Below are 267,874 nucleotides of genomic sequence, written 5' to 3' on the forward strand. Positions count from 1 at the left end.
ATATGTCCCCAGCATCTGCTGTGATGTATATATGCCCCCAGCATCTCCTGTAATTGATGCGCCCCAGCGTCTCCTGTGATGTGTATGCCCCAGCATCATCAGTGATGTCTATGCCCCCAGTTTTATGTTAAGTAAATGGGGTTTTTTTGCACCTGATTATGTGTAGTCTCTTTTATTACATGCCTATGAAGGTCACTGATCACTTTAAGAGCACTGAAATTGCAAACATTAGATATTATAGGTATTTTTCTGGCCTGCGCCTGACAGTCACATTGTATGTGAACTCGTTAGAACCGATATTGTATGTGACGGAGGAAACAGATCTGGCAGACATCTCTTTGTCAACAGATCTCTGCAGGATCCATTCTAACGGATGATTACAGGCCATATGAACTCAGCCTAACTAACCATGTGCTAAATAGTTGCAAGTCAAATTTATGTATGAGATAACCAAGATGATTGTCTATAAAATGAAGGTAGTCTCACAATTAAAGCTGAAGTGGATGGTGAAATATGGAGCCTGGAACCTGAAATTCATAAGTTGAAAGGATTGTTACCCTTTTGCTTGTCAGTGGATGTGTACCGCCCCATGGGCTTGGCTGCGACCGCTGAGCCGCTTGGATCCGTGCTCGTACTGCGGGTGGTGGCTCGAGCCTCTCATGGACCCGGGGGTCACGTCGCTCTGCAAGGGAGTTGGTGCTACACGCGGGGACTTGGGTGAGGAGTTCCACGGCCAGGGCTGCGGTGGTTTGATTTGGGATGTAAGTTTGTGACACCACCCACGGGTTGTGGTGATTGTAGACACCACCACTGCGGTGAAGGTATGGGGGCTCCCAGGAATGGTGTAATGGTGCAGCTAGGTGTTGACCCCTCCGTGGGTAGGGGGTGTTGGTCCCGGGGCCTGGTTGGCGAGGGCCGGGGTGCAGGGTGACGTGTCTCACTATGACACAAGACACCGGAGTCTCTGGTAAACCAAACGGAGTGATGAACGGGGCCCGCAGCCGGCTGCAGCTTCTCCCAAAATAGGTTGGTGGTTTCCGCCTTTCTCCTGCACCTCTGTGTGTAAATGTTTGACTCCTATGCCTAGACACCGGTAGTCCGCTCACCGACTTGTATATTCCGTAGGAGCCCGTTTGCCCGCAGACGCTGGCCCTTTGGGTCTCTATGCCTTGGCGGTGGCTTTACCCTGTATGGTTGGGCTGTTATCTTCTAACGGGTCTTGTGTGGGATAGGTCCTAAAGTCCAGTCCGCAATCAGTTAATTTGACTCGGCCCTGTCGGTTCAGGGCTTTGTACTGGGTCTGAGTACCCCTCCTGGTGCTCCGGATTCCAAACGGTTCCCCGGTTCGGTACCGGCGGGCCACCGCCCGACCCCGGTCCCTATGGTTCCACCGGCTGTAATCCCAGCTCCTGCAGGCGGCCACCACCGTCTGCCTCCTTGCCAATAGTGAGTGGGCTCCGACCCAGCCACCCGGTAGTCTCTTGGCAGGCCTGGACACAGGACTGCCCGTGAACTTGACTGCCCTCTACCTCCTCCAGACTACTCTCTCCTAGAACTTCAACTTGACTGTGTGTTTTCCCGCCTCCAGACCTGTGAACTCCTCGGTGGGCAGAGCCAACCGCCTGGCTTCGCCCCCCCTGGTGTGGACATCAAACCTGGGGGGTGGTGACAAGGTTTTTAGTTTGACTGATGTCACCTAATCGGGAGGGAGTATGGTGTTGTGTATGACTACCTGAGACGACCAGACTAGTCCAGGGCGTCACATATATGTAGTTAAATTTTAAAGAAACTCTCCAGAATTTGTTTTGCACATGTAATGCAATCTCACCTCCAAATATTACAGCAGGGTATGTAATTTGTCTCATCCCAGATCAGTTGCAGCAATATATTTTGAATCCTTTCGTTATGGCCAGGTATATAATGTGATCTTCAGTTGACTGCCAGTCCAGTATACGCTCTCCATTGTAGACAGCATTAGTCTTTAGCTTTCTGTAAACTAAAGCTTAACTTCTTAACTTATGAAATCCTTCCTGGAAACCCTTAGGTGAGCTTTGCATGTTGCGACATCGCAAGCCGATGCTGCGATGTCGCACGCTATAGTCCCCGCCCCCGTCGCAGGTACAATATTTTGTGATAGCTGGCGTAGCGAAAATTATCGCTACGCCAGCTTCACATGCACTCACCTGCCCTGCAACCGTCGCTGTGGCCGGCGACCCGCCTCCTTCCTAAGGGGGCGGGTCGTGCGGCGTCACAGCGACGTCACACGGCAGGCGGCCAATAGCGGCGGAGGGGCGGAGATGAGCAGGATGTAAACATCCCGCCCACCTCCTTCCTTCCGCATAGGTGGTGGAGGCAGGTAAGGAGATGTTCCTCGCTCCTGCGGCTTCATACACAGCGATGTGTGCTGCCGCAGGAACGAGGAACTGCATCGTACCTGTCGCGGCACCGGCATTATGGAGATGTCGGTGAATTCACCGATGATACGATAACGACGCTTTTGTGCTCGTTCATCGTATCATCTAGCATTTACACACTACGATGTCAAAAGTGACGCTGGATGTGCGTCACTTTCGATTTGACCCCACCGACATCGCACGTGTGATGTCGCAATGTGCAAAGCCGCCCTTAGCCATCTCCCCTCTCCACCCAGTTCCTCCTTATATCTCGGCATGAGCCCCTATATAGATGAGGAGATTATTTCTGCTTTGTATAAGTGCCTATTCAATGATTGGCTGCACTGTTGTAAGACTCCTCTGACTCACAGTAACTGTGCATATCTTCTAGTGTATTCCTATGACATGCAGCTTCATTCTGCTGCACTGCTTCTAAGGGGTACTTTGCACGCTGCGACATCGCTAGCAAATGCTAGCGATGCCGAGCGCGATAGCCCCCGTCGCACATGCGATATGTAGTGCGAGCTGCTGTAGCGAACATTATCGCTACGGCAGCATCACACGCACATACCTGGTCGGCGACGTCGCTGTGACTGCTGAAGAATCCCTCCTTCAAGGAGGCGGTGCGTTCGGCGTCACAGCGACGTCACCGCGACGTCACTAAGCGGCCGGCCAATAGAAGCGGAGGGGCGGATATGAACGGGATGTAAACATCCCGCCTACCTTCTCCCTTCCGCATTGCCGATGGACGACGTGCGCAGGTAAGGAGATGTTTGTCGGTCCTGCGGCTTCACACACAGCGATGTTTGGAGCTGCAGGAACTACAAACAACATCGTACCTGCGGACGCACCGGCATTATGAAAATGAACGACGTGACACAGATCAGCGATTTTTGACTGTTTGACGCTCGTTCATTTTCTCTCCTAGGCTTTACACGTTGCGACGTCATTACTGGTGCCGGATGTACGTCACTTTCGATTTGACCCTGACGATATCGCAGTAGCGATGTTGCAAAGTGCAAAGTACCCCTAAGAGCTAACATGAAGAAGCCTATCACAAGTAGAAGGCAATATAGCCAGGCTATTAGATTGTATCACAAAAAATATACTGAGATTCTGCAGTGAGAGATACAGAGCAGCATTTATATGCCACTGATCTATTGCTATCAGGGAGAACTCATGGTGCAGCAAGTGCAATACAATTACACTCTGCCCCTTCTACAATGCTAAATACAGAATGGGAAATATATAAAGATAAAAGGAATGAGAGCACTAGTTGCTGCCATATCTTTTTATGTGAGTAACTCATATTTATTTATGGGCTTTGGTAATTTTGCATCCTAATGTTAAATGCATGGAGATAGTATGCTGTGGACTACATTTCCATGTAGATACGATGGGAAATGTAGTTTGCAGTTCATTCTTTTATCGGCCTTCAGCTTGATGTTGCGTCATGGAGACTTGATGGATGAACGTTCTGAAGGAAGATTGATCTTGTGCAAGGGTAGATAGGTCCACCAGAGTCTTCTCTGCTGTTATCTTGATAGTATTGCACCATTGAGTTGCTGGTCTTCCTTTTTTGCCTTGTTCCTTCTATTTTTCTGACCATGATGTCCTCCTCCAGTGATTGCTCTCTTCGTCTGATGTGTCCTAAGTAGGCAAGTCGTAGCTTTGTGATCCTTGGAGAAACTAAATCAGAAAGGAAGAAGGAGTCAATATGAGAGACAAACCAGAAATGGTACAGCAATCAAAATAGTCCACATGCAGCACTATACGAGGGACTGCTGATAAGTCTTTGGCTTTACCCAGAAAGAAACGATATTGGACAATGAAACTTTACATTAATTCCACATACTTGCTACTGATGTCAACACACTTTTTACATCGGTATTCCAAGTTCTGTAAGCTTAGCAAAAAGAAGGATTTCAGTTGTGCCTCAAACCAGTCATCCGTATTAGCCATGGCATCAGAAATGGTGTGAAACTTGGTACTCTTGAGGTGTTAATTCAGGTTTGGAAACAGAGCTAGATCTGGTAAATAAGGTGGGTAGTCAACCAGCTGGAAGGCCAGCTCTGCCAGTTTTGCCATGGTCGCTTGTGGAGTGTGAGTGGAGGCGTTGTCTTGCAGGAACAAGATTTTGTTGTACAGCTTGCCGCAACTTTTGGCCTCCAGAGCTGCCTTCAATTGGTCCAAAAGTTCAATGTAATACCTTGCGTTGATGGTGGAACTCTTTTGAAGGTAGTTCACTAGCAGAACACAGACGCCATCAACTTAGTGGCTGATTTTTGCACCCTGAACTTTTTTGGACGAGGAGAACGACTTTGTCTCCACTCTTTTAACTGCTTCTTGTTTTCAGGGTCATACAAATAAATCCAGGTCTTATCTATAGTGACCAGTCGATTCAGAATGTTCTTAGCAGTCCGGAAACGCTGACAAATGGACCAGGAAGTTTTCACTCGCATGCTTCTCTGATCTGTTTGTGTCGCGGGCGGAGGAGGGGTCCCTGCGCTCTCCCACTGCTCGGGTCCGGCTGCTGCTGCTGCTGCTCGGCGGTGGCTTGAGCGGTGGGCCGGATCCCGGGGACTCGAGCGGCGTTCCTCGCCCGTGAGTGAAAAGGGTGGGGATTGGATTGTGGGGATTTAATTATTGTCCGTGATGCCACCCACGGTTGTGGTGATATTGGTGACACCACCGCTGCTCTAGACGGGGATCCTGGGAGCGGTGACAGGGAGCAGCTTTGTTGTTAGTTCTCCCCTCCGTGGGTAGGGGGTTGGTTGTCCCGGGGCCCGGTGATGGGGGTAGGGATGGATGGCAGGCGGGTTACGGGGCCTGGTGAGGTGCAGGGTCGCAGGGGCAGCACTGTGCCACACGGCACGGTGGTACTCACTCAGCCAATGATGAGGACACAGTTCTCGGTAAAACACACGGTTGGATGGACGGGTCCCACAGACGGCTGCGGTGGTTTCTGCTCCCGACAGGTTGATGGTGACTGCCTTTCCTTGCACCTATGTACGGTAGATGGTTACGATGGGTTCCCACCGGTAACCCGCTTCCCAGCTTGGATATGGGCTGGAGGAGCCCCTTTTTGCCCGCAGGCTCTGGCCCTGGAAAACGGTTGCCTTGGCGGTGTCTCCGTCTCCCTCTCATGGCTGGGCTGTTGCCTTTTGTCGGGACTTGGCTGCTGGGGAACCCAGGAGGTTCCCTTCACTGACGGATTCAACAAATTCACGGCGACTCCTAGCCTTGTCAGGGTCCGTAAACCCCTGCCAGATGGTGCTGACTTCACCTTGTGTACCGGTCCGGTACCGCCGGGCCACCGCCCGTCCACGGTCCTTACGGTAAACTCCGATCGGTCACTCCTGCAGACGGTCACCACCGTCTGCCAACCTTGCTGTACCGCCGGGCCACACACCTGGACGCTGTCAGTTTGTTGCTCCACTACCACTCCACCTCCTTCCACTTTCACCTCCAAAACTAATCTGTTTACTTTTCCCGCCTCCAGGACTGTGAACTCCTCGGTGGGCGGGGCCAACCGCCTGGCCCACCCCCCTGGTGTGGACATCAGCCCCTGGAGGAAGGCAACAAGGGTTTTGTGTCTGACTTCGGTGTGCCTGACCGGGAGTGTGGGGTGTGTGGGTGTTGTTCTCTGTGGCCCCTGGCTTGTCCAGGGCGCTACATTTGTCAAACATTTGGGGACCCACTTTGCAGATAGCTTCCTCATGTCCAAATGTTAATGGATAATGACACAAACACGTTCATGGGAAATCTCACCTGCCCATACTTTTGTGGCGTCCTGGCCTATCAGGGCGTCACAGGGTATTGTGCAATCTGCCCTTCTGTGCAATATCCATCTCCTCCTTGGTTACGGGTCCCTCACCTTTGGTGTTGCCAAGAACAGGCTAATCAAAATCCTAGGAACACTCTGCACCACACCCACCAGACGCACCAGTGGATGGCCTGAGTGGAATAGGGCTGCCCACTTGGGGGGTTGGTGGTGGGGTCAGGAGTGTCAGGAGTAAGGCAGTTAAGCGGTGACTCTCAAGAGGAGAGGTCAGGAGCTGGGCTCCGTGAACTACTAGCTGGCAGACGTTAGTCTGGGCCTGGTAAGACCTGGACCTGGGTCGCAGGGGATCGTGACAGGGGGTACGGACTGTCGAGGAGGACAGCCGGCGGACTTGTGCCATCACCGGGAAAGGGCCAGGGCACGACGGGGCACGTGGACCCTAGGTCAGGGAGTAGCTTCAGGCGTCCTGACAATTTACCCAATGAGGATGGAGCCTTCAAGATCCATTCTCCACCCGCTCCAAAATCGGGATACTAGCGCAACGATGGGGATAGGACTTTCCCACTACATGGTCCAGAAAATCCCAAGCGTGAACCCTGAGAGCAAGCTCACCCAGTTAGCCATACTGGGGAGCGGGACCCAATTAATTTCACGCTAAAGGGACCAACTAGAAGACAAGGTGCCACGGAAAAAGGTTACAGGCCAACAGGCAACACCAACGGGCATGGGACCCAGGCGTGCTTCCTCTCAGCGGCACCGGTGTCCAGAACTTTGGTTTACTACAGTTGTCGGTGTCAGTGTTATTGGACTGAGTACGCAAGTGGCCCTTACCGTCCCAACGGCACCTACCCGTCACCTACTCCGAGTTCCGGGACATCCCCCTACCCGTGGAGGGGTTAAACACATAGCTGTCCACACCATCGCCACCGGGTACTCCCAATTGCAGCGGTGGTACTCCACCTTACCATGCACCACGGGTGGCATCACAAACTTTCCACACCATACCCTGTACATAATCCCCCTCTTGGTTTGAAGTGCCGTGCGACCCCTGGGTCCGGAGCCCTCTCGAGCCACCACGGATCCGGATCCGAGCAGTCCGGCTGCAGACGCGTGGGCAACACACTTTCAACTATGTTTTTCTCTGAAACATATATTTGTAAGGCCTCTTTCACATGGCAGTGATTCTGGTACGTATGTTACTGTTTATTCATGTACCAGAATCACTGACATCACTGACATATGCAGACCCATTATGATCAATGGGTCTGCGCACACATCAGTGATTTTTTTCACTGACCATGTCTCCATGCGGCGTACACGCGTGTCTGTGTGCTCCGCACGGAGACAAGTTCGTTTTTTTCTGGCATCACTGATGTCCCACGGACCACACTATGGTGTGATACACGTACCAGAAAAAAACGTATCTTTGAGATAAAAAGCTTTTTATACTCACCTTCTCCAGCGATGCTATGTTTGGCCACTGCTGGCTGCTGCTTCCTAGCCAGCTAATTACTCTCATGAATATGTACTGCACTGCGACCCGGAAGTAGCAGCAGCGGTGACACAGCAGCGGGCGGACACAGGAGAGCTGGAGATTCAACACCACGGACAGCAGGAACGGGGACATGTGAGTTTGGAGTACCTGATCTCCATGTGCTATCACGGAACATGGATAGCACATGGGGAACACACGTGTGCCGTGAATCATGACACAAGGAGGGAGATATGCATTTTTAACACGTCAGTGAAAAACGTCTGCGTGAACAAGCCTAATGCAGGAGCCAGGTCTGATTCATGTGACAAGTTCCCTTTAAATTCTTCAGCCTCGAAGTATCACTGTGCTTTGCGGCCTGCAGAACAAGTTAATAATGAATCTCAGCTTCTCTTAACAGCAGTTTTTGTGCTTTTGATATTTTCTTCTTTGAACTTTCTTCTGATCTGATTTCTGCCTACATTAAAGTTCTACTTTAATTTATGACATCTACTTTAATATGATAATAAATTAAAGCACCACTCCAGAGGTTTTTTATATTTCATTGCTGGAATGGTGCTTTAAACCTAAGTTCCCGGCCCCCTGTCTTATACTCATCTTCTGGTGTCTTCATCTGTTTTCACCAACGCTCCAGTCGTTCTTCCACATTTTGTTACCTGCCAGCTGCTCCAGTGTTTTATGAAGCACGCCTTAGGTCCCATCTCAATACAAGTCTATGAGAGCCTCGTTGTGGATCTCATAGACTTGCATTGAGAGCTTGTGATATAACTTCTGACTTCTGGCCAGTTAGAAGACACGGGCACAAGATGGTGCTGTGGGACCAGAGCGTTGACAAAAAAAGATGAAAACGCCGGAGACTTAGGGGTACTTTGCACACTACGACATCGCATGTGCGATGTCGGTGGGGTCATGTCGAAAGTGACGCACTTCCTGCGTCGCTCTCGACATCGTAGCGTATAAATCCTAGATGATACGATTAACGAGAGCAAAAGCGTCGTAATCGTATCATCGGTGTAGCATCGGTGAATTCCATAATTACGCTGACGCGACGGTCCGATGTTGTTCCTCGCTCCAGTGGCAGCACACATCGCTGTGTGTGAAGTCGCAGGAGCAAGGAACATCTCCTACCTGCGTCACCGCGGCTCCCGTCGGCTATGCGGAAGTGTGACGCCCTGGGCAAGCCAGGGGTCACAGGTCATGACACGACCACACACCCCACATTCCCTGCAGGAACACCAAGGTCAGAACACAAAACCCTTGTTGCCTTCCTCCAGGGGCTGATGTCCTCACCAGGGGGTGGGCCAGGCGGTTGGCTCCGCCCACCGAGGAGTTCACAGCCATGGAGGCGGGAAAACCAGGAGATTAGTTGAAGTTTAGTGGAAAGTGGAAGTGAAGTGGTAGAGGAGCAAGAGTGAGGCGTTAAGGTGGAAGAGAAAGTGACAGTTAAGAGCCTGAAGTTGGTCCGGGTGTGTGCCCCGGACTGAGACAGCAAGGTTGGCAGACGACGGTGACCGTTTGCAGGAGAGGCTGATCGGAGGTTGCCGAAAGGACCGTGGACGGGTGGTGGCCCGGCGGTACCGGAGCGGTATACGAAGAGAAGCCAGCACCATTGGCAGGGGCCTTTCGGATCCCGGCAAGGCTAGGAGTCGCCGTGAATTTGCCAAATCCGTCAGTGAAGGGGACCTCCTGGGTCTCCCAACAGCCAAAGTCCCGATTGAAGGCAACCGTCCAACCATATTGGAGAGACACCGCCACCGCCAAGGCACCAGTTTCTCAGGGCCAGCGCCTGCGGGCAAAAGAGGGGCTCCTCCGGCTCATATCCAAGCTGGGGAGCGGGTTACCGGTGGGAATCCATCGCTACCAACAACCGTATTTAGGTGCAGGAAAGAGACAGTCACCGCTAACTTGCAGTGAACATCAACACCGCAGCCGTCCGAGGGAGCCGTCCAACCAGCCGCTTGTTTACCGTGAACTGTGTCATCATCCTTGGGCTGAGTGAGTACCTCCGTGCCGTGCGGCACAGCGCTGCCCCTGTGCCCCTGCACCCCAACAGGCCCCATAACCCGCCTGTCAACCATCCTAACTCTCCATCATCGGGCCCCGGGACCACTAACCCCCCTACCCACGGAGGGGAGGGCCAACATCTAGCTGCTCCATACCATCACTCCCGGGATCCCCATACAGAGCAGCAGTGGTGTCCAGGCAATCACCACAACCGTGGGTGGCGTCACGGACAATAAATCCCCAAAACCAATCCCCCTTTTCACTCACGGGCGAGGAGCGCCGCTCGAGTCCCCGGGATCCGGCACATCGCTCGAGCCACCGAGCAGCAGAGGCCGCAGCAGCGGCAGCCGGACCCGAGCAGAGGGAGAGTGCAGCATCCCCTCCTCCGCCCGCGACAACTTGGCGTCACGAACAGGATCTTACCGCTCTGCCGTTGGGTAGAGGTGCGCCTTGTTACCGCCGGAGGTGTCCGGCCGAAAAATTTCAGAAGCTGCCATCTTTGGCGCGAAAAGTACCCGCTCGAGCGTCTTCTTGAGTAGTGGAGGCGCGAAGGCCAAAACCCCGCCCAGATAGAGGAGGGGCCGGAAAAAAGGCTAAGGGGGACGAAATGGCGACTGGTCCCATGTAGCCGCGGCTATAAAAGCAGGGACGCCAGGACTCTGCAGCCATCTTGTTCCTGGGAGAGGCCGCCAGCAACATGTGGATGCCGTCCCGAAGCACCGTAGCCCCCGCGCCTGGAACCGCGGCGTGGGTGGAGATCCGGACCGCGCAGCTCTACCAGAGGCTGCAGGTCAAGATGCAGCTCCTCATGGAGGAGTGGGAGACCGACATGGCGGATGTCATAGCGACCGTGCGGAGACGCGAGGAGGAAGCTGCGGAAGGGAGGGTGAGTGACCCACGCCCCAATGCCCTTGAAGGGCCGGTCATCCTGGCTGCGGGACCCGGTCTAAACCCTCTCACCCTGCTGCCTCCCTCGCCACCCGTCCCAGAAGCCGTGACCCCGCCACTAGGCCCGCTGCCACCGCAACCGGTAGCGATACCCAGCATGCCTGCCCCGGCGGGCCGACCTGCAGCCGGAGCCGGTAGCCGCCCAGAGGTGCTGCCCTGGAAAACCCTGAAGCCCGAACCGGAGGCGTCCCCCGAGAAGTTCCCCGAGCCGGAGCCGACAGCCTGCTCCATGCCGAAGGCCCAGCAGAGGAAAGCCCCTGTGCCCATCCCCCACACCTCGGCTGAGGTTGCGCCGGGTTGCCGCTGCAAGGTAGCGTCCAAGGCCAAGTCACCGCGGGACCTGCCGCCCAGATCAACAGTAGTGGGCAGCGTCCGAGAGGTCTCGCGGGGCCCGACCCGTGCGCCGGAGCTCGCAGCAGCACCGTACTGGAACAGGGAGCCGGTACCGTTGGGCCTGGAAATCGAGGAGAGGGAAAGAAAGAAGGCGGAAATGGTGGCCCGTACGATCCGGGAGAAGGAGAGCCTAAGACAAGCTACCTTCCGTGTCCGGGGCCCGTTGTATGAAGGGCAGGTGAGGCGGTTTGATGTCCGCCGGGGCTATGGATTAATTTATGAACCGGGCCTGGAGGCCGAAGTGTTCATAGCCCGGCGGGATGTGAATGCCCATCTCCCGGAGGAGCACCCAGGTCGTAACCTGATGCCGGGCGACTTGGTTCAGTACACCCGGCACTGTGGGGAGAGGGGGTGGTTTGCGCTGGATGCAAAGTTGAGGGGCAGCCAGGAGGCCCATGTGAGCGCCGCACCCCTTCCCCAAGCTGATGCCGAGAACTCTGAGTGATGGCAGCGGAGCACCGTTGCACAGTCCCTGTTGGGACCACCTATGTGTGTTTGAAAGTTCTGAAAGTTCTTAAAAATGAAAGTAAATGATTACCGAACAGTAACCTGATTGTCAGCACCGTGATTGAACCGGCCGTTGCCGGCACCGTTGTCCCCATGGGGACCATCCACATTTTAAGCATAGGGAACTCTCTATGAACAGGCCCGAGAACTTGCAGGGCAACCACAAACGTTAGTGGCATGTAAATAAAATATGTTTGTTGCAGCTACCGTTACCGCCTCCGGAGAGGCAGGTTGGAGGGAGGGCCCGCAGTGTAGCAGGCTGGGGCCCAGCCACCACCGGAACCGGTGGCTACCCTCTGGAGGGGAAGGACAGATACCGCTCGGGTAATTTGGTTCAGGACTGGTGTTAAGGGGTGCTGCCTGTTTCTTAGAGGCAGCATCAGGGCCAGGTTACTTGGGTGGGAGAGAGCGGCAGCAGCAACCGTTTAAAATGTTACCGTAACGTTTAAGAAAAAGTGCCTCCCCCTGTGGGATGATGTTAATATACTTGTATGTCTTGTTTTTCTTATCTTTTTCAGAAAAATAAAACCGGTGTTGGACGGGCAGCCCGAGGACGGTCTGCGTTTTGCTAAGGGGGAATGTGACGCCCTGGGCAAGCCAGGGGTCACAGGTCATGACACCACCACACACCCCACATTCCCTGCAGGAACACCAAGGTCAGAACACAAAACCCTTGTTGCCTTCCTCCAGGGGCTGATGTCCACACCAGGGGGTGGGCCAGGCGGTTGGCTCCGCCCACCGAGGAGTTCGCAGCCCTGGAGGCGGGAAAACAAGGAGATTAGTTGAAGTTTAGTGGAGAGTGGAAGTGAAGTGGTAGAGGAGCAAGAGTGAGGCGTTAAGGTGGAAGAGAAAGTGACAGTTAAGAGCCTGAAGTTGGTCCGGGTGTGTGCCCCGGACTGAGACAGCAAGGTTGGCAGACGGCGGTGACCGTTTGCAGGAGAGGCTGATCGGAGGTTGCCAAAAGGACCGTGGACGGGTGGTGGCCCGGCGGTACCGGAGCGGTATACGAAGAGAAGCCAGCACCATTGGCAGGGGCCTTTCGGATCCCGGCAAGGCTAGGAGTCGCCGTGAATTTGCCAAATCCATCAGTGAAGGGGACCTCCTGGGTCTCCCAACAGCCAAAGTCCCGATTGAAGGCAACCGTCCAACCATATTGGAGAGACACCGCCACCGCCAAGGCACCAGTTTCTCAGGGCCAGCGCCTGCGGGCAAAAGAGGGGCTCCTCCGGCTCATATCCAAGCTGGGGAGCGGGTTGTTACCGATGGGAATCCATCGCTACCAACAACCGTATTTATGTGCAGGAAAGAGACAGTCACCGCTAACTTGCAGTGAACAGCAACACCGCAGCTGTCCGAGGGAGACGTCCAACCAGCCGCTTGTTTACCATGAACTGTGTCATCATCCTTGGGCTGAGTGAGTACCTCTGTAGTGCCGTGCGGCACAGCGCTGCCCCTGCGCCCCTGCACCCCAACAGGCCCCATAACCCGCCTGTCAACCATCCTAACTCTCCATCATCGGGCCCCGGGACAACTAACCCCCCTACCCACGAAGGGGAGGGCCAACATCTAGCTGCTCCATACCATCACTCCCAGGATCCCCATACAGAGCAGCGGTGGTGTCCACACAATCACCCCAACCGTGGGTGGCGTCACGGACAATAAATCCCCAAAACCAATCCCCCTTTTCACTCACGGGCGAGGAGCGCCGCTCGAGTCCCCGGGATCTGGCACATCGCTCGAGCCACCGAGCAGCAGAGGCCGCAGCAGCAGCGGCAGCCGGACCCGAGCAGAGGGAGAGTGCAGCGTCCCCTCCTCCGCCCGCGACAGAAGGATGGAGGTGGGCGGGATGTTTACATCACGCTCATCTCCGCCCCTCCGCTCCTATTGGCCGCCTGCCATGTGACATCGCAGTGTCACCGCACGACCCGCCCCCTTAATAAGGAGGCGGTTTGCCGGCCAGAGCGACGTCGCACGGCAGGTGAGCCGTAGTGATAATTTTCGCTACAGCAGCTATCACAATGATATCGCAGCTGCGACTATCGCGCTTGGCATCGCAGCATCGGCTTGCGATGTCATAGTGTGCAAAGTACCCCTAAGTTTAAGATTGTGGGCAGGTGACTTAAGATTTAAACCACCACTCTAGCGTTAAAGAAAATGCTGGACTGGTGCTTTAACTGAGTTCAGAAGCACATTTCAATTATCAGTACTAGTTCACTGATAGATTCACAGTTATCTTATACTGCAGCCAGCCATGTGCATAGACGCTGGGGAGGCTAAGGAGTTAAAAAAAAAAAAATGAAACCTAATTGCACAAATGATATTTAGCAAAAATGAAGTTACCACAAAAGGTGTCCATAACTTTTAAATAATAATATTACATTAATGTATTTAATTATAACACTGTATTATTTAATCATTTTAATTAATTAATTAATTAATTAATTGGATGTTATTATGCAGATGAATACCTTATGCATTTGTTCTTACAAAAATGTCACTGATTAGGTGGGGGGATACACACTTCTCTGTACAGACATCACTGTAGAATGTGTGAGTGTTTCATAGCACCTGAAATTAATGAGAGCAAGTGCTATGGTATAGCTGTCTCTTCCAAGACACCATGGAGTGATGGTGGAATGTATACAGAATGATATCTCTGTATATAGTGTAAATTGAATGTGCTATCTAGGACTCCAACAGTACAACAGAGGGACAAGTATCATTGTTCTGCCCTTTAAATACAATTATCTAATTCTGCTAACTCTGTCCAAGTCTATACAGCAAAGCTGAATAGCAAGCTACAGAAAACTAGAATGTCTTGGTTGTGCCCCAGTGGCCAGTATATTTCCATTTATACGAACAAAACTTACTGAAAAATACTTTATAGTAAGAATTAATATAAATATGTCATTGGATGAACAACTGGTGAGGCAACTGACCTCACTAACACAAAGAATATCTATAACTATATCTATATACAGTAACCATGGAAAACTTCTATCACACTCTATCGCGAGAGCTCTTGTGGGGGATTCTAGTTCTACTTACAGGATCTTGAAACTAAAACCTTGCCTATCTCTGATAGAGTTGGTTGCCGCTTACATGGACTCTACATGACTAGGGACGGCTATGAAATGGTGATACTAAAGTGGTGCACTGCTAGCTCAGTTCCACTCAGGTGTTACTACACATGGGCAAGGAAAACTACACCCTTTTATCTGGCTTGCTACCCAGAGTGGCAGGGTGACACATGAAACTTAAGCGGGCTTTACACGCTACAATTTCGCTACAGCGATCTCGTTGGGGTCACGGATTTTGTGACGCACATCCGACCGCTGTAGCGATGTCATAGCGTGTGACTCCTAGGAGCGATTTTGGATCGTTGCAAAAACGTCCAAAATCGCTCCTCGTTGACATGGGGGTCCGCTCCCAATTATTGCTGCTGTCGCTGAGGCGAAGTTGATCCTCGTCCCTGCGGCAGCACACATCGCTACGTGTGACGCCGCAGGAATGAGAATCATCTCCTTACCTGCCTCCGGCCACAATGCGGAAGGAAGGAGGTGGGCGGGATGTTACGTCCTGCTCATCTCCGCCCCTCCGCTATCATTGGGCGGCCGCTTAGTGACATTGCTGTGACGCCAAACAGACCGCCCCCTTAGAAAGGAGGCGGTTTGCCGGTCACAGCGACGTTGAAGGCCATGTAAGTACGTGTGACAGGGGTGCGATTTTGTGCGCGACGGACAGCGATATGCCCGTCGCGCACAAACGATGGGGGCGGGTCTCATGCTAGCGATATCGGGCCGGATATCGCAGCATGTAAAGCCACCCTTAGGCGGGCTTTGCACACTACGACATCGCAGGTGCGATGTCGGTGGGGTCAAATTGAAAATGACGCACTTCCGGCATCGCATGCGACATCGTAGTGTGTAAAGGCTCGATGATACGATTAACGAGCGCAAAAGCGTCGTAATCGTATCATCGGTGCAGCGTCGGCGTAATCCATAATTACGCTGACGCGACAGTCCGATGTTGTTCCTCGCTCCTGCGGCAGCACACATCGCTGTGTGTGAAGCCGTAGGAGCGAGGAACATCTCCTACCGGCGTCACTGCGGCTTCCGTAGGATATGCGGAAGGAAGGAGGTGGGCGGGATGTTTACATCCTGCTCATCTCCGCCCCTCCGCTCCTATTGGCCTTAACAAGGAGGCGGGTCGCCGGCCAGAGCGACGGTCGCAGGACAGGTGAGTCCATGTGAAGCTGCCGTAGCGATAATGTTTGCTACGGCAGCTATCACAAGGATATCGCTGCTGCGACGGGGGCGGGGACTATCGCGCTCGGCATCGCAGCATCGGCCTGCGATGTCGCAGCGTGCAAAGTACCCCTAAGACCCTGTCACACACAGAGATAAATCTGCGGCAGATCTGTGGTTGCAGTGAAATTGTGGACAATCAGTGCCAGGTTTGTGGCTGTGTACAAATGGAACAATATGTCCATGATTTCACTGCAACCACAGATCTGCCAAAGATTTATCTCTGTGTGTGACGGGGCCTTAAAAGGGTCAGATCTGCTGAATCTAATGTATTGGTGATAATAACATAAAAGCATCATCTGGCTATGTGCTGGCTGCAACTCAAACAATATTTTTGCAGATTAAAGAACAGGCGAGGCTTTGCATTGGAGGAACCATACCAGATCCGGCAGAGATATGCAAGACGCCTTGATGGAAATCCCATTATGGTTAATAGGATCTGCCCCATTCCACGGTTGTGTCTGTTATGCAGGCGGTTCAGCTATTTCCAGAACAGAAATACGGAACTATAAACGCAGATGTGAACTTGTGACGCCCTGGACTAGCCAGGTAGTCACATACATACCAACACACACACACCCCACCCTAGACAGTTACAACAGTCAACCAAAAACCCTTGTTGCCTCCCTCCAGGGTCTGATGTCCACACCAGGTGGGGCGGAGCCAGGCGATTGGCCCCACCCACCAAGGAGTTCACAGGCCTGGAGGCGGGAAAAGTGTCAGGTCAGTCTTGGAGGTGAAAGTGAGAGGAGTAAACACTTGAGGTGTCTGGGTAGGAGCCCAGGCACTGACAGCAAGGTTGGCAGACGGTGGTGGCCGTCTGCAGGAGTTGGTGGAACTCCGCAGAGCCGTAAGGACCGGGGTCGGGCGCCTGCCCGCCGGTACCAGACCGGGGAACGGAGTGAAGCTAAGCACACAGGCAGGGCTATCGGACCCCGACCAGGCTTGGAGCCGCCGTCAATAGTCAAATCCGAATGTGCCAGGAACCCCAGGGGTTTCCTAACAACCAAGTCCTGATTGAAGGCAACCGTCCACCCAGAGAGGATATACAGCCACAGGCTAGAGATCCTGCGGGCAAAACGGGCTCCTACGGCACCTATACGGCGGGGAGCGGACTACCGGTGGGCAACCACAGGAGTCAAGAACATCTTCACAGGTGCAGGGAAAGACAGCCACCATCAGCCGCCTGGGGAGAGCACAACAACAACACTGCAGCCGGCTGCGGGACCCGTCCATCCGGCCGTTTTGGTTTACCAGAGACTTTGTCAGTGATTGTCTGAGTGAGTAAACCAGTGCCGTCCGGCACCGCGCCGCGCTGTCCCTGCAACCTTGCACCTCACCAACCCTGCCTCCCCGTCACATCGCCGGGCCCCGGGACCACCAACCCCTACCCACGGAGGGGGAAAACAACATCCCAGCTGCTCCCTACCATCGCTCCCGGGATCCCCGTCACCAGCACCGGTGGTGCCCATCTTCACCACAACCCGTGGGTGGCGTCACGGACTAAATCCCACACAAACCACCCACTTTTCACTCACGAGCGAGGAGTGCCGCTCGAGTCCCCGGATCCGGCCCACCGCTCGAGCCACCGAGCAGCAGCAGCAGCGCCGGACCCGAGCGTTAGTGTGGCGCCCTGGACAAGCCAGGGGCCACAGAGCACAACACCTACACACCCCACACTCCCAGCAGGCACACCAAAGTCAGACACAAACCCTTGTTGCCTTCCTCCAGGGGCTGATGTCCACACCAGGGGGTGGGCCAGGCACTTGGCCCCGCCCACCGAGGAGTTCACAGTCCTGGAGGCGGGAAAACCAGACAGATTAGTTTGAGAGTGGAAAGTGAGAGGAAGGAGAGTGGTAGTCGAGCAATCTGAAGTTGGTCCGGGTGTGTGGCCCGAACGGAGCAGCAAGGTTGGCAGACGGTGGTGACCGTCTGCAGAAGTGGCCTATCGGAGTTTACCGTAAGGACCGTGGACGGGCGGTGGCCCGGCGGTACCGGACCGGTACGCAAAGAGAAGCCAGCACCATCTGGCAGGGGATTTCGGACCCTGGCAAGGCTAGGAGTCGCCGTGAATTTGCCGAATTCTTTAGTGAAGGGAACCTCCTGGGTTTCCCAACAGCCAAGTCCCGACAGAAGGCAACAGTCCAACCAAGTGAGGGAGACACCGCCACCGCCAAGGCAACCGTTTCCCAGGGCCAGAGCCTGCGGGCAAAAGGGGCTCCTCCGGCCCATATCCAAGCCGGGGAGCGGGTTACCGGTGGGAACCCATTGGAACCATCTACCATACATAGGTGCAGGGAAAGGCAGTCACCATCAACCTGCCGGGAGAAACAACACCGCAGCCGTTTGTGGGACCCGTCCATCCAGCCGTGTGTTTTACCAAGAACTGTGTCCTCATCATTGGCTGAGTGAGTACCACCGTGCCGTGCGGCACAGCGCTGCCCCTGCGACCCTGCACCTCGCCAGGCCCCGTAACCCGCCTGCCACACATCCCTACCCCATCACCGGGCCCCGGGACAACCAACCCCCTACCCACGGAGGGGAGAACTAACAACAAAGCTGCTCCCTGTCACCGCTCCCGGGATCCCCGTCCAGAGCAACGGTGGTGTCACCAATCTCACCACAACCGTGGGTGGCGTCACGGACAATAATCAAAACCCCCACAATCAAAATCCCCCTTTCACTCACGGGCGAGGAGCGCCGCTCGAGTCCCCGGGATCTGGCCCACCGCTCGAGCCACCACCGAGCAGCAGCACCAGCAGCAGCCGGACCTGAGCAGTGGGAGAGCGCAGCGTCCCCTCCTCCGCCCGCGACATTAGCGAGCGCAGCGCCCCGCCGCCCACGACAAACTGAGCCTAACTTATATATAAAAACACTATAAACTCATCAACCGTAATGAGTCCGAAGCATTATACATTTCTTAAATTCCGGGGGAGTCATCCTCTCCTTACAAAATTCTGCTTGGAGTCCACACTTTATACTTCCATCCGCCACTTTGGAGCGCGCACAGATATATCCAGCCAACATTCATTTAGTGTAGTTCCTTTCCAGCTCACAAATAATTCATCTGTAAATGCAGAGATGATTGGTGCGTTATAAAACGGTTACATTATACTTTGAGTTACGAACTTGCTCATGTGGTGTGTGGAGTAGGGGTTAAGCAGACAGGGTGGGACCCCAGTGTAACTTGAGTCCCTCACACACTCATTCGGTCTCTGCAGTCAGCAGTAGCTGGATGATGGCTGGAGGACACTGCTTGCTGCTGCTTCTTCTTCTGGGGGGAGTTCTTCAAGACATGGGATCTGAAGGTAAATTCTTAGGGGGATGATGGGCACAAGGGAAAAATATGGGACAAAAGGACTTATCTGGACTGTTCAATCTTTAGTGAAACCTCCCTTTCATTCTGAGTGGTGTTTCCCTCTCTAGGATTTGAACTTCTTCTCCAATGTATTGCAGATATATGGTCGCTGCCTTACATCTGTCATATTCTTCACTGTCACATACTAGGTTTACCCTGGTTGGTCTTTTTCTCTGTTTGTAACTTGTTGCTCTTAGAATATAAAGTACATTTCTTTTTGCTGCTGCATCTAAATATCATTCTTCTCTGTAATATTCATCAGTATCAATAATTACATGTATAAGTGTATTTGTAAACCATATGTTCAATAGCCTCCAAACACTTATATTATTGCTCATATTCATTCATTCATTCATTCATCCTCACTGCTCTTATTATTATAGCACTCAATTTAATCAATATGTGTATATGACTTTAATTCTGTATAATTGACTGTGAATACTAGTTGCTGTATAATAGTCATTTATTACACCAGCCCCAGTAGTCCTACCTGTTCTCTGCTCCTACCAGGTAATATGGTAGTATACTGTCTTGTCATGCCATTCTTCTTCTCATCGAACATTTCTTCAGTCGCTTTGTTTATGTGTATCTATGGTGACTACAATTTATACCGCTATAAGATCAGTGGGTGGTCCATTAACATTCTTGCATCCAGCACTTACCATTAATCAAGAGGGTTATGACTTTGTTCAACAGTTGAACTTCCATCTTCCTCCTTCTTTTGACTTATCATGTTTTTATACATCTTGTCATTGATACTTTGTATTTAAAGAGGTTGTCCACTACTTTACACTCATGGCCTATCCTTAGGATAGTCTTCAATGTCTAATTGTGCGGGGTCCGACACCCGGCCAATCAGTTGTACTTGGTGCCGGTGGCGGCAGCAGGTGGCTGGATATGCTCAGTTCCAGAGCTGTCCCATCAACTGATAACGGCCGGGTACTGCACATCCGCTTCCCATTCAAATCAATAGGAGGCGGATGTGCAGCACCCGGTCATGGCCACTATCAGAAGACAGGGCAACTATGGAACCAAGCATTTCCAGCCACTGCACTGAGAACAGCTGATCGGCAAATTTGCCAGGTGTCGGACGCCGACCGGTCAGACATGGATGACCTATCCTATGGAGAGACCATCAATGCTCATCTAGTGGATAACCTCCTTATTAGTACTATCTGCGACTCTCTACAAGATACACCTCGGTCTTAGATTATGTTCACACCCAGCATTTTTGCTGTTTTTTGCTGCAGCCAAAACTTTATTGGCAGAGATTATTAGAATTTCAAAATACCTGTTTTTCAGCTTTTTTGCTGCATTTTTTTCCACGTTTTTCCTAGTGTGTATTACATGTTTACAGGATGTGTTTAATAATGCTAGTTTTATTTACGAAAAAACACTGCTGTTTTCCAATTCAGTCAGGGAAAAAAACGAGTGTGCGTGAAATTTCTGAAATCCTATGGCTTTTGCTGGTACTATACAATAAAATGCAGCTTTTTATTTGCATAAAACGCAGCCGAAAAAAATGCTTCAAAAACGCTGCATGTGAACATAGTCTTACAATGTACAAAACTACAAATACTATTCCTAGACCTTGTCACTGATGGACTATGCCAAGAACACACAGAAGACAGATGGAGTTGTGCTCGGTGTAACCTTGGGTGACTTGTAGATAACCGTTATCCTCCATGGTGATAATGGTAACACCATCCATGCTCTATATAACTTGTTATATAATTACCTGTAGAAATGTTTCAGATCCAAAACAAGTAGGAGAACGCTCATACTGTCATTACGGTGACCCAATCTTTCTTCTAGAAATCTGCTCCCCGAAAAGCGAAATTGTCCATCATTAGTTCTGCCGTCTGTAATCCACACTCATCTCAATATTTTGGGAAATAAAGAAGTCCCAAAAATCTTTCTCAGATAATGTCTGCGTGACTACACACACCTCAGTGTGTATTATGTGTGCCGTTATTCCAGCTTCATAAATGAGGACTATTTCATGCAAAGTTGTGGCGAAGCAAGAAAACAGGAGCACCATGCTGTGCAAAAGCATTAATGGCCAATTGAAATGTTTTCATATGTGGCGGCAGCAACTGTGTGTAGGACATAGATATCTCGCACTTATTCCTTTGTCTATAGCTTCTATCAATATCTTTATTTGCTATATTTTCCTACTGAAGCAGATATCTTACTCCAATAACTGGACTGATCACTCCAGCTTCCGTGCAACAAAAATGTATCGAAGAAAAATGTGGAATTATTCGAAATAACATAATATTAGTCATTAAAGGATATTTTTATCCAATGACGTATGGCAGGGGTGTGGTGCCAGGGGGCGGTGGACCCAATTGCGCCAAAGTCTATGATGGTACAAAATGCCACCTCCTCACCCACCTGGAAGTCATCCCCCCTTCCTTGTGAAGTCACCGGTGCCTGCTAGCATCACCTCTTTAAAGTGTCACAAGGAGTGCTCCGCCAGCGCTGTGTACGCAGAGCACCACTGGGAAGATGAGTTTGTCATCGCCTGCTGCACTCTGCACAAGCAGTGATCAAAATGACTGTCATCAGCATAATAAAGTGATGTGATGCATATAATACAACCAAGATGACAGAAGATAAGCAGCTAATGAATGAAGCATTGAATCATGTGCAGTGCACATAAATCAGAACTGTCTCCATTTATTTAGATCTGATTTTACATTTTTACACTTTTTCTAACCTTAGGGATAGGCCATGTGTGCACAAGTGCGTTTTGCATGCGTTTACTCAGGGCTTTGCACTGCTGCGTAAAAGCTTGCATTCTGCGTCCCCAGCAAAGTCTATGTAACTTGTGCAAATTCAATCCGCACGTTGCGTTTTAGAACGCAGTGATTTGCATGCTGAAATTTGTGGCCGAATCCCTGCGTTCTAAAAAGCAACATGTCACTTCTTTTGTGCGTTTTGGAAGCTTTTCCCACTCTGTCTATGGCAGAGCAAGCATCCAGAACGCATGAATTCTGCATCCGTTCCGCATTCAAAATACTTCCAAAACGCAGCTTTTCGGCAGCATTTTGAAACGTGATAAAACGCTGCAGAATATTTGTCACGGCACAACGCAGACGTGCGCACATAGCCATAGGGTTAGACTTAAGAATTGAGTTAAGCTTAGGGCTAGGGTTAGACTTAAAGAGGACAAACATGAGGCTTTTGTAATATGAACTAAAGCAGTGCCATACTGGCACTAAGATGCTGAATCCAGGCGTACCTGAAAGATCCAATGCTTGGTTGCAGAGATATCCTTAATCAAAGTTGCAGAAATGCACTGCACTTTGATTGACGGGTGCAAAGGGGGCATTGCTGTTGGAACAGTAAGGCTATGTGCGCACGCTGCTGATTTACCGCAGATTTTACAGCGGATTTGCCACGGATTTGCTGCAGAAAATGTATCTAACATTTTTGCAGTCAATCTCCAGCAAAACCTATGGGTATAAAAAAATGCTGTGCGCACACTGCGTTTTTTATACCTGCAGATTTACCCGCGGATTTTCCGCTGCAGAATTAATGAGCATGTCACTTCTTTTCCGCAGGTACCTGCGTTTTTTGCCATAGATAATGGTAAACATCCGCAGGGACTAACCTGCGGAAAAACCGCGGCAAATCCGCACCAAACCACGGCAAAACCACATTTTGTTGCGTTTTTGGTGCGTTTTTTTACCACAGGTGCAGGATTCTTTAAAAGGGTCCGGATTTTGCTTGAGAAAAAGTCACTTTCTAGAGCACAAATGGCCTAACACAGTAATTCTGTCTTCATTAAAATGGCACCGGAGTGCACGCATGCGTAAACCGCAATCTCCATTTTTTGAAGACACTGTGCTGAAGACTATGAGCAGCAATGTAAAAAATAAAAAACTGCACACTAGCCAATGCCTCTCATAGTATTCACCGCTGTGCCTTCAATAAAATGGCGTCAGAGATCGTGGTTCACACATGCACAGACTCTGGTGCTATTTTAATGAAGACAGAATTACTATCTCAATGCGAACGAGCTGCCAACAACAACAATGGCAGCATGGCGCGATATTCAAATAAAGAAAAAGGGGCACATCATAGAGGACAAAGAAAGAGGACATTACAGCAAGGACTCGACCTACAAAGGCCCGTCCCGTGGCACCCATCAATCAAAGTGCAGTGCATTTCTGTCTTATTGAAGATTGGGGCTCTGCAGCACCCGACCTCAGATTCTAGAGCCAAGTTCTCAGGATTGCTGTGTGGCTCAATGTTCAGAGCACAGAGAGTGTGTGTGTATGTGTGTGTGTGTAACGGGAAAATTTAACCCCGTGCTTTACAATTATTTGCAAAAAAACAGAAACACACAGAGACAGAGACACACAGAGTCAGACACACACAGAGACAAACACATAGAGACAAACACACGCAGAGACAGACACATGCAGAGATAGAGACACGCAGAGACAGAGACATAGAGAGACATGCAGAGTCAGAGACGCACAGAGACAGACACACAGATACTTTACACAGACAGACACAAAGACACACACACAGATGGACACACACAGAGACAGACAGAGGCACACAGAGACTGATACAAAGACATAAACACAAAGAGACACACAGATACACAGAGGCAGAGACAGACACACAGACACACACAGAGACAGACATACAGTTAGGTCCAGAAATATTTGGACAGTGACACAATTTTCGCGAGTTGGGCTCTGCATGCCACCATATTGGATTTGAAATTAAACCTCTACAACAGAATTCAAGTGCAGATTGTAACGTTTAATTTGAAGGTTTGAACAAAAATATCTGATAGAAATTGTAGGAATTGTACACATTTCTTTACAAACACTCCACATTTTAGGAGGTCAAAAGTAATTGGACAAATAAACCAAACCCAAACAAAATATTTTTATTTTCAATATTTTGTTGCGAATCCTTTGGAGGCAATCACTGCCTTAAGTCTGGAACCCATGGACATCACCAAACGCTGGGTTTCCTCCTTCTTAATGCTTTGCCAGGCCTTTACAGCTGCAGCCTTCAGGTCTTGCTTGTTTGTGGGTCTTTCCGTCTTAAGTCTGGATTTGAGCAAGTGAAATGCATGCTCAATTGGGTTAAGATCTGGTGATTGACTTGGCCATTGCAGAATGTTCCACTTTTTTGCACTCATGAACTCCTGGGTAGCTTTGGCTGTATGCTTGGGGTCATTGTCCATCTGTACTATGAAGCGCCATCCGATCAACTTTGAGGCATTTGGCTGAATCTGGGCTGAAAGTATATCCCGGTACACTTCAGAATTCATCCGGCTACTCTTGTCTGCTGTTATGTCATCAATAAACACAAGTGACCCAGTGCCATTGAAAGCCATGCATGCCCATGCCATCACGTAGCCTCCACCATGTTTTACAGAGGATGTGGTGTGCCTTGGATCATGTGCCGTTCCCTTTCTTCTCCAAACTTTTTTCTTCCCATCATTCTGGTACAGGTTGATCTTTGTCTCATCTGTCCATAGAATACTTTTCCAGAACTGAGCTGGCTTCATGAGGTGTTTTTCAGCAAATTTAACTCTGGCCTGTCTATTTTTGGAATTGATGAATGGTTTGCATCTAGATGTGAACCCTTTGTATTCACTTTCATGGAGTCTTCTCTTTACTGTTGACTTAGAGACAGATACACCTACTTCACTGAGAGTGTTCTGGACTTCAGTTGATGTTGTGAACGGGTTCTTCTTCACCAAAGAAAGTATGCGGCGATCATCCACCACTGTTGTCATCCGTGGACGCCCAGGCCTTTTTGAGTTCCCAAGCTCACCAGTCAATTCCTTTTTCTCAGAATGTACCCAACTGTTGATTTTGCTACTCCAAGCATGTCTGCTATCTCTCTGATGGATTTTTTCTTTTTTTTCAGCCTCAGGATGTTCTGCTTCACCTCAATTGAGAGTTCCTTAGACCGCATGTTGTCTGGTCACAGCAACAGCTTCCAAATGCAAAACCACACACCTGTAATCAACCCCAGACCTTTTAACTACTTCATTGATTAGAGGTTAACGAGGGAGACGCCTTCAGAGTTAATTACAGCCCTTAGAGTCCCTTGTCCAATTACTTTTGGTCCCTTTAAAAAGAGGAGGCTATGCATTACAGAGCTATGATTCCTAAACCCTTTCTCCGATTTGGATGTGAAAACTCCCATATTGCAGCTGGGAGTGTGCACTTTCAGCCCATATTATATATATAATTGTATTTCTGAACATATTTTTGTAAACAGCTAAAATAACAAAACTTGTGTCACTGTCCAAATATTTCTGGACCTAACTGTACAGACAGAGACACACAGAGACTGATACAGAGACAGAGACACAAAGAGACACGGAGCCAGAGACATACAGAGACACACAGAAACAGACACACACAGAGACAGTCATGCACATAGACTGATACAGTGACACACAGAGACAGACACACAGACAGAGACACATACACACACAGAGACAGACATGCACATAGACTGATACAGAGACACACAGAGACAGAGACACAAAGAGACACACACAGACAAACACAGAGACAGACACACAGACAGAGACACAGACCCACACAGTAACACATACAGTATATCAACAGAGGCACAGACACACAGAGACTGACATAGGGACAGACAGACACAAGCACACACAGACACACCGAGACAGACACACAGAGATACACAGAGACACACACACAGAGACAGACACACAGAGACACACAGAGATGGAGAGACCCACACAGGCACACACAGATACAGAAATAGAGGCAGACAGAGAGGGAGACAGACAGACAGACAGACAGACAGACAGAGAGGGAGACAGACAGAAAGACACTAAGTTACTATTCCGGGAAACGCCGGGTACTACAACGAGTATATTACAAGTATACCCCTTTTAGAAATGGTAAATTCTAGCCAAATAGGAATAGCCCTTTTTGGAAAATAACTAGAATTATAAAAATATTATCTTGTTCTTTCAGAAATAGAGCAACACTTGTTCAGGATCCATATTGGGTATTGTAGCTCACCCCACTTAAGCTGATAAAAGACATGCTATTTCTGGGAGGAAAGAAGGCAGGCTTTTTTTTTCCTTTATTGTCAATAATTTTCAAAGAAATCTTACTTTCTGGTCCTCAAAATTACAAAATAACTGTTTCTAGTTTTATCACTCTTTCTAAATTATAAATAAAAGGACAGTTGGTAGCAATTGATCTATACCACATGTTTTTGGTACTTGTAACTGTTCAACCATTAATTGTCCATGTCCTTTGAATGGGACACAAGAGTCATTTTTTTATTTGTAGGAAACCTCTTAAAATTGAAGACATGTGAGTGCCAAATGTTGCAAGTGTCGCGGGCGGGGAGGAGGGTGTCAGCACACCGCGCTCACCCCTTCTGCTCGGGTCCGGCAGTTGCTCCTGGTGGCTCGAGCTGCGGGCCGGATCCCGGGGTGTCTCGAGCGACACTCCTCGCCCGTGAGTGAAAAGGGGGTTGTTTGTTGGGATTATAGTTCGTGACGCCACCCACGGTTGTGGTGATGGCACCACCGCTGCTCAGTGTGCGGGTCCCGGGGATGGTGATGGGAGCAGCCAGGTGTTGTGTTGCCCCTCCGTGGGTAGGGGTTGGTGATCCCGGGGCCCGGTGAAGAGATGTGAAGTGTAGGGCCTGGAGGGCGCAGGGACGCGGGGGCAGCGCTGTGCCTTGCGGCACTGTGGTACTCACTCAGCCTGAGACACGGACACAGTTTGTATGGTAAACCAACGGCTGGTAGGACGGTCCCACAGACGGTTGCACCTGCACTCCCGGTAGGTGACGGTGACGTCTCTCTTCCTTGCACCTGTTTGACTGATGGTAGCGGTGGATTCCCTCCGGTTACCCGCTCCCCGACTGCAATCTGGGCCGGAGGAGCTCTACACTTTGCCCGCAGGCGCAGGCCCTGGGGAAACTGGTGCCTTGGCGGTGGCGGTGTCTCCCCGGTAATGGTCGGGCTGTTGCCGTCAATCGGGACTTTGTTGCTGGGGGATCTGCGTCCCCTTCGCTGACGGATTCGGCAAATTGGGCGACTCCTAGCCTTGCCGGGGTCCGAGAGGCCCCTGCCCTGGTGCTGACTGTCCTTCGGAACACTGCTCCAGACCACCGGGCACACAGCCAACGGGGTCCTTCCAGGAACTTCCAAACGGTCCCCCTCCGGACAGTCACCGCCGTCGCTGACCTTGCTGTTCTAGCCCTACACACAGCTGGGCTCTCAGGCTTCTCCTTCTCTCTGCTCTGTCACCACTTCTTGCTTTCCTCCTTTTCCACTTTCCTTTCCTTCACTTTCACTTCTTGTTTGTTTAAGCTCGTCCCTGAGCTGACTGCACTCTTGCCCTACCCGGGCTACTCTGCTGTTCACTCCTTCATGTCCCTGACTCGACTCTCTGGTAACTTCCTGCCTCCAGAGTTGTGAGCTCCTTGGTGGGCGGAGCCAACCGCCTGGCCCACCCCCTGGTGTGCATCACAGACTCCTGGAGGGAGGCAACAAGGATTTCTGGTTAGCAGGTGTGCCTACCTGGAGTGTGGGGTGTAGTGGTGTTGTTATCTGTGTCCCCTGGCTTGCCCAGGGCGACACACAAGCTTAATGGAAATCCAAACAATGTGATCCCGATGGGGTGATAAAGACTTGAGAAATATTACTTAGCTTCCTATACTACGGGGAACATGCACTAGTTGGAAAGTCACCATATCCTCCGTAGTATTGACCTATACAATCTTCGAGAAGGTTGCATGCTATTTCCAATCACAAAGCATCATGGTCCTGACGCTCACTGCACACTGGAAGGACTGTGAGTTTGTTCTGTGTTTGATTTTGTAGAAAACTTTGTTGAATCCCTCAGGCTTTTATAGCAGTAAACACTCCTTAATGGAAAACCGGAACAAGATGTCTTGTACAGACATAGTCATTTAAGAGTAATGCAGCACAAAAGATGTATAATGTGGCAGGTTACCAGCTCATCATCACTAATATTAATGTACCGTAATTATTCTACCAATTGTTACATGTAGGCATGATGCAGTTACCCTCATATTTACGACTAGCTTACTGTATGGTGCTTTCTTCACATGTGCACATGTTAAGGGAACCTGTCAGCATGTTGTTAGACCCTAAGCTAAAATAATCTATGTTAAGCAAAATAAATGTTGATTATATCTATATCTATATGTCCGTTTCTCCATTTTCTACCTATGCACCAAAAATGAGTTCGCGAGTGAGGAGGCTTGGCCTGGATTTACAGCTCTTCCTCTTTCTCCTCCTGCTGCTGCCCTCCTATCAATGACTGACAGGTGTCACTTCTCCACCAGAGTCTGCGGCTGTGATTTCTTCTCCGGCCACCAGGCGCCGCCGCATTCCCACTGTAGCGGTGGCGGTGATAGAGGCGGAGTCAGTACCAGTAGTTGTGGTGAGTGCAATCTCCACCCATCCATCAAGCTTGATAGGCCTGGGACTTGCAGTACCACTGGCTGACTGTGGTGGTGTGTGCCTTCGACGTTATCAACTTCCAGCTCCAGCCTATGGGAAGGCACCCCACCCTTCTTATACCTTCATTGGTCTGCTGCTCCCTGCCAGATATAGTCTAGTTATTACTGCTTGCCTCTGGTAACACCCTGCTCTGTATATTTGTTCCCTGTGTTTTGACCTCCAAGACTAGAGATTTGATGTAGCTTATGCCTGTTGGTTCTGAGGAAGGGAGCAGAGCCTCCTGAAACGCGTAGACCTGTGCAAAAATAAAAAGTTTACATTAATCCAAGATTTCATCAGTGATCTTTGGCGCAGTTTACAAAGCCCCATTCTACAATCTCTCTCTGTGACCTCCAAGACTTGGCAGAGCTCCTCTGTTTGGTGGGAGTGAGTCCTAGTCTTTTATCTCCTTTATGTGGTGCATGTATCTCCCCTGATGATCCAGAGGTGGTGAAAAGTGTAAGGAGACGGGAGACACCAGGATTTTTCTCATGGGCAGCCAGGACCTAGGGCCAGATGTGGACTGCCCTTGTTGGGGTGGGAGCTGTTGTTGCAGGGCTAGTGTATCCTTTTAGGAGTATTAGCCTGGTCCTCGTTATTATCTCCCCTCTCTCAGGACTGGACTCGATGGGACTGCCACAACATGGACCTATACAACGGAATGGGTGAGATTATTCCATATCTTGATTATTATTGTGGAATGTGTACTACCCGTGACTCATTGATATAGGAGGTGGGTCTGTGTACAGATACAAATAGTGGCATTTTGGTCCCATTGTTATTCGTGTTTTCTCCCTATTGGGGGACAATAATGGTGTATCTGGTTTGATCATATATCATAAGGATTGCATTTACTTGATATATCTAATATATGCAATTGTTAATGCTCTTATTTTGTGCATCAGTGCGTTTATATCGCTATATTGCGTACTTGACCTATTAGGTTTGATTTTAAATCACCGTTTGCACATATATTATATTGTAGTGGATTTTATGGGTTAAAATAAAGGTTACGTTTTAATGACAGTTCTACTATAGGCTATTATAATCCTGTGAGGTGCTTTGATAGCTTTGGCTGGGAGTCCCCCACCTTGGTTGCTATTTCTCTTTAGATTTGTAATTGTAGGCAAAGCCATCTGCCCTCATGGTCCGTATGCATAAACCAATGGATTTCTACAAAACAAAGAAATTGACATAATCAACATTTCAGATGATTTACATACATGACGTTAGTTTAGGGTCTAAAAACCTGCTGACAGATTTCCTTTAATGAAAAAGCACATGCACTATAGTCTGATCATGGGATCAATTAGCATTATTAACAAAAAAGCTAGAACAATAAAATGAAACCATTGTTTCCCCCATTTTTAGTTCCAATAATATCTAAGTGACTAGACATAATAACTGATGTCATAGTATTAATATAAAGCAGGAAACTACTGTAGCAGAGTGCTCTGGCAGATTTTCACCATCGGATGTAATGATTGTGTGGACTACTGTTACATCGCAGATGATAGTTTTTATAGTTGAGATCCGTGAAATTGATTTTGTACGTGTGTTTTGCATTAAAAATTGAATTCTATTGACTACAGGGAGGTTTTGGAAAGAACAGTAATGTAGCAGTTGATTCAAAAAATATCTAAGAACAGGAATATACTTTTGAGAATCTTTTTAGATAATATATTGAGGGGTTTTCATAAAAAATAAATGGAGCTTAGGAAACATGAAAAGTGTCTTCATGGTAAGATATGGAGCTCTTAAAATGTTTAGAACACAAATACTTCTAGGGCGAGTACCTCCACCGATACGGAGTCGGGCAAAGACTGAATGAAAGAAGTGTTATAGCGAGTCCCAATGAGGTCCCATAAACTGGTATGCACGCAATACAATGGCGGAACTCAACAACTTGAAGATTATACAAACAAGCCCTACAACTTAGACGACTAGACAATTTACCACTGTTGTAAATAATCTTGCCCTATTACCCCGTAACTTAGGATATAAAGCCAAACATGAATCTCCATTTGCATAGAGCCTACCCCTTATCAGTGTAAAGTTTGTTGGGTAAGAGGCCTTCAATGAGGGTTTAAGGAAGGGGTCTCCACCCTGTGACTCGGGAGCCACATGATGTGTGGCTCAAGTCTGTCTGCCATGTCTAACAAACAACCATGAAGAGAAGGTCTGCAGATGGTGACGTTTGTGAGTAGCCCCAAAGAGAAGAGCAGATATAGATGCTCATATACTGGCAAAATAGATAAACATGATAAGCTGCATATAGGAAGATACTGCCAGTTGGAGAGGTGGATGCCATAATGACTCATAGGATTGCTTCTTCCAATAGGTAGCACTGGAGTTTCTGTGGTTTTCCTTTCTGGAGAGGCTTTTTGCATTAGAAAATTGGAAACAATCATTTTTGGTGTTTCCAACAGTTTGACCCAGTAGGGCAGGATTACTTACAAGTAAGTTTACTACAGCAACTTCTGAAGCCACAATACCTACGATATGAACTCTCTTCTCCTCCTCTGTGAAGGGGTTATTTGCATATTTTATTTCCCAGGCAGCATTGTATGGCCTATAAGTCTCCCTTAGGCATGTGAGATGAGTAAACCTGAAGCGGTGTAGTCTAGAGTATTAATGCCATGCTGCAATAGCCAGCTATTTAGTCAAGGTTCTCCAATATCTTATGTGCCAATAGACCACCTATGTGCAGACAATGTCAGAATCATAAAGGTATAGAGATTTTGGTAGATTAGTAGTATATATGATATAGCGTCACTCACACACTGGCGTATAGCCAGCGTATAACTTGGCTGAGTGCTATCTGATGTGTTATCAGATAGCATTCGCCCAATGTTATATTATAGAGCCGACTAGTATTTTTTTCTCATGCAGAGTAGGTATAAGAAAAAAATCACTAAATGCTGCAATTGGCAGCATATCTCGGATCTCGCACACCCATACAAGTCAATAGGTGCGTGTGAAACATCGGATTGCACTGATGACATCTGAGTACAATGTGATATACGCCAAGATATACAATGGAGAAGATGGAGAAATTAATTTCTCCATCTTCTCATCTGTACTCCGATTCCTGTATGTGAAAGAGTCAGATCCCAGTGAATGACACTCGAAGCAGAACCTGAGCCAAGTGTCATTAGCATTGCGCATCCCATGCTCTCTATAGGTTAGTGTGCCCTGGGCCATATAGAAAAGTTCACAGTATGTAGAATTCAAAATTAATCACTTCAGCTAATAATGAGAAAGAGAATTAGGACCACTCTAACTCTGAACAGTAAATGTCCTCGGTAAACTTCTTATTCCCCACAGTCCTGGAGGGAGAACAGACCAGATATTTTAAAGTGCATGTAACACCCCGGGGTCGAGGGGTTTTCACCCGACACGTCGTCGGGTTGGGGGTGCAGATCACGGGCTGGCCTGGCCCAGTTTCGTGACCCCGAGATGTACAGGAGGGAAAGAAGGCGGTGGACGGGAGGAAGGATGGAGGATGGGGGTGGTAGTGACGGTTAGGAAAGTCTTTTTTAGATCGTGACGCCTGTGACGACATGGACTCTGTCAGTGCCTAGCATGGGTTAAGTTCTTAAAATTCAGCCAGGCATGACGATAGTTTGTTTATAGACGGGGGATAAGCCCCTCATTATTTCTACAAGACTCTTAGGAGTCTAGGGTTACAGTTTTTGTTGACTCATGTAATTGCTTTGGCCAGTGAAGGTCAGACACCCAGACAAATCATAATGCGAACCTCCCATTGTATTACTATGGGTATTGCTAGATGTGATGTAACTTAAGCTGTCCCTCCCTCGTCTCTGGATATTTTGTATACGCTTGAAATCTAGCCAATAAGAGCCCAGTTTTATCCACCAATCGTGAAGACCCCAATGGTCTGAATGGAGAGCTCAGGGGTATAAGAAGGAGGACTATCCATATCCCGGGTAGACTCTTGCTACATGCTATCAATCTAGGATCTGCGGATCTGATTGGCAAGCCATAACCGAACCTGGATTATAATACTTTATGGACTTCAGCATTGAATGCAAGGATTCGGCTGAGCTATCAAAGACTACCTAAGGAAAGAATCCATCTTGGGACAATCCAGTCACCTGACTTCAGGCTTTGCGGCCGTCACCCAGCTTGCTATATCTGGCGTTATTCCATATGGGTGCCCGCTGAAAGCAGAGTGCTGCTGGTTTGGAGTAAAGAGCCCTGGGGCTCTGAGGCACGGACATTCTAATCCCTGGTGAGCCAGCGATAGAGTGAGAAACTGTTGCCGGTTACATTCTGTGGTTTTGCTGGTTATGTGCCATACGCCATTAATTGTTTGGGGATCCAATAAAGTCTTAATATTGTGATTCCCTCATTCTGTGTTGTTTCTGTGTTGTCTGAGTAATGTTCCACCCACAGTTAAGGAGGTAAAGCATTCAGTTGGATGTGCCCTGGATCATGCTGTCTTTCTAAAGGCGGCCAGGTCAGCGGACAAGAGTACCCACTGACCCCCGTATCTCCACAACGCCACCTGTGGTTCGCGGCCAGGGATGGGCTGCCGCTGCGGGTGCTGCTCTCCGGGGCTGATGGTGAAGGCCGCAGCCGGGATGGTGTTGATCCCTGCAGGCAGAGCGGGGTTACCCCGGGGAGGATGATGGAGGACGGACGGGTGGGGTCGTAGTCCCCATTGGCGCCGCAGCGCTGGGCGACGGCGCCGATAAAGGAGAGGCAGAGACAGGGGCTGTGGATCCAGGTCTTTTACTCACAGGTAGTTCAGGCGCTGCACCAGAGTACCGGTCTCCACCACGATGGGCTCCAGCAGATCCCGAATCCGTGGAAGGTCAGATCCGGTGTGTGTCAGCCTATGGGACCTTCCTCCTTTTATGCGCTAAGTATCAAATCCCTGTGGAATGAAGCACTTGGGGATCCCGATGTCAGTAAAGTGTTCCCTTCTGTATGCTGATAGCGCGGTTCCGATGTGGGGCCGGTCGAGGACCTCAGCCCCGGATCTTATATGCTATTTGGCTGCAGTCTCAGTGGGACAGGTCCGGTGACTTTTCTTGCCGTTCCCGCGACCCTTGCAGAGTTGGTAGACAACGTGAAGGATGCCTGCCCTAGGGTTCTGTACCCCAACAGCGCCGGTCCTGTAGAAGCAGCTGCCTGCTTCTCCCCAGCAACCGTGTTTAACACCTTAGCCCACAGAGCTGCTTGCGGCACCTCCGCTCTGCTCTGTGTCTGAAGCTGTTCTCTCCTTTTGTTGTAGTTGTGTTGTGTGTTCCAAGCTGTTGCCCTCAGCCGCTGCCACCGGCTGGTTCACTACTCTCACTAGGTCAACCTGCTTTTCCCACTGTGTGCTCCTGACTCTCCCTAGTGGTTGCTTCTCTCTGACCCTGAGTCCCCAGTTCCAGTGGATCGGGGAGCCCCTTGTGCGGTGGCGTCCTGTAAACCCAACCACTGTAGTGACTCCCTACTGTGACCCAACCCTGGCCCGGTCCCCATTGGGGAGGGCAACCCACTGCTACTGCATGTGTATATGTTGGTGGAGCCAGTACCGACTTTCCTTGGACCCAGGATAAGTAATACACCCTAATGGAGGTGCAGTACCCTGTGGCGGCTGAAGCCTCAAGGGCGCCACATGCACAATAGTCAGAAGTGTAATTGCCTTTGACCTGAACCGAGATAAACATTTCTATTGCTTCTACATAAGCAAGACAGTAGTTGAGTGTTAACTCGATTTTCTTAAAGGGAACCTGTCACCAGGATTTTTCCTTTATAACCTGTGGCCACCAGTGAGCTCTTATATATAGCATTCTAGAATACTGTATTACTGTATATAAGAGCTCAGGCCGCTCTGTCTAATGTAAAAACATCTGCAGGGCGGCCAGGTCTGAAGGGAGTCGCTAGTCTTTGGTCCAGTGCTTCCTCTCTTCCTTCCTTCACCGTCCTCCTTCAAAGCTACATGTGGATGATTCATCCTACGTCATCCACACAAAGGCCTCCATTGCGCTCCTGTGCACTTTGATCGGTCCTGCAAAGGGCAAAGTTCTGTAATTCGCAGGCACTGTGAAAGATCAAAGAACTATGACTAAGGACTGTTTTTAATATTCTGTTTCTGGTCCGAAACGCGTTTGGTGCCCTAATGCACACAATTTAAATATTGTTTTGTAATTTCTCTTTTAATGTAGTTCAATAAATGCTTGATTTTTTTCTGTTTTGTTAATGCTGCGTCCAACCCAACCCATTCTCCTTTCTACTGCCTGAAAAAGTCAACGAACGCCTGCGCATGCGCATTACAATACTTTGATCTGCCCTTAGCAGGGCACAGAAAACTGTAGGAGCGCAATGGAGGCCTCTTTGTGGATGATGTAGGAGCCCGTCACCCACATGGAGCTGGGAAGGAGGATGGCGACTGTAAAGGATAGAGGGGGCGCCAGACAGAGACCAGTGACGAGCATCGGACCGGACCGCCCCCCAGTGAGTATAATAAAGGTCATTTTTATGTTATACAGATCAGCCTGGGCTTTTATATACCGTATTGTAGAATGCTGTATATAAGAGCTCACTGGTGATGGCCGCAGCTTATAGGGGAAAATCCTGGTGACAGGTTCCCTTTAATAAAATTAAACACGCATCTACAGAAAATAGTCCTTTGTTTCACAATGTGCCACTTCGGCTGCTTACTAAGGCAGTTTTATATAGTCTTCATCACTAGATCTGCTGCATTCAACATTCCAGAAATAATACATTCAAAAATGGGTACAAAATATATAAAAAAGACAACGGCTTCAAAGGACTCGGTGGCTTTTACTTGACCTGGTGTGTAGTGGGTGGGCAGTTATATGCGTCTGCTGTCCTACTCCATTCACAAGACTCAAGTGACATCTATTATTAGGTTGGGTCATCAGTAGTCTGGGGGTATGTCAACCATCAGCTCTCAGCGTAATTACTATCCAGAAACACGCCAAGGCTGAATCTTACAATGCGGACCCTGGCATTTTATACATTGTCACCTTCCCCATGGAAATCCACTTTAATGCTCTCTCTTCTCACATAGAATCTCATTTGAATATATCATCCTTGGCTGGTAATACCTAGATCAGCATACATTTGTACTCCCTTCTGAAGGCACCGTCTGTCATTTTGACACGTAGGTCAATATACTTAGTATTTAATCAGATTAATTTGCATCAAAATAAGTGTACAACGTAAGTAAATTACATAAGGGCTTAAGGGACACCTTTTGCAAATTTATGTAACACAGAATTTTCATGAACTTCTCTGAACACTAATATTACGAGGCTACACATTCTCCTTCATGGTCCGGATTTAGCTCACAGCATAGTTTAGATGACATTATTTATTGGCCTCCCTCTTGAGGACACTGGCAATGTCTTACCAACACTGCTCGGGATTTCAAGTGTTTGTGTGATTTAGGCCTATCTATCATCCATTAACACAACATACATTAATATATAATAATAAATCAGATTATAATAATAAGGAGATTGCCTGTGTTACCAAACCACACACCACAAGGCGAATGCAGTGAGATCAGAACTGACATATTGAAATGTGTTCAGCCAAAGCACTAAATAATTATGTACAGACACCAAGAAAATTAATTGATATCATTCCAAGACTGAGAAAGTCTTCTATATGTAAAAGTGAGGATAGTGTGTACATAAGACCCTAAACATCATCGTAGAAACTGCATATCACCAAGTGCCATTTATAAGGCTTTCAAGCCTTGGTGTTTACAGCCACTGTCATATATCAAGGTTTCTTGGGTACTAAACATAACCCGATGGCAGTAACAATTTTAGCACTTAGAACTGTATGTGTCAATCAGAAGCAACATGATCTCAGGATAGCTAGATGCTTAGATTACAAGGTCAGGGCCCCTGGGATGTTCTATGACCTGGTGACTTCAACAGGTTCTCGTTCTGTTCATTCATAACATCTCACTGATGGGCGCTTGTAAGAGGTGTGTGGTTTGGGGGAGGACCACATTGGAGCTCAGACCATGCGTCAGGATCACTTTTTCCATCAGGGTGTGTCTAGGAGCTAATGGGACAGACAGAGGGGTCTGTGTTTGTGTGACTCCGCACCACACGTCTGACATTAAATGTTCCTTCTTGTAAGAAAACCCTCTTTGAAAAGTAAGTCTGAGGGGGGAGAAAGTTCTGTTTTTGCACACCCTGTGACTACACCCCAGAGCTACGCCCTACGGCAGCTCCTGTAATGTGCACAGAACTTTCATATTAAGAGCTGCTTTAATAAACTTATTCTTCTGACTAATTCTCCAGCGATGCCTCCTAAATTCTATTAAAACTACTAATTTCCTATTTTTCTCCAACTCAGAACACCGGAAAAGTCTACATCGTTTTTAAACTTGCAACATACGATCTGCACTATAACGTTACCTGTGATGCCATTTATTTCATTTCTTTTTATGCTTATGCCACCTTTTCCCCTATATATCAGATAGGGGTAACCAGGCTTTCCTAGCTTATTGCTAGAAGACACTTGTATGCAATCTTAATGCAAAATTTGATCATTCAGATTAGATGTTGGTTTATTCCATATACACTGGAGATCAAAATTAGAGAACAATGTGTGATCACTAGTTTTTCATAAATAATGTAATCTACATTGATGAACATTTGAAGGTTTTTCTGTAAGGGTTATACCATGCCACTAGAACAGTGTTTTACAAACGATGCAAAGTACTAGCAACATAAACCCTTTATTATGCCCAAAATGTGATGATCATAATTAGAGAACAGCAATGACTGTAGCACAGAGAAAGATTAGAACTACATTTTCTGAATGTAACAACAGTCACCAATCAGTAGGAAGTGTACAGGCCTTTGGTTTGAATGTCTTCAGTACATCTGCGGCCACAAGACATCACTAGTCTCTCACTGCTCCGGTGTGATTTTGGTCCACTCTTCTTCCAGTCTCTTCCACAGTTCTTTGACTGTTGTGGGTTTCTTGGCCATAACTTTGTCACCAAGGATTTTCCAGAGTTTTTCTATTGGGTTTAGATCAGGACTCTGGGCTGGCCATTTCATTGTTTCAATGTTTTCTGTTTCAAGGAGCTGCTTTACCCATTTTGTTTTGCGACAAGGGGCATTGTCCTGCATGAAAATTGCTGGCTGATTGAGTGATAAACGCAAGTAAGGAACCACGTGTTGTTGAAGAAGGTTCTGATACACACTTGCATTCACTCTGCCATGTAGCTGTATGAGAGGTCCAACTCCTGCTGCATAAAACATTCCCCAAACCATGACGCTTCCTCCACCACCTTTCACTGACTTGTTAACACACTTTGGTTTCAGTCTTTCCCCAGTTTGTCAATGAACATAATGTTTCCCATCAGAACCAAATAAATTTAACTTGCTTTCATCACTAAAATGAACTGTGGACCGCTTCTCCTCTGTTCACACAACATGCTCCTTTTGATTCTTTATTCTAATGAGAGGTTTGGTCACTGCAGAATGGGGTTTCAGTCTAAATACTCTTAAACGTCGTGACACTGTATGACGAGACAGATCCTTACCCTATTCAGTGCTGAAATGGCGAGCAATTCCAGCTACAGTGTTGAAATGATTACCTATGAAGATTCTGCACATTTTCCTGTCCACTCTTGCATTTGGCTTTCGAAGGCGACTAGCCTTCTTGGGGGATTTGAAAGAGTTTGTGATATTGTAAAGATGTAATATTCTCGAAATCACAGACTTGAAACAACCAACTGCTCTTGCTATGGCTGATACGGTCACCCCTTTGGCCTTCATCTGGACAACCTGCTGCCGGAGGGTTTCAGCCATTTTGGAACGGCACACCATTTTTGCAAAGTCAGTGCAAACTGGAAAGTTAGGCTGCCAGTTATATAGAGTTTGTCAGATAATTAAGGAAGTTAGCACCAGGTGCCAGATTAACACCAATAACTTGCAGGTATCTGAAAGTGTTCTTTAATTTTGATCAGTGTTCTTTTTTATTTATGACATTTACATTTTTATTATTATACAGTCATATGAAAAAGTTTGGGCACCCCTATTAATGTTAACCTTTTTTCTTTATAACAAATTGGGTTTTTGCAACAGCTATTTCTGTTTCATATATCTAATAGCTGATGGACTGAGTAATATTTCTGGATTGAAATGAGATTTATTGTACTAATAGAAAATGTGCAATCCGCATTTAAACAAAATTTGACCGGTGCAAAAGTATGGGCACCTCAACATAAAAGTGACATTAATATTTTGTAGATCCTCCTTTTGCAAAAATCACAGCCTATAGTCGCTTCCTGTAGCTTTTAATGAGTTCCTGGATCCTGGATGAAGGTATAGGTAACATAGTAAGGAAATGGAAGAACACAGGTACAGTTCTTGTTAAGCCCAGAAGTGGCAGGCCAAGAACAATATCAGAAAGGCAGAGAAGAAGAATGGTGAGAACAGTCAAGGACAATCCACAGACCACCTCCAAAGACCTGCAGCTTCATCTTGCTGCAGATGGTATCAATGTGCATTGGTCAACAATACAGCGCACGTTGCACAAGGAGAAGCTGTATGGGAGAGTGATGCGAAAGAAGCCATTTCTGCAAGCACGCCACAAACAGAGTCGCCTGAGGTATGCAAAACCACATTTGGCCAAGCCAGTTACATTTTCGAAGAAGGTCCTGTGGACTGATGAAACAAAGATTGAGTTGTTTGGTCATACAAAAAGGCGTTATGCATGGAGGCAAAAAAAACACGGCATTCCAATAAAAGCACTTGCTACCCACAGTAAAATTTGGTGGAGGTTCCATCATGCTTTGGGGCTGTGTGGCCAATGTCAGCACCGGGAATCTTGTTAAAGTTGAGGGTCGCATGGATTCAACTCAGTATCAGCAGATTCTTGACAATAATGTGCAAGAATCAGTGATGAAGTTGAAGTTACGCAGGGGATGGATATTTCAGCAAGACAATGATCCAAAACACCGCTCCAAATCTACTCAGGCATTCATGCAGAGGAACAATTACAATGTTCTGCAATGGCCATCCCAGTCCCAAGAACTGAATATCATTGAAAATCTGTGGGATGATTTGAAGCGTGCTGTCCATGCTCGGCGACCATCAAACGTAACTGAACTGGAATTGTTTTGTAAACAGGAATGCTCAAATATACCTTCATCCAGGATCCAGGAACTCATTAAAAGCTACAGGAAGCGACTAGAGGCTGTGATTTTTGCAAAAGGAGGATCTACAAAATATTAATGTCACTTTTATGTTGAGGTGCCCATACTTTTGCACCGGTCAAATTTTGTTTAAATGCGGATTGCACATTTTCTATTAGTACAATAAACCTAATTTCAATCCAGAAATATTACTCAGTCCATCAGTTATTAGATATATGAACCTGAAATAGCTGTTGCAAAAACCCAAATTGTTATAAAGAAAAAAGGTTAACATTAATAGGGGCGCCCAAACTTTTTCATATGACTGTATATAGGACTACACAATGACCTTAACATTTAGGAAATTGTGTGTTCTTCTCTAATTTTAATCTCCAGTGTATAGAGGTGGAAAAAAGAGCTTGTAATTTCTACATCTTACAAAGGAAAATCTACAACCTGTGAATAATAGCACATGGTAGAACCACCCAACTATCTCTTCAGCAAGCCCGAGCATCCTGGGGCAATGGTGCTTTCCTCTACATGGCATATGTAATCAGGATCTTGCTGTATATTTAATACGTCTGCATTTTGAAAAGTTGGAAAACAAACTTATTTAATTATCAACATTTGAAAACCATTTTCAAGAACACTTTGCTGTAGGATATGAGAGAGAAAACCACTGATCGCGATGATCTCATTTTCCTGCACTCCCAATAATATGTGTATTGAATTTGGCTGTGATATATCCAGAGCAACGAAAAATATTTAACAAAGATGATAGTATAAAAAGAAATAGAGTGAAAGCACATCTCATATGAAAAATATAATATGGAAGTATAAAGAATAAACAAATCCACCAAGGCAAAGCCGAGGAACCTTTCCCAGAACATCCCTCCTGGAGAAGCTTTCCTGCCTTCCCTGACATTATCTGTCTTTGATGCTACAATTTTAGTATATGTTCCAGAGATAACAGATACCTAGCAATAACTGAAATACATACTGTCCAATTCATTCCACATATTGTCTCCTGGTGCTAATAAAACACAAGCACTTCCTGACCAGAAACTTGGAAGCTGTTCCCTTATACTGTACCTTGCCATTTTATACCTAAAGAATAATGATCTATAATAATGTTTCCATCTTGTTTTTATATAATGTCCGTCTTGTTTTTTTGCAATGAGTTACAAGAGCTATTCATTATACTACATATTTTGTTGGGTTGGGAGTTATAGAGACAGGCAGGCACTCTAAAACTAAATGAATGTATCTATCCCTGCCACATGCTGACTAAAGGCCATATTATTCATAAGGCTTAAAGGAGTTGTCCAATACTAGGACAACCCCTTCTGATTCAACATGTTTGCCCCAGGTAAAATAATAAAACCTATACTCACCTCCCATTCTGGCGCCGTTCCAGTGGTGCCGCGGCTCGCGATCAGGGACTCACATGGGGTTGTGACATCACGCAAGCCCCATATCCAATCAGCGCCGGCTTTCTTCTCCCCACCTTCTGACCAAATGAGTTAATGAACAGGAAGTGAGCGCAGCTGCAGAGTTCACTTCCTGTTGATGGTTCTTTGGATCCAAAGGCGAGGAGATGGAAGTCAGAGCTGATTGGACAAGGGGATTGCATAACGTCACAACCCTAAGTGAGTCCCGGACCACGAGCTGCAGCACTGCCGGAACAGTGACAGTTCGGGAGGCGAGTATAGGCTTTATTATTTTACATGGGTAAAACATGGAATCAAAAGAGGTTGCTCTAGTAATAAACAACCTGTTAAAAGAGAAACTGTATCCAGGTTCTTGCTACCCCATCGTAGAACAGCAGAGATCATTATTCCAGCAATGTGTCACTTATTGGGCTGCCTGCTGGCATTTTGATAAAATCACTGTTTTATCTGCTGCAGATCCAGCAGTTTTTTGAATGCTGAGCTCTGTGTGACCCCACCCACACAACTGATTGGCAACTTTCTGTGTACATTGTGCAAAGGCAGAAAGCTGCTAATCAGTGGTGGTAGTAGAATCATACAGAGCTCATGAATATGGAGGACTACAGGGTAGCCGGTTTCCTAGTCTTCTAGAGATAATCAACTGATTATCAATACTACAGCAAGCAGCCAAGTAAGGGACACATTGCTGGAATATGGGTCTCTTTCCTTAGATTATGCTGCTTTCGGGTAGTGTATCAAAAACCTGGTGACAAAGTTCTTTTAAGAAGAAGCCTAAGGTTGGTGCAAAGAGTAGGGAGCTATCATTTATTTTTCTTTTCACTGAGGCACTGTTGTTACCTACACCCTTGAGTTTCAATGGTTTAAGGAAGGGGGTCTCAAACATGGGGCCCACGGGCAGGATGGGGGCCCTCAAGCTGCTTCTTGCAGTCCGCAAGCACCTGGATAACAGCCGGTGCAGGCGCTGCAGCCGTCAGCTCTTTATTTGAGATGAACGTTTTGCCGGCGCTGTGCATAGTCAAGCTCTGCATGCACAACTATTCCAATGGCAGCCACCAGCCAATCAGAGACAAGCAGCTGACGCGTATGACATCAGCTGCTTGACTCTTATTGGCCGGTTGGCTGCCATTGGAATAGTTGTGCAAAGAGAGCTTGATTCTGTGCAGCGCTAGCAAAACGTTCATCTGAATTTCAGATGAAGCACTGACATCGGCGGCCTCTGCACCAACTGTGATTGTTACCGGGTCTATGTGCCTGCGGGACGTAAGAAGCAGCGAAGAAGATAGCGAGGGAATGGAGGACAGGTGAGAAGAATGTTGTGTGTGTGTGTGTGTGTGTGTGTGTGTGTGTGAAGAATGGCACAAAAGGTGACCAGGATGGAACATTGCTATAAAACGAGTACCAGTAAAGGGGACATTACTACAAGAAAAGGACCTGCATGGACACATTAGTAAAAGGGGACAAGGAAGGGCACATTACTACAGGATGGGACAAGGATGGGTACATTACTACAAGATGGACACAAGGAAGGGCACATTACTATCGGATGGGGCAAGGATGGGCATATTACTACAGGATGAGCACAAAGATGGGCACATTACTACAGGATGGGGACAAGGATAGGCACATTACTACATGATGGGCACATTACTACTTGATGGGCACAAGAAAGGACACATTACTATAGGATGGGGACAAGGATGGGCACATTATTACAGGATGGGCACAATGATGGGGGCATTACTACAGGATGGTGACAAGGATGGGCACATTATTATAGGATGGGGACAAAGATGGGCACATTACTACAAGCTGGGGATAAGGATGGGGCACATTACTACAAGGTGCCAAGGATGGGCACATTACTACAGGATTGGGACAAAGATGGGCACATTATTACAGGATGGGGACAAGGATGGGGCACTCACCTCTCCGCTGCCATCGTCACCCGACTCCTAGATTTCAGCTCAGTGCGTATGATCCCGGACTTTCTGTAATGCACACTACTTCAGTTTGAAGCCGGGATGCATACACATGGCTTCATAGTGCGCATGACCGAAACTCCGGAGTCATGCGCACTGAGCCAAAATCCAGCATCAGGTGGCGATGGCAGCGGAGAGGTGAGTGAGATCATTCTCTGATGCTGCACATTCATTAGCATGTTAGCAAACCCACAGGAGCGTACTATCAAAAACGAAGAAACTTCAGCTCTCCCCTCTTCACTCCCAAATCTTACCTCCGGTGCACGGAAACACCCTGACCTGGGTGGGAACACATGAAGAAAGGAAGAAATTCCAGCAACTTCAGGAGAAAGTAGAATTTTCTTAAAAAACAGTTTCTTTATTGATAATAAAAATATTAATATTCCATCCAAGCAAGACAAAAATAGAGAGGCAAGACAGAGGAGCTGTTTCCTACGCGTTTCAACCTGAATAGGTCTTAATCATGGAATTCCATGATTAAGACCTATTCAGGTTGAAACGCGTAGGAAACAGCTCCTCTGTCTTGCCTCTCTATTTTTGTCTTGCTTGGATGGAATATTAATATTTTTATTATCAATAAAGAAACTGTTTTTTAAGAAAATTCTACTTTCTCCTGAAGTTGCTGGAATTTCTTCCTTTCTTCACAGGAGCGTACTAACATGCTAATGGGGCTGACTAGCCAGGGAAGCAACTCCCTTGGGACTAGTCGATGAGCTCATTAGCAACAATTAAAGATCTTTAGAAATATTTTTTCTAAAGATCTCTTTATCTATGCTAGTGTATACAGGGACGGTTAGGCAGGGATTAGCAATAAGCACCCAGAACTGCTCTTGGATCTGGGTGCATATTAGACCTGACAGGTTCCCTTTAATACTGATGTGTGACTGAGGCCTTACACACTGTATTGTGTCTCATACATAATGCTGCAGTATGACCAGGTAAAATGTCTATATAGAGTAGCAGTAGGGTGGGCCCTGTGGAATCAATTCCCCCTGTGGGCCCTAGGCGCTCCAGTCCGATACTGCTGTTCCGCTATAGTCACAGTAGGGTGAGATTCATAGAGACAAATCAAGATTTAAATGTTCAATTTTTAGGTGACTCATTCAATATTTAATTGATAAAATTTTTGACCAAACCTATGGAACAAAGCAAATTGTTGAAGACATTATGGAGCATAATTTTTAAAAAACTAAACTGTTTGTGTGGTGCATGTCAGAGTAACATCCAGAAGAAATCCAAGACCCAAGATATATAAGAAAGATACTTTCCAATCATTAACCATGTAAGAATGCTGCTGATCATCTGATGATCGCGCAAACCCCCACAGTCCGCTGATTACAGATGGAACAGCGTACTGGAAGGGCACAGCTCTGCAGATTATATAGTGACTGTAAATAATACTGCAAGTGCTCTCCTGTTCACTTGATGAACTATCTTAAGGATAATATTTAAAGGAGTTTTCTCGATTCAGAAAACCCTTCTCCTCTGGCTGTAGTTTGTTAAAAAATAAAAACACTGTGCTTTCATCCTCCCCGGGTCCAGAGCTCCCAATGTCTATTATTGTTTGCAGTACTGACATCATATCGATAGCACTCAGCCAATAACTGAGTTCAGGGACTCAGGCTGAGTTAACAGCATGCATCGTTCAGAAATGCTATGTTTACGGATTGGCTGCAGCGCTGCACTGCAGATAATAAAAGATACTGCTGGACCTGTTGTGGGTGAGTAAAGCACAGCTGATCGCTCACAGCAGCCGGTCGCCAAGTGATCAGCTGATCGTTCGGCCGCCGAGAATGTGTGAGGGGGGCGGAGAGCGGGGGCGTAGTGCGGGGTTTGTGGAGCCGAGCGGGACCATGGCACTGAGTACGTCAGTGCAGCGAGGAATGCAAGGCTGGGGACAGGTGAGTGTGAGTGTGTGTGTGCGTGTGTACACGTGGAGTGAAGTGCGGGAGGGGGCAGAGCCGAGCGGGAAAGTGTCGGGCTCCCTGCACCCGTAGCCAGGGTAAATATCAGGTAACTAGGGAGAGCGCATTGTTTAGTAACCCGATGTTTACCCTGGTTACAAGTGCAGGGAGCCAGAGAGAGCATGCGCAGCGAAATCCTACGGATTGCGCTGCTCAAAAAACGTTACATGCAGCATTCCCTCCGCCCGACGCAGCGTCAAAATAACGACGCTGCATCGTGCAGCGGATGCAACGCAAGACTATCCGTTGCTATCCGTAGCTAATAGAAGTCTATGAGGAATATAACGGTTTCCTGCAACAGTAACCGTAATTCCTCAAGGCTGCGGATAGCAACGGATGCCGTCCAATGCAAGTGTGAAAGTAGCCTAATACCTGACCACATGGAAGCCACGTGTTACTATCTCGGGAAGCCATAACTGGGACCCTGATCAGTTTTTTTGCAGAGTTTCATAAATTCCCTCTAGCCTTGCCAAACCTGAAGACAATTGCTGCTAACACTTACACAAATATACATGTTCAGCAAAAATGATTGTGAAAAAGTAGTAATCAGCAATGTAGAAATGCCTGCAGATGTCAGAGGGGTATCTCTGCTCAGCAGCTTGGTTTATAGAAGATATCCAGAAAATGCCGTTGTTTAAATAGAGGAGCGATATTTAGATGTGCGCGGTCCTCTGTGTATACTGTGTCTGCAAGAATGATTCCCCTGTGTGCTGGATCTGTATTGTCTATATGCATAGAGATGAGTGCGCTGGTGTGTGGGGTGCCGTCATTTGTGTGACAGTGGAGCTGAGTGTTTATGTGTGTGGGAACATTTCCTGGATGAGTTCTTAGTTTCACTCCGAGGGACAGAAATTGGACGTAATTTGTGAAATCTGAAATTATACAGACGAGAAGATGAAAACTATGGATAGTGAGGAGTGTAGATAGATAGATAGATACATACCAATATATATAGGTAGCACTGATGTCCATATATCAGCCGTACTTTTCAGTCCATGTGTCCATATATAGCCTATACTCATCAGTCCATGTGTCCATATATAGCCTATACTCATCAGTCCATGTGTACATACTGTATATCAGATGTACATATTATTATTATTATTATTATTGCGCCATTTATTCCATGGAGCTTTATATGTGAAAAAGGGGCATACATAGACAAATACAATAATTCAAGTCACAGACTGGTACAGGAGGAGTGGGAAGGGGTGAGGATACAGTAGGTAAGGGTAGAGAAGGTAGAGCAACGATATAGTAGACTGAGGGTTACTGCAGGTTGAAGGGTTGTCAGAAGAGGTGGGTCTTCAGGTTCCTTTTGAAAGATTCCACGGTAGGTGAGAGTCTGATGTGTTGAGGCAGAGAATTCCCGACTACGGGTGAAGCGTGGGAGAAATCTTGTATGCGATTGTGGGAAGAGGAAATAATAGGGCAGGAGAGAATGAGATCTTGTGAAGATCGGAGGTTGCAGGCAAGTAAGTTCTGGGAGACTAGGTCACAGATGTATGGAGGAGACAGGTTGCGGGTGGCTTTCTAAGTTATGCTTAGTTTATTGAAATTGAGTCTTTGGGCAATGGGAAGCCAGTGAAGAGATTGGCTGATAGGAAAGGCTGGGGAATAGCAGAGGGAGAAGTGCATTAGTCATGCAGCAGAGTTTAGGATAGATTGGAGGGGTGTGAGAGTGGTAGAGGGAAGGTCACAAAGCAGGAGACTGCAGTAGTCCAGGTGAGAGCTAATGATGGCATGCACTGTGTTTTTGCAGATTCTTGGTCAAGAAATATACGCATTTGGGAATATTTTTGAGTTGAAGTCAGCAGGAGGTGGAAAGAGCTTGGATATGTAGCTTGAAGGAGAGAGCAGAATCAAGAGTTACCCCCAGGCAGCAAGCACGCAGGACTGGGGAGAGTGAGCAGTCATTGACTTTGATGAATAGGTCAGGTGGAGTGGTAGAGTGAGATGGGGAAAAGATGATGAATTCTATTTTGTCCATTTTCCGTTTTAGAAATCGAGCAGAAAAGAAGAATGAAAAAACAGTCCGACATTGTGGGATTTTGGTTAGCAAGGAGGTTATATCAGGTCCAAAGAGGTAGATCTGCGTATCATCAACTTAAAGATGATACTGGAAGCAGTGGCACTCTATGAGCTGTCCCAGTCAGAAGGTGTAGATGGAGAACTCACAGGGGTCCTAGAACTGAACATTGGGAGGCACCTACATATAGGGGACGAGATGAGGAGGTGGTGTGAGAGAGGGGGACCGCTGAAAGTCCGGTTTGTTAGATATGAAGTGATCCAGGATAGTGCCAAGTTTGTGATGCCAAAATATGAGAGATGTCTACAAGAGGGAATAACCCACAGTGTCAAAGGCTGAAGACAGGTCTAGGAGGAGGCCAGAGTAAAGTTGCTTGGCTTTGGTGATTAGTAGGTCATTGTTGACTTTAGTTAAAGCAGTTTCAGTGGAATGATGCGGTCAGAAGCCAGATTCTAACCAGTCAAAGAGGAAGCAAGAGGAGAGGTTGGAGGACAGTTCAAGATGGACATACTGTAGTAGTTTTGAGGTATAGGGAAGAAGTGATATGGGGCAATAGCTAGACACAGAGGCTGGGTCAACGGAAAGAAGAACTGATCTTCTGTCATGGTGGAGAACCTGGCTTTGGAGGAAGAGGGCTCAGTAGTTATGTGGAGGGGCTTTGGAGACTGAGGACCAAAGCTTCCTCATGTTTTCGATCTTCTGCTTGAAGAATAAGGCAAAGTCTTCAGCTAAGATGAAAGGAGAGGGAGGAAATGCCGAGGTATGGAGAGGAGAATTGAAAGTGTTGAATAGCTGTTTAGGGTTGTGAGACAGGGAGGATATGAGAGATGAGCAGTAGGTTTGTTTTGCAGCAGTGAGTATGGACTTGAAATTGGTGAGGGACTGTTTGTATGAGATGAAGTGCTCAGTGGAATGGAATCTCTTCCATCTCCGTAGAGCAACCCTGGAGGCCTGTCTCAGTTCGTTAGTCAGGCTGGTGTACCAGGGTTGCGTATTGATTGTGCAGGTTTTGGTATGTGTGAGGGTAGTGGCCAAATTGAGATCTGTAGTTATTGTTGTGTTATATAGAGTGGCAGCAGCATCTGCATCATGTAAGGAAGCCATGCCAGCAAGAGGGAGGAGGGAGTCAAAGAGTGAATGCAAATAAAGGTGTTTGAGATTACTGCAAGGGAGTGAAAGTTTATGGAATGCGGATTGAGTGCTAGGTGAGGAGAGGGAAGAGAATGTAAGTAGGTTGTGGTGATAGGTGAGTTTGAGAGGTTAGATAGGGAACAGAGGCAGGTAAAGATGAGGAACAGTGTGTGGTCATCTTTGTGAGTAGCTGTGGAGGATCATTGACTGAGGCCAAAGGAGGAAGTGAGTATTAAAAATTTAGAGACAGCTAAGTGGGAGGTGTCAATGGGGATCTTAAAGTCGTCCATGATGATGGTGGGGATGTCAGTGGAAAGGACATGTAGTACCCAGGTGATGAAGTGGTTAAGAGATGTGATGACTGGACCTGGGGAGCGGTAAATGACAACCAGTAGGAGGTTGGAGGGGGAGTAGATGCGGACAGAGTGCACCTCAGAAGACGGGAGAATAACAGAGAGTTGAAGCAAAGCAGGATTAGGGTAAAGAAGCAGTTACTGGACAGGAGTATGATGCCCCTGGACTATCAAGTCGTCATAGGGTATTGCACAAGCTGCCCTTCCATGCAGTATTCCGCCTCCCTCTTGGTTCTGGGTCCCTAACTAAATGGTGTTGCCTCCAACAGCAAATCAAATCCTAGATACACCCTGCACCACACCCACCAGACACACCAGTGGACGGCTTGAGTGGAATAGAATTGCCCACCTGGGGGGTCATGGAGGGGAGGTGAGGAGTGTAGTGTAGTTAGTGAGTTTTGAGAGTTGAAGGAGAGAGGTTGGGAAGTAGCCCAAGGAGCTCAGAGGAAGTCGGGAGTGGTGACTCCTGAAGTAACTGTCTAGGTTGCAGATGGTGGTCTGGGCCTAAAGGAGTCGGACCCCCGGTCACAGGGAATTGTGGCGAGGTGTTCGGACCTGTCCAGGAGGACAGCCTGCAGCCTAGCACTATCACCGGTCCGGGACCGAAGGCACGACAGGGTACACAGACCCTAGGTCGGGGAGTAGCTTCAGGCAACCCGATAATTTACCTGAGGAGAACGGAGCCTTTATGATCAGTTCCCACCCGTTCCAGAATTGGGGAATTAGCGCAACGAGGGGGATAGGACTTTCCAAATCCAAAACGGTCTAGAAAATCCCAAGCGTGAGCCCTGAGAGCAAGCTCCCATACTTAGCCATAGTAGGGAGCGGGGCCCGGATAGTTCCATGCTACCGGGCCATCAAGTTGAAGTCAAACTAAGTGCCAGGAGGCAGGTCACGGATCACCAGTGAGCACTATTGGGGATGGGACCCGGACGAGCTCCCCTCAGCGGCAGCGATACCCAGAGACTTGGTTTACCCGGTTGTCAGCATCTGCTTATGAACTGATTGAGTACGAGAGTGACCCCTGCATCCCACGGCACCCCTACACCATGTCCCAGGGCATGCCCCTACCCGTGGAGGGTTACAACACCATGCTGCCCCACTTCATCACCCCGGGTACTCCCAACGGCAGCGGCGGTACTCCCCAAATCACTGTACACCTTGGGTGGCGTCACAAACTATATCTCCCCTGTAAATAGCCCCTTTTTCATTTGAGTGTGGCCCCTAGCCCCCAAATTACCCCCGGATCCGAGCGGTTCGACCGCTGCAGGGGCGGCACAGGAGCATGCCAACTCCTCCACCATGCTTGTTACTTGGTCAGGGTGTGTGAGAGAAATGGAAACCACCATAAGGCTACTTGCACACATCCGGTTTGAGCACTGCGGCTCAATCCGGCTGTGAAACCTATGCAACGGATGCGGCGAAAACACCGCATCCTTTGCATAAGTTTTTACATGCAGCCCGTCCATTTTTTTCCGGTTGTAGCACACTACTAAGCATGCGCAGTGGAAGAAACCGCATGTGGCGGACGGATGCAGTTTTTGCCGCATCCTGCGTCCATAGGCATGCATTGAAAAATGTGCCGCAGCGGCCGGATGCGGCGCGATGCGGTTTTTTTGCCGGACAAAAAAAGTTGCAAGATACGTTGCCTCCGGCCGCCGCTTTATTTAATTTTGCCGCATTCGGAAAAAAACGGATGCAACGCAAAGCCATCAGGCACAATCCGGTAACAATGCAAATCTATGGGGATAAAACGGATGCAGTACCGGATCCGTTTTACCCGTTTTTTTCCAGATTGTGCCTGTTGGTGAAAACCTGATGTGTGAAAGTAGCCTAAGAAAAGTGTAGCAGGAGAGGCTGTGTCAGAGGGGGTGAGTCAGGTTTCTGTGATGCCAAGGAAGGAGAGTTTATTAGTAATGAAAAGATCATCATGAATGTATAAAAGTTTATTGCAGACAGAGCGAGTGTTCCACGGGGCTCCTGTTAGAGGGTCTGGGGGAGCAGGGGCTGGGTGAATGGGTATAAGGTTGGAAGGGTTGCGGAAACTTGTGATAGATCTGGGATGGGATTTAGAAATCACTGTGGGGATGTGGCGAGGAGAGCCAGGATTTGGAGAAATATCACCATTAATGAGGAGAAGTTGAGAGAGTGTTAGTAAGTGAGAGCAGGAGAGGACCTGAGATGGCTGTGTCCGTCTGAAGACAGAAGATTTTATGTAGAGAAACAGATCTGAGGAGATGAGATGGGTGGGAAGGATGGAGGGAGAGACGATCAGTTATGACTGGGTCAAGAGAAGTATTATAGGGGTCAAAGTGAAACACAAACATTGTTTACAGTGACTATTTATCCTGTTACCTTCAGGTCCCTTCCAGTCCAATTCTGGTCTAATTCATTGAAGTACACTTGTGTGACGCCCTGGGCAACCCAGGGGTCACAGGTCACAACATCACATGCACCCCACATTCCCGGCAGGTACATCTAAGCTAACCTAAAATCCTTGTTGCCTTCCTCCAGGGGCTGATGTCCATGTGACGCCCTGGGCAAGCCAGGGGTCACAGGTCACAACATCACACGCACCCCACATTCCCTGCAGGAACATCCAAGCTAACCCAAAATCCTTGTTGCCTTCCTCCAGGGGCTGATGTCCACACCAGGGGGTGGGCCAGGCGGTTGGCTCCGCCCACCGAGGAGTTCACAGCCCTGGAGGCGGGAAAACCAGGCAGTCCAGCTAGGGAAGTGAAAGTAGAAGGAAGTGAAGTGGTAGAGGAGCTGGAGAGAAAGAGTAAAAAGTGACAGTGGTAAAGCCTGGAGTTGGTCCGGGTGTGTGCCCCGGACTGAGAAAGCAAGGTCAGCAGACAGCGGTGATAGTCTGCAGGGGGACTGCTTGGAGGTTGCTGGAAGGACCGCGGACGGGTGGTGACCCGGCGGTACCGGCGCAGTATACGAAGAACAGTCAGCACCAGGGCAGGGGCCTTTCGGATCCCGGCAAGGCTAGGAGTCGCCATAATTTGCCAAATCCGTCAGTGAAGGGGACCTCTGTCTCCTAACAACCAAGTCCCGATTGAAGGCAACAGCCCGACCGTGAAGGGGAGACACCGCCACTGCCAGGGCACCAGTTTCCCAGGGCCAGCGCCTGCGGGCAAAGTAGGGCTTCTTCGGCCCAGATTGAAGCCGAGGAGTGGGTAACCGGTGGGGACCCATCGCTACCAAGAGACTTTACATAGGTGCAGGGAAGAGACCGTCACCGCTAACTGCAGGGAACCACAGCACCGTAACCGTCCGAGGGACCCGTCCAACCAGCCGTTTGTTTACCGAGAACTGTGTCGTGTTTACTGGCTGAGTGAGTACCTCCGTGCCGTGCGGCACAGCGCTGCCCCTGCACCCCTGCACCTCCACAGGCCCCATACCCGCCTGTCCACCATACCAACCCCATCACTGGGCCCCGGGAGCACCAAGACCCCTACCCACGGAGGGGCAAATCGACAACTGGCTGCTCAACACCATCACTCCCGGGCTCCCCAGACAGAGCAGCGGTGGTGTCCACTTAATCACCACAACCGTGGGTGGCGTCACGGACAATAAACTATCCCAGAACCCAATCCCCTTTCACTCACGGGCGAGGAGCGCCGCTCGAGTCCCCGGGATCCGGCCCATCGCTCGAGCCACCGAGCAGCAGCAGCAGGCCGCAGTGCCAGCCGGACCCGAGCAGTGGGAGAGCGCGGCGTCCCCTCCTCCGCCCGCGACAACTTGGCGTCACGAACAGGATCTTACCGCTCTGCCGTTGGGTAGAGGTGCGCCTTGTGACCGCCGGAGGTATCCGGCCGGAAAATTTCAGAAGTCGCCATCTTTGGCGCGAAAAGTTCCCGCTCGAGCGTCTTCTCGAGTAGCAGAGGCGCGAAGGCCAAAACCCCGCCCCGATAGAGGAGGGGCTGGAAAGAGGCTAAGGGAGACGGAATGGCGGCTAGCTGCATGTGAGCGCGGCTATAAAAGCAGAGACGCCAGGACTCTGCAGCAATACTGGGTTCCTGGAAGGCACGATTGCCAAGATGTACAACCCAACTCCCAACGGGGAAGCCCCCGCGCCCGGCACGGCGACGTGGTTGAGGGACCGGACCGTCCCGCTGAGTAACCGTCTGCAGGCCCACATGCAACTCCTCCTGGAGGAGTGGGAGACCGACATGGCGGACGTGGTGGCAGCTATGCGGAGACGCGAGGTGGAAGAGGATTTGGAGGAGCGGGTAAGAGACCCACGCCCCTGTATTCCCGAGGGATCGGCGATTAAAGCTGAGGGGCCCGGCCTGCCTCCGCTCACCCTGCCTCATGCCCCGCTACCCGCGTTAGCTGCTGCCGCCCCACCACTAGGCCCGCTACCTGCCCAACTGGTAGTGATACCCTGCCAATCCGCCCCGGCGGACCAACCGGCTGCAGACACTCAGGACGTTCCCGAATCGTTTCCGGGGGAACCGCTGGAACCGCGGCCCTGTAATGAAAATGTGCCAGAAACCCCGGCAGTGATTGTGCCAGACCCCGAGCCCGGGACCGTGGCATGGGTGAAGGCCCGGGTGATTCAATTCCACCAACGTCAGCAGGATCAGATCTTCAGGATGATGGAGCAGTGGACCAACGAGGTGGAGATGCTGATTGCAACTGCCCCGATGTACGGAGGGGGAACAGATGTAGCAGAACCGACTGGTGACCCATGTCCCTATGTCCTACCAGGACCGGCCACTGCGGCTGAGGGGCCCGGCCTAGTCTCTACCTATGCATCATCCTTGCCGTTACTTCTGGGGCGCCTCAGTGTAAACTCGCCTGACCTGCTGCCCCGTGCTGCTGCAGAGGGATCTGATGTGCTGGATGCTGGAGGCCGGGAGACTGCGGCAGCTGGCGGCAACCCGCCTGGCGCAGGAACAAGAGATGATGACTCCGGCCCCACCCCCGGGTCCGCTGCTGAGTTTGAAGAGGCAAGTGAGCGTTCCCGCTATGTAGGAGACCCCGTGGTTTTCCATACCCCGCGTACCGGTGGAAATGGGTACCGGGTATCCCTGTCACAGCAGGCATGTCAGTGCATGTTTGATATGCTGGTGGCGGAGGATGGGTCCGCCTCAGCGGAAGAATCTGAGTAAGGCAGCGGAGCCCCGTTGCACCGTCCCCGTTGGGACCACCAGTGTGTTTGTTTGAAAGTTGTTGCAAAAATGATAAGTAAATGGAACCGAAGTTTCACCTGATTCAACCGTGATTTGAAACCGGCCGTTGCCGGGACCGTTATCCCCGTGGGGACCGTTTGAAAAATGTGCATAGAGAACTTTCTATGGACAAGCCCGTGAACTTGCAGGGCAACCACAGACGCTAGTGGCTTGTAAATAAGTTGTGTTACCGTTACCGTTTCCGCACTTACCGCCTCCGGAGAGGCAGGTTGGAGGGAGGGCCCACAGCAGAGCAGGCTGGGGCCCAGCCACCACTGAAACCGGTGGCTACCCTCTGGAGGGGAAGGACAGATCCCACTCGGATAACTTATGCTGGACTGGGGTCAAGGGGTGCTGCCTGGGCTTTAGGGGCAGCATCAGGGCCAGGTTACTTGGGTGGGAGAGAGTGGAGACCGTAACCGTTAATCGTTTTAATGTTTGCAACGTTTAAGAACTGAACCTCCCGATGTGGGATGATGCCATAAATTGTATATATGTTACCATTTTCCCTATCTTCAGAAAAACAAAAGGAAAATAAAACCGGTGTTGGACGGGCAGCCCGAGGACGGTCTGCGTTTTGTTAAGGGGGAATGTGACGCCCTGGGCAAGCCAGGGGTCACAGGTCACAACATCACATGCACCCCACATTCCCTGCAGGAACATCCAAGCTAACCTAAAATCCTTGTTGCCTTCCTCCAGGGGCTGATTTCCACACCAGGGGGTGGGCCAGGCGGTTGGCTCCACCCACCGAGGAGTTCACAGCCCTGGTGGCGGGAAAACCAGGCAGTCCAGCTAGGGAAGTGAAAGTAGAAGGAAGTGAAGTGGTAGCGGAGCTGGAGAGAAAGAGTAAAAAGTGACAGTGGTAAAGCCTGGAGTTGGTCCGGGTGTGTGCCCCGGACTGAGACAGCAAGGTCAGCAGACGGCGGTGATAGTCTGCAGGGGGACTGCTTGGAGGTTGCTGGAAGGACCGCGGACGGGTGGTGACCCGGCGGTACCGAAGCAGTATACGAAGAACAGTCAGCACCAGGGCAGGGGCCTTTCGGATCCCGGCAAGGCTAGGAGTCACCATAATTTGCCAAATCCGTCAGTGAAGGGGACCTCTGTCTCCTAACAACCAAGTCCTGATTGAAGGCAACAGCCCGACCGTGAAGGGGAGACACCGCCACCGCCAGGGCACCAGTTTCCCAGGGCCAGCGCCTGCGGGCAAAGTAGGGCTCCTTCGGCCCAGATTGAAGCCGAGGAGTGGGTAACCGGTGGGGACCCATCGCTACCAAGAGACTTTACATAGGTGCAGGGAAGAGACCGTCACCGCTAACTGCAGGGAACCGCAGCACCGTAACCGTCCGAGGGACCCGTCCAACCAGCCGTTTGTTTACTGAGAACTGTGTCGTGTTTACTGGCTGAGTACCTCCGTGCCGTGCGGCACAGCGCTGCCCCTGCACCCCTGCACCTCCACAGGTCCCATACCCGCCTGTCCACCATACCAACCCCATCACTGGGCCCCGGGAGCACCATGACCCCTACCCACGGAGGGGCAAATCGACAACTGGCTGCTCAACACCATCACTCCCGGGCTCCCCAGACAGAGCAGCGGTGGTGTCCACTTAATCACCACAACCGTGGGTGGCGTCACGGACAATAAACTATCCCAGAACCCAATCCCCTTTCACTCACGGGCGAGGAGCGCCGCTCGAGTCCCCGGGATCCGGCCCATCGCTCGAGCCACCGAGCAGCAGCAGCAGGCCGCAGTGCCAGCCGGACCCGAGCAGTGGGAGAGCGCGGCGTCCCCTCCTCCGCCCGCGACATCCACACCAGGGGGTGGGCCAGGCGGTTGGCTCCGCCCACCGAGGAGTTCACAGCCCTGGAGGCGGGAGAACCAGGCAGTTAAGCTAGGGAAGTGAAAGTAGAAGGAGGTAAAGTGGTAGAGGAGCTTGAGTGAAGAAGTAGAAAGGAACAGTCAAGAAAGCCTGAAGTTAGTCCGGGTGTGTGCCCCGGACTGAGACAGCAAGGTCAGCAGACGGCGGTGATAGTCTGCAGGGGGACTGCTTGGAGGTTGCTGGAAGGACAGAGGACGGGTGGTGACCCGGCGGTACCGGAGCAGTATACGAAGAACAGTCAGCACCAGGGCAGGGGCCTTTCGGATCCCGGCAAGGCTAGGAGTCGCCATAATTTGCCAAATCCGTCAGTGAAGGGGACCTCTGTCTCCTAACAACCAAGTCCCGTTTGAAGGCAACAGTCCGACCGTGAAGGGGAGACACCGCCACCGCCAAGGCACCAGTTTCCCAGGGCCAGCGCCTGCGGGCAAAGTAGGGCTCCTTCGGCCCAGATTGAAGCCGAGGAGTGGGTAACCGGTGGGAACCCATCGCTACCAAAGAGACTTTACATAGGTGCAGGGAAGAGACCGTCACCGCTAACTGCAGGGAACAGCAGCACCGTAACCGTCCGAGGGACCCGTCCAACCAGCCGTTTGTTTACCGAGAACTGTGTCGTGTTTACTGGCTGAGTGAGTACCTCCGTGCCGTGCGGCACAGCGCTGCCCCTGCGCCCCTGTACCTCCACAGGCCCCATACCCGCCTGTCCACCATACCAACCCCATCACTGGGCCCCGGGACAACCACCCCCTACCCACGGAGGGGAGAACCAACAACTTTGCTGCTCCCTGTCACCACTCCCGGGATCCCCATAAAGAGCAGCGGTGGTGTCCACTTAATCACCACAGCCGTGGGTGGCGTCACGGACAATAAACTATCCCAACAACCAACCCCCTTTCACTCACGGGCGAGGAGCGCCGCTCGAGTCCCCGGGATCCGGCCCATCGCTCGAGCCACCGAGCAGCAGCAGGCCGCAGCAGCCGCGGCAGCCGGACCCGAGCAGTGGGAGAGTGCGGCGTCCCCTCCTCCGCGCGCGACAACTTGGCGTCACGAACAGGATCTTACCGCTCTGCCGTTGGGTAGAGGTGCGCCTTGTGACCGCCGGAGGTATCCGGCCGGAAAATTTCAGAAGTCGCCATCTTTGGCGCGAAAAGTTCCCGCTCGAGCGTCTTCTCGAGTAGCAGAGGCGCGAAAGCCAAAACCCCGCCCCGATAGAGGAGGGGCCGGAAAGAGGCTAAGGGGGACGGAAACAAGATGTCTGCGCCCGACGGAGCCGCTGGAGGAGCGGTGGTCGCAGCCGCAGTGGCACCCACCCGTGGATGGGAATGGGCCTGCCTAGGTCCCGGCCGCGCTGGCGGGAGGTGCCGCGGCCTCTGCGCTCGCTCAGGTGATGCCGTTCTCCTTGCCCTATGCGCCCGGAGCTACCTGGCTACCGCACTATGACGGGAAACCTGATGCTTTACAGGTCTTCTGGAAAAAGCTTAACCCGTTGCTAGAACTGTACCCCCTGACCGATAAGCAACGTGCAGCGGTAGTGCTGGGCCAGTCAGTTAACCGGTGCGGCTGAGCAGGAGGCGGAGACCTGGGCCGAGGGGGACCGGCTCTCTGTAGCCACCATCTTTGAGAAGCTACAGACTGCCTTCGAGACCCGGACTGAAGCTGAGCTGAGGATGCAGTTTTACCAGTGCCGGCAACGGTCTGTGGATAGCATTCGGGACTATGCTTTACGTCTGCAAACCGCCCTCCACACGCTAAAGCGGGTGAACCTATCATGAGGCGGACAGCAACAAGATGTTAGTAGAGCAATTTGTGCAGGGGATGAGGTCCCCTGAGGATCGCAAACAACTCCGGCTCTGGGCCCTAGAACACCCTGATGTGGACTTTGCCGTGTTAAAGGAACGGGCCATTAAAGCACTACAGCCCCCAGCTTCAGAAATCTTGGAGCCAGCCCCGTGGCCCATTGAGACGGCCCCCGTTGTGGTGGCCCCTGCCCTACCAACCTCTCCAATACCTACAGCCCCAAGCAGCACGATGGAGGAACTGGCAGCCCAGGTCCGTCGCATGGACGGAGACCTCGCCAAGATTCTTGCTGCACTCCAACCTTTGACCAGATCTCAGCCTCCAGCACAGATACAGCTTGCCGACAGCCCTGAGGATGTCCCCTGGATGCAGCGGAGAAGTGCTAACAACCTGCGGAGCAGACCTCCAACCTGCTACAAGTGACGTAAGCCTGGGCATTACTTCCGACAGTGCCCGTTAAACGAGCAACCCCTGGGGCCCCGGGCCAATCCTCAGGAGTAGAACCCCGTGGCCCCCCAGACTGGCGGGACCGGTATATCGGGGCCCGGCCCATCATCCCCGTGGCTGTGGACGGCATACCGGTGATGGCTCTCTTGGACACTGGATCACAGGTAACCACCATACCATACACATTGTACCAGCGGTATTGGGGGATAGACGAGCTGGCACCCCCAGATACTAGTATAACGCTAATTGCTGCTAATGGACTCCCATTGACCCAAGTGGGGTATAAACAGGTGGCTATGACAGTGGGGCAAGCTGAACTGCAACACCAGGGTATGATTGTGATCATAAATGAACCCAGTGATCATAACCCGAAGATAGTGCTAGGAACCAATGTGATGGAGCACTGTATGGGTGATGTGTTGGCCCTACTGCAACAGCTGGCCTCCACGGCAGCGGGGAGCCGACAGAGAGCTGTGCAGCGTGAGATCCAAGCCTTGATGTACCGCCAGCATGTAAACTCAACAGGAGGAGAGATTGGTGGAGTGAGAGTGATGGATGTTGCTCCGTTGATTGTGCCCCCTAGGAGTGAGATGATGATCTGGTGTAGGGCAGCAGTAGGGCCTCAGGGGCGTGACTACCCTGCCATGATGGAGCCCATACTCTCCGAGCACTGGCCCACTGTAATGGCCACCCGAGGGGTGGTAGACGTAAAGAAGGGGAGAGTGCCCGTGAGGGTGCTGAACTGTGGGGAGGAAGAAGTCAGGCTTCCCCGGTATGCCACCATTGCCAAGCTGCTCACCCTGGATCCCCACACCATCCACGAGGCCATTCCCTCAGTCTCCCCACCTACTACCATCACTCCCCCGCCTCAAGGGGAGATAAATGAGTGGCACCAATAGCTACACGTGGGCACTGATGATACCCCTACACATCACAAAGCAGGGGTATACAGGGTGGTGCGGGAGTATGAACAAGTTTTCAGCAAACATCCACTAGACTTTGGGCAGATCAAAGGGGTCCAACACCACATCCCCACCGGTGAACACCCCCCTATCAAAGAGAGGTACAGGCCTATTCCCCCTGCACATTACCAGTGTGCCAAAAATATGTTGAGGAATATGAAGGAGGCAGGGGTTATTCGGGACAGCTGTAGTCCCTGGGCCGCTCCGTTGGTACTGGTCAAGAAGAAGGATGGTACCATGCGGATGTGTGTGGACTACCGGAAGATTAATCAGATAACACATAAAGATGCCTACCCTCTGCCCCGTATTGAAGAGTCTTTGGCCGCACTGAGAACCGCAAATTACTTCTCTACCCTTGACCTTACCAGTGGGTACTGGCAAGTGGCAGTGGCCCCGGAAGACCGGGAGAAAACTGCCTTCACCACCCCAATGGGGCTCTGTGAATTCAATAGTATGCCGTTTGGGCTGTGCAATGCCCCTGGAACCTTCCAACGGCTGATGGAGTGCTGTCTGGGACATCTGAACTTCGAGACCGTCCTGTTATTCCTGGATGATGTGATTGTGTACTCTCAGACGTATGAAGCCCATCTGGAGCACCTAGCCGAGGTGTTCGCGTCCCTTGCCAAATACGGGATGAAGTTGAAGCCCTCCAAGTGCCACCTGCTGAAACCCAGAGTGCAGTACCTGGGGCATGTGGTGAGTGCGGAAGGTGTCGCCCCCGACCCTGAGAAGATCACTGCCATCCAGGACTGGCCAAGACCAACCACCGTGAGGGAAGTAAGGCAGTTTTCGGGTCTGGTGGGATACTACCGGCGCTTTATCAAGGGGTACACGAAGATGGCTGCTCCCATGCAAGACCTCCTCGTGGGACAGACCAAAGGCGGTAGACCCATCGGAGCCCCACTGGTGTGGGAGGACAGGCATGAGGAATCCTTCCGTCAGCTGAAGGCGGCCTTGACTGGAGAAGAGGTCCTAGCGTACCCTGACTACGGCTGCCCATTCATCCTCTACACAGACGCCAGCAATGTGGGTTTGGGGGCAGTCCTGTCACAGGTCCAGGAAGGAAAGGAGAAGGTGATTGCCTATGCTAGTCGAAAACTCCGGCCGACTGAAAGGAACCCTGAGAACTACAGCTCCTTCAAGCTTGAGCTCCTGGCACTGGTGTGGGCTATCACCGAGCGGTTCCGCCACTACTTGGCCGCAGCAAAATTCACCGCTTTCACGGATAACAATCCGTTGACTCACCTGGACAAGGCCAAGCTGGGCGCGTTGGAGCAGCGGTGGGTGGCCAGACTAGCCAACTATGACTTCACCATCAAATACAGGGCCGGTCGTGTCAACATTAATGCTGATGCCCTCTCTCGGATGCCCCCCTTGTCAGAAGGTGGGTGCGAGGATGATGACCTCGAGGAGATCGAGTTGCCTGCATTCCACCGGCCACCAACTGAGAAGGTACATGTCCACCAACAACGGGTGAACCTGGATCCGCTGCCCAGTCAGGAGTGGCAGGAAGCTCAAAATCAGGCGCCCGCTGTCCGCCTCGTCAAGACCCTGGTGGAGCAAGGCGCTGCCGGGATGAACCCTGCCGCCCCAGCTGAAGCCCAACGCTTGTGGAAGGAACGGACCCGGCTGTGTCTACATCAGGGGAGGTTGTACCGTGAGCTGATCAACCCGAAGACCCATGAGAAAATCCGCCAGTTGGTTATTCCCCAAGCTGATGTACCCACTGTTCTGCAGGTGTACCATGATGGTGCCGGCCACTTCGGGTGGAAGAAGCTGGAGATGCTGTTGAGGGAGCGGTTCTATTGGAGTGGGATGCGGGAGGCCTGGTGTCGAGAGTGCGGTCCTTGTACGTTGAGGAGGAAGGATGAAGCCAGCCAGAAGGCCCCCCTACGCCCGATCGTTACACACCACCCGCTGGAGCTGGTCGCCTTGGACCATGTAAAGCTCACCCCCAGCCGAAGTGGGTACACTTACGCTCTGACCATAGTAGATCATTACTCCTGGTTCATAGTGGTTGTCCCGGTCAAGGACTTAACCGGCCATACCGCCGCTAGAGCGTTCCAAGCTTACTTCTGTCGACCCCATGGATACCCCGAGAAGGTGCTTACCGACCAAGGTCCAGCCTTTGAGGCGGAGGTGTTCCATGAGTTCTGTCAGCTGTATGGCTGCAAGAAGATCCGGACCACACCTTACCATGCCCAGACCAACGGTATGTGTGAGAAGATGAACCATCTGGTCCTTGGCCTCCTCAAAACGTTGCCGTTGGAGGAGCGGAACCTGTGGCCGGAGAAGCTGCCCGACTTGGTCGATATGTACAACAATATCCCGTCTAGCTCAACAAAGTGCACCCCAGCGTATCTGATGAGGGCTCGGCCTGGCCGACTGCCGGTGGACCTGGAAATGGGACTGGAAGCCCCAGAGACACTCCCCTCAACGGCTGAATGGGATACCCGGCGGAGGGTGCAGTACCGACAGATTCAGGAGTATGTGGAGAAGAACCTAAGTCGGAGTCAAGAACAACAGGAGCAGCGCTTCAATCAGAAAGCGTCTGCGGGCCCTTTCCAGCCTGGAGATGTGGTGTTAAAACGGAAGAGGAAAACCCACAAGCTGGATGATCAATGGGAACAAATCCCATACGTCATCCAACCCACAGGATGGGAAGATGGAAAGGCCTACCAGATCAGTCGTGACCAAGGGGGCACCCTGGCCACGGTTTCCTGGGACCATCTGAAAAGGTGCCCACCAGCATTGAGGGCGATGGCTGAAGTACCAGTTCCTCCACCAGCAGAGAAGGCAAAAGAGGTGATCCACACTGTGATGGGTGACTTCCCAGCAGACTGGCCTACACAGAACGGCGCGGTGATTCTTCCAGTGATACTGTTCCCACAACCTGTGGATGAAGAAGTGGTGGAAGCGGTCAACCGTGAGCCAGAACCAGTGCCAGTGCCCAGGGATGAACCTGTGCCCAGCTCCCCTATTCCTCCGCCTGCCCCACACGATAGCAGGGAGGAGGAACCGATTGTTCCCTCTGCCCCACTGCCTAGCCCCACTGACACCGGACCCCGGAGGTCCACCCGTCCCAACCTAGGTAGGCCCCCACTTAGGTACAGGGAAACCGTTCTTTAAAAGGGGGAGGGGAAAGAGAACAGGTGTGTTTGTTTGAAAGTTGTTGCAAAAAATGATAAGTAAATGGAACCGAAGCTTCACCTGATTCAACCGTGATTGGAAACCGGCCGTTGCCGGCACCGTTGTCCCCGTGGGGACCGTTTGAAAAATGTGCATAGAGAACTTTCTATGGACAAGCCCGTGAACTTGCAGGGCAACCACAGACGCTAGTGGCTTGTAAATAAGTTGTGTTACCGTTACCGTTTCCGCATTTACCGCCTCCGGAGAGACAGGTTGGAGGGAGGGCCCACAGCAGAGCAGGCTGGGGCCCAGCCACCACAGGAACCGGTGGCTACCCTCTGGAGGGGAAGGACAGATCCCGCTCGGGTAACTTGTGCTGGACTGGGGTCAAGGGGTGCTGCCTGGGCTTTAGGGGCAGCATCAGGGCCAGGTTACTTGGGTGGGAGAGAGCGGAGACCGTAACCGTTAACCGTTTTAATGTTTGCAACGTTTAAGAACTGACCCTCCCGCTGTGGGATGATGCCATAAATTGTATATATGTTACCGTTTTATCTTTACAGAAAAACAAAAGCAAAATAAAACCGGTGTTGGACGGGCAGCCCGAGGACGGTCTGCGTTTTGCTAAGGGGGAATGTGACGCCCTGGGCAAGCCAGGGGTCACAGGTCACAACATCACATGCACCCCACATTCCCGGCAGGTACATCTAAGCTAACCTAAAATCCTTGTTGCCTTCCTCCAGGGGCTGATGTCCACACCAGGGGGTGGGTCAGGCGGTTGGCTCCGCCCACCGAGGAGTTCACAGCCCTGGAGGCGGGAGAACCAGGCAGTTAAGCTAGGGAAGTGAAAGTAGAAGGAGGTGAAGTGGTAGAGGAGCTTGAGTGAAGAAGTAGAAAGGAACAGTCAAGAAAGCCTGAAGTTAGTCCGGGTGTGTGCCCCGGACTGAGACAGCAAGGTCAGCAGATGGCGGTGATAGTCTGCAGGGGGACTGCTTGGAGGTTGCTGGAAGGACTGCGGACGGGTGGTGACCCGGCGGTACCGGAGCAGTATACGAAGAACAGTCAGCACCAGGGCAGGGGCCTTTCGGATCCCGGCAAGGCTAGGAGTCGCCATAATTTGCCAAATCTGTCAGTGAAGGGGACCTCTGTCTCCTAACAACCAAGTCCCGATTGAAGGCAACAGTCCGACCGTGAAGGGGAGACACCGCCACCGCCAAGGCACCAGTTTCCCAGGCACCTGCGGGCAAAGTAGGGCTCCTTCGGCCCAGATTGAAGCCGAGGAGTGGGTAACCGGTGGGAACCCATCGCTACCAAAGAGACTTTACATAGGTGCAGGGAAGAGACCGTCACCGCTAACTGCAGGGAACAGCAGCACCGTAACCGTCCGAGGGACCCGTCCAACCAGCCGTTTGTTTACCGAGAACTGTGTCGTGTTTACTGGCTGAGTGAGTACCTCCGTGCCGTGCGGCACAGCGCTGCCCCTGCGCCCCTGTACCTCCACAGGCCCCATACCCGCCTGTCCACCATACCAACCCCATCACTGGGCCCCGGGACAACCACCCCCTACCCACGGAGGGGAGAACCAACAACTTTGCTGCTCCCTGTCACCGCTCCCGGGATTCCCATAAAGAGCAGCGGTGGTGTCCATTTAATCACCACAGCCGTGGGTGGCGTCACGGACAATAAACTATCCCAACAACCAACCCCCTTTCACTCACGGGCGAGGAGCGCCGCTCGAGTCCCCGGGATCCGGCCCATCGCTCGAGCCACCGAGCAGCAGTAGGCCGCAGCAGCCGCGGCAGCCGGACCCGAGCAGTGGGAGAGCGCGGCGTCCCCTCCTCTGCCCGCGACACTTGTATGATGCATACTTTGATGATGTAGACTAAAGATCTTCATCAGTCCATGTGTACATATATTGGCTGTATTCATCACTCCAGATGTACATACAGTATATCAGCTGTACTTATCAGTCCATGTGCTAATATATCGGTGGTGCTCATCAGTCCATGTGTACATACATTGCATGTACTCATCATTTCATGTGTCCATATATCGGCTGTACTTATCAGTCCATATGTACATATAATGGCTGCACTTATCAGTCCATATGTACATATATTGGCTGTACTTAACAGTCCATATGTACAAGGTGGCCATAAAATAACCTAAGGTGTTTGGAGCCGTGTGCAGACTGACCCAATGGACAGAATTGGCTGAAAATTGGTATTTATGCTATTCAAGGCATGGAGAAATGGAAAGCATATTTAAAAAAATGTTATACCAAAACTACCCATCAGGTAAAAAAGTGGTGCTGTACAGTGAACGCGCCTTGCAACTCAGTCTGCAAGATGCCCATCTCTTTGCCGGATTGTGCGCTGTTAGTGCGGTTGTTTTATGAGAATGCCAGGAATGCTACAGCTGCATTGAGAGCCTTTTGTCGTTTGAAAGACCTTCACACATGTAGCGGTCCAATGGCTGTCAATTCGCTGAGACAGATGATGACACGTCTTGAGGCAACAGGGTTACTGAGTGTTCATCCAGGGCACGGGTGATGACCAGTAAGCAGAGAGGTTGTGGAGGACATTATCACTGCCGTCGAGGAACAGGGCACAAACAACCCTGCCGGGAACAGCAGTGCACGCAGTGTTTCCAGGCAATTGGGTGAGGATGTGATTCCTAATAGTGCCCTGAGTGGCTCAGGGGCACTACACAATTGTACTCAAAAAAGGAAAAAAACGCTCACCGCTGCAGACGAAAGCCTGTGTAAGTCCTCCAAATGAATATCCTGGGTCCCAGCACGGTTCTCGGCAGCCAGCCGTATGGTAACATGAAACAGGAAATGGGAGGAAGGATCTGTACCGCCCCCGTGCCAGCGGCCGAGCCGCTCGGATCCGGAGCCGCGGTGGCTCGAGGGGACTCCGGATCCGGGGTGTCCGCGCGGACACTCGAATTAAAAGAAGTAGGGGAGTATGTACAAGGGGTTAGGAAGTTCGTGATGCCACCCACGGTGCGTGGTAATGTGAGGGACTACCGCTGCTGTTGGGGAGCTCGGTGACGATGGTGTAGCAGCAGGATGTTTAACCCCTCCGTGGGTAGGGGGTTTGTGTCCCGGGGCCCGTTGGATTGTTGGTGCTTGGGGTGCCGTTGGGAATAGGAAAAGGGTTTTTCAGTGTACTCACTCAGTCCAGGAATAACAACACCGACAGCTTATAAACCAGAGTTCTGAGCACCACTGCAGCTTGTAGGGAGCACGCTTGGGTCCGTACCCTTGGTGTTGCTGTTAGCCTGTGGCCCTTTCCTTGGCACCTTTGTCTCTATTTGGACCCTCAAGTATGAAACTCTTTGGGTCTAACGGAGTGAGCTTGCTCTCAGGGTTCACGCGTAGGATTTCTTTGGACTGTATTGGGAAAGTCCTATCCCATCAGTGCACTAGTACCCCGATTTTGGAGCAGGTTGGGGATCAGTCTTGAAGTCTTCACCCCCGTCGGGTAAATTACCGGAAAGCATGAAGCTACTTTCCGGCCTAGGGTCCACGTACCCCGTCGTGCCCTAGCCCCTGCCCGGTGATAGCTCAAGGCCGCTGGCTGCCCTCCTCGGCAGTCCGTGCCCCTTTACACAATCCCCTGCGACCGAGGTTCCAGCTCCTACCAGGCCCAGACCAACGTCTGCCGCCTAGTAACTATAGGAGCCCTGCTACAGGCCGGTGACCACTCCCTCTCAGAGAGTCACCTCAGCTTGCTTTTCCTTCCTCAGCTCCACTTCACTCCTCTTGCTCCACTGTCACTTTCTCACTTTCCCTTACCAAACCCCCAAGTGGGCGGCCCTATTCCCTTCAGGCCCCCCAATGGTGTGTCTGTTGGGTACAGTGTAAAGTGTTCCTAGGATTTTGATTGGCTAAGCTGTGAGCAATACCAAAGGACCAGGACCCATAACAAAGGAGGAGGGTGGATACTGTGCAGAAGGGCAGATTGCACAATACCGTGTGACGACCTGATAGGCCAGGGCGTCAGAGATCCAGCTCAGACTCCAAGGATTAAATAAAACGTAGACTTTTATTTCATCTTGTTAAAATATGTAGGTATTATGGCAAAGGCTTGATCACACTGACAGATGGCAGATGTATAACACACAACACATTTCGACGAGACACCTTCAGGTCAATATATTTTCTGTACTCATCAGTCCATGTGTACATATATTTTCTGTTCTCATCAGTCCATGTGTACATATATTTTCTGTACTCATCAGTCCATGTGTACATATATTGGCTGTACTCATCAGTCCATGTGTTCATATACTGACTGTACTCATCCGTCCATATGTCCATATATTGACTGTACTCGTCAGTCCATGTGTACATATATTGACTGTACTCATCAGTCCATGTGTACATATATTGACTGTACTCGTCAGTTCATGTGTACATCTATTGGCTGTCATCATAAGTCCATGTGTATCACATCAGTCCATGTGTACATATATTGGCTGCACTCATAAGTCCGTGTCCATATATTGGCTGTACTCATCAGTCCATGTGTCCATATATCGGCAGTACTCATCAGTCCATGTGTATATATATTGGATGTGTGACGCCCTGGGCAAGCCAGGGGTCACAGGTCATAACACCACCACACCCTACACCCCAGATAGGTACACCAAAGCTACACAAAAATCCTTGATGCCTTCCTCCAGGGGCTGATGTCCACACCAGGGGGTGGGCCAGGCGGTTGGCTCCGCCCACCGAGGAGTTCACAGCCCTGGAGGCGGGAAACCAGGCAGATGAGTCTAGGGAGTGAAGTAGAAGGAAGTGGTAGAGGAGGACAGTGAGAGTAGTGACAGAAAAAGGAACAGTTAAGAAAGCCTGAAGTTGGTCCGGGTGTGTGCCCCGGACTGAGACAGCAAGGTCAGCAGTCGGCGGTGACTGTCTGCAGGAGAGGCTGCTTGGAGGTTTCCGAAAGGACCGTGGACGGGTGGTGGCCCGGCGGTACCGGAGCGGTATACGAAGAGCAGTAAGCACCATTGGCAGGGGCCTTTCGGATCCTGGCAAGGCTAGGAGTCGCCGTGAATTTGCCAAATCCGTCAGTGAAGGGGACCTCTGGGTCTCCCAACAACCAAGTCCCGATTGAAGGCAACAGTCCAACCGTTAGAGAGAGACACCGCCACCGCCAGGGCACCAGTTTCTCACGGCCAGCGCCTGCGGGCAAAGTAGGGCTCCTCCGGCCCATAACCAAGTCGGGGAGCGGGTTACCGGTGGGAACCCATCGCTACCATCATCATCTCAGGTGCAGGAAAAGGGACCGTCACCGTCAACTACTGGGGAAAAGCAACTGTAGCCGTCCGTGGGAACCGTCTTTCCAGCCGTGTGTTTTACCGAGAACTGTGTCACCGTCTAAGGCTAAGTGAGTACCACAGTGCCGTGAGGCACAGCGCTGCCCCCGCGGCCCTGCACCCCACCAAGCCCTGCACCGGCCCTGCCATCCAGCATCCCCCACCTCATCACTGGGCCCCGGGACAACTACCCCCTACCCACGGAAGGGAGAAACAACAACTTTGCTGCTCCCTGTCACCGCTCCCGGGATCCCCATACAGAGCAGCGGTGGTGTCAACACAATCACCACAACCATGGGTGGCGTCACGGACAATAAACAATCCCAAAAACCAATCCCTTTTCACTCACGGGCGAGGAGCGCCGCTCGAGTCCCCGGGATCCGGCCCGTCGCTCGAGCCATCGAGCAGCAGGCCGCAGCAGCAGCGGCAGCTGGACCCGAGCAGTGGGAGAGCGCAGCGTCCCCTCCTTCGCCCGCGACAGATGTACTCATCAGTCCATGTGTACATATATTGGATGTACTTATCAGTCCATGTGTCCATATATCGACTGTACTCATCAGTCCATGTGTACATATTGTATATTGACTGCACTCATCAGTCCATGTGTACATATATTGGCTGAGTATTCTTCTTACATAATACTGGTCTGAAGCAATGTGGGATGGTAACTTGATGCTGTGTGTGTCCTGGTGTTAATTATTAGCAGTTCTGTGCATTGTGTGCTGCTTGTGGTATGTGGCTTAGAGGTATGTACTGACACCATGCACATTTAGTGACACCCACCCCAAATATCCGCATGATTGTACTAAGACCACTCTATTTATCCTCAACACTAATCATCCTAATATCTCAGCCCCCACCCCACTCAGATCTGTCCTTACATCCCCAAAGATCATCTCTCCCTTTCCCCAGGGAAGCCTTTGCAGTCAGGTTGAATTAGGATCCCATTTAATTAAGTACAGAATTACTAAGAATGTGGTTAAGGAAGAGTGTGGGAATGAAAAGCCTGTTATATGAGGAGGAGAAGCACAGGGGAGAGGGACAGGAAAGCATCCCGGTGCCAGTGACTGACTAAGCATCTTCCTCCTCTCACTCATTTTTTCTACCTCATTCCCCTTCACTCCCCCTCCTCCTTTTGTGTCATTCCCTCCATCACATCTTTAACCTTTCCCATGTTTTATTTTCCGGCTAAAAATACCCCAAAGCATTAATCAGAGAGCCCCTGGGGACCGGTGTATTACTGTGTGCTTTTACTGGGGACAAATGAAGTGTGAGAAAGAGGTAGATTGATACAGGGAATGAGAGAGGGGGTGTGAGGAATGGAAGGAGGTCGGGAATCAGAGAGCCTGTGCGAGGCTGGGAGGGGGAGCGTAAATCAGGGGCCGCTATAAATTCTGCATTATTTTGATACAACCTCTGGAACGATGAAAATATTATCCACACACTTCATTCTCTGCCAGTAATGGTGCGGCTTCTCTCCAGATCCCATCACCTGCTGGACCTATTATAAAGGCCCATACCCTTTTCTGTATCTGTACCCCCTACAGTCCCTCTTATTTCCACTACCCACCCCCCATCAGTGACGGTAAGAAAAATAAGACGTGTAGGTTGTTGGATTAGTTCTTGTATTTGTAGCTTTAGTTCAGGTCATGTTTAATCTTGGAAGGGTAAGAAATATCCAAAGGTTTCTTATGGATCCAGAATTGTCAGTGAGTTTTTTGGAGCTTTATAAACCCAGGGGTCAGTCAGGTGTGTCCCCTCCACCCTTAGACCAGAATTAATTTTAGGGCTTAGTTCCTATGAATATTTGGTGCATTTTGTTGCTGCAGATTTTCTGCACCAATTAGTTACGATACTAAAGAGAACTTGTCAGCAGGATTTTGCTAAATAAAGTACAGACAGAGCCATATTGGTGCTGTTACACCGATTAAAATGACACCTTCGGTGAAGAAATCCTTTTTGTACAATCTGTGTAGTGAGTGACGTTTTCTTTTAATCATAGCTTTGTATATGAGGGTGGGCCAGTGGGGCAGGACTGTGGGTATGGCCTTCAGCACTGTCATGGTTGTTTCACTAACTCTGATGTCTTAATCATCTTCCTGGTCTAAATTTCGTGTATGTGCTATCCAAGTCGCAGGTGGCGCTTGTGTGCCGCCACCACGTCAGCAGCCGAGCTGCTCGGATCCAGACCCACAGTGCTCGAGGGGCGTCCAGACCCGGGGGGGCCTCGCGGCAACTCGAATTAAGGGGGGGAGTATTTACAGGGGACTGTGTGTTAAATAGTTTGTGACACCACCCATGGTGTGTGGCAAGATAAAGCACCACCACTGCAGCTGGGAGTACCCGGTGGCGATGGAGTGGGCAGCTAGGTGTTTAGCTCCTCCACAGGTAGGGGGAGATGCCCCGGGACTTGGTGATGGTGACTGGGAGGTGTCGTTGGGGGAGTAAGGGTCACTTGCGTACTCACTCAGTCCAATAACGCTGACACCGACAACTTTAGTAAACCAAAGTTCTGGACACCGCTGCCGCTGAGAGGGAGCACTTTGGGTCCTGTTTCTGTTAATGTTGCCTGTTGATCTGTGACCTTTCCCTTGGCACCTTGTTTCCTGGTTGGTCCCTGTAGCTTGAAACTAGTCGGGTCCCGCTCCCCAGTATGGCTAACTGAGGGAGCTTGCTCTCAGGGTTCACGCTTGGGATTTTCTGGACCGTATGTGTGGAAAGTCCTATCCCCCTCATTGCGCTAGTACCCCGATTTTGGAGTGGGTGGAGAGCGGATCTTGAAGGCTCCGTTCTCATCGGGTAAATTGTCAGGTTGCCTGAAGCTACTCCCTGACCTAGGGTCCACGTACCCCGTCGTGCCCTGGCCCCTGCCCGGTGATGGTACAAGGCCGCCGGCTGTCCTCCACGACAATGCCGTGCCCCTTGTCACGATCCCCTGCGACCGGGGGTCCAGCTCCTACCAGGCCCAGACCAACGTCTGCAACCTAGTAGCTCCAAGGAGCCCAGCTCCTGACATCCTCTCACTTTCACCTCCAACACTACACTGGCCTCCTCATGACACTCCTGACCTCCCCTTAACCAACCCCTTAAGTGGGCGACCCTATTCCACTCAGGTCGTCCACTGGTGTGTCTGGTGGGTGTGTTGGAGAGTGTTCCTAGGATTTTGATTTGGTGGTTTTGGCAACACCAATGGTTAGAGACCCGTATCCAAGGAGGAGGTGGATATTGCACAGAAGGGCAGATTGCACAATACCCTGTGACGACCTGATAGGCCAGGGCGTCACACTTGCGCACATTGACCTCACGGCACATGCGCAGATTGAGATCTTGGCTCATCACTGGCACCATTTTCCTGAAGACTGACATCAGATTAATGTGCACCAATGCCACTCACAGCTAAGACAGTACAGGCACGAAATTTAAACCTGGAAGACAATAAAGACAGGCACGAAATTTAAACCTGGAAGACAATAAAGATACCAGAGGTTGTGGCAGTGCCAAAGACACCAGCACAGTCCCGCCCAACAGGCCCATCTTAATACGAGAAGCTATGATTGCAAGAAAACATCAAACACTCATTACACAAAATCTACACCAAGGATTTCTTCACCGCAGGTATCATGTTAATCAGTGTCACATTGCCTACATGGCCTTGTCTGTACTTTAGTTACCAAAATCCTGCTGACAGGTTTTCCTTAAAGGGAACCTGGCACGTGGAAAGATGCTATTAACCTGCAGATGTGGGGTTAATCTGCACTTTAATAGCATTCTAAACCTTCCCTTCGCCTGCACATTAAGCCCCACTGCCGGGAAGAAATGAGCTTTAATCTGTTAGAGATCTGTTTGCCAAACAGTTCTTCAAACACAACTTTTTTCTCCGTTGTTAAATAACGGATGTCAGACAGATCCGCTTTTAACATGTGGAGTCTATGGACAATGGATCTGTAACACCCCGGGGTCAAGGGGGCTTTCACCCGACAAGTCGCCCGGTTTCGTGACCCCTAGACGTACAGAAGGGAGGAAAGGCGGTGGACGGGAGGCACGATGGAGGACGGGGGTGGTAGTGACGGTTAGGAAAGTCTTTTATGATTGTGACGCCACCTGTGGTACACGGCTAGGGATGGACTGCCGCTACGGGTGCTGCTCTCCGGGGCTGATAGTGAAGGTCACAGCCGGGGTGGTATTGCTCCCCACAGGCGGGGCGGGATTACCCTGGGGAGGAGGATGGAGGATGGACAGGGGTGTTGGTAGTCACCGTTGGCGCCGCAGCGCTGGGCGACGGCGACAGTAAAGGAGAGGCAGAGACAGGGGCTGCGGTTCCAGGTCTTTTACTCACAAGTAGTTCAGGCACTGCCCCAGAGTACCCGATCTCTGCCACGATGGGTTCTAGCCAATCCCGGCTCCGTGAAAGGTCAAGTCCGATGTGTATGTCAGTCTATGGGCCCTTCCTCCTTTGATGCGCTATCGGACCCCCGTGGCGTGAAGCACTTGGGGATCCCGGTGTCAGTAAAGTGTCCCATTCTGTATGCTGATAGCACGGTTCCAATGTAGGGCCAGTCGAGGACCTCAGCCCCGGATCCTATATGCTATTTGGCTGCAGACTCGGTGGGACGGGTCCAGTGAATGTTCTAGCCGTTCCCCGCGACCCTTGCAGAGTTGGTAGACAACGTGAAGTATGCCTACCCTAGGGTTCTGTACCCCGACAGCGCCTGTCCTGTGGAAGCAGCTTCCTGCTTCTCCCCAGCGACCGTGTTGAACGCCTTGGCCCACAGAGCTGCTCGCGGAACGTCCACTCTGCTCTGTGTCTGTAGCTGTTCTCCTCTTGTTGTAGTTGTGTTGTGTGTTCCAAGCTGTTGCCCCCAGCCGCTGCCACCGGCTGATTCACTACTCTCACTAGGTCAACCTGCTCTTCCCACTGTGTGGTCCTTACTCCCCCTGGTGGTTGCTTCTCCCTGACCCTGAGTCCCTGGTTCCAGTGTATTGGGGAGCCCCTACTCGCATATTCGCTACTCACATGAAAAATACGGCTTTCGGTTTACTCGCTACTTAGCGAGTATTTCCCATTGACATACATTGTGCCCGCTACTCGCAATGAATATGCGAGTAGCAGACAGTACTCACTAACAGTATAGCGAGTACGAATAGTTAACTACTCGCTCAACACTAGTTAACAGATTTCTATTTATCGTCCATTTGTAACATCCATTAAGAATACAACGGGTTTGTTACAAATGCAAGTAAATGGATGGTTAAGTAGCAATCCGTTAACAGATTTGTTGTCCATGGACTCCTGTACTGCCCCGCGCTCGGCTGCAGCCAAGCCGCTCGGATCCGGGATCGTTGGTGGGTGGCTCGAGCGCCTCCGGACCTGGGGTCACTTCGCTCTGAAAGGGGATGCTGGCGCTTTTGGTGGGGGTTAGATAGGTGCATGGCCGGAGCCGCGCTTGAGTTCGTGACGCCACAACCGGGATGTGGTGAAGGTAGACACCACCGCTGCAGTTACGGGGCACCCGGGGGAGATGTTATGCAGCAAGTTGTTAACCTCTCCGTGGGCAGGGATGGTGGCCCCGGGGCCCGTTGGGGATAGCTGGGCGGTGCGCGGCCGGATGGCACAGTTGTATTCACTGTTATTGACACACACAAGTCTCTGGTAAACCAAGTTGATGGTGGTCGGTGCCTGCAGCTGGCTGCATCTGGTCCCCCACCCGGTTCGGTGGTCTTGGCCTTTCTCCTGCACCGTGTTGTGTACTTGGGCTGCCTGCGCTTCAGCGACGGGAGTCCGCTCCCCGGATTTGTGGATGTCGGGAGAGCCCTTTTGCCCGCAGACGCTGGCCCGTGGGATCTCTCTGCCTGTGCGGTGGCTTTCCACCTCGTTAGGCTGTTGTCTTCAGTCGGGACTTGGGTGGGAAAGGACCTATAGTCCAGACCGCAATCAGTTAATTAACTCAGTCCAGTGGATTCTGAACCTCGTTTCAGGGTCTGAGTACCCCCTGTGTGCTCCAGTTTCCGAGTCGGTTCCCCGGGTTGGTACCGGCGGGCCACTACCCTGTCCCGGTCCACCACGGTTCCACCAAGCCGTCTTCCCGGCTCCTGCAGGCTAAGGCCACCGTTTGCCTCCTAGCCTAAGGTGCCCGGGCTCCAACCCCGGCACCTGTCAGACTCCTCTCACTACTGACAACTCCACTCTCTACTGACTGACTGACTGACTTGTTTCCTGCCTCAGGCCCTCTGAACTCCTCGGTGGGCGTTGCCAAATGCCCGGCTCCGCCCCCTGGTGTGTCCATCAAGCACTGAGGGAGGTGACTAGGTTTTAATGGTTGGCTGATGACACCTTTTCGGGGACAGGTGTAGTGCGGGGGTCTATCTGTAACTACCTGGCTAGTCCAGGACGTCACACTCCCATGTTAAAAAAAAAAAATAGATCCGGCAGAAATCAGTTTCCCAACGGATCTGTTCTAACTGATAACTACAGGACATGTGAACATAGCCTAACTCATTGTGCTCCCTGTATCTTCTCAGCACTACTCTGATGGTCTGCTCTGCTGTAAATAAAAAGGGTTGTCCAGGAGTGGAGAACGTTTTTATCTGTATGGGATGATATCTTGACTACCGTATTTATGTCATCCATTGGCCTTAGTGGTTGCTTGCACATATTTGGCCTGTGATTGATGAGACCAGAGATTGAGTGCAATAGACAGTTGAGGGACAGAAGGATGGGAGATCGTCCTTTCCAATTTGACAAAGTGACCAAGAAAAGACTAAAAGTAAACCAGCAGCAGGGTCACGGGTGCCCAAGACTAACTGATCGCTAGAAATAGGGCAAATGAACAGTTAGTGGTGTGCGCTCTCATCCCATATAGGAAACAAAGCTCCCAGGGTCTTGTACTTAAATTTCAATGTGTTGTGCATTCATAGACGCTCTTCGGCATACCGACAATGTAATACATGGTTGTGTCACCTCTAACTTCTCTCATTACCAAGGCATTCAGTCATTTAGGTCACACTTCTGATGGGTCCTGCTTGAACATTTGACAAACTGTATGAATAGACAAATAGCAGCCTTCCGGCATTATCAGCTGTTCAGGAGCAAAACCCCCAGCAGTTAGGTGATTCCTCGGCCGCCATCAGTCAAGAATCGGGCTGTTTTGTTTAGTTACTATAAGGCACATCACATGTAAAAAAAACACACAAAAAACTTAATTAATAAACACACCAGTAACCTAGTTTACCTCCAGGGTATGTGCGCATGTTTAGTATTTGTCACAGAAATTTCTGCATCTCTTGGCAGGAAAAACGCAGCTGCAAAAGTGAGCATTTTTACCTTGTGTTTTGGTGCAGATTTTTCTCCATTCATTAGAATGGATGAAATCTGCAGCAAAAATGCTGGAAGAATCGACATGCCGCACCAAATCTGAAAGGAGAAAATACTCAACATGTGCATGAGACTTCAGGATTCTCACTGGCTTTGCTGGTATCAGGATTCCCTTCAGATTTTATGACAAATCTGCACTAAAAATGCATTAAAAAAAAACCTAGAAAAATGCAACGCGTGCACACAGCTTGATGGGTGCAGAAATGCTGTGGAAAATCTGCAACATCAAAAGCTCACCGAATATTTCTCAGGGGAATGTAACTTTTGGGACAACACCAATCAATTTTTTAATAGGTTTTAGGAGTTGGACAAGCTGCAATCTCATCCGCATCTACATAATGGTGTCTTGTAGTAATCACACACACACACACACACACACTCTCTTGAGCATTAGCTAGCAACACACACACACACACTCTATTGAGCCTCAGCTAGCAACACACACTCTGCAGCCTCAGCTAGCAAAACACACACACTCTTTTCAGCCTCAGCTAGCAACACACACACACACCCTGTGCAGCCTCAGCTAGCAACACACGTACACACACCCTGTGCAGCCTCAGCTGTCAACACACACACACACACCCTGTGCAGCATCAGCTAGCAACACACACTGTTCAGCCTTAGCTAGCAACACACACACACACACACACACACTGTGCAGCCTCAGCTAACGCACACACACACACACACACCCTGTGCAGCCTCAATTAACACACACACACTCTGTTCAGCCTCAGCTAACAACACACACACACCCTGTACACCCTCAGCTCACACACACACACACACACACACACACCCTGTGCAGCCTCAGCTAGCAACACACACACACACATACACACCCTGTGCAGCCTCAGCCAGCAACAGAAACACACACACACACACAAAAACATTCTTCTCACCTATCGTCCATCGGCGGCACGCAGGCACGTGGACCCGGTAATGATCACAGCTGCTGGCACCGCTGAACTTTCTGCCGGCGCGTGCAGAGCAGTTCTCACTGCACAACAGCCACTGGCCAATCATAGGCAAGCATCTGAGGTCATATGCAGCAGGTGCTTGCCTCTGGTTGGCAGGTGGCTCGTTCTGCAGCGAGAACTTCACTGTGCGCGGCAAAGGCAAAACTGTAAGCTGAAATAGATAGCTGGTGGCTGCGGCCCCTGCACCCATCGCCATCTTTACCAGGTCCACGGGCCTGCGGGCCGCAAGAAGCTTCCTGAAGGGCCGCATGTGGTCCACGAGCCGCGTGTTTGAGACCCCTGTTCTAGATGTTGAAGAGGTTTCAGTGCCTTCACACAGCGGATCGCCAGGGCTGGTAAATGGACCCTACCAGTCTGATGTTGATGGCCTATTCTAACATTAGGCCATCAATACAGTGGAACCTTGCTTAACGAGAACAATCCATTCTGGGACTGTGCTTGTTAACCAAGTTACTCGTTCAGCAGAGCAAGATTTCCCATAGGAAATCATTGCAATGCTGACAATTTGTTCCACAACTAATTAAATGTCCCATCCTGGTCCCCTACTGTGTCATTCCACACATGCACAAACACACACAAACACATACAAACACATACAAACACACACAAACTCACACAAACACACACACACACACAAAGACACATATATGCTCACCTTACCTTCCGTTCCATCGCCGGTCTCCTGGGACTTGCTGTTCTCCGGTGCGGGCCGTGTATCGGGTTACCATAACGACGAGGGAGGAACTTCCTGCCAGAGCGCTGACGTCAAAGGCAGAGCCGCTTGCCTCTGATTGGCCAGCGTGCTGCCTTTGAGTAGCAGTGACAGGAACCAGGAACTTCCTGCTTCGTCGCTATGGATACCGATGCCTGGAGTGGAGTGGAGCGGAGCGGCGAACTACAGGACCTAGGAGACCGGCGATGAAGCGGAAGGTACACATATTATATGCTCACCTTACCTTCCGTTCCACCGCCGGCCTCATGGTACTTGTAGTTCGTCGCGAGCACGTCGCAATGTACCCGGGAACTACAAGAACCATGAGACCGGCGGTGGAACGGAAGGTAAGGTGAGCATAATACTGTATGTGTGTGCGTGCGTGCGTGTGTGTTTGTGTGTGCATGTGTGTGTTTGTGTGGGCTGCAAGTGCGGGTCAGAGCGCGGTGGATGGACGAAACCGGAAGTGTCTGAGGTGAGAATTTTGCTCGCACAGCAAAGCTTTCTCGTAAAGCGGGTTACAAATTTACAGAAAGCTTTGCTTGTTAAGCAAAATTCTCGTTAAGTGGGTTACTCGTTAAGCGAGGTACCACTGTATTCTAAATCTGGAAGACCCCCTTTAATTTAAACAATTCTTCTAAGGCCTCTTTCACACGTCCGTGTTTCCGGTAAATGTGACATTCATTTTCTCACATACCGGAGACATGGACACACATAGACCCATTAAAATCAATGGGTTTGTGCACACGTGCGTGTTTTTACCATGGACCGTGTGTCAGTGTGGAGCATACGTGTGTCCGTATGCTCCACACGTAGACTTGTCCATTTTTCTCCGGTAGCACAGGTGTCAAACGGACCGCACGGATGTGCTCCGTGTGACATCAGTGTGACACGTACTGGAAAAAACACACGTATCTGTGAAATAAAAAGAATTTCTATATTCACCTTCTCCAACACTGCTGTCTCTGCCGCTGCTGGCACTTGCTTCCAACCCCTGCTCATTATGCTCATCGCATATGCCCCGCACCAAGGACCGGAAGCAGCAGCCTGGAGTCGGCAGGGCTGGAGACTATAGATCAGCACCACGGACAACAACACCAGGGACATGTGAGCAGAAAGTACGCTCCTTTTCATAATATCGTTTTTGGTGCATGCTGCTGGTTGTTCGGCATTCCTGCGGCAGCACACATCGCTGTGTGTGACACCGCAGGAAAGACATACATCTCCTTACCTGCGTCTACCGGCAATGAGGAAGGAAGGAGGTGGGTGTTATATTCCGCCCGCTCATCTCCGCCCCTTCGCTTCTATTGGACAGCTGCCGTGTGACGTCGCTGTGACGCCGCACGAACCACCCCCTTAGAAAGGAGGCGTTTTGCCGGCCACAGTGACGTCGCAGGGAAGGTAAGTCCGTGTGACGGGTGTAAGCGATGTTGTGCGCCACGGGCAGCGATTTGCCCGTGATGCACAACCGACGGGGGCGGGTACGCTCGCTAGCAATATCGATAGCGTTTTCGCAGCGTGTAAAGTGCCCTTAAGATCAGTAGCACTGAGCATTGTACTCAGACATTTGTTGTTTTCAATCATTTAATCAGCTCAGTTCCACATCTGGAAAAGGAAACTTCAAAATAAAAACGTTAGGAAACTTTGCATTAGACAAGTGGGCTTTATTCTATACCGGCAGCTATATAGAAGTATACAGTCTCTGCATAACACACAAATATAACATGTATGACGAACACAAAACAGTCCATCCAGCAAATCTCCAGAATAACATAGCTAACAAATTACCAGACCTTCACTATATGACTTATACTAACTGCCTAATGGAAAAAGCTACAAGAATAGTAAAACAAACAGACGTGTGTAATGCCAGTCCTAAAAAGGGACAAACGTTTCTGTCCAGACTGGGAAATTTAACTGTGTTTTGTTGCTATATACTGAGCCCTATAATTTTGACTTTCCTTTCCAAACCCCGTCATTAGAGGTGAAGACGAGGAACAGCTTCAATCACTATTGTATCTTCCCGTGTATATAAAACCAAACACTCGAAACTGGTTGGCACTGATGGGGGAACTCGAAGTACTGTTGTTCATTTAAGGGGAAATGATACTTATGGGGGGCACTGGAGCAGTATTGCTTGGTCTTTTAAGAGGGTTCGGTGAGACACTGAAAAAAAAATAGCGTTTGTGAAATATCTGCTTCTGCAAATATAAGTATGAATGGGATAGGATAGGGTGAATTAACCTATTTTTGCAACAATAGGCTGGAGGGTATAACTTGACTAATGATTAGTACAACTGCTTCATTACAGCTGCTCTAGTCTTCAGGAAACTGATACCTCTTAAAGGGACCCTGTCACCAGATTTCTCCCTTATAAGCTGCGGCCACCATCAGTGAGCCCTTATATACAGTATTGTAGAATACTGTATATAAGTACCCAGGCCACTCTGTATAACATTAAAAAAAACAGCTTTTCTAAGGCTATGTGTGCACATCTGCGTGTTGCATGCTTTTACGCTGCGTTTAGAACTGCAGCATAACTGCATGCATCCTGCATCCCCAGCACAAATCTATGAAGATTGTGCATAAGCCAACCGCACGTTGCATTTGAGAGCGCAGCGTTTCGGTTGCTGAAATTTTGATCAAAAACTCTGCATCCTAAGGCTATGTGCCCACGCTGCGGATTTACCGCGGATTTTGCCGCGGATTTGCCGCGGATTTACCGCGGATTTTCCGAAAATCTGCAGCAGCGGCACTTCCAAGCCATTTCAATGGCATTTTGGAAATGCTGTGTCCATGCTGCGGATTTTTCCGCGACGGATTTGCCGCGGATTTTGATCCGGAAAAATCTGCAGCATGTCAATTATTGTTGCGGATTTTGGTGCGGATTTTGGGTATAGAATGGGGGGAAAAAAAAAAAATCCGCATCAAAATCCGCGGCAAATTCGCGGTAATCCGCGGTAAATCCGCGGCAAATCCGCGGCAAAAATAAGGTGCGGATTTGCCGCGAAAGTCGCGGATTTTCATGCAGAAAAATCCGCAGGTACATTTTACCGTGGACACATAGCCTAAAAAGCAACATGTCACTGCTTTTGTGAGTTCCGGATGCTTTTCCCACTCTGTCTATGGGAGACGCTGCATCCAGAACGCATGAATTCTGCATTCAATAATGCATCCAGAATGCAGCTTTTCGGATGCGTTCTGAAACGCTCGAACGCTGCGGAAGATTTGGCACGGCAGAACGCAGAGGTGTGCACATACCCTTATACTCACCTGCGGGCCGGAATGGTCTGGTCCGATGGACATCTCTGGTCTTGGTCAGTGCCTCCTCTCTTCCTTCCATCGCCGTCCTCCTTCACTGCTCCGTGTGGATGACACATCCTACGTCATCCACATAGAGGCCTCCATTACGCTGCAGTGCATGCGTACTTTGCTCTGCCAGGCTGAGGGCAGATCAAATTATTGTAGTGCACATACACGGGTGGTCTTTGACCTTTCCCCGCACCTGCGCATTACAGTACTTTGCACTACCTTCAGCAGGGCAGAGAAAAGTGCGTATGCGCAAGAGTGCAATGGAGGCCTCTGTGTGGATGACATAGGACACATCATCCACATGGAGCAGGGAAGGAGGACGGCGATAGAAGGAAAAGAGGAGGCGCCGGATCGAGACCAACAACAGCCATCAGACTGCCCGGCAGGTGAGTATAATAAAAGATGTTTCTTATGTTATACAGACCAGCCTGGGCACTTGTGTGTGACACCCCGGGAACGATGAACAGATCTTACCTGCGTCCTGCGGCTCCCAGCCAGCTATGCGGAAGGAAGGAGGTGGGCGGGATGTTTACGTCCCGCTCATCTCTGCTTCGATTGGCCGGCTGCCGCGGGACGTCGATGTGACGCCGAACGTCCCTCCCACTCCAGGAAGTGGACGTTCGCCGCCCACATCGATGTCATATGGACGGGTAAGTACGTGTGACGGGGGGTTACTCATTTGTGCGACACGTTCAACAAATTGAACGTGCCACACATACGATGGGGGCGGTTACGATCACATACGATATCATATGCAGAATCGTAACATGTAAAGCAGGCTTTAAAAGAAAACTGTCACCAGGTTTTTGATATGTAATCTGAGAGCAACAAAATGTAGAAGACAGAGTCTCTGATTCCAGTGATGTGTCACTTGCAGGTCTACATTCTGTTATTTGAAAAAAAATAAATAAAAAAATCACTTTTTTATGTGTTGCAGATCTAGCAGTTCTCTAAATGCTCACACCACTGATTGGCAACTTTCCATGTACACTATGCATAGGCGGAAAGCTGCCAATCAGTGGTAGGGGCGCAGTTATATAGAGCTCATAAATATGGAGAACTATAAGGCACAGTACAACTACTACACCAGTGATAATCTTCTGCTGATAAAACAATGCTTTTATTCAAACTACAGCAAGCAGCCCAGTAAGTGACACATTAATTGAATCAAGGTCTCTGCCCCTATATCATGCTGCTCTCCTAATAAATATCAAAAACCCAATAACAACTTATTTTTAAAGGTACAGAATCAGAATTGTTTTAAAAATGTTGTTGAACTCAATTATACTGGTGACATATACAATGAAAACCATAAAAGCATCACAACCAAAAAAGGATGAAAAAGGATTACAAATTGCACCTTTTTTTAAATTATTTTCTGTACTGTAATAGAATCTAAATTTTTACCAGCACGTTTCCTCCATGACGTACTGTATTTTTCTACAATATCAACCTTTATATAGAACCGTATTACGGTCTGCACTCTAATGTTCTTTTATTTGCCAATTGCCTGCCAAAAGTTTCAATATTGGAAACCTGCTAGCCAACCAAAATAATCCAGAAAAGTGAAGATAAGCAATGCTTAAAGAGTATTTCCAGTAATTTGTTCAAAAGATTTTTGCAGTTATATACCTCAAAATACAGTAGTAAACCACTAGGGGGAAGATTTTTTTTTAGGACTGGCATTTTAACACAATAGTTTTAAACCAAGGGCATTATTATGGTAGTTTGGCACATCTTAGACCTAAAATATCACAGAAAACAGAGATTTGCACTATATTTTGTGCAATATTTTACAGTTATAATATTTTTATTATGCTGGCTTTTCCCTTTCCTAGCTGACCCCAGCTAGTTTTCTCAAAACGTTTCAAATTAAGTGAGAGGAATCAAAATTTGCAAGTCATAGCATCAATAAGACCTGTGGCAACATTTGTTTAACATTTTTAACAGAAAAAAAACTGATGCAAAGCCATTGATAAATTCCCTAAAAAGCTTTAAATAAAAAATTCAAACTTCAGAATGTTGAAAAGTTCACAGGGTATGAACAATTTTTCAAAGCACTGTACATCACATAGGATACATTGAGACTGCTGTATACATCACATAGGATACATGAGACTTGTATGTACATCATATAGGAGACGTGAGTCTGCTGTATATAAATCACATAGGAGACATTGAGGCTCCTGTATCTACATAACATAGGAGACACTGAGACTGCTGTATACATAACATAGGATACACTGAGAATGCTGTATAAATCACATAGGATACATGAGACTCTCGTATGTACATCATATAGGAGACATGAGTCTGCTGTATATAAAGAACATAGGAGACACTGAGACTGCTGTATACATCACAGAGGATACACTGAAAATGCTGTATACATCACATAGATTATACTGAGACTGCTGTATATATCTCATATGATGCATGAGACTCTTGTATGTATCTCATATAGGAGACATGAGACTGCCATAAATAAATCACATAGGAGACATTGTTGCTGGGCGGCTTTATGTACAGCACATAGGAGACACTGAGAGTTTGCTGTATTTACATCACATAGGAGCAATGAGACTGCTGTATGCATTATAGGATACACTGAAATTGCGATATATTAACTCAAGTAGACCCTGGAGATGCAGAACTAGAAAGCTGCAATGGTGGGAGCAGGACAGGAGGGTGCTACCTTCACCCAAAAAGATTGTCCTGACACTGGACTGACCAGTGTTGGTCTTAATAAAGTTCTGTGTGCACCGCAACAGTGTTCAGCACAGTCATCTGCACAAAAATGAAATGCCTGGTGGGCCAAAAAAGTGGGCCAGCGGATCGCTATACATTTATGCACTGTGGCCCACTGGAAATCTGATTTTGGCCGCATTAATAACCATCCCGGGCACCTATGCTATAAAATGTAATGCACTACTGAGTAGAAATTTTCACCCACCTAAGAAGTCACATGACCATAATCTTACTGGATTACAAGTGATAATTTTAATTAAAACATACAGTCTGAATCTGTGTACACTTCATATACAATCCAGAAAAACCAGTTTACATTTTAGGGGGGGCGAAATTTTTTGCAGAGCATCGTAAATACAAGTCTTTCAAATACTGTTTATATTGAGTATTGGTAATTGGCAGCTAGGTAATCTACAAGTGCCTCTCAATAAATTAGAATATCATCAAAAGGTAAATTTATTTCAGTAATTCAATACAAAAAGTGAAACATATTATATAGAGTCATTACACACAGAGTGATCTATTACAAGTGACTATTTCTGTTAATGTTGATGATTATGGCTTACAGCCTATGAAAACCCAAAAGTCATTATGTCAGAAAATTAGAATATTATATAAGACCAACTGAAAAAATTATTTTAAACTCAGAAATGTGTCCTACTGAAAAGTCTGTACAGTAAATGCACTCAATATTTGGTCGGGGCTCCTTTTGCATGAATTACTGCATTAATGCGGCGTAGCATGGAGGTGATCAGCCTGTGGCACTGCTGTGGTGTTATGGAAGCCCAGGTTGCTTTGATAGTAGCCTTCACCTCGTCTACATTGTTGGATCTGGTGTCTCTCATCTGCCTCTTGACAATATCCCATAGATTCTCTATGGGGTTTAGGTCAGGCGAGTTTGCTGGCCAATCAAGCACAGCGATACTGTGGCTATTAAACCAGGTATTGGTACTTTTGGCAGTGTGGACAGATGCCAAGTCCTGCTGGAAAATGAAATTTCCATCTACAAAAGGCTTGTCGTCAGAGGGAAGCATGAAGTGATCTAAAATATCCTGGTAGACAGTGGTGCTGACTTTGGTCTTCATAAAACACAGTGGACCTCCACCAGCAGATGACATGGCTCCCCAAAATATTACTGATTGTGGAAACTTCACACTAGACCTCAAGCAGCTTGGATTGTGGCATCTCCACTCTTCCTCCAGACTCTGATTTCCAATGAAATGCAAAATTTACTTTAATCTGAAAGCTACACCTTGGACCACTCAGCAACAGTCCAGTTCTTTTTCTCCTTGGCCAAGGTAAGACGTTTTTGGCCTTGTCTAATAGTCATGAGTGGCTTGAGACAAGGAATGTGACAGTTGTAGCCCATGTCCTGTATATGTCTGTGTGTGGTGGCTCTTGAAGCACTGACTTCAGCAGCAGTCCACTCCTTGTGAATCTCCCCCAAGTTTTTAAATGGCCTTTTCTTAACAATCCTATCAAGGTTGTGGTTATCCCGGTTGCTTGTGCACCTTTTTCTACCACACTTTTTCCTTCCACTCAACAATCCATTAATATGCTTGGATATACCACTCTGTGAAATGCCAGCTTCTTTAGCAATGACCTTTTGTGGCTTCCCCTCCTTGTGGAGTGTGTCAATGACTACCTTCTGGACATCTTTCAAGACAGCAGTCTTCCTCACGATTGTGTAGCCTACTGAACCAACTAAGGGACCATTTTAAACCCTTAGGAAACCTTTGCAGGTGTTTTGTGGTAATTATTCTAATGACTTTTGGGTTTTCATTGGCTGTAAGACATAATCATGAACATTAACAGAAATAAACACTTGAAATAGATCACTCTGCAACAACTATATAATATATGTGTTTCCCTTTTTGTATTGAATTACTGAAATAAATTAAGTTTTTGATGATATTCTAATTTATTGAGATGCACTTGTACATCAGTTTGTCTGTAAGGTTTTTTTATTCAATTATACTTGCTCCTATAGCGTTGAGGAAATAATATTTCTCTATTTTGATGGAAACTTTGTCTATTTTTCTTCAATGCTCACTGATGCGAGGAGAAGGGAAAATGTGTTTACTGTTCAGCAATTATTATATTTGTGTAGATGTGAATGTACAAAGCAACATAAAGCTGCGAACAAACTCTGACAAAAGATGCAGAAGTATATTTATTTTTTTAAATTTGTCCCTTGAAATGTTTCTCCACAATATAACAATGTTCTTCCTTAATACAGTACAATTTCTCATGTTCTGTAAGCTGAATTCAATGCAGCCCCACAAATCACAAAGCGGGCCCGTCTCCTTGAGTTGTCATTTTCTGATTCAGTGGTATATCAAAAAGTACCCACGTTACAAATGCATATTTTTACAGTCTCCCCCATCATTTTTTGTGCGCTGTTAACCTTTGCATAATGTCAGAAGAGGAGAATAAAGAGACTACAGATTTAGCATTCAAATAACTTATTAAAAAGAAAATCAGTGAAACAGTTTAGTTTGATGGCATTTTTTTCCTTTATTTGTTAGTATGCAGAAACATACTGGGCCATTATAATATAGTTATTGTGCAGAGCACTGCAACAGACAAAACACCCATAGCCAGACAGCCTTGAATGTATTGGTATATTGAAGTGGTAATTAGTTTATAGCTCTTAATTTAAAAAAAAAAACCACAAACAATTAATCATCTAATTAAAGAGGTAGTTCACTACTCAGCATAGTGGCCACACATCGATGTAAAGCTTATAAAGAAGGCTTTTCTCAAATATCTTGTGTAGTACATTCTGCCTCTGAGCGGCGCTATTGCGGTCCACTCATCCCCATCACATAACAGTCTCCGTGACCTCTAAGATCTGGTGATGTCATATCAACTTCCAGTTGACCCATCATCACCGAGGCAGCCCCAGTCTCCCTGAGTGACTGGGCTGTGGGCACAGTTTCATCGCTCGTCACAGCCCAGTATCTCCCTGCTCTCTCCTTTGCTGCAGAGCGCTGCAACCAGGAGCGATGCAGAGCTGTGACGAGCAGCAGGACACCATCCACAGCCCAGTCCCCAGGAAGACTGAGTCCCGCCTTGATGATGTCGGGTCAACTGGAACTTGATGTGATGTGATCTCAGAGGTCACGAAGGCCAGGGGGGGTCATATGATGGGGATGAGCGGACCGCAATAGCACCACTCACACGCACAAATGACTACACAAGGTATTTCAGAAAAGCCTTCTTTATGAGCTTTACATGAATATGTGGCCACTAATGCTGAGTATTGAACCACCCTTTTAAAGTAAAATGTTAATTTATTTAATTAATAGGAAACAAAAGATGGACATACAAAGAATTGGACAGCATGAGAAATACATGGAAGTTCTCCAGATATGACACTACTTCTATCCTCAGTGAGTCTAGGATAGCAGCTAATAGCACCAATGGCTATATACAACAAGCCAATCAGCTTACCTATACTGGCCCGTTAAACAATCCAACAAAATATGCTATGTGCACATTATGATCGTTACTATGATTGTTCTGTACCCTTAGAATATCATGTTAACGGCAGCACATCTCCAGTTTACAATGAGCGATGTGCTGCTTATAACCATGGTTTTTAAAAAGTTTGTTCGGGACTTTAACATTTATGACCTATCTTTATGATAGGTCATCAATATCTGATTGGTGATGGTGCAACATCGGGCCTCCCGCTAATCAGCTGTTTCCAGGGCTGCTGTCAGTGACCGCAACCACTCAATTACAGAGCAGCATAGTACAAAACAGTCGACAAAATAGTGGCCGCGGCCAGGTACTGAGCATCTGCCCACAATTGACTTCAATAGGGGGCGGATATGCAGTACCAAGCCATGGCCACTATATGCAGTTGATGGAGATGTGCTGAGTAGATCGGTCTGGTGGCGGTATCGGGAGCAGCAGATTGGTGAGGGTGTGACACATGGCCCCTGTCAATCAGACATTGATGACCTATCCTAAGTGAGTACCCGTCCCACAAATGCCCGCTCCCGTTGTACCCGTCAATCAAAGTGCAGTGCATTTTTGCAACTTTGATTATAGATCTTTCTGCAACCAAGCATTGGCTTTTTCTACAACATGTATGCCTGGATTCAGCATCTTACTGCCTGTATGGCACTGCCTCACACACTCCCACCCTCAGTGCTCACTCCATTGTACAACTTTTGTAAAGTCTCAAGATGGATAAATTGCTGCATACACACAGTTTCTCCTTCTTAATATTCCTCCCAGTTCCCCTAATATCTGAAAACCTGAGTTTTCCTGCAAGCATTAAAGAGGTGGTTCACTACTTATATTTCCAAGCCACATCAATATAATGTTGAGAAACAAGGCTTCTCTCAAATACCTTGTGTTGCCAATAGTTCCTGTGAGCAGCGCTATTCTGGTCCGCTCATCCCCTTCTCGTGACCACCCCCCGTGCTCCGTGACCTCTGATGTCTGGTGACCTGACATCACCGAGGCCGGCCCCAGGCTTCCGTGAGTGACAGGGCTGTGGGCAGCATTTCACCACTCATCACAGCCCAGCATCGCTCCTGCTTGCGGTACTCTACAGTAAAGGAGAGACTAGAGAGATGCTGGGCTGTGACGCTGGGCTGTGATGAGCAGTGAAATGCCGCCCACAGCCCAGTCACTCAACATTATATCGATCTGACTTGGAAAAATAAGTAGTGAACCACCTCATTAATGTTACAGGTGCTGACAATGGCATCACACAGGATCAGTGAAGTGTAGGAGCAATGAGCCATATAATAAAGTAATTTATTATCATGTAATCTAAAAATGCCCATCACCATCACCATTGATGAAAGCCACAAGTAGATAGGATTACTTGTTCTGTGTGGAGCCTGCTATGACTGTGTCCTCTCCATAGTCTCCTTTTTAGTGCACATCTATAGTCACTATAAACTTGCTGAGGATCACAGACCTTGCCCCCCATGACATCAGATCTTCTGCATGAGCCTTTCAAGCAACATACAGAAAATCTTTGCTCCTTGTGCTTTGGAGGGGCTGTAGCAGGGTCCTTTTTCACTGTAAGATTACTATGAACAAGCACTTCTAGGAATACTCGTTTCACAATAATTTTGCAGTCTAAACAGGCGAACAGTCACCCAATGAAAGGGCAAAATGCTCATTAATCAGGTGAAATTATCTTTTGTTCTACACAAAAGATCATCATTCTTGGCAGCACATTGACCTTTATAAACAGAACATGCGCTGCCAAGAACAATGGCAGCCTATGTGCAATGAACAATCTATTACAGATTATTTAGTGTGCATGTGAAGTCAGGTTACCCAGTGTAAACAGGCCACTAAATGACTACTAATCATCAAACAAGCAGCTGATCAATGGTTGTTCACTGTTCAAGGGGCCCCAAGTATGTAAATTGTTAACTACAGCTAGAAAATGTGGTCAGATGCACAGACATGGCTTGTAAATTTATTGTTTGTATTATCTTTATTTTTTGTAAAAAAAAAAAACAAGGCACTATGTGGTTTAGAAAAAAAAAATCTTACCTACCAATTGCTGCTTTTTCTTGGTAGCACTGTTTACACCCCCCGCTTATCATCTTGCTTCCTCTTCTGGTGGGGACCGTCAAGGGACCCCTTTAGTGACAATGGTGAAGCAGTTACATGTCCATAGGACCAGAGTGTACAGAGGCTAATTCTGTACATGTTGTTTAATTCGTATGAATATGCAACCACTGCAACCACTGCAGACAATCACTGGTAGCGATAATGATACATTGGTCACCCCTTCCGCCACTGATTAGCTGTAGCGGTCACTGCCTCTCCTAGTAGTAGGGTCAGGCATATGCTGAGAGGAGGAAAAGCCGATGCTGGCTCTTAAGCCCCCTTCACACATCAGTGTTTCCAGTATGTGTGGTGTTCATTTTCACACATACTGGAGTCACTTCCACACACACACTCATTAAAATCTCTGTTGATTTTCACACCTCCATGTTTTTACAGACCTCATGCCCATGTGATCCACACTGTGAAATGTCCATTTTTTACTGTCTTCGCAAATGAAAAGGGCCAATAGAAGTCACACGTACAGCACACGGATAACATCCCTTTTGACATCCTTGTGTTGTCCGTGTGACACGTACCAGAATTGAATGCATTCAAGAAATTGATGTTTTTTATGTGGTAAAGATGGTCATAGATGATATAGAGAGATATATAGATTTATATAGAAAGATGATAGATTTTACAGCTATTAATCAAATAAATAATTAAAAGAAACAAAATACAAGGCTTCTCTCCATTTTTTATAACCAAAAAAGGGTAAAGCAGACAGCTGTGAGCTAATATCAGGCTGGGAAGGTCCATGGTTATTGGGTCCTTCCCAGCCTAAAAATACCAGCCCGCAGTATGCCAGAAGAGGCAAATCACAGTAGATGAACCAATTCTCCTCTGCCCTTCTGCATTGCTCTGGTGCGTTGACAATTGGGGTAATCGTAGTTGGGGTTATTGTCTGCTGTGTAGTGTCAGTTTCGGTGTTAGTAATGGAGAGGCGTGTATATATATATCAGACAACCCATTACTAACCCAGTAAGTAAAAAGAAAAAAAACACACTAAATAGTTTATTTTAAAAAAACGACTCTTTCCCTGGTTCACCAATTTATTACAAAAACATGCTGGTCCGACGTAGTCCATGTATTCCGACGTAGTCGATAAATGGAAACCTGAAAGACAAAGAAAAAGATAAAAATAAAAAAACCAAGAGACTGTCTCTCATTCACCAATTTATTTGAAGCAAAGTTCCCAGGTCCGATGTAATCCAGTGGTCCTCACAACAGTACACGCATACACACAGATAACACACGGATGACAGATGGATGACATACATGTACGTACCGATGGTCACATGCGTAGACAAAATAGAAAATTTCACACATGCGTTGTTTATGCGAACATGCAAAGGGGGCCTTATAGGGCTTTGATTTGATGTTTGCATTGTACAACTGCTCACATTATGAACGGGATTAGCCTCAAGTATGCATTGAAACTCGCCTTAATCAACTAAGGAACTTGCAGACACATACAGAAAAAGGCCCCTGTACAAGAAGAATATAAGGTCCCATCGCAGCCCAAGAGCTCACAAAAATGCAATATTTCACCTGCTTTGGAAGTAGAAATGAGCCTCCTTACCCCTTGGGCCCCTGTGCGGCAGCACAGGTCGCACCAATGGTATGGTCGCCCCTGAACTAAAGGCTGCTTTACATGCAGCGACATCGCTAGCGATGTCGCTCGCGATAGCACCCGTCCCTGTCGTTTGTGCGTCACGGGCAAATCGCTGCCCGTGGCGAACAATATCGCCGGTATGCGTCACACATACTTACCTTCCTAACAACGTCGCTGTGGCTGCTGAACAACCTCTTTTTTAAGGGGGGCGGTTCGTTCGGCGTCACAGCGACGTCACTCAGCAGGCCACCAATAGAAGCGGAGGGGCAGAGAGCAGCCACATTAACGTCACTCCCACCTCGTTGCCGGAGGACGCAGGAACGCTGTTGTTCGTCGTTCCCGGGGTGTCACATGTAGCGATGTGTAAGAACTGGAGGACAAGGAGTACAGTGCAAGGATATTTTATTGTGGAGCAACTGGCACATAAGAATCAGCGGCTTGCTGGCCCGGCTCTGTCAGCGTCTCTATCGTCTGCGCGCATGCGCGGTTTCTGGGTGACGCGTCCCCGTTTCCCGCGTATGCGCGCTACCTTTCAGGGGCGTTGACGTCTGACAGCGCTGGGTCTCAGCCGCGATTGGTCCTGTCGCGCTGACACAGTGGGGGTGGAGTGACTGGAGCGTGCGAGCGCCATGTATAAATACACATGGCTGCTTCATAGCGTTCCACCTCCCCCTGATGAAATGATCCTACATTAACGATCGTGAAACGTATACGTTGGGGCTCTCTCTCCAGGGGGTCCTCTCTGCTGCTCTTTCAGGCTTGTATTTGCACTTTATGGGTATGTTTACCTAACTGGCTGGGTTTTTGCCCTTTACTGGTGTCCTTTTATTCACTTTAACTGCTCACTGGCATCCACCCATTATTATTTGGGTTAAATCATTTTTATGTAGCATTGATCCTGCTTGTTTCATGTGTATCTGCTATTGTAAAGTCTATTTTACCAGCACTTCTGTATAAGTAATGTTTGCCAGACTCTCTGCTACTTCAGAGTATACACAATTTTTTTCACTTTACGTAGTGATTTATCCATGTGTAACAATTAGTGCTGGTTTTTTATGACTCATCCATGTGTAACAATTGTCCAAATCCTATCATGCTATATTTATATAGGGTGCCCGTGCCTATGCTTATGCTGTGATACCTGACCCAGCCTGTCAGTTTCTTTATTTGTGCTTTATACTACTTTTATATGTGTATTTGTATTTTTTATACAATACCGGCCTGATTTGCCGCTGATTCTTATGTGCCAGTTGCTCCACAATAAAATATCCTTGCACTGTACTCCTTGTCCTCCAGTTCTTACTCTATGCTTTGAGTGTGCTTTCACAGGTGCCATGTTTTGGTTTTCCTGTGTTTTTTTCACAATATGGTCATCTTGTATACTAATGTAGCGATGTGTGCTGCCTCAGAAACGACGAACAACCTGCATCCTGAACGAGCAACGATATTTTGAAATTGAAGAACGTGTCAACAATCAATGATTTGGTGAGCATTTCTGATCGTTAGCGGTCGCTCGGAGGTGTCACACGCGACGACGTCACTAACGAGGCCGGATGTGCGTCACGAATTCTGTGACCCGAGCAGTTAGCGATGTCGCTGCGTGTAACGGGGCCTTTAGGCTCTCATACGTTCACCTGATTTTTAGGGTACTCCGTGTGTGTTGGGCAGGCAGAAATGATATGCCACATGTTGTTGATTGTTACAGTACTTTTTCTGTTGGTTAGCCTTGCCCTTGTATATAATCCACACCCCTACAAAAAAGCCACTCCAAATTTGTTACAACTCTTTTCTTGAGTATCACTCTGTGAAGAGCTCTCAGATTGACATTAGAGATGAGCCACCACCCTATTGTTCGAGTTCGGTTCGTCGAACGGCGGGTGTGTTCGTCGAACGTTCGTCAAACACTTTCGAACTACATTCAAAACAATCGCAGGCAAACACAAACACATACAAACATGCACAAACACGTACGCACACTCACATATTATGCTCACCTTACCTTCTGTTCCATCGCCGGCCTCCTGGGACTTGCAGTTAGCCGGTACAAGATGTGTATCGGGTAAACATCGCGACCGATGCCGGAACGTCCGCTGACAGAGCGCTGACGTCAAAGGCAGGTGCCGCTTGCCTCTGATTGACCAGCGCGCTGCCTTTGAGTAGCGTCTGACAGAGGAAGGAAGTTCCTCCCTCGTCGCTTTGGTTACCCAATACACGTAGTTCACCGCTACAGGATGTGTATCAGGTAACCATAGCGACCGATGCCGGAACTTCTGCTGACAGAGTGCTGACGTCAAAGGCAGGTGCCGCTTGCCTCTGATTGGCCAGCGCGCTGCCTTTGAATAGTGTCTGACAGAGGGAGGAATGTTTGTGTATGTTTGTGTGTGTTTGTGTGTGTTTGTGCATGTGTGGAATGGCACAATAGGGGACCAGGATGGGACATTTAACAAATTGTGGAACGAATTGTCTGCATTGCAATGATTTCCTATAGGAAATCTTGCTTTGCTAAACGAGTAACTTGGTTTACAAGCACACTCCCAGAACGGATTGTTCTCGTTAACCAAGGTTCCACTGTATTAACATTGAATGACAGTATTACTGTGAAAATCCAGTTACGCTTTTGGTGAACGAACCGTTATTGAACATAACCTCGAACTGTCGAACTTGAAGCTAATTGTTCGCGTTCGTCGAATGACTCGAACATCGCCAAAAACAAGTCGAACTTGAGATTGGCGAACAGTTCGATTCGAACACCGCTCATCTCTAATTGACATCTCTGAAAGGGAGGAATATTGATCAATTTGGAGAAAGAAAAAAAACTATTCCAGATCGGACCTGGCATTACTTTCCAACAGGTTTTAGAAGGTAAGAAAAAGACTAATGGCACTTCCTAACTTTCTAATGAGAACAGGTGCATACTGAGCATAAGAATGTTAGGAAGTGCCATCAGTCTTTTTCTTAGATTACAGGGTCATGCCTTCTAATTGAGTACATATAAGTCTGATGGCAGTGGTGGGATCCCACCGCTGCCATCAGACTTATATGCACTGCTTTTTTGGGTTCAAATCCCACCGCTGCCATCAGACTTATATGCACTGCTTCTAATTGAGTACTCCTGCTTCTCAGCCTTAGGCGATTTTAATTCTTCATTTGCAGGTTCCTGTACACCCAGAGAGAGGCATTAGAGTAGGCAGTGACCCAACAAAAGAGGTTGCCTTGGCGTTCGCTGTTGGGCTCACATAAACCTGACCTTTTTTGTGCGCTAAGCATCTAAATTTTTATGGTTTTTATAGCAGTAATGCATGTCTATATACCTATATTCATTGTTACACATATCTTAGCACTGCAGTGCAACTGTTCCTTTTTTGTTACTACGTTTTAGAATGTGTCATGGAAAAGTCATGTAAAAATATTGACAAATGACTAGAGTCACATAGGGTACTTTGATAAAGCTGCCCCACTATACAGCTGAAGTATATTCTACACAAGCTTCTGGGTGGCTGATGTCAGTGACTTTTATGTATTATGTGTATTATGTTATCATTCCAAGCCTTCTTTTTCCTATGCGTACTGTAAATGTATTCATGGCAGCTCTGCTCCTGGTCACGGCCAGCATAGCCTTCAACCTGTTTAGATAAATTAAATTTTTGTGGGCAAGCAGACCTCCATAAATCCCAAAATCCCTTTTTTTCAGTTTTCCTTTTAGATTCTTAAATTTAGTTGAGATTTTATACACATTTTACCTCCAAATAGTTTAGCTACAATGCATCTCCTATTACATAAGGCTGTATTCATACATTGCAGTTCTTGTATCATTTTTTATTTCATGACATTTCTGCTAACTCACTGCAAAACAGGAGATTTAATGAAATTACAGCAGTTTTTGCAAATATCACACAAGAAAAAAGTTATATAACTAAAATTTGACCACAGCCAGTGGCAGTGCAACATACATTTCTCCTAACAGGAGGGACACATTACCATGAGTTATTTAGCATATTGTTTCGATACATACGTTCACTAGAAATTAAATTTTTCAGTCTAGACTTTTACACACTTTTTTGTACTTACACTTGCACACGCCGTGCTCTGTATGAATGCTTCCTCATGTTAGACATTAATGGTGATCTCACAGCTTCACTATTTATATGAAGGACTATTTTCCATCTTTTCATTCCTTATGGAGACCTGCAGAGCATCAACGTTATGGACGTGCATCACTGAGCTATGATTAGAGAAGGGAAGGTTTCCGAAAAAATATTTAATGTGAGCCAGCAACTACTGGGTTACTGAGCTAATTCTAATAGGATTTAATTCAAGTATGGCGTCAGTTTTTTGGCATAGAAAAACTAAAGTCATATTTGCAAAGCAGCTTTAAGGTTCTTAGCACAGAATATGAGGGGATGGAAAAGAAGAATATTGATGAATATAAGATTCCTGGCCTTAAAGGGAATATGTCAGCAGGTTTTTGCTGCAACAAATGACAGCAACAAAATGTAGGCAAGGAGATTCTGAATCCAGCGGTGTATCACTTAGATTACTTGGTACAGTCTTTCTGAAACAATCAAAGAATTTAGATTCAGGAAAACACCAGAGCTGATTGAGTTGTCCCACCCACATCAGGCTCTCAATAGAGATTGTGCATTGACTGGGAGGTGTCAAACACCGCAAAGGGCATGTCTGACTAGCATGCATATTAGATTCTTGCCCTTTAATGTTAATGGCAGGGAAATAAACCCTTTAGTTTATGTAAACAATAATGCGGGCTTCACACGGTACGATCGATCGTGCGATTGCACAAGCGATCGTACCCGCCCCCGTCGTTTGTGCGTCACGGGCAATTAGTTGCCCGTGGCACACAAAGTCGTTAAACCCCCGTCACACATACTTACCTGCTGTGCGACCTCACTGTGGATGGCGAACATCCACTTCCTGAAGGGGGAGGGAAGTTCGGCGTCACAGCGACGTCACACAGCGGGCGGCCAATAGAAGCGGAGGGGCGGAGATGTGTGGGACGTAAATATCTCGCCCACCTCCTTCCTTCAGCATTGCCGGTGGGAGCCGCGGGACGCAGGTAAGCTGTGTTCATCGTTCCCGGGGTGTTACACGGAGCGATGTGTGCAGCTCCGGGTTCAATGAACAACCGGCGCCATGAAAAATAAACAATTTTTTAAAAATAAGCGACGAGTACACGACTCACAATTTGTGAGAGATTCTGCGTCGCTCGGAGGTGTCACACGAAACGACGTCGCAAGCGATGCTGGATGTGCGGCACGAAAACCGTGACCCCGACGATGCATCGCGCGATAGCTCATCTCGTGTGACACCCGCATAACTCACACACACACTGATAAGAGAGCACAGTTGCTTTTTGTTTCTTAACCCTTAGAGCATGCTCCGCTCAGCTTTCACAGAAAAACCTGCTGATCGATTCCCTTTAAGGATTTGAAGAAAATAATTCAATTAAAATGCATGCTTTATTTACTTAGTATAATTACAATCCACTGTCAGCTTGATATATTTCAAGTAGCAACACCACCAAAGTCAAATAGGGGCATTGTGTGGACTGTCATTGATGATTTTTCGATAAGAGAAGAAGGGTTAAAATCTGCTTTGCCAATTGGCAAGGTGTACAGGATGTAAAGAGGACAAGCCAGGTAAGTATATTCCAAGTAGTTTATTAGGTCAATGCATTTTGAAGTATAAACTTCTTCAGGACAGAAACTACTATAACAAAAAAACTATAAGGTTATAGTAGTTTGTGCACTTGCAGGGGGTTGGACCCGATGGCCCTTCAGGTCCCTCCAACTCTACTATTCTATGATACTTTGAAACGCGTTGACCTAATAAACTACATGGATTATACATACCTGGCTTATCCTTTTCACATCCTGTGCATCTTGTCCATGGTTTTTAACCCTTCATCTCCTGTTATCATTTCTGCAATCCGAGGGATCAAAGCAGCCACATCTTTGAGCGTATCTCTGGGTCGTGCGTACACAACCTCCACCAGGTGAGCACTCAGAGAATGCACTATTACTGATTCTCGCAGAAAAAAACCCTATTGCGATTGTCTTTCCTTTAGTATCTTAATTGATGATTCTTCAACCAGGTATCAAGACAAAATGTATATTCACACGGCAGATATGTTGCAGAAATTTCTGTGATAGTCCCATTTCTCTGAATAGGGCTGTAAAAATTCATGATGTTGAAACAACCTTATTCAGACCTTTTCAGCACCTCCAAGTCACTCTTTCGAGCCCTCATGACCAGTGTAAGATGTGGTCTCCATTCTTGTATGGCAGAATTTTGACTTGGAGAAAAATTCTAGATCTCTGGTTAGAGGAATCTAACATCATCTGTATCGGCTGTGTTTTTAGTGAAGTACTGAATGTGTTAATGACGCCACACACTGCAGGTCCCAAGTGGAGACTTTGTAACTGCATATAACTCTGCAGGTCCATCATTTTGATGTGGTTTTCCTGCTGTCTGTGAGTCTCCCGAACACTGAATCATCCACATTGGCATCAACACACTGGCTATTATAGCTCCAAATATAGTAACAGTGAGCAGCCCAGCCCTGCAAAGCAGCCGTTATACTCATGCCGTATAGAACTCGCTCTGCTCCATGAACCAAGCCCCTTTACTGGTCCGTCACACTGCCTCATTGTACAGCATCTTCAGCGAATCACAAGGGATCAGTACACACCACCTATTCACTAATCACAGGACCATACTCTGTGCTTATGCCTATGCCTTATACGTTATTGGATTTCTATGTGCGCAACAAAGTCTGTTTTCTTCACTTTTTCTTGTTTGTATCATGCATTTTTCAGTTGGTGTGTGATCCCACAGCATAAAAGCGGGAAAAGCTGAAATAATATTTTCCTACAGAACTGAAAGGCCTTCTGTTTTGCAGCAAATGAGTCACAAACACTCTCTGAATAGCACATGCATATTAACAGCTTTCAATAAGCAGAACGGCGTACGCTCATTTACAATTGTACATAACGCCCCCTTCAATAAATACCAGGATCTAATCTTCTTCCGATTCTAAATGATGATATATGTATAAATAATAGTTCATTGTGTATGAAAACACAGAATAGCATTGTAGAAATTGATGGGTGTAATCGCTGTACTGGAAATAGGGATAGAATACTAATATACAGCTTTTACAAGTATTTTTTTAAGCAGTTACATTTTCTAAATTAAAATGAAATGTATAAAAAAAAATTACATGAAAAAAGTTATGAATGAATCACAGACAGTCCTATTTAGTATATTTAGTTTTTTGTTAAATTAAGAACCAAGCTGTAATGTACAGATCAGTAAAATGTAACATATTTAAATACACTCTTTTACACTATAATTGCAACATCAAGAAGGAAAAGTGAAGTTATGGAAATCACAGGATGGATAGACGTGTTAATGATATGCAGATATTGAAAAGATGGAAACAAAATGCTCAAAATATCTTGTAAGGGTGAGAACTACAAATATCCAAACACTTACACACCTTGCTATGCTATCAGTGAGGTTATTAATGGTTGTCTGAGGAATTTCCTGCCACGCTCAATGAACTTGAACATGCAACTCATCAAGATTCACAGCTGGCAGCTCCTTTCGCAACTGCTGACCAATTAGGTCATAGATGTGCTTGATTGTACAAACGTCCGGAGACACTGCAGACCAAGGTAGCTGGTTTTGGCCATGCAGGCTGCTTACAGTAGCACGAACAACATGCGACCTGGTGTTATCGTGTTGAAAAATGTCTCCTGGCATGCTTTGAAGAAATGGCCGTCCCATTGGTTCCAAAACCGAATCAATGTAAGGACAAGGTGTTAGTGTACCTGGAATAAAAAGTAGTGGAATTCTACATCGTACATTATGTCACCCCACACCGTAATCTCGGGAGTAGCACCGGTGTGATGTTCCCACGTGAAGGACTCTTCGTGACATTTCCCTTGTGACTTCCAGACCAATCTCCAGATATCATTGCTTCAAAAACAAAAGCCGTACTAATCGATGAAGGCGCCATTCCTTCATTCCAGTATCTGGTCGCCATCTGGAAACCATGTGGGCAATGCCATAGAGAGGTTTTGACAAGAGAACATCAAACCAGTTCCATGCTTTGGATTATGGTGTAGGGTGGCATAATGTATAATAGCCAGACCCCTCTAACCTTTATTCCAGGTACACAAACAACTCAGTATTATATTGATTTGGTGGTGGAACCAATGGTAAGGTCATTTTTACAAGGTGTCCCTGAAGATGTTTTTAAACACAGCAACATCAGGGTCGCATATTGCTTGTGTCGCGGGCGGAGGAGGGGACGCTGCGCTCTCCCACTGCTCGGGTCCGGCTGCTGCTGCTGCGGCTGCTCGGTGGTGGCTTGAGCGGTAGGCCGGATCCCGGGGACTCGAGCGGCGCTCCTCGCCCGTGAGTGAAAAGGGTGGGGATTTGATTGTGGGGATTTGGCTATTGTCCGTAACGCCACCCACGGCTGTGGTGAGATTGTGACACCACCGCTGCTCTGGACGGGGATCCCGGGAGCGATGACAGGGAGCAGCTTTGATGTTAGTTCTCCCCTCCGTGGGTAGGGGGTTGGTTGTCCCGGGGCCCGGTGATGGGGCAGGGATGCATGGCAGGCGGGTTACGGGGCCTGGCGAGGTGCAGGGTCGCGGGGGCAGCGCTGTGCCGCACGGCACGGTGGTACTCACTCAGCCAATGATGAGGACACAGTTCTCGGTAAAACACACGGCTGGATGGACGGGTCCCACAGACGGCTGCGGCGTTGTTTCTCCCGGCAGGTTGATGGTGACTGCCTTTCCCTGCACCTGTGCACTGTAAACGGTTCCAATGGGTTCCCACCGGTAACCCGCTCCCCAGCTTGGATATGGGCTGGAGGAGCCCCTTTTGCCCGCAGGCTCTGGCCCTGGGAACTTTAGCCTTGGCGGTGACTGTGTTTCCCTCTCTCGGTTGGACTGTTGCCTTATGTCGGGACTTGGCTGCTGGGAAACCCAGGAGGTTCCCTTCGGTAACGGATTTGGCAAATTCACGGCGACTCCTAGCCTTGCTGGGGTCCACAAGCCACTGCCAGATGGTGCTAACTTCTCTTTGTGTACTGGTCCGGTACCGCCGGGCCACCGCCCGTCCATGGTCCTTACGGTAGACTCAGATAGGCCACTCCTGCAGACGGTCACCACCGTCTGCCAACCTTGCTGATCCGTCCGGGCCACACACCCGGACCAACTTCAGTCTGCTCACTTGCCACTTTCCTTCCTTCCACTTTCACTCACAAACTGATCTGATCTGTCTTTCCCGCCTCCAGGACTGTGAACTCCTCGGTGGGCGGGACCAACCGCCTGGCCCACCCCCCTGGTGTGAACATCAGCCCCTGGAGGAAGGCAACAAGGGCTTTGTCTGACTTCGGTGTGCCTGACCGGGAGTGTGGGGTGTGTTGGTGTTGTTCTCTGTGGCCCCTGGCTTGTCCAGGGCGCCACACTTGTGCTACTATGAGCAGCCTACGTTGCTTAAACGTCCAACCATGGACTGCAGCATCCTCGGACTTGTCTGCCATCGAGAACATCTGTCACATCATTAGTTGGAAGTTGCAAAGAGAGATGCCAGCAGCAGATCTTGAGGATTTCAGTGGCCAAGAACATTTAGTGTGGCAGAAAACTATTAATAACATAACTGATGACCTAAGGAGTGGGTGTGTAATTCTGTGCGAGGCTCTCGTTCTCAATACTGAATAAATCAAAATGTGTTATAGATTTTTAGTTGAGGAGTGTGATTAATATTGAAGTAATTGACTGTGACTCATGGATTAAAACACCTTCCGACAACAACAAACCCCTACAACATGTGTTGGCCTAGTGGTGCACTTATGGGTACCCTAGTGGGAAGAAACATATTTGGGGACCGATTTGTGTAAAGCACATTTATTCTACCTCTGCCTCATCCTGGTTTGATACCTTAAGGGACTAATTTTCAGCAGATATCTTAGATATTGTATTACAGTCTTAAATATTGTGGTACATATTGATCAATCAATTTGCTATATTCTATGACCAAGTGAACACTTCTGAGCATATAATACCCTACTCTAAATTAAGGCGAGGCTTTACTGTCCACTCATAGAATAATGTAAGGGTGCCATAGTGGTTGACTAATAGTTGAATTTTAATACACACTTGAATTAATAGAATTAGAGTTTTGATTTTATGCCCTTCTCAAAATGTGAAAAAAAATCTACAGTCTGCGCACAATGGGTCATTATTCCTCCTATGCTATACTTACGTTTCCATTTTCAGTTGTGTTTGGGTAGAACAACCTATTGCCAACCAAACCAGTGGAATATTTCCCATGACACCGGATGACTTGGCTTGTATTGGTTCTTTTGTGCAGCTGTAATTATATGTGGTTATTTTAGTGACAGTGATGTTGACGGAAACGGAGGTAAACCTAAAATGGTTTCAGGAGCTGCTTTGTAATTTGAAGATACAGTCATATGAAAAAGTTTGGGCACCCCTATTAATGTTAACCTTTTTTCTTTATAACAATTTGGGTTTTTGCAACAGCTATTTCAGTTTCATATATCTAATAACTGATGGACTGAGTAATATTTCTGGATTGAAATGAGGTTTATTGTACTAACAGAAAATGTGCAATCCGCATTTAAACAAAATTTGACTGGTGCAAAAGTATGGGCACCCTTATCAATTTCTTGATTTGAACACTCCTAACTATTTACTGACTTACTAAAGCACTAAATTGGTTTTGTAACCCCATTGAGCTTTGAACTTCATAGGCAGGTGTATCCAATCATGAGAAAAGGTATTTAAGGTGGCCACTTGCAAGTTGTTCTCCTATTTGAATCTCCTATGAAGTGTGGCATCATGGACTCCTCAAAACAACTCTCAAATGATCTGAAAACAAAAATTATTCAACATAGTTGTTCAGGGGAAGGATACAAAAAGTTGTCTCAGAGATTTAAACTATCAGTTTCCACTGTGAGGAACATAGTAAGGAAATGGAAGAACACAGGTACAGTTCTTGTTACGCCCAGAAGTTGCAGGCCAAGAAAAATATCAGAAAAGCAGAGAAGAAGAATGATGAGAACAGTCAATTACAATCCACAGACCACCTCCAAAGACCTGCAGCATCATCTTGCTGCAGATGGTGTCAATGTGCATCGGTCAACAATACAGCGCACTTTGCACAAGAAGAAGCTGTATGGGAGAGTGATGCGAAAGAAGCCATTTCTGCAAGCACGCCACAAGCACATTTGGACATGGAGGCAAAAAAACACGGCATTCCAAGAAAAGCACTTGCTACCCACAGTAAAATTTGGTGGAGGTTCCATCATGCTTTGGGGCTGTGTGGCCAATGCCAGTACCGGGAATCTTGTTAAAGTTGAGGGCCGCATAGATTCAACTCAGTATCAGCACATTCTTGAGAATAATGTGCAAGAATCAGTGACGAAGTTGAAGTTACGCAGGGGATGGATATTTCAGCAAGACAATGATCCAAAACACCGCTCCAAATCTACTCAGGCATTCATGCAGAGGAACAATTACAATGTTCTGGAATGGCCATCCCGGTCCCCAGAACTGAATATCATTGAACATCTGTGGGATGATTTGAAGCGTGCTGTCCATGCTCGGCAACCATCAAACTTAACTGAACTGGAATTGTTTTGTAAACAGGAATGGTCAAATATACCTTCATCCAGGATCAAGGAACTCATTAAAAGCTACAGGAAGCGACTAGAGGCTGTTATTTTGGCAAAAGGAGGATCTACAAAATATTAATGTCACTTTTATGTTGAGGTGCCCATACTTTTGCACCAGTCAAATTGTGTTTAAATGCGGATTGCACATTTTCTGTTAGTACAATAAACCTCATTTCAATCCAGAAATATTACTCAGTCCATCAGTTATTAGATATATGAAACTGAAATAGCTGTTGCAAAAACCCAAATTGTTATGAAGAAAAAAGGTTAACATTAATAGGGGTGCCCAAACTTTTTCATACGACTGTAGGCCCTCACTAAGGGCAAAGGCCTACAGCTGTCATATCCCTTACAGTATAGTTATACCAACCTCAATGGTGTCTGATAAAAATACTATTTTGTATTGAGGAAGACTGACTGTCCATTTATATCTACTGTCAGTGCAACAAAGATCAGACATTTTGGACTTACCATGCCTAATTCTACAAAGATCAGACATTTTGGATTTACCCTGCCCAATTCTACAATGATCAGACATTTTGGATTTACCATGCCTAATTCTACAAAGATCAGACATTTTGGATTTACCGTGCCAAATTCTACAATGATCAGGCATTTTGGACTTACCATGCCAAATTCTTTATTTATTCTTTGAAAAAATCTAGAATAGACTCGCTTACCTCCCATTCTTGTAGTAAAGTTGACCATACCTAGTCACATCAAAGCTGGCAGGATTGGACAATGTTCTTCGTTGTTAGGAGGCCTTTTCAGTGGCCCAGATCTAAACATGTATGTTCATGGGGAAGTTGGGAGAAATAGCTGTTGGCTGAATAAATTGACAGTATTTACTTGTGTATTGACAACTTTAGAGAGGAACTATCACCAGGTCAAAAATTATCAGTTTTAGTTCTTATATTATTGATGTTACACCTGAGTAATTATTTTTTGTATTTAAAAATCCGCCGTAAGTTCGAAAGATATTGGTCTTTTTATTTGGTGCTAATTTGTATGGTTTTTATCAAGGGGGCATTGTTCAGGCCTCTTTCACACATCAGTTTTTTGCCATCAGTCATAATCCGTTTTGTGACGAATGCAACGGATCCGTTGCAGATTGTGTAAAAACTGATGTGACAGATCCCATAGGCGCCCATAGGCTTCCATTCTAACAAACGACAGACAATGACGGATCAGTCACTGTCCGTTTTTTCGACGCACACAAAAAACTTTACTATGGACATTGTCTCCGTCATGCTTTTCGACGGATCCATCGGACGAAGTATGAAATGTGTGGCCATCATTCACAATCCGTCACTAATACAAGTCAATGAGAAAGAAAACGGATCCAGCACTGGATCCGTTTTTTTTTCACATTTCGACAGATTGTGACTGATGTGTGAAATAGGCCTCACAGGCTAGAAGCAAATCCCCAGAGAATCCTGTAAGCACAGTCCTCTTGTTAAAGACTATAAAAACAACACTAAATAAAGGCCTATATCTCTGCAACAGTATGGCGGATTTAAAAAAATAATATGAATATACCACGAAAGCTATTCATTATCAGGGAATTCCAACAGCAGACGTATATAGGCTATAATATAGACTATACTTTTGATAAAATATAGAATATGCCTTTAATTGTTAATGTATGTAACACTGTTAGACACAGTGCTGGATTATTGCAAACCATACTTTTCGGTATGAACGATGGCAGAACAGTGGCACACTACGAAATGTGCATGTATATGGTAAAATCTTTGTCAGAACATCTGTCTTGTCTTAAAGGACAGTCTCAAATCACTCAGTGTCTTCTTATTATATTACACATACTGGATGAATGCACAGTGAAAGTACAGGATACTGGAGAACAGCATCTGCAGAACACCAAGTTACTCTACAAATCAAGACAACTCTTGTGTAGAGCACATTTATATTCCTTATGCCAATATGAAGATTACTTATAAATTCATACTATAATAATTACATGGAACGATAAGTCAGGCTTTCAATAGATATAAGATGCTTGTTATTGATAGTGAGTACAGTTTATACACTAGTTCTCCATAAGCCTAGCACAAACATACTTAGGCAGATACACTGAATTTATTTAGCTTTGGACTTATAAAGTTATTGTAAGTGTATAGTAAGCATTCAATAGACAATTTTTAACTTCTTATAGTTTTAAAGATGCTTGATCGCAGTCGTTCAATAATAATAATAATTTACTCACTTATAAAGCGCCATTAATTACACAGCGCTTTACAGACAATATCATCACTGTCCCCATTGGGGCACACAATATAAATCCCCTATCGGTATGTCTTTGGAGTGTGGGAGAGGAAACCCACGCAAACACAGAGAACATTTGAACCCAGGACCCCAGCGCTGCAAGACTGCAGTGCTAACCACTGATCCAATGCAACTCATTGCTTAAATTCAGTGGTTAAAAATCTGCCTATGTTCATCTGATCAGCAGGAAAGCAGGGCTGAATAAAGAGAACCAGTCACTTAAAGGTGTTTTCCCACAAATACAGTTGATTTTAATCAATAGGATTTGGAAATGCTCAGTTCCAGAGCTGCCCCGTCTTCTGATGGCAACCGTGGCTGGGTACTGCGTATCAGCTTCCTGTTAATTTAAATGGGAGGCAAATGTGCAGTACCCTGCTGTTGATGAGGCAGCTTCAGAACTGAGTATTTCCGGCTGCCTGCTGCTGCCGCCAGCACTGTGAGCGGCTGCTCAGCAGGGGTGCCGGGTGAAGGATCCTAAGGATAGACCATCAATGTAAAAGTAGTGGACAAACTCTTTAAACATTTACATGTCTATTTTACGATACTGGCTGTATGCTATAACTGCAGAGGTAGTGTCATGAGGGTAATGTAGAAACTGGGAATGGAGCACCTAAACTGGCCCTCAGGCTAGGGGCCCTATCTGTCCTTTATCCCAGAGGTACTTCTGAAGGTGAAGAGGTTTGGACCATCAGCCTAGCCCTGACTCCTGATTAGCGCTTGGTCTAGTACCCCCTCACCCTCAACACAGTAGAGGACCGGGACTGAAGTGGTAAATCCCACACAAGAAGACACACGGGGGAAACAAAACTCAAACTCTCAGCAATCACTCACAGAGGTAAAGACAAAGGTGCTCAGGAGGAAATAAAGAAAAGGAAGGAAACAATCAAGCATTAAGAATGTTTCCACAACACACCAGAGTAGCATACAGCAGCTCACCAGCAACTGGATCACTACAGCATAAGGATCTGTAGTTAAAGTTATAATTGGCATGGAAGAACAGATTCCACCATCTTTTAAAGAGCAGAGGCAGCCATGATAGGTCTGCAAAAACTAGTGACCCTAACAGCAATTCACAGGCCAGCAGAAAATAACTCCTGCTAGACTGATAGCCAATAAGCATACAACAGGTGGAAGCCCGACTCTAGGTGAGCACCAGGTAGCGTGTCAGACTCTGCAGTGTGAACAGGGTCAGAAGGCGTCATGACACGTGATGCGTTTAGAGCTTAACGCTGTGTGACAAGTAGGTAGGTAAATTACCAGATTTACATTTTTCCTTTTTTAGACTCTGTTGTACTCTTCCCTGGATATTAACATTTTACTTTTATTAATTTTCGGTGTATTAGGACCATGACCTGACTTTTAAATCAATGATCACTAAACATATTTATCCGCTACTCTTACAGGACAGGAAAATACAGAAGAATCTGACCCCCAGAGAATTCCAGACATTAGCCTGCATATGACATTTGTGCCTTATGAGAATTCGGGTCTCCTATTCCTGGCATCTGGAGAATCCCAATACCTACTCGTAGAGCTGGTCAATGGGACAATCAGGGTGAGTGTATATACTGTGTGGAGACCTGTTCAGCGTCATTCACCAAACGCTTCTGTTCAGTTAATTCAGTAGGGAATTGTGTTTTATACTAGAGCCTTTTTAAAGATGAACTGTTGTAGTAAATACTTGTGTACGGCTATCCTTCCTGGAACGTGTGAGTAAATTGATACCCGCAGAATGCCATTCCCATTCTATTTAGGATCTGTCACTACACATCCTACAGTTGCCAACATTTACTTTTTTGTATTTTATTTTAAATTAACTATTTTTTATATTTTGTTTTACAAATTACATATGTACGTTTCCTTAGGTCATCAAAGACTCTTGAGGTCATTTACACATTACATATATTCTTGTTATAATACAGTTTTCCCCTGAACCTGTCTAGATTGCAGAAGGAAAGGCAGTAAACCTGCGCCATGCATTCACGACACAAATGTAATATCATTATCCTGCTAAAACAGCTACTTAGACAACACATGAAATATAGAAATAAAAGTTAAGAATTACTGCATTTTAATGCCTCTGGGAATAACGTGATTTCCCTTGGAAGTAAAGGATTGTGCATGTCATCTCCAACATGCCCCATCCTTCTGTTACCCAACATCTGCTAGCTTTATTGTGACGGTGAACACTGAACTCACTAAATACAACTTTAAGAACTATTGAAAACAAACAAAACCACAGATGGTAAATGAGTTCTGTGATATTAACAGGTACAGATGTAGCAGAGCTTAATGAGTCATAATATCATGCTTTATATGTGCATTTTACGTATATTTATGGGTCATCTTACTATATTACTGTAATAAAAAAGCTCTGCAGCATCTGTATATAGAATCATGAAGCTGCTGTTATCACATCCAAAAAAAGAACAAGCAACAAAAACAAAGGCAAGAAAAAAGCATATGACCAGAGGGAAAATCCTAACAAAACACTCTGCTTCTTGTGGGAACCGTATGAGGAAAATACACACATTCACAAAGTCTTAAGCACATTTTACTGAAGATGTGCCTGCTCACTGAGATGCACAAACACAAACTTCCGCTATAAATCAGTTTGTTCCTAGAATCTTAATTAAGACCAAATGTGGGATCCAGAAATTGTCCTCAGCTGCCCCCATCTGTCCATATACATGTGTACACACGTTACTTCCCTTAGGTTTCCTACAACTGAAGCTAAACACAACAGCGGGCCTCTTACGAATAATATCTGATCACTAATTAAAAATTTTTTGTAGCAGGGTTCCTTGATATGAAGAAGTCATCTTCTTTAAGGTGGGAAAAAAATTAGGGAAATAATAAAATTCTGCAAAGGGAAGTTGTACAAATTCCTATGTAGTGAGCTGCCCTGTAGAGGAGAGTGCAGGTAAATTGAATTGTATTATTTATCTAGGTTAAAGAGGTGGTTCACTACTTATTTTTTCAAGTGACATCGATATAACGTTGAGAAACAAGGCTTCTCTCAAATACCTTGTGTTGGCAATAGTGCCTGTGAGTGTCGCTATTGTAGTCCGCTCATCCCCTTCTCGTGACCCCCTGGGCTCCGTGACCTCTGATGTCCGGTGAGGTCAGGTCAATTTCCAGTTGACCTGACATCACCATGGCGGGCCCCAGGCTATCGTGAGTGACAGGGCTGTGTGTGGCGTTTCACCGCTCATCACAGCCCAGCATCACTTCTGCTTGCAGCGCTCTGCAGTGAAGGAGAGAGCAGGATGATACTGGGCTGTGGAGCTGGGATGTGACGAGCGGTGAAACACCGCCCACAGCCCAGTCACTCAGGAAGACTGGGGCCGGCCGCGGTGATGTCAGGTCAACTGGAAGTTGACTTGACATCACTGGACATCAGAGGTCACGGAGCCCGGGGGGGGGGGGGTGTCATGAAAAGAGGATGAGCAGACCGCAATAGCACCACTTGCAGGCACTATTGCCAACGCAAGGTATTTGAGAGAAGCTTTTTTTCTAAACATCATATCGATATGGCTTAGAAAAATAAGTAGTGTATCACCTCTTTAAGTGGAGGAAAGTAGATAGATGATCGGAATCTCTACAGCCATGACCAAAAGTGTTGGCAATCTTCAAATTGTTCTAGAAAATGAATTATTTCTATCAGAAAATTATTGAAGTTCCACATGTTTTGTTATACACATGTCTATTTCCCTTGTGTTTATTGGAACAACACAAGAAAAAAAAAAGGCAAATTGGACATCATTTCACGCAAAACTCCAAAAATGGACTGGACAAAACATGTAATTGCAATCATTTTCTGGGAGAAATATTTAATTTTAAGGAACAATTTCAAGGGTGCCAACACTTTCGGACATGACTGTGTGTAAAGATCCCTATAAGGATTTCTAGACCAACTTATATTTGATAAATATATAGCTAACTACGCAAGGTAACCATTCAACATTCTTAACTGTCTAGAATATCAGGTATTAAGTAGGGACATTTCTTTTTAGTGGACCTTCTCCAAAAAAAATAAAAAACCTATGTATGCATATACTCTTAAAGTATACACAGGATTATTTCTTTTAAAACCTCATAGTACATTATCCACAGAAAAATGTTTCTTAATTAAAAAAAAGTTCCATTCACTTCACTGAATTGTTTTATTTTTTTATTACTTTTCAGACTCATTTGAAAAGAGGCACAGAAGAAACTGTTCTGACCTTGCCAAAATGGATTGTTTTAAAAAATAGTGAGACCCACAGAATAAATCTACAGGTTACGGAGTCTCAAATGTCTATGACACTGGACAATTTCACTAACATTTTGGATCTCTCATGGACCAAACAGAAGTTTTTCACTTACCACAGTATCTTACTTGGTGGGACTGGTGGAAATAACACTCCAGATCATTTAGAAAATATTCCTTCATTTTATGGCTGTATCATGGAAGCCAAGTTTGATCAAATGGATATGCTTTCTGGGTTTTTTCCTCAAGTAGAGTTTCATGGACAATGGCAGATGTGCCACTCAGAACTACAGACAAGTTCAGCTGGATCATTTGGTTTCCTGGGACCACGCTCATATCTAAAGTTTCCAAGTTGGAATATGAAACCACATGGATCCATAGAAATAACTTTGGAGACTTCAAGACCAGGGCGTGCACCTCTGATTTACCAAGCAGGACCTCAAAAATCTTACTTATATGTTGAAATTGTGGGTGGTTACCTCCAGGGTGTGTTTGACACTGGCATGTCAGCTATAAAATTTCAAAACTTGGTATACATTAGTGATGGTCAGATCCATACTATTCAAATTTCTGTGGATAGTTCCAATATACAAGTGACTGTGGATAAAACTTCCACTCAGGTCTCTCTTAATAGTATACGTCAAAAATGGAACTTTAATGGTGATCTTTATTTTGGTGGTGTGGATGACGTCACTTTAGCAAAGATGCGGGAAGGTCCTCTTGGGAACATTTTCATTGATAATATGGAGTATAAATCTTATTCCGGATGCATTATAAACTTAATGATTAACTCCAAAAATATAAAAATACAGGATGCTTTGATAAGTAAAGATATAATAAATGGTTGTCATGAATATGATGACTATGCAGAATATGGAGACTATATCACTACCATAATTTCCACCACAAGTGCTCCATTAATTTTTGAGAGTCTTTTTGACATTTGTAAGTTGGAGCCCAATAAAGACAAAACATTCCTTCTAAATCCTAAGCCCATAGCAGTAGCTAAGGGGGGATTTTCAGTTCTTGAATGGAGACATGTTAATCCAACAATTGACATGGACAAAGTTGGTTTACGTCAATCTCAGCTGGTTTTTAGCATAGTTGGTAGCCCTCACCATGGCCAGTTGGAGCTTGGGATACCAGGAGGTGAAACTAGAAAAAGATTTACTTTGCTAGATATCAGCAGCCACAGAGTGCGATACATCCACGATGGGTCAGAGTCATATAAAGACCAACTAAGTCTGGAGATGTCATTAGCCAGTGGAATAAATGTCCCTGAGTGCCTAAGAAGGGCTCAGCGTTTCAACATTACAATAAATATTTCACCTTCTATTGCTACACCTGTTATTAATTTTCCTAAAGGAAACACATTTTGGATTTTGCCATATGGACAGAAGGTTTTATCAATGGATGATATCAAGATTACAGACTCAGATACATCTTGTGAATTGCTCACTGTTTATGTTACTGGCAATTATGAGCAAGGACAATTTGAAATTCAGGGTAAGCCTGGAGAAGCTGTTCATCAATTCTCCTGCAAGAATTTGGAAGCAGGTCAAGTAATGTTTGTACATCAGTCTGGACATGAGTCGCATCTCACAATACAGGCCAGTGATGGAACTTCGAGAAGTCCTCCAGAGCTTCTCAACTTTTTAATAGTGGCGCCTTTGATAAATTTGACTCAAAATGCAGTTGTCGTACACCAGGGAACATTTGCATTAATCACATCTTCCAACCTGCCTGTAGTGACCAATGCAGATGAATTGGGAATGGAAATTACCTATCAACTGCTTGAAACCCCAAGGCTAGGTATGGTACAAACACTAGTTCCAGGAGAGGGTTGGAAAGAAACAAATACCTTTAAACAAAATGATCTGGAAAGATCTGGTGTAAGGTATCTCAGTGCTGATTCAGAACTTCAAGAAGAAGAGTTAAGTGAAGACATGAAAATTCAACTAAAATTAGGTTCACAATTAGTGAGTAATAACACATTTAAGGTCAAAGTAAAAAGGTCAAGTTTACAGATGATGAGGATGATTCCTTTAAAATTAGGAAAGAAGCGAGAAGTGAACTTTACAGACAAACATTTGCAAGTGGACACAATCATGAATGACCAAGAGCTAGCTTCATTCATATACTTTATTATTCAATCCCCAAGGAAGGGAAATCTTTTGTTGGATGGAAGGAGAATAATGGAGGGGTCCCGTTTTACTCAGGAAGATGTCACCAACAGGCTTGTCAGCTATACAGCTACAGTGCGAAATACTATAGAAATGGAGGACCAGTTTCAATTCCAAGTGTTACATAACAACAGAAACTCTCCGATCTATACATACAAAATTGTAATTGGTGTAGATCCAGATGCTCCCCAACTTACTAATCAACTACTTTATGTATTGGAAGGTGAAGCAGGACTTATAACTCAAGATCACCTTTTTATAAAAAGCAGCAGAAGCACCAATTTTATATATGAAGTAATTGATGGACCTCAACATGGCATGTTAATTCGAAAGGGAAATCCTCAGTCAGGTCAAGAGGAAGGAATAGCAGAGTTTACTAATGATGACATTCTTGAGGGTCTTCTCTTTTACAAGCATGATGGTTCAGAGACCACTGAGGACGATATACCATTTGTAGTTTTTAGGCAGCTTGAGGGTAGCGCTTCAGACACTAGTGGAGAAGGAGAGGAAAAGGAAGAGGAGGTGGTAAGAGATGTTTTCCGTGTATCTATTCAACCTGTTAATGACAATGCACCTACACAACTAGTACATAAAGTATTCAATGTCATTCGTGATGGACAGAAGTTGTTGACTACCAATGATATTGCATTTTTAGACACAGATTCAGGCACAACAGATTCACAAATAGTTCTAGTCAGACATGGTGTTTCATTTGGAAGAATCGTATTTGTGGATGATCCATCACTTGTAGTGATGAGATTTACACAGGATGATATCAGAAGACACAGAATTCTGTTTGTCCATAGTGGTCCTGATCAAGGGTCAATACAATTACAGGTATCTGATGGATTACATCATCTTACCACTGTTTTAGAAGTCCAGGCATCTGATCCATTTATTCACATTGCCAACATTACTGCACTTAATGTACTCTCAGGAGGTGAGGGAACTTTGACACCTGCTAATCTTAAGATAGAAACCAACTTGGACTTGCGTACTGAAGATGACTTAAAATATTACATCAAAACTAAACCAAGGTGGGGAGAAGTTTTAAAGGAAGGAAAATATGTAGAATCATTTTCACAACAGGATCTAGCAGATGGATTAGTTGTGTATCAGCACAGTGGAGAAGGAGGAAATAGGGATCATTTCAGGATTTCTGTTGAGGCCAACCAGGTGGTAGCAGTAGGTGACATCAAGGTACAAGTAATCTCTGATTCCCCACCGGTGCCATTGAATGTGATACACAACGAGAAAGTATATGTCTTTCAAGGTGAAGCAGCAGAAATCAAGAAAGAGTATCTTTTGGTGAGTATTTGTATATGCATGTTTGATATCAGTACTTTAGGGATAAGTATACAAAATGGGATTGACAACAGAAGCATAAATTGCTTTTCCCGGGAACACAGTATTACTAGTAAAAAAGTATTACTCTCACTCTCAGGCGTTCTGCATGTGACTCTCCAACTGTTGACACTTACAAATGTATTTGGTTGACATCAGGCATATCAAAGAAGTTAGTAGAAGTAATTTTACATAGGAAAAAAAACTCGTAAATATCAGTGTAATTCATAACATTTCAGTACTTCCAAACTTTGTTCACATTGTTATAACAGCAACTGGTTACACAGCTCGAATTTTAATTTTATATCTGAGCGAAACTAGAGAAGACATTTTCAAACTTATATGAGTTATCAAAAAATAGTTTCTCAAAAGACTTGTTTTTAGTAAAATGTTTAAATGGAAAGTTTCATTTATTTAGTCATTTACCTATTTTAGTTAGCCATATTGTTTTATCTATGCCACTAGTAGTACATCAGAGCAGTTATTTATTTTCTCATGCGCTACTTACTCTTTCCCAACCTAAACTGCACAGTTGATAACTGCAGAAAACAAGAAAGATCAACTTATTGTGTCTACATGGTCAAAAGTTTTGAGACTGACACATATTTTGGTTTTTACAAACTTTACTGCTTAAGTCTTTTTAGATCTTTTAGTCAGTTGTTTCTATAGTTAATGTGTTTTTGTTTGTCCACCCGCTTTTTGAGGATTGACCACAGGTTCCAAGTGGTGGTGATATTTGGGGAGTTTCCTGGCTATAAACCAGACATGTCAATATTTTGTTCACCGAGCTACGTAGTTACTGCCTTTGACTAGTGAGTGACAGGGTGCTCAGTCAAGCTGGAAAAAGCATTGCTCATCACCATCTTGCTTCTGGACAGATGGTAGAAGTTACTCTTGGAGACGTATAGATACCATTCTATGTATATGGCAGTGTTCTTAGGCAAAATTGTCAGAAATCCCTCTCCCTTGGATGAAAAGTATCCCCGCACATGAATGGTGTCAGGATGCTTTTCTATTGGCATGACACAGAACTCAAGATAGTGCTCACCTAATTTTCCAGATGTCCCAAAGAATATGAAGGGAACTACATTATTAAAAGACAAGAAAAATAGAAAAATTCAGCGAAAAAAAGTATTGGAAAAGTTTTTCTTCAATTAAAAACTAGTCTTTATTATACAAATTTTAAAATCCAATGTTCCACAGTCTGGAGCACATAAAGAAGTGTTAATCACACAGGACTATGCGTTTCAGCATTGTCTCACACCTTCTTCCAAAGACTGCCCCAGACTGTTGAACATTGGATTTCAAAATTTGTGTAATAAAGACTATTTTTTAATTGAAGAAAGACTTTTCCAATACATTTTTTCTGCTGCATTTTTCTATTTTTCTTGTCTCTGAATCAAGTGGCTGGCTCCCACCCCTCTCCTTGCAGATCTCCATTTGTAAAGTTCTTGGAAGTGTTCCACAGACATCTACGGATACTGGTAAGCTGGCAAACTTTTGTATACATTATTGAAAAGATCTTTATCCCAGTCGTTTCCAGTCCAATTCTTGTAATTCCTATATACCACAGGTGGGGAACCTTTTTACTGCCGGGGGCCATTTGAACTTTGCTACCAACCTTCAGGGGCCACATAAAATTATCAACTTAAAAATTTCCCGGCTATATTTGGTCAAACAATTAATTAACTCACCCCTACTGTGGTTGCTGGATCTGCTTCTCTTTGCTGTAGCTGTGACATTACTTGGTATTGATCATGTTGTTTCTCACAACTGCTTTTCCAGGAATGTCTCAGTCTGGAGAGGCTGGGGCATAGACATCACAGAAGAGGCTGGGGCATATACATCATAGGAGCAGTTGAGGGCATATACATTACAGAAGGGATTGGGGGCATATACATCACAGGAGGGGCATATACATCACAGGAGAGGCTGGGGCGTATACATCACAGGGGGGGCTGGGGCACAGATATCATTGCGGGGGGCACAGATAGCACTAGGAGAGCTTGGACAGCACTGGGGGCACAGCCAGCATGGGCGGTGGCATGGGCAGCGTGGACAGCACTAGTGGGGAACAGACAGGCAGGACTGAGGGACAAGGACAGCACTGGTGGCATCATGGATAGCACTGGTGGACACGGACAACACAAGGGGGTTACAGACAGTAATAGCTGGGCAAGTACAGGACTGTGGAAGCATAGACATCACCAGGGGGCACAGACAAGAGTGATGAGTACACAGCACTGGGTGGCACACATCACTGGGGGGGTGGCACACATTACTGGAGGGCACGAACAGCACTAGGTGGGGCGCATACAGGACTGGGGGACATGGACAGCACTCACCATGGCATGGACAGCACTGGCGGTGGCACGGACAGCTCAGGTGGTGCAGACAGCACTAGGGGAGCACGGGGGGGTGACACAGCTCTGAGGGGGTACACAGCACTTGGGGAAAACATACTACTATTGCTACACAGCACTGGGGGTGGCATACATACTACTAGGGCTACATAGCACTTGGTTCTGGCACACATACTACTATGGCTACACAGCACTGGGGAGTGGCACACACACTACTAGGGCTACACAGCACTGGGGGAGTGGCACACAAACTACTAGGGCTACACAGCACTGGTGGGTGGCACACATACAGTGCTGGCAAAAAGTATTGGCACCCCTGCAATTCTGTCAGAGAATACTCAGTTTCTTCTTGAAAATGATTGCAATCACAAATTCTTTGGTATTATTATCTTCATTTATTTTGCTTGCCATGAAAAAATACAAAAGAGAATGAAACAAAAATCAAATCATTGATCATTTCACACAAAACTCAAAAAATGGGCCAGACAAAAGTATTGGCACCCTTAGCCTAATACTTGGTTGCACAACCTTTAACCAAAATAACTGCGAACAACCGCTTCCGGTAACCATCATCAATGAGTTTCTTACAATGCTCTGCTGGAATTTTAGACCATTCTTCTTTGGCAAACTGCTCCAGGTCCCTGAGATTTGAAGGGTGCCTTCTCCAAACTGCCATTTTGAGATCTCTCCACAGGTGTTCTATGGGATTCAGGTCTGGACTCATTGCTGGCCACTTTAGTAGTCTCCAGTGCTTTCTATCAGACCATTTTCTAGTGCTTTTTGAAGTGTGTTTTGGGTCATTGTCCTGCTGGAAGACTCATGACCTCTGAGAAAGACCCAGCTTTCTCACACTGGGCCCTACATTATGCTGCAAAATTTGTTGGTAGTCTTCAGACTTCATAATGCCATGCACACGGTCAAGCAGTCCAGTGCCAGAGGCAACAAAGCAACCCCAAAACATCCGCCATGTTTGACTGTAGGGACCATGTTCTTTTCTTTGAATGCCTCTTTTTTTTTCCTGTAAACTTTATGTTGATGGCTTTTCCCAAAAAGCTCTACTTTTGTCTCATCTGACCAGAGTAAATTCTTCCAAAACGTTTTAGGCTTTCTCAGGTAAGTTTTGGCGAACTCCAGCCTGGCTTTTTTATGTCTCGGGGTAAGAAGTGGGGTCTTCCTGGGTATCCTACCATACAGTCCCTTTTCATTCAGACGCCGACGGATAGTACGGGTTGACACTGTTGTACCCTCGAATTGCAGTTCAGCTTGAACTTGTTTTGATGTTAGTCGAGGTTATTTATCCACCATCCGCACAATCTTGCGTTGAAATCTCTCGTCAATTTTTCTTTTCCTTCCACATCTAGAGAGGTTAGCCACAGTGCCATGGGCTTTAAACTTCTTGATGACACTGCGCACCGTAGGCACAGGAATTTTCAGGTTTTTGGAGATGGACTTGTAGCCTTGAGATTGCTCATGCTTCCTCACAATTTGGATTCTCAAGTCCTCAGACAGTTCTTTGGTCTTCTTTCTTTTCTCCATGCTCAATGTGGTACACACAAGGACACAGGACAGAGGTTGAGTCAACTTTAATCCGTGTCAACTGGCTGCAAGTGTGATTTAGTTATTGCCAACACCTGTTAGGTGCCACAGGTAAGTTACAGGTGCTCTTAATTACACAAATTAGAGAAGCATCACATGATTTTTCAAACAGTGCCAATACTTTTGTTCACCCCCCTTTTTATGTTTGGTGTAGTATTATATCCAATTTGGCTTTATGACATATGTTTTAGTTTTTTTTCATTGAAGACAAATTAAATGAAGATAATAATACCAAATAATTTGTGATTGCAATCATTTTCAAAAAGAAACTGAGTATTATCTGACAGAATTGCCGGGGTGCCAATACTTTTGGCCAGCACTGTACTACTAGGGCTACACAGCACTGGGGGTGGCACACATACTACTAGGGCTACACAGCACTCAGGGGTGGCACACTCACTACTAGGACTACAAAGCACCGGGGGGTGGCACACACTTTACTAGGGGTACACAGCACTAGGTTGCAGACTCCTCCACTCTGGTGGAGGAGTCACACAGCACAGGTCCAAGAGGCATGTGCAGCAGAGAGGCCAGTAAACCTGCTGCTCCTCTAGTTCTTCTGTGGGACAGGAGCACAAGCGCTTACCCCGACCTCAAGGTAAAACCTGAGCACACTGGCACAGGCCAGCGTTAGGATCTCTTGTTATGCGCACGCAGCTGTCTGCGTGTCCTAGTCATATCATCAATGGGATTTAAAGGGCCGGCAGCCGATAAAACCGCGGCTGCCGCCCAAGCATTGCGGTCCCTGGGAATGTACCCGGGGGCTGCAGGAAACGTCATTGCGGGCCACAAACGGCCTGCATGCCGGAGGATCCCCACCCCTGCTATAAACGTATTTTGTCATCAGAAGCCCCCTTAAGACTTCTTGGAACTCTGGAAGAATGTCCGGAGAACAAAATGTGAGTGCTACCATGTGAATAGTAAAGCATCTGAGACCATTCATCTATGGGGTTGCTTTTCATCCAAGGGAGTGGGCTCACTCACAATTTTGCATAAGAACACTGCTTTGAATAAATAATGGTGTCTAAACATCCTCCAGGAAAATCTTTGCCCAACAATCCAGGAGTAATTTGATGATGAACAATGCTTATTCCGATATGATGGAGACCCATGTCACAAGGCAAAAGTGATACGTAAGTAGCTTGGTGAACAAAATATTGACATTTTGGGTCCATGGCCAGGAAAAGCCCCAGATCTCAATACCATTTGGTACCTGTGGTCAATCCTCAAAAAATAGGTGCACAAACAAAATACAGAAATTGTAATAACCTTGAAGCACTGATTAGCCAAGAATGGGTTGCTGTCATTCAGGATTTGGCCCAGAAGCTGATTACCAGCATGGCAGGACGAGGTGCGCAATCTTGAAAAATAAAGGTCAACAATGTAAACTTTGAGTCTTTGAATAAACTATGTATTTATCAATAGAAGTGTACAAACCTATGAAATACACATAATTGTGCTTCAGTAACCATAGAAAAATCTAAAAAAAAGATCTAAAAACAATGAAGTAACAAACTTTGTGAAAACCAAAATCTGTGTCATTCTCAAAACTTTTGGCCACAATTGTATGTGCCACCTTGAACAGCTATAAATATAACAAAAATAATTGTAAAAGTCACACTGGCTTTCTTTATTGTGCAGTTATTGATTTAAAATAAATTTCCACTTGAATCCTCTATAAAATGAAATATAAATCTTTTCAACTCCTTCAACAAAAATAACATCATAACTTGCTGATTACATGCTTGAAATAAGAAAAGGGAGAAATTGCTGTAAATTTTATGAATTGCTGAGCCCCTCTGAGTATGGATTTTCACTTGATCCAAATCTATGGTCATCTCCTTGGAAACTAGCAAATAGTCATTTAGACATATGATACTTCACATTTCTATATACTTACCTATTGGGAACAATTGCTATCTCTATTACAGTTTCCATTTTTAAAAGATAATTCAGATTTAATTATGGAAAATCTACTACCCTATAAACTACTAAGGAGCCTCAAGTCTGATGGGCCTTTTTTGATGGGCATAACATTGCTATGATGGTTTAATGTGGGATATATGACTCTACTCGATGTGCCGAATTCATCACTCAGACTTGTGTTGATGACGCTGGTCTTGAAGATATGGGCAGACACTCCTGACTCGTGACTACGCATACGTCTCTTCATGAATCAGTAGCGCCAAACGAGTGGCGTATACCTCTATATGAGCCACAAATTCTAGTCCAGTCCCCGCTAGAGTAAAGGCCATTTTACACGCAACGACATCGCTAACGAGATGTCGCTGGGGTCACGGAATTCATGACGCACATCCGGCCTCTTTAGCGACGTTGTTGCGTGTGACACGTACGAGCGACCGCTAACTATCTAAAATACTCACCACATCGTTGATCGTTGACACGACATTCATTTTCAAAATGTCGTTGATCTTCTGGGACGCAGGTTGTTCATCGTTCCTGAGGCAGCAAACAGCGCTACGTGTGACACCCCGGGAGCAACGAACAACAGCGTACCTGCATTCTCCAGCAACGAGGTGGGAGTAACCTTCATGCGGCTGCTCTCCGCCCCTCCGCTTCTATTGGTTGCCTGCTGTGTGACGTCGCTGTGACGCCGCACGAACCGCCCCCTTACCAAAGAGGTTGTTCGCCAGCCACAGCGACATCGTTAGGAACGTAAGTATGTGTGACGCATTCCTCCGATATTTTTCACCACGGGCAGCGATTTGCCCGTGACGCACAAATGACGGGGGCGGGTGGATCGCTAGCGACATCGCTAGTGATGTCGCAGCATGTAAAGCGGCCTTAAGAATCGTGATGTAGCAAACATCATGAATTCGAAAAGCTTTGATAATCATGCCCCAATCCTGTCCCAGATGAGCACATTATGTTGGAACCTGGCGAAAATATTATGAAAACAACAAGTCACAGAATTTGAGTGCAGCCTCAATTATGCGCCAATATTTTGTACCTTTTCAAAGCTTTTAACCCTAGAAAAAAGGGCCTAAAAGCTTTGATAAATCAGGCCTTTTGTTTTTTAATGGTGAAATCACCAATCAGGAGAAGCCCAATGACTGGTTTTCTCTATTATCACCTATAGGACAGAAATAATGACCTCCACATATAGAGGAAGCTCAACAATAGCATTATATTTGTAAATTGCTGAGTATTATCAGTTACCTTAACCCCTTCACCCCCCCCTGCCTGTTTTCACCTCCATGACCGGGGCAATTTTTACAATTCTGACCAACTTCACTTTTTACGATAATAACTCTGGAACGCTTCATGGATCCTAGTAATTCTGAGATTGTTTTTTCATGACATATTGTACTTTATGATAGTGGCAAGTTTAGGACAATAGTTTTTGTGTTTATTTGTAAAAACATCAGAAATTTGGTGAAAAATTTGCAATTTTCATACTTGAATTTTTATGTCCTTAAATCAGAGAGTTAGGTCACAGAAAGTAACAAATAACATTTACCACGTCTTCTTTACATCAGCATCCTTTTTAGAACACATTTTTTTTTCTTAGAATGATTAAAAATAGTGCTTGAATACTAAATATTTGGGTTGGGGTTTGTACCGAATACCTTTTACTATTCTAGTATTTGGCACGAATAACGACCCAAATGCAAGTCAGTGGGGAACCAGAGAATTTTTCTGGGAAATCTTCAAGATAAATGCTCGGTTCCCCCATTGACTTGCATTAGGTTCATTATTCATGATGAATACTGGAATAGTGCTAGGTATTCGGTACAAACAACCTGACCTGAATATTTAGTATTCGCTCATCACTAATTAAAAGTTTATCAGCAGTTTCTCATTTTTCCAACAAAAGTTTCGAAACCAATTTTTTTAGGGACCACATCACATGTGAAGTGACTTTGAGGGGCCTATATAACAGAAAATACCACAAAATGACACCATTATAAAAACTGCACCCCTCAAATTGCTCAAGGAAAATTCAATATGTTTATTAACCTTTTAGGTGCTTCACATAAATTAAAGCAATGTAGAAGGAAGAAATGAAAATATTACTTTTCCCCACAAAAATGTTGCTTTAGCCCCAAATTTTGCATTTTCACAAGGGTAACAGGAGAAAATTTACCATACAGTTTGTTGTGCAATTTCTCCTGAGGTCATCAATACCCCATATGAGGTGAAAAACTACTGTTGGGCACACAGCAGGGCTCAGAAGAGAAGGAGCACTATCTGACTTTTGAAACACAAAATTGTCTAGAATTGGTAGCAGACATCATGTTTCATTTGGAGAGCCCCAGAGGTGCCTAAACAGGAGAAACCACCCACAAGTGACCCCATTTTGGAAACTAGACCACTCAAGGAATTTAATTAAATGTGTGGTGAACACCTGGCACCCCCAGGTGCTTCACTGAATTTTAAATGTTAAGCCTTGAAAATAAAAAAATCACATTTTTCCCACAAAAATGTTGCTTTAGCCTCAAATTTTCTAAGGCGTTAAACCATATAGACACTGTGCTGTTTTTTTTTTATATTATTATGCCAACTGAAAACAATGTTGAAACTTTACTTCTAAGATTATGCACTGACAAGTCATCATTTATTTTGTTCATCAGGTCTCTGCAGAGGATATATTCCCAAATAAAATTGCATACAGTCTGATGGGTTCTCCATATTTTGGACACTTGGTTTCTGTTAGTGGAGAACTATCTTCTGATGGATCACCAAGTTTGGACTTTGTATATACTTTTACCCAGGAAGATATTAACAAGGGAAGAATCTTGTATCTGCACTCATCCACAGACATGCTTCCTGACCAGATGATGCTTGAAGTGTCTGCAGGTGGAACAACTCAAGAGATAGTGGTTCCTCTTGAAATATTATCTATAAACATACCATTGGAAGCTAATGAACTGAAGATGGTGGAGGGTGGGACAATAGTTTTATCTAACAGCATTCTCCGAATCCCCAGTGACTATTACTTGGGTCTCAACTTAGACGTCATAATACTCGAAGCTCCAAAAAATGGTCGTATCATCAATCAGGACAAAAATAATTTGCGAGACTTCAATTGGAATGAGGTAAGTTACATTTGTCATAGCTTATATTAAGATCCCATTACTGAAATTAATGGGAATTCCAGATCCCAATACTAACATTTGCAGGGAATTCCTGTTTGTGTATATTCAACGTAAATTTAAAAAGTGTATTTCATGGTTGTGCACCATTCTTGTAAGACTTATCATCTAATGGATCCCATGTCGTATAAAGAATTTGAGTATCCCGAGGCATTTCTGGAATGAGCACAATGATGGCACCAGATGCTTGACATTTCAAAGTATTAAAATGGTTTGTAATAAAAAGCAGATTGGACCAAGAAAGTCTTGAAAACTGGATCCTAATGGTTAGAATAAGTGTGTATGAATTAGTAGGATTACATAATATTAACGTATTTAGCCTGCATATATATGACTTTTTATATCAGTCTACATTTTGATTTTTCCTTTTGAAATTTGGTGAACATTTCACAATTTTTATACTTTAAATTTTTATACATTTTATATGACGTCCACCAAATAATTCTATACTAATATGATTTTGTACATTTCTCTCCAGCTGGACCAAGGGCGAGTATTTTATGAACATGACGGCAGCGAGACCAGGAACGACAGTTTCACTGTTATGGTTAATGCTTCAGATGTTAACCACCATAGCCGCCCAGTAACAATCAATGTCATTGTCCAGGCTGTAAATGATGAGAAGCCACATGTGGTCACCAACAATGGCCTACAGGTAAGTTTAGGCAATTATGATAATTGCACTCCTGACTTTGTAGGTGTCAGGTCACTATTTATTCACTATTATTCATGGAGGGCATATTCAGATGTCAGTATTGTCTGTGTGCTGAGCATTTTATCTAAGGGACTATTCACATGTAGATCTTTTTTGGGAATAATGATCTCCTTTAAAAAAAAAAAAAACATTACTGTGGTCTACTTTGGTGTGTTTTGCTGACAGGACTCAAGTGAATTACGGTAGTCTACAAAGGTGTATAGCACACTAATAGCATCATTGTGCCATTTGTTTTTTATGGACTGGTTATTAGGATACAATTGGAAGATATTCATCTATTTTTATTCAACATACAAGAAAAAGAAATTTGTAAATGGACAGGGAGGTCACAAACCAATGAAAAACTAACAATCTCATAAAAAATGTAATTGTTTTTGCTGATGCCAAGTCTCGATCTTGCATGTGTGATTAGGGCCTTAGGCTATGGTATGAGAAAATGCAATCTATATATATAATTGCCTTATTCTGTCTGTCTGTCTGTCTATCTGTCTGTCTGTCTGTCTGTCTGTCTTGCTCCAAAATTGTGTCCTTACGGTGACACAAAGCTGATTGGCCGCGGGGCTCGCCATGGCCCCGCCCCCCCGCACGGATTGGCCGCTCGCCTCGCCTCGGCTCCGCCCCCCCACGGATTGGTCGCTTGCCTCGGCCTGGCCCCGCCCTCCGCATGGATTAGCCGCTCGCCCCGGCCCTCCGCACGCATCGCCAGACATAACCTTGCGCTGCTGGGATCGTGACGGAGCCGGTGAATGCTGGTAAACATTATACACATCGGGTAACTAAGGTCCCTTAATTACCCGATGTGTATCATAGTTACCAGTGTACACCGGCTCCGTCACGATCCCAGCAGCGCCAGACATAACCTTGCGATGCTGGGATCTTGACGGAGCCGGTGAACGCTGGTAACCATTATACACATCGGGTAACTAAGGTCCCTTAGTTACCCGATGTGTATCATAGTTACCAGTGTACACCGGCTCCGTTAGGATCTCAGCAGCACCAGACATAACCTTGCGATGCTGGGATCTTGACGGAGCCGGTGAACGCTGGTAACCATTATACACACGGGTAACTAAGGTCCCTTAATTACCCGATGTGTATCATAGTTACCAGTGTACACCGGCTCCGTCACGATCCCAGCAGCGCCAGACATACCCTTGCGATGCTGGGATCGTGACGGAGCCGGTGAACGCTGGTAACCATTATACACATCGGGTAACTAAGGTCCCTTAGTTACCCGATGTGTATCATAGTTACCAGCTTACACCGGCTCCCGGTACACATGTGCAGGGAGCCGGCATTATACTCCTCTCCCCCCAGGACTACTCCTCCTATTATAGTCCTCCTATTATACTCCTCTCTGAGTATAATAGGAGAACTATTATAGCATGGGGGATGGAGCACGATGGGGTGCGCAGCATGGGGGATGTAGCACGATGGGGGGTGCGCAGCATGGGGGATGTAGCACGATGGGGAGTGCGCAGCATGGGGGATGGAGCACGATGGGGAGTGCGCAGCATGGAGGATGGAGGACGATGGGGAGTGCGCAGCATGGGGGATGGAGCACGATAGGGAGTGCGCAGCATGGGGGATGGAGCACGATGGGGGGTGCGCAGCATCGGGGATGGAGCACGATGGGGAATGCGCAGCATAGGGGATGGAGCACGATGGGGGGTGGGCAGCATGGGGGATGGAGCACGATGGGGGGTGCGCAGCATGGGGGATGGGGCACGATGGGGGGTGCGCAGCATGGGGGATGGAGCATGATGGGAGGTGCACACCTCCCCCCAACACACACACACACAACACACTACACACACACTGGGAACCACAAACACCGCCATACACAGACACCCACACACACAGACAACACCGCACACACACAACACCCAACACACAAACACCGCGGCATACATAAATATACGCACATACCGCACAACACACACATTGCACAAAACATACCTCCCCCCAAAACACACCACACCCACACAAACCGCGCAACACACACACACACAACGCTACAGACACACAGCGCTCCACAAACAATGCAACACACATACAACACCGCTCTCACCCCCCGCCACACCCAGACAACACCCAGAACATGTACAGTGCCCTACACAAACACTTGGTAACTACACACAACAACATCTATATATATATATATATAACAAAAATCATACATGAACTACACAATACGTAAATTCTAGAATACTCGATGCGTAGAATCGGGCCACCTTCTAGTAATTTTATAATTGTCAATTCTAGAACCTTGTGACACATGACCTGTATCAACCATAACTTTGCCCCCTTAGATGTAAGTTGCATCTAATCTGAAGTTACACCTCTGGGCTACAAAGTTCGGCATTGTGTTCTTAGTTATGAACTTTTATTTTGACAAATCCAAGGATGACTTTCCACCTTGAAGGTAAACCAACAAAAAGTCCCTTGCTTCTTAAGGCCCAGTCACACTAAACAACTTACCAGCGATCCCAACAACGATCCAACCTGATAGGGATCGCTGGTAAGTTGCTAGGAGGTTGCTGGTGAGATGTCACACTGCGACGCTCCAGCGATCCCACCAGCAACCTGACCTGGCAGGGATCGCTGGAGCGTGGCTACACGAGTTGCTGGTGAGCTCACCAGCAACCAGTGTCCCAGCCCCCAGCCAGCAGTGCCGCGTGGAAGATGCTGCGCTTGGTAACTAAGGTAAATATCGGGTAACCAACCCGATATTTACCTTGGTTACCAGCGCACGCAGCTACACGTGCAGAGAGCAGGGAGCAGCGCTCTATTTTTTTGTGCACCTGCTCCTATTGCCCCACCATACCCACCACCCTGTGACGTGATGCAGGGAGTCAATATATTGTCATGGCAGACTCTCTCTCGCTTTGTGGGACAACATCACTTACACTATATACTGCGACACTATGATATCGAGGTATATAATATAAGCAATCAAGGATCAAGTCTCATAGGATGGACTAAAAAATAATGTAACAACAAAAATAAATACATAAAATGTAAATCTCATCCAAACAAATTTGGCATTATCATGTATGTAAATGGTCAATATAACAATATATAATATTAATTAATTTGTACTAATGGTGGAGAAAGATTGAGCTAGATAGGCCTAAGTCTTTGTTCAACCTTTGTAACTATATGTAACTATGTAAATAAAATGCATAAAAGAAAAAACTATTTGAAATATTATAGCTGTCATTTTTGGTCACCGCACTTCCCTCCCCCAAAAAATGTCATAAGAAGCAATCAAAATTATATAAATAAAAACTAGAGCTTGACATGCAAAAAAGAGGGTCTCATATTGGTCCAAGAGTGGAAAATAAGTGGTTCTGAATTTTTTTATCCCCTAAAATATATACACAGTTAGGTCCAAAAATATTTGGACAGTTACACAAATTTTGGCATTTTAGCTGTTTACAAAACATATTCAAGATACAGATATATAACTAACATGGGCTTAAAGTGTAGACGCTTTTTAATCTGTAGCTGCTTCTTTTTCAAGGGACCAAAAGTAATTGGACAATTATTTCAAAAGCTCTTTAATGAGCTGTGTGGGCTATTCTCCCTATAATCCATCATCCATTAAGCAAGTACAAGGTCTGCAGCTGATTCCAGTTGTTGCATCTGCATTTTCAAGCTATTGCTGTGAACCCACAACATGCAGTCAAAGGAGCTCTTTACAGAAGTAAAACAGACCATCATTAGGCTGAAAAAAATCATTAGAGATGGGCGAACCCGCAGATATTTGGCGCCAGGCTTAACCCAAAGCTAAGTGTCTTCTAAACATGTGCAGCGCGCGCCTGAAGCCGACAAGCAATCACCCGGATAACAAGCCTGTGGGAATGGCAAGCACACACACGAGATCTCAAGGAGCTGACGGTGACATCGCCTATGTAATTCCATGGTATCACGCCCACAGGGGCATGATACCACGGAAAGCGTGCAAATGCCCACGGGGCGATGCGACGCCCAGGGGGCTAGACCCTCTGATCATTTACATAGGGAACATGTAAGTAATAAAACTTTTTTTATACATTCATATTACACAATATTGCAACACAGGGATGGGTAGGAAGGGGTTTCTAGGCCACACATCACCCTGCTTGTAGGTCAGAACGCATAAGGGACCTGAGAGGTTGCCTTTAAGGACTCAAAAAGACCTGGACATCCATGGAAGACAACAGTGGTGGATCATCGCAGAATACTTTGCATGGTGAAGAAAAACCACTTCACAACATCTACCCAAGTGAAAAACACTCTGCAGGAAGTAGGTGTTTCAGTAGCTAAATCAACCATAAAGAGAAGACTTCATGAGAGAAAACGCAGAAGGTTCACCACAAGGTGCAAACCATTGATCAGCCTTAACAAGACCATATTAGACTTTTCCAGAAAAACATCTAAACAACCCAGCCCAGTTCTGTAAAAGCATTCTTTGGACTGATTGAACTAAGATCAACCTGTACAGGAATGATGGAATGAAGAAAGTATGGAGAAGGATTAGAACGGCTCATAATCCAAAGCCCACTATATCTTCTGTAAAGCATGGTGGAGGCAGTTTGTGTGTGTGACTCGCCCACCCCAGGGCTATGGGACACCCGGTGCCGGGCCGGACTAGTCCGGTGGTAGTCAGTGGTGGCTGGGCCCGGCTCCGTGGCCCTGGTGGGTGTCAGTATAATATGTGGCTGATGACTTTAAGTTTGTGTTCGTGACGCCACCTGTGGTATGCGGCTATTAAGCCGCCGCTGCCGTGTAAGGCCTCCGGGGTGATGAAGTGGCAGCAATGGTGGTACTGCTCCCCACAGGTGGAGCGGTGCCCCGGGACACAGTTGGTGCTTGTGGAAGTCTATGGTGTTGTGTGACTAGCACGGTGCAGGGCCGACAAGCAATGAAAGAAACAGGCACAAACAGTAGTCTCTTTACCTTCTCCTCTTTTACTCGGCAGAAGTTTAGTCCAGGAGACCGTCACAGATGGTAAAGATGGTCCGGCCGGCCTGGAAGTGCCTGGGGTGATCTTTGGCCAGTTGAGTATGAGGCCTACTCCTTAATCTTTCTTTGCTGTTTTAGGACACTGCACTTTGGGTTAGCAATTGCCCTCTTGCTGCTGGGACTGGTGGTTCGTCCCTTTTTCTGTGGGGTAGACTGCGCAGGCCGTCTCTGGTGCTTCTCTGCTGGAGTCCACACCAGGCCCTTGGGATGCAGCTGTACCTTCAGATTGCTTCTGGGCCAGGGGCTTGCAGCTCCCCTGCCCTCCGGATTCAGCCACCAGGGATGGATTTTATGCCCTGGCAACTACAGACTCCGATGTCCGAGTCTCTGCTGTGCCTCTCTGCTCCCCTTGCTTCACTGGGCCAAGCTATCCCAGCTCTAGGCCCCAGTTTCACAAGGCAGCACTACTCTGCGTCTGCACTCTTTCACTCCTGTGTCCAGACTAACCACTACTTCCTCCCTTCAGCCAGACTTAAGGAATGCTCCCTGAAGTTCCAGGTTCAGAGCTCCCTCTGCTGGCCGGAGGGAGAACTGTGTTGGGTGTTAACTTACTGGCCAATAGATCTCCCAATTACCTCCAGGCTCAGCATTAACCCTTTGGGAGGGCAATGCTGTTGTGGCGACCAGGTCCTGGGGCGCCACACTCCCCCTTAGTTAAATTCAGTACTCCCGGACTGTAGAAACAAACATGACATGTTAGAACATTTCATCCCATTATGGGAGGCGCAAATACTTTAACGTTACAAACTTAAACATTACTATAAGAGTCCAGTGTGGCTCCCTGCCGGGTGTCCATTACACTGCTCCATGGGGGACCCGCCGCGATCAAACCCCCAACGTAGGCTCTGGGCGTGCGTCAGAGCATTGATGACCCCACTCTATGCACGCCGGACGGGTTTTTCTTCAGGGGTGTTGAGCACACTGGTGCTAACTATGAACAATTTAGGTGTTGGCCACCCATAGTCCAGTGGCCCAATTGTCCATTTTCGCAATCAAAGGAAAAGAAAAACATTTTGTACACAACCTTACAGACATTTTGCATAACTATGTACATTCTAATAAATACTCCTTCTTTTTCCCTTATACAGTTGACTCTCTATACCTTGGAGGGGGTTGTCCCCGAGTGCTGCGTTGGGACCTGCGTAGCTCTGGTGTTTGCCCCTGACTACGTGGTGCGTCTTCTACCTCAGCACTACAGGTGGGCCTAACCCCGATAGGTAAGCGTGATGGTTGCCTATGTGGTCTAAGAGTCGCCAAGGGTATGATAGGTTCACCACTGACAGGGGGTTGATCCTCCTGTTCCACTGCTGGCGTGTCATCTCGTGTTGGAGCGGACGGTTCTTTAGGTGGATCCGGAACCTTTTCTGTTTCTGGCTCGACCAACTGCGGAAACGTCAAAACTGGTACCACTATGGCATTGTTTATTCGGGTCCAAGTTTTGGGGAATTTTCCAAGGATGGTTTGAATCATCTCCCCTTCTTTCTCTTGACTTTGGGGACTTCCTTGTACTTCTTCCATTTCTCTTTGGATCCTGCACCGTTCAGGGCACGCTTTCAGGCGGTCTCGAGAAATTGCTTGATAGGTCTTGCCTTCATCCTTGCTTATGAGGCATACCTTACTATTGTCAAAGTTGGAGGGGATAATGGTGTAGGGCTCGTTTTCCCACTGATCATCCAATTTATGCGTCCTCCGCTTCTTCTTGAGGACTTGTTCTCCAGGTGCTAAGGGAGTTGCTGGGGCTGTTTGATTGTAATGCTGCTCTTGTCTCGTTCTTGCTTGAGACAGGCTCCTCTCTACGCACTCCTGGACCTTACGGTACCGCTGCTGCCGTTCTGTATCCCAATCCTCTATTTCTTGAACCGCCTCAGGCGACACAGTCCCCATCTCAAAGTCTACAGGCAACTTGCCAGGTCTGGCTCGCATCAGGTAAGCGGGGCTGCAGTTGGTCGAATTTACTGGGATATGGTTGTACAGGTCTACCAGATCTGGCAACTTCTCTGGCCATTGGTTCCTTTCTTCCAGCGGTAGGGTCTTCAGCATATCAATAACCACATGGTTCATTTTCTCGCACAGTCCATTGGTTTGGGGGTGGTACGGTGTGGTTCGGATTTTCTTACAGCCGTACATGTTACAGAACTCTTGGAACACTTCGGCCTCGAATGCAGGACCTTGATCAGTCAGTACCCTTTCCGGATAACCGTGAGGTCGACAAAAGGATGCCTGGAACGCTCTAGCTGCTGTTCTGGCTGTCTGGTCCTTCACAGGCACTACTACCAGGAAACGAGAGTAATGGTCCACAATGGTGAGGGCGTACACATAGCCTGACCGGCTTGGTATTAACTTCACGTGGTCCAGGGCCACCAACTCCAGGGGCTGCTTCGTGACAATTGGCTGTAGGGGAGACCTTTGGCTGGCATCATCCTTCCGCCTCAGGTTACACGGGCCACAGTCTCGGCACCACTTCTCGATCATCTTTCTCATGTGCACCCAATAGAACCGATCACGGAGTAGGGCCTCCAACTTCTTCCACCCGAAGTGTCCTGCGTTATCATGATACGCTGCTAGGACCATTGGAGCATCCCTCTGCGGAACCACTATCTGCCAGACAAGTTCATTTGTTCGCCAGTTGACATATCTCTTGCAGAGCTTGCCTTGGTAGGTGAACAGTCGTCCCCTCTCCTTCCACAGCTGCTGGGCTTCCTCTGGAGCGTCTGGGCCAAGATGGGTCTCAGCTTGCGCTAGCTTCTCTTTGACCAATCGCACGGCCGGGTCACCGTTCTGTGTCTCTTCCCAATTATGGTGGAGTAATGGGTTGGCCGAGACCTCGTGCTGGCTTGAGCGCTTCACTCCCACAACATGCTCACACTGGGAAACACCTTGGTGATGGAAAGCCGGTAACTCTATCTCTTCGAGTTCATCCAGGTCTTCTCCAGACTCGGGTAAGTGAGGCATTCTGGACAGCGCATCAGCATTGTTATTCTTCTTGCCAGCCCGATACTTGATGGTAAAGTCAAAGTTAGACAGCCGGGCCATCCATCGCTGTTCCATCGCACCTAACTTGGCTGTTGCCAGGTGTGTCAACGGATTGTTGTCCGTGAAGATGGTGAACTTGGCCGATGCCAGATAGTGCTTGAAGCGTTCAGTCACTGCCCAAACAATAGCGAGGAACTCCAGCTTGAAGGAACTGTAGTTTTCTGGATTCCTTTCTGTGGGCCGAAGCTTCCTACTGGCGTACGCTATCACCCTCTCTCTGCCTCCCTGTACCTGGGACAGAACTGCTCCCAGTCCCACGTTGCTGGCGTCTGTATACAGTACAAACGGTTGGCTGTAGTCAGGGTAGGCCAGAATTTCTTCTCCCGTGAGAGCCCCTTTCAGCCGGACAAAGGATGTTTCTAGTTGGCTGCTCCATTCAAATGGAGGGCTCTGCTTCTTAGCCTGCTTTGGCTGGCCCACCAGGAGATCTTGAAGGGGCGCTGCTATCTTGGTGAAACCATCAATGAACCTTCGGTAGTAGCCCACCAGTCCAAGGAACTGCCGCACCTCCTTCACTGTGGTGGGTCTTGGCCAGTCCTTGATTACAGTGACTTTCTCCGGATCAGGTGCCACACCTTCTGCGCTGACCACATGACCCAGGTACTGTACCTTTGGCTTCAAGAGGTGACATTTGGACGGCTTGATCTTCAGGCCATATTTCGACAAGGACTCAAACACTTCTGCTAAGTGCTTCAGGTGGTCCTCATAAGTCTTGGAGTAGACTATGACGTCATCCAGGTACAACAGCACGGTTTCAAAGTTGTGGTGGCCCAAGCAGCACTCCATCAACCTTTGGAATGTCCCTGGGGCGTTGCAGAGCCCGAATGGCATACAATTGAACTCACAGAGGCCCATTGGTGTCGTGAATGCAGTCTTCTCCTTGTCCGCCTCTGCCACGGGAACCTGCCAATACCCACTGGTGAGATCCAAGGTGGAGAAATAGTTAGCTGACTTTAAGGCTGTTAGTGACTCCTCTATTCTGGGCAGTGGATAAGCATCTTTATGTGTAATGCGGTTAATTTGCCTGTAATCTACACACATTCTCATTGTACCATCTTTTTTCTTTACGAGCACTAGTGGAGCTGCCCAGGGGCTACAACTATCTCTGATAACCCCAGCCTCCTTCATTTCTCGTAACATTTCCTTGGCACACTGATACTGTGCGGGGGGTACAGGGCGGTATCTCTCTTTAATGGGATGATGATCACCCGTGGGGATTTGATGTTTAACCCCTTTCACCTGCCCAAAATCTAGGGGGTGTTTGCTGAAGACCCGCTCGTACTCCTGTACCACCCGGTAAACCCCATGCTTTTGGTGCGAGGGGGTGGAGTCGGTGCCTACATGTAATTTTTGGCACCAGTCTTCCAGCTGCCCCTTGGAGCCATTGTCTTCCGCCTGGTCGGACGGGATCAAGGGTTCCACTGCTTTAATGGTATTGTTGCTGACAGTGTACAGTTTTGCTACAGTGGCGTACCGGGGCAATTTGGCCTCCTCCTCCCCACAATTCAAGACACGGACGGGCACTCTCCCCTTGCGGACGTCCGCTACCCCTCTGGCTATCAGGACTCCAGGCCTACTGTCTGAATACACCGGTTCTACCAAGGCATGGTAATCCTGACCCTTGAAGCCTATTGCTGCCCGACACCATATCAACATTTCACTTCTTGGGGGTATTGCAATGGGGAGGGGGTCACTTACCCTCACACTGCCAATTTCTCCTCCGGCCAGCTCTACCTGCTGCCTCCTCATCAGGGCTCTGATCTCCCTCTGTAGGGCACGCTGCTGCCCGGAGCTGGCAGTTTCAGACGCCTGCTGCAACAAAATGATCACTTCGGCAATACAATTTTCTATCACATTTGTACCAATGGTTAGCAGTGGGTCAGATTCTTTGCGATCAATATCTACAATTATCATCCCCTGACATGGCAATTCCACCCGCCCCACCTTAATGGTTACTTCTTTGTACCCAATTTGAGGTAAGGGCTGACCATTACTGGCCACAATTGTTAAATCATCATCTGGGCCATGGTCAATGTCTGAATCAGCCCAATATCTTTTGTACAGTTTGTGGGGGATGGTTGTTACCTGGGACCCCGTATCCAGGAGGGCATTCAAAGGGATCCCATCCAGCACAATGGGAAGGACCGGTCGTCCTCCCACATACTTGCTGCGGCTGGGGTTTGAGCCGGGCTTCCTTACACCTGGGGGTTGGCTCCTGGCCCCAGGCTCAGCCCATTTAAAGGACAGCGTCGTGCAATGTGGCCCGCCTGCCTGCAGCGGCGGCAGATCGGTTGTCCTGTTGAATCATACCGGTCTGTGTCTCTGCCTCGGGTCGGCAGAATCCTCCTCTGTCGCATCCATGGGACGTCATCTGGGCTGGAGGCCAACTCGATTTTTGCAGGCGAGGGGGTCATTTGTAGAGACTGCACGGTCTTGGCAAGGGCAGCCACAGTCTTGGTCAGCTCCTGGAACTGCTGTCTGAGCTCTGTAGTGGGATCCTTATCCAGGGACTGCGCCTCAGCCCCTGCAGTGGCTCGTGTTGCAGGCACCACCCCGGGGTACGTGATAGCAAGAGGCCGGAGGGGTACTGGGTCATTCGGTGTAGATTCTCTCAGTACCCTGATGGCCTGGTCCTTAAACTTTGCAAAGTCCAGAGCAGGGTTCTGCAGGACCAGGATACGCAGCTGGGTCCTGTGGGCATCTGACAGGAGCCCCTCTATGAACTGCTCAGTTAGGAGTTTGTCTTCTTCACGTACACTCTCTGGGTCCACCTGTTTAACTGCTTTCAGGGCCTCTTGCAGGTTTAAGGCATAGTCCCTTATGCTGTCTGTGGCCCGTTGCTTGCACCCAAAGAATCTCATCTTTATCTCTGCTGCGGTGCGGGTGTCAAAAGTACTCTTTAGCTTGGCCAGTATCTGGGCTGCTGTCCCTTTATCTGTATCAGGCCAGGACTTCGCTTCACGCTGGGCTGCGCTGGCTAGCTGTCCCATTACTATGCCCACCTTCTGGCTCTCAGTCAGCGGATACACCCGGAATAAGCTGTGCAGGCTTTCTCTGAAGTCACTCAAGGTATGGGACTCCCCGGAGTACTGCGGCAGCCATTCTGCTCCCGGTATGTACGGCATGGTGATCGGCATTACCGGCGCTACAGTGGGGGCTGGGGCGACGGCGACTGGGACTGCTTCGGCCGGTGCTGCGGTGCCTTGGGCGATGGCAGCCACCTGCTCTCCCTCTGAGTCGGACATCTTCCTCCCCCTTAGTGAACCTTACCAGGCTCCGTTCACTTTTCAAATTTTCTTCTGGGTCGCGCGGGGTTAACAGCGCTCTGCTCTGATGGCGCGCTCCCTTCGCGCTCTTTGTCAGGCACGCCCCCCTTCTTCCTGCGCTCGGCGCGGCTAATGGCGGCGGCAATTTACAACCAGTACACAGTCTTTGAAGCACAATTCCTGCAGGCGCACAGTACCCGGTGGGACCGGGCACGAAATCCTGTTCGTGACGCCAAAAGTTGACTCGCCCACCCCAGGGCTATGGGACACCCGGTGCCGGGCCGGACTAGTCCGGTGGTAGTCAGTGGTGGCTGGGCCCGGCTCCGTGGCCCTGGTGGGTGTCAGTATAATATGTGGCTGATGACTTTAAGTTTGTGTTCGTGACGCCACCTGTGGTATGCGGCTATTAAGCCGCCGCTGCCGTGTAAGGCCTCCGGGGTGATGAAGTGGCAGCAATGGTGGTACTGCTCCCCACAGGTGGAGCGGTGCCCCGGGACACAGTTGGTGCTTGTGGAAGTCTATGGTGTTGTGTGACTAGCACGGTGCAGGGCCGACAAGCAATGAAAGAAACAGGCACAAACAGTAGTCTCTTTACCTTCTCCTCTTTTACTCGGCAGAAGTTTAGTCCAGGAGACCGTCACAGATGGTAAAGATGGTCCGGCCGGCCTGGAAGTGCCTGGGGTGATCTTTGGCCAGTTGAGTATGAGGCCTACTCCTTAATCTTTCTTTGCTGTTTTAGGACACTGCACTTCGGGTTAGCAATTGCCCTCTTGCTGCTGGGACTGGTGGTTCGTCCCTTTTTCTGTGGGGTAGACTGCGCAGGCCCTCTCTGGTGCTTCTCTGCTGGAGTCCACACCAGGCCCTTGGGATGCAGCTGTACCTTCAGATTGCTTCTGGGCCAGGGGCTTGCAGCTCCCCTGCCCTCCGGATTCAGCCACCAGGGATGGATTTTATGCCCTGGCAACTACAGACTCCGATGTCCGAGTCTCTGCTGTGCCTCTCTGCTCCCCTTGCTTCACTGGGCCAAGCTATCCCAGCTCTAGGCCCCAGTTTCACAAGGCAGCACTACTCTGCGTCTGCACTCTTTCACTCCTGTCTCCAGACTAACTACTACTTCCTCCCTTCAGCCAGACTTAAGGAATGCTCCCTGAAGTTCCAGGTTCAGAGCTCCCTCTGCTGGCTGGAGGGAGAACTGTGTTGGGTGTTAACTTACTGGCCAATAGATCTCCCAATTACCTCCAGGCTCAGCATTAACCCTTTGGGAGGGCAATGCTGTTGTGGCGACCAGGTCCTGGGGCGCCACATGTGCAGTGTGCCTCAGGGTGGTAATCGAGGGCAAGGGATTGATTCCTGATACCGTGGCACACTTGATGAAATATACAGTCCTGGCTGGGTGTTGTGGACTTGTGTCATGTAGGCCGTTCACTCGCAGAGGCTGCATGCTGCCACTGAATTTGGCTGACCAGGACCAGATGATGACTCAGGAAACCACCAGTCCATTTTAAACAAGAGCTCTTTACTAAACAGCTCCTCAGCAACAACTTCACTCATGAGAAAGCGTTCAAATAAATTCCGGAATATTTCTTCATTATAAAGCCTTTTCAAACACATTTTCAGTTCCCACTGGATTGCCTGTATTCCTACTAGCCCTGTGATTCCCAGCACAATCCATTCGACAACAACAGTAGAGTTTTTGACAGTCACTTTCCTTTCTATGGCTCCACGTCTCTTCTCGTAGAGAAGGGGATATGGGAGTTTTACTACTATTGGCAGAGAAAAGAATAAGCTCTCCAGATGCTTGGAGGAGATTTTGCCAGAGTAAACCAACTACATTCACACATCAGTTGGGATTAACCTGTTTGATGGCCTAGCCCAGTGTTCCCCAACTCCAGTCCTCAAGGCCCACTAACAGTGCATGTTTTTATGATTTCCTTAGTATTGCACAGATGATAGTTTAATCACCTGCATAGATGGTAATGCCAACATCTGTGACCTGTGCAATACTTAGGAAATCTGGAAAACATGTACTGTTGGTGGATATTGAGGACTAGAGTTGGGGAACACTAGCCAACACTCAAGGTTAATGCTATCTCCATTCTAGTCTTCTTTCTCCTGCCACAAGTCACTCACTGCATACGGCTTCGACAGCCTGCAGACTATGTGGCCATTTTGTTACATACTGGGTGTCAACTAACTTTCTAGAAGGAATTGTCTCTTTCCCTATCAACTAACCCCTCCTATTGTGGACAAGTCCTAGCAATTAACTACTTACTACTCTACAGTCTGAGAGCCACATGTAAAACACTATACTGCATACCATATTATCAGTGCTACAAATTACATTACACATTACATGAAAACACTTTGCAATACATTGCAATACTTTCCAATCCACGACACAATATTTACAAAAGACGCAAGACATTATTCACATTACACTATGTAACACAACTGGAGTCTTCCAGGGGCAGGAACGTGGCAGCCACAGTCCACCACTCTTACACGCTTACAGAAGCAGCCGGATGAATTCTGCAGTGTACAGGGCGATACTTTCTGCTCAGATTCACCCAAATGCAGCACATTTTATTGATGGCACTTCACAGTACAGCGTTTGGTGACGTCCATGACTTCCAGACCAGGCAGTCATTGCCTGTAAAGGATTCTCTACAAAGTATTAAAAATGAACATTTTATTTATGGTAAAGTGAATATGTCCAATTCCTTTTGAGCCCCTGAAATGAGGAGGCTTTGTAGAAAAATGGTTGTAATTCCTAAACGTTTCACAGGATGTTTTTGTTCAACCCCTTTAATTAAACCTGAAACATCTCAGTTGTTTCATTTCAAATAAAAAGTATTGGCCTGCAGAGCTGAAATCAGAAAGATTCAGTCACTGTCCAAATATTTTTGGACCTAATTGTACATATATTTATCTGTTCACTATATTTGCAATTGTACTGACCTGGAGAATTATATTTCCAGGTTATTTTTACCACATAATGAATGCCATAAAAAAAAGAATGGAATAATTGCATTTTTCTCCCTCATTTCACCCCACTTGGAGTTTCCCATTTTTCAGTATATTATGTGGTAAAATGAATGGTGCCACTCAAAACCACAACGTTTCAGAAAAAAAAACCTCATATGGTTATATCAATAGAAAAGTTATAGTTATTGAAAAAAAAAGGAAAAGAGAAAAAAAAACAACTTAGAATTAAAAAAATTACCTGGTCCTAAAAGGGTTAAAAGCATGCCTCCTAAAATAGCTAGTCCTGCAGGCAGGGGCGGGCATATCATTGGTAGAACCTGTGTAGAACAGGGGCCCAAGAGGTTAGGGGCCCATTTCTACCTCCAAAACAGGCAGAATTGTACATTATGATGAAGTATTGGACTGCAAACGGCCATGTACTGTTCTTGCACACAGACCCTTTTTCTTTCTGTGTCAGCCAGCGCCTGCAGGGTTAATAATACTACAATATCGACAAGATTTACTGGTTTCTTTGGAGCCAACATTTCAGATGTATTAAACAAACAAGGAAAAAACACTGTTTTGCTGCAGGTTTTCACCGTTTCAAATGCAAAGGGTGAAACTTCAGCATATCAGCAATGGTATATACTACTGTGGATTCAGCTGCATGAGCCCCGCCGCCAAAATGTCCTATAGATATTCAGCCCTAATATTAAATCATAAGCCACAGGGTGTGAATATGAAAATGTATCACTGAGACATGACTGATACAAAACAGTGAGAACTAAAATGACTATTCATGTAATACACGCATGTGTCCACTAGGTGTCCTCATTGCTCCTCATTATGGAACCTGCATTCGTTTCATTAGTCACAAATGATATCCAGTTTGCCCATAGCAACAAGACCAGCTGACAGGTTCCCAGCCCAGCGATTGGTAGACGGCATGTAACACACACACATCAGGAGAGTGACTGCTGATACTGAAGGCACACATATAAAGCAGGCCCGGCTTTCGGGTAAACAACTTTGCAGGGGAAAACCTTTCAAAACAGCAGTATCATCCAGCCACATTATTTCTTCTAGATAGCAGAGCTGGTTAGTGGAGCATCAGGGTTCAGTGAATATATACTATATACATATTCATTGCTAAGGAGCCAATATACCCTGAACAAGAATATAAGTGCAACACTTGTTTTTGTTCCAATTTTTCCTGAGTCGAACTCAAAGATCTAATACTATTTATGTGCACAAAAGGCCTATTTCTCTCAAATATTGTTCACAAATTTGTCTAAATCTGTGTTTATGAGTACTTCATGTGTTAATGAGTAATCCATCCTCCTCACAGGTGTGGCATATTAAGATGCTGATTAGACATGATTATTGCACAGGTGTGCCTTAGGCCGGCCACAATAAAAGGCCTCTCTAAAATGTGCAGTTTTAGGCTATGTGCACACGTGTGCGTATTACATACAGTTACGCTGCGATCTGCAGCGCAGCGTAACTGCATGTGTACTGCGTCCCCTGCACAGTCTATGGAGATTGTGCAGAAGCCGTGCGCACGTGGCATATTAGAACGCAGCGATTCGGCTGCTGCCCGAATCGCTGCGTTCTAAGAAGTGACATGTCACTTCTTCCGTGCGGTTTGCATGCTGTCTATAGGGAGAGGCAGCATGCAGAGCGCACGTTCTCTGCCGGCACCATGCGCTTCAGAACGGAGCTTTTCAGCTGCGCTCTGAAGCGCACCTTTTAGGTGCGGTGCAGAGTGCACACGTGCGCACATAGCCTTACAGTATTGGGGTGGGGAGGGGGTCAGGAAACCAGTATATGGTGTGACCACCATTTGCTTTACACGCTGCAACACATCTCCTTTCATACAGTTGATCAGGTTGCTGATTGTGGCCTGTGGAGTGTCAGCCCTCTCCTCTTCAATGGCTGTGTGAAGTTGCTGAATATTGGCAGGAGCTCGATCATGCTGATCCGTTGCCTCCCAAACATGCTCAATGGGTGACATGTCCGGTGAGTATGCTGCCATGCAAGATCTGGGATGGTTTTAGCTTCCAGGAATTGTGTACAGATCCTGCAAAAATGGGGCCTTGCATTATCATGCTGCAACCTGAGGTGATGGTCATGGATGAATGGCACAACAATGGCCTCAGGATCTCATCACGGTATATCTGTGTATTCAAAATGACATCAATAAATTACACCTGTGTTAGCTGTTCGGGTGGCTTCCCATCCCCTCTGCTTAGCTGTCCGGGTGGCCTCTCATCCCCTCTGCTTAGCTGTCCGGGTGGCTCCCCATCCCCCCTGCTTAGTTGTTTGGGTGGCTTCCCATCCCCTCTGCTTAGTTGTTTGGGTGGCTTCTCAGCCCCTCTGCTTAGCTGTCCGGGTGGCTTCTCATCCCCTCTGCTTAGCTGTTCGGGTGGCTTCTCATCCCCTCTGCTTAGCTGTTCGGGTGGCTTCCCATCCACTCTGCTTAGTTGTTCGGGTGGCTTCCCATCCCCTCTGCTTAGCTGTCCGGATGGCTTCTCATCCCCTCTTCTTAGCTGTCCGGGAGGCTTCCCATCTTCTCTGCTTAGCTGTCCGGGAGGCTTCCCATCACCTCTGCTTAGCTGTCCGGGTGGCTTCCTATCCCCTCTGCTTAGCTGTCTGGGAGGCTTCCCTTTTAGGTGCGGTGCAGAGTGCACACGTGCGCACATAGCCTTACAGTATTGGGGTGGGGAGGGGGTCAGGAAACCAGTATATGGTGTGACCACCATTTGCTTTACACGCTGCAACACATCTCCTTTCATACAGTTGATCAGGTTGCTGATTGTGGCCTGTGGAGTGTCAGCCCTCTCCTCTTCAATGGCTGTGTGAAGTTGCTGAATATTGGCAGGAGCTCGATCATGCTGATCCGTTGCCTCCCAAACATGCTCAATGGGTGACATGTCCGGTGAGTATGCTGCCATGCAAGATCTGGGATGGTTTTAGCTTCCAGGAATTGTGTACAGATCCTGCAAAAATGGGGCCTTGCATTATCATGCTGCAACCTGAGGTGATGGTCATGGATGAATGGCACAACAATGGCCTCAGGATCTCATCACGGTATATCTGTGTATTCAAAATGACATCAATAAATTACACCTGTGTTAGCTGTTCGGGTGGCTTCCCATCCCCTCTGCTTAGCTGTCCGGGTGGCCTCTCATCCCCTCTGCTTAGCTGTCCGGGTGGCTCCCCATCCCCCCTGCTTAGTTGTTTGGGTGGCTTCCCATCCCCTCTGCTTAGTTGTTTGGGTGGCTTCTCAGCCCCTCTGCTTAGCTGTCCGGGTGGCTTCTCATCCCCTCTGCTTAGCTGTTCGGGTGGCTTCTCATCCCCTCTGCTTAGCTGTTCGGGTGGCTTCCCATCCACTCTGCTTAGTTGTTCGGGTGGCTTCCCATCCCCTCTGCTTAGCTGTCCGGATGGCTTCTCATCCCCTCTTCTTAGCTGTCCGGGAGGCTTCCCATCTTCTCTGCTTAGCTGTCCGGGAGGCTTCCCATCACCTCTGCTTAGCTGTCCGGGTGGCTTCCTATCCCCTCTGCTTAGCTGTCTGGGAGGCTTCCCATCACCTCTGCTTAGCTGTCCGGGTGGCTTCCCATCCCCTCTGCTTAGCTGTCCGGGAGGCTTCCCATCACCTCTGCTTAGCTGTCCGGGTGGCTTCCTATCCCCTCTGCTTAGCTGTCTGGAAGGCTTCCCATCACCTCTGCTTAGCTGTCCGGGTGGCTTCCCATCCCCTCTGCTTAGCTGTCCGGGAGGTTTCCCATCACCTCTGCTTAGCTGTCCGGGTGGCTTCCCATCCCCTCTGCTTAGCTGTCCCGGTGGCCTCTCAGCCCCTCTGCTTAGCTGTCCGGGTGGCTTCCTATCCCCTCTGCTTAGCTGTCTGGGTGGCTTCCTATCCCCTCTGCTTAGTTGTTCGGGTGGGCGGTCTCAGATGATCTTGGAGGTGAAGATGCTGGATGTGGAGATGCTGGGCTGGTGTGGTTACTCGTAGTCTGTGGTTGTGATGCCAGTTGGATAAACTGACAAATTCTCTGTAATGCCTTAGGAGATGGCCTACGGTAGAGAAATGAACATTCAATTCACGGGCAACAGCTCTGGTGGACATTCCTGCAGTCAGCATGCCAATTTCACGGTCCCTCAAAGCTTGCGATATCTGTGGCATTGTGCTGTGTGATAAAACTGCATATTTTAGAGTGGCCTTTTATTATAACTTGGTAAACGCTGGGAGTCCAACCTCTGGGAGTCATACCATTCATGAGAATGGGATTCTGTTGTAATGGAGCAATGGCCTGCATGATTGTCATAGGTCTTGTGGAATAATAGTCGAGCGCTGTACTTGGCTATCTCTCAGTCCAATAGACAGATGACAAAGCTCAGAATAATGAAGAGGAGAATTCGTGACCCCTTACTGTGTTACCAGATTTTCAAGGACTCATGGACGTTTTGTTAGATTTTTAGTAATAGACTTCTGTCATCAAAGTCAAGGTGACTAGCCATCTTGGAACTGAGGGATGTAGCTATAGGAGGTGTTTAAATCGCAGTGTAACCACCCTTCCATTACAATTACATTTCCCAAGGGAAAATCAGTGGCTTCCATCCAAGGGAGATCAAAGTCTTGGTTACTGGTAAAAGCATTTAGAACAATTCTTGGTTGTATTTCATCATGGCTGGTTGGCGAATGTATATAACAAAAACATAAATTAAGGAATTATACTACGAGAGCATATCTTCTGAATAAGGGCTGTGATCTCTATCTATAAATATGTTCTGACAACACTAAAAGCTAAAGGAGGAAAACGAAGCTTGTTTGATGCATAGTCCACCTGCCTACCTTTTCTATGCACCGGTGGCTGCCATAAAGTTTAGTCTTATACCAGGAAACATATTATTTTATACCCTTTCATTAAACAAGCTCCTTGTATTGTGTTCCTTGCGAAACTTATTGAACTGGAAGCTAAATCATCGTATAATGAGCTACATTTCATAAAAACAGGTTCTGTAACTACTGTGGCCATTACCTTAACGGAGGACGTGTTATTGCTCAATACCTGGAAATCAGCTTATTTCATGTGAGTCTCCAATTAGAAACGACTTTAAGGATTATGGAATATCATTGTTCTAGAATCCCTACCATTATAAGTAGGAGCAATTCTGACAATGGAGGGCAGCGTGGAGGTTGAAATTTCATTGTATTATTATTATTATTATTTATTATTATAGGACCATTTATTCCATGGCGCTTTACAAGTGAAAGAGGGTATACATACAACAATCATTAACAGTACAAAACAGACTGGTATAGGAGGAGAGAGGACCCTGCCCGCGAGGGCTCACAGTCTACAGGGAATGGGTGATGGTACAATAGGTGAGGACAGAGCTGGTTGCGCAGTGGTGTACTGGTATTTATTCTGACAGAGCTGGTTGCGCAGTGGTCTGGTGGACTGGTATTTATTCTGACAGAGCTGTCAGGTGAACACAGACACCATTTTAGCAGCATTTATACAGTAAATGTATTACACACACTTACACACTCTCCTTTTCGAAATTACTGTGCACCCTTACTTGATAAGAGCGATGGTTATCAACTGAATGGCCAACGCCAAACAAGGTCTTCATCTGTAGATGCTTGGGTATACCTGGCACTGTTCACCACCACTGTCCTGTACGTTCATTAATGTGTCTTTAAAAAATTCTAGCAGAGCAGTAGGGTCTAAATAATGCCAGGTTCAGAAAGCCGTATTTCAAGGGCCCGTAAAATGATCACATTGTCTATGAGGCTGTAAGTTTGGGTCAGTCCACGCATTGCAGTCTGTATGTAGATAGTGAAATACAACTGTCTGCACCCAAAATAAAGGGCTAAAATATAACGGTTGCTTTAGGAGAACTTGCAGCAGAATGTCTGAGTCCATATCTAGCTCCTCCCTCCTCCTCCATAGAATTTAATGAGCACCAACTGCCATCTCCTATCTCAGCAATGGTAAAATCTGTATTCACTAAGGAGAAATATTACCCTTGAATTGGGTAGCCTAAAGGGCTAAAGTACAACAGTCACTTGAGGAAAACTTGCAGCAGAATGTGTGTGTCTGTATCTATAGCTAGATCCTCCCTCCTCCTCCTCCATAGAATTTAATGAGCACCAACTGCCATGTCCTATCTCGGTAATGGTAAAATCTGTATTCACTAAGGACACATATTACCCGTGAATTGGGTGGCCTAAAGGGCTAAAGTGTAACAGTCACTTTAGGAAAACCTGCAGCAAAATATCTGTGTCCGTATTTAGCTAGCTCCTCCCTCCTGTTCCATAGAATTTAATGAGCACCAACTTCCATCTCCTTTGTCCGTAATGGTAAAATCTGTATACTCTAAGGACAATTATTAACCGTGAATTGGATAGGCTAAAATGTAACAGTCACATTAGGAGAACTTGCAGCAGAATGTTTGTGTCCATATCTAGCTCCTCCCTCATCTTCCATAGAATTTAATGAACACCATGATAAAACCAGTATTCACTAAGGATAGATTTTACCCATTAATTGAGAAGTTTTAAAATTAACGATTAGTCCAGGAGGAGAAAGAAGCAGATTTCCCTAATAAGATATATTAGAAAGGTTCTTATTTTCACTTGTACTATTGATTGATGAAGAACAAAAAATTAAAATGATGGTTACTCTTTAAGTAATTATAAATATGATGCTCACAAAAAAAAATGGCAAAATGTAATATTTTTTATGTGTTTGTTTTAGCGCAGCCACTATCCATATCAATATTTACATATATACAATTATATATGACAGTATTCAAGCCAGATGGGTGTGGAAATAGATGTGGGCTGTGGTTTGGATCTTCCCAAACCCTCATATTAAGGCTAAACATAAATATGCCACGTTATTTAGTGCATTATGAAACTAATTACATGTAACGTGTGATTTGTTTGCTCTACTTTGTGATTAGTTAGCTAATTTGGCATGGGTTTAGGTAGGGTTACTTTTGAGACATGTTTATGAAATATAATATTAAAGTCACTAAAAGTTGCTCTGTACAACACAAGTAAGTTGATGCAAAATGTAATCCATAAGGCTAGTTTCACAAATCCGGCTTTTCACCGGTTTGACAGATGCGACGCACGCCAGTACGGTATGATACAGTACAGTGGCAGCGCCGCAACTTACGGGTCACATGCTCCGTTCACATGACAGCATGTGACCGGCGCTTGTTGCGCTGCCAGTGTACTGTATACACTGTACTGGCGTGAGCCACATCCGCCAAACCGGCGAAAAGCCGGATGTGTGAAACCGGCCTAAAAGTAAACCTAAAGCACCACACTGTCTTTAGGGTTCATCTACGAATGCAATACTCATGGCCACAGTGCCACACACTGTACAGTGGCCTTTCCAGGGTACTACAGTTCAGTGAAGTGAATGACAGCTGAGCAGTACTACTCGAAAATGACCACTACAGAGTGATCAGAGCTGTTGTGTTCCAGCTCAATACACTGGATACTTCTGACAGCTTTGGGACCTACTTATAGCTGATTGGCGGAAGTGCCAGGAGCTGGATCCCTATGAAATCCATTGATACTGATCACTTAGCGAAACAATAAATCCCCAACACAGTAGTCCTGGACAACCCGTTTAAGATAAAATACATCAAATGTAACAAATATTTATACACGAGGACACATCAATCAATTTGTAAAATAGGTTGATTTGCATTAAAAAAGCAAGTCAACCACATATTTTACCATATTGGTGCCCAATATGCGCATTTCTACCCAAAATTACACTGTAGTTTGAAAGACATGAAAGAGGAACATATCTGTGGATATAAAAGTCTACACACCCCTGTTAAAATGCTAGGATTTGTCATGTAAAAAAAAATCCTACCAATCATTTTACTACTTTTTCCACTTTTACTATCACCCATAATCTATACAAATATATTGAGAAACAAACTGAAATCATTTTGAGGCCAGAGTCACACTTGCGAGTGCCTCGCGTGTAACTCGCGCGAGTCTCTCATTGCATCACCCGGCACGGCCGCACACTCTCCTGACAGGGGCGGGTCAGTTGCATGTATCTCTATGCAGCTGAGACGCTCCTGTCTGGAGAGTGTGTGGCCGTGCCGGGTGATGCAATGAGAGACTCGCTCGAGTTACACGCGAGGCACTCGCAAGTGTGACTCTGGCCTGAGAGGAAGATTAAAAGTAACAAAACTAAAATCTGGCTGCATAAGTGTAAATACTCTCTTATAAATGGAGATAGATATGGGGTTTTCAGAATTATCCAATCACATTTAAACTCATGTTAAATAGTAGTCCATGAGACAGCTGTGGTAATTTAAAGTGATTCTGATTAACTACATACAAGTTTAGCTGTTCTAGTAGGATTTTCTTCACATTTTCTTAGTTACATTTTACAGCAAAAGCCATGGTCTGTAAACAGCTTACAACACAGCAAAGGGATTTCTTTATTAAATGTTATCAGTCAGAAAAAGGGTATAAAAATATCCAAGGCATTAGATATACCATGGAAAACTGTGAAGAGAATCATCAAGAAATTTCCTTAATTTGATGCAATAGTGATATTACCGAGAACCTGGATATCCCTCAAAAATGTATGGAAAAACAAGAAGAAAAGTGGTCAGGGAGACTTTCCAATAGGCCTAAAGCAACATAAAAGGAACTTCAGGAATTTCTGTCAAGTACTAGTTGTGTACTAGATGTATAAACGATCTCCCTTATTCTTCATATGTCTGGTGGTCACAGAAACGCAGCCTGGGGCTGAAAAATGCATCCAAAGAATGCATGCGTTTTTGAATCCTCTTTCACCACTTCATTAACCCCCAAAACACCCCTGCAGGTCCAAAGTAATCCACACTATATCCCACGATTCCAGCTTTACTACAGCTCAATCACAGCATGCGATCATGGTGCATGACCACACGCTGTAAATTCAGGCAGGGGACTGGGCCTCAGCGATCAGCAGTGAAGTCACTCAAGTTAGCCGTGGCCACATCTGGAATTTCCCACAGTCCTCCACCTGTGACCAAAGGTAACAACCTCAAGTGACTTTAGTGACCTTACCTGAGTTCACTGAGGTCCCCTGAGGTCTGGTTACCTGCAGTCACAGGTGGAGGGGCGTGGGAACTTCCAGCTGTGGCCGTGGCTAACCTGAGTGATGTCACTGCTGATTGCGCAGCTCACTCAATCTCTGCCTGAACCTCACAGCAAGTGGTTATGTTCTATGGCCACTCGGTCTAAATTCAGATGTTGCAAAGCTGGAATCGTTGTGAGACCTCATGTGGATCACAACAGTACTGCAGGGATGTTTGGGGGTTAATAAACTGGTGAGAGAGGGTGTTTTTTGGATTTTATTTCAAATAAAGAATTTTTGGGGTGTTTATTTCTTTTCACATACAGATTAGTAATGAGGGTTTCATAGAAACCTCCCATTATTAATCTAGGGCTTAGTGGCAGCTGTATGCTGACATTAATCACTTATTACCCCGATTGCCACTGAACCAGATCAATTGGGATGAGCCCAGTAAAGTGCCAGGACTGTTGTACCTAATGGATGCAACAATCCTGGGCCTCCACAGTACATTCCCCCTACACAGTATGACGTCCCTCAGAAGTACATTCCCCCAAACACAGTATGATACCCCCTTCCCCACAGTACATTCTCCTACATAGCATGGTGTCCCATATTACATTCTCCCACATAAAGTATAATGCCCCTACGTCCTCACATAGTATGATGTCTCCACAGACCCTCACACATTATGATGCCCCCCAGTACATTCCCCCATGCAAAGAATAATGCTCTCACATGAAGAATGATGTTCACAGTGCCCTCAACACCCATACACAGTATGATAGTCTTCACAACCACCTTACACAGAATGATGCCTACCATAGACCTCCAGACACAACAGCAAATTACCTCTCACACATACAGCATGATACCTCACACAGTATGGTGGCCCCTACAGTCCTTCCCACACAGTACTATGCCTCCCACATTAATTCACCCACACATGCTATGATGCCCACACACAAATAACACGCCTGCTTGTCACATTCCTGCTTGTTGTTCCTCTGTTACTGAACTCGTCTCTGCTGCCAGTCTAGTATCACGGGTGTGTCACAGGTGACAGACAGTCCTGGGGTGTCCAGCTATAGAAGATCACATTGTTTGGCTGCACAAACTGCTCCCTGACCTTCTACTATTTTGGTTTGCTAATCATCCCTTTCCTTTTAGGACCCTGAGGAGTTCCTCAGCCTTTCAGCTGCTTTTCATCAGAATTTCCCTTGGTGTCTTTATATACCTTCACTTCCTATTACTCGGAGCTGGTGATAGCTCTCATACCCTTAACAAGTCTTCAGTACAACCAGTTGGCTTGCATACAACTGGAAAATCTTTGTGGTTGTTGCAGTTCCTCTCCAAGTCATCTAGAGATAAGTTGTTTGTTATCCATGTGTCTTCTTTAGTGCTTAGTGGGGTTGACTAAGCACTCATCCCATCTGCTCCCTATCTAGGTCCTACTTCAAGGTCAGGTATCCAGCTCGGTGCAAAGATGTGAAACCTATCTAGGGTGGTGAGGGAAGCGAAGGCCCAGCTTTAGGCTTGGTCAAGGGTCACTATCTCCTACTTTCCTAGACACAGGGTTTCCTTTCCCTTTCGCCATTTGCATGATACTTCCCCGTACCTAGCATGACATCTAGCGTCACAAGTGTGTCATGCTCTGATGTGATCTCAGGCAGATCTTGGATCAGAAGGTCACAGCATATTGTTGATTGCAGATCCGCTATAGTGTCCGCTCGTCATGTACCCCGAGTTGTAGCATATTTAATTCCATCCAGTACTGAAGGGGTTAAGATTCATTTCTATTCTGCAATGACCTAACATTTAGTTATAACCTCAGCTGAAGCCACTCCCTTCTGCTATAAGTATCCATTCCTCTCTCTTCCCTATGCCAGCTATAGCTCATATCTATGCTGTCAACTTTGAAGGAGCCAGTCTCTAGAGAAGCTGAGGTGTCGCTTCAGTTGTAGCTGAGAAGTTCCTGCTGGAGAAGTTGTGTAAAGTTATTTGTGGTTTGCTTTACCTTCCTCATTTTGTCTTATTGCAGTGGCAGGCTAGCATCCCACTTTTATTATTATTATTACTATTATTTATTATTATAGCGCCATCAATTCCATGGCGCTTTACATGTGAAAGGGGTGTACATAATAGGGACAAGTACAATAATCATAAACAATGCAAGACACAAACAGGTACAGGAGGAGAGAGGTCCCTGCCCGCGAGGGCTCACAGTCTACAAGGGATAGGAGAGGATACAGTAGGTGAGGGTAGAGCTGGTAGTGCGGCGCTGTATCAGACTGAGGGTTATGGCAGGTTGTACGCTTGCCTTCACTAGTCAGGGTGAGTTCAGAACCAGCAAGGACTTAGGCAAATTACAGCACCCGGAGGGGAAGGACCCGTTTAGGGATGTTAGGGAGTGCAGGCATCAGCCTCAAGTGAATGTTAAGAGGTGACCCGCTCCCCTCTCCCTAGCGCCAAAGCCTTTTGTTGTATTGCTACCTTGGTGTTCCCTGTATGTTGTGCCGCTCGGCAGGAGTACTATTGCACCTGGTATAACACCTGCAGTCACATCGTAATATATAGGTACACCCTAAAGGACCTACCAAGACATTTAGGTCATGAGAAATTCTTAGGTCACGTGACTTGACTGTCCTCACAGGACCTTAAGGAATCACCTAGACAGAATGGTAAATTAAAGATCTGTTGACAGGTTGCGCAAACATTTTATTCAACTGTATCCGATATCTACGGACTCAGATGGAATTGAAGTCAGAACATACTCTTAACCTTGAGGAACAGCTCTCCAAATTTGTGACTATCCCTCGGTATCTGGAATGGTTGGTAATAGAGAGGAGAGGAATGGATGAGCAAAAATTCAAATTCACTTGTTCGCATGGATTTTTTCCTTGACATTCATTTTGCGGAGAAAATATTCTCGATGAATTTAAAATACCCTATTATGCTCTGTGGTCTCTCTGGACCCCAAAGGAAAATAAATGTAAAATGTAAAAATAAGAAAGATCCTTATATTCACCTCATCGCTCACCTCTCCAGCCTCTCTGCTCCTCACTTTTACCAATTTGGTCCTCATCGTATCTTCTGATCCTCACAGCTCATGCTGAAGTCCCTGAGCCACTCACTCTAAATTAGGACTGAGGCCTTGGAGAGTTCTGTGCAGGCATTCGAAAAGTTACAATGTCATGATGTCACGACGTGTTCCATGACATTATGCTCACATGCACAGAAAAAGTCTCATTCCAGTCATGACAATAAATTCATGTGCTCTGTATCCTTCTCCACCAGAGGTCGCACTGATTGCTGAAGCGATCAGATTGCTCTTCTGACTCTACCAGCTGCTGTCTACTCTTGCTGACATTTTATCATCAGTGGGAGGACTCAGTCACCAGCAATAAACAAACTCCTGCGCTGTCTTGCACGTAGAAGCTAGTAAAAAAAAGTTCTTAAAAAGAAACCACAACGGTTATTAGTGATGCACAAAGCGCTGGAAACAAAACGCTTGTCCTACATACACTGCTGAAAAAAAATAATAAAAGGAACACTTAAACATCACAATATAACCTCAAGTCTAGGGCATCTGTCATTTTATTTTAGACTTAATATCGAGTCCCTTCCTAACATGCATCAGACAGGTGGAGTCTTGGTCCTGAGACCCCATTGAACACTTAAAAAACACCACTCTGCAGTGCGCTAAACAACAGGTAGAAGGGGACACACAGCAGTATTTGGGCTCCATAGAAAGTCTTTAATCCTGTGTAAGAGGATGGGCTCATAGCCTTTCAAATAAAGCCCCTGTCACACACAGCGAGATCGCTAGCGAGATCACTGAAAAGTCACAGGTTTTCTGACGTATCAGATATCACTGTGTGTGAAAAGCAGCAGCGAGCGGCCCCTGCTGCGAGGTCGCTGATCGTGACACAACGATCAGGACCATTTTTTGCTCGTTGGTCTCCCGCTGTGCAGCACACATCGGCGTGCTTGATGGCGGGAGACCAACGAGCGCCCAGCGTCGGACTGGCTACTGGAGGAATCTCCAGTAATGCCAGGCCTGGATTCAGTTACCTGCATTGCACTCCGGAGCTCTCACCTGAGCCCCGGAGTGCAGCCTAGACTGCACCGCGAGTGTCGAGTGATTGATTTCCCGGCGATTGCAGTTCAGTTCATGACAGCTGAAGACATGCCGGGCTAATCTCCGGTGCTCTCACCTGAACTCCGGATTGCACCCCAGCCTGTCCGCAGCTGTTATGAACTAAACCGCAATCGCCGGGGAATCAATCACTCGGCGCTCGCGGTGCAGTCCTGCAAACGCTGAGATCAGACCAGGCTGCACCTGAAAGCTCCGGAGTGCAAAGCAGGTAACTGAATCCAGTCCAGGCATTACAGGAGATTCCTCCGGTAGCCAGCAGGGAGCCGTCGTTACACGGGTCGCTGGTGGCTGGTGGCTAATCTCTGATCGCTGTGGAGATCTGCCTGATTGACAGCTTACCAGCGACCATGTAGCAACGTTCCAGCGAACCCTGCCAGGTCGGATCGCTGGTGCGTCGCTACGTGTAACGGGACCCTAAGCCTATACAGCACACTATGCATGTGTTCATGCTACAATAAGGATTTCATAATTCGGACTCTCACTGATCAGCTGCATGCTAGGAAATAAATTCTACGATAAATATAGACTCCCTAAATATTACAAATAACCTCAATTTTATTAATTCTAATTAAAAAATAAACACAAACAATAACATACATTTTTAGTGATAGATATACCAATACTGCACTTTTCCTGATAAGTGGGGTTCATTTGACTGTAGGTGCACAGCCAGGGAAAGATGCTTTACAATGCCTCCTTGACGGTTCATCAGGAAGCTGATGAGCAGAGGTAACATGTGCAAATCATGTCCATACAGATGATTAACCTCATAACGACGGCCGTACGACTTAAAGCGGCGGCAAAACAGGGTACTTATTCTGTTCCGCCGCTTTAAAGCGGCGGCCCGAAAAAACCCTGTAGCGCCCCCCAGCGACCGAAAATCTCGGGGGTTTCAGCTACCGGGGGTAGCTGAGACCCCCCAGATTATGAATCGGGGTGTTTTTTTTGGACCCCGATCATGTGATCGGCGGTATACACCGTATACCGACGAACACATGAAAAAAAAAGAAATGGCCGGTAAAACTGATTTCTTTTTCATCTGACATGATCAAACATGTCAGATGAGAAAGAAATCTAACCCCCTAGTGCCCCCAAAGCCCCCGGTACCGGAGAGTCCCCCCACCCCCACCCCTACCCCCACCGGACATCCAAAATGGCGCCGAAGCGCACAGAAAACTGCCGCCGGCGCCGGCTCTGCAGTCATTTCCCTCCGATCTGAAATGATCAAACATTTCAGATCGGAGGGAAATGTCCTCCCCCTGACCCCTCCTCCGGTCCACCGGAGCCCTCTGGTCACCGGAGCCCCCTCCGGTTCTCCAGAGCCACCACCCCCCTCCCCCCTCCGGAGCGTGGAAGATGGCGGCGCACAGCGCGCGGCCGCCTTAATTCTGCTCTTTCTGCCGCATGTGACACGTCACATGCGGCAGAAAGGTGTCCCCAGGTCCCACTAGGTCACCCCCCGTCACCCCCCCCCCCCCCAAGCCCCCGGTTATACGTTACCTGTCTGCCGCTCCGGGCCCGCGATCGCCGCCTCCTTCTTCAATGCTGGCGGCGCATGCGCAGACAGCGGCTGTCAGCTGGATCCCTGCAAGCAGGGATCCTGCTGACGTCGCTGATGCACAGGCTCCACTGTGGACCGGGGGAGGGTGAGTGCAGTGATCTGCAGCCACACTCCTCACATGGAGAGGCTGCTGTTCCAGAAAATGGGGGGTACGTTCTGTGAGCGTGCCCCTCATATTCTGGAATGAGGTTACTGCAGGTCACTCTGCCCTAGGTTGGACCGGGGCAGTGTGAGTGCAGTATTCTCAGATTACTGCACCCACACTGCTCATGGAGAGCTTGCTCTTCCAGAAAATGGGGGATACGTTCCCTGAACGTGCCCCCCATATTCTAGAAGATCCAGAGTCGGCGCGGGACCTCCAAAATGGATTACAGCGACCGGAATTTCTTTATTTTCAATAAATTGGTAAAAGAGGAATGTTTCGGGGAGTGTTTTTTCAAATAAATTTTTTTTTGTCTTTTTTTTTTCTATTACTGACTGGGTTAGTGATGTCGGGTATCTGTTCAGATGCCGTGACATCACTAACCCCAGGGCTTGATGCCAGGTGACATTACAGCTGGTATCAACCCCATATATTACCCCGTCTGCCACCGCACCAGGGCGCGGGATGAGCTGGGGCGAAGCGCCAGGATTGGCGCATCTAATGGATGCGCCACTTCTGGGGCGGCTGCGGCCTGCTATTTTTAGGCTGGGAAGAGTCCAATAACCATGGCTCTTCCCACCCTGAGAATACCAGACCCCAGCTGTCCGCTTCACCTTGGCTGGTGATCTAATTTGGGGGGGACCCCACGTTTTTTTTTTTTTTTAAAAAAACGCCTGGAGAGCCCTCCAAATTGATCACCAGCCAAGGTGAAGCTGTCAGCTGTGGTTTGCAGGCTACAGCTGTCTGCTTTACCCTAGCTGGCTATCAAAAATAGGGGGGACCCCACGTCGTTTATTTTAATTATTAATTTTTTGGGGGGCTAAATACAAGGCTAGGCACCCTTTAGTGCCACATGAAAGGCACTAAAGGGCGCCAGCTTAGAATATGCAGGGGAATGGGACGTTATATTTGTTTGACATCTATCCATTCATCCATTGTAGCATTTTACGCTGTGTGCCCACAATCAGGGTTTGCAGCGTTTTGGGCGCAGAGTGTTTTCCCTGTGTCCATAATGCTGCGTTGTGCAGTAGAAGCACAGTGGAAGGATTTTTAGAAATCCCATGCCCAATGTGCTTCTTTTCTCCGCAGCATAAACCGACCTGTGGCGCAGCTTCCCGAGCCTCAGCATGTCAATTTATGCTGCGGAGATGAGTGTTCTCTGCAGGTAGCATAGAGCTCCACAGCGGCCTGAACCCAAATCGTGGGCATGGGCAGCTGCGTTCTCCCGTGGACAACACTCACATCTCTGCAGGAGGCTGACACTGTGTACTAGATGCCGTGTCGCTGGATCATGGCCACAGAGCCTAACAGTGAGACATTTGTTGCTACAGCAACATTTTTGTGAAGTACCTGTGGATTCAAAATGCTTACTATACTCCTGAATAAAATCCAGTTTCCAAAATGGGGTCACTTGTGGGGGTTTTCTGATGTATAGGTACCCAAGGGGCCCTGCTAATGTGACATGGTGCGCGCAATTTATTTCAACTTTTCCAGAATTCAAATGGTGCTCCCTCCATTCCAAGCCCTCCCATTTATCCAAACAGAGGTTTTTGGCCACATGTGGGGTATCCCTGTGCTCATAAGACATTGGATAACAACCTGTGGGGTCCACGGTTTGTTGTTGTCTCTTGAAAAAGTGAGAAATTTGATGCTAAAGCAACAGTTTTGTGAAAAAAATGAAAATTTTCAATATGGCAACCTAAGCTTATCAAATTCTGTGAAGTACTCGTGGATTCAAACTGCTCAATATACACCTAGATAAAAGCCTTGAGGTGTCTTGTTTCCAGAATGAAGTCACTTGTGGGGGACCGCCACTGTTTAGGCACCTCAGGGGCTCTCCAAATGCAACCTGGCGTCCGCTATTGATTCCAGCCAATTTTGCAGTCAAATGGCACTCCTTCCCTTCCGAGCCCTGCCATGCGCCCAAACAGTTGATTTCCACCACATATAAGGTATCGCCAAACTCAGGAGAAATTGCACAATAAATGTTATGCTGAATTTTTTCCTTTTACTCTTGTAAAAAAAAAAGCTACCTGGTTGAAATAACAATTTTGTGGTAAAATTTTATTTTTTTTTTTCATGGCTCAACGTTATAAAATTCTGTGAAGCACCTGAGGGTTCAGGGTACTCACCAAACATCTAGATAAATTCCTTGAGGGGCCTAGTTTCCAAAATGGGGCCACTTGTGTGGGGTTTCTGCTGTTTAGGTACCTTAGGGGTCCTCCAAATGTGACATGGTGGCCGCAATCTTTTTCAGCCAAATTTCCTTTCTAAAATTCAAATATTGCTCCTTTCGTTCCAAGCCCTCCCATTTGTCCAAACAAAGGTTTCAGACCACATGTGAGGTATCACCGCGCTCATAAAAAAGTGGTTAACAAACCTTGAGGTCAAATTTTTGGAATTACCTCTTGAAAAAGTGAGAAAATTGATGCTAAAGCAACATTTTTGAGAAAATTATTAAAATTTTCAATATGACAACGTAACGTTAACAAAATCTGTGAAGTACCTGTGGATCTAAAATGCTCACTATACCCCTAGATAGAAGCCTTGAGGGGTCTAGTTTCCAAAATGGTGTCACTTGTGAGGGATTTCTTCTGTTTAGGTACCTTAGCGGACCTGTAAATGCAACATGGTGCCCGCAATCTATTTCAGCCAAATTTGCTTTCCAAAATTCAAATATTGCTCCTTCTGTTCCGAGCCCTCCCATTTGTCCAAACAGAGGTTTCTGACCACATGTGGGGTATCGGCGCGCTCATAAGAAAGTGGGGAACAAGTTTTGAGGTCCATTTTGTTGTGTTATTTCTTCTAAAAGTGAATAAATTTGGGTTAGAGCAACATTTTTAGGTAAAATTTAATTTTTGCTTTTTTTCATTCCACATTGCTTTTGTTCATGTGAAGCACCTGAAGGGTTAATAAACTTCTTGAATGTGGTTTTGAGTACTTTGGGGGGTGCAGTTTTTAGAATGGTGTCACTTTTGGGTATTTTCTGTCATCTAGGCCTATTGAAGTCACTTCAAATGTGATGTGGTCCCTAAAAAACTGGTTTTGTAAATTTTGATGTAAAAATGAGAAATTGCTGATAAACTTTGAACCCCTCTAACTTCCTAACAAAAAAAAATTTTGTTTCCAAAATTGTGCTGATGTAAAGTAGACATGTGGGAAATGTTATTTATTAACTATTTTGTGTCACAGAAATCTCTGGTTTAACGGTATAAAAATTCAAAAGTTGAAAATTGCTAAATTTTCAAAATTTTTGCCAATATTCAATTTTTTTCATAAATAAACACAAAAAATATTGTCCTAAATTTGGTACTAACATGAAGTCCAATATGTGACGAAAAAACAATCTCAGAATCACCGGGATCCGTTGAAGCGTTCCAGAGTTATAACCTCATGAAGTGACACTGGTCAGAATTGCAAAATTTGGTCTGGTCATTAAGGTGAAAATTAGCTCCGTCACTAAAGGGTTAAAGGTGGCTCACACTTGTAATGTCCAAGTAAATAGTGCAGAGAAAAATAATCCCCATCAGTGCAGTTTAAAGGGAAACTGTCACCAGGTTTTTCCCTTATGAACTTCGGTCACGTACTACACCATCCACACAGAGATCGCCATTGCTCTCCTGCGCATGCGCACTTTGATCTGCCTGGCTGAGAGCAGATTAAAGTATTGTAATGTGCATGCGCGGTCAGTCTTTGACTTCTCCTTGCGCCTGCACATTACAGTACTTTGCTCTACCCTCAGCAGGGCAGATCAAGGTGTGCATGCACAGGAACGCAATGGCAGACTCTGTGTGGATGACATAGGACGCGTCATCCACACGGGGCAGGGAAAGAGGATGGCGATTGCTCAAGGTCAAGGAGGGGCCGGACCGAGAGCAGCAACGCCCATTGGACTGCACCCTAGGTGAGTATAATATAGGTCTTTTTTACATTCTAAAGATTGGCCTGGGTACTTATATACAGTATTGTAGAATGCAGTATATAAGGGCTCACTGGTGCTGGCAGCAACTTATAAGAGAAAAAGCTGGTGACAGGTTCCCATTAACAGTGGGGAAAAGTCCTATATTCATACACTCATCTATACTCCCAGGCTGAAAGCAAGCAGTCATCCAGTTGCCAGGACCATTTCCAGTGTCATAATCCAGCATCCGGATAGTGTTATGTTGTGCATGCTCCATTGGTCCTTGATCTGCGCTGCAGCCCGGAGCACAGAAACTCTTCCAGGTTGCTATTTAGGAACACCAGGCATGTTCAGAAGGACATTGTGTGTTCCACAGTGGAATGCAACTGGAATGCGATGTGCACTTCAGCGATAAGGGACTACCACACATGTTTAGAGGGGCAACGTGCGTTCCACAACGGAACGCATCATCTGACACGCTATATTCACTTCAGTATAGGAACGCTGCCATGTTTGGAAGATGTAGATAGTAACATCCCCAAAGGATTATGTATACAACATAGATCCTTAAGACATGGCAGGGGATATAGAGGATACACAAATAAAAGGTAAAATAAAGCCCTACTTGATAGTGACAAACCACATCATTACTAATCTTTCTTTACTGGCCTATGACCCAATATATTCTGACCTTATCTATTATTTAGCCCTCATAGAAAGCAAACATATGAAATCCCTTACTAAAGCGCACAAATCACTATCAAAACTTTACTTGCTTGTGGTTCAATAACTATCATCCTAGCTGACAACTAAAGGTATGTATAGAGTCAGCATGCTAGAGCGAGTATAGCACTGGCTTTAGGTTATATAGGAAAATCCTGTTGATTGGTGCACTTTAAGCCACTTAGGTGTCAAGGAGTCCAATCTTTAACAGGGCTTTATTTTACCTTTTATTTGTGCTGTGTAGTGTGCCGCATCACCCACACTACTATATGATGGATATTTTTACCCTATTGTATATCGCATTGGCAGATTATCACATTGGCTTGAGTCCAGATGAAGTTAAATCCACAATGTACAGTGTTCTGCCACGTCTTAAGGATCTGTGTTGCATACATAATCCTTTGGGGGATGTTACTATAGCATAGCTAGTGAGTCAAGTGTCCGTCCCAATGCACTAGAAAATCTAGAAAATAAAACTTTAAAAATAGATTTTTGTTGGGGCAATTTTGAGACTCTACTAGAAAGATATAAATTTAATAAGCATTAAAAGGGTTTTACCTTTAGTTACGGGTCAGATATCCTGTTGACAAGTTCTCTTTAAGGGGTTAAAATCTCTAACATCTGTTTATTTATACAGAATATTAATGTTTTCCTCTACATTTTTAGTTTTTGCTAGTTTAATGAGTTTAATATTTTCCTCCTAAACCATCCAAGCCATAAATAATAAAAAAAAATGAGCAATACATTCCTCGTTCCATTTGGGAATAAATGCCTCATTCCAGAGATAATGTGCAGCCAGGATGCATCTCCAAGTCTCCTTGGTACAATTTGAGCAAAGTCAACAACCCCCAAATCTGTAGTGTTCAATGTTCTGCTTAAAGAATTTAAATCACATTTTTTTTTATTATGCCTGACATCTCACTCATCTGACATTTTTTTTTTTTTTTTTAGTACAAATGTATTTGTTTTATCCATCAAAACAGAAATGCAGAAAGAATTATCAGCAGGTTATTCTAAAATTGAACATAGGTGGAGAACTTCTTAATTTTCAGGAATCAAGGTTATAAGAGCAAACTATTCAGTTATTTCTTCCAGGAAGCGTTTCATTACCTTATCACAAGTGATAAGACCTGTAGCAGATAAGTTGACATTGACATTGACTGCAGAAGTCTTGTTTTCCTGTTCTCAGAGGCTATTTAAAGGACAATAATACAATTCCAAGCTTTTTACATGTCTAAAATAGCCCAGTGATGTATAGTTGCTCGATCTGTGAAGATAAATAATTTCTACTTGTACTCCCAGATTTTTTGTTATAGTTTGGATTTTCTGTGAATTTTAAATATTTTCAGTAAAACTTGCAAAGGATCAATTCCGACACAGAAAAAAAATGGTGGAGTTGGAAAGTGATATAGCACAACATAAACAATTAACTTTAAAAGGGGCTCTTCACTAAACCTTTAAGCTTTTTGTAAAATAAAAAAATAAAGAAAAAAATGTTTAAAAAAAAAAGATATATATAAAGGAAGTATATGGATGACCCACACTCTTCCTTCGCAGCGCTTGTTCCCCCCATGGCCTCACTATTTCCTCTTTTGGCATGTGACCACTGCAACCAAGTACTCAGTGCAGCAGTGTTCAATGTGTCATTACTGCAGCAAATGATTGGCTGCAGTGTTCACATGTCCATACAACGTGAGCAGGATGTGCCAATATTAGATATTTATAGTATATACTGTGTAAATGTCTTAAATTGGAATTCTCTTTTAAAGGGAACCTGTCAGGTCCTGTATGCACCCAGAACCACGAGCAGTTCTGGGTACATATTACTAATCCCTGCCTAACTGTCCCAGCCTATAGTAGCATAGATAAAATTATCTTTAGAAAAAGTATTTCTAAAGATCCTTTATGATATGCTAATGAGGCCAGCAACTAGTTGCAAGGGTATTACTTCCCTTAGCTAGTTGGCCCCCTTAGCATGTAAGCACGCCCCTGTTGGCACGCTAACATGCTAATTAATGTGCAGCCTCAGAGACATGGTCGCTCCTACCTCTCTGCTGAGACTGCGGTCGATGCTGGTTTTTGGCTTAGTGCACATGATCAGAAGTCCTCGGACTTCTAGTCATGTGCTCTATGAAGCCGAGTATACACGTCCAGGCTTCAAACTAGTGTAGTGCGCATGACCGGAAGTCCTGGGACTTCTGATCATGCTATTATAGGCTGGGACAGTTAGGCAGGGATTAGAAATATGCACCCAGAACAGCTCTTGGTTCTGGGTACATACAGGACCTTCAGGTTCCCTTTAAAGGCACAGTAGGTAAAACTGAAGCACTAGGTTATACCTTGTTCAGGGCCTAAGAACTTGATGCTTGTGTGAGGTGAGAATCAATCATGGCATGAACTAGGGATAAGACAATGACGGTGTTAATGAGGTCAGTAATCAACTAACCGGAATTTGCCTTTAAGACGCTTGAACTAGCCAATAATGGTGCCAGCCACATCATGCTTAGTACTTTCCTATCAGTATTCTTGAGTTATGTAAACCTGCTTTTCACCAACAGGGTTGTACATGCAAGTAGACACTAGAGGATTTTCACATTGCATGGTCCATATCCAAAGAGAGAATGAAGCTGCCGTCTATAGATCGCAATCTGCTCTTTCCACCGTAAAACAAGTGTTTTTTTCCCTTTTTTCCAGGATGAGGAAAACTTGACTATAGGGATTAAGTGTTTTACTTAGTAATGGAAACTACTCGCTAATTTCTGTAAAGGATTTGAAGACTGTCAGAAAATGTAGAGATGCAAATTACCATTAATCTGATCATCAGTCAGATAGTAGACCCACATTAAGACAAATATGTTAATGAAAATGCCATTGCTGTCTGGAAACATCCTTTGGAAAAGGCCTCCCTTATACACTCAATGACAGATTTTCCAGTGCTCTCTCCTAATAGGGCAATTTCCCAGTACAGGAAAAAGATCATTAGTGAAGGTATTAGCCAGATGTAAATTTTTGCTCTGCGTCTGTGTAAGAAAATCTGACGTTTTCAAGAATGAAAACTACTAAATATATTCAGCACATATAAATGTCACAAACCTCTCGGTTAGTGGTAAATACAACTGCAGAAAACTGTTGTCATTTTAACAGTACTAATATCAGAGGCAAATCTAGGTTTTCAGGAACCTGGGGCAAGAATTCTGTTTGGCGACACCCCCGCACCCCCCCTTTTCCCCCCCACACACACACACCCACCTCTCACATACGGTTCCATTAGTCATCATGTGACGGCTCATTCATATGCGATTTGCACACTTACAGTCACGTGCCGGCAAGCGGCTGTTCATAATTCTCTCAATATTCAGTGGAAAACTACAGCTCTTACATTATGAGTGGGATGGCCATATTATGACTATGGAAGCCAGCAAGCACAGCTGAATCCTAACAGTGAGTATATTACATGCGGTTAGGATTGAACATACTAATTTTATAATTAAAGTACTTGTCCAGGTTTGTGATTAAAGTCTGCAATCACTCTAGATGACTCCAGACTTCTGAATTCTCACAGCGCACGCACTGCTGCACTGCTTATTTTTTGGATTCTCCCATGGCAGCAGCAAGAGTGGACAGTCATGCAAGTAGAAGAATGTGATTTTCATACTTCTGGCCACATTCCAACTAGACGTATCTGGCCTCATTCAATTCACTTGTTTTGCGCAAGATCAGGCATGTCTAGTTGGCATGTAACCACATGAAAGTCTGTTTGTTTTCCAGACCTCCCATTCTCACCGCTGGTACCAAAGAATCCTAACAACATTCAGTATGCACACTGTGAGAATTCAGAAGTAACTCAATGTGACTGCAGACTTTCATTAAAAACAACCCCTTTAATTCTCCTAACAAAAATAAAAACATAGTACCCCTTAACTTGTCAGATGACCTAATACTTTATTAACATAGCCATGTAAATGTAATCTTACAAGTTATGGACTGTTAAATGTGTACAGGATCAGAACTAATAACCGCACAAGAATATATCACCAGAAACAAAGAATCACAACCCTCATCAGTACAGATATACATACCCAGAACCACTATCAGTAGATGGTACATCAATTGTAATGTTTAGTCAGACCCATATAAATTTGTATTGCATGAACCGACAACTCCAAGTACATCCTTAACAATGGTAGGGAAATACTGGGAGTTGTTATCAGTCATCATCAGACTGCAGATAATACAGGAACCTCAATACTGATGAGAGTTAGTCAATATCACATATAAAACATTTACATCCAAGTACCATATAGATGACGTCTCTGACTGAAGTCATTCTCAATCGTTTTTTCATCTTGTCTAGACGCCATGATGACTTTTCACATCCACAGCTCATCTTTGCAGACTTCCATCATCTCCGGTCTTCTGCAGCACATTTCGACATAGTACCCTTAAAAATAGTAGAATGATTTATAATGTTCTTGAATAAAAAATAACTGCCCTACGCTGTTCCCCTGAATAAATAATTGCCCTCACTGTGTAACCTGCACAAAATATGAACCACACAGTACGTCTTATGGTACATGACCTCCACACTGCCCTCTCCTTTTCATACTGAGCCCCCTCTTCATACTGTGTTCTACACGTTTCCCTATACTGCCAAGCTTTTATACTGTGCCCCCTCATCACACTCCCACTCCTCAGAATACTGTCCCCTATTGTCAGGTCCATTACACTGTTCCCCCATGCTATTCCCTCTCTATTCCTCCCCACACACGCACACTATCCAGTTTCTATTCTGTGCCCTGTCACTCATTTCTCTCCCATATTGTTTACTCACACTCTTCTCCTCAAAAGGCTCCTCACACATTTGCCAAACTCCCTCACATCCCCTCACTAACCATACGGTCTCCTCACGCATACCCCCCCGATCCCCATACTGTGTATGCGTACATCCCCCTCTCATACTGTTTCTTAATACATGACCCTCCTCGCTGTCCATACTATGTCTGCACCCAACCCTCCCTGATTAATCTTTTTCCTCAGATTTCTCTGATCCCCATGCTTTCCCTATGTGTTTTGCATATATCACACTCTCATACTGTTTTCTAATATATGCCCCCTTGCTCCACATACTGCATCCACACCAATACCTTCCTCGAATAGTGTTCCATGATAAATTCATGCTCCTCATATGGTCTTAAAATTTCTTCACCCCCTTGCTCACCATACTTTGTCCACACCCATCCCTCCCCATCAGTCTCCAATATTGTGTCCACATACATTCCTTCCCTTGCTCGCTATACTATCTGCACCTATCACCCCTCGCCCCCCATCACCCCTTGCCCCCCATGCTGTCTGCACCCATCCCTCCCTCGCTTCTCAAGTGTTCTCAATTTCCCCCCCCCCCTCGCTCCCTATTCTGTATCAGCACCCATCTTCTCCTCACTTTTAATTCTGTGTCAGCACCTGTCCCCTCCTTGTGCCTCAAACTATATCCTCAATTAACCCCCCACTCCAATTACAATAAATCTTTGGTGTGTCTTCAGCTCCACTTACCACCAACGCTGCACACCTCTGCGGCGCCGGTGACTGAAGTAAGCAACATACTCAGCTGATCTGATCATGCTGCTGACATCGCTCTGACCCAGAAGTGTCAGTGGTTAGGGCTTCAATTGTACTTGTGCTTGAAAAATATGAGTACAATTGATCACTGGGAGCCAGGATGCTGCACCTTCTCTGAGTCAGCTGTCAACTTTAACAGTCAGTTCAGAGAACAGCCGACTCCAACTATGGGGGCAGCAAAATGCAGACACCGGGAACACCTCAGACCGCTGCATCAGGTGACCTGACAGTGTCCCCCTGTTGGCTGTGCCCCACCTGCCTCCCCCCCTCCCCGATACACTGCTGCTAAGTTGCCTTGTATTTTAAGCCGGGGCTAGATGATCACTTTGGCTGTGGCACAAGTACCATGTACTGACTATGTGGGAGTAATCGACTGCAGCAGCTGGTACAGTACTTTCCAGCTTTAAGGGAACTTGGAGCAATGACCCCGACCCATCACCAATTTGCCACATTATTCCTTATTTACTTTAATAAGGAAAACTGCAGAATTAAAAATCCTTGTGAAAAAAAAAAGACTACAGTTGTAACGAATGATAGCCACCAATTATTGTACTGCCTGTACTTATCTTTCGACAGTTTTTGTGTTGTGAAAGTGGTGTGACCACATGAATGTCATTCCCACTCTTGCATCTTGTTTGGATCATAAGTTAGGTATTACTTTTTGCTTAGTTCATGCTTTGTATAGTATAGCCCAGAAGGTAAAATCTACATGTCCTCCTTTTACACTTGCAGTCACGATCCTGGTTACCATGTGTACAGAGCTCTCCATCTGTATACAGTGCTTATTACTTTGTTTACCGCAGCAGTAGACTATTGTCTCTCTCCTCCCACCTTTCCATCAATTATCCACCTGCTACAAGTCATGTGAGCCCTTACCGAAAACTGACCTGGGAATCTGAGACCAGGGAGCAGCGGGTGAATGATACAGGTGTAGGGAGAGGAAGAAACATGCTAGCATTGTATAGAAGATCCGTAGTGCACTAGGGGACTACAGAAAATTAAAATCGGATTTTATTTGCATCAATACATATAGTGCATTTTACAAAGAAAAAAAAAGGTGGGGGGAATTGTGATATGTGTACTATGTACAATATACTCAAAAAATTCACAAAAGTTAAAAATATAATGGCCAAAATAAAAAAAACACATACAGAGCCAAACATTTAGGAACAGTGACAGAACGGTCGGTTGCAGAACGCGTGGGTGACATATCCCCTCTCCTCCCCATGAACTATATTCTCTGTTTGTACCTTACCTGTGCTGTAGATTCACTTCACATGTTGGTTTTTTTATTATAGCATTCTACAAACTTCACTCTGATCCTTGTTATTGGGTACAGAGGGAAAGATTTCTGAAGTGTGCACTCACTGTGCGGACTCTTGGTAATATTTGGCAATTGCGCACTCATTAGTGTGCGGACTCTTGGTAATATCTGGCCCTTTCTTCTGCTCTTTTGTTTTTAAATGGTCCTTTGTGGGTCTTGGAATAAAGTTGATTATTTTTAGTAGCTTTGTGTAGTCTTTGAGTGTATTTTTAATCCTCATATCACAAACTCTCCTTTTTATTATCCTTTTGGTTTTGCATGTTATTTTGGTATGCCACATTCTATATCTAGTTTCCATCTATGTTTTGCTCATTAAAGTAAAAATACACATTTTAAATGAAAAAACAGGACATATTCATGGTAATTCTACTAAACTATAACATTTCGTTTTTGCTTGCTAGTTGCTGGAAGGTGACACTGTTACTATCACCACTGACACCCTGCACGCCAACGATGACGACTCTGCACCTGAAGACATTGTATATTCTTTCATCCCTCCGTCCAATGGAGATGTGATTGTGAGGGGCTTTCCTGGTAGAGTTTTTAGCTTTTCACAAAAAGATTTGGAATTGGGAATGGTACAGTTCATGCATAAAGGTGAGATGCTACAGCTCTCAAAGTATATAGATTTGTGGGCTATATAGTTTCAGTAACCAGAAATAGTCAGATGAGCAGCTGAGAAAGGGTAAAATAATGGAAAAGTGGTTTTCGATGAACAGGTTATGCACCACTGTTTGTTCACAGCAGAGGGTGAATAGAGCGGATTTCATTATTTTTACGTAAAGAAAGACTATGGAGATAAAAAAACGCATTCTTGTAAAATACCTATAATGAGTGCAAGCGGTGACAGACAGACGACATTGGGTGAAAGGCCAGCAATTTAATGAGAGCAGGCCAGTACTTGGAGCATGTTATTTATCTCCATAGGAAAATATAAGTAATAGACTGTAAAAATGTGTGGAGGAATCTAAGAGTTGTGCCAATATACATGCCATTGTTGGGCCTCTGTAGTACGACCCCAACCAATACAACTAGACAAAAAATAACCTAAAGCCTGCTTTACACGTTACAATTAATCGTGCGATCGCACCTGCCCCATAGTTTGTGCGGCACGGGCAATTAGTTGCCCGTGTTGCACAATGCTGTAACCCCCCCCCCCCCCCGTCACACGTACTTACTTTCCAAACGACCTCGCTGTGGGTGGCGAACATCCACTTCCTGAAGGGGGGGGACGTTCTGCGTCACAGCGACGTCACACAGCGGCCGGCCAATAGAAGCGGAGGGGCGGAGATGAGCGGGACGTAAACATCCCACCCACCTCCTTCCTTCAGCATTGCCGGAGCAGGCAGGTAGGCTGTGTTCATCGTTCCCGGGGTGTCACACGGAGCGATGTGTGCTGCCTCGGGAACATTGAACAACTGGACGTTCGTTTTTTAGAAAATAAGCAATGTGTCAACGATGAACGAGAAGGTGAGTATTTCTGCTCGTTCATAGCTGTCACACGCTACGATATCACTAACGATGCCGGATGTGCGTCACTTACAACGTGACCCCGCCGACATCTCATTAGATATATCGTAGCGTGTAAAGCCCACTTTAGGGATGCAAATTGGTCAATAAACAGATGAGGCCAAAAGGATATGTCACTGATTGGAGTTAGACATGTAACTGCACTAGGATACACATCAAAAATATTTTGGCAGCATTTAATCTGTAGATTTGGTGCTCTAGATACCATGCTTAAAGAGCACGCAGGAGTAAGCGGAGCCATATTTATTAATAAGTGCACACCTCTAATTAATTGGCCACATCCTTGCCTGACCAAGCAGAAGAAAACAAAATCTACATCGCTAAGAACTGGTATACTTATATTAAATGTTTTTGCTAATCTCTACTGTATTTATTGGGCCACAAATTTGACAATTTTGGGAAGAATAAGGGTAAACGTAAATTGTTTATACATTTTTTTTTGTTTAAAAATCCCAAAATGCCTGACTTTTCGACACAAGAAAAGTTTCTAAACCCCCTAGTGACCACCAATACAGCAGCTGTACATTATAGCTGACAACCTGCTGCATCAGTCACAATTGATCCAGGCACCGCTCATAGCCATTTCATCCCTTAGATCCTACTGTCAATAGTGATTACAGCATCTTAATGGTTAACAGAGTGTGGGGGCTACATCTTTAACCCCATTGGCATCCTGAGATCATGATTCTGTGGTCATGATGGTTACCCTGGCAATTCACAGCCAAATAGCGGCTTAATTATCTACCCGACAGCAGTTTTTAACATGTTGAGAGGTGCAGTTTTAAAATGGTAGTTTCCATTATAGAGGTACCCAAAGGTCACTTCAAAACTGAATAGGTCTCTAAAAGAATACGTTTTGTAAATTCTTTTAAAAATAGAAATTGCTGCTACATTTTTAAACCTTCTAACATCCTATGAAAATAAGAGAGCATTTTAGAGATGGAAAGCGGACATGAGCTAAATGTTATTTATTAACTTTTTGTGTGGTGTGAATATATGGATGAAAGAGATAATCAAAGTTTGAACATTTCAAAGGTTGGGAAAATTTAGTCAAACTTCTGATATGTTTTTTTATAAATAAATGCAAAACATATCAACCAAAATTTTCCATCAACAAAGTATAATGTGTCACAAAAAAATTCTCAAAATCACTGGAATATGTTCAAATATTTTATAGTAATTGCCATAAAGTGACACTGTATAAAACTAGAAAAAAGAAGCGCTGATAGGGTATTACCATATGACACGGGTAATATATAAAGATATACTGTATACACTCACCTACTGTGGTTGTGAACGTCACAACCACTGTTTAAGCATGAGATAATGGCGTTTGCTGCAGCCCCACGTGGATGAGCATTCAAACAGGAGAAGAGAAGGAGTTAACGCCGCACATCAGCCAAATGAAGATGTAGAGTTGTTGATAAATTATCTTTTTTTATTTCATAGGTCTACGCGCTTCGAGGTAGAAACCTCTTCCTCAGGACCAGAATATCAACATCTTCATTTGGTTGATGCGCGGCGTTAACCCCTTCTCTTCTCCTGTTTGAATAAAGGGACACTGGACAGATTTGAAAAATTTGGCCTGGTCACTATGGAGTGAAAGCCCTCATATTTTTTTTAATATGCCAGTAAAGAAAATAGTATGGTTTTGTTACTTTGGTAATTATCTACCACATTCTATTTTCTATGAAATGGGTCTCAAGAAGACAAGCCCCTTTTAATATGAAGGGGCTAGAGCAGTAAGCTGGCCTGGCTTCCTTGATACCTGGCAATTCTAGGGATCCATTTCGCCTGCAGCAGCTGTGGCAGGGTATAAATGGCCATCCATGTATAATGTATGAACATGCATGGTCAGCCAGGAAACTCTTCAATGATGGTCAATCTCTCTATAGGACAACTTATAAATACCAATAACTGGATGTAAGAAAAAGAAAAGATTTGGGGAGCACGTAACTGAAGCTCTTCCAGTAATAGAAAGGTGGGAAATAACTATTAAATAATTAAAGTCTATTATTTTCCTTCAATTTAGGAGAGTTGGATGGGGGATTCTTCTTCAAAGTTTCTGATGGAGAAAATGAATCAGAACAATTGTTTTTCCATATTCGAGCAACACCAATCACAATAACCATGGAATCACTGAGAAACCTTATAGTCTGTCCACGTAAGTCATGAATACTTTCTTCATACCTCAATAAGAGACCCTTCATTCCTACATTTAGAATATTTCTTCTTTTTCCTGGCAGGTTCCCTTCAACAAATTACCAGGCAACATCTGAGTGCAGTGAGCAATGAGCAGAAGGGCTCTCAGCCGGTATTAGTGTATCATATAGAAGATCCCCCACTGATCGGAAAAATTGTACATGGAGGAAGTAGCGAGGTGTTGACCAACTTTACCCAAGAAGAAGTGAGTAGAGTAATCTGCTATGCCCATTTGTATGTGCCTTACCATTTCTTAAGTCTTGACACACAACTGCTTTGCATTACAGGTAGATTTAGGTTTAGTGTTTTATCAACATCTCGAGTCACCTATCCCATTTTGGAGCGCTCAAGATTTCTTTTCATTCCATGTGCAATCTCCACGTGTAAATTCTGAGAAGAGGTCATTAAATGTTACAGTGACATTCCAGAGTTTATGTCCACAGCTACATACAAAGCTCTGGAAGAACACAGGTAAGACTCATTTATGATCATTTAATCTGGTCATGCATATATTACATCATTGTTAGGTGAGACCTAGGATTTAGGCAAGGCTGGATGACTAAATTGGCCTCTTGATACTGCCTTGATGGCAGATGGGGGAATAGAGGATTCACGCAGTTAGATTTCAAGTTACTTATTTCAAGGTGCCTGGTAGCTGTATACCCCTCCTTATTGAAAACACAAGGGACCACACATACACGGGGCATGGAGTTGGGTGCAATAAGTGTCAGCTAATACATATAGCTAACTTTCATTTTTGTTAAAAAAAAAAAAATACAATTTTCTGGACACACAATCACAAATGCTCATGCAATGTGCTCTTTGTGGATGAGCAAAGAACAAATATCCAATGAGCTGATATATTGACTACCTGTTCATGATAAAACTCAGAATTTCTTATTTTCAGGCAACTCCCCATGTCTGCTGCTCACCACAGTTAATGTATGCATGACAAATTCTTAAAATTCAACTAATCTGTAGCTATGTCTAAAGTTCAGCTCATGCCATGGGTGTAGTCCACAAAGTCTGTGTGACATGCTCCAAATAAAACATGTACAGTTGCACCTACTTTACAAACTCTGAGCAAGTATTGTTTAACCATATGATAATTATTAATTAGTGCACCCTGTCAAAGTGTGAATATTTCACAATAAGCATATGCTTTGTGCTATAAAAATCAAGAAAATGGAAAATCAGATTAAACTAACCAGCACTGTTTAGAGAAAATTGGAGATCTTAAACTAGAACAATTTACTTCTAGAAAATAAGTGGTGCATTGATTGTTAACTTAGTGTTACCTCTTGTGTCTACACAGGTCTCAGAATTCAGCAGGGTGGTTCTTCACCGATAACACTAAACTCCCTGGATGCTTCCAACCTTCTGGCAAATTCAAGCTTCACAAAGCTCACATATGATTTTGTTTTCTTGATCATCAGTTTTCCTTCACATGGTCACCTCTCTATCAATGGTATCACTGTGAACGCAGAAAATCCATATTTCTTACAGTCACATCTGGAAAATGGAAGTCTGGTCTACACCAATATCAAGTCTCAGAGTCTTGTAGACAGCTTTCAGTTTATGACCCAGTTAAGGCCTAAATCCAGTTTGATTCCTGAAGTAAATGATCTGTTAGCCATAAGAGAATTCTTTAATATAACCTTAACCAGTGCACCCATAATACCATCTGTTATATCTCCTCCAAAGTCAAAATTACACTTAGCAGCAGGCTCATATATTTCACTTACTGAAGATCACTTATCGATAGATCCCTCTCTTGCCTCTCCAGAAAACATACTTTATACAATACTGGATTTACCACTAGGTGTATCAATAGACACAAGTGGAAACCAATCTACTCCAGTCATCCAATTCACACAAGAAGACCTTACCAAATCAAACCTCATCCTCTTAGCTAACCAAACTGCAGTGTCAGGTGAAATCAAATTTAATATAACAGATGGAATTCAAACTCCTTTTCTAGGAAATCTGCCCATAAAGGTTCTCCCAACCCATCATTCTGCTCTTGAAGTCAAACAGATATCTGGAAAGTCCAACATTACAGTAGGACATATATCAACAACACTCGATAGAATGACAAATACATACGTGTATAAGATAACAAAAATGCCAACTTATGGCAATGTTGTTGTTGCCCAAATATCTGTGTCAGAGTTTCAGTGGGACCAGGTAAACAACAATGAGGTATCCTATGAATTTACTAATTTTCTCTCCACGCAAGATGAATTTGAATTTGTTGCCATCTCCCATACGGATGAAGAATATATTGGAAAAGTGACAGTACAAGTATCAGCAGCTGTGAAGATTGGAGATAGACCAAAGTGGCCTAGAGGATGTACAATTAAACTAGGGACCGAAGTTATAGATGCAAATGAATTAAGTACATATACAAAGAGCTTACCACAGTTTATAGTCCTTCGTCATCCAAGAAAAGGGAGGTTGGTGAGATTTCCCAATGAGGGTGGCAGAGGAGACAGAACAAGCACTAATGTCTTTACACAAGGAGAACTTGAAAGTGGACTTATTGGTGTGGAGTTATGGGACGATGACCAAGGTGGACAAGACATACAAAGTGACCGCATTAGTCTGTTGGTCAGTGCCAGTCATGTGCCTCCTGCTAATGTTACTGTAAGGTTCAATACCATACCATTCAATTCTTCTGACATAGACAGTTCTATTCTGCTCAGTGCTCCTGAGAGCTTTTCAACCACAAGTTCAGAAACATCCACTACCGTGGAAGTCACACATGAGATTCTTGTAACTCACATACAAACTACAAGTACAGAAACAACCACTCTCTTAGAATCTACAAGCAATGAGTTCACAACACAATTAGAAACTACTACAAACTCGCTTTCAACAGTATCTGATAAAGGTGTCACAGTAAATATGGTGCCAGCTACAAATTCAACACAAGAAACTGTGGCGCCTACAAGAACTCTTCCAGTTATAACCAATTCTACACATCCTAATACTTTATCACCAGACCTTTGGATGTCATCAAAATACCTAAGCGACATCACAACTCAGGATTTTGTCTTAAATAGTTCATCGGGTATAAATGCATCAAGCTCACCTCACCCAGCTCTGGAGGGTACATTTCTTGGTCTTATGAACTCACACCTGTATAGTATTGTACTTCCTGTCTGTCTTATATTGCTCTTGATCTTACTTGGTCTACTTCTTTTGGCTTACTTTGTACGCAAGAAAAAGATGGGAAAACATCATGTCCAGAAAGCAGCAACATCAGCAGCAAAGACTGAAAATGGAGCTTCAGAAAAGCAAACATTTCGTCCAACCGAACCAGATAGGGGGTTCCCTCTTCATGATGTTGGAGATCATAGAGGTAATGGTGCGGTTACTGCACAACCTGGCAGCCAGTACTGGGTATGAACACAGACTGAAAGCTTCTCTGGGTTGGCACTAAACGCGGGATATTTCCTCCCAACAACACTCAGGATGGAGAGTGGGAGTACAAAGTTAAGTACTTACCACTTTTCTTACAAGAGCAGTGCCATGTTAGCTACACAAGATATCAAGGTTTCCTAATGGACTCAATATTTTCTAGAAAATCTACCCTGAAAATGAAACTGGTTTGTGCAGCTACTTGGCATCTATACATCTGAAAATGTGTATTGTATTTTACTGCAGATACATGTAAAATATGGGAGGAAATTCGATATTTTGTAAAACACAATAACAGATCCATCTTTGCGATACTGAGGCCTCCACACAATTAGTTGTAGAGGTCAAGCCTAACTAAAGTATATGCGTATTTATTGGTCTTCTCTATCGAGTTGCTCTGGAGGAAACCTTTCAGTATCTTGAAGCTTTTATTATTTTTTACTATTCTACTAATTGCCTCCTTCATTTTGTCCTCACTCTTCTTATTTTTGTGACAATGTTCAAGTTTTCTTTTCTGCTCCAATCATGGGATTTACAGTATTGAGAGACTATTGTTTCAGGGCAGGAATGACAGCCTGCCATTGTTTCAAGTTGTGCAGGACACAATTGTCTTTTAGATGCATCTAGCGCATTCCCTTCCTACAATCAGTGTCACTTTGTATCAAGGAATGCAGTTTGGCCTGACTGGCTAAATAGACGAACAGCTGCTGGTTCCAGCGGTAATTGATCAGCACCTTATTACATCTAGTCTCAAGAATACAGCAAAGAAATAGGGAGCCAATGCAACATCCATATGCGGTGTTTTTATTAAACAATCATGGTGTTTTTTTTAATCAAACACTACCATTTATTTCTTTACGGCCTCGTAGGTTTTCAGGTAAAGCTGCTGTATACCGGCACAGTGGCACCATGGGACTGTAATATAATGCATAGACTGCTAATAGACTGTATGAACCTTGAGCTGTATGTAATCGAATTTAACAGATGGGTTTGAACATTGACATTTTGAAAGTGACTGCTCATAAATATACCCCCTACTAGGTAAAAAGGGAACTGTTCAGGGAAAACCAGTCAAGGATGTCTGAACAACATTTTGCTTTCTTTCCCCCCCCCACAAACTCTTCTCACTTGAGTTCTCACACCAGAATTGTAATATGCAGCCCTGTTGTTATGATAAGTTATATAATCACTTGTAGTGTCCACCTCTCTGTATGTATTCACAGAAGAGGAGTGTAAAGCGGCATTTACTCTAAAAGATAATCGTGAATGAGCGTTCTGAAGAAAGATCATTCATAGTAGACTTTCAGTGTAGACAACCTGCCGATCACCCAATAAACAGGGAAAACGCTCGTTCACTGGGTGAAATTATCTTGTTCACCCAGTGAAGGCAGCTCATAAGATCTCATTTGTACCTCGTTCTGTGTAAACAGAACCAGAACTGCTAAGAACAATGGAAGCCTATGCACACTGTGTAATTTATTACAGATTGCTCAGTGCCTATTGTCTACCATAGTCTGCCTGTGTAAGCAAGTTATTACCGTAAATGCCCGCCGATCAGTAAATGATTACCTATCAGCAATCTTACACTTTTGGCAGCCACTAATCTCACCTGAGAACTAAAAGATCAGGCATGTAAATATCCATCAGCCCAATTCTTCTATCCCTCTGACACCTAACAGTGGGAAACCCAGGACCCCCCCCCAAACACATTAGATCATTGTCCATTCCTTCTGAAATTGGTGTGTTTGGAGATATTATTCTAATTGCTTGGCTTGCTTTAATAATAAGAATCAATATAAAACATTTCATGGAGAAAGAAAATGTCTGCCACACACTACAGTCATTCAGATAGCCAACATCCTTGTAATGTATTACATGGGTTTTATGACACTTTATAATCCCTAGTGATCAAAAGAATAACAGAACCACAATTCACTTTCTAGAACAACACAATCCCTTCATTCAGCTCATTACAAACAGTGTTGTCTATATAATGATGGATCATAAGGACAGGCCATCAATATTAAAGTTCTTGAAACCCCTTGATAATGAGGCAATTACTTATCTTTAGATGTTTAAACTGAAGGTAGATTTTAAGCAACCCTTACAAGCATCTCGTAAGTACAAGACGTGGACAGTCACAAATTTAGGACACTACTATCCTAATTCAGAGTCTCTAGTTAGTGGCTGGATGTTGGTTCCACACAGATCTCTGTAAACATGTGAAAACTGATATCACAGCTAACAAAAGGTGCTTAGAAACTGGTGCTAAGATTAACTATTACAACAAAAAGCCACCACACAGAGAAGAGTCAGCCTAAATGGCTGATTTCAACCATAACGAGAATCAACTTCTGCCCTGGTCAGACGCTTGTTTCTTTTGACCGATAGCCTACTGACGAACATCTATCATTGTTCAAATGACCAATTGGGCATGTTGGATTTTTTAGGGCAATCATAAACACAGCTAAAAAAATTAAATGTGGCTGATGAAGTTGGAGATGCTTTTTTATGCTCTACCCAAATATTTGTCTCATGTATGGGGGTCCTAAGAAACATTACCAATATTACATCTGATCATACTTGAAGTGTAAGGACAAAAGGTTAGCATCTCATGTAAACATTTACTAGTCAAGATCAGTCATTTTAGAACTGTATCTGTGAGTGCATCTCCCAAACAGTTTTTCTGTTCTCTGCATTACATGAGGTGGACATCTCTGCAAAGCACCTGCTTTACCCAAGAATGCAAGATCAATTACGTATACTTGGCTATCAGCAATGTATGTATTGTGTATGGATAACAAAATTGGCTATATCCTTAACTTCACATCCGCAGCCAGTGGATATTCTATAAACAGGCTCACCATGATCTCCAAAGAAAGTATACAATGAATAGTGACAAACTAACTACCTCAATACAGTATATGAATAACCAAAAAAGCTTAAAAAGGAGGGGAAAAAAAGATTTATAGTTGGAAAACCAAAGATAAATGTTACAGGTTAGGTACTGATGTTTAGGACACTGTGTCTGTCCTCGTTCGGATGACATAAAGTAGGGGTAACAAGGCTATTTCCAAAGTCACAGTGTCTCCTCAGAAAATAAAAAAAATCACGTATAAAATAAAAAACTTATATGTAGGTGAAGCTTCCTCATGTATCAAGACTGAAAGTTGATAAAGGAGGCCCAAAGTATACAAAGCTTCATATAGAAGAACCAGTGCAGACACGTGGTCAGGCTATACCTTCAGATTTCTCATTACAGGTTAGGAGATAAGAGAAGGGACTGTCCTGTAGAACGAGATAAGAGAAGGCACTGTCCAGTAGGACAATAGAAGAGAAGGCACTGTCCAGTAGGACAAGAGAAGAGAAGGGACTGTCCTGTAAGATGAGATAAGAGAAGGGACTGTCCAGTAGGACAAGAGAAGAGAAGGCACTGTCCAGTAGGACAAGAGAAGAGAAGGGACTGTCCTGTAAGATGAGATAAGAGAAGGGACTGTCCAGTAGGACAAGAGAAGAGAAGGGACTGTCCTGTAGGATGAGATAAAGAGAAGGGACTGTCCAGTAGGACAAGAGAAGAGAAGGGACTGTCCTGTAGGATGAGATAAAGAGAAGGGACTGTCCAGTAGGACATGATAAAAGAATGGACTGTCCTGTAGGACAGGATAAAAGAATGGAATGTTCTGTAAGACGAGATAAGCCATAGTCCTGTAGGAGTATGGATGCTGCTGTCTGCACTAGTACTGACACATCAGGCAATAAGTAGGTCTATGCCATTCACCTCATCATGCTAATTTATTTCTCTTCATGCATTTTCAGGTCCTACCATTTAGCAGTAAACATGTTTATATACAGGCTGCCAGTACTACGCATTTCTCATCTCATGTCCTGTCATTTTCTGCAATTTGTATGTATTGTAAACACATCACAGTACTGTCTCATCAGCTTACCTTCTGCCATTTCATTAAAAAAAGAAAAATAATATCTGTGATATCATCGATACGCTATATTTGTCATATGTACTGAAATATAATGTACTAATAAAACGGAATATGAACCTAAAAATATGCCTTTAGATTACAGGTAACTGACCTGTGCTTTCTAGATTATACACCCAGCAGTCTTCGGTAGCACACGGAGAGCCTTTCTGTAATACCGGCTTGTAGTAACTGCATGTGTCTCTCACACAGGATGGCACGTATGGAACAGTGTGGGCCTGTATAACTCTATAGGTGCTGTAGTATGGTTGACTGGACGAGTCCTAATATGACACTTCTTCCTGTAGAAGGGCTTAAATGAATTACCATAATGTTCTAATTTAAATGGAAACAGACACCGCTGGATTTCATTTATGGGTTCGCTTGCAGAGTGGCTTCATTCATAACTCCCTATGAGCTCCGCCACTTTCATTGACAAGTCGCTCTCCACACTGCTGAGCAAGCTGTAAGAGCGCAGGTGCCTGCTTACAGGCACTGCTTACTGTATAGTGAGTGATGACTAATTGCTCCCTGCACCGCCCTCATGACTAAAAGCCAGAGGCTCCTGGGAGAACCTAAGATCTTGTTCTCCATGTAGCTGCACTTTCAGTAAGGCAGCTGGGCAGCAATGTTTGACCACGTGCACATGATGAGTATTTGGTGAGTTTTGAACCTCATTATTTGTAAGCCAAAACCAGCAGTGGGTGGTAAATGCAGGAGTGGGGATGTGTTCTATTATACATTTCCTCCGATTGTTCCACGCCTGGTTTTGTCTTACAAATACTGAGGTAAAAAACTCACCAAATACTGAACGTGTATACATGGCCTTACTTAAATCACCAATCACCAGGATTATCGTATATAAGCTAAAGCCAGTGCTATACTGGCACTATCAGGCTGATTCTATACATACCTGTAGTGGTCAGCTCCGATGTTTAGGTTTTGAAATCCAAAATAGTAAAGTATATAACATTAGCTGCTTGTTGAGTGACAGCAGCTGAGGAGCAGATAATATATTCATAGTTATCCCCTCCCCCTGTTATAATTAGCAAAAGTATTATACAAACGATTCACTTTGACTCTGCAGGACCTGTGTAAGGTCATACCCATGTGACCAGAAGGGGCGGGGCCTCAGCCAACAAAGCTGGATACCAGGTCACATGGGTATGACCTCACACAGGTACTGCAACAGATAAAGTGAATCGTTTGTATAATACTTATGCTAATTCTAACAGAGGGAGGGGATAACTATGAATATATGATCTGCCCCATTGCAGCTGTCACTCAAGCAGCTGCCGATTTTTTTTAAACTTTACTTTCTTGGATTTGAAAGCCTAAACATCTGAGCTCACCACTACAGGTATGTATAGAATCAGCCTGATAGTGCCAGTACAGCCCTGGCTTTAGCTTATATACGAAAATCCTGGTGATTGGTTCCCTTTAACTGCGGATTAACCCTATATCTGCAGGTAGATAGCAATTTTCTTGAGGGGACAAGTTCCCTTTAAGGCAAACGTTAGTTGCCATAAGTCAGCCATTATGCAAGATGTCCAAGAAAATATCTGTAGTAAAAGGTTTATGCCCATCAATTTCGGCAGGCGGGCACCGTTCCACAGCCTCCCGCTTGACTGACAGTTTACCCCAGCGTGCATCTTTAGCCACTAGCATGAACTGCAAGCTCCTCATGCTCCTATATGAAGCATTTTACCTCTGCAGAATTGGGGGAGTGTAGGGGCTCAGAAGCTGGCCGGGATCAGGAGCTCACAGTTCACCCCAGCGTTCCAGACTGCTTTAGTCCGGTGCTTACTAGCTCGATTAGGCCTCCGACACACATCCGTGCTGCCGGTACGTGTTTGCCATTTTTTGCATGTACTGGCGACACGGAGACACGTTCAGCAATGCTACCCTATTGTAGCAGGCACACACACATAAAACCACACGGAACGTGTGTCCGTGTGCGTTTGTACGTGTGTGCGTTTTTCTACACGCTGACATGTCCACGTTTTCTCCGGAAGCACGGGTGTCACACGGCCCGCACCCGTACCACACGGATGTGTGGATGCGGTCCCGTGTGACACGCGCCGGAGAAAAGACACGTGTCAGTGAAAAAAAAACATTTACTCACCTTCTCCTGCTCTCCTGTCTCTGCCGCTGCTGCCACTTGCTGCCGACCGCCGCTCATTTAATATTCACTTCACTGCGGCCGGCAGCAGCGGGAAGACGGCAGGGCTGGAGACCGAAGATCAGCACCACGGACAGCAGCGCGGACCACGTGAGTATGCAAATTACCGGTTCTACGTGTGCTATCGCGGATAGCACATGTAGAACACACGTGGACCGCACGTACCCGCGACACGTACTTACCACACGCAGGGTAAATACGTGTCTCACGGCACGTGCGTGTTTTTAACGGAAGTGTGTTTTAGGCCTTAGAAAGAGTGTGTAAACACTGCGCATGTTTAACCACCACTGATAGATTACAGTGGTGGATGGTAACCTAGGGAATAAACTGAAAAACAAGAAATACAATTGTAAATTGGAGAACTCTGCATCATTGTAATGAGAAGTTAATTGGAATGTTGTTTGCCTTTACAGGGACTTGTTAACTATGGCAATCTTTTGCAGTGGGTGAGCAGACCCCCTGCAAAAGGGAGCATAGTTAACCCGGAAATGTTATTAATAAAAATGTTTTATTTGTATGTGCATGTGTATTGTGTTAGGGTACCCCTAGTGGCCGGGTGGGACGGCTGTCACCACAGTGGGGAGGAGGAGCCGGCAGAGACAAGGGGAGGAGAGAGCAAGGGTGTGAGGGAAAGATTAGATCAAGGGAGCAGTCGTCTCGGGGACAGGAGCGGAGCAGCAGAGCCGGGGCAGAGTGTGGGAGCTGGAAATCAGGGAAGCCGGTGAGAAAAGGAGCGGGCGGAACCTCATAGTGTGAAGCAGTCCGGTGTGGGTCCGGGCTGTGGGTAGCCAGAAGTGGGAGCCGGGCGAAGTGGAGTAGTCAGGCACATCCCCACTGGAGGGGACGCAAGGACAGGCTTCCCCCAGCTAAGAAAGCGTATCATCACCTTTATTGCTTTGTTTGGGACTTTGTGAAGAATAAAAGAATGTTTGTTCATTGCATCGAACCCTGCCTGAAGAGTGTTTGTGCGCCGGATAACATCTGCATCACCACCACACTCTGCCCCACCAAGTCATCTCCTGTCCCCATAGTGACGGTGGAACCAGGGGTAAGCCTGACTGCAAGGGCCACGACTACAAGGCCAGAGGCACCCCTGGCACCCCGTTACATGTGGCGTAGTCGGCAGGATGCGATTCCCCTGCCAGGGACCCAGGAGGCTGGAGATCGGGTCGTGCCTGAAGCACAGGATCCGGACCAGGATACAAGATTTCCAGTCCCGTGGTGGGGAGAGAACCCAGTACCCGTAGCGTTGGACCGGGTACAAGATGGCGGTAAGGAGGCCGTTATCTGTGGGGAAGAAAAGGCGCGGAAAATTGGCGCCGAAAGAAGAGCCTGGGGCTGGCCGGTGCCGAAGAGAAAGCATGGAGTACTCCGCCCAAAGAGGGGAGGCGCCAGCTCCAGGGCACGGAAGAAGAAAAAGAAGTACCTCAGCGGAGGAGTCAAGATGATGCGTGGGGCTGGGGGTGGAGTCTGTTTAAGAGCGGGAAACGAGGACCCGTCTCCACTCTACCCAGTCTCAGCATTGACACCGCCGCCGTTACCAGCAAGATTGTCAGGGGCAGCGACGCCTTCACCACCGAGAGGAGCTGCAGCAGCTGCGCCTGTGGGGCCACCCTACGCCCCTGCGTCCTTCCAGAGGATCCGTCAGCAGCCGGGACAATCCCTGGGGGCATACATCCAGGCCCAAGCAGAGGAATGGAAGAGGGTCTGGCCCCCAGAGTAAGTCACCACTGCTGATCTGTTGTTTAAGTCCGGCGCCGTTTAGCCGGCAGAAGTTCTTTTAAAGTTTCACGGGACGAGCTCCCTTCTGTGTGTTTGTACGGGCAGTCGCCCCATCTAAGACCGGGAGCGCTGTTGCCAAGCCTCCGGGCGCCCATCTAAGACCGGGAGCGCTGTTGAGCCTCCGGGCGCTAGTTGAAAGAAGGACCGGGAGTGCTGCAGAAACCGCCGGGCGCGGGACTGGTGGCCGTCCAGAGGAGGAGAACTGGGCACACTGGTGGCCGTCCAGAGGAGGAGAGCTGCGCACACTGGTGGCCGTCCAGAGGAGGAGTGCTGCGCGGGACTGGTGGCCGTCCAGAGGAGGAGAACTGGGCACACTGCTGGCCGTCCAGAGGAGGAGAGCTGCGCACACTGGTGGCCGTCCAGAGGAGGAGAGCTGCGCACACTGGTGGCCGTCCAGAGGAGGAGAACTGGGCACACTGGAGCCCTCTGTGTGGGTGCTGCGCCTATTGTGGACGGTATTGCAGACTTTACGTGCTTCTGTGTGTTTTAAGTAAGAGCCGTGCCGGGAGGCTCGGGTTTTAAGAGGGGAGGTATGCAGTGGGTGAGCAGACCCCCTGCAAAAGGGAGCATAGTTAACCCGGAAATGTTATTAATAAAAATGTTTTATTTGTATGTGCATGTGTATTGTGTTAGGGTACCCCTAGTGGCCGGGTGGGACGGCTGTCACCACAGTGGGGAGGAGGAGCCGGCAGAGACAAGGGGAGGAGAGAGCAAGGGTGTGAGGGAAAGATTAGATCAAGGGAGCAGTCGTCTCGGGGACAGGAGCGGAGCAGCAGAGCCGGGGCAGAGTGTGGGAGCTGGAAATCAGGGAAGCCGGTGAGAAAAGGAGCGGGCGGAACCTCATAGTGTGAAGCAGTCCGGTGTGGGTCCGGGCTGTGGGTAGCCAGAAGTGGGAGCCGGGCGAAGTGGAGTAGTCAGGCACATCCCCACTGGAGGGGACGCAAGGACAGGCTTCCCCCAGCTAAGAAAGCGTATCATCACCTTTATTGCTTTGTTTGGGACTTTGTGAAGAATAAAAGAATGTTTGTTCATTGCATCGAACCCTGCCTGAAGAGTGTTTGTGCGCCGGATAACATCTGCATCACCACCACACTCTGCCCCACCAAGTCATCTCCTGTCCCCATAGTGACGGTGGAACCAGGGGTAAGCCTGACTGCAAGGGCCACGACTACAAGGCCAGAGGCACCCCTGGCACCCCGTTACATCTTTTAAGACGGGAAAAACCCTCCAATGCATAGTCACTGGGATGAATATCGCTGCAGCTTTCTTTTATACCGCACTTGGTATAATTTCGTTAGAAGATCTTTACTTGCAGGAATCTACTTCCTTATATTTGTGTATATAAATATATAATAATAATAATATTTATTTAGTGCCATTGATTCCACAGCGCTTTACATACAATGGAGAACACTGTCCACATTGGGGCTCACAATCTAAGGTCCCTATCTGTATGTTTTTGGAGTGCGGGAGGAAACCCACACACGGGGAGGACATACAAACTCCTTGCAGATGGTGTCCTTGGTGGGATTTGAACCCAGGACCAGAGCGCTGCAAGACTACAGTGCTAACCACTGAGCCACCGTGCCGCCCTAATGTAAACATTAGCTTACTATCATCAATCAATTTCAAAGTTAGTGCGTGTTTAATCAATATTTTAGAATGATAATTTCCAGAACAAATTCTGGATTCCTGCACCAAATAAAATATTTGGGACTCCCTAATGTACTATTATAGAATTTTTTGGTCTAGATTTCTTAATATATTTGTCAGCGATCAGTAAAAATAGTGGGAGAAAAATGATCTATATTACTGTCAGAAAAATAATTAAAAATACTGGAGTGTGAATGAAGCCCTTAGTTATTCTTCTAATACTTAATTATTTCACTATGCTAGCATCTACTTCACCAAAGCATATGTACATAATACCATTAGTATGAAATATTAGTCAGTTATGGGCATTACACATTAACATACAGTTTAATCACAAAAGTGAGTACTCCCCCTCACTTTTTTGTAAATATTTTATTATATCTTTTCATAGGACAACACTGAAGATATGACACTTTGACTACTTTACATGGTATCAGTGTACAGTTTGTATAACTGTGTACATTTGGTGTTCCCTTTAAATAACTCAACACATAGCCATTAATGTCTAAACCGCCGGCAACAAAAGGGAGTACACCCCTAATTGAGAATCGACAAATTGTGCCCAAAGTATCAATATTTTGTGTGGCCACCATTATTTTCAAGCACTGCTTTAACTCTCTTTGGCATGGAGTTCACGAGAGCTTCACAGGAACCACTGGAATACTATTCCATCCTTCATGACGTCATCACGGAACTGGTGGATGTTAAAGACCTTGTGCTCATCCATCTTCCATTTGAGGATGCCTCATAGATGCTCCATAGGTTTAGGTCTAGAGACATGTTTGGCCAATCCAGCACCTTAAAGGCCCCGTCACACGCAACGACATATCTAACGATATATCGCCGGGGTCACGGATTCTGTGACGCACATCCGGCATCGTTAGGGACGTCGCTGCGTGTGACAGCAAGGAACGACCGTTAATGATGGAAAATACTCACCTTATACTCACCATTGTGGACACGTCATTCCTTTTAAAAAAAATCGTTGATTGTGGAGGACGCAGGTTGTTCATCGTTCCCGAGGCAGCACACATCGCTACGTGTGACACCTCGGGAACGACGAACTGCAGCTTACCTGCGGCCGCCGGCAATGCGGAAGGAAGGAGGAGGCCGGGATGTTACGGCCGCTCATCTCCTCCCCTCTGCTTCTATTGGGCAGCCGCTTAGTGACGCCGCACGAACCGCCCCCTTAGAAAGGAGGCGGTTTGCCGGCAAGAGCGACGTCGTTAGGCAGGTAAGTACGTGTGACGGCTTCAAACAATTTTGTGCGCCATGGGCAGCGATTTGCTCGTGACGCACAAACGATGGGTGCTTTCGCTAGCGATATCGCTGCGTGTAACACCCCCTTAACCCTACGTTTCTTTAGCAAGGAAGTGGTTGTTTTAGAGATGTGCTTGGAGTCGTTATCATGCCGGAATACAAACGGAGAGGGATCATGCCCTGCTGTAGTATGTCACAGTACATTTTAACATTCATGGTTCCTTCAATGAAATGTAGTTCCCCACAGCCAGCAGCTCTCATGCAGCCCCAAACCATGATACTCCCACCACCGTGCTTGACTGTAGGCAAAACAAACTTGTCTTTATACTTCTCCCCTTGTTGCTACCACACAAAAATTGACACCATCAGAACCAAATAAATTTATCTTGGTCTCAACAGACCACAGAACATGGTCCCAGTAATCAACATCCTTAGCTTGTCTTCAGAAAAAGTTTTGCAAACTTTTTTGTGCATTATCTTTACAAGAGGCTTTTTTTCCCTGAGATGACAGGCATGCTGAGTAATTTGATGCGATGTGCGGCGTATGATTTGAGCACTGACAGGCTGACCTTCCACCCGTTTAACCTCTGCAGTAATGCTTTTTTGAAAAGACAACCTCTGGATATGATGCCGAGCACATGCACTTGACTTCTTTAGCCGACCATGACGAGGCCTGATCCGAGTGGAATCTGTCTTAAAACGCTGCATGATCTTGGCCACCGTGTATAGCCTAGGCCATCTTTATGTAGAGCAACAATTCCTTTTTCAGCTCTTCAGAGAATTCTTTGCCATGAGGAGCCATGTTGAACTTCCAGTGACCAGTATAAGAGAGTGTGAGAGAGATAACACCTAATGCAACACACCTGAGACCTTGTGACATTAATGAGTCACATGACACTGGGGAGGGAAAGTGGCTAATTGCCACAATATGGCCATTTTCACTTAGGGGTGTGCTCACTTTTGTTGCTTGCGGTTTAGACATTAATGGCTGTGTGTTGAGTTATTTAGAGGGCACATTTCAGTATAATCCTATGAAAATATATAATAAAAGATATAAAATTTAGAAAAATGTGAAGTGTACTCACTTTTGTGATCAAATCTATCTTTCTCTATCCATCTAATATATATCTCTAACTATCTATATCTAGTCTATGGTAATGCATTTGAGTTCTTCATTGCCATGGTCATCCTAGCTGGCGAAATATAAGACGGCTTCTAAAGTGCAATACATGAATACGTGCTCATGAATTTTTAAGGACTGAAGAAATAGTGATGCATGACCATGAGTGAGCATACTGGGACTGAAAACATTACTAATGCACCAATTTTAATAAGTGAAATCACCTATGGGGATATAAAAACATTCTTCCACCTGGTCTCTTAGAAGCGCACCACTGTAAAAAAAACCGCTACAATTGCGAACAATATTATAAAACTATGCTCCAGCATCGAAGAGCTGCAACTTGTTTCCTCTCCGGGATCTTTGTGCCACCAGTCTACAATGGTGAATAATAGACCTCGGCTCTATGACAGTCACTCACCGCCTGCTGCTTCTGTAATTATCAAACGGTTCAAAGCGAACTGCTGCCACGTCTCATAAATCCACACAAAAACATCACTGGACTATGGAAAGTACATGTAAACACAAGTTTCCATTCACATTAGGCAATTGCACAACTAATAATTCCCTCATCTAATAATGCAGGTGTATTCTGTCATTGTGACCCTGCTGCTGACGAATGATATTGTCCCGCAGCTTTCTAAAGAGGATATTACTTTGTTCAAAATTTAAAAGGGATGTTATGGGCTTAACACTAGAAGTCCCAGGAATTTCGAGCTCCATAGGGTTTCAATGGTAGAAATGTTAAATGACCCCTCTCTGGGCTTCTAGTGTTAAAAGGAGTATTCCGACCTCCAAGAACCTTTCCCAATATGTAGTAGGTGTAATAATAATATTAGTAAATACATCCAATTACAAATGAGGAAAGTTCTCCAGATTCTACTAGGTTGCTTATCTCATGTGCAGAGCATTGCCGGACCTTAGGTATCCATGGTTACGACTATGCATATAGTCACAATTAGTTGCTAGTGACTATATGCATGGTACACCTACTACATATTGGGATAGGATCTTGGAGATGGGAATACCACTTTAAGTAATTGATGAAACATTTTAGGATAATCAGTATATTGATTGCCCAACACCCAAAATAGACAGCCGAGCTGCATTATGTGGGAAGACCACTGCATGGTAAATGGAGCTGTGTTTGGTTCAGTTCACAGCTGATCAGTAGGAGTTCTAAGGGCTACTTTGCACACTACGATATCGCAGCTGCGATGTCGGTGGGGTCAAATCGAAAGTGACGCACATCCGGCGTCGCTGTCGATATCGTAGTGTGTAAATCCTTTTTGATACGATCAACGAGCGCAAAAGCGTCGTAATCGTATCATCAGTGTAGTGTCCGACATTTCTATAATTTCGCTGCTGCGACGGTACGATGTTGTTCCTCGTTCCCCTGCGGCAGTACACATCGCTGTGGGAGAAGCCGCAGAAGCGAGGAACATCAGCTTACCTGCGTCACACGCCGGCTATGTGGAAGGACGGAGGTGGGCGGGATGTTTACTTTCCGCTCATCTCCGCCCCTCCGCTTCTATTGGCCGCCTGCCATGTGACGTCGCTGTGACGCCGCACAACCCGCCCCCTTAGGAAGGAGGCGGGTCGCTGGCCAGAGCGACGTCGCAGGGCAGGTGAGTGCGTGACGCTGCCATAGCGATAATGTTCGCTACGGCAACTATTACAAGATATCGCTGCTGCGACGGGGGCGGGGACTATCGCGCTCGGCATCGTAAGCATCGGCTTGCGATGTCGTAGTGAGCAAAGTACCCCTAAGTGTCAGGCCTCCATCCATCTGATACCGTATTGATGATCTATGCCAAGGCTTATTCCCTTCATATGTACACATCAATATCCTGATATAGAATGAGGGAAGTGGGTCATTCCAGTGTGTTGACGGATTACCAACAGGGGAGTATAACAAGTAGGAGAAGGAGAGGGGGGGTCTGAAGCTGCAGATATGAACAATAAAGTAGATAATTAACCAGGGACATAACTATAGTGTGTACAGGGGTTGCAGCTGAGCCCAGACCCAGGTGCCTATGGGGGACAAAAAGGTCCCTATGGCTCATATAAAAAGACGAATACTTATACAGACCTGTAATAGTTGGAGGCAGTGTTGAAGATTTTGCACTAGGGCTTGCAAGCTCAAATTATACCACTGTTAACAAAAGCTCATTTAAAGGGGACCTGTCACCAGGTTTTTGCCACCTAGCCTGAGAGCAGCATATTGTAGGGGCAGAGACCCTGATTCCAGCAATGCATCACTTACTGGTTTGCTTGAAGCAGTTTTGATAATCTCCTGCTGATGATTAAAAGTGATTTTAGCACTAGAGGACTAGTAAATCACCTGATACTAGGTAGTCCTCCATACTCATGGGCTTTTGTATAACCCTACCTACACCATTGTTTGAAAGCCTTCTGAGTACATTATGCATAGGAAAAAAGCTGCCAAAACAGTGGTGTAGGTGGATTTATGCAGCACTCAAAATCTGGAGAACTTATAGATCTGCAGCAGAGAAAACATTAATTTTATCAAACCTGCAGCAATCAGCCCAGTAAGTGACACATCGGTGGATTCAGGGTATACATCATCCTGATCTTAGATGGGGTAGCAAAAACCTGGTGAGAAGCTTCCTTTTACGTCCAATCTGTATAAAAGGCAGCCACTACGTATGTGTATGATCACATTACAACTGTAAACTAATTGAACTGCAAAAATATATATTTCTCTATCGTGTATAATATTAAAATATGGCTCATAAGATTAAATTTATGTATATGTTTATGTACTTTTGGAAAAACTCAATCAGATATCCGATTTGGTGGAGCTGATTACTAAAGGATGGGCTGACATGAGACAGAGGCTCTATGTGACATGGTACAATTCTCAGAAATCAATTCCTCCCCCAGCAGACTGGCAGTGACCCATCTACACAGAAGGCCTATGTATCCTAATTATTCTGCATGGGGATGGTCAGACAAAAGAAACTAACAGAGCACTTCCAGATGTTGGAGAGTCTGTTGCAATAAAGAGGGGGTGGTTACATTCCACAGATACCAACATACACAGCACACGCTACTGTGAGAAAGCACACCTCTGTGCCATGTAGGTATCCGTGCACACACTGCATGTCACATCACAGCATGATCTGGGAGAAAAATGTGCAGCAAAGCAAGCACAAAATAGATCTGCACGCTCTGGGCACAGACGGCCCGCAATCAGACAAACTTACAATAATGGGAACAACAAAGGCCATCATTGTGCGACGCACTAAGGAATTTAGATTCTTGTTTTTTCATTACACAGGAAATAAAAAATATGTTTAAAGATCATTAAAAAGTGCTGTCTAGTGAAGAAAAACATTTATTCTAAAGCTATCGGCCCCAAACTGAGAAGTAGTAATAAGTGCCTGCGAGTCAGATGAACGGCCAACCATGTAATACATAGAGGCTTGGGTCTAAAGAAAGAGCAAGAGCCTTAGAGAATAGGGGTCAAAAGCGCAGGACGCAGGACACCCTTACATAATGTCATGTTATTAGTCACCATGGGCCATAGGTAAGACCGTACCATATATTATATATATATATATATATATATATATATATATATATATATATATATATATATATATATATATATATATATATATATATATATATATATATATATATATATACACACACATACATACATACACACACACAGTGTGCAGAATTATTAGGCAACTGAGTATTTTGATCACATGATACTTTTTATACATGTTGTCCTACTCCAAGCTGTATAGGCTTGAGAGCCAACTGCCAATTAGGAAATCAGGGGATGTGCATCTCTGTAATGAGGAGGGGTGTGGTGTAATGACATCAACAGCCTATATAAGGAGTGCTTAATTATTAGGCAACTTCCTTTCCTTTGGCAAAATGGGTCAGAAGAGAGATTTGACGGGCTCTGAAAAGTCCAAAATTGTGAGATGTCTTGCAGAGGGATGCAGCAGTCTTGAAATTGCCAAATTTTTGAAGCGTGATCACCGAACAATCAAACGTTTCATGGCAAATAGCCAACAGGGTCGCAAGAAGCGTGTTGGGCAAAAAAGGCGCAAAATAACTGCCCATGAACTGAGGAAAATCAAGCTTGAAGCTGCCAAGATGCCATTTGCCACCAGTTTGGCCACATTTCAGAGCTGCAACATTACTGGAGTATCAAAAAGCACAAGGTGTACAATACTCAGGGACATGGCGAAGGTAAGGCAGGCTGAAAAAAGACCACCTTTGAACAAGAAACATAAGATAAAACATCAAGACTGGGCCAAGAAATATCTTAAGACTGATTTTTCAAAGGTTTTATGGACTGATGAAATGAGAGTGACTCTCGATGGGCCAGATGGATGGGCCAGAGGCTGGATCAGTAAAGGCCAGAGATCTCCACTCCGACTCAGACGGTATCAAGGTGGAGGTGGGGTACTGGTATGGGCTGGTATCAAAGATGAACTTGTGGGACCTTTTTGGGTTGAGGATGGAGTGAAGTTCAACTCCCAGATCTACTGCCAGTTTCTGGAAGACAACTTCTTCAAGCAGTGGTACAGGAAGAAGTCGGTATCGTTCAAGAAAAACATGATTTTCATGCAGGACAATGCTACATCACATGCATCCAACTACTCTACAGTGTGGCTGGCCAGTAAAGGTCTAAAAGATGAGAAAATAATGACATGGCCCCCTTGTTCACCTGATCTGAACCCCATAGAGAACCTGTGGTCCCTCATAAAATGTAAGATCTATAGGGAGGGAAAACAGTACACCTCTCGGAACAGTGTCTGGGAGGCTGTGGTGGCTGCTGCACGCAATGTTGATCGTAAACAGATCAAGACACTGACAGAATCTATGGATGGTAGGCTGTTGAGTGTCATCATAAAGAAAGGTAGCTATATTGGTCACTATTTTTTTGGGGTTTTGTTTTTGCATGTCATAAATGTTTATTACTAAATTTTGTGCTATATTGGTTTACCCTGCGAAAATAGTGAGATGGGAATATATTTGGTTTTTATTAAGTTGCCTAATAATTCTGCACAGTAATAGTTACCTGCACAAACAGATATCCTCCTAAGATAGCCAGATCTAAAAAAAAAAAAAAACAAAAAAAAAAAACAACCACTCCAACTTCCAAAAATATTAAGCTTTGATATATTTGAGTCTTTTGGGTTGATTGAGAACATAGTTATTGATCAATAATAAAAAAAATCTGCTAAAATACAACTTGCCTAATAATTCTGCACCCAGTTTATATAACAACATTTTGTTTTCAGGGGAAAATTCAACCCCGCACTTTACAGTTATGCGCCAAAAAGCTGCTTACATTACAGTCAATGGAACTGGGAACTACCGGTCATTAATAGGAGCAACGAAGGACATTCTTAAGCGGGCTTTACACACTGCGATATCGGTACCGATATCGCTAGCGTGGGTACCCGCCCCCATCTGTTGCGCGACACGGGCAAAACGCTGCCCGTGCCGCACAACATCGCCCAGACCCGTCTCACGTACTTACCTGCCCGGCGACGTCGCTGTGATCGGCAAACCGCCTCCTTTCTAAGGGGGCGGTCCGTGCGGCGTCACAGCGACGTCACTGAGCGGCCGCCCAATAGCAGCGGAGGGGCGGAGCGGAGCGGGACGCAACATCCCGCCCACCTCCTTCCTTCCGCATAGCGGCCGGGAGGCGGGGTAAGGAGAGCTTCCTCGTTCCTGCGGTGTCACATGGAGCGATGTGTGCTGCCGCAGGAACGAGGAACAACTTCGTTACTGCTGCAGTAACAATTTTTGAGAATGGACCCCCATGTCACCGATGAGCGATTTTGCACATTTTTGCAACGATGCAAAATCGCTCATCGGTGTCACACACAACGGCATCGCTAATGCGGCCGGATATGCGTCACCAATTCCGTGACCCCAACGAGTTCGCATTAGCGATGTCGTAGCGCGTAAAGCCCCCTTTAGTCACACCTTATGTCAGTTAATATGACTGTCAGTGGAAGGACGGATAGAGAGACAGAGAGGGAGACAGAAAGATAAGCACACAGACAGTCAGACAGGGAGGGAGACAGAAAGGGAGACTGAGAAGAGACAGAGAGACACTTAGTTACAATTCCAGGGACTGCAGCTAATATATATGTATGTTAGTCCATCATTAGAATGGAGTAAGCTTATCAAAGCGGTCTAATTATAAAGTGTGCCAGAAGTACAACAAGAAGAGTCAGGCTCCACCACAATGTCCCATCTTGACAATGTAGTGTTGTGCATAGTAGGAAAAATATATACAGTACCATATTTTTTTACTTGATAGGACTACCAGAAATCTGACGCATTGGTGTGAGGTGCAGATGGTCATGCCAAGACAGAGATTGCATTGAGAATGTCATTCAGGCCCTCAGAGGCATGATTAGAAGATCTGAGGAAGGACTAGAATGGCAGACGAGACTCCTGCTAAATTAGTCCTGCCTCATGAGCATATTTAACACTACAGATAACTTCCTTTTCAACTATAGCTGTGGACTGTGCCACTTAAAAAGGGGTCACTAAAATACAGGATTGACATATGTACCACTATAGTTGGAAAAGAATAGAACATGACAGGTTCCCTTTAAGCTCCAGTTAGTGTTTAATTCAATATGTGCATAATACACACACAGCTCTGCTGCATCCACATTATGTACATAAACAACTCTGCGACGAACATACACAACACTTCTGCAAGCATAGTATGTGTGATTACACACAGCTCTGCTGCATATACACACATCTGAAGGCATCCTACATAAGTTGTATTCAAGCATAGTTCAGGACTAGGAATAATATTGGGTTCATATTGAATCAATCCTGTGCACTTTCAGGTTCCCTGCAGGGAGGTGACTGACCACATGCATGAGGCATCATTGTAGATTCTGCAGATAATTAGGACCTTTGCAGGTCCTATTTTCTCCTGTCTTGATAAAGTCAGGCAGGGACAGAGACTTGAGCATCACTCTGCCCAGCGTCCTAGGACCCCCTGCACTCAGGAACCCCATAGCAGCCGCTATTGTGGCTATAATTCTGCCACTACTGCTCACCTTAAAGAGGTTTTCCAGGTGCCACATAAATGTAAGTATGACTTCTTGTGACTGCAGATTGTTGAATCCTGACAATGTGCAATTCACACAATTTTAGGAAAAGACCTTAAGTGTATTGCTATCAAATACCATCTTACAGTTTACATATAGGAAAATGTATGAAAAAAATTCAGCCTATTTTATAGCCTAGAGATGTACACGCATCGCTACCAGAATTTCTTGTTCGTTGTATTGTGATGTAAAACCCCTCCTGTATAATAGAATCTTAGTTAAAGGGTTATTCCCATTTCATACGTGTAAAGGCTGCTTTACACGCAGCGACATCGCTAGCGATGTCGCTGGTGAAAGCACCCGCCCCCGTCGGTAGTGCGTCACAGACAAATCGCTGCCTGTGGCATATAACATCGCTCGGACCCGTCACACGTACTTACCTGCCTAGCGACGTCGCGATGGCTGGCGAACCGCCTCCTTTCTAAGGGGGCGGTTCGTGCGGCGTCACAGCGACGTCACACGTCAGCCATCCAAAAGAAGCGCAGGGGCGGAGAGCAGCTGAAAGAAAGACGTCCACCTCGTTGCCGGAGGATGCACGTAAGGTGTTGATCGTCGTTCCTGGGGTGTCACACGTAGCGATGTGTGCTGCCTCAGGAACGATGAACAACCTGTGTCCTGCAACAGCAGCGATATTTGGGATTAGAACGTGTCAACAATCAACGATTAGGTGAGTAATTTTGATAGTTAGCGGTCGTTCGTACGTTTCACACGCAACGACGTCGCTAACGAGGCCAGATGTGCGTCACGAATTCAGTGACCCCAACGACATCTCGTTAGCGATGTCGTTGCGTGTAAAGCCCCCTTAAAGGCATAACCATAGGATTTGGTATAACTGTCTGAAAGTTGCAAGTCCCAGAGGTAATACCCTCATCTATCTTGAGAATGGGCCGTCTCATGGCTGTTATAAAAGGAGAGGCCGCCAGCATGCAAGTCTCTCCCTATTCATTATGGCAGTTAGGAAAATAGTAGAGTGTACTTTCTCAAGACAGATGAAGGTTCTGGAAGTGGAACCAGTAACTTTCACACTTTTATGTTGTAGATAATATGAAAATAAAGCCCCCCACACACACAGACTATCGGCTGACCAGGACCTGTTCAGATGATGGTAACATGTATAGGAGCACTGGATAATTAATTGTTGGAAGACGATAAGGATCCAGAATGTCCGAGTTCACACAGTCTGTCCTTTTGTTCCCTCCCCAAGAAAAGCCACCAGACGAACAACTAGCTGAGACACCATTCGTCAAATATCCACCCAATGTATGAAGGGCATTAGTCTTTCATGTTATTAGGGACAAATCCGAAAGAACATGTGATTGGCAGTGGTGATCACATGCTACAGCAGTGGCATCATCTTCATAGACGTTAGACAACAGCGGAGATCCGACACTGGAGCGGCGGGGGGATGGTGGGGTAATAAGGCTGACTATTATTTTTAACACTCAGCAAGCTTTTAAAATAATAAAAATAATACACTGAAAACCCTTTTAAGTCATGAAATTATTATTAAGAAGCTGCGGAGGAGACTAGTCTAGGCTTCTAACATATTGCACTCAATAAAACTTAAAACTTGAATCAACAAGAAGCTTGGTTTGCTCCAGCAACCTCCATTGCAGATTTATGATCCGGTCTAAAACCAAAACTGTTTTGTTTCCCATAGCAACAAATTAGAGAGCAAGTTTAGTTTTCAAAACCAGAATAAGAAATTAAAGTGCTTTGTGGCTGCTTTTTGTAACAATACCTGAAAGAAAAATTGATCATTGCCAATGGCAACCAATCAAATTTTTTATTCTGCTTTTGAAAAACAAAACCTGCATTGTAACTAGTTGCTAATGGAAACAGAATTTCTTTTAGTGGCAAATGTCTCCCCTGGTTGCAACAAACTTGAGATTACAGGAGTATAATTGTTATGATTACACAAATGTCTACACGTTGTTGTGAATTTCTAGGTGAACACTAAAGGCCACTTTACAGACAGATAAATCTTTGGCAGATCTGTGGTTTCAGTGAAATCATGGACATATTGTTCCATTTGTACACAGCCACAAACCTGGCACTGATTGTCCACAATTTCACTGCAACCACAGATCTGCCGCAGATTTATCTCTGTGTAAAGTGGCCTTAAGGGGTACTTTGCACGTTGCGACATCGCTACAGAAATATCGTTGGGGTCACGGTTGTTGTGACGCACATCCGGCGCTGGTAACGACGTCGCAATGTGTAAATCCTAGGAGCGACGATGAACGAGTGTGAAACAGTCAAAAATCGGTGATCTGTGTCACGTCGTTCATTTTCATAATGTCGCTCCTGCTGAAGGTACGATGTTTGTCGCTCCAGCGGTGTGTGAAGCTGCTGGAACGACAAACATCTCCTTACCTGCGTCCCGATGGCAATGCGGAAGGAAGAAGGTGGGTGGGATGTTACGTCCCGCTCATCTCCACCCCTCTGCTTCTATTGGCCGGCCGATTAGTGACGTCATGGTGACTTCGCGGTGACGCCGAACGCACCTCCCCCTTGAAGGAGGGATAGTTCGGCAGTCACCGCGATGTCGCCGACCAGGTATGTGCGTGTGAAGCTGCCGTAGCGATAACGTTTGCTACGGCAGCAATCACAAGATATCGCATGTGCGACGGGGGCGGGTACTATCGCGCTGGACATCGCTAGCCGATGCTAGCGATGTCGCAATGTGCAAAGTACCCCTTATACTTGGCATTCAGATACAATTACTAAAGAGGTTGTCTAGTGTTGCTCACATTGGAGACGAGTGCTGCCGAGGAGACGGGTACTGCTGACGACATTATCACTCCACTTACCTGCCTTGATATTTGCAGGTTGGCATGTAGCGTGCATCTGTTCTCTTCTGATGAACAAGACATCTGCCCATCACTCACGTGTCTTAAGGTCCAGTCACACATAACGAGATCGTGAACGAGATCGCTACTACATCACACTTTCTGGATCGTTTATGAGTCGTTGTTGAAATCGCATGTTGGGTGTCACACATAACGAGTTTATGAACGAGCATGCGTCCCGTATAACGATCTTTCAAATCGCTGGGACCCTGTCACACAGCAACTATGTTAACGATTCTAATCCCATTAGGGGCGTAGTAAAATGCAGTGAGTCACGTAGGCGTGCATTTGCGTCGCCTTTTCCATACCCCCCCTCCGCTTTCATTGGCGGCCAATACTGCGTTCTGATTGGGGGCGTATCTAGCGGTTAAATTTTGGATCGCGTCACCCTTTGTCACTTCTTTTGCGCTTTGCTTTGAGATAGAACCTGCGTCTCCACCCCGATTCCTTCGTCCATTGTACCCGGTCGCTTTGTTGGTGTGTTTTTCGGATCGAAGCCGCACCTGCACCTGGAGCTAACCAATCGGTGCAGAGAGGGGCGCGGAAACGGGGACGCAACAACACGCCTTCGTGCATCTCATCTAGGTCGTCAACGAAATCGTTAATAGGGTGTCAAACATACAGATTCATGCAGCCCAGCAGGACTCCAACGAGCCAGAAATGGCCCAAGCTGTTCGGCATCGATCAGCGATTTCGCAACAGGGGGTGAATCGTTGGTACGTGTCAAACGTGACGAGATCGCAATTGAAGTCGTTCTTGCGTCACAGAAACTGTGACGTAGTAACTATCTCGTTTACGATCTCGTTATGTGTGAAGTGGCCTTTAGCAGTTATGTACGGTCATAATGGCATCAGCAATACTCCCCTCCATCATGGGAGTGAGCGGCATCAGGAGACCTCAATTTCTCATGCCCACACAAAAATCATCACATGCCATGAAGAGTAGAAAGGCTTTAATGATGCCTAAACACTATGACCGTGAGCACCAGCTGTGTATTGCTCTCCTGTGACAGTTATCCAGCTATTACACACTAGCAGGACACAATATGGACTCATGGCTGCAAAATAATATAAGGATTGTCATTTGTGCACTATTACATACCATGATACAGTTGGGGAGGTCATGCCAAATTGTTAAAAATTCTGGGAAAATTTGCATTAAAAAATACCAAAAACCCATTTCTTGACTTACTATATTATACTTTTTAGACATTTTCTATGCCTTGTCTGTCTGGCAAAGGGTGGTAACCTTGTTAGAGAAACCATGACTTAAAAGCAACACTTTGTGCCAAAATTTCAGTGCAAGTTTCTAGCACAAATTAATGGATCGCATATGACGAGCTGATATTTCGTAAGAATGCTTGTTGCCAACAATTGGCCCTTATAAACAGGTTGGTGCTCGCCCACCAAATGAACAAATTGCTTGGTTATCAGGTGATTTGATATTTCATACCAGCAAAAAAATAAAAAAATAAATCATCATTATTGCAATGCCGCCTGTAAACAGATGTGCTGCCGATAACATAATATGATCATTTTGTCCCCATCAGTATTTGCCAGCCAGTGTAACTAGGCCAGGAGACGAGCACTAATGGAATTGTAAAGTCACTCCATGCTTGTTAAGATGCATTAAAGACAAATTCCACCAATTTTTTTATTCCCTAAACCTGTCACTGTACAGTGGGGGAAATATGTATTTGATACACTGCCGATTCTGAAAGTTTTCCCACCTACAAAGAATGGAGGGGTCTGCAATTTTTATCATAGGTACACTTAACTGTGACAGACAGAATCCTCCCCACAAAAAAAAAATCCAGAAAAATCACATTGTATGATTTTTAAATAATTAATTTTCATGTTATTGCATGAAATAAGACTTTGACACAATAGAAAAAATAATTTTATATTTGGTACAGAAACCATTGTTTGCTATTATAGAGGTCAGATGTGTTCTGTAGTTCAAGACCAAGTTTCCACACTGCAGCAGGGATTTTGGCCCACTCCTCCATACAGATCTTCTCCAGATCTTTCAGGTTTCTGGGCTGTCACTGCGCAACATTCAGTTTCAGCTCCCTCCAAAGATTTTCTTTTGAGTTCAGCCACTCCAGGACCTTGAAATGCTTCCTACGGAACCACTCCTTAGTTACACTGGCTGTGTGTTTCAGGTCATTGTCATGCTGGAAGACCCAGCCATGACCCATCTTCAATGCTCTTACTGAGGGAAGAGGTTTGTTTGCCAAAATCTCCCGATACATAACCCCATCCATCCTCCCTTCAATACGGTGAAGTCGTCCTGTCCTTTTTGCAGACAAGCACCCCCAAAGAATGAGGCTTCCACCCCCCCATTTATCACGGTTGGGATGGTGTTTTTGGGGTTGTACTCCTCCTTCCTCCAAACACGGCGAGTGGAGTTGATACCAAAAAGTTCTATTTTGGTCTCATCTTATCACATAACCGTCTCCCATTCCTCCTGGATCATCCAGATGATCATTGGCAAACTTCAAACGGGCCTAGACATGTGCTGGCATGTCTTGCCCTGCAGGATTTTAATCCATGACGACGTAGTATGTTACTAATGGTAATCTTTGAGACTGTGGTCCCACATCTTTTTAGGTCATTGATCACGACCCACCGGGTAATTCTGGGCCGATTCCTGACCTCTCTCAGAATTATCCTTATTTCACAAGGCGAGATCTTGCATGGAGCCCCAGATCGCGTAAGATTGACAGTCATCTTGTGTTTCTTCTAATTGCCCCAACAGTTGTTACCTTTTCACCAAGCTGCTTGTCTATTGTCCTGTAGCCCATCCCAGCCTTCTGCAGGTCTACAACTTTGACCCTAGTGCCCTTAGACAGCTCTTTGGTCTTGGCCATGGTGAAGAGTTTGGAGTGTGATTGTGTGGACAGGTGTCTTTTATACACGTAACGAGTTCAAATACCGTAGATGCAATTAATACAGGTAATAAGTGCAGAGTTTGAGGGCTTCTTAAAGAAAAAAAATAACAGGTCTGTGAGAGCCAGAATTCTTGCTGGTTGGTAGATTATCAAATATGTATTTCATGCAATAAAAGTACAAATTAAATTTAAAAATCGTACAATGTGATTTTCGCAAAACATTTGGGGGGGGGGGGATTCTGTCTGTCAGTTGAGGTGTACCTACAATAAAAATTACAGACTTCTCCATTCTTTGTAAGTTAGAAAACTTGCGAAATTGGCAGTACATTAAATTCTTATTTGGCCCACTGTATATATTTAGACACGTTTATTGAATAAAAAACAAAACAAAAAAAACAACAATCTGTGGGAAAGCTTCTTCAATGGGCCGAAATTAACATCTAAATCTGCCATAAGCCAACTAATAAGCAGTTATGTAAACTTAGACATGACAGTATAATGATGCACTAAAATGATCAAACAGCATGAGCTACTAAGCTTTTCTAGTCACAGTTTGCACTAATAATTAGACTGCATTGAGAAATATGCCACATTATATGTATAACATGATAATGGATGTGAACAGGATAAAAATAATAAAGGGACTAAAACATATTGAAAAACAACCTCAAAATGCAAAATGTGAAAATAAATAAAAATAAAATATGAGATCTCCTAAAACTCGCAGTACACAAGCAAGCTGCACCAAATATATACTCTGCATAGTCTACACTGTGGGAAAAAAGGAGTCAGGATAAATTCAGTACAGATCGTTATTGATGTGCACAACAGTGTAGTAACACAATAAAACAACAATGCATAGGCCAAACTGACAACCGACAAAGGCATTCTAGAACAATGTCCAACTCACAGCAGCACATCGCATACTGACCTAGCAGCTTGCTCAGGTAACTACAGATCTTAGCATCCTGATGTGTGAACACTGGCTATGTAAAATTGTGGTGGAGTATTATATTGTATGGATGTCTTACTCGCACTGCCTTGCTCTGAATGCTTAATGGATTACATTCCGATTGGGTGACATCACTCCCTCCAGGGCACTCCGAGTGCGTGTATGCAAGCAGATCTATACAAACATGGAATCAATCTCCACCCTGCCCATGACATATATAGACGCACCCATCACTTCTGGGGTTAACGCTTGCCAGACACTGAAAATCTGAGCAATGAAATTAGTTATTAGAATAAGGGCAAGGGACGGACTGCTTATTAGTAATCACTGAAGAGAAGAAGCATTTAGGCCTCGACTCCTGTGTATAACAGACCATCATGAAGAATTATTATCCATATCATCACATCTATAATGGAGTTTGCACTTTACTTGCTCATAATGCACACAGGCATATTCTCTGTAGTACCAGTATTTATAAGTCAACAAATAATAAAATCAATATGGAACAGAAAGGTTTGCTAAGATTTTGAAAGAAAAATAAAACACAGAAAACGCGCCTCAAAACTAGAAATAAAATACTCGCATAAGAACACAACAAGGTAGTTAATGTAGAATGGGAAATAAAGTATCTGCAAGTTGGCTCAGCAAGTAAAAACACATACATTATACACACACACACACACACACACACACACACACACACACTAGCTGTAGTACCCAGTGTTGCCCTCTCCCCCTCTCTCTTTGTCTCTCTCCCACTCTGCCTCACTCACCACCGGAATCATATTAACTGACACATTGCCTTCTTATACTAAGAATGTCCTTCACTGCCAATGGCAACCGATCAGAGCTCATATTAAAAAGGGAACCTGTCAGCAGAAATTTCGCACTAAACCTAAAAGATTCCCCCTCTGCAGCTCCTGGGCTGCATTCTAGAAAGGTTCCTGTTGCTGTTGTGCCCCCTTTGAGACCTAAATAAATACTTTATAAAGTCTTACCTTTTTGTATGCAAAACCTTTTTTTATAGTCACGGGGGCGGGCTGTCTTGCGTCCGTTATTCTCCCAGAATGAGAAGCGCGGGCACGAGATTATGGGCGGGTACTTGCTGATGACAATCACAGTGCTTCCCATAATCTCACGCCTGCGCAATCACGTCACCAGCGGTCACACTGTGCACAGTGCTCAGTCCTGCGAGAGTGGCACTGGGCATGCGCGAGGACCTCTGAAGCACTGGGAGGCGGCCTCAGTATGGAAATGAGTGATGGGGGACGGTGTAAAGCAGCAGGAGGGAGAATAACGGACACAAGACAGCCCGCCCCCGTGACTATAAAAAAAGATTTGCATACAAAAAGGTAAGACTTTATAAAGTGTTTATTTAGGTCTCAAAGGGGGCACAATAGAAACATGAACCTTTCTAGAATGCAGCCCAGGAGGTGCAGAGGGGGACTCTTTTAGGTTTAGTGCGAAATTTCTGCTGACAGGTTCCCTTTAATGACCTGTAGTAAAACAGAAGCAGAGCCGTGATTGACAGCCATAGGCCACCTGATAAACATCCAGACTAACTGTTAAAATAGCCAATATATTAACTCACACATCCAAACAGTAAGTAACCATTTTTGGGGCAAATAACTAAAGTGCAGGGTTAAAATTTCCCCTCAAAACATAGTCTATGACATTCCCTGAGTCAAATGAGGTGGCTGAACAAATTGTTATGATTGCAAATGCGATGGTGCGGATTCCTTTGGCGAACATAGACACAGCTTTATATACGGTATTAAATATATCATTTATTTGTTTTATTTGTAATAGGAGATCAAAGAGAAGGTATAAGTCTTCCCTGAGTGGCTCAGGAACTGCACCAATCCCTTTCCTCTCATTGTTGTTCTCTGTTTGGCTGTAAGACAACTGGCTGCAGCAGAAGTCTCCTGCTGTGCCTAATCTGCAGTAAAATAAAAGATACCGAAAACTCACACATTAGACTAGCTATACACATTAGATGCTTTGGAAGACATCCATCCTAGCCAACCCCATCATACATAAGAGCATTTACTAGATGGAGCCCTCCTGTGTTGTCTATGAAAAAAGCACCTCCTTATCTTAGGTATAATAATGCGACCGGCAGTCTATAATCGGACATGCGTGATAGATATCTCTTTCTACAATTTGGTCATTGCTCCCATACACATGAGATCTACAGGTTCAACTGACATTAGGGGGAGGCCTTTGTTTAAAGGGGTTGTCCACTACTAGAACAACCCCTTCTGATTGCATATTTACCCCAGGTAAAGGAAGAAAGCCTATACTCACCTCCTGTACCAGTGGTGTTCCAGCGGTGTCCAGTTTCATTGTGTCGGGGCTCATGTGGGATTGTGACATCATGCAAGCTCCACGTGCAATCAGCTCTGGCTTCTGCATCCCCGCCTTCAGACTAAACAAGTTAATCCACAGGAAGTGAGCTCTGCAGTTGCACTCACTTCCTGTTGATAGCTCGTTCGTTTGGTCAGAAGCCGGCGAGAAGGAAGTCAGCGCTGATTGGACGGTGGAGCTTGCATGATGTCACAGCCTCACGTGAGCCTGGGCACTGCTGAAACCATGCTGGCCATGGAGGCAAGTATAGACCTTATTATTTTATCTGGGGGAAACACGTGGAATCAGAAGGGGTTGTCTTAGTAGTGGACAACCCCTTTACAAGGGGGACCGGGCTTCAGTCCGCCACAGATGAAGATGGAACAGATCAGGAGATAAACTTTTTTACTCCCTGCAGAATTCCCACTAGACTGACTACAGGATCATACAGAAAATGTTGCAAATAGTGGCGGCACCCACATTACTTTTCTTATTTACTCTATCTCTAGATTCAGTATTCCTTTAAGTACTTTAGTGAATTAAAAGCCTGTTGCTGACGATTATTGCTTTTGTTAAAGTAAGGTTGCTTTCACTATGGGCATATGACATGCATTATAACCAATAGTTTGTTAACCCACAGCAAATATCCACTCGCTAGAAATACACAATAAAGCTCTGATTTATTTTTGCTCTTAACACAGCAGCATATTCACCAGTATAAACACCCACTTTTTCTATATCAAATTTCATTTTTTTAAAGTTAACAGTTAATATCTTGCAACTTCCCTTCTTCCCTTTTCATATTCAGTGTCCTTGGAGTGCACATGGAAGGGATGAAGAGATGGTCTCCGTTATCAAAAGAGGTTCAGCAGGAAACACAATCCAAGTCCAAGTCACAAGCTGTCATACATCTTTAGCGTTTTCTCCAGCTCCTGACTCACCCTCCTATAAAACATAATCTGTTCCTTTAAATAATGCTGGATAGCCATTTTAAAGTCTAGGAGTCTCCTCTGATGGAAATGGTTAATCTCTGCCTGCAAAGCAAAGCCTACAACACGACACCTTTTCCGCATGCCATCAGCTTCCTCTTGCTCCATCTTCCCTTCATCACTCATGCGCTGGCTGTCCTTTACCTTTGCAAATGCTCCTGAAGGAAAGTTTAATAACAGCAAAAAGTTAGATATAAGGCTCAATCTCATTTTCTGAAACAATAAAATAAAAAATATTATATCACATGAAACTCGTTGCTTGTTAAAGTGATGGCTGATGCACGATGGATCAGTTACGAGAGCTGCGGTGTGGAACCACAAAAGTCTGGATCTCTTCACCAGAATGTCGTAGGTTTTGCTAGGAACTCATTTCCACCCAGACCAATCAATAGTAAAGAAGAGTGTTCATATTTACTTTCATCATGCAGCCATGATTGTGAGGGGGTTGATTAATTGTACTCTCTACTGTCCATACTCTACATTATAGTTGGCTGCACACACTCCTATTTACACAAGATGATGGGCTGCCAACCACCAATCATTTTATGGCCTCACTCACAGAAGCATATGAACTGGACAAGCACAAAGCGGGAAAATCTCAGATAATCAGATCACAGTTGTAGGACACTCGGTCACGCTTGCAGCAGGGTTTGAGCCAAGTGTCATTAGCATATCACAGCTGATGCTATACGCAAGTGTAACCCTGGTCTAAAGCTTACATAAAGCTAGCCCAAAAAAATTCACAAAAACTTGTGGCTTAATTTACGTCAGAAACGTTACTCCAATCTCGGACTGGAGTAAGATTACTGGAGGAGGTGCACGCTTAGTAATGAATTAGGGGCATCTTACACCAGCACTGCCTTCATTAAGACTTTTAAGGCCAACACCAGTGTTAATGAATCGTTTCATTATATGGTAATATGCATATACCTCCATGGATCACAACATCCAGCATATCAGGAGTTCTAAAAAGTGATCACACGTACCATTTCAGTCACAAGTAAAAGTAAAACTAAAACAAAAATAAGTGTCCAAAAAGTGGAGGATATCTGCAGTGATTTATATCAGGTTCTTCACCAGGTTCTTCAGAAACCTTTAGCTGCCCCTAATACTGCTTTAATTGAGACAAGCAGATAAAAAGATAAATCACATGTCATTTTTCTTCCAAGTAAAGCCAGGACTACAGAGGTTGCGCAGCCAAAGTATGCTATGTGCTGTTGCTACTTTATATCGCAGCCTCATTTAGGTGAATGGGGTCATATAGCAACCATAAGAGTACTATGACCACAAAAGGCAAGTCACAAAAAAGCCAACTGGATTGGACTCTTGTTGTGATGCCACCCTATTTACCTGTATTTTGCTGCCACGTAGCGGTGGCACATGGCGATCTTTGGCCGTGCAAGCAGTGTCAGTTCCTTTGAACAGCTTATCGGAGGAGGTGCGGAGAGTTGAGCCCCCAGCAATTTGACATTGGTATCCAACTCAAAGTAGAAGTCATCAAAAAGAAAAAAATCTTTTCAACTATATTTAGCGCAGAGGAAAGTATAGCCTAGACCAGACCTGGGCAAGGGGCGGCCCGCGGGCCACATCCGGCCCGCCTACTCTCTGTGACCGGCCCGCCTGGTTCAGGGCGTCCTTGCTGACCGGTCACTGATGAGGGCAATCTGACCTGTTGTCCGGAGCTCCAGGCTCCGGGAGGCGCGTGGTCAGATTGCCCTCATCACAGGGAACAGAGGACAGATCTTGACGCGCCGCACAGTGCAGCAGCGGAACGCAGGAATCTCTCCTCTGTTCCCTGCCCGACACTTTTCTCTGTGACACACGCGCGCCCTGATATCGTCAGTACGGCGCGCGTGTGTCATTTGAAAAGTTCCCGCCCGGCAGGAGAAGAAGCTGCGGAGGCGGGGGCTGGTACGGAGAGAGGCAGCGGCGGGGGCTCCTAAGAAAACAGCATCGGCGCAGCCTGGCCATGTGAAGGAGAAGCTGCTCAGCGGGGGGGCTCATACGGAGGTGCCTGAGGACGGGGACGATAAGAAGAGAGGTGAGTGGTTACTTCTAGTAACCTGCGGGGACAATGGGGGCGGGGGGGGGAGGGGGGGTGTAGTGGTGTAGTTTTATAGGTGTCTAGTGGTGTAGTATAATACAGGTGTATATATAGGTGTGTAATATAATTCAACACCCCTATGTACACCTGTATTATACTACACCACTACACCCCTATATACACACCTGTATTATACTACACCTCTATATACACCTGTATTATACTACACCCCTATATACACCTGTATTATACTACACCCCTATATACACCTGTATTATACTACACCACTACACCCCTATATACACACCTGTATTATACTACACCACTAAACCCCTATATGCACCTGTATTATGCTACACCCCTATATACACCTGTATAATACAGGTGTATATGGGGTGTAGTATAATACAGGTGTATATAGGGGTGTAGTGGTGTGGTGTAGTATATTACAGGTGTATATAGGGGTGTAGTGGTGTAGTATAATACAGGTGTATATGGGGTGTAGTGGTGTAGTATAATACAGGTGTATATAGGGGTGTAGTGGTGTGGTGTAGTATATTACAGGTGTATATAGGGGTGTAGTGGTGTAGTATAATACAGGTGTATATAGGGGTGTAGTATAATACAGGTGTATATATGGGTGTAGTGGCGTAGTATATTACAGGTGTATATGGGGTGTAGTGGTGTAGTATAATACATTGTGTATATAGGGGTGTAGTGGTGTAGTATAATACAGGTGTATTTAGGGGTGTAGTATAATACAGGTGTATATGGGGTATAGTGGTGTAGTATAATACAGGTGTATATAGGAGTGTAGTATAATACAGGTGTAGTATATAGGAGTGTAGTATAATACAGGTGTATAAAGGGGTGTAGTATAATACAGGTGTAGTATATAGGAGCGTAGTATAATACAGGTGTATAAAGGGGTGTAGTATAATACAAGTGAAGTATATAGGGGTGTAGTGGTGTCGTTTATCACAGGTGTAGTATAATACAAGTGTAGTATATAGGGGTGTAGTGATGTAGGTTATCACAGGTGTAGTATATAGTGATGTGCTGCAGTTTATTACAGGTGTAGTATATAGTGATGTAGTATATTACAGGTGTATATAGGGGTGTAGTGATGTAGTATATAGTGGTATAGTATATAGAGGTGTTTATTACAGGAGTAGTGTATAGTGATGTAGTATATTACAGGTGTATATAGTGGTATAGTATATAGAGGTGTAGTTTATTACAGGTGCAGTGTATAGTGATGTATATTACAGGTGTAGTATGTGGTGGGTGTAGTGATGTAGTATATAGGGATTGTGTGTGTATATATAAACATATAATATATATATATATATATATATATATATATATATATATATATATATATATATATATATATATATATATATATATATATAATGTAGAACCGAGTTAATTATATTAGTCCGGCCCTCTAAAACCATCCCAATTTCTCATGCGGCCCCATGGGAAATTTAATTGCCCACCCCTGGCCTAGACAAATGGTGGGAACAGATAGGAAAGGGACCCTGTGCAAGAACAATATATGGGTCCTTTGCAGTCCAAGAGCTCATCATAATATAAAATTTGAACAGGTTGAAAGTGGAAATGGGCCCCTAACCTCTTGGCCCGTGTAGCTGCAAAGGTTGTACCAATAGTATGCCCGCCCATGACCTAGACATTTTATGTCCTGCGTGCATCCTATGACAATCTGAGGAGTCTACGAGTGCTACCTCCTAATACTCCCCATAGATTTATATCTTCTAGACATGGCTGTACTGACTATACGCTTTAATTAGGTCATAACACCCCCCCATCCCTTTCTTGTAGGCCATACAACCACTCTGATATTTTGAGAGGATTATCACGCCTCAACAAGAATACACAGAAGAGCTAAAGGGAGAGAGACAAGAGAAATGACCCAAACCGAAACAGGTTCCGCACACAGAAGCGAGCGCTACCTCAGAGACTAACAAATCATGGAACACTAATGTAGGAATCTTCACTGTAGGCAAAGAATGCTAAATATAGTGGTGTGTGGAAGGCGTGCATATATCGGATATTCTCCCTGTCCTAATTCAGCCTGGATGTAGAATTTGTGCATCATCTTTCAGCATTACATGAGATCTAATAATCTAAAGTTACCCTAAGGTAGATTTAGCACTAATTTTAGCATAAAAACATAAGAATGGAGTCCTAGCAAACCCAATACTGAAGAACTTACAATATCTGTAAAAAAAAAAAAAAAGTGGATGGAACTTTAGAGTCAGAGTACAAATTAGTTATCTAGAGTTAGGCTATGTGCGCACGTTGCGTTCTGTCCCTGCAGAAATTTCTGCAGCAATTTGAACAGCACATGTGCGCTTCAAATCGCTGCAGAAACAGTCCGTAATGAAAAAAAGACAGAGCGCAGGCCAATAGTAAACTACAATGGCGGTTCAGGAAAACCCTATGTAGCCAAATGGCTGATACAAAGAGGGGATCCTGTTGATAAATAGCACACTGCAGACCCAAATAGTGCTGGTGTCCAAGGAAAAACACCCTATTCAATGGTTCCTCCTGAGGAACCCACTTCTGGGAGAAACGCGTTGAGGCTTGAAATTACCATTCTGTTCACATCAATGAGATATGTTTTTGATTTTTCCTCCCTACTGTCCACCCGACACACCAATTTGTTTGTTGCACTTATCTTAGGCACTGCACCTTTTTTCCGGCAGGGACTTCAGGAGCAGCAGGGAAAGTCGTCGCGGAGTGGGGGCGCCATATTGCATTTTTAGGGTGCCACCCCCGCTGTAAGGCAGTGCACAGATAGGTGCAGCCATTGAGGGCTAGCAATCTATCCTGTGCACTTTTAGTAATCACGGTGTGGTTTTAAGTGATTTAATAAAGTATTTAAGTTTTATAGGGACAGTCTATGTGCATGTATATTGTTAATCCCTAGCCGTTATTACATATACGAGTCTTCATTGCAATATACTAGATGACATTTAGTTCCTAACACCTCCCTGTTGGACATCTAAAGCAATTTAGAAATATAGTCAGCATTTCCCAAGATTATTAAAAGATTTATTCTCATCTTAGCAAGTTATCAACGATCTTCTGGATAGGAGATAATTTACTCATCACTGGTAGTGGTGATTACTTATTAAGCAATAGCTCTTTAAAAAGGGAATCTGTCAACAAGCTGTTGTTGCCCTATCTGAGAACAGCATATTAGTACTAAGGACAGAGACCCGGGTTGCAGCAATGTGTCACTTACTGGGCTGGTAAAATCATTGTTATATTTGCTGCAGATCTACCAGATCTCTGAATGCTGAGCTCTATATAAACCCCCCAAACCACCAATTTGCAGTTTTCTATGTATACTTCGCATAGGCAGAAAGTTGCCAGCCTGTGGTGGGGATGGACAGGTGTCATGAATATCGAGAATCACTTTGCTACAGATTTGCTAGTCCTCTCAGTGATAATTTACTGCCAACAACAGAAATTTTTAATCAAAACTACAGCAAGCAGCCCAGTGTATGACAGCCCTGGGATCATGGTCTCAGCCACTATATGATGCTAGTTTCAAATGAGGCAACAAGAACCCGGTTACAATGTCCCTTTAACTGCAAGCTCCATTTCCTTACCTTTTTGTAGGTGAATGATGTCTGGAAAGTTGGAAAGCAATCCTTGATACAAAGACAGGGTATCAAGAAATCTAAACTGATCATTTTTGGGTTGTTCGGCAAACATTTCTCCAACTATCTCATATGTGCGCCCAGTATGAGAAATTGCGCCAATCAGTGGCTCAGATCCATAAGGTGGGTCTAGTTGGAAGGAATGGCTTAGATTCTGCAGGGCGCCACCAAGCTTCTGAAACTCCTTACGGAAGCCTCCCAAGTGTTTACGTGCTAGTTCAGACACTACGCTGCTTAACTGGAGAACACTCTCATCCATCTTTTTTGAGAAGGCTTTAAAAGTATCCACACGTTCTTCTACATCTTGGAGATCCTGATGTTCAGTAGGTATCTGTAAGGTCAGCAGAAAACTGGCACCAACCATTTCATCCCTCTCCGTGCGTCTTTTCCCAGCTTTCCATTGTTTTTCATCACGGCAGGTTAGGAAATGCTGAAAACCATCAAACTGAGAAAGCACTGGATGACTCGTCATATGATCCATCCACAGAACCAATCTACGCTTACGCTTTTGGATAAAATCTTCTTCAAAGCGCCCCGTGGCCTGCTTCTCTGGCAAGTGGGGGACAGAGATGACAGTAAATTTGTGCAGGAGGCGGTTGTACAACCAGTCAAAGTGCTTATACCGTCTGTAAACTGGAGAGTTGGTATGACCCGGAGTCAGCCTTAGGAAAAAAAAAAAAAAAAAATAATATTTTTTATTAACTTTAAAACAAAAGAAAAAAAAAAAATCTTAGCATTTGCTTATATTTATATCATTATTTTCTTTGATCTATTTAGACAGAGAGATATCTTTATTTCTCAGTTAAAAACTGTAATATGAAACAAAATAGGGTTAACCATTTCAACCCTACTCTTCACTAATCTGTGTCTGACAGTGGGACACCTGCCTGCAGCAGGAACCTCCTCCCAATGGCCTGTCTGCAATAGGAGAAGATATTACTAGACCCTCTCCTTTTCCAAAAGCCTGAGCTCGCCAGCCAAAAGTGTAAAAAAAAATAAAGAAATTAAATATCAGTAGCAAATTGCCAATGTTCTCTGCAAGATTTGTACTGTCTGTTTTTAGGCTGAATTCACACATCTGTTATATAAGGTCCATGCTGCAACTGCAATACCCTGAACGAGCAATGATCTACTAACCTGAACTGATTACATCATATATTCTTATGCGTCTTGTCTTGTTAAAGAGGTTGTCCACTAATAGGACATTCCTTTCTTACTCTGAGTGTTTTCCGCAGTTAAAATGAAAACACTCATCTCCGATGCCCATGCTGTTCCAGCAGTGTCTGCGTTCACTCTCCCGGGGTTCACGTGAGGTTTTTAGGTAATGCGAGCCCTGCACCCCATAAGCGCTGGCTTCACTTTCCACACCTCTGAATGTATCAAACATTAATGGGAAGTGAGCGGCCAGTACCAGCTCTGACTTTCTCTTGATGTGTCCAAAGGCAAGCAGAGTGAAGCCGGCGCCGATTGGGCACAGGGCTCGTGTGACTTAACCTTACATGAGCCCCGGGAGAGAGAGTCCAGACACTGCTGGAACAGAATAGGCACAGAAGGGGAGTATAAGGGCTAGGACACATGACAAGTAAAACGGGCCAAATGGAATGTGATAAATCCAATCCGTATTCAGTTGCACCCATACAAGTCTATGGGTGCAAGTGAAACATCGCACTTCACTCAGATGACACCAGAGTTGAGTGTGATAATCGCATCAGCTGATAATGGAATAGATGGGGAGATTGGTCCCTCCCTCTCCTCCGCAGCTGTGCTCCGATCAGAGTGGATTACAGTATAATGACACTCGGCTCATACTCGCAGCAGAGCGGGAGACGGGGTCATTAGCATAATGCATCTGATGCTCTTGCATTGGATGCCATATGCTTGTGTGTCCCCAGCCTTAGTGTTTTTATTTTAATGGGGGCAAACACTCAGATTAAGAAGGGGGATGTCCTATTAGTAGACAAGAGACACGGGGTGAGCAGGGTATGGAAGTGGCAGCACATGAGATGGAAATAAGTGAAAGATAGAAGCTGTGATATGGTCGAATGTAAACAGAAGCACGCTGGATACGACCCCAATCAGGCCTCATACCCAGCCTATTACTAGGAGATAATTTCCTATAAAACAGGAAAATCTGAAAAATGGTTACGTCATAGGTGTCCATAACCTTCGTGTGTTTCTTTAAAATAGAAAACAATGGCACAATTTTTCTCCAAAGGACCAGAAATTAAATGTAACTCGTCACTCAATCGAAGGGTGGCTAAATGTATTTCTTTGCACTCTTTGCTACCAAATGCAATGCTGAAGCTAACCGAAGGCCATTGTTTGTGACACTCCTACACACTTCAGCCTGACATGAAGGCTTCTCCTAATAAAAGCTCTGCAAACCACAATATCATAATGTTTCATTGCTTATAAATACACAACACAAACCAAAAGTGAATCAGTCGACAAATACTGGGCATTGCTTAACAAATACAGATATATACAGTGCGTTGTGCAAACATGGATTTAGGCAGTTTTCCTTCAGTACACACAGAACTGAACATTGCCCCATACAACATACTTTTTACTTGCAGAAGAAGAATAGCTGACGCTTTTCAACCCTAAATGGTCTCTCACCTGTAAGAGATGTAACTCTTAATCCCCTTAAACTTTGTCTGCTTTGTAGGCTCCTCCACAGAACAAATGAAAGCGTTTGGATTTGGCTTCCACAGTGGCCCCTTTGGTCCCATCTCAATTACATAGGTTTCAGACACTCTGCCAAATTGGGGAACATCTCCAAGTATAAAGGCTTCCACACCTGACCTTACAAAGCTGGAGAATCGGTTCAGATTTCGACCCACCACACTACCTCTTTTCCCACTGGCTATGCTATCCTGACGTTCTAGCTGAGGCCGTGGCCTGTGGGCATATTCAGGCCTTGGGTAATAATGGTGTTGTGTCTGACTATGTGGAACCCCATTTGAGCCACTGGGTTCTTCAGCCACAGACTGTCCATCATCCCAATCATCCCACTCATCATCATCTTCTTCATCATCATCATAGCTCCCATGATGAGTAGCGTCTGTGTAGCTCGTGTGGTGTGTTGGGTAGTCTACTTGGACTGAACCAGAACGGGGTGCTTGTATAATCTCCACGTATGATGCAGGAAAAAGTCCTGTTTGACCACGGCTGTTTGTACCCTGAAGCCATCCATCCAAAGAAACATCACTCAACAATTGAAGCTCTTCATGCTCTCGGATATCGATTTCTTCCTTGTTTTCACTTTGAAAGTTATACAGCGCCCGAGCTTTAAACGCCATGATGAGGAAAATCAAAGGAAAGTGCTGCAACATGAAAAGAAAACATTTTAGGAAATATTCCATGAACAGCCGAATCACGTAAACATCTGTATCTTAGTTTCTCAAACTGCATATATGTAATTATTATGAATCATAAAAGAGTATATCTAGAACAAAACCTTTATTCACAAAACCAATGTCTACACTGAATACTGTGTATAAATAAATATGAGCTACATAAACCATAAAATAGGATATGAAAATAATAGATTTGTTGGGTCTGACTCTTGGTATGCCACCAATAAGCTGTGCAAAGAAGCCAGTGGGCTCCAGACATCACTGCAGACCTTTCTAGGTATTGTAGCTTACTCCAATGGAAGTGAAAGGGACATGATGCTTAAACAGTGGCAGCGCTACAGTAAAAGCAGCCTTGCCCATTTTCTTAATTAAAGGGAACCTGTCATCAGAAATTTAGCTATAAACCTAAAAGTTCCCCCCTCTGCAGCTCCTGGGCTGCATTCTAGGAAGCTTCCTATAGTTTTTGTGGCCCCTTTTATTCCAAAATAAATACTTTACAAACTTGTACCTTTTCGTATGCAAATTTCTTGGGGGGCGGGCTGCCTGATGTACGTTGCTGTCCTCCTGCCGATTTACGCCGCCCCCGAACGCTGAATTTCAAACCTCAGGACGCCGCCCCTGGGCGCCCGTGGTCCCGCGCATACGCTGTGCTACTGTAGTGGTGCCGTGCACTATGTGCACGTGTGACCGCTAGTGACGCTTTGCACGGGCACGAGGTTATTGGCGGCGCTGTGAGAGTGTCATCAGCAAGTGCCGCCCATATCCTCGTGACCACACTTTCGCCTACTCCTCCAGCGTTCTGCGCAAACGCTCGCTGGCCAGATGACCGGACGTCACCTCCTTCCCATCCTGCTCAGCAGCAGGAAATAGATGGAAGGAGCGGACGGAGCAGTCGGTGCCCGCGCAAAAGCGTCACCAGCGGTCACACGTGCACGCAGTGCACGGCACCGCTACAGTAGCACAGCGCATGCGCGGGACCACGGGCGCCCAGGGGCGGCGTCCTGAGGTTTGAAATTCAGCGTTCGGGGGCAGCGTAAATCGGCAGGAGGACAGCAACGTACATCAGGCAGCCCGCCCCCATGGAAGATTTAAGAAATTTGCATACGAAAAGGGAACTTTTAGGTTTATAGCTACATTTCTGATGACAGGTTCCCTTTAACCAGAAACTCCTTTCTTAGTTTGCATTACTGAACCCGAGGTACAGCCGATCAGAGCTCCACTCAAGCTTATAAACCTGTGGACAAACAAGCTCGTAAACAGCTTAGGTGACTCCGAGAGTTCAGAATGAAACACCCACTAAAGATTGCCAAAGAGGAGTGGAAAATTTGATGGATGAGTGCTCTTTTAAGAAAAATGGATGAATCGGGAAGAAAACCCAATATTAGATTACTGTACTTAAAGGCTAACATTGTCCGAATTGGTCTTTTAACTCTTTCACCAATACATAGAGTAGGTGTCCCAGTTTCTGCAAACCTTTATGCAACACTTGCTTTCCCTACGTTTCTAACTTCTGCACATCTGGATAAAGAATAATAAATTCCAGTGATTCTTTCCATTCATTTGGCGCTTTGAAGGGAACTTGGTGTAGTATTTAAGGAGTTAGCAAAGCAGTTAGATACCTCAACTTGTCGCTATAAAAGAGTAAAGAGTTATTTAATTATTTGTATAAAAAAATTGTTTTATATGTTTACATATGATTCCCCCCCCATTATCAAGATCTCTGCCTGCAGTCTGTGAATTAGAACATGCTTGTTACATCTATAGATTGGAAACCTGGCCAGATCACCATGTGCTCTCCATACAGGTGGAAACCCGATTTGCAAGAGTTTGATTTATGCCGGTTTCACACATCACTTTTTTTCCCCTCGAACATGAAAAACAGTCTGTATTTTTTTTCTCTCAGTGGGCTGGACCCATTTATGGGCCTTATGTCAGTTCTTACAATCTTTCTTGCATCTGTTTTTCTTGTATGAAACAAAATTTCTTAGCTTCTTCTACCCAATAAACAGTACAATATGGACAGAACACAGATGACATCCATGTGCTGTACTTCTTTCAACAAGCTAGTAACTTGCATTGGCAAGTTTGATCAGCAAAACAGCTCAAAAGCAAGACATGACTGTTCAGGGCCGGACTGGGACTGGAAAAGCCGTCCTGGCACATAGACCCCACATACTGTCCTTCTCTGATCACAATCATAAAATGCAACATTGCTAAGGCCAAAGTTTCTTTGTTACACCACCCACCACTCTCCTAAAGGGTTGTTTGGAAATGGGGTGTAAGCAGCAATAAGGACCTTACATCTACACATACCCGTCAGGAAGTGGGCACATTCAGTATTCCTAGGTTACTACACACAACCAAAGTATATATTTTCATATATATATATATATATATATATATATATATATATATATATATATATATTATTTTATTTTTTTCCCCACACACAATCATTGAACCCAGGAGAAGAAATGGTGACAGCAAGTTGACAATTAAGCCATGGCTACATAGAGATTTTGGATGTTTCCCAACAAAGTGGTTATTATAGAAATATTGTAATACTCAAGTATGACTCCTCAATACAGCTACTGGTGAAGTCTCCATAATTCCATACATGCTGTACAGTAGATGCATAGAAGACAAATCAGAAGAACATGCTTAAAGCTACAGTAAATTCACAACAGACATTAGAACCAGATCATCTGGAGCCCTGGCCAATCTGATCTCACCACCCACTGATTCAACGTACCCTACACTCTGAAAAATCCAAGACCCCCATACCATAATGCATGTCAAGCTGAGCTGTACAGGGCACGTGGTCACTCGCTCTGTGGGTCCTGAACTCTAGTCTCACCATACAGTGTTCTGCATCCATGACATTCCACACTACATATATGCAAAGCATTGTTTACAGGGTTTGTCCAGTACTTTAATATTGATGGCCTATCCATAGGATTAATAGCACAACAAGCAGAAAGTCCAGCACCACTGACTCCAACGAGAGCTAATTTTTCAGCAATAGCAACTAGCTGGAAATGAGAAATAGGACCAAAGAATAGGGGGTGCCAACCAAAATAAGTACAGGCAACAAGTTCAAAAAAATCGTCCAAAAGAGAGGGGTACTCACGCAAAGCAAGGGAAAAAAAAAAAACAAACAGTCCTTTATTTCAGATGGACAACGAGAAACAGAGGGAGGATGCGGAAAGCAAGGACGACGGCTGCTATTTCACATGCCCCGTCTGTCTCCTTCCAGGTCTGCCTCCTTCTCCCGTCTGCCTGCCTCCTTCTTTGTCTGTCGCTCTGTCTCTTTCCCAGCTCTGTCTCCCCGTCTCTTTGTGTTTTTTCCTGTCTCCCCGTCTCTTTGTGTTTTTTCCTGTCTGTCTCTTTCCCTGTCTGCCTGTCTCCGTCTGTCTCTTTCCTTGTTTGTCTCTATTTCTCTGTCTCTTTCCCCGTCTGTCTCTGTCAAGGTCTGTGTCTTTCCCCATCTATCTTTGTCTGTCTTTCCAGGTCTGTCTCTGTCTTTCCAGGTCTGTCTCTGTCTTTCCAGGTCTGTCTCTGTCTTTCCAGGTCTGTCTCTGTCTTTCCAGGTCTGTCTCTGTCTTTCCAGGTCTGTCTCTGTCTTTCCAGGTCTGTCTCTGTCTTTCCAGGTCTGTCTCTGTCTTTCCAGGTCTGTCTCTGTCTTTCCAGGTCTGTCTCTGTCTTTCCAGGTCTGTCTCTGTCTTTCCAGGTCTGTCTCTGTCTTTCCAGGTCTGTCTCTGTCTTTCCAGGTCTGTCTCTGTCTTTCCAGGTCTGTCTCTGTCTCCCTCTATCCGTCTCTCTCTCTCTCTCTGTCTCCCTCTATCCATCTCCCCACCGACATCTTATTACCTCACATATAAGCTTCTTATACTGTGAATGTCTTTTGTTCCTATCGCAACCAATCACAGCTCCTACTAATAACCTGTAGTTCCAGGCTCCATTTACTTTAAAGGGGGGCATATTTTTTGGAGAGTAACTGTAAAGAGCGGGGTTAAACTTTCCTATTAAAACACAGTCTACAACGTTCCCTGGGTCACATGAGGGGTCTGTGCAAAATTTCGTGATTGTAAATGCGACGGTGCGGATACACTTTTCGTTTCACTTTTTCCCCATTATGTAGATAGGGGCAAAATTGATTGGTAAATTGGAACGCGCGGGATTAAAATTTCGCCTTACAAAATAGCCTATGACGCTCTCGGAGTCCACACGTGTGAGTGTGCAAACGTTTGTGGCTGTAGCTGCGACAGTGCAGATGCCAATCCCGGACACACACACACACACACACACACACACACACACACATTCAGCTTTATATATTAGATGGGTGAAAAGGGTGATGTAAACTTTAGTTTTTTCCCAATTTTAAAACTTTTTTTCTTTTTACTGTATTTATGTGAACCTGCGGTCGTCTGATAACTTTTGCTATATATCGCAACATGTTGCTGTGTATAGCAAAAGTCATGGTCTCCTATGAAGTCCAGCAAAGAAGCTCCGTAATGATAAGCACAGAGGTCTTCAACAGAATCCCGGCTGTCATAGCAACACATCCGCACCTCGTGATCACAACAGGCACACTGCATCACCGGGCAGAGCTCATGCTAAGAATATGTCTGCGCAGGCGCAAGATTTTGCCCACCTACATGGATGGCGTCTGAGGCATCATGCACATGAATTAGAACAGGAGGAGGGCGAAAGGAGTGACAGGAGGCACAGATTAGGACACCCATCAGACCGGACAATTTACATACTGGGCGGGAGATTTTATAATGGTAATTGTGGTGTCTGAGAGGGGGGTCATTGGGTAACGTGCACCTTTATTGAATGCAGCCGAAGCGCTGTTTTAAAAAGGTGCTAGTTTTCGTTTAGAAGGCCAAAATCTGGTGACAGAATCCCTTTAACAACCTACAATCCGACTGTCATTCCCACCAATCCACTGAAACAGCCCTGACCAAAATTACTAACTACTTACTGCCAAAGCTGGCAACTCTCTATACTCCTCCTTCTAGACCTGTCCTCTGCCTTCAACACCTTCGACCACTCCCTTCTACTACAGATCCTCTCTTCTCTTGGCATCAACCTACTCTTCTCCATCAATACTTTTGGGGTGGGACAGTTTATAAAGTCCCATGCCTTCCAGTACCACCTATATGCTGATGACACAAATTTCTCTGGCCCAGACATCACCTCTCTGCTGTCCAGATTCCCAGAGTATCCACCAGCCATGTCCTCCTCCTCCTCTCGCTTCCTCAATCTCAATGTGGACAAAAACAAACTAATCATCTTTCCTCCATCTCACCTAAGTCCCCTACCTGATCGATCCATCACATTAGGGGTGCACTTACATCTACGTAGATTAAAAAAAAAAAAAAAAAAATCACCCAGATTCTCAGCCAGAAAGTTGGAGCGTGTCATGTGTTATTTTTCTCACCTCCTCTAGGCGAGAAAACCCCCCCACACTCACATAGCACTCACATGACATACGGATGCGAAGATGACTTTTGTAAACTTTTCTGGCTGAGAATCTGGGTGATTTTATATACGCAGATGTGAACACACCCTAAATGACATCACAACCAACCCTGTACCAGAAGTCCACGGTCTCAGAGTAACCCTTGACAAAAATATTTACAAAATCCATCCTTTCCTCAATTGTTGAATCAACTAAAATGCTTGTGCGTGCACTCATCATCTCCTATCTCGACTATTGCAATATCCTACTCGGTGGCCTTTCTGCTAACACTCTCTGAGCTCTCTGCTGCCTGACTAATCCACCTCACTACTACTCTGCATGACCCTTCACTGGCTCAAAGATCCCCAATGTATCCAGTACAAACAACAAACATTGATAATAATAATAATAATAATAATAATAATAATAATAATAATAATTTTATTCATCTATATAGCGCTATTAATTCCACAGTGCTTTACATACTTTGGCACACTGTCCCCATTGGGGCTCACAATCTAAGGTCCCTATCTGTATGTCTTTGGCATGTGGGAGGAAACCAGAGTACCCGGACGAAACCCATGCAAACACGGGGAGAACATACAAACTCCTTGCAGATGGTGTCCTTGGTGGGATTTGAACCCAAGACTGCACTGCTAACCACTGAGCCACCGTGCCGCCCCTACAAAGCCATCCATAATTTCTCTGCTAAATATACAGTCATGGCTGAACGTGTGGCAACCTTATAATTGTTCCAGAAAATGAAGTATTTCTCCAAGAAAATTATTGCAATTACACGTTTATTTCCTCTGTGTGTATTGGAGCAACACACGCACAAAAAAGGCAAATTGGACATAATTTCACACTAAACCCAAAATGGGCCAGACAAAATTGTGGCATCTTTCCTAAATTGTGAGCAAACAACTTTGTTTCAAGCATGTAATGCTTTCATAAACTCACATGTGGCAAGTAACAGGTGTGGGCAATATCAAAAATCACACCTGACACCAGATAAAATAGGGAGAAGTTGACTCAATCTTTGCAGTGTGTGTGTACGCGCACGTGCCACACTATGCATGGAGAACAGAGAGAGGAGAAGAGAACAATTTGAGGACTTGAAAACCAAAGATTGTTGATATTTTTCAACAATTTAAGATTGCAATCCATCTCCAGAGATCTTGACGTTCCTTTGTCCATGGTGTGCATTATAAATCAAGAAATTTACAACCCATGGCACTGTAGCTAATTTCTCTGGACGAGTATGCAACAGAGGATAGACCAGATGGTGGGTAAGAAGCCACAATCAAGTTCCAAAGATATTCAAGCTGTCATGCAGGCTCAGAGTGCATCAGTGTCAGAGCAAACTATCCGTCAGTATTTAAGTAAAATTAAACTCCAAAAGCACATAATTCTACTGTTTACCGAAAACAAAATGAGGCCTACAAAGAAAAGAACACAGTACCTACAGTCAAATATGGTGGAGGTTCAAAAATATTTTGGGGTTATTTTGTGGTCTCTGGAACTGGGTGCCTTGACTGTGTGCAAGACATCATTAAATCTTAAGATTACCAAAGGATTCTGGGTCACAATATAGTGCCCAGTGTCAGAAAGCTGGGTTTGCGTCATAGGTCATGTGTCTTCCAGCAGGACAATAACTCCAAACTTTCTTCAAGAAGCACCCAGAAATAGATGGAAACAAAGAGATGGAGAGTTTTGAAGTAACCAGCAATGAATCCAGATCTAAATCTCATTGAACACCTGGGGAGAGATCTTAAAATTGCTGTTGGGAGAAGGCACCTTCAGATGAGAGAGACCTGGAGCAGTTTGCAAAAGAAAAATGGTCATAAATTAAAGTTGAGAGGTGTAAGAAGCTTGTTGATGGTTATACGAAGTGATTTAATTCAGTTAGTTATTCCAACCGAATGTGTAACCAAATGTTAAGTTGAGGGTGCCAACAATTTTCTCAGGCCCATTTTTGGAATGGTGTGTGAAATTATGTGTAATTTGCTCCCCCCCCCTCTGTTGGTTTGTGTTGTTCCAATACACACAAAAGAAGTAAAACACGTTTATGACAAAATGTGTATAACTGCAAGAATTTTCTGGGAGAATTTCAAGGGTACCAACACTTTCAGCCATGACTATCTCCGTACTAATCTCCCGATATCTTCCCATATGTAGTCTCCTGCCAAGACCTCCTCCTCTCTTCCACACTTGTACGTTCCTCACACAATAGCCTCAAAGACGTCTCACGAGTATACCCCATCTGAAATTCTGTGTCCCAACATGTCTGATTATCCATCACATTTGGAACTTTCAGGCAGAACTTGAAAACCCAGCTCTTCAATAAAGCTTATAGACTCCATTGACTGTGCTGCCACCTCACCACCAGTGGTCAGCTACCGTAACACCCCAACTTACTGTATTTCCCCATTATCCTAAAGACTGTTAGGCCGGAAGGACAGGGCCATCTCCCCTCTGTACCAGTCTGTCATTGTTAGTTTGCTCACTGTAATGTATCTCTGTTGGTGCTCTAAAAAGAAATCATTTAAAAAGGGGATGCTCTGAATATTAAAATACGATCGATGATCCATAAAAAAAAAAAAAAAAAAAAAGTGTTCGAAACCTGTTAAATCCCCCACTGCCGTAATGATGTATTGTGTACACACGACCAGCCAATTATTAGCCTTGGTGCGGTGACCACTGAGGCCAGCGTTTGGCTGCAGCAGTCACATGCATCAATATGCAGTTATTGTTGCTGATCAGTAAATAAAAGATCGCCAAGGAACACATCCGAGGTGAAGGATTCATCAAGTAATGCTTACTTTATCATATTGTATTTCTGTGTCTTGACCCTTTTTGTTATCCCGGATAACCCCTTTCAGGTATACTCAATTTTGCAACAGCGTCCTACATCTATGGGTGTGTAGGGTTGCCAGCTGCTGGCCTCAGGCACACTCAGAACTAATGTCCTATGTATAGAAGGCTTGGCTGCATATTTGCAAAGAGTAATTTTAAAGGAGCAAGTCTTGAGGTTTCTGGTGTAGGAGTTATACATGTTACATCATGCAGGACAGTCGTGGTTCCTACAGCTTGCATGTGCAACTGTCAGAAGGCTATTGATTGGAATGTCCTTTTTGCCTTCATTTTAATAAAATTGCACAGAGGTGATTATATACAGCATAAAGAACCATAGAAGGGTACTCGGAGAGGCTGTTTTTAAATAAAACAAATTTTATTAAAGAAATTTGGGGTCAGGCTCTGTTCACATGGCCAGCAATCATCCGATAGAACGCATCCAGCAGCAATCCGTGGGTCAAACAGTTGTAAAAAGTTGTGCAAAAACTTTATGTCTGTTTTGAAATAATTGATTTTAGCTGGATCAGTTTTTGTTTTTATTTATTTTTTAACATGGGGGACTATGGACAACAGATCCGTTAACAGATTGCTATTTATCTTCCATTTGAAACTGATCCAGTAAGAAAAAATAAAAAGGAACCTTTACGAATGAAAGAAAAACAAACGGCTAAATGGCAATTAACGAATCAGTTTTCCATAGACTCACATGTTAAAAAAATTTAAAAAAATGGACCCCTGCAAAGATCAAATTTTTTCAAAACAAAAAAAAAAATAAAAATTGTGTTTGCGCAACTTTTTTCCCAATGGATTGCTGCTGGATCTGTTCTAACGGATGATTACAGGACATGTAAACTCAGAATAACATTGACAAGAAGGTGCATCATCCCAACCCAAAGATAGGCCTAAGGCATCACTCCCACTTGAGTATGGCATCCGATGCGAGAGCATATGCTAATGACCCTCGGCTCAGGCTCTGCTGCGAGTGTGATCTGAGTGTCATGCGACTGTGATCTGATCTTGCGATCTGATCACAGGTGCGGAGAAGAGGGAAAGATGCATTTCTCCATCTTCTCCGCTGCCTGTCTCTGTGTATAATCGGACTGCACTCGGAAGTCATCCGATTGCAGTGCGATGTTTCACACGCACTCAAAGACTTGTATGGGTGCATGTGATGTGAGACTCGCTGCCAAACGCACCATGCTGCAATTCTTTTCTCATGCTGATTCAGCATGAGAAAGAAATCATAGATAGACACTGCCTCATAGTTTAACACTGGTGCAAGTGCAATGTGATGTTTTATCGAATCGCACTCGTCAGCGTAAAACGCAAGTGGAGCCAAGGCCTAATGTACATGGAAGAGCTCAGCACATAGACCTTATATAGCAGCAGCAATTGGTTATAGGGGAGAATACCAGCATAATAGGGCATTTAATGAGGTAGATATAGTATGGGAACATAGCAACCCACGAGCATCATGTTATACAGAATACCAGCGTAATAGGACATTTAATGATGTAGGTATAGTATGGGGCCATAGCGGCCTATGAGCATCACGTTACTAGGGGAGAATACCAGCTTTATAGGACATGTAATGAGGTAGGTGTAGTATGATGCCATAGCGGCCTACGAGCACCAGGTTACAGGGGAGAATACCAGCGTAATAGGTGCAGTATGGGGCCATAGTGATCTACGATCCAGGTTACAGGGGAGCATACCAGCGTAATAGGTGCAGTATGGGGCCATAGCGATCTACGATCCAGGTTACAGGGGAGCATACCAGCGTAATAGGTACAGTATGGGGCCATAGCGACCTACGATCCAGGTTACAGGGCAGAATACCAGCGTAATAGGTGCAGTATGGGGCCATAACGACCTACGATCCAGGTTACAGGGGAGAATGCCAGCGTAATAGGTGCAGTATGGGGCCATAGCGATCTACGATCCAGGTTACAGGGGAGAATACCAGCGTAATAGGTGCAGTATGGGGCCATAGCGACCTACAATCCAGGTTACAGGGGAGAATACCAGCGTAATAGGTGCAGTATGGGGCCATAGCGATCTACGATCCAGGTTACAGGGGAGAATACCAGCGTAATAGGTGCAGTATGGGGCCATAGCGATCTACGATCCAGGTTACAGGGCAGAATACCAGCGTAATAGGTGCAGTATGGGGCCATAGCGATCTACGATCCAGGTTACAGGGGAGAATACCAGCGTAATAGGTGCAGTATGGGGCCATAGCGATCTACGATCCAGGTTACAGGGGAGAATACCAGCGTAATAGGTGCAGTATGGGGCCATAGCGACCTACGAGCACCACATTGTAAATCTGTAAAGCAGCTGTCAGGCTATGGTAAGGTGTAAACAGATGGACTTGTATCCCAGGAAACCTATTCATGTAGCAATCAGTACATTGGCCAAAGTTTCGTTGAGTAAAATGTCACTTTTTTTACTTTGTTTTTCTGATGCTGCAGATTTTTTTACATGTTATAAAAGGAATTACATAAAATAAAACTTTGTGACAAGCTGCAGTATCAAAAATAATAACATGGTTCACAAAATGGCTGTCACTTAGTAGTCTTGATGGGTGCTCCTAGGCCCTAGTACACTTGCATATAAGAACAGTGTTTTCTTTAGGGATATCAGTTAGTATAGGCCTCATGCCACTGCACCTACAAAGTTATAGGGATGCTTGATAACCAACCAAAATGTATACTAGTAATGGTGAAAACCTCCAAGGCTGCAGTGAGACACTGGGCTGCTGGGATATTTATACCTTACTAACCACATGTAAAACATTAGCAAATTCTGAATGCCTAGTCACACAGTAGGGTGTTTTGGAGCCAGCTGCCTTTCTTCTCCCTCTGCCATTTTGTGGTGTAGTTGATCACCTTGTGCATAGTAGTGCAGCAGGTCCTGTGCCCATCATCAGGCCACTGCTTCTTCTGGGGGCTGCACTGTGCCCAGCTTACAGTATATATGCTCAGATGTAGCCATTGTGGGCAGTGTTCTACAACATACACTGTGTTATTTGTAAATAAGTAACTCTAAACCTGTGAAGACCTATTTGTATCTTGTAGGTGTATTGTCAATAGAGGAATGCAGCAGGCACAGGACACATCACCAGGTCTGTCGGTTACACAAACAGGTAGGACGTGAATTTCAGCTCAGATCCCAGGACAAACACAAGCAAACAATGCAGAACTTACCAAGTGTGCCCCGCCTGCAGATCCCGGGACCTCTCTGCCACCATCCAGCACAGCGATAGGCACACATCTATGGCTCCATGGTGAGAACTTCCTCCAAATGCAGAGTATTCCCCCACAGTTCTCGGTCTCTGGCAGATAAGTGTTTACACCCAACAGGACTGAACTTTTGATACAGCTGGAATGTGACCAAGATGTCCAGGAAACAAGCACAATCCACGCAAAAAATAACAAATGTCAAACTTGGTGTGTGATGAGAGCAGTCACAACCTCAGGAATTCAGCCTACAAAAAACCATTTCCGTCTGCAGACGACAACAGCAGGAATCCTATCCGTCCGTATGCAGCCTCACTCATGCCCGGGGCTTGTCACCACAGCACTCTCATCCCTGGAGACACTTGGGAAGTTGGACGAAAAGTGAGTGAAGTCCCCAGAAGATCCTACTGTGCCTGCGAGTCCCAGCAGCAGCCAGAGGAAGTTACCTTCACCCTGGAGGGTGTGACAAAACCAACCCTGCAACCTGGGGGGATGGGAGATCTCTTCCCAGGATAAAGGATCTTTTAGGATCTTGTTAGAGGAGCCATAAGAGCCCTCTCCTCCTTCTTCTTACCCCAGTGCTGTGTCTGGCTCCTCCTCAGCTCATCCCCCTTCCCAGAGGAGGTGCTTCCAGCATCAGGGAGCTCCACACAACCTTTGACTGTTTATTTTGTGATAATATGAAACTAATATAAAGAGATGTAGAGGTCTGGAGTCCTCTCCCAGCACTGCTGCTTCTCCCTGCACCCCTCACTTCTGCTGGTATGACTTGCTTTATAGGATTGGGGGTTTCCACTTGCACTTTTATGTATGAGAAATGTCTTTCTGCAGCCCAGCTTCAACATGAGCATCTCCCATATGCCTCACAGTGTCGCCTGTCCTATTAGATTCACTTCACTGTATTTTCCATGATGTCAGGAATAGGACTGAGGCATAATGGGGCGTGAAAAAGTGTGAGGGCACTGAGCCAGCCAAACTGCCCCAATATGCCCTCTGCAGGGGAAATCGTGCACACACAACTCACTGCCAAATGTATATATAACTATAGTAAAATATATCATGGGCTTTGTTCACACTTGTGTTTTTTTAGCTCCCTTTCTTTCCAATTTAGCAACAAACAGAATTTATGTGGAATTCCGATTCATTACATAACAGATATAAGTGGAAGCAGAACAACAAAGTTGACTCTAGTAAGGATCCGTTTACTCGAGCGGTAAAGTTGGGGGCTCGCACCAGATACCGGGTGTCCGGGGCTCGAACTCAACACAGACTTTTAAAAAAAAAAGTCTAATTTCAGAGTTCAGGTAATGTTTGTATGCTAATAAAGCTTTTTGACTGTGCTGCAGCCTTTCAATCAACAAGCTTTATTGCATGCGGAAGATAACTGTATACTGCTGTGAACTATAAAAATAAAAAAAAAAATTATGTGGGCGCAGGTAAAGCAGACAATTGCAGGCTGCAACCCTCAGCTGTCAGCTTTACCTTGACTAGTTATAAAAAATAGAGGGGATCTCGCAGCTGCCACACAAGTGGCGCATGCATTAGATACCCTAATTCTGGCACTTTGCTCGACTCTTCCCAATTGCCCTGTTGCATTCACATCTGGGTAATACTTGTGGGGCTGTGAATTGACAACTGACATTAGGCCCAGGGGTTAGCAATACAGATGGGTCTATAAGACACCTCCATTGCTAACCCAGCAAGCATAGAGTTAAATAACAGACACTGGGGAGGGGGAAAGATTATTTGAATAAAGTCTCCCCCACCTGCCTACGGGCACCAATTTATTAATTCAAAATAAATCCTAGAAGTTCAAAAGAGTAATGTCCCACAATGCCCATCAATTCCTATGGAGTTGTGTTCTGAGAACATTCTCAAAACGACCGTTAGGTAAGTATTATAAAGTGTTTTTTATGTTGTCACAGCGGCCTGGGCTCTTATATACAGCATGTTAGAATGCTGTATATAAGAGTCCACTGATGGTGGCTGCAGCTTATAGGCCGAAAAACTGGTTCCCTTTCAGTGCAGTTGCTTGCTTAGGGCTCATGCGCACGTTGCGTAACTGCATGCGTCCTGCGTCCCTTGCACAATCTATGTAGATTATGCATGAGACGTGCACACGTTGCTTTTTTGAACGCGGCGATTTGGATTCCAAAATTTTGACCCAAATCTGTGGGTACAAAAAAGCAGCATGTCAATTAATTTGTGCGCTTTGGATGCCGCTCCCACTCTGTCTATGGGAGAGCCAGCATCCATAGCGCATGTAATCGGCATGTAAGCTGCTGAAATGCTGCATCCATTACGCAGTGTTTCTGCAGCGATTTGAAGCGCACATGTGCTGTCAAATCGCTGCAGAAATTTCAGCAGGTACGTGCGAACATGGCCTATCATTTCTTTCAGCAGCTTTGAGATTTGGTTGAAAAGGTAAAAAGTCATGCAAGTGATATTGCACAGACAAATCTAGTATAACAAAGGATACAAAAATAGTTAAACTGAGTAGACTGAATTCTATATTTCGGAGATGTTTAAAGGGCGTTTGGCACCCCCAAAACTGAAATTGAACTATTTAGACATTCATAGTGGGGAATAAAGGCCGTTTACACGCTGCGATATCGTTACCGATATCGCTAGCGTGTGTACCCGCCCCCATCGGTTGTGCGACGTGGGCAAATCGCTGCCCGTGGCGCACAATATCGCTCAGATCCGTCACACTACTTACCTGCCCGGCGACGTTGCTGTGACCGGCGAACCGCCTCCTTTCTAAGGGGGCAGTTCGTTCGGCGTCACAGCGACATCACTAAGCGGGCGCCCAATAGAAGCGGAGGGGCGGAGATGAGCGGGGCGTAACATCCCGCCTACCTCCTTCCTTCCGCATTGCTGGCGCCCGAAGGTAAAGAGATGTTCCTCGTTCCTGCGGTGTCACACATAGCGATGTATGCTGCCGCAGCAACGAGGAACTACATCGTACACACAGCAGCAACAATAATTGCGAATAGGGGAGCATGTCACCGACTAGCGATTTTGCACGTTCTTGCAAAGATTCAAAATCGCTAATACGTGTCACACGCAACGACATCGCTAAAGTGGCCGGATGTGCGTCACAAATTCTGTGACCCCAACGAGATCGCTTGAGCGATGTCGTAGCGTGTAAAGCGGCCTTTAGCCTCTATAAAATCATACTAGTACTGTAGATTTTAGTAAATGTATTTTATAAGAAAAAAAAATTTTTTATTACGTATGACAAAAAGGGGGCTTCGATGCACCCTTAGTGTGGCCAGTGGCTTGGGGCACCATTCCATTCCCTCAATTCCAATACTCTGCGCCTTTAGTCATGGTTATTGGTAGTGCTCTAAAATCCAGTTTGATCTACAATGGTGCTTGAAAGTTTGTAAACCCTTCAGAATGTAACATTTTGACCTAAACAAAAATGTTATTCTTGCATATGTCTTAAAAGAAGATACATAAAATGAAATAAAAAAAAGTTTCAAAAGTTTTAGCCTGTGTAATTTTTTTAAACAAGAAAAATTACTCAATATCATGTATTAGATAGTAGCGAAACTATGTGTGATAATTAAGCTATGTGCACACAGTGTGTTTTTATTGCATATTAGTGCAGTTTTGTCATAAAACTGCAAGCAAATCCTTATGCCAGCAAAGTCAAAGAGAAACCTGAAGTGTGGGGCACATGTTGAGTTTTTCTCCTTGCAGATTTAGAATGTTGTGCGGACCCCCTTTTTGGATTACGCCGGACCGTGTATTAGGGTATTTGAAGGGAAATAAATTGGTGAATGAGGGTGTCATTTGTCTATTTCTTTAATCATTTCCTCTTTTTGTCTTTCAGGTTCGCTTTTGGGGAACATCAAAGGAGATCGCTATGGATTACGGAGGACTTTTTTTTTCAAATATATTTTTAATAAATTGGTAAATAAGGGCTGTAGTTGGGGGGGCACTTGTTCAAATAAAATATTTTTCTAATATTTCTACTGGAATAGTAATGGGGGTGTCTGCTAGACACCCACCCATTACTAATACCAGGGCTTGATGTGGGCTGGCAATTCACAGCTGTGATCTACCTCATATATTATGTGCAAAACAAAAAACCTCAAATTCAATAAAACATGATTTTATTAGTATATATTAAAATTGATAGACACCCAATGGTTGTGAACACACACTAGGGCAATAGACAAAGGGGGAGGAGCTAAATGTATGGGGTCCCTATAGCACCCTATGGGACCTTGCTCCTACCTATCAACAGAGGGTATGACGCCGTTACTGTTTTGGGCGCCCCCCGTTCCACTTCGGCTTACCCTCTCTATGCCCTGGATAGTTAGTGAATTAAAATAATGATTACACTACGGCCATATAGTAGTATTGGAATGTATAAAGTGCAAAGTGTTTATATAATCACAATGTTCAATAGATAATAACTTCCAATCAAAAAAAGATCAAGGCAGGACAAAATCAAATGCTAAGCCACAATGTGGGCAAGCATCTATAGAGAGATTAGTACACAATACATGATATATTATCTGCATTGATATAATGGAAGATCACATTAACATAATGGAAACATCAATTCCATCACTCAGTTTTTTCTCCCTTGTCCTGGTATAATATGGCAATCCTACATGGATATACTTCAACAGTCACAATTGCACAGATCAGCACTGCACAGCCTCAATGGAATAATATCAGTACCTGTAATGCAGTGCTTTAAGGGCAATTATGCAGATCATTTTAAAGAGCAAAAGATAAGGGTATAAATAAAACCCACAGGGAAGATAAAAATGGTCACTTCCCTTTAGTAGAGTGCTCTGTCGCCTCAACGCGTTTCCCCTTTCCATGTGTACCGCCCTGGGGCTCGGCTGGCTGCCGAGCCGCTCGGATCCGTGCTCGTTGGTGGGTGGCTCAAGCTCCTCACGGACCCGGGGGTCACGTCGCTCTGAAAAGGGGACTTGGCGCTACACGTAGGGACTTCGGTGGGGAGGTCCACGGCCGGGGCCGCGGTTGTTTGTAGGGGGTTTGAGTTTGTGACGCCACCCACAGGTTGTGGTGAATGGACGGACCTCACCGCTGCCGTTAACTAGGTTCCCGGGAACGGAGTTGCGCAGCTTGGTGTTGACCCCTCCGTAGGTAGGGGGAGTGATGGTCCCGGGGGCCTGAGAGAGGTGATGAGGCGGGGGAAATGGATGCGTGCTGGGGTGTCGGTGCGGCACAGTGCGCGGCCCGAAGGCACTGTTGTACTCACTATTACAAACACGCTGGAGTCTCTGGTAAACCAAACAAGATGGTGAACGGTGCCCGCAGCCGGCTACAGTTTTCCCCTTATCAGGTTGGTGTTTTCCGCCTTTCACCTGCACCTTACTTATGTAGAAAACGTCGACTCCTATGCCTAAGCAACGGTAGTCCGCTCCCCGGCTTGGTATGTGCCGGAAGAGCCCTCTTTACCCGCAGACGCTAGCCCCTTGGGTCTCTATGCCTGGGCGGTGGCATTACCCTAATGGTTGTGCTGTTGTCTTCAGTCGGGTCTTAGGTGGAATAGGTTCTTAAGTCCAGTCCTCAATCAGTTGATTTGACTCAGCCCAGTTGTTTCTGGGCCTCATACAGTGTCTGCGTACCCCTCCTGGTGCTCCGGTTTCCAATCGGTTCCCGGTTCAGTAACGGCGGGCCACCTCCTGTCCCCGGTCCCTACGGTTCCACCGGCTGTAATCCCAGCTCCTGCAGGCGGCTACCACCGTCTGCCTCCTTGCCAGAGGTGACTCGGCTCCAACCCAGACACCTGTTGTAAACTGTGGCAGACCTCGGCACAGGTCTGCCCTTGAACTTCACTCCACCTCACTTCACTGTCAAAGCTCAACTTCACACTAGTTTTTCCCGCCTCAGGGCCTGTGAACTCCTCGGTGGGCCCTGGCTAGTCCAGGGCGTCATACAGGATGTAAGGATCTTCAAGAGGCTGGAGGATTGTGGATATCAGTTATGAGTGGAGGAGTAATCCATGGCACAGCCTTGGATTACTCCTCCACTCATATCTGATATCCACAATCCTCCAGCCTCCTGAAGATCCTTACATCATGGAAAGGGGAAACGCGTTGAGGCAACATAGAGCACTCTACTAAAGGGAAGTAACCATAACCATAAGAGGTAGACTGGAGGATGGCCCTGCGTGAAAGTGATGGCCGAGGCCCTGTCACCACTGCAACCGGTGGCGATCCTCCGGGTCAGGGTTTCCCTGGACGTGGGGCCTCTGAGAGACAAATGGGTGTGAAACCCTGTACCCGTCCCGTAAAACAACACCTGGGCCCGTTCCTGAACTGGGGAAAAGGGATGCTGCCCATTTCTTAGGGGCAGCATCAAGGCTAGGTTTGTTTGGGTGGGCAAACAGAAGAACCCTGTCCCGTTCCCGTATTAATAAAAATGTTTGATTATTGCAACGTTGAAGAATATGTCTCCCGTAAGGGAAGAGTCCAAAACATGCTTAAATTGTACAAAGTTTATTATACTTGTAACCTGTTTTAAATCTTTTCCAGTTAAAGAAACAAAAATAAACCGATGGTGGCCGGGCAGCCCGCGGATGGTCTGCATTAAACCAAGGGGGAATATGACGCCCTGGACTAGTAGCCAGGTTGTCACGGGTAGTCCCATACACACACATGCCCCCCCCTTTAGAAAGGTGACAGCAGCCAAACTACAAAACCTTGTCACCACCCTCCGTGTTTGATGTTCACACCATGGGGGCGGAGCCAGGTGGTTGGCTCCGCCCACCGAGGAGTTTACAGGCCCTGAGCCGGGAAAAATGAGTGTGAAGTTGAGCTTTGACAGTGAAGTGAGGTGGAGTGAAGTTCAAGGGCAGACCTGTGCTGAGGTCTGCCACAGTTTACAACAGGTGTCTGGGTTGGATCCCAGTCACCTCTGGCAAGGAGGCAGACTGTGGTGGCCGCCTGCAGGAGCTGGGATTACAGCCGGTGGAACCGTAGGGACCGGGGATGGGCGGTGGCCCGCCGGTACCGAACCAGCAAACCGATTGGAAACCGGAGCACCAGGAGGGGTACTCAGACCCTGTACGAGGCCCAGAAACAACCGGGCTGAGTCAAATCAACTGATTGAGGACTGGACTTAAGGACCTATCCCACCTAAGACCCGACTGAAGACAACAGGCCAACCATTAGGGTAACGCCACCGCCTAGGCATAGAGACCCAAAGGACCAGCGTCTGCGGGCAAAGAGGGCTCTCACGGCACATACCAAGCCGGGGAGCGGACTACCGTTGCTTAGGCATAGGAGTCGACGTTTTCTACATAAGTAAGGTGCAGGAGAAAGGCGGAAAACACCAACCTTATAAGGGGAAAACTGCAGCCGGCTGTGGGCACCATTCACCATCTTGTTTGGTTTACCAGAGACTCCAACGTATTTGTAATAGTGAGTACAACAGTGCCTTCGGGTCGCGCGCCGTGCCGCACTGACACCCCAGCACGCATCCATTTCCCCTGCCTCATCACCTCCCTCGGGCCCCCGGGACCATCACTCCCCATATCCACGGAGGGGTCAACACCAAGCTGCGCAACATCGTCCCCGGGAGCCTAGTCAATTGCAGCGGTGGTGTCCATCCATTCACCACAACCCGTGGGTGGCGTCACGAACTCAAACCCCCTACAAACAACTGCGGCCCCGGCCGTGGACCTCCCCACCGAAGTCCCGACGTGTAGCGCCAAGTCCCCTTTTCAGAGCAACGTGACCCCCAAGTCCGTGAGGAGCTCGAGCCACCCATCGACGAGCACGGATCCGACCGGCTCGGCAGCCGGCCGAGCCCCAGGGCAGTACACATGGAAAGGGGAAACATGTTGAGGCGACACAGAGCACTCTACTAAAGGGAAGTAACCATTTTTATCTTCCCTGTGGGTTTAATTTATACCCTTATCTTTTGCTCTTTAAAATGATCTGCATGATTGCCCTTAAAGCACTGCATTACAGGTACTGATATTATTCCATTGAGGCTGTGCAGTGCTGATCTGTGCAATTGTGACTGTTGAAGTATATCCATGTAGGATTGCCATATTATACCAGGACAAGGGAGAAAAAAACTGACTGATGGAATTGATGTTTCCATTATGTTAATGTGATCTTCCATTATATCAATGAAGATTATGCATCATGTATTGTGTACTAATCTCTCTATAGATGCTTGCCCACATTGGGGCTTAGCATTTGATTTTGTCCTGCCTTGATCTTTTTTTGATTGGAAGTTATTATCTATTGAACATTGTGATTATATAAACACTTTGCGCTTCATACATTCCAATACTACTATATGGCCATCCGTAGTGTAATCATTATTTTAATTCACTAACTATCCAGGGCATAGAGAGGGTAAGCCGACATGGAACGGGGGCGCCCAAAACAGTTACGGCGTTATACCCTCCATTGATAGGTAGGAGCAAGGTCCCATAGGGTGCTATAGGGACCCCATACATTTAGCTCCTCCCCCTTTGTCTATTGCCCTAGTGTGTGTTCACAACCATTGGGTGTCTATCAATTTTAATATATACTAATAAAATCATGTTTTATTGAATTTGAGGTTTTTTGTTTTGCACTTTTTGAACTCAATTCAGTCATACTACTATTGGTTTTTCTACCTCATATATTACCCCGTTTGCCACCGCACCAAGGCAACGAGAAAAGACAAGTACAGCACCACATTTGGCGCATATAATAGATGTGCCACCTCTGGGGCGACTTAAGGCTGCTATTTTAAGGCTGGAAAGGGCCAAATAACTATGGCCCTTCCTACCCTAAAAATATCAGCCCCCATTTGAAAAATGCGGGGGACCTTACACCATTTAATTTAATTAAATGTTCAAATAATTTTAAAATATCAGTGTGGCATCGCCTCTATTTTTCAAAACCAGCCAAGGGACAGCAGACAGTTGCAGCCCGCAGCTGCTGCTGTACCTGTGCTGGTATAAAAATTGGAGAGGAAGTTAGATCAGACAGCACTCCAACATGAGCTGCAATGGTGTAAATATGAAGTAAAATTTCAATTTTGAGGTCAAACTCCCTTTTAAGCACCACTCCAGCATTTTATTTTTTAAATTTACCTTTGTAGTGGTGCTTTAAATCTAAGACCCCTGTCTTATACTAACCGCCCGACGTAATTTTTTTCTGGCATCGCTCTGGTCTTACAGCGTCATCTTGTGCCCGTACCTTCTGACTGAAGTTACATCACAAGCTCTCGATACAAGTCTATGAGAGCCAGAACAAGGCTTTGACAGACCTGTATTGAGCTGTAACCATCAGTGCACTCCATGTAACACTGGAGCTGCCTGCAGGTCACAAACTGCTGGAGACCGAATGGAGAGGTGAAGGTGAAGTGCAGAAGGTGAGTATAAGACAGGGGTCAGTGGACTTAGATTTATTGCACCACTCCAGTGGTAAAATTAAAAAAAAAACAAAACAACACTGGAGTGGTGTTTTAAATTACTTATTTAATAGGTCCAGGATGAAGGTACTAAAAAGTGTCCACACAACCTATAGGAAAATAGAACTCTGATATGTCCAGATTATACGATCTCATTTCTAATTCGATTACATCAGCATCCATTGCCAAACTGGTTGGCATCTAGATCAATCGTGTTAAAATATTTGTGAGATAAAGAATTGTGAATATGTCTCTGGCTACACTATATAAATCATGAACTCATGAAAAGGATTAGTCCCATCTATAGAAGTTATCACTTGCTTATAAGTGATAACTTTCTGATCTGGGGATGATAGGGGGTCCACTGAGATCTCAAAAATAAAGCTCTGAAGTGCTGTTTCTGAATAAAACAGTGGCCAAACTTGCTCACATCTCCACTCATCCTTTTACCAGCAATGCTGCAATTTGAAGCCCTGTTCTTCACAGGAGGTCATAGCGGACAGGCCTCCACAATCAGCAAGTTCTCATCTATGCAATGGACAGTCTAACAGTACTCTTAGGGGTACTTCTGTCGCGGGCGGGGAGGAGGGTGTCAACACCACGCTCACCCCACTGCTCGGGTCTGGCTGCTGCTGCCCTGTGGTGGCTCGAGCGGTGGGCCGGATCCCGGGGGTATCGAGCGGCACTCCTCGCCAGTGAGTGAAAAGGGGGTTTGTTTTGTTGGTGGGGGAATTTGGATAATGTCCGTGACGCCACCCACGGTTGTGGTGATTGTGTGGACACCACCGCTGCTCTGTCTGGGGATCCCGGGAATGGTGGTATGGAGCAGATAGATGTTGGTTCGCCCCTCCGTGGGTAGGGGGTTTTGGTGGTCCCGGGGCCCGGTGATGGGAGTTAGGTTGGTGGACAGGTGGGTTATGGGGCCTGTGGAGGTGCAGGGACGCAGGGGCAGCGCTGTGCCGCACGGCACGGAGGTACTCACTCAGCCCAAAGATGACGACACAGTTCACGGTAAACAAACGGCTGGTTGGACGGGTCCCTCGGACGGCTGCGGTGCTGATGTTCCCTGCAGTTAACGGTGACAGTCTCTTCCCTGCACCTAAGTTCAATGTTGGTAGCGATGGATTCCCACCGGTAACCCGCTCCCCGACTTGGATATGGGCCGGAGGAGCCCCACTCTTGCCCGCAGGCGCTGGCCCTGGGAAACTGGTGCCTTGGCGGTGGCGGTGTCTCCCCTTTACGGTCGGACTGTTGCCTTCAATCGGGACTTTGTTGCTGGGAGACCCGAAGGTCCCCTTCACTGACAGATTTGGCAAATTGTGGCGACTCCTAGCCTTGCCGAGATCCGAAAGGCCCCTGCCACTGGTGCTGACTGTTCTTTGTATACCGCTCCGGTACCGCCGGGCCACCACCCGTCCATGGTCCTTTCGGCAACCTCCGAGCAGTCTCTCCTGCAGACGGTCACCGCCGTCTGTCAACCTTGCTGTCTCAGTCCGGGGCACACACCCGGACTAACTTCAGGCTTTTCAACTGTCACTTTCTCTTCCACCTTTGCTCCTTTCTCTTGCTCCTCTACCACTTCACTCTTAACTCACACTCTCCCTAAACTCATCTGCCTGGTTTTCCCGCCTCCAGGGCTGTGTACTCCTCGGTGGGCGGAGCCAACCGCCTGGCCCACCCCCTGGTGTGGACACCAGCCCCTGGAGGAAGGCAACAAGGGTTTCTGGTCTGACCTTGGTGTTCCTGCAGGGAATGTGGGGTGCGTGTGGTGTTGTGACCTGTGACCCCTGGCTTGCCCAGGGCGTCACACTTCTCACATAGCGAGATCGTTAGCGAGATCGCTGCTGAGTCACGGTTTTTGTGACGCACCAGTGAACTCATTAGCGATCTCGCTGTGTGTGACACTGAGCAGCGATCTGGCCCCTGCTGTGAAATCGCTGCTCGTTACACACAGTGTTGGTTCATTTTTTGGACGTTGCTCTCCCGCTGTGAAGCACACATCGCTGTGTTTGACAGCGAGAGAGCAACGATCTGAATGTGCAAGGGAGCCGGCGTCTGGCAGCCTGCGGTAAGTTGTAACCAAGGTAAATATCGGGTAACCAAGGGAAGCCCTTTTGCTTGGTTACCCGATGTTTACCTTGGTTACTAGCGTCCGCGGCTCTCAGGTTGCCAGTGCCGGCTCCCTGCTCACTGCACACATAGCCAGAGTACACATCGGGTAAATAAGCAAAGCGGTTTGCTTATTAACCCAATGTGTACTCTGGCTAGGAGTGCAGGGAGCCAGCGCTAAGCGGTGTGCGCTGGTAACCAAGGTAAATATCGGGTAACCAAGGGCTTGGTTACCAGATATTTACCTTAGTTACCAAGCGCAGCATCGCTTCCACGCGTCGCTGCTGGCTGGGGGCTGGTCACTGGTCGCTGGTGAGATCTGCCTGATTGACAGCTCACCAGTGACCATGTAGCGACGCACCAGCGATCCTGACCAGGTCAGATCGCTGGTGGGATCGCTGGAGCGTCGCTAAAGTGTGACAGTACACTTACAGGTTTTTCTGAAACAAGTGTTAAGAAGTACCATACTTGGCTGCCCATTATCTACATTCATTGATAGGTAGAGTTAAGGAGGGTGACTGTCCCAATAAAGATAGTTTATAATATGTAGTAATAGTGACATTTCTAAATCTATTGACTACTGTACTGTTCTTTGGCAGATATTGGATTGGTAACACAGACTGACTTTTTTAACCTGTTTGCCTAATGCTAACTACTGTTGGAAGCTTTAATAGCAGTTATAATCATGGTTCTTAATCTTGAAACCTTTAGGCCTTGTGCGCACTAGAAAATGGAATTTTCTTAAGAAAATTCTGCAGACTCAGAAAGATTTGCGCACCCACGGGAAAAAAACGCACCGAAATCCGCATGCGTTTTGTTGCATTTTGGTGCGGTGTTGGTGCGGTTTCGCTGCGATTTTGGTGCGGTTTTTCCACAGGTTGGTACATGTGTTTTAATGCATTCAATGCAATAAAGCGCATTGAAAAAAAAAAAAGGTAATTTTCTTCTGCTATAGATAAGGATGGATAGGTAGATAATGGATGGATGGATGGATAGATAGATAGATAGAGGGATAGATAATTAATAGATAGAGTCCCTGTGAGACCACACTGCAGTTCTCACGAGCGGTAATGTGTTCACATTACCCACCGTGAGAAATGACCTGTAATTACCTCTGCAGTCTCGTTACGAGGCTGCATTAAGTACTGTGTCAGACGCGGCTGCAGCAGTCTACAAGCATCGTGGGACCTGTGTGGATTACGCCGGAGCTGTGTGTTGGGAGGGGTTAATAAAGGGGTGAAAGAGGGGGCTTTTTGTGTTTTATTTAAAATAAAAGGATTTTTTGGTGTGTGTGTTTATTCACTTTACTTACGGGTTAATCATGTAAGCTGTCCCATAGACGTTGCCATGATTAAGCCTGGACTTAGTGGCAGCGATCCGCTACCATTAGATTGTTATTACCTGGATTGCCAACGCATTATGGCAATCTTGAAAAGTCGGGGACACTCCGGGACTGTCGCATAATGGATGCGACAGTCCAGGGGCAGCTGCGGACTGATATTCTCAGCTGCGGGAGGGGGAGGCATTAACCCTGGCCCTCTCCCTCCCCAGCCTGAGAATACCGGGCCACCGCTGTGTGTTTACCTCGGCTGGACGGTAAAAATACAGCGGAGCCCACGTTTGTTTTCTTTTGTTTTTTTTATTTTTATATGTACGTTTGATTTGTATGTGTATTCTATATGTCTGTGTCTGTGTGTGAGTGTGATTTGTATGTGTTTACTCTGCTCCGCTTCCTCTTCCTGTCATAATGACATCACTTCCCTTTCACGATTACATTACAGTCAATGGAGTGAAATCCCGCAGCGACGTGCGGAAAAGAAGTGACATGCAATTGTTTTTGCTGTGTGAATCCCGCAGCAAAACATGCAGCTGTCAAAATCCGCCTAGTGCGCACAGCATTTTTTTTTTTTTACATAGGATTTGCTGGTGAATCACTGCAGAGATGTTATGAACATTTTCTGCAGCGAAACATGCAGCAAATCCATGGGAAATCTGCGGGAAATTCCATCTAGTGCGCAAAAGGCCTTACTTGTTCTCTACATTAGTGGTCTTCAGACTTGGAGGCATGCCTCACAAGTGAAGGACCCACATGAAACTGGTGAGGCCGCTGGCACTTTAGACAAAAGTGATCATATGCTCCATAGCACTTTCCTTGGCTGCAGAAATCTATGATTTAGTCATATAAATGTCTCTCTGTGTGTTGTGTTGATTGTAATGTTGGTAGAAAACATTTTACAAGCCGATCACCACGCTTACCTTTCCATTTATTTTTTTGCCTGCTTCTCTCCAATTACTTCAGCCAGGATTACGCAGCCAGGATACGTTATCATTTTCTTGTGTGCGATGGGTGGTTCAGTCTCAGTGAGAAATCTTTTTAACACCACTCCTACTTTCCAGAGAGTTTTGTTCATTTTTTCTTTTAAACAGCCTTCATCTCCATCTTGAACCATGGCCACTTGATAGATGAAAGGTCTGTAGGAAGATTGATTTTGTGCAAGCCTAGATAAGTCCATTAGGGTCTTCTCCGTAGTTATCTTGATAGTATCAAGACATCAATTTGCTGATCTTCCTCTTCACCTTGTTCCTTCTATTCTTCCGACCATGATGTCCTTCTCCATTGATTGCTCTCTTCGATTGATGTGTCCAAAGTAGGCAAGTCGTAGATTGGTGAAACTTGCTTCGAGTGACATGTCTGACTTTATTTGTTCTAAAATTCATTTGTTTGTTCTTATAGCCATCCATGGTAATGATAACATCCTTCTCCAGCACCACATTTGAAAGGCCTTGATTCTTATTCTGTCTTGTTTCTTTATTGTCTAGGTTTCATATTCCATGTGTTACTACAGAAAAGACCAGACAATATACAAGTTGTGTCTTTGCCACCAGTGAAATGTTCCTCAATTTGATGACTATGGCCAGTGACTTCATGTTGATTTTCCCATAGCTATTCTCCTATTGAATCCAGATGTTGTTGCTGCATCTTGAGTGATCATTGATCCAAGTAGGTTAAAGTCCTTTACAACTTCCAGTTTGTTGCCGTCCATCTAAAATGTATCCTAGTCGAACCTGGCAACAGTCTCTTTGTCTTCTTTGTATTGCTTAAGAGTCCCATGTTTGAGCTTTCCATCTTGACACTCCAGAATAAATCCTTCATTCAATCTACGCTTGTTGAAATAAATGTTGTGTCGTCTGTGTACTTAAGATTTTTTATGATTTGCCAAGCAATGTTGATTCCATCTTCTTTTTCAACAAGTCCAGCCTTTCTAAAAATAACTTCTGCATATAAATTGAAGAGAAATTGTGACAGGATGCAGTTTTGTCTGAAGACTCGCTCTACTTTTAACCATGCCTGTCACCATGTTCCATTCGAACTGTTGCTTCTTGGTCAATGTAAAGGTTCCTGATGAGGCTGATCACATAGTTTGACACACCCATATCCTTCATGGTATTCTAAAGTTTCTGGTGAGCAACACAGTCAAAGCTTTGCTGTAGTCGATGAATCAAAAATGAAGCTCCTTGTTATATTTTTTTGTTTTTTCCATCATCCTTCTTAGGTTAGCAATTACATCTCTTGTTCCTCTGCCTTTTCTGACTCCTGCTTGATTCTCAGTCACCTCTTTGTCAAAGTAAGGTTGTAGCCATCTTTGTAAGATCTTCAGTAGTATTTTGCTGTCATGATGTATGAGTGCAGTAATCCGATGGTTTCAGTAGCATCTCCCTTCTTCAGAATAGAAACACCCATCTTGTCCAGTTCTTAAGCCATTAGCCAGTTGTCCATCCATATCTGTTGACACAGGCATGTGCTGACATCAACTGCTGCTTCAAAATACTTTATTAGTTCTATTGGAATACTGTCACAGGTGTTATGCTTTTTGACGGAAGCTGTATTGCAGCAATGAGTAAGCCTTAAGATGTTCGGTTCGCTATACTTTCCAGTTTGTTTATTCCTGTATAGGCCCTGTCACACACAGAGATAAATCTGCGGCAGATCTGTGGTTGCAGTGAAATTGTGGACAATCAGTGCCAGGTTTGTGGCTGTGTACAAATGGAACAATATGTCCATGATTTCACTGAAACCACAGATCTGCCAAAGATTTATCTCTATTTGTGACGGGGCCTTATCACTGAGTCATTCTTGTAGATGTGCTCCGTATATTCTTTCCATCTTAGCTTGATCTGTTCTGCCTCAGTTAGCTTATTCCTTTCAACATTCCCACTCTTGGTTGAATCTTTCGTTGTATTTCTTAGATCTTTTGGTATGCCTTCCTTGTCTTGCCCTTCAGATGTTCGTTTTCTATTTCTGTACATATCTTTTGGTAATAAAGTTCTTTGTTTGCTGGAATGGCTCTCTTTAGTCTTTACGATGTTGTCTTTGAACCTGCTTGTTACCGTTTGCAATTCGTCTTTCTTCAATGATCTTAAAACCTGCTTTACACGTTACGATTTAGCATACGATATCGTATACGAACATAACCGCCCCCATCGTATGTGCGGCACGTTCAATTTGTTGAACGTGTCGCACAAACGATTATTTACCGTCACACGCACTTACCCGTCCATACGACCTCGCTGTGGGTGACGATCAGCCACTTCCTGGAGTGGGAGGGACGTTCGGCGTCACATCGACGTCACGCGGCAGCCCGCCAATAGAAGCGGAGGGGCGGAGATGAGCGGGACGTAAACATCCCGCCCACCTCCTTCCTTCCGCATTGCTGACGGGAGCCGCGGGACGAAGGTAAGATCTATTCATCGTTCCCTTGGTGTCACACACTGCAATGTGTGCTATCCCGGGTACGATGAACAACCTGATGTTCAATTTTTAGAAATTGAACGACGTGCATGCGATGAACGTTTTACCGTTCAATCACAATCGCACGTAGCTTACACGCTACAATGTAACTTACGATGCTGGATGTGCGTCACTTATGACGTGACCCCGCCGACACATCGTAAGATATATTGTAGCTTGTAAAGCGGGCTTTAGGGTCTCTTTTGTTAACCATGGCTGCAGGGGGGGGGGTCTCTCCTGCCTCCTGTTCAATGTACTTCTGGCTTCTTCTGCAGCAATACTTTTAATATATGTCCATAATTCCTTAGGATTTCTTTCATCTATATTCAGAGATATAAATATGTTATACAGACCTTTTATAAAAAAATTCAGGTATGTTGGTCAAATCGAAGTTGTAAAAGACTGGTTGTCTGGTCCTTTTGCACAGCTTGACTCTAATTTTTGCTGTCAAATGTTCATAATCAGTTCCACATTCAGCTCCTGGCCTTGTTTTCACGGTAATGATCGATGATCTCCATCTTGGTCAAACATGTATGTAGTGAATCTGATTCTTACAACCCCATTTGGCGATCTTCATGTGTAAAGTCTCCATTTGCAATTTTGGAAGAAAGTGTTCATTATAGATGATTTGTCATTCAAAAGTCAATGAATTGTCCTATAGCCTCATTTTGTTCACCAAGTCCAAACTTTCCAACGACAATTCCATGTTTGCGGTGACCCACTTTTGACATCAAGTCTCTCATGATAAAGAGTAAAGGCAGCTTTATACGCAACGACATCACTAACGCGATGTCGTTGGGGGTCACGAAGTTCGTGACGCACATCCATTCTCGTTAGCGACGTCGTTGCGTGTGAAAATACTTACCTTATCGTTGATTGTTGACACGCTGTCCATATCGTTGCTGTTGCAGGACACAGGTTGTTCGTCGTTCCTGCGGCAGCACACATTGCTATGTGTGACACCGCAGGAACGAGAAACCACATCGTACCTGCGGCCGTCCGCAATGAGGAAGGAAGGAAGGAAGCAAGGAGGTGGGCGGGATGTTCGTCCCGCTCATCTCCGCCCCCTCCGCTTCTACTGGGTGGCCGCTTAGTGACGTTGCTGTGACGCCGAACGAATCGCCCCCTTAGAAAGGAGGCGGTTCGCCGATCACAGCGACGTCGCTAGGCAGGTAAGTAGTGTGACGGGTCCGAGCAATGTTGTGCGCCACGGGCAACAATTTGCCCGTGACGCACAACCGACGGGAGCGGGTACGCACGCTAGCGATATCTGTAACGATATTGCAGCGTGTAAAGCGGCCTTAAGTCTTGTTTTGGCATCTTGTCAATTTATTCTTGAACTTGATTATAGAATAGTTCAACATCCTCCTCCTGGGCATCTGTTGTTGGTGTGTAGACTTGTATAACTGCGATATGGACTGGCGCTCCTTGTAGTTCTATCGAGATAAACATCACTGTCTGTATTGTACTTCAGGACAGTGGCGGAGAATTTTTGGTTGAAAATAAAAGCAACACCCTTTCTTCTTATATTATCATTGTCAGAGTACACTGTGTGCAGAATTATTAGGCAAGTTGTATTTTAGAGGATTTTTTTTATTATTGATCAACAACTATGTTCTCAATCAACCCAAAAGACTCATAAATATCAAAGATTAATATTATTGGAAGTTGGAGTGGGCTTTTTTTTAGATATGGCTATCTTCAGAGGATATCTGTTTGTGCAGGTAACTATTACTGTGCAGAATTATTAGGCAACTTAATGAAAACCAAATATATTCCCATATCACTTGTTTATTTTCACCAGGTAAACCAATATAACTGCACAAAATTTAGAAATAAACATTTCTGACATGCAAAAACAAAACCCCAAAAAATGAGTGACCAATATAGCCATCTTTCTTTATGATGACACTCAACAGCCTACCATCCATAGATTCTGTCAGTTGCTTGATTTGTTTACGATCAACATTGCGTACAGCAGCCACCACAGCCTCCCAGACACTGTTCCAAGAGGTGTACTGTTTTCCCTCCCTGTAGATCTTACATTTTATGAGGGACCACAGGTTCTCTATGAGGTTAAGATCAGGTGAACAAGGGGGCCATGTCATTATTTTTGCATCTTTTAGAACTTTACTAGCCAGCCACGCTGTGGAGTAGTTGGATGCATGTGATGGAGCATTGTCCTGCATGAAAATCATGTTTTTCTTGAACGATACTGACTTCTTCCTGTACCACTGCTTGAAGAAGTTGTCTTCAAGAAACTGGCAGTAGGTCTGGGAGTTGAGCTTCACTCCATCCTCAACCTAAAAAGGTCCCACAAGTTCATCTTTGATACCAGCCCATACCAATACCCCAACTCCACCTTGCTGGCATCTGAGTCGGAGTGGAGCTCTCTGCCCTTTACTGATCCAGCCTCTGGCCCATCAAGAGTCACTCTCATATCATCAGTACATAAAGCCTTTGAAAAATCAGTCTTAAGATAAAACGTCAAGACTGGCCCAAGAAATATCTTATGTTTCTTGTTCAAAGGTGGTCGTTTTTCAGCCTTCCTTACCTTGGCCATGTCCCTGAGTATGGCACACTTTGTGCTTTTTGATTCTCCAGTAACGTTGCAGCTCTGAAATATGGTCAAACTGGTGGCAAATGGCATCTTGGCAGCTTCACGCTTGATTTTTCTCAATTCATAGGCAGTTATTTTGCGCCTTTTTTGCCCAACACGCTTCTTGCAACCCTGTTGGCTATTTGCCATGAAATGCTTGATTGTTCGGTGATCACGCTTCAAAAGTTTGGCAATTTCAAGACTGCTACATCCCTTTGCAATCCAAAGTGTACGTATAGATCTGAAAATAAGGAGCGCTGATAGTGTAACACCAAAGTGATCAGTGGGGTATACCTGGACTTGTTGTTGATGCATTGGTCCTGAGGAAGAGGTTGTCACCTTGAAACGCGTAGACCTATGAAATAAAAGAATACTCATCTTCATCAACATTATACGTCTTCATTTGGCTGATGCGCAGCATTAACCCCTTTTCTACCTTATCTTGTATGCACATCCCTTTGCAAGACATCTCACAATTTTGGACCTTTCAGAGCCCGTCAAATCTCTCTTCTGACCCATTTTGCCAAAGGAAAGGAAGTTGCCTAATAATTAAGCACACCTTATATAGGGTGTTGATGTCATTACACTACACCCCTCCTCATTACAGAGATGCATATCACCTGATTTACTTAATTGGTAGTTGGCTCTCAAGCCTATACAGCTTGGAGTAGGACAACATGTATAAAAATTATCATGTGATCAAAATACTAATTTGCCTAATAATTCTGCACACAGTGTAGTAGACCCAATGTTCGTTTAACTAGAAATTTGAATCCATCTTAGATCGCTAATTCCAAGTAAGTTGGGTCCTGTTCTGTCCATTTCAGCTTTGTCGATGTTGAGTTTGCCTTGGTTCATAGTTTGTACATTCCAAGCTCCAAATTTGATATCTTTGCAGCTTTTGATTTTCCCTTTCGACCTTTCATGTTCATTAGTTGTCGGCTTGTCTGTCATGTATTCTGTTACCAATTCCTTTTTTGAATTTTCTGCCTCTGACTTATCACTCCCTGTATTGTATCCTAATTATGTTTACTACAGACCAGTGCTTGCAACCCAAATTCAGCTTGTAACATTTAACTTGGGGCTACACTGCGACTTTGGATGCGATACAGGTCACATGGCCAAAGAACGCTATTTCTCAGTGCTACTTCGCACCCTAGCGGTTGCAATATGACCCCAGTCCCTTGTTTAACACGGTAATGTAGCAGTGACTTATATTGATCTTTGGCTGCTGCTCCTGTGTCGTAGCCAAAGTCGCAGTGTAGCTCCAACCTCAGGTTACATTCCCATGTTGCATCTCCACCATGGACCACCTCCAATGATAATCACAGCAGCATTTACCACTACAGATATCATCTTGGAGAAGGTGAGGAGAAAGCAGGCATTTCACAGTTTGACACTGTTTTACACTAAAATGTAGCAGAATTTCAGACTAAAGTATACCTAGCTGTAATTGTGAAGCTAGTGGCTGAATCATACAATCTTTGGTTCAGGCAACATGAATCTGATGACTGGTTCCCTTTGTGAATAAAGATTACTTGAATACATTATTGTAGTGGTATACACTGACAAGCAAAAGGGTAACAATGTTTTGAACTTTTCACTTTCAAGCTCAATATCTCTCCATCCACTACAGCTTTGTGAGCTGTGAGACTGCCTTCATTTTATAGACAATCATCTTGGCTATATTATTCATAAATCTGACTTGCAACTATTTAGTATATGATTCGTTATACAGATTCTTGTCATGTTACTGTATTATTACTGTTTTGCTCCAGATGTTGAAATAAAGTTTTCTTCCTATAAACTACAAATAACATCCTGTTCTCACATTCCCTAATAGCTCAGTGTTTTACTAAGTTGACTCCCAAGTGAGTATGGAGCAGCCATGAAGACTTATTCCCAAGAAAAGAGAAACGAGATAATTCAGCTCATCGTTAGCGGTCTATTGGCCAAGAACATTGCCAAACTGAATCATGTGAGTGCCATGACAGTTGGACTCCGACTCCACAGCCCTGGTTGAAAGACACATTTATGTAGAGATAGCCAAGATAATTGTCTAGAAAATGAATATAGTCTTACGCTCATAGCTGTAGTGGATGGTGAGATATAGAGCTTGAAATTCAAAATGTAACCTTTTACTTGTTAGTGTATATGCACCCCACACAGGGACAAGTTTCCCAGAGGGGGTGACCCCGTTTGGTCGCCTCATTAATAATGAGGTGGGTTTTGTCAATATTTGGAGCAAACAGTTTCCAAATTTAAAGGTTTATTCCTGTGCCTCCTCTATTTTCTCAATTTGTATCACAAATTAATCTGGCATTATGTAATCCTCTCAGGTCCCATTAGTTACTAAAATTTAATATTTCCCCAGATCTTTATCAGACCATACTAGGCTTTTGATCCAAATGCAAGTGGACCTGCTAAGGCCTAGGTACTCATTGGGTTGAAGACTTAAAGGGGTATTCCCCTCTCCAAGATCCTATCCCATTATGTAGTAGGTATTATTATAATAATAATAATTAATGAAAAAGTAAAAGAAAAGGGCTTGACTCCAATTACTTCTGGATCACCAGGTGAGACCGGATGGCTGGCAACACCGGATGAACAAGCAAAAACCAAAAACACTTGTAGTCCAATTTCAGTGCTTTAATGTGCTAATATAAAATTAAAAACATAGGCTTCAAATAAGTAATGTGGTTTCCCACTGAAACGCGTTGGACATCAGGATCTTTTTCCCTATATGTTTTTAATTGTGTATTAGAACATTAAAGCACTGAAATTGGACTATGGGTAAGACTTTTTTGTTTTTGTTTTTTGCTCATAATAATAATATCAGCAAATATCTCCAATTAGAAATGTGGTATACTGCTCTAATTAGCTTTGTCACTTACCGTATGTGCAAGACATTGCAGCAGCTTATGTATCCATGGTTACGACCACTAGTGACTAACTGTCCCTATATGAGTGGTTGCCACCATGGATATCTAAGCTGCTGCAATGCCTTGCACATGTGGTAAGTGACATAGTTAATCAGGAGAACTATACTACATTTCTAATTGGAGTTTTTGTTAATTATTATTACTACACTTAAAGGGGAGGTTCACCCATATTTTTTATTTTCTAGATCGATTTTGTATTGAGAAACAATGTTTCTCTCAAATACTTTATGTTGGCAATAGTGCCTGTGAGAGGCGCTATTGCAAACCGCTGTTCCCCGCTCCATGACCCCCGGGCTCCGTGACCTCGGGGATCCAGTGACGTCACGTCAAGTTCCTGATACCATGGCTGGCCGCAGTGTCTGTGAGTGATGGGCTGTGTGCGGTGTTTCACAGCCCATGTGCTCCCTCCTCCCTCACAGCAGAACGCTGCAAGCAGGAGACACTCTGAGCTGTGACGAGCAGTGAAACACCGCCCACAGCCCAGTGAGTCAGGAAGACTGGGGCCAGCCACAGTGATGTCACGTGATCCGGAACTTGACGTGATGTCACCGGATCCCCCAGGTCATGGAGCCCGGGGGTCAGGCGGTGGGGAACAGCAGTCTGCAATAGCACCTCTCACAGGCACTATTGCCAACATTGGGGTATTTGAGAGAAACATTGTTTCTCAATGTAATATCGATATAAAAAATATAGGTGAACCACCCTTTCAATACATATTGGGATAGGATCTTGGAGATGGAAATACCCCTATAACCCATTTTGTCTCAAAATTATTGACTGAAATAATAAGGGGAAATCTATCCATATTATTTACTACAAATTTGGGTTCACCCCCATTAATACTGTAGGGATGCCATGAAGGCCTTTTGAGTGGGGTACTAATAAGCAAAATAAAGACAGTAAAAGATAAAAAGGGGTGATAATTTGGAAGATAGGGTTTGGGTGATGGAAATATTGTTTATCAAAATAGCGTGAAGCATGGAAGGCCCAAAAGCAATACGATTATTTCAATTGGAGCAAGGTGAAAATAAGAGCATGTTCTTAAAACAGCAGTTTTATAAGTAGGGGAGACTACTGGTTGTTTATTAGCTGAATTAGTTCAGGCCAATAGAGAAAATAAATATCGAGAATCCTAAAAAATCTGCCGATACTACATAGCTTTTACTTTAATTTGTACTGTTCAAGAGTTAATTATTCACAAGAAGAGCTGACGGAATATTTGGCTGGGCTTGGCCTTCCTTCTCTGGGCGGCAGGAAAAAGGATTTTTTGGAAATGCCGATTCCTCTGGAGGAAATACACTGTGTGCAGAATTATTAGGCAAGTTGTATTTTACAGGATTTTTTTATTATTGATCAACAACTATGTTCTCAATCAACCCAAAAGACTCATAAATATCAAAGATTAATATTTTTGGAAGTTGGAGTGGGCTTTTTTTAGATTTGGCTATCTTAAGAGGATAGCTGTTCATCTGTGCAGGTAACTATTACTGTGCAGAATTATTAGGCAACTTAATAAAAACCAAATATATTCCCATCTCACTTGTTTATTTCCACCAGATAAACCAATATAACTGCACAAAATTTAGAAATAAACATTTCTGACATGCAAAAATAAAAACCCAAAAAATTAGTGACCCATATGGCCACCTTTCTTTATGATGACACTCAACAGCATACCATCCATAGTTGCTGTCAGTTGCTTGATCGGTTTACGATCAACATTGCGTACAGCAGCCACCACAGCCTCCCAGATACAGTTCCGAGAGGTGTACTGTTTTCCCTCCCTGTAGAGCTCACATTTTATGAGGGACCACAGGTTCTCTATGGGGTTCAGATCAGGTGAACAAAGGGGCCATGTCATTATTTTCTCATCTTTTAGACCTTTACTGGCCAGCCACGCTTTGGAGTAGTTGGATGCATGTCTGCATGAAAATCATGTTTTCCTTGAACGATACCGACTTCTTCCTGTACCACTGCTTGAAGAAGTTGTCTTCCAGAAACTGGTAGTAGGTCTGGGAGTTGAGCTTCACTCCATCCTCAACCCGAAAAGGTCCCACAAGTTCATCTTTGATGATACCAGCCCATACCGTACCCCACCTCCACCTTGCTGGCGTCTGAGTCGGAGTGGAGCTCTCTGCCCTTTACTGATCCAGCCTCTGGCCCATCCATCTGGCCCAACAAGAGTCACTCTCATTTCATCAGTCCATAAAACCTTTGAAAAATCAGTCTTAAGATATTTCTTAGCCCAGTTTTGACGTTTTATCTTATGTTTCTTGTTCAAAGGTGGTCGTTTTTCAGCCTTCTTTACCTTGGCCATGTCCCTGAGTATGGCCCACCTTGTGCTTTTTGATACTCCAGTAACGTCGCAGCTCTGAAATATGGCCAAACTGGTAGCAAATGGCATCTTGGCAGCTTCACGCTTGATTTTCCTCAATTCATGGGCAGTTAATTTGCGCCTTTTTTGCCCAACACACTTCTTGCGACCCTGTTGGTTATTTGCCATGAAACGCTTGATTGTTCGGTGATCACGCTTCAAAAGTTTGGCAATTTCAAGACTGCTGCATCCCTCTGCAAGACATCTCACAATTTTGGACTTTTCAGAGCCCGTCAAATCTCTCTTCTGACCCATTTTGTCAAAGGAAAGGAAGGTGGCTAATAATTAAGCACACATTATATAGGGTGTTGATGTCATCACACCACACCCCTCCTCATTACAGAGATGCACATCACCTGATTTACTTAATTGGTAGTTGGCTCTCAAGCCTATACAGCTTGGAGTAGGACAACATGTATAAAAAGTATCATGTGATCAAAATACTCATTTGCCTAATAATTCTGCACACAGTGTACAAGTAGTTGGGGAAAATACCAAATGATAAAGCTCCTTGGGGTCAGGGCCGGATTATAGGCGGGGCAAGCGGGGCTCCAGCCCAGGGGCCCCCACCAAAAGAGCTTCTAAGGGGGCCCCCACCACCAGGGCCATACTTGTCAGCATTTTTTTTTTCTTCACACCCTCTCCCCCTCCGTAAAGACAGTCTAATAAATCAGCTGTGTTTTCAGAGGGGGGGGGGGGCGGTGCACCGGCATTTATTTGTATCTGCGTCTTTAAGACGCAAAAACAAACTGCGGGCACAGGACGCTGAATGACCCCGGAAGTACCAGTGATTGCACTTCCGGGGTCAGAGGTGTGCCAATGAGCTCCCTGCTATGTGCTGCGGCCGTCATGGGCGTACCCAGCGAGGGGCAGGGGGGCACCTGCCCCCCCCCTTCCTAGAAGCAGGGGCACGGTGTAATGGGCCGCTGTATGTGCAGCCACGCTCCTCCGCAGTGTGTGCATGCAGGCCCGACACACTAGCTGCAGCAGGAGCAGGAGGCAGCGCTTTGCCGGCTCTGCTGTGTGCCCGGCATGCACACAATGCAGAGGAGCGCAGCGGTGCCGGAGCCGGTGCTCGCAGCTTCCTCCTTCTTCATATTCAAATGTATTTGCGTCTTTCAGACGTAAATATATTTGAACAGCGCGCCGGGACTGGGCCCCGCCCCCGACGTGCAGCAACGTGATGAGATCAGCACCTTGCTGACGTCATCACAGTGCTGCGGGCGCCGGCACACGGTACATCAGATGGTAAGCGCTCCATGAAGGAGCCGAAGAGACAGGTTTAATTAATGATGATGAGTGGGGAGGGGCTGAGGACACATAACGGGGAACATTTGTGAAGGAAGTGGAACACAGCTTTGTGACAGGCAGAGGGGGGGGGTACTGTATTCCGAGGGAGGGGGGAGGCAGGAGTGTGTTGGGATGGGGCAGTGTGATTTGTGTGTGTAGGGGGTGATGAGGGTTGCATTGTATTGTGTGTGGGGGGAGGGGTAATGGGGGTTGCATTGTGTGTGTGTGTGTGTGTGTGTGTGTGTGTGTGTAGAGGTGATGGGGGGGTGCATTGTGTGTGTGTGTGTGTGTGTGTGGAAAGGGGGGGATGCATTGTGTGTGTAGGAGGTGATGGGGAGATGCATTGTGTGTGTGTGTGTGTGTGTGTGTGTGTAGGGGGTGATTTGTGTGGGGGGAGTAATTGGGGTGCATTGTATTTGTGTGTGTAGGGAGGAATGGTGGGTGCATTGTATTTGAGTGTGTGTGTGTGTGTGTGTGTAGGGGGTGATGGGGAGATGCATTGTGTGTAGGGGGTGATGGGTGGGTGCATTGTGTGTGTGTGTGTGTGTGTGAGTGTGGGGGGGTGCATTGTATGTGTGTTTTGTGTGGGGGGAGTAATGGGGGGTGCATTGTATTTGTGTGTGTGTGTGTGTGTGTAGGGAGGAATGGTGGGTGCATTGTATTTGTGTGTGTGTGTGTGTGTGTGTAGGGGGTGATGGGGGGTGCATTGTGCTTCTAGGGGGTGATGGGTGCATTGTGTGTGTGTGTGTAGGGGGTGATGGGGGGTGCATTGTGTGTGTGTGTGTGTAGGCGGTAAAGGGGGGTGCATTGTGTGTGTGTGTGTGTGTGTGTGTGTAGGGGGTGATGGGTGGGTGCATTGTGTGTGTCAGAGCTGTGTGTGTGTCAGAGCTGTGTGTGTGTCAGAGCTGTGTGTGTCAGAGCTGTGTGTGTCAGAGCTGTGTGTGTGTGTGTGTGTGTCAGAGCTGTGTGTGTGTATGTGTGTCAGAGATGTGTGTGCGTCAGAGCTGTGTGTGTCAGAGCTGTGTGTGTGTGTGTGTCAGAGCTGTGTGTGTGTGTCAGAGCTATGTGTGTGTGTGTGTGTCAGAGCTGTGTGTGTGTGTGTGTCAGAGCTGTGTGTGTGTGTGTCAGAGCTGTGTGTGTGTGTCAGAGCTGTGTGTGTGTGTCAGAGCTGTGTGTGTGTGAGTGTCAGAGCTGTGTGTGTCAGACCTGTGTGTGTGTGTGTGTGTCAGAGCTGTGTGTGTCAGAGCTGTGTGTGTATGTGTCAGAGATGTGTGTGTGTCAGATGTGTGTGTGTGTGTGTGTCAGATGTGTGTGTGTCAGATGTGTGTGTGTGTCAGAGCTGTGTGTGTGTGTGTGTGTCAGAGTTGTGTGTGTGTGTGTGTCAGAGCTGTGTGTGTCAGAGCTGTGTGTGTCAGAGCTGTGTGTGTCAGAGCTGTGTGTGTGTATGTGTGTCAGAGCTGTGTATGTGTGTGTGTCAGAGCTGTGTATGTGTGATAGAGCTGTGTGTGTGTCAGAGCTGTGTGTGTGTGTGTGTGTGGGTGTCAGAGCTGTGTGTGTAAGAAGCAGTCTGTGCGGCCCCCCCCAGAACTATATGGGTCCCCCAGAGCGCTATGTCACCCATCCCAGTAATGAGTACACCACCAGAGCTGTTTGCCACTCCAGTAACGTCTATGCCCCCTGCCCCTCTTGTAATGTATATATTGTAGCCCCCAGCCCCTCCTGTGATGTATATACAGCAGTGCTGTCAGTGTGCAGTCACATCTGTTAGTGACAGCCATCGTGAAACACAGCCACATGTCCTAAAGGAGCTGGACGGAAACAAGCGGGAGAGGTGAGTGAGGCTGCTGGCGATTTCCCCATATTAATACCTGTAAGGGCTCATGCGCACGCAACTACTGAATATTCTGCAGCGATTTGACAGCACATGTGCGCGTCAAATCGCTGCAGAAACACTGCATAATGGATGCAGTTTTTCTTTACAAAAAAAGCCGATTTCATGCGCTCTGGCTGCTTCCCCCACCATAGACAGAGTGGGAGCTGCATCCATAGCGCACGGAATAATTGACATGCTCATTTTATGAACTCACAGATTTGGGTCAACATTTTAGCACCCAAATCGCTGCGTTCATAAAAGCAACGTGCGCACGTATCATGCACAATCTACATAGCTTGTATAGGGGACGCAGGACGCATGCATTTACACTGCAGTGCTATACGCAGCATAAATGCATGGAATTACGCAACGTGCGCACGAGCCCTAATGCGTCTGTGACTGTATGTATGTCAGTGTATATGACTGTGCATATATTTGTCTGTTTATATGTATTTTTCTGAATTTGTCTTCAAATATGTATATATACGTATGCCTGTGTGTGTATGTGCGTGTCTGTGTGTGGATGGAGTCCACTGAGACTCTTTCACCCGGAGGCCACAAAAACCTGGAGCCGGCCCTGGCTGCCTTAACATTGGGATCAATAAAAAATATGTGAGTAAGGTTCTGTACGCACGTTGCGTATTTGCATGCAGTTACGCTGCGATCTGCACCCCAGCGTAACTGCATGCGTCCTATGAAGATTATGCAGGAGCCGTGCGCACGTGGCCTATTAGAGCACAGCGATTCGGCTGCTGCCTGAAGTGCTGCGTTCTAAGAAGTGACATGTCACTTCTTTCATGTGCTTTGGATGCAGCCCCTGCTCTGTCTATGGGAGGGGCTGCACTCAGAGCGCATGAAATTGGCTTTTCATTACGGACTCTTTCTGTAGCGATTTGAAGCGCATGTGTGCTGTTCAAATTGCTGCAGAAATTTCTGCAGAGACAAACGCAACATGCGCACATAGCCTAACTCTACTTTCCGTGTATAAGTGACGGCTGTGAGTGATCCTGGAATGTGTCTGTATTGTAGTACTGTAAATCTGAATCTGGCAGAACAGGATAAGATAAATGTTCATTGGATTTATATCTAAATGCTACGGTTCGCGCTCTACTGTTATGGCTAAAAATGTTAACGTTATGGGGCCCCCACCAGATTTTCTGCCCAGGGGCCCCCACCAACCTTAATCCGGCCCTGCTTGGGGTCCATGTCCTTCCAATAGAAATTTTTAAGTTATTTGAGGGAGAACTTTTGCTGCATTATTTGGAAATGATTTATGTGTTCATGACTGATGAGTTACCAAAATCTCTATATCTTTAGATAATAGTTGTTTTACCTAAAGAAGGAAAGAAAATATATTTACCAGACTCATATAGGCCTATATCGCTATGGACGTCAGATGTTAAGGTACTTGCTAAAATTCTTGCAACTCAGTTGAGTACAGTCATTACCTCAGTAATACATTCACCCCAGGACTGAAAGTTTTAAATATAGATATAAAGTAGAATTGATTGATCTGTATGCTGACAATCTGTTGCCATTTGTTAATAATATAATTAATTCCCTTACAACTATATTGGAAATACAAAGCTTTGGGGATTTTGGGGGGGTTAACTAAAAACTGATCGAAATCTGTTCCATTTCCCTTGAATGCTAAGGATACGTTTCTATTATACAATTATATCAGGATGGACACTTCTGCACATTCAAACATTTGAAACAGACATTTAATTTGAGAAACTTTGATTTTTACAAGCTTTTACAATTAAGGCCTGCAATAAAGGCCCGGGAGGACATCTCTGGCCTCTCCATCTCATCAAGTGGATTACTGGATTATATGGTTGAAGCTAAAAGTAACTAAATTCCTTATTTATTTATGTATTCTACTAGAAGGTGGCCCGATTCTACGCATCGGGTATTCTACAATTTACGTATTGTGTAGTTCATGTATGATTTTTGTTATAGATATATATATATATATATATATATATATATATATATATATATATATATATATATATATATATATATATGTTGTTGTGTGTAGTTACCAAGTGTTTGTGTAGGGCGCTGTACATGTTCTGGGTGTTGTCTGGGTGTGGCGGGGGGTGAGAGCGGTGTTGTATGTGTGTTGCGTTGTTTGTGGAGCGCTGTGTGTCTGTCGCGTTGTGTGTGTGTGTGTTGCGCGGTTTGTGTGGGTGTGGTGTGTTTTGGGGGGGGTATGTTTTGTGCAATGTGTGTGTTGTGCGGTATGTGCGTATATTTATGTATGCTGCGGTGTTTGTGTGTTGGGTGTTGTGTGTGTGCAGCGTTGTCTGTGTGTGTGGGTGTCTGTGTATGGCGGTGTTTGTGGTTCCCTGTGTGTGTGTGTGTGTGTTGGGGGGAGGTGTGCACCTCCCATCGTGCTCCATCCCCCATGCTGCACACCCCCCATCATGCTCCATCCCCCATGCTGCACACCCCCCATCATGCTCCATCCCCCATGCTGCGCACCCCCCATCGTGCTCCATCCTCCATGCTGCGCACTCCCCATCGTGCTCCATCCTCCATGCTGCGCACTCCCTATCATGCTCCATCCCCCATGCTGCGCACCCCCCATCATGCTACATCCCCCATGCTGCGCACCCCCCATCGTGCTACATCCCCCATGCTGCGTACTCCCCATCGTGCTACATCCCCCATGCTGCGCACTCCCCATTGTGCTACATCCCCCATGCTGTGCACCCCCCATCGTGCTACATCCCTCATCGTGCTACATCCCCCATCATGCTACATCCCCCATGCTGCGCACTCCCCATCGTGCTACATCCCCCATGCTGCGCACCCCGCCATCGTGCTCCATCCGCCATGCTGCGCACTCCCCATCGTGCTCCATCCGCCATGCTGCGCACTCCCCATCGTGCTACATCCGCCATGCTGCGCACTCCCCATCATGCTACATCCCCCATGCTGCGCACTCCCCATCGTGCTACATCCCCCATGCTGCGCATTCCCCATCGTGCTACATCCCCCATGCTGCGCACTCCCCATCGTGCTACATCCCCCATGCTGCGCACCCCCCATCGTGCTACATCCCCCATCGTGCTACATACCCCATCGTGCTACATCCCCCATGCTGCGCACTCCCCATCGTGCTACATCCCCCATGCTGCGCACCCGCCATCGTGCTCCATCCGCCATGCTGCGCACTCCCCATCGTGTTACATCCCCCATGCTGCGCACTCCCCATCGTGCTACATCCCCCATGCTGCGCACCTCCCCATCGTGCTACATCCCCCATGCTGCGCACTCCCCATCGTGCTACATCCCCCATGCTGCGCACTCCCCATCGTGCTACATCCCCCATGCTGCGCACTCCCCATCGTGCTACATCCCCCATGCTGCACACTCCCCATCGTGCTACATCCCCCATGCTGCGCACTCCCCATCGTGCTACATCCCCCATGCTGCGCACTCCCCATCGTGCTACATCCCCCATGCTGCGCACTCCCCATCGTGCTACATCCCCCATGCTGCGCACCCCCCATCGTGCTCCATCCCCCATGCTGCGCACCCCCCATCGTGCTACATCCCCCATGCTGCGCACTCCCCATCGTGCTACATCCCCCATGCTGCGCACTCCCCATCGTGCTACATCCCCCATGCTGCGCACCCCATCGTGCTACATCCCCCATGCTGCGCACCCCCCATTGTGCTACATCCCCCATGCTGCGCACCCCCCATCGTGCTACATCCCCCATCGTGCTACATCCCCCATCGTGCTACATCCCCCATGCTGCGCACTCCCCATCGTGCTACATCCCCCATGCTGCGCACCCGCCATCGTGCTCCATCCGCCATGCTGCGCACTCCCCATCGTGTTACATCCCCCATGCTGCGCACTCCCCATCGTGCTACATCCCCCATGCTGCGCACCCCATCGTGCTACATCCCCCATGCTGCGCACCCCCCATTGTGCTACATCCCCCATGCTGCGCACCCCCCCATCGTGCTACATCCCCCATCGTGCTACATCCCCCATCGTGCTACATCCCCCATGCTGCGCACTCCCCATCGTGCTACATCCCCCATGCTGCGCACCCGCCATCGTGCTCCATCCGCCATGCTGCGCACTCCCCATCGTGTTACATCCCCCATGCTGCGCACTCCCCATCGTGCTACATCCCCCATGCTGCGCACCCCATCGTGCTACATCCCCCATGCTGCGCACCCCCCATTGTGCTACATCCCCCATGCTATAATAGTTCTCCTATTATACTCAGAGAGGAGTATAATAGGAGGACTGTAATAGGAGGAGTAGTCCTGGGGGGAGAGGAGTATAATGCCGGCTCCCTGCACATGTGTACCGGGAGCCGGTGTACACTGGTAACTATGATACACATCGGGTAACTAAGGGACCTTAGTTACCCGATGTGTATAATGGTTACCAGCGTTCACGGGCTCCGTCAAGATCCCAGCATCGCAAGGTTATGACTGGCGCTGCTGGGATCGTGACGGAGCCGGTGTAGAAGCAAGCGATATCCCAGGATGTTGTGAGTGTGTGGATGTGATGTGTGAGGTGTGTGTGAGAGTGAGTGTGATCTGATGTGTGTGTGTGTACTCACCTGGGAGTCGGAGCTCCGTGTCAGTAGGGCCAGAGCGAGCGTGCATTGCGTGAGGGGGGCGGGGCCTGCAGAGAGCCGGGGCGAGAGGCCAATCCGTGTGGGGGGGCGGGGCCATGGCGAGCCCAGCGGCCAATCAGGTTTGTGTCACCGTAAGGACACAATTTTGGAGCATGACAGACAGACAGACAGACAGAATAAGGCAATTATATATATAGATAAATCTCTGCTAACAAAAATTCTGGGAAATCCCTTGGCTGTAATTAAAACATATATTTCTTTGGAGGAATAGGAGGTCATTTTGGAATCACCAGGATATGGATAGGTGTGTTGATTACTGTGGCTCAAAGAAGATCTGAACTGTTCCTTATACAAAGAGCGTATAGAATCCCAAAAGTACTAAAGATGGGCCTTAGAATAGATGGTTACTGTCCTCGATGCAGGGAGGAGGGTGCAGATTTGGTCTATACATTCTTGTCGTCCTCTTGTTTGGCTGCGCTATGGGACAGTGTTTGTAGGTGGATGCCTCTTTAATGAAAGTCCCTCTAAATTCTAATTTTGTGTTCTAGGTTATATAGGGGATATTCGAGGAACAACTCTAGTGCAATTAGCTATGGCAATTTTTTTTTTTATCAAACTAGAAAGTATATTGCTAGACATTAGCTGGCAAATATTTCCCCGAAAATACAATTCTAATGAAATAACAAAAAGATATACATTAACCCCTTCACAACATATGATGTAAACTTGCGTCATATGTTGTGTCCATGTTTTTGATGTGCGCTCACATGCTGAGCTTGCATCTTTCCCCACACATGACAGCTGATTTAATTACCAATGATGTGGCTATAACAGCTGCTGGTGGATCAGTGATCCGCTCATGATTATTAACTAGTTTAATCCTGCTATCAATCTTGAACAGCAGGATTTAACACACACTGGCAGGGAGGCGCATCATTCCTTGCACCATCAGTGCACCCATGATGTGTACGCGGGCGCCAATGATTGCCAAAACAGCCGTCAGTCTGCTGATGACCCCTGTGTCTGTCATTACAATTCTACTGTGAACGCCACCTGCAAGCCGGCATTCATAGATCATAACTTCTGCAAAGAGAGCATTAGTGATGCATTCATCTGTATAGCACAAGGGATCGCAGCTTCACTTTCCTTCAGGGGACTAGTAAATACAATAAAAAGTTTAAAAACAAATATGAAAAAAAAGTTCAAATCACTCCCCCTTTTGCCCCAATGAAAATAAAACATAAAAAAAATAAGTATACATATTTGGTATCGCTGCAATTCAGAAATGTCCAATCTATAAAAATATCAAATAAATTAATCAGATTTAGTAAAAAAAACGTAACAGGAAAAAAAAACACTCCAGAATTAAGGGTTTTTTGGACACCACAACATTACAATAAGAGGCGATCTAAACATTATATCTACCCAAAAATGGTATGAATTAAAAACGTTAGCTCAGGGTGCAAAAAATGAGTCAGCAAACAGCCCCAGATCCCAAAAATAAAAACATTATGAGTCTGGAAAATGGTCACAAAAGCAACATTTTAGTTTTTCTTATAAATTTCCCCCAAAATTTTTAAGACTTTGGTATCTGTGTACTTGTATTGACCTGGAGAATCATACTGCTAGGTCAGAATTACCATATTGTGAATATGGTAAGTAAAAAAAACAAACATTGCGAAATTGCACTTGTTTGGCAATTTCCCCACACTTTATTTTTTTCCTGTTTTCCAGAGCATCACATGATAGAATGAATGGTGTCACTCAAAAGTCCAACTCGTCCCAAAAAAAAAAAAATAAACCACCATACAACTATGTTGATGGAAAAATAAAAAGTTATGGCTCTTAGAAGGAGAGCAAAAAACAAAAAAGGAAAATGGCCATGGTATAAAGGGGTTAAGAGGGCAACTGTTAAATTTGGTAAACAATAGGGTGACTGGATTAGATGGCCAGTGATAGAGTGTGATGCTCTTGCAAATGATGGGACTTTCAATCTGTCCTCTGATAGTTGTATAGTTATTTTTTTCAGCATAGTTTTACCCTTAAAATATTCTATTTCATTATTGTGCTAGATTCTATATGAGTTAGGCTGGTTTCACACTACGTTTATTTAACATCCGTCCATAACGTTTTTTTAGCGGAAAAGCGGATCCAGTGCAAACGCGTTTTCATTTCAATGCATTTGCAATGGACTCGCGTTAACATGCGTTCACCTGCGTTTGCGTGCGTTATAGTGCGGATCCGGTGACTTGCAGTTTTTTAACATGTTTCAAAAACGCTACTTGTAGCGTTTTTGAGCTGCGTCCAAATACTGCAAGTCACCGGATCCTGACTAAACAGCACGCAAACGCAGGTGAACGCTGGCGTGCTGATAGACAGGATCCTGCTTTTGTACTGAGCATGCCCAGAAAGTACTGAGCATGCCCAGAACCAGTCTCGCGTGATCTGTCTCTCTCTCCTCCTCCCTCCCTCACCCTCTCTCTCTCTATCTATGTCTTTCCCCCTTCCTCCCCTTCCTCTCTCTCCCACCTGAGAGCTGCGGACACTCGTAACCAAGGTAAATATCGCGTAACCACTTCTCTTAGTTACCCGATGTTTACGTTGGTTACGCGTGCAGGCAGCCCGGCTCCTAGCAGCTGCAGACACTCGTAACCAAGATAAATATCGGGTATCCAAGGCCGATGTTTACCTTGGTTACCAGCGTCTGCAGCTGTCAGAAGCCGGCTCCCAGTCTAGTTCCCCTCACTCCCGATCACATGACTCCAATGCCCGCCCCTAAACATCCAGTGCAGGATCCTGCAAAATAACAGATGCGTTTGCATACGTTATTTGCTGTAAAAGCAGGATCCGTATTTCCGCTAAAATAACGTTAAGGACGGATGTTAAATAAACGTAGTGTGAAACCAGCCTTAGGTTGGAATGCGCACATAAAAAAAGGGAGGGTGGGGTCAGTTGGGGGGGCAGGGGCGAGAATGAGGGTGTTGGGGATAAAATAGATTTTTATTTATGCTTAAAAGCAACAAATTTGACTATTCTTTAATTTTAAATGATTTACAATCATTCCCATTTGTTCTGTTGTGTTTCTTATTCTACTCAATCAAAACGATATAGTTAATATACTTTTAAGGTATAATTTTTACTATCAATCTGAATTGATGCTTTATTATAAGTTTTTAATAAAGCATAGTATTCTAGTGCCAATAGGAAATATTAGATGACATTTCTTCAGCCAGATATTATGTAACTACAATAACAAACTGAGCTTTAGGATTTTTGTGGTGTTGGGCAGACAAGATTTGAAACAAATGATTAAATAAGAGGAATACGGCAGTCTCTTCCAAAAGCCTTTGTGCTTATTTTGTACTGATTTTGCATATTTCCTATCCTAGAAATATTATTTCACTATCAAGCCAGGAAGACCCCTGGAGTTCAGCATATCTGTTTCCCAGAACTTTAACAATGTTAGGCACTCCCTAGCTACATACTATTCTTGTAATGACTCCTGAGGTTCTCCCATTCAATAATAGCAGTTCTTAGCACAAAGTGTGTACTAATATTTCAGCGCATGCAGCTTACTGGCTGAACAGGAATCTGTATATTCATATGACTTTTTTTCTAGTTGGATTTGGAGCTAGCCCACTCCGAAATGCACTTAAAAAGGCGCTCGTGAAGCGCTCCAAAGGAATAAAAATATTCATTCCTATGCAGGGCCGGACTGGAACAAAAAAAAGCAGCCCTGGCACACAAATCACACCAGCCCACATAGTATAACATCCATCATCCCCGGGCAGTGAATGTTGCTTTTACCTGGTCATGCGCCTCATCACTCTCTTAAAGGAGTTATTTAAAAAGCCAAAAGTGAAGGGTGCTCTTCAGAGATGTGATTCTGAGAATAGTGGGGGTCCCAGCAGTCAGTTCTGCAACGAACGGAAAGTCACCCCCTATACAGACGATAGGCGATACCTTCCAAACGTGGGATAAGCCATTTCAACAGGTCTTTCAAAATGTATTTTGTTATTTGCCCATAGAAATATAGAAAATAATAAATCAATAATGACCCTTTCAAAGTGCAATGTTACCTCTCCAATAACAAGACAGGATAAGTGGTACTGTGCAGTCTATATATAAAATAATACAGACAGCGGCGGACTGGAGTACCTGGGGCCCACCAGGAAAAATCAATCTTGGGGCCCACCAGCACCATGCAGTTACCGTACTGTATATAGCAGGGGTGGGATTCAAATTTTTAACAGGTTCTCTGTAAACCCCGCCCATTTGAAAACCACACCCATTCTGTAACCACACCCATTCTGTTAGCCACACCCATTTTCACACAATTTCCTCAACCAAAAAATACAAGTAATTTAAAGTAATATCTCCTTCCCCTCCTGTACCGTCACTGTCCTGTCCAGCACCAGTTTTCCAGTCACTGTCACTCTTATTGTATTAAATGATTTTTCTACAGTTTTTAAAAATTATTACTAAAGGAGCCCTGCTAAAATAGGAATGGACGACCTTCCCCATACACATCTCATCCTATTATGGCCTCTTTCCCCTGCAGATCCCATCCCATTATGGCCTCTTTTCCCCTACACATCCCATGTGGCTCCTTTCCCCCTACACATCCCATCCCATTATGGCCTCTTTCCCCCTGCAGATCCCATCCCATTATGGCCTCTTTCCCCATACAGATCCCATCCCATTATGGCCTCTTTCCCCTTGCAGATCTCATCCCATTATGGCCTCTTTCCCTTGCAGATCCCATCCCATTATGGCCTCTTTCCCCAGCAGATCACATCCCATGTGCTCCTTTTCCAATATAGCTCCCATCTTATGTGGCCCCTCTCCCCATATAGCTGCCATCTTAATGCGGCTCCTCTCCCCATATAGCCACATATAGCTGCCATCTTAATGCGGCTCCTCTCCCCATATAGTTATATAGCTGCCATCTTATGTGGCCCCTCTCCCCATATAGCCACATATAGCTGCCATCTTAATGTGGCCCCTCTCCCCATATAGCCACATATAGCTGCCATCTTAATGTGGCCCCTCTCCCCATATAACCACATATAGCTCCCATCTTATGTGGCCTCTCCCCATATAGCCACATATAGCTCCCATCTTATGTGGCCTCTCCCCATATAGCCACATATAGCTGCCATCTTAATGTGGCCCCTCTCCCCATATAGCCACATATAGCTCCCATCTTATGTGGCCTCTCCCCATAGTCACATATAGCTGCCATCTTAATGTGGCCCCTCTCCCCATATAGCCACATATAGCTGCCATCTTATGTGGCCCCTCTCCCTGCATCTTCGGCTCACTGAGCGCTTACCTTCTCCAAGCACCGGTGGCCTCTCCTCTGTCTTCCATCCTCCGCGGCTCTCTGCACACTAAGGGTATGTGCGCACTAGGTGTTTTTTGTGCGTTTTTGGCCGCAGAAAAACGCACAAAAATGCACCCGCGGTAAAAACGCGATGCGTTTTTACAACGTTTTTGGCTGCGTTTTTCCTCACTGCTTTTTTATGCGTTTTTTATCAGTGAACAATGCCATTAAAGATTGTTGAAAAAAAGGTCTGATGTCATTTCCTTCTTCAATATGTTCTTCATTCTTCACTAGTGTATGCAGGAGAGCAGACAGCTGCAGAACTACAAGGCTCAGCATGCTCCATCCAGGACTGTATGCAGGAGTTTTTTGCCCTCCAAAAAAATGACGTGGGCTTCGCCATATTTTTGTATGCTAGCCAGGTACAGCAGGCAGCTATGGGCTGCCCCCAACCCCCAGCTGCCTATTTGTACCCGACTGTGAACCAAAAATATAGGGAAGCCCTTTTTTTTTAAATTCATGAATTTCATTAAATAATTAAAAAAAAAATGACGTGGGCTTCGCCATATTTTTGAGTCCAGCCAGGTACAACTAGGCAGCTGGGGATTGGAATCCGCAGTGCAGGGTGCCCAAGCTTTCTGGGCACCCCCTCTGCGAATTGCAGTCCGCAGCCACCCCAGAAAATGGCGCTTTCATAGAAGCGCCATCTTCTGGCACTGTATCCAACTCTTCCAGCTGCCCTGATGTCGGGTGGCTCGCTGGGTAATAATGGGGTTAGAGCTAGCTGTATATTATCAGCTGGCCCTAAGCCCGAAATTCATGGTGTCACGCCAATATTAGACATGGCCACCATGAATTTCTGGTAAAGATAAAAAAAAAACCACAACACAGAAAAATATTTTTATTAGAAATAAAACACAACACAATTAGTGACTCCATCTTTATTGAAATAAAAAAAAACCCTCAGTAGTAATCCTGGGTCAAGGGTCCCGCGCTGTCCAATCCAGATCCAATATCATCTGATCGTTTGCTGGAAGGCAGAGAGATCAGATGATGTGTCAGGATCAAGGATGTGAATCACATCACACAGAAGCTGATTGTATAAAAGCCGTTTATACAATCAGCAGATGCATCAGTGCAAAAAAAAAAAGAAGAAAAAAACCCCACACATTTCTGTGCAGACTCCTGTCAGACCGATCAATGCAGGACCCGGCGGTAATCAGCTGATAAAGTCTCCTGACGGCATCAGCTGATAGTTTAGCCGGCCGGGTAGTAAAAAGCCGGCGTCACCGCTGTCACTATCACTGTCAGCTGATTCCATCAGGTGACCGCATCAGGTGATCAGTGCCAGGTCCTGCAGCTATCGGAGGTGTCCCGGCCGTCTGCACACAGCCGGAGCCACGGTACCGGGAGCGGACATGGCACCAGGAGGCTGCAGACAGGTGAGTATGAGGGGCCCCTGCTCACTCCCCGGGACCCCGCACCCCCCCTCCGGGGCCCCCGTACACCCTTTCTGGGCCCCTGCACTCCCCCCGGGGCCCCTGCTCGCTCTCCGGGCCCCCGCACGCCCCCCCGGGGCCCCTGCTTGCTCTCCGGGTGCCCGCACCCCCCCCGGGGCCCCTGCTCACTCTTTGGGCCCCCGCACCCACCCCGGGGCCCCCGCTCGCTCCCCGGGCACCCGCACCCTCCCCCGGGGCCCCCGCCTTCTATACTCACGTGCTGCTGCAGCCAATGGGGTGACGCCGGTCCGTCCTCCGCAGCGCGCAGCGCGATGCTGCCAGCACCTGCACAGGAAGGAAGCAGTCATCACTCTGAGACTGCTTCCTCCTGCAGTGTCGCTGCGCAGATGAGTCAGAGCCACGCGGCACTGACAGTGACAGCAGGCAGAGCGGGGAGATCGCTCTCCCTGCTTGCCGCTCCAGAGGGAATGGGATTGTCACTAATCATATCGGCAATGTGCCGATATGATTAGTGAAATTACCGGCCGGGGGGGCCTCTCACACACATCCATAGGGGCCCAGGGGTGGTAGGGGGGCGGGGCCTAGGGGCGTGGCCATCAATAGCAGGGGCCCACCGGGGGTTCTCCCGACCTCCTGGTGGGCCAGTCCACCCCTGAATACAGATACTGACAATTAGGCTGCAGTCATACTTGCGTGTGACTTGTAAGGATCGCATCGCCTGGACCGGCCGGCGGCGGCTCTCCTGACAGGAGCATGTCACCTGCATGTATTTCTTTGCAGCTGACGCGCTTCTCTCAAGAGAGCCGCCAGTCTGAGGATGAGATGCGATCCTCCTCATGCATGTAACATGCAATTGTTACTCTAGCCTTACACCCAGTATACATGATAGGAGAAGTGGTAATGTGCAGTATACAGTCTAAAAGTGTTGGCACCCTTTAAGTCCTACCAGAAAATGAAGTATTTCTCTCAGAAAAGTATTGCAACTACACATTTTGTTATACACGTTTATTTACTTTGTGTCTATTGAAACAACACAAAAAAAAAAAATCCTGAGAAAAATAAGGCAAATTGGACATGAATTCACCCAAAACTCCAAAAATAAGCTGGCACCTTACACTTAATATTTGGCTGCACACCCTTTGGAATAAATAACTGCCACTTCCTATAATTAGCAACAAGCTACTTACACTGCTTAACTGGAATTTTGGACAACTCTTCTTTTGCAATCGTCTCCAGGTCTCTCGTATTTGAAGGCTGCTGTCTCCCATCATCAATTTTAAGATTTCTCCACATGTGTTTAATGAGATTTAGATCTGGACTTCTTGCTGCCACTTCAGAATTCTCTAGTGCTTTGGTTTCCATCCATTTCTGGGTGCTTCTTGAACTATGTTTGAGGTCATTGTCCTGCTGGAAGACCCATAATGCAAACCCAGCTTTCTGACACTGGGCACTACATTACGAGCCAAAATCCTTTGGTAATCTTCAGATTCAATGATGTCTTAGGCTGCTTTCACACTTGCGGTCAGCGCAATCCGCCGCTATAGAGAATAGCGCAGTCCGTTAACGCACTGCGCTATTCTACATAGACTTGTATTGACGACGCACTGTAATGCAAGTGTCTGCGTTTCATCCACTGGATGACGCTGAGTCGTTATTTTGACGCAGCGTCGGGCGGAGGGAACACTACATGTAGCGTTTTTTTGGGTCGTTAAAATAACGCAGCTTGACAGATTCTGTTAGAATCCGCCAAGGTGTCTAATAATTGTCTATGGTGGCAGATTCCGCCGCAATGCGCTAAGCGGCGGAGTCCGCTGACGGATTCCGTCACGTTCTACGGAGCATGCTCAGCATGTCCAGCAGAACAATCTAAGGGTATGTGCGCACGTTGCTTTTTACCTGCTTTTTTGCTGCTTTTTCTTCTGCGCTGTTTAATGCCAAAATGGATGTGTTCTTCTATTCAAGCAAAGTCTATGGGAATTTGGGTTTCTTGTTCACACTATGTTGTTCAAAATGCTGCCTTTTTGTGGCAGAACTTTGGTCAAAAACTCAGCTTTGCAGTGCAAAACCCAAATGGCAAAAACAATTGACATGTTGCTTCTTTGAAAAGCTGAGTTTTTGACCAAAGTTCTGCCACAAAAAGGCAGCATTTTGAACAACATAGTGTGAACAAGAAACCCAAATTCCCATAGACTTTGCTTGAATAGTCCATAGACTTTGCTTGAATAGAAGAACACATCCATTTTGGCATTAAACAGCGCAGAAGAAAAAGCAGCAAAAAAGCAGGTAAAAAGCAGGTAAAAAGCAACGTGCGCACATACCCTAAATCGTTTAAAATCACTTCTGGTCTCTCTATCGCTCTCTGTTAGTCGGTCTCTCCCTCTCACCCCCTCTCTCATACTCACCGATCACTGGCGCAGCGCTGCACAGCTGTCACACTGCTCTGGCGGCTTTTCCTGCTTTTAAAAATGCCGGCTGCTCATTATTCCATCTCGTATTCCCTGCTTCCCCCGCCCACTGGCTCCTATGATTCGTTGCAGTCAGACATGCCCCCATGCTGAGTGACAGCTGTCTCACTGCAACCAATCACAGTCGCCGGTTAGTGGGTCTATGTAGTGCAGTATAATAAATAAATAAATAATTTTAAAAAACCGGCGTGCGGTCCCCCCCAATTTTGATACCACCCAAGCTAAAGCCACACGACTGAAGGCTGGTATTCTCAGGATGGGGAGCCCCACGTTATGGGGAGTCCCCCAGCCTAAAAATATCAGCCAGCAGCCGCCCGGAATTGCCGCACCCATTAGACAGTCCCGGGACTCTACCCAGCTCATCCTGAATTGCCCTGGTGCGGTGGCAATCGGGGTAATAAGGAGTTAATGGCAGCAGCCCATAGCTGCCACTAAGTCCTAGGTTAATAATGACAGGCGTCTATGAGACAACCCCACACTATTAACCTGTAAGTGAAAGTAAATAAACACATACACCCGAAAAAATCCTTTATTTGGAATAACAGACAAAAAAACCCACCCTCTTTCACCACTTTATTAATCCCCAAATACCCCTCCAGGTCCGGCGTAATCCACACGATGTAGCAGGGCTGGATGTGTCGTGGGACATGAAGCTGACAGGAGCGGCCGTAGAACACAACCGCTCTCTATCAGCTCCATGCAGCAACTGAAGTGAGTCGCGCGATCAGCTGTGCCCTCATTCAGGTTACTCGCGGCCACCGCTCTCAGGTGGAGGATTTCAGCTGTAGCCGTGGGTCACCTGAGTGATGGCATCGCTGATCGCGCGGCTCACTGCGGTCACTCAGGGGATTTGCGGTCACCTCTCTCTCTCTCTCCTCCCGCCACAATTCTCCTTTCCCGGCGAAATATTAAAAAAAAACAAAAAAAAATACAAAACGTTCTTTCACAGGAATCCGTTACCTTTATTAGCACACTATATGCAACGCATTTTTTTTTCTCTTCTGTGTGTTGATCCAATACACACAAGAAATAAAGACATGTATAACAAAATATGTAATTGCACTAAATTTCTGGGGGAAATACTTTTTTTCTTGAACAATTTCAAAGGCGCCAACACTTTTGGCCATGAATGTACACATACAGAATAATACAGGTACTGAGAATTACAACCAGTTTACATGACAGATGTGGTACTTTGCTGTGTATAGAGTATATACAGATACTTAGAATTACACCATGTATACAGAACAGAAGAAGTATACACAGCATTAACAACTCCACAATATATGCTACCATAAATAATGTACACATCTCCATACTTTCTACTGGTGTTAAGGAATATAGAGTGGAGATGTGTATATACTAAATAGTGTAGAGATGTGCCAATATATACTGTGGATTCCACACTGAAAACAATTAATTTATCCAGCTCACCCAATCCTGAGGAAACCTCCTAGACCAGACGGTGCACAGGCAGGATAGCGTTAGCAAACACTCACACGGCAGAGGGAGGAAGGATGTCCAGCAGACATGTCCCGGTCGTATGAAATTCAAAAATTATTTTATTTAATCCATATTAAACCATCCATATTTAAAATCCAGTGAAAAAAAAATGTAACAAGGACGTGTTTCGGACTCTAGAGTGAATAAGAACATAGAGTCCGAAACGCGTCCTTGTTACATTATTGGCAATATGCACCCAGAACCACAAGCAGTTCTGGGTGCATATTGCTATTCCCTGCCTAACTGTTCCAGCATCTACAAGTATAGATAAAGAGATCTTTAGAAAAAATATTTCTAAAAATCCTTTGTGATATGCTAATGAGGCCAGGGACTAGTCGCAAGGGCATTAGTTCCTACGCTCATTCCACCCTCTTAGCATGTTAGCACGCCCAAAGGGGCATACAAACATGCTATTCAATGCTCATTGCCTAGCATCATCAGCAGTTGACGAGCGTACAATATTTGTGTCCATTGTCACCACTAATGACTCCGGCTTTAGGCTCAGTGTGCATGATCAGAAGTCTTGGGCACTTCCGGTCATGCGCACTACACCTCTCTGAAGCCGGGACACATACACCCGGCTTCATAGTGCGCATGACTGGAAGTGCCCAGGACTTCTGATCATGCACACGCAGTCTAAAGCCAAAGTCATCAGCGGTGACAACGGACAGGTACGTGCGTCACCACCAATGACGCTGGCATTGATAAGCATGTTAGCACGCCCCTGTGTGCGTACTAACAAGCGAAGAGGGCAGAATGAGCGCAGGAACTAACAGCCTTGTGACTAGTCCCTGTGCTCATTAGCATATCATAAAGGATCTTTAGAAATACTTTTTCTAAAGATGTCTTTATTTATGCTACTAGATGCTGCGACAGTTAGGCAGGGATTAGAAATATGCACCTAGAACTGCTCGTAGTTCTGGGTGCATATTACACCCGGCAGGTTCTCTTTAACCCATAAGGTAAACTTCAAATAGGAGAAAAAAAAAGGCGAAACTGTTTTTTTTTCAGGGAGGGGGGGGAATACGAGGTCGGTGATAGTCATGAGTGAACCTAAACTGTAAAGTTCGGAGTTTTTACGAGATACCTAGTGTCCAGTGGCTCAAACACGGACTTTTCAGTCCGTTTCTGAGCTCAGACGCTGAATAAAGTCTTTGGAAGGGCTGTGGGCACTATGATTGGCCTGTGCACCACATTACCAGGTCTATATAAAGGCTGTATCATGCTCGGCGTGCCATTTTATTCTTAGCCTGTTGCAGGGTACCCTAACAGATCCTGGTGCGGAGCGCCCTAACAGAGCCCAATATACTAATAGAACCTGGTACAGGGTACCCCAACGGTGCCTGGCGCAGGGTGCCCCAACGGAGAGTAATGCAGTGTGCCCTGGTACAAAGTGCCCTAACAGAGCTTGGTGCATAGTAACCCAACAGTGCAACAATTTGCTGGGCACTCTGGGCTGTCTGCAGATCGGCAAGGAGGGCCTGGTTGAGGATTGGTTGGAAGATGATGTGGGAGATGATGAGGTTCTAGACCCTACATGGAGTGGAGGCCATCCGAGTGATGTGCCCACTTTGGAGGAAGAGAAGGTGGCCCGCTACCCCGGCTGCACAGCAAAAGGGGGAGCAGGGTGCAAAAGCACAGCATCCAGTATGTCAGATGCTACTGTCCACAGTTACGATGAACTGAGTACACCAAAGCCAGCTCAAAGGACCTCAGTGGAGTGGCATTCTTTCAGTCAACGTGCTGACAACAAGACACAGGTAGTTTGCACGCTGTGCTGTCAGAGCCTGAAGCCATAAATATTCTTACAGCAAAGATAGGGCTGCAGTTTTCATCGACCAGGCCAAAAACTACTCTTCTAGGAGGATGCAGCTAAGCCCCCACTAGTGGAGGCATCACAGGTGCAGGAGGAGCAAATCACGCACACACTTCCAAAAAATGGAGGGGGCGATTGCTGGTGATAAAACTGCACACTGATGGTTTGCATAGAGCTCTGTTCACACATGCAAATGCACAGTCACAGGCCCGCAGCCTATTAGGTGACGCCCATACTATTAGGGTGCGACCGCACTTTGCTTTATACCTGCTTTTTCAACTGCAGCGTTTAATGCCAAAATGGATGTGTTCTGCTTTTCAAGCAAAGTCTACGGGAATTTGGGTTTCTAGACCGCACTATGCAGTTCAAACTGCAGCCTTTTTGTGGCAGAAATTTGGGCAAAAACTCAGCTTTGCAGTGCAAATCCCAAATGGCAAAAACAATTGACATATGGAATGCGGCGTCCGTGGGATCTGTCGAAATTTCTTCATCCGGCTGCCGGAAAGGACGCAGCATGCAATGTTTTTTTTTGTCTCCGTCAAAAAAACGGAACACGCCAGATCTGACGCCGTCCGGCATGTTGTATAATGGAAGCCAATGGGTGCCGGATCCGTCCGGCAAAAAATGCATTCCAGTGATGGATCCAGTTTTTTAATCTGAGCATGCTCAGATGAGATGTGATTTCATTTATGGCCTCTCTCACAGCTGCCGGTGGGTGGGTCTATAACGTGCAGTACAATAAATAATTTTAAAAAAAGGCGTGCGGTCCCCCCCCCCCATTTTGATACCAGCCAAAGTAAAGCCACATGGCTGAAAGCTACTATTCTCAGGATGGGGAGACCCACGTTATGGGGAGCCCCCAGCCTAAAAATATGAGCCAGCAGCTGCTCGGAATTGTCGCATCTATTAGATGCCCTGCCCTGGTGCGGTGGCAATCGAGGTAATAAGGAGTTAATGGCAGCCCATAGCTGCCATTAAGTCCTAGGATAATCATGGCAGGCGTCTATGAGACACCCCCCATGATTAACCTGTAGTGAAAGTAAATAAACAGAAACAACGAAAATTCCTTTATTTGAAATAAAAGACAAAAAACACCCTTTTTCGCCACTTTATTAAAATCCCAAAATACCCCTCCAGGTCCGACATAATCCACACGAGGTCCCACGACGCTTACAGCTATGCTACATTGGAAGCTGACAAAGAGCGGCCACAGACCATGACCGCTCTGTCAGCTCCATGGAGCAATTGAAGTGAGCTGCGCTGTCAGCGGTGACATAACTCATGTAGTGCCGGTGTGTGCGCGGTGACGATGGGGGCGGTAGTGCCTGCGTGTGTGCGGTGATGATGGGGGCGGTAAAAATGCTGCTGAATTTGCACCTGCGGAAAATGCTGTGGATTTCCCACAGCCGCAGAGAACTGCATGCCAATTATTCCTGCGGATTTTCCTGCGGAATTCCTGTCTTTCTACTATGTAGAAGCAGGGGGGGAAATCCGCAGGAATAACGCTCGAATTCCGCACATTTTTCCGCAGGTTTACCGCAACAATTCCGCCTGAAATCCGCAATAACGGATATCTGTGGATTCCGGGGAGCTGCTGCGTGAACTTCTGGAAATACCTGCAGAAAATTCCGCAGGTACATTTTCTTGTGGGCATTTAGCCTTACAGATGCTTTAGAGTTTGTGTGAGCAGCAGCAGGCATCAGTGGAGTTTCAGCTGCAGCACACTCCGGTGAGTTGCTCAGCGGAACAACACCACTTCAGGACTAGTGAGTGGGCCTCCACACGGGACATTGGTGCACTGCTTAGAGTTCTCCACAAACATGCCCAGCGCAGATGCTGCGTTACTATCCCACGTCTATGCTTCCTTGAAAAACACTTCAGGCGATGATGTATGGGTGGTGGCACAGGAGGATGAGGAGGAGAAACTGGGACCATTCACACGATTATTATGCCAGTCATCCCCACATGGTTCGGAGGGCAAGTTCCTGTACTAACAGCGGCCAGGTACACAACTGTCAGGCCAGGGGACAGTTTGTGAGGATGACAAACCATGTTTATAGCAGGGTGCATCACTGGATTGTGGCTGGGAGGATAGAGAGGACACAGATGGTACACATCCCACCGAGAACAGCTTGTTGTTGCCTCTGGGCAGCCGACACACTAGCGAACACATGCTGCTGTGCCTGTGCAACGACCGCCTAGTTACCTGGATTGTTACCAGTGCTGATTACTGATGGCCACCCTGCTGTAGCCCTGTTACAAGGAGAAATGTGCCATACTTCCATCACTAGAGTGTTATCGGAAAATGCGGGAATACAAGCACACACTGGTAAAAGTTCTACTGACAGCGTTCCCACGTGACAGCGGGAGCTCAATGGAAGAACAAGGCAGAGGAGAAAGTTTCCAATGCATCTGCACCACCAAAATGTGGAAAACCTTCCCCAGAAATACTAATCTGATATGGCCAGTATTAGCAGTAGACAGCAATCCAACAACATGGTGGAAGAGTGTGTCGCCTTGTCTCCACGTACCGAGTGATGGCTCTCTGCTCCATTTAACTTCTGGGTCTCCAAATTGGACACATGGCCTGAGCTTGTCCTTTACACCTTGGAGGTGTTGGCTTGCCCCGTGGCTAGTGTTTTGTCGAAATGTGTGTTTAGCACAAGAGATGTGATCACAGACAGGCGCATCCGACTGTCCACAACCAATGTGGGCAAGCTCACTTTCATTAAAATGAACCAGGCATGGATCCCACAGGATTTGTCCATACTTTTGACTAACTAGAGTAGTATAGCTGCCACACCATTGTTATGTTCTATTTGCCATTCCCAATGTTTAGGGAGTCCAAAAATTAAGCAAACAAAAAATAAATAAATAAATGTTGGCTACCACCACCATTTTTTTTTTTATTGTTATTTTCAGTCATTTCCCTATCCACATTTGTTTGCAAGGCAATTGTCCTGCTCTTATCCCCATTTTCCAGCTCCGTGCCCCTAAAGGCCACGTCACACTAGGCAACATCGCTGCTAAGGAACAACTTTTGTGACGTTGCTAGCGATGTTGCTGTGTGTGACATCCAGCAACAACCTGGCCCCTGCTGTGAGGTCGTTGGTTGTTGCTGAATGTCCTGTGCCATTTTTTAGTTGCTCTCCCGCTGTGAAGCACAGATCGCTGTGTGTGACAGCGACAGAGCAACAACTAAATGTGCAGGCAGCAGGAGCCGGCTTCTGCGGATGCTGGTAACCACGGTAAACAGCGGGTAACCAAGAAGCCCTTACCTTGGTTACCCGATATTTACCAAGTGCAGCATTGCTTCTTCGCGTCGCTGCTGGCTGGGGCTGGTCACTGGTGAGATCTGTCTGTGTGACAAGCTCACCAGCAACCTGTGTAGCGACGCTCCAGCGATCCCTGCCAGGTCAGGTTGCTGGTGGGATCACTGGAGCGTCGCAGTGTGACCTCTCACCAGCAACCTCCTAGCAACTTACCAGCGATCCCTATCAGGTTGTATCATTGTTGGGATCGCTGGTAAGTTGTTTAGTGTGACTGGGCCTTTACACACATCTGGAATTTTGCCGAATTACCAGATCCGTCACACTCCAGTACAGTGTACTACAGTACAATGGCATGGCGGCAACCTCCGGTCACATGCGGTCAACTGACTGGAACTTGCCGCGATGCCATTGTACAGTATTAACACTGTACTGGAGTGTGACGGATCCGGTAATCAGGCGAAATGCTGGATGTGTGAATTGGCCCTTACAAGCAACATTTTACAGAAAAAAAATGTTCGGCCCCCATATACTTCTATGGGGTTTAGCGTTTGGGGACCGGACCAAACTTTAACTATAGTCTGGCCAAACCCGAACATGCAGATGTCCACTCATCCCTAGTCGCCGCACCTCACCCAAAGCATGCAATAAAAAGAAAAAAAAACAAAAAAAACACACCTCATAATCAAAATGTTATATAACCCAAATTAAAATAGACAAAACACAAAACAGCGCAAAAGAAAATAAAAGGCCATAAATAAAAGCTGACAGCAGTTCATTGACTCGAGACAATTTAAGAGACATATTTAAATAAAATCTCTCCAAGGTTTTTT

General features: G+C 46.0%; 2 protein-coding genes across 2 annotated transcripts; one reads left to right on the top strand and one right to left on the bottom strand.

Moving 5' to 3' along the window:
* Window positions 1-19,053: 19,053 nt before the first annotated feature.
* On the top strand, window positions 19,054-173,481 carry CSPG4 (chondroitin sulfate proteoglycan 4). Its single transcript, XM_075345582.1, has 10 exons — window positions 19,054-19,136; window positions 105,252-105,403; window positions 108,037-111,591; window positions 120,182-120,646; window positions 121,182-121,358; window positions 162,629-162,824; window positions 165,790-165,921; window positions 166,004-166,164; window positions 166,247-166,430; window positions 167,275-173,481. Exons 1-10 carry the CDS (start codon window positions 19,064-19,066, stop codon window positions 169,368-169,370), a joined length of 7,191 nt encoding a protein of 2,396 aa, XP_075201697.1. The 5' UTR covers window positions 19,054-19,063; the 3' UTR covers window positions 169,371-173,481.
* A 24,718-nt stretch (window positions 173,482-198,199) lies between these two features.
* SNX33 (sorting nexin 33) lies at window positions 198,200-219,800 on the bottom strand. Its single transcript, XM_075345583.1, has 4 exons — window positions 219,161-219,800; window positions 206,886-207,592; window positions 204,216-204,928; window positions 198,200-198,685 (listed from the first exon to the last, which is right to left on the bottom strand). Exons 2-4 carry the CDS (start codon window positions 207,566-207,568, stop codon window positions 198,432-198,434), a joined length of 1,650 nt encoding a protein of 549 aa, XP_075201698.1. The 5' UTR covers window positions 207,569-207,592; window positions 219,161-219,800; the 3' UTR covers window positions 198,200-198,431.
* Window positions 219,801-267,874: the final 48,074 nt, after the last annotated feature.

Source organism: Anomaloglossus baeobatrachus, chromosome 4 (assembly GCF_048569485.1).
Source record: "Anomaloglossus baeobatrachus isolate aAnoBae1 chromosome 4, aAnoBae1.hap1, whole genome shotgun sequence".
In the NCBI taxonomy this organism is placed as follows: domain Eukaryota; kingdom Metazoa; phylum Chordata; class Amphibia; order Anura; family Aromobatidae; genus Anomaloglossus; species Anomaloglossus baeobatrachus.

Coding starts and splice junctions, on each gene's coding strand:
- CSPG4 (XM_075345582.1), top strand. CDS start 19,064: ATGATGGCTGGAGGACACTGCTTGCTGCTGCTTCTTCTTCTGGGGGGA. Junction 120,647..121,181: donor GAGACTTCAATTGGAATGAG/GTAAGTTACATT, acceptor ATTTCTCTCCAG/CTGGACCAAGGGCGAGTATT. Junction 166,431..167,274: donor AAAGCTCTGGAAGAACACAG/GTAAGACTCATT, acceptor GTGTCTACACAG/GTCTCAGAATTCAGCAGGGT.
- SNX33 (XM_075345583.1), bottom strand. CDS start 207,568: ATGGCGTTTAAAGCTCGGGCGCTGTATAACTTTCAAAGTGAAAACAAG. Junction 204,929..206,885: donor AAGAGTTACATCTCTTACAG/GTGAGAGACCAT, acceptor TTTTTTCCTAAG/GCTGACTCCGGGTCATACCA. Junction 198,686..204,215: donor CATCATTCACCTACAAAAAG/GTAAGGAAATGG, acceptor ACTTTCCTTCAG/GAGCATTTGCAAAGGTAAAG.